Raw genomic sequence first — 288,358 nt, forward strand, 5'->3', positions numbered from 1 at the left:
TCAGCAATTACAGAACATGCCTGTGAGCTGAAAAGACAGCACAATGCTATTTACTGTCAATTTATTTTGTAAGTTTCTAATTCCATCAACTGCCATGTAATAGAGATAAACAAAGAAGTGTTTGTTGTCTAGCCTGGATGATTACATTGGCTGCCCTCAAGGATACATTGGAGGACTGAGTGTAGCCAAGAAGGGGCAAAACTTTTTATGCACAGTACTATTAGGCATAAATAAATGGAAGAAAGCCTAAAAAATGCAGGTACCACATTTAATAACTGGTAAGCTTCAATACACACATTATTTTGGGGTTTTTAATAGTCTTCAATATTACATACTTTTGCAGTACAATGCATACATTTGTTACAAACCTGTATTCAGACATGATGATGCGTAGATAAAAAGATGATCTGCATTATTTTGTTTATATGGTTCTATAGGCTGATAAGATAGCTTCTCTAGTCAAATAAACTACCTCTTTTTTTCCATTTTTTCATCCTAGAAAAAGAAGAACGATACGGAGACTGCAGTAGAAGGGGAAGATTCAGCAATGACTGATATGCCACAGTCTGAGGAATTAACAGACATTGTTGAGATGAGGGAAGATGAAGAGTGAACAGGATATTGGGACATTTTGTGCAACAGAAGACAAAGCCCCTCCCTGTTAATGGTCTTTAGTCAAACTATATTTTATTTGTATGAACACTTGGATTCAGAAGGCTCCAGCTTTAGCATACTAAGTATGCTTTTTAGAGAGAGCCTGAAAGAGGCTCCATGCTTTACAGAAACCACATCTTTATCTTCACAACCCATGGATATTTTTTTTATCAACTTGCATATAGAAAGACTTTGGATGCTTACTACATGAAACTGTTGGATTATTTCCATTTGTCAACCAAAGCATCAGCGTCTGCCTCTGCTGTTAACAATGTTAACAAAGCTGCCGTCCTACCCGCCTCATCTTTCTTTACGTTATAAACCAGAAATGAATTTCTGTCTTTCTCATGATATGGTTACATATTATGAAGCAGTAGAAAAGGGATTTACATTGGGCTACAGTGTAAACGTACCACAGTGTTTTATTACATAGAGCTTTGATACCATATGAACACAAGCAAAAAGTTGCCCATTTTTCTTCATATAAGAATGCAGCTAATGCATTGAAATTTAGGGATATGGCTACATGTAAATTTTACTGTGCTTCTATGTGGTCATGATCATGGCCCATGATCATTCCCTGCATTTGTGGCTGTGGTCTCCTAGAACCTGTTACATAGTAGCCGATCAATAAGATACTAAAGCCTGACTGCAGTGTTTTCTAATTGGTTGTGTGCTTGCTAGCACGCAGCAGCTACAATTTGGGGCCAATATCAAAGATTGACTTAACATGGGAGCACAGTAGCTGTAGGCATGACCCAAGTGTGTTTTTTTATTCAACCATAAAGTTTTTTACTTGACTTGCATTACCAATTAGATTAAAAATTGTGTAGGTCTTGCCTGCGTTATAATTCACACACATTTCACAACCAGCATAATATCCCTTTTTACAACCAGAAATCTGATTTATTTTTCATAGACTTTTGCTCTGTCAATAGTCAGCTTTTCCCATAAACATATTTTATTTCGGATTTTTTTATTGGAAATGTATGTTTTAAAAAAAAGTTTAGACTAATAAGCATCACAGGTGTGCTTTAACAGCAACACATTAAATATTTTTTCAAAAGCACTGTCTATAATTTAAAAGAGTTTTGTGCTGAAACATGACATACAACATAAAGCATCACATGACATGCAATAAATGTCCTATAGCCGTTCCAGTGGGGTAGTTGGCTAGATAAGAACCAAATCACTTCTCTAAAGGCTACACAAAATATCAAAATCTTTTTTTCTTCCTACAGGTGCAAAAGAATCCTTCGTGAAAATGCACAAAAAAAGCTGCAAAAACACTATTAGTACTTATGCACAAACACATATGACTGTCGCTGCCCTAAAGATACAAAAGAGCCAAATTGGTGACAGGCCTCGTACACACGACCGTTTTCCTCGACAGAATCCATCAAGAAACTTGGTGGCAGAGCTTTTTTGCAGAGGAAAACAGTTGTGCGTATGTTTTTCATCGAGAAAACTGTCGTGGAACTCGATGAGAAAAAAAGAGAACAAGTTCTCTTTTTCCTCGTCGGGAGTCTCAATTTCCTCGTCGGGCTGGTTTTCGACGAGAAACACGTTCGTGTGTATGCTTAGAAACCCGCACATGCTCAGAAGGGTGGCGCCAGTGGAATCAAACTTCCCCTTTATAGTGCCGTTGTACGTGTTGTACGTCACCGCGTTTGAGAACGACGAGATTTTGTCTTGACAGTGTGTACGCAAAGAAAGCTTGTCAAGGTTCTCGACAAGCCTAACAAGAAACTCGTCGAGGAAAACGATGTTTCATTTACGACGAGTTCCTCGGTCGTGTGTACGAGACCACACAGCCAAAAACTGTCTGTTTCTTTGCATAGGTTTTTCCAGATATTTTAAATAGATAGAGGATTATATCTACTTTGTTTTCCAAGTCCAGTCACAGTTTTTTTTACACACTAGATCATACTATTTATTTAGTGCCATAAGTTATTTTTGGGGTCAGTAATGCTGTCCTGCATGTTTGTCTGCTATGTCTTTACACACACATTTTCGTAGCCTTTATTAGAGAAGGCTGCAGAGCCGCATGTTACGTGCTGTAGCACCGACGACCAATCAGCAAAATCTATCAATGCTCTACCATGTCAATACATGAATAAGTAAGTTTGATTGGTTGTTATGGGTTTCCACACATTCTTACTCTTTGCGCAGCCTTATTGCATAAGCCTGGATTCAGCACTTTAGGAGAGAAGAAATAATATTAAAATGACAGGTTAAGTTGTATATATTTCTGAAGACACTGCAATACATTTTTTACTAGGAATCTCTCGGCAAAAGAGTGTGGTATAAATATGCTTAATTTACAGCACATATCATGTGTATCCTAGCTACAAGGACTCCATGTTGATGCTACATTGTTCTTTCAGCTGGAGCCCCAACTTCTCCCCGGGCTGTATAAAACGGAATATCTTTCTGGACAGTGAAGATGAAATGGAGTATTTTTTTTAATAATATTTTTTTTTCTGGGTACTTGACTAGAAATATAATCAACATTATTTTTGAATATTTGTGAATATATTTAAACTGTGTGTGGGAAAATGGCTGGACAGTTCTACTTTTAAAACTTTAATATAAAGTTATATAATGTATTTGGATGTGTTGCGCAACACTGTTACTGAATGGTCGTTGAGCATACAACTGCAAGAGTGAGATGCATTTTGTGTAGAAATTAAAGGGAAAACAATAAAATATTTAAACTGAAAAAAATATATATGTATATTGTGTCTTGCCTACAATATTAAAATGTATACTATTATCGTACATTACCATAGTCATGTATGCATAGTTGTTTTTGGAAAACATCTTCTATTAATAAACTAAATTAACTTTTTATACAGGAATGAATATGATGAACATCACTTGCTCAAATGCAAGAAGTTCATATCTTTTTATATAGAAGGTTAGGTGTATATGGAATTTTAAATGTAAAAACAATGTGGAGATCTGAGTGCCCCAAATGCAATAAATTTGTTTGTTGACTAAACAGGCCAGTACAGGAGCAAAACCAGATTCTGCTAAAGGCCTACTCAATCTACGCCATGTTCGTGGCCTGCCCTTGTTGTGGTCTTGGGTACAAGTGGAATCTAGATAAAATCATTTTTATTGTGAATTACACAGTTATGGAAGGATGGTGACAGACCAAAACCTAGTGTGAAGCCCAGTGGCGGCCCAAGACATTGTGCTGCCTGGGACCAAGAATGACATGCTGCCCCCCCAAAAAAAATCACGCCCACCAAAAGGCCCCCACATTCATTATTTTATATCATGATAACTAAAGGGGACCCGCCATGGCTCTATACATGTATATAGGAATATAAAGAGAACCTGTCGTGGCTCCATACATGTATGTAGGAGTATAAAGAGGGCCTGTCATGGCTCTATACATGTATTTAGAGGACCTGTCATGGCTCTATACATGTATATAGAGGACCTGTCATGGCTCTATACATGTATATAGAGGACCTGTTATGGCTCTATACATGTAAAAAGAAATATAAAGAGGACCTGTCATGGCTCTATACATGTATATAGGAGTATAAAGAGTATGTATCATGGCTCTATACATGTATCCAGGAGTATAAAGGGACCTGTAAACTGCCGGTGGCCACAATGTATTTTGTGCAAACTAATCAACGTACGCTAATTGTGTTTTTTTTTGTACCAAAAATATGTAGAAGAATACATATTGGCCTAAACTGATGAAGAAATTCTTTTTTTATATATACATTTTTGGGATATTTATTATAGCAAAAAGTTAAAAATATATAAATATTTTTTTAAATTGTCGTTTTTTTGTTGTTTATAAAGTCCAAATCTACAGGCGGCACAGGGGCACAGCAGCACACATTATTTTTTTTTTACTTACCCTCCATGCTGCTTTCTATTATCTAGCTTCCTGCTGCACCTGCTAGGGCTGGGTCAATGTTCAACGTCGATAAACTGACCACCCCCCGCCCGGGTACCGGCCAATCACATTGCAAGGCAACCTAGCAGCAGGGAACCAAGAGGAGCGAGGGGGATGCTCTGGCTTGTTTAATGACACTCTAATGATGCTTGCAGCAAGGCAGGGCTGTCTTTAATATTAACTGGATCCTGGGCAAACATTTTCTTGGGCCCCCTTTAATGCAATTCTGCTCTCCACCCCCACATCATAAAAAAACAAACCCCTTTTGGCCTGTGATAAAGATCACCCCAGTGTTCTGAGACATACAATAGATAGCAGCTAGACTTAAAATTTGTTTACTGCAGAAAATCAGGCAGCTACCACAATTGGTTGCCAAAGGTTACCACTCACTGACTGGTTGCTAGAGGTTACAGCACACAATGTGGCTCCCTGATTCATTGCTAGAGGCTATGCTATGTGTGCCACGGTGAAAGTGGTCATGTTTAAAGTGGTAGTGGTAAATACAGTGTACAATACAATTTGAGATGACTTACATTTTGTAGACATCATGAGATTTGATGTTATGCCGCTTCTAATTCCAAGGCTAGCCAGCAACGGACAGGCTGGAATTCTGCATTGGGGAGGTGGTTAACAGGGTTAGCAAACCCCCCCCCCCCCAGGACAGGTCTGGGGAAGTAAAGGTGAGATATGAGAGAGAGTGAAGAGAAGGAGATAGAGGAAGGAGGGAAATGGAGAGAGACAGAGAAAAAGAGGGTGGGGGAGAAAGGGGGACAAAAGAGAGGGAGGTGGAGGGGGACAAAAGAGAGGGGGGAGAAAGGGGGAAAAAAGAGAGGGCGGCTAAAGAGGAGAAAGATGAAAGAAAGAGGGGGAGTGTTGGGGTTGGTGGGGAGAGAAAAAGAGAGAGGGGAAACGAAAAGAGGAAGGGGAAATATGAGAGGGAAAGAAAGGGAGGGGAACAAGCTGGGGGGAGGTAGAAGGGGCAAAGATAGAGAGAGTGAGAGGAGAGGAGAAAGAGGGGGTAAAAAAAAATATATGGGGGGGGGGAGAATGATGGAGAGGAGGGAGAGAAAGTGAGAAATAGAGGGGGACAAGAGGGTGAGGACTGAGGAAAAGGAGTGAGACTGTTGGGGGGACCATGGGGTGGGGGGGAGATGAGAAAAAAATAGAGGGAGCTAAAGACAGGAGATAGGAGGGAGGAAGAGAGGTGGAGAAACATGGGGGAGAGAAGGAGGATGAGAGAAAGGTAGATGAAAGAGTAAGAGGGGAAAAAAGAATGGGGGGTGGGCGAGAAAAAGAGAGAAAATGAGCTATGAGAGAAAAGGGCAGAGAGAGAGAGACTGTGTGTGGGGGGGGGGGGGGAAAGAAGGGGGGAGAGGGAGGGAGAAGGGGGGTAGAGCAAGTGATGGTGGGGGCAAAAGGATTGTTCACCATTTATTGCCTCCCCCATTCAGACTGCATCACCTTGGGTGGCTTAGGCAGCTATACTTGTATTAAATCTCCCGCCCAGTTGCTTGTAGATCCCCTTTCATTGCACACTGCGGGCAATGCAGGGAGTAGGAGTGGGAGGGGTTAGGCGGATCCAAATGGCAGCACAGTGTGGGATTAGACAGGCGGACATAGTGAAGTGAGGAAGTGGCTGGGGAAAGGTAGTGACAGGACAGGATAGGCAGCGCTTACATCCTAACTCCCAAGCAATTATTCTTAGCTTGCAGGCAGCAGGCTCAGGATAGATACTGTGGCTACAATAGTACTGTAAAGATGGCCCTGCATCTCCTTCCAGCCAGCGAGGGGGGGGGCGGCGGGTGCTTGTGAAATGTTCTCCTCTCCTCCTCTATAGCGTCCGGGTGCCGCGCACGGCAGGCTGTCAGCGGCGCAACTACCCCCCTGATTAGCGACCATGACAACACCTGTTATCTTCACTCGCTAACCACTGCCTGTGAGGAGCGGAGGGGAGCAGAGTGGGCTGGCTGGCGGACGTCAGAATGCCGCTCCCCTAAAAGTGCCGCATGGTACCACCTGGTCCCATCATAGGGCCGGCCCTGGTGAAGCCTTGCACACACACTCGGTTTTCTCGGCAAGAACCAGCAAGAAAACTGCTGGCAGAGCTTTCTTGCCGAGTAAACCGTGTGTGTGTATGAGGCTTTGAGGTTTCTCGTCAAGAAAACTGCCCAGAATCTAGACAAGAAAAATAGAGAACATGTTCTTTATTTTCTCGTCGTGAAATTCTCGGCAGTGTTTTCCTGCCAAGAAACCCGAGCGTGTGTATACTTACCTCTCCATGGAAACCCACGCATGCTCTAAATGACTTAGACGCATGCGCAGTAGCTTCCAAGGCATAGGTAGGGTGAAGCAAGATGGCAGCGACGGCATAGAATGTGACCGCGCTCGTCACATTCTATGCCGTCTCCGCCATCTTGCTACACCCTACCTATGCCTTGGAAGCTACTGCGCATGCGTCTAAGTCATTTTGAGCATGCACGGGTTTCCATGGAGAGGCAAGTATACACACGTTCGGGATTCTCAGCAGGAAAACACTGCCGAGAATTTCACGACGAGAAAATAGAGAACACATTTCTTTTGAATGGAGTGTCTGTACACTTGGCCGGCAAGAGATCCTTACCAAGAATCTCGTCATGAAAAACAATGATGAAGAAAAGTGCGTGAGGCTGTTTCTTGTTCTCCATACCTCTTCTCTCCTGACCTCATTCATTTTTGCCCTTCCTCCTGATTTCTGCTGTACTCTTGTAGAACTGACCTATGATAGAGGTCCCTAGCTGTAGATGTTGGGCACCCCAAAGTACATTTTTTCAAGAGTAAGGAATCTGGAGAATTTACTGCTTTTATCTCTTTGATTGCTATTTTGTGAGAATAGCATGCACATTTTACGAAACACATGTTGCCCAGATTGTTTTTTAGCCTTGGTTTGAAACAACAAAGAAGATAAAAAGCCATGAGTGCTTTTGAAAAAGTGAAAAAAAGCATGACTGTTCTGGAGTGCACCAAGGCTGAACATAGAGGAGATGGAAATGCTCTCTGGGGGCATCTCTTCCTTGCTGGAAGGGTCCGATGGGAGATTGCAATATTCAATCCTATAACTAATCAATGGCCATTACTGTGTGAACTATGCATTAACTATAGGTAGACATAGGCCCCTTCTTCCCTACAAAATAGGGAAAAAATGTCAGATTCTCTCATTTACTTAAAGGATAAGTTCACTTTGTATATGAAAAATAATAAATGCACATCTTTTTGTAAAATTAGCATTTATTTATTTTTTACACTGGAGCCTGTAAAGCAGATCACGGGTGCAATGCCAGGATCCCGTATAGCCACATTTTTTTTGAACTGTGTCTGCGAGTGTGGGGATAAGATCATCTGCCTTTTGGTCACAGGAAGGGGGGGGGGGATTGGGGGGAGAGAATATAGGAGCTACATGTTCCATCCTAAATACGGGTGGTAACATGTTCCAAAGGTGAACTTAGCCTTCAAAGTGTTACTAAACCAACAACAGTAACATCAGTCTGTATATGCAGTAAAGCATGCTTGTTATACTCACTGTGAAACCTAATGGGTTAATCCTCCACATTGTGTAAAAAGGCTGTTTTATCTAGTCTTCTCTGATCCTCCCCTTTTTTTCCTGTCCCCATTCCATCTGCTGATAGTACTTAACCATCCTTTGAAAAGCAATCTTCGGTGAAACACTTTTCAGACTGCAGTTGACTGCAGATTTATAGGCCTTTTAGGAGGGGACAGTGCAGCTTATTGCATGTTTGTTTGATCAATCCCCAGGGGAATGTTTTTCTATCCTAGTGCAATGAACTACTACATTGCAGCTGCATTGCTTCCTTTTGGCACAGGATTGCAGCATGGTCCCAATGGCTTCAATGAGTGAGTTTAGCAGGCAGTGTGGCCTTTAAAACTTTTGATGCCAAGTTAAAAATTGCCACATCATGAGGCATCAAGGCCGCAGAAATCTGAACTCACCTTTCTCTCGTCATGTAAATTTGGAGGTGGACATTCAGGGGGTAGTAAAAAGACAGGTCCTGTTTGGCTCCTGCCATCACTGGGAATTTAGCTTTAAAGGGGAGTTCCACCCACAATTTCACTTTTTAAATATAAATATCCCTGTAATACACAAGCTTAATATAGTCTAGTAAAGTTAGTCTGTAAACTAAGGTCCGTTTTGTTAGGGTGTTAGTGCATTTAGTTAGTTTATGATCTAGAAATAGACCGTGGCCATCTTAAGTGTGGGCATAATGAAGCCAGACTGTATGACTTCCTGGATTTCAGCCTTGCAGATCACACACATGCTCAGTGCTGCACAAGCGATGTAATAGGTTTCAGTCAGGTTTCCATAGCAACGGGAGTGTCAGAGGAAGTTGCCGCCCCTTCTCTATGCAAATAGGCTATTTGCAAGGACTACTGGGATACATGATGCCTATCCCAGAAACCCTTGCGAATAGCCTTGTGACTTAATAGCCTAGGCTAATAAGGAGGAGGAAGTAATGAAGGACTACAAAATAAAGGTATTTACAAGCAACAAAATAAATACGAAGTGTCCATTCTGAACACTATGAGATTAGGGCATGCTGCACAGACAAACATAAAAAAATGGGTGGAACTCCACTTTAATGAGCTACCAAACACAGAACTGAGAGAAATGCAGTAACTAGTGGCAGTGGTGTACGTGCAGGGGGTCACAATTGCAACCCAGCCCCATTTCTACAGGGGGCCCGTTCGGCCCTTAATACAACTGGATAGGAGGGTCAGCTTATAGAGGAACCAATCCCCTCCACTAAAAGGCTGCAGGAGGAAAAAGGAGGGAATTGGTTTCTGTACGTGCCACCCGTCACCCCTCTTATCTACCTCCTGCTGTGATCTGGCTCCTGTGTGATCCCACAACCCCCCTTATTTTCTGGGTTCTCCCTTCCCTCCCCCAAGGCAGGGGATGATGGAGAGCAGGGAAGGGGCCAGTAAATGTGTCATTTATTGGCTTCTTCCTTGTCTTAATGAACAGCCAGTGGTTTGTACCAATCACTGACTATTCATTCATAGCTGAGAAATAGTAAACTGTGTTTACTATGCTTCAGTTTGTGAATGAACTTGAAGCTGTGTACAGAACTATTCCTGTACATTCATTCTGTGCTGCTGAGACTGCAGAGAAGGCTATTAAGGGCTGTACCCTCAATCTAATTTCTCAGCCTCAAAGGTGAAACATCAGAGTTCTGTTTAGACCACTGATGTTTCACCAAAGCCCCCACCCCAATGGGGCTCCTAAAAAAAATAGTAAAAAATACAATTGTAAAATAAAATAGTAAAACAAAATAATAACAAAAATAAAAAAACTACTGACCCGAGTGGCGAGCGCAAAGGTCACAGTTGTGACTGGGCCCTGGCATTCTGCCACTGTGGGGGAGACCTGGCTGGGGATCAGGGGGGCTCTTTATGTGGCCCTGAAGGTTCTAGTTATGCCTCTAATTAATGGAGATGTAAGAATGGATGAGCAAGATAAAAAAAAAATGCTTAAAGCGGGGGTTCACCCAAAAATCAATTTTCTGCCATTAGATCCAGCATTGTACTTATCGTTTTATCAGCCGTTGTTATCCGGCTCCGAGCGGGGATTCCTTCCGGGTATAGGCTTTCCTAAGTCAAGCGGAGTTGATTGACGGGCTGCTAAAGCGCATCACGCCTTCCGAAAATACCCGAAGTGACACTCGAGTGTTTACAGCGCCTGCGCAGTCAGCTCTACACGGCAGGCGCAGGCGCCGTAAACACCCGAGTGTCACCTCTGGTATTTTCGGAAGGCGTGATGCGCTTTAGCAGCCCGTCAATCAAATCCGCTTGGCTTAGGAACGCCTATTCCCCGCAGAAATCCCCGCTTGGAGCCGGATAAAAAGGGCTGATAAAAAGTACAAAAAAAAAAAACAGCATACTGCAGGGGGTATTTTTTGGCACAGTAGAGGTAGATGTGCCTCCTTCCTCTTCAGGACTGATGTCCCTTGTGAACAAGCCGGTGATCGTTTTTTTTTCTCGTCACGCTGACAGCGTGAGAAGAAGAAAAAGTAGATTACTGATCCTTTGTTTACATCATGTAATCAGCTGTCATTGGCTGACAGCCGATCACATGGTAAGGGGCCAAGACCGGCCCCTTACACGGATCTGTGATCCACCGAGTCTCAGTGACTCGGTGATCACAGTGCGTGCCGCGTGCGCCCTACAGGGCGCGCGTGCTGCGTGTGTAAAGGGGAGGACGTCTATTGACGTCCTCCCGGATTTTCAGGCCCGCGCTGTAGCCGTCATTTGTGTATTAGAAAAACCCTGGTTCTCTTCTTGTACATTTGGCAATGAAAAGGTTAAATGATTGCAAACTGAATTAGTCTCTTTAACAGAAGATAAGGGAATCTCACCAGACTTGTGTGCTGGAACATTGCCAAGTCCCTCCTTGTCAGCAGAGGTGTCTGGCTGCTGAGTATTCTCTGAAGAGGTAGGAGCATGGTTCCTGGGACCTCTGGACCGAGACTAACAGCTACTGTACGGGGAGTAGGGATGAGCCGAACACCCCCCCCCCCCCCCCCGTTCGGTTAGCACCAGAACCTTCGAACGGACCGAACGTTCGTGCAAACTTTTAGAACCTCATTGAAGTCTATGGGACTCTAACGTTCGAATTCAAAACTGCTCATTTTAAAGGCTAATATGCAAGTTATTGTCGTAAAACGTGTTTGGGGGCCTGGGTCTTGCCCCAGGGAACATGTATCAATGGAAAAAAAAGTTTTAAAAACTGACGTTTTTTCTGGAGCAGCGATTTTAATGATGCTTAAAGTGAAAAAAAAATGTTTTTTAAAAATTCCTTTAACCACTTCCCGACCTCCTCATGTACATTTACGTCGGCAGAATGGCACGGACAGGCACATCCACGTACCTGTACGTCCTCTGCTAGACGTGGGTGGGGGGTCCGATCGGGACCCCCCCCGGTACATGTGGAGGTCGGGTCCGCTCGGGGAGCGATCCGGGACGACGGCGTGGCTATTTGTTTATAGCCGCTTCATCGCGATCGCTCCCCGGAGCTGAAAAACGGGGAGAGCCGTGTGTAAACACGGCTTCCCCGTGCTTCACTGTGGCGGCGCATCGATCGGGTGATCCCCTTTATAGGGGAGACTCGATCGATGACGTCATTCCTACAGCCACACCCCCCTACACTAGTAAACACATACACAGTGATCCCTAAATGTTACAGCGCCCCCTGTGTTTAACTCCCAAACTGCAACTGTAATTTTCACAATAAACAATGCAATTTAAATGCATTTTTTGCTGTGAAAATGACAATGGTCCCAAAAATGTTGTCAAAATTGTCTGAAGTGTCCGCCATAATGTCGCAGTCACGAAAAAAATCGCTGATCGCCGCCATTACTAGTAAAAAAAAAAAATGCAAAAAAACTATCCCCTATTTTGTAAACGCTATAAATTTTGCGCAAACCAACCGATAAACGATTATTGCGATTTTTTTTTACCAAAAATAGGTAGAAGAATACGTATCGGCCTAAACTGAGGAAAAAAACAATTTTTATATATGTTTTTGGGGGATATTTATTACAGCAAAAAGTAAAAAATATTGAATTTTTTTCAAAATTGTCGCTCTATTTGTGTTTATAGCGGAAAAAATAAAAACCGCAGAGGTGATCAAATACCACCAAAAGAAAGCTCTATTTGTGGGGAAAAAAGGACGCCAATTTTGTTTGGGAGCCACGTCGCACGACCGCGCAATTGTCTGTTAAAGCGATGCAGTCCCGAACTGTAAAAACCCCTTGGGTCTTTAGCCAGCATATTGGTCCGGGGCTTAAGTGGTTAAATATCGTACCTGATGGGGGTCTATAGTATGCCTGTGAAGTGGCACATGTTTAGAACTGTCCCTGCATAAAATGAGATTACTATAAGAAAAAAGTAATTTAAAACTGCTTGCGGCTTTAATGTAATGTCTGGTCCCTGCAATATGGATGAAAATCATTGAGAAAAATAGCATGGGTCCCCCCCCTCCCCCCAGGTCATTACCAGCCCCTTTGGCCCTATATACTTTGAACAGCAGTATACAGGCGGTGCAAACAAGACAGGGACTGTAGGTTTGTTGTTAAGTAGAATCTGTTTGTAATATTGAAATGGTACATTTTAAAGTGTAGCTTCAGCCAAAAAATCAATTTTTAAGCTTTTTGGAAAACATAGAGAAGGGTTATCACCCCTGTAACATTTGTTTTGCTGTCTGTGTGCATCTGTTCAGAAGATTGCACCTCACTTTCTGTCCCAATGACAAAATGTGTTTTTTTTAGTGAAACAAGGATTGGTGGTAAAGCATCAGTGGACAGGAGACACCTCTTACAGAAGAGAATTTCCCTTCCATGGGGTAGATTTCCTTTCACTTCCTGTTGTCTCCATCCATTTGCAAGTAGGACTTGGTGGGCGCAGGAATGGGCGCAGTGAAAATACTTGCTGATCAGCCACTGCCCGTGATATTAATTTGACAACAACAGCGGAGGACACAGCACACCACGTGAAAATACTTGCAGAATGATCCCCTGCCTGTGGTATTAATATGAGAAGATCCCTGCCTTTTAGAGCTGCACAATTAAAGGGGAGTTCCAGCCAATTTGTATGTTTATTAAAAGTCAGCAGCTACAAAAAGTGTAGCTGCTGGCTTTTAATAAACAGACACTTACCTGCTCCAGCGCTCCAGCGACGCGCCGGCCGTGGCTCCGCTCCTCTCCCCCCCTCCCCGGCCGGCGTCTTCATTCTCAGTGTGGGCACCCGGCCATGACAGCTTTCGGCTTCACGGCCGGGCACCCACTGCGCATGCGCGAGCGGCGCGGCCCGGCGCTGCGCCGTGTAATTGGCCAGGAGATCGCCTAGGACCTGTGACGTGTCCTAGGCGATCGCCTACAGCAGCCCCTTCCTGTAGGCGATTAAGCTTAGTCGCCTACAGGAAGGAGGAAGTGGGACAGGAAGTCCCACTCTTCCTGAAGCCCCCACTCCCCCCCAAAAAAAATGACATGCCAAATGTGGCATGTAAGGGGGAGAGGAGTGGGTTAAGAGGAAGTTCCAAATTTGGGTGGAACTCCTCTTTAATCGCAAGAATATCGCAATCTCGATTCACCCCCCCCCCCTGCGATCTCCACGCGGGATGACCCGCGATCTTTATATGTAGCCGTCGGTTCCACGTAACCAGCGTGAAACGCAAATGGAGGATATTGGAACTGACGTCAGCAACCGGAACTGACGTCAGTTCAATGCGTGAAGCGGCGCCGCTGGGCATGGGCGGTGCAGAGACACAGACAGTGTCTCACGCTTGTCTTGGGAAACGAGGAGCACAGCAGTGAGTGCGCAGTGAGGTAGGGTAGTACTGTAGTGACATTGTACAAAACAGCCATACTATTATCAGCTATCACTGCTGTGGTTTTTGATGCTCCTCGGCCAGGCCTCCTGAGTATGTGCCTTGCTGCAGAACAGCCTATTAATTTGAAAATGTGTGTGTAAATAAAATAAAATAAAAAATCACAAAAATGCATGCTAACAAAAGCACCATGCGTTTTTTTGATAATCGTGATCTTCATTTTTCCCAGAATCATGCAGCTCTACTGCCTTTAGGAATTAATATGAGAAACACCAGCAAAACACCAGCAAATCTATTGACGTAGCTTGAGGTGCACACTGTACAGAGGACACAGACAGTACACCACGTGAAAATACTGCAGCCAGCACAATCACCTGCCTGCCTGTCAGTATATTAGGAAGAGCGGATCTATCTAAACTCAATACAGTGTATAAATATATATACAACACCTGGGATGCCTATATATCCTCTACACACTGTAACTCTAACTGACTAGCCTGCCTGCTCTATCTAACTCCAAAAAATGTCACTCTCTCTTTGTAAACCACCAACACACTTCACAAGGCCGACTTCCAGGCAGCATTATATAGTGTGGGGCGTGTACTAAATCCTCTGAGCCATAATTGGCCAAAGCCACCCTGGCTTTGGCCAATTATGGCTCTCTGTTTTTTGCGCGCTGTGATTGGCCAAGCGGGTCTTAGTGCATGCTTGGCCGATCATCAGCCAGCAATGTACTGCGATGCCGCAGTGAATGATCGGCCGTGACACGCCACTCGAATTTGGTGCGAACGGCCCAAAACATTCATGATTCGATGAACGATCGAACATACGATGTTTGAGTCGAACGTGAGTTTGACTCGAATACGAAGCTCATCCCTAACGGGGAGGCAGGGGGATCCTTCTGTCTTCTACCTCTCCTAACAGGAGGGCAAGAGCTGCCTGGTGTACGGTCACAGGCTTCTTGTACCTCGGGAATAGGCTGAGCTGGTACAGAGATGGGAGGGGAAGAAACTGCAGGTGGGTCTTCTCCCAAACACTGAGCCATTCCTCACCCCCTGAGTTCTTAGCCTTCTCTATCAGCCGGCGAAGTAAGGATTCCATGCTGTCAATCAGGGGCACAGGGAGCCCGGTCTGTTCCTCTTCAGGTACTGGCAGTGTGAGGGAAGAATCCGGGTTGTAAAGGCTCCAGAACGGCGCCAATGCAGGCCAACAAGCACCAATTAGTTGCTTGTTGCTAAGGGAGAAAACTGAGGGAAAAACCAATAGCAACCTGAAAGAGAGAGGAAAAGGAGAGCAAGGCAAAAATGCCCTTTGTACTCTCCCATGAGGGTCCCTGCTTATTTCGAGGGACCCGACCATTTTGGAGGTTCAAAATGAATGGCATCGTAACACACCTAATTCGGTACCACGCATCGCTGTAAAATGTGTCTTTTGTGTTCATTACAGTGATCATAACACTGCTAGCTTATGTATGTATACACAACACAAATGTGTTACAGTGATAATGACAAGCCACTGTAATGATACAGTGTGAATTGCCTGGAACCCACAGAACAATTTTAATGACTATAGAATGCTTGCATATGTTTTTAACGCCCCTTTCATCATACTGCAGTCTTGCATCCCGAATCTGTAACCTAATCTGTAACTACAGCCATAGATGTATGTTCCAGCAACAAGCCTCTTCCCAAAGGTGTAGCTGACATGCTGTTCTAAAAGAGAGCTGTACTGTGATGTATTGCTGTCAGTAGAGGTGAGCAAGGCAGATTATTTTACAGTAGTGTGCATGTAGAAAAAGCCAAGAATAAACAACATACCGTATGTACAATAATAAAACATGTGTTACTTAAACACCAATGCTCAATCACTGCAATCCCAAAATAATCCTTATGTGCAAAAAATATATAAAAGTAAAACAAACAACCCAGTCGCTGCTAGTACAAAAAAAGTGTGTTCACTCCACTTATATGAATTAAAATAAAAAAACAGTGCTGCGCTACTAGTAAATAACTAAATCATCCTAATATTACAGTGACAATAATCATATAACAGAAAGAAGGGGGTATAGTAGTACATAGTGACTAATATTCTCGTGATACAGTGATCATAAATAATCCATATACAAGTGAAATTGAAAATTGTCCCAAATATCAAGTAAAGAATCCAAACATCAAAAACGTATTGTTCCACCACGCCCAAAAAATCAATAAATATGCAGGTGCTCGCCTCCACCAGTGTGCTCTGGGCACTCACTTCATTTTTTGACCCCTGTTTTACCAGCAGGTCAAAAATAGCAGGTCCCCACTGGGGATAATCCGAAGATCTATCTGGCGTGTCACTTCTTTTCCAGAAGAATCCTGTTACAGGGAAATGCGTCGGGTGGAGTCAGTACCCTATACGTCACCACGCGCGAGCCAATTGGGCTATCAACCGCGGCTGTGTGGTTTTTATCTCTGCATGCCTCTTTGGTGTATTTGCTGTGTTTTTGCAGTGCTTTTTTAAATAAATACCTTTGATCCTTCATACTGCACCATGAGGCTCTCTTCTTTTTATCTTGCCTAAATATCACATTGAATTGGATGAACCTGTAAGGAATATACTGCAGTAGGAATTCAGTGGAACGCGAGTGGTGTGTCTTGAAGGAGAAATCCCCTGATGAGCATCCTTGTTTGGCTGAAGTATATCCTGATAAGCTTCACATGATCTTCCATCTGGTAAGCGGCGGTGAGCGCCTTTCCTTATCTTGATGAACAGAACATTTGAATACTTTCACCTGCTGTCAAGTGGTTCCTTGTCCATTTAATATATGGACTGTGCCATTTATGAGTCCTCTTTATTTTTATATATACCTGTTGGATTGAATCTTCATTGATATACCTTAAAGCCCTTTACACACGATCGGATATCTGATGGAATCTAATCCGATGGATTTTTTCATCGGATATCCGATGAAGCTGACTTTCATCAGTCTTGCCTACACACCATCGGTTAAAAATCTGATCGTGTCCAACGCGGTGATGTAAAACACTACGACGTGCTGAGAAAAATGAAGTTCAATGCTTCCGAGCATGCGTCAACTTGATTCTGAGCATGCGTGTATTTTTGACCGATGGAATTCCCCACAGACGATCGTTTTTTTCTATTGGTTTTTTAAACGTAAGAAAAATTTAAAACAGGTTCTATTTTTTTTCACCGATGGATAAAAAAACGATGGGGTCCACACACGATCGGTTCGTCCGATGAAAACGGTCCATCGGTCCGTTTTCATCAGAAGAACCGATCGTGTGTACAGGGCTTTATAGTGTATGTATGGTTTATTGAGTTTATATGATAACTCTCTTTTTTTTATTATTATTTATTTATTTTTTGGTGGGAGCGCAACTCATTTTTTATTTATTTATTTATTTATTTGTGTCGCTGGTATACTGCTCTTTTGAGTCTCTCACTCCTCCCTGTCAGCTCTCTGATCCTCGGATCTCTCTTAAGGGTATTGAGTGTGATAAGGGATAAAAATAGCAGTATTGAGTGCTCTCCGTTTAAAATGACATTATTTAGTCAATAAAAACAAAGGCTGGGTACTCCCAAGCATAGCACTTGAGCAGTGCGAGCTATGCAAACATTGGATAATTCCTACAAACAGCGAGATGGCCATGGGATGACCTCTGCAGACAAGGCTCCGCCCCTATACTGTATGCGTTGTGTCAATAGGTGTGACTTCTTCAGTAGGGATGGAGCCTAAGATGTATCGCCGCTCTTAATATAGATCCACATACTGATTGCTTGAGCAGCATCAGTGCTGTAAACCAGAGGAGCGGCTAACTAACCATTTCCCCATTCACGTAAATACCGGAAGTTAAAGGGTAGTCACTGAGTATAAAAAACAGAGATCCCCTCAACCAATTATAAACAAAATAGTAAAATATCAAGTATAAATTAATTATAACATCACTGCGCCTTTGGATATCTCCACCTTATCCAGCATATATTTACATAAAGTTAACCACCTCCCTACCTGCCCATAGACATATCACATCCGCAGGAGGAATCTCCCATCCTGGGTGGGCAACATATGATGTCCTGGGCTTCCTGGCCGTCTAGGGGGTGCGCGCGCTCACTGTGTCACTCAGGAACCGTGCGCCTGCCTGGGGGCTGCGATGTCCACTGGGCACCCACGATTGCCGCTAATTGAGCAGGGACATGGATCTGTGTGTGTAAACACACAGATCCACATCCAGTCAGGTGAGAGGAGACGGATGGTGTGTTCCCAGTACAGAGGAACACCGATTGGTCTCCTCTCCTTGTGAGTCCCCACCCCCTACAGTTAGAATCACTCCCTAGGTAACACATTTAACACCTTGATCGCCCCTAGTGTTAACCCCTTCTCTGCCAGTGACATTTACACAGTAATCAGTGCATTTTCATAGCACTGATCGCTGTATAAATGTGAATGGTCCCAAAATAGTGTCAACAGTGTCTCATATGTCACAGTCACGATAAAAAACGCAGATCGCCACCATTACTAGTAAAAAATAAATGCCGTAAATCTATCCCCTATTTTGTAGACGCTATAACTTTTGCGCAAACCAATCGATATACACATAATGCAATTTTTTTACCAAAAATATGTAGAAAAATACATATCGGCCTAAACTGAGGATAATAATATTTATAAAAAAATTGGGATATTTATTATAGCAAAAAGTAAAAAATATTGTGTTTTTTTCAAACTTATCACTCTTCTTTTGTTAATAGCGGAAAAAATAAGAACCACAGAGGTTATAAAATACCACCAAAAGAAAGCTCTATTTGTGGGGGAAAAAATCATAAAAATTAATTTGGGTACAATGTTGTATGACAGCGCAATTGTCATTCAAAATGCGACAGTGCTGAAAACTAAAAATTGGCTTTGGCAGGAAGGGGGTGAAAATGCCCTGCATTGAAGTGGTTAAATATATCACACACTACCTTATTCCTTACACAGAAAAAAACTATAAAATTGGATAAAGATTATATCCTACATAAAATTCACCATAGCATAATGAATTAGATACATTAGACAAAAATTACCCTAAAAAAATGTATTTAAAATAAATAAATAGAAATACAGATAAGGATAAGAAAAAAACCCGACATATCACTGATAAAACAGTTGAGGTCAAATGGAGGTCCACATACTGATTGCTTGAGCAGCAGCAGTGCCCTCCTCCCACAAGTCAAAGGAGCGGCTAACTAACCATTTCCTCTTCACGTAAATACCGGACGTTAAAGGGTAGTCACTGAGTTTAACCCTTTCACGCCGACGCAACGCATATATGCGTCCTCGGCTTTCGGGGGTTATACCGGGATGATGCCTGCAGCCGCAGGCATCATCCCGGTACCATTGTTTAGAGCCGGCGATCGGCTATCCAAACATAACAACCGATGCGGCTAAAAGCCGCTCGGTTGTTATGCCGGAGGAGCGGGAGGGGACATCCCCCCCCTCCCGCCGCCTTTCGCCGCTCTGACCGGGCCTCCCGTCCCACCGGGAGACCCGATCCTCGATCCGCCGCCTTCTGTGTCCAGGCGGAGACTGACACTAAGCCGTAAACGGCTTTGATTCAGTCTCCGCATTGAAACCACGGAAGCGGCGTCATGACGTCACTTCCGGGTTTCTCGGCTGTCAATGGCGCCGGATTTAAAAAAGTACACAGTATTCAGAATCGCCGTTTTCGGCGATCTGAATACTTTGAAGTGCAAAGGAGGGCTCGGGGGTCTTTTAGACCCCCGATCCCTCCATAAAGAGTACCTGTCACCACCTATTACTGTCACAAGGGATGTTTACATTCCTTGTGACAGCAATAAAAGTGATCAAAATGTAAAAAAAAAAAAAAAACACAATTTAATATTATAAAAAAAAAAATAAGAAAACAAAAAAAAAATTCTTTTTAAATCGCCCCCCTCCCCGTGAGCTTGCGCAGCAAAGAAAACGCATACGGAAGTCGCGCCCGCATATTAAAACGGTGTTCAAATCACACATGTGAGGTATCGCCGCGATCGTCAGAGAGAGAGCAATAATTCTAGCACTAGACCTACTCTGTAACTCTAACCTGGTAACCGTAAAAAAAGTTTAAAGTGTCGCCTATGGAGATTTTTAGGTACCGTAGTTTGTCGCAATTCCACGAGTGCGTGCAATTATAAAGTGTGACATGCTTGGTATCTATTTACTCGGCGTAACATCATCTTTCACATTATGCAAAAAAAATGGGCTAATTTTACTTTTTCATTTTTTTAAAATTCAAGAAAGTTAATTTTTCCCAAAAAGTTGTGTTTAAAACACCGCCGCACAAATACTGTGTGACATAAAATATTGCAAAAATCGCCATTTTATTCTCTAGATTCTCTGCTAAAAAAATATATATAATATTTGGGGGTTCTAAGTAATTTTCTAGCCAAAAATATGGATTTTAACTTGTAAACACCAAATGTCATACATAGGCGTAGGCATGAAAGGGATAAAAAACGGGGACCCCCTCAACCAATTATAAACTAAAGACTAAAATATCTAAATTAAATTAATTATAACGTCACTGCGCATCCACCTTTGGCTAGGTTATAGGACTTTTGCCTCGAAAATCCAGAAAGATTCCCTACTACTCGGTTGCCCAATGTAATTACCACCCCTCAAGTGTTTTTCCACTTTTTTAATGCCCCAGAAGAAACCTTTATTCTCATTTTTTATTTTTATTTTAGGGTAATTTTTGTCCAATGTATTTAATTCATTATGCTATGATAAATTTTATGTGGGTTATTAATCTTTATCAAATTTATAGTTTTTTTCTGTGTAAGGAATAAGGTAGTGTGTGATATATTTAACTTTATGTAAATATATGTTGGATAAGGTGTAGAGAGCCAAAGGTGGATGCGCAGTGACGTTATAATTAATTTAATTTAGATATTTTACTCTTTAGATTTTAATTGGTTGAGGGGGTCCCCATTTTTTATACTCAGTGACTACCCTTTAACGTCCGGTATTTACGTGAAGAGGAAATGGTTAGTTAGCCGCTCCTTTGACTTGTGGGAGGAGGGCACTGCTGCTGCTCAAGAAATCAGTATGTGGATCCATATTAAGGGCTCTTTCACACTGAGCGCCCGTACAAGTCCGTCTGTCAGTTTCTTTTGCGGACCTGTACGGGCGCTCCATGCTCCTCTATGGAGCCGCGGATGTCAGCGGTGACATGCCCGCTGACATCCGACCCGCTCCGATCCGCCAAAGTGTGACGGAGGAAAAACCTACTTTTCCTTCCGTCTGGCGGATCGGATCAGGTGAACACGGACATACGGTCCGTGTTCATCCAATCCCCCCATAGGGGGGAGCGGAGAAAAGACAGGGCGGTCCCTGCACAGTGTGCGGGGACCGCCCTGTCATCCGCCGGCTCAGCGGGGATCAACGGAGCGATCCCCGCTGAGCAAGCGGAGGTTCACGGGGCGGATCATTACTGATCCGCCCAGTGTGAAAAAGGCCTTAGAGTGGTGATATGTCTTAGGCTCCACCCCTACTGAAGAAGTCATGCCAATTGACGCAACATGCTCAAGTGCTATGCTTGTAAGTACCCAGCCTTTGTTTTTATTGACTTATTAAAGGGGTTGTAAAGGATTTTTTCCCCCTAAATAGCTTCCTTTACCTTAGCGTAGTCCTCCTTCACTTACCTCATCCTTCAATTTTGCTTTTAAATGGCCTTATTTGTTCTGAGAAATGCTCACTTCCTGTTCTTCTGTCTGTAACTCACCACCGTAATGCAAGGCTTTCTTCCTGGTGTGGAGAAAGCTCCTTTCTCTATCTGCAAAGTAGAGAGTGTCCTGACTTGCCTGCTCGCCCCCTCCCCCCTCAAGAGGCTTTCTCCACATCAGGGAGAAAGCCTCGCATTACGATGGTGAGTTTCAGACAGAAGAACAGGAAGTGAGCATTTCTCAGAAGAAATAAGGACATTTAAAAGCAAAATGGAAGGATGAAGTAAGTGAAGGAGGACTGCACTAAGGTAAAGGAAGCTATTTAGGGGGGGGGGGGAATTCCTTTACAACCCCTTTAAAGTAATTTTAAATGGAGAGCACTCAATACTGCTATTTTTATTCCTCTTCAAACTCAATACCCTTAAAGGGGTTGCAAAGGAAAAAAAAAATGTTATTTAATAAGCATCTTTTACCTGCAGACATTCCTCTATTCACTTCCTACTTGTTCGTTTTTGCTCAGAAGTTGCTCTATTTCTTCTCTGTTCTGTTCACTTCCTGCTTGTCTGATTGTTACTCACCACCGTGAAGGGAGGCTTTACTGCGGTGGTGAGTAACGTGCTCGCCCCCTCCTGGGAACTACATCTGTGCGGCAGGACGGTCTCTACGTGTTAGAGACTTCAAGGAGGTGTGAATTTCTGGGCGTGCCGCAATTCATACTGGTAAATGTAGTTCTTACATGAACGAGCGCCGCAAACCAGGAAGTGAATGAGAGGACAGAAACTAGAACGCCGGAGGTGATATAGATGAAGGAATTTAATAGGTATTTACTCATTTTTTTAACAGAATCATTACACTATTCTGTCTGTCTACCTTGCAGACATTAATTTTAGGCAAAACATTTTTTTCCTTTACAACTCCTTTAAGAGAGATCCGAGGATCAGAGAGCTGACAAGGAGGAGTGAGATACACAAAGGAGCAGTATACCAGCAGCACACAAGATAGAACCTCTAATTATCCGCAGTGGGGACCTGCTAATTTTGACTCGCTGATAAAACAGGGGTCAAAAAATTAGGTGACCAGAGCACACTGGTGGAGACGAGCACCTGCATATATATATTGATGTTTTTGGCACATCCTGGTGGAACAATACGTTTTGATGTTTGGATTCTTTACTTAATATTTGGGACAATTTTCTATTTCACTTGTATATGGACTATTTATGATCATTGTATCACGAGAATATTAGTCACTATGTACCACTATAGCCCCTTCTTCCTGTTATATGATTATTGTCACTGTAATATTAGGATGATTTAGTTATTCACTAGTAGCGCAGCACTATTTTTTTAATTTACAATTATAAAATAGGAATTCTCTTGACCCTAGGGATTTTAAGATATAGGCCCAGATTCAGAAAGAATCGCGTATCTTTCTGCGGGCATAGCGCATCTCATATGCGCTATGCCACCGTAACTAAGTCAGGCGAGTACCGTATTCAGAAACAATTTGCGTTCTTAGTTACGGCGGCGTAGCGTATATGGGCCGGCGTAAACCCGCGTAATTCAAAGTAGGTTGGCAGTGGGCGTGTTTTATTAAAATGAACCGTGACCCCATGCAAATGAGGGGCCGAACGAACGGCGTATGCGCGCGCATGCTCAGAGTCATGTCGCAAATACTCCCCAAGATACATCCTCTCAATGCTTAGTCGACGTGAACGTAACTTACGCCCAGCCCCATTCACGTACGAGTTACGCAAACGACGTAAAATACGACGCTGTTCCGACGTCTATACCTTAACATGACTTACCCCTGCTTTATGAGGGGTAAAGTTACACCGGACCGACGCCTTACGTAAACGGCGTAGCTAAATCCAACGGGCGCAAGTACGTTTCTGAATCAGCGTATCTACCTCATTTGCATATTCTTAGCGGCCAGCGTAAATATGCACCCAAGATACGACGGCGTAAGAGACTTACGTCAGTCGTATCTTGGAAAAAAACTAACGTGAATGCCTTTCTGAATAGGCACAAAGATGCAACAGCGCACATTTAAAATTACGGCGGCGTATCTGGAGATACGCTGCCGTAAATCCTTTCTGAATCCGGGCCATAGACTTTTGCATTGTAAAAGGAGTAAATCCACCTACTCTCCTGAAATATAAATACTGTCAATCTACAATGAGTTCAGGCTGCACTCTCATTCTACCACCAGTTTTTGTTATTATGGAATGTTGCCAGTGGGCAGTTGTTATTCTACTTCAATCTGATATGCATGGGAGTAGACTTCAGTTTTTTCCCCCCAGAACCCTTGGAACAAAACAGATCTAAACTATACTGCTACACTGAGCACGGACAATGTTACCTTAGCCTGTTATTGCAGATTAGTATCTAATAGTTAGGATGTAGTAGACTGTAGTGAAACAGTATCACATTTGTATCGCAAAATCCTGCAAGGCATGTATAGTATGAACCGCTGATTAGCTTGACTTAAAGAGGAACTTTACCTTTATGATACAAATTGCAACAAAGGGATTTAATCGGTAATGACAATCTACAAATAGATACTTATAGAAAATTGCAGACTTTTTATTCTTTGCACGTTTTCTTTTTCTCATGAACCACCTGGCCATTTTTACTAAGGGCAGATGAATCTATCTCCCTTAACTTTCTGAAACACTTGGTCCGCCTCCTTGGACCTGTGACAGGAATGTCCCAGGATGCAGCTCTGAGGCTAGGGTTACATCACCAGTGTCTCACTCAAACAGGACATGAAAAAACAGTAATTATTATTATTATTTAGGTACTTATGTAGCGCCGTCAATTTACGCAGCACTTTACATATACATTGTACATTCACATCTGTCCCTACCCTCAAGGAGCTTACAATCTAAGGTCCCTAACTGACATTCATATACTAGGGCCAATTTAGAACAGAAGCCAATTAACCTACCAGCGTGTTTTTGTAAGTAAAAGCATAAAAAGTGGTTTAACTAATGAATGTAAGGTGATTTTTATATCAACACGCAGAGCTGCATGTTGTTTAAATTATAGTGAAAGAGAGGAAAGGTCAACTTTAACCCCTTCCCACCCATGCTATAGCTGAAAGACAGCTATAGCCCGGGCCTAAATTGCCAGGAGGGCCTTCATGTATGCCCTCCTGTGCTCGAGCGGCCTGCGCGTCCCCTGAGGGGCACTTGCAGCGCACTCTGTGATCAGGAAACTCGGCTGATCATAGATTGGAGTAAGAAGCCGATTCTGACCCCTTACCACATGATCAACTATCAGCCAATGACAGCTGATCACATGATGTAAACAGAGCCGGTAATCTGCTTTTTTCCCCCCTCGTGCTGACAGCATGATCACCAGCTACTGTCAGAGTGACATCGGTCCCTCACATCTATGCCCACCAGTGGCACCTACCAGTGCCACCTACCACCTACCAGTGCCCAGTAGTGCCACCTACCTGTGCCCACCAGTGTCACCTATAAATGCCCACCAGTGCCACCTATCAGTGCTGATTAGTCCTGCCAATCAGTGTCTCATCATCACCTATTAGTGCCCTTCAGTGTCTCCTCATGAGTGCCGCCTTATCAGTGCCTATCAGTGCAGCCTCATTAGCGCACATTAACCACTTAAGACCCGGACCTTTAGGCAGCTAAAGGACCCGGCCAATTTTTGCGATTCGGCACTGCGTCGCTTTAACTGAAAATTGCGCGGTCGTGCGACATTGCTCCCAAACAAAATTGGTGTCCTTTTTTTCCCACAAATAGAGCTTTCTTTTGGTGGTATTTGACCTTGGCGGTTTTTATTTTTTGCGCTATAAACAAAAATAGAGCGACAATTTTGAAAAAAATGCAATATTTTTTACTTTGTTCTATAATAAATATCCCCCAAAAATATATAAAACATTATTTTTTTCCCTCAGTTTAGGCCGATACGTATTCTTCTACCTATTTTTGGTAAAAAAAAAAATCGCAATAAGCGTTTATCGATTGGTTTGCGCAAAATTTATAGCGTTTACAAAAAAGGGGATAGTTTTATTCCATTTTTATTAATTTTTTTTTTTTACTACTGATGGCTGCGATCAGGGATTTTTTTTGTGACTGCGACATTATGGCGGACACTTCGGACAATTTTAACACATTTTTGGGACCATTGTAATTTTCACAGCAAAAAATGCATTTAAAATGCATTGTTTACTGTGAAAATGACAGTTGCAGTTTGGGAGTTAACGACAAGGGGGCGCTGATGGGGTTATGTGTGACCTCATTTGTGTTTCTAACTATAGGGGGTGTGGCTGTAAGTGTGACATCGTCGATTGTGGTTCCCTATAAAAGGTAACACACGATCGATGACGGCGCCACAGTGAAGAACGGGGAAGCTGTGTTTACACACAGCTCTCCCTGTTCTTCAGCTCCGGGGACCGATCGCGGGACTCCAGCGGCGATCGGGTCCGCGAGTCCCATGGTCATGTGCAACCTCACGGCTGGGCTTAAAGAGCCACGTACATGTACGTGGATGTGCCCAGCTGTGCCATTCTGCCGACGTATATCGGCGTGAATGGGTCCTTAAGTGGTTAATGAAGGAGAAAAATTACCTGTTTGCAAAATTTTATAACAAACTATGAAAAATATATATATTTTTTCATATATCTCTGTCTTTTTTTTTTTTGTTTAGCAAAAAATAAATTCCCCGGTAGTGATTAAATACAACCAAAAGAAAGCTTTATTTGTGTGAAAAAAAATGTTTTTTTATTTTTATTTGGGTACAGTGTTGTATGATCCTGCAATTGTCATTCAAAGTGCGACAGCGCTGAAAGCTGAAAATTGGGCTGGGCAGGAAGGGGGTTTAAGTGCCCAGTAGGCAAGTGGTTAAGTAACAAAAACTTGAATTTGTATTAAAAAAGTTTGGGACTTTTTGGGTCCTACTTCAGTCATAAACACCTTTGTTTAAAATAAAAATATCTTTTATTGATATATAAATTCTCAATATTTGTTATAAAAAATGGTCACAAAACCAAAAAGACTATCGGTCAACTTTAACCCCTTCCCACCCACGCTATAGCCAAAATACAGCTACAGCCCGGGCCTAAATTGCCAGGAGGGCCTTCATGTACGTCATATACAATTGATTTGTACCATCATGTGACATATATATTACAATGAGTCAAAATGTCTTCCAACCACATATATCAATACTATATTTATTTGCAGGATCATAGATAACTATATTTTTACGGATGACAAGTGGTCCACTTGGTGGGGTGTGGGTACAATTTTTCTACGTGTTTGTCGGGCTCCACAGCTGGTTTCATTAGGAAGAGAGGTGGAGTACAATTCTACCAAATTTGAATATTAACCACTTAAGGACCGGAAGGATTTGTCCCCTTGATGACCAGGCCATTTTTTGGGATCCGGCCCTGCAACGCTTTAACTGACAATTGCGCGGTTGTGCCACGCTGTACCCAAACAAAATTTGTGTCCTTTTTTTTCCACAAATAGAATTTATTTTGGTGGTATTTGATCACATCTGTGGTTTTTATTTTTTGCGCTATAAACAATAATTTTGAAAAAAATACAATATTTAAAAATGTTTGCTATAATAAAAATCTCCAATTTTAAACAAAATAAAATCGCAATAAAGGTATATTGATTGGTTTGCGCAAAAGTTATAGCGTCTACAAAATGTATGGCATTTTTATTCTTTTTTTTACTAGCAACTTTTACTAGACTGCGACATTGCGGCAGACAGATTGGACACTTTTGACACACTTTTGGGACCATTGACATTTATACAGTGATCAGTGCAGGTTCGGCTCAATCAACACATCAACAACATCAGAAAGGGTTTCGCAAAACATTCTGGGCTAGATTCAGAAAGGAGTTACGTCAGCGTATCTCCAGATACGCCGTCGTAACACCGAATGAGGGCCGTCGCATCTCGGCGCCTGATTCATAGAATCAGATACGCCTCAATGTTGCCTAGATACGAGCGGCGTAAGTCTCCTACGCCATCATATCTTAGGGTGCATATTTACGCTGGACGCTAGAGGCGCTTCCGTCGATTTATGCAATAAAATACGCCGATTCAGAAACGTACGTCCGCCCGGCGCATTGATTTACGACGTTTACGTAAGGCTTTTTCCGGCGTAAAGTTACCCCTGCTATGAGGTGTAGCCAATGTTAAAGCGGAGGTTCACCCTTTAAAACATTTTTTGACATTACACAAAGTCGCGCCATCCTACCGACACAAGGCCGGTGTTTTTTTTTTTTTCAGCACATACCTGTTAATCCCGATTTTCACCTCACGGCGATCCCGCGGGAGTGGGTGTTCCCAAGCACTGCCTGTGATTGACAGGCTTCCGAACGGCGCATACTGCGCGTCACAGGTTGCCGGAAAAACCCGAACGTCGGTGCGGCTCTATACGGCACCTGCGCACCGACGTTCGGGTTCTGTCGGCAACCTGTGACGCGCAGTATGCGCCGTTCGGAAGCCTGTCAATCACAGGCAGTGCTTGGGAACGCCCACTCCCGCGGGATCGCCGTGAGGTGAAAATCGGGATTAACAGGTATGTGCTGACAAAAAAAAAAACACCGGCCTTGTGTCGGTAGGATGGCGCGACTTTGTGTAGTGTAAAAAAATGTTTAAAAGGGTGAACCTCCGCTTTAAGTATGGACGTCGGGCCAGCGTAAAATTTTGCGTCGTTTGCATAAGTCGTACGCGAATAGGGCTGTGCGGAAGTTACGTTCACGTCTAAAGCATTGACTATTTGCGGCGTAATTTGGAGCATGCGCACTGGGATACTTTCACGGACGGCGCCGTTCGTTAGAAGCGTCAAATACGTGGGGTCATGAGTAATTAGCATACAACACGCCCCCTACCAGCCTATTTTGAATTAGACGGGCTTACGCCGGCCCATATACGCTACGCCGCCGTAACTTCGGGCGCAAATTCTTTCTGAATACGGGACTTGCCTGGAGTTACGGCGGCGTAGCGTATATGAGATACGCTACGCCCGCCTAAAGATAGGCATTTCTCTCTGAATCTAGCCCTCTGTTTCTAAACATAACTTAACAGCACATAATGGGGACCCTACAAACACCATCTTTTTAGGGATAAACAAATATAGTCCCCATTGGAGGGGTAGTACCTTAGTTAGAAGCATCTCCAAGCTCAAGATGTCTTGGATACACAAAATCAAATCGTAAGTCCTGTATGGTTTGAACGTTGACATAGATGTCAACGCATTTATTGATATATCTTAACATATCAATTTAAATGATGTGTCTAAATGTTTGTGAACTCAATTTGAGTCTTAGGTGAAAGGTGTAATCCTGTTTTCTTTCTTCTGTAAAATCTTTTTCTTGGAGTGAAGTAAAGAATACATACAGGCATAATCGTAAAACTACTGTTGATTACATGCTGCTACCCTCAGATGTCCATGTAGCAGCATGTAACCCAGGAGTCTACGACTATGCCTGTGTCCTGCACTATATGATCAAGACATAACTGTTTATTTTGCCAGAGTTCCAAATATTCCAAATAAAGTTGCTGCCATGTGATTGGCTGATTAGCAATTTATGTTACCAAGAAATTGAACAGGTGTACCTCATAAAGTGGTTGGTGAGTGTATATCACCATTCCCAGAATGGGATATTCTTCATTGTGTAGGTATTTATGGAAAAATACAACAGAGATATACCAGAATGAACACCAGGGAAGGAATTCTTTAAATATGATCTCTAATCCTAAAATAATATAATAAATTTCAAGAGTAATACGTTTAAAAGATCATGTAAAGAATCAAAAGAATGTTCACCCACCAAAAATGGTGGTTGTAGATGGGCAAAAATCCAAGATGGTCCAAATGAACTATTTTTTTCAGTAACAAATTGTCAGAATCATGTCAACCGCCAGAGAGATAGTGCCAGCCATAAAGTTCACATGCATAGGCACATCCACCACAGATACTGTCACCCAGTGGCTATTTAAACCTGGGCCCTGCAAGAGATCATTGCTGGATTGTCTTTAAGCGTGTCTCCCTGTTATTGACCCACCTTTTGTCTGACCTGCCTTTAAATTACCCTTGCCTGTTTATATCTGTTGCCTAATTGTGTAACCAACTTTGGCCTGGGCTATTGACCAAGAATTTGCCTATCGATCATTTACCTGGCTTCCTGCACATTGCCAACCTCTGCTTATCTTTGACCTTGATCCTGCTTGTGCCTTCCTACTTGACTGGTATCAAACTTGGCTTGTGCCCTGGCTCTGCTCTCTACTGAACTTGGTGATGTCGACGAGGTGGTGTCCTCACTGCTGTGCTTTTGCTTACCTGACACCAGTACTCTTCAAGTATGCAGTTTCAGCTTCCTGGCACCTGTTCCCTTCCCCATAAAAAAGCCCTGGGGGGAGGAGTGAAACATGTTGGGGGTGTGGCCTGGTCGGAGTCCTGGCTGAGGTTGCCACTCCATTCATTGCAGCAGGACACCATAGATGTGCGACTTCCAGGGGTCACCCTTCCTTTCTTGAACCTTTGCAGGAGCCAGGATGGGATCCATCCCCTGTTAGCACTCTAGCAGCAGCTGCAGTAGTCTACATACCCCTCTCCCTATTGAGCCTAAGCGGCTTACACACTTTTCTGAGGTCACACCTGCACCCTTCTGTTGCCCCAGTAGTCCCTGTACCAACATTCAGGGATCCTCCAACAGGAATTGTGCAGTGGCTGTGAGCTCTGTATAAACTGTATGTAGCAACAGAAACATGCAATATACAGCACTGTGTTCTGGCAGTGGGACAGGAACTTCCTCTCATGCTCCTGAATAATAAAATCAACCTGAGCATCTCTCAGCCAATCACAAGAGGCTTTGTATCTTTGAAGGAAAAGAAGGCTTCCCTTGATTGTCTGAGATGAAGATCGTGACTTCATCTACCCACCTCTCCACCTCAACCAGAGGCTACCTGTGAAAGACTGAGCAGTGTGCAGTCCAACTTGTTTTGTTTGTTTTTTCGGGAGCAGGAAAGGAACACAGTGCTGTACGTATACTGTATGTAGCTTATGCTCATGCTACCTACAGTTTATAAGTTAAAGCGGGAGTTCACCCTAAAAAAAAAAATTCAACATTAGATTCATGCTCAGTTCGGGTATGGTCTTCGGGACTGGGCATTCCTATTTGATTGACAGTCTTCCGACGGTCGCATCTATCGCGTCACGAGTAGCCGAAAGAAGCCGAACGTCGGCGCGGCTCTATACGGCACCTGCGCACCGACGTTCGGCTACTTTCGGAAAATCGTGACGCGATAGATGGGACCGTCGGAAGCCTGTCGGAAGACTGTCAATCAAATAGGAACGCCCAGTCCTGCAGCCTATACCCGGAAGCGGCGGAGAAGATGTACCTCTTTAACGGTAAGTACGGCTTCGATTTTAAAAATACTACCCGATTCCCCTTGACAAAATGAGCATGAATCTAATGTTAAAAATGTTCATTTCCGGGTGAACCTCCACTTTCAGCAGATAGTTTGCTTGGAGAAGTTGGGCTAAGCAAACTATTTAACCACTTTGGCTCTCACACCTGGTCATGCCCTATGGATCAGAGCAAATTTTACATTTCTGCCATGGACCTGTTTATTTGGCAATAACTTTGTCATTACTAAAGACAACAAGGTAATACATACAGTATATTATTTTTTTCTGTCAGTCTTTTTTATTAAGATTTATTAAGATTTGGCAAAGTATACAATAAAAGAAATTGGTGACAATAATAGATTTAAGATGATAAGGGTTTTGCTATTAACGCATGAAATGTCCATAAGTAGGCATGAGAAGCTACATCCAAGTGGTCGTGAAGTTATGTCTCTATCCAGATATCAGCAATAATATATTTTTTAAAAGTGATGGTAAATGATCACCTTGTAAAACAACCCATTCAATTTAAAATAGAAATGAAAGGCAAAATATGTTTGTAAAGATATAAAACACATAATAAATACCTTTTTTTATAAACGATCACATTTCCTGTGTTCTCAGCTGCATAAGAGCTGGGAGGAGGAGAAGCAGCAGCACACTGAGCTTGCCAGAGAAAGGCTATGCAGCGGGGGCATGTAAGGACAAGTCTGATCATTGTAGGAGAGCAGGCTGAGTTCCCAGCAAAGTGTGTTACTTAGTGCGGTCAGTTTTTAATAGTAAAACTGAGGGACTAGCAGGAACACCAGGGATTTCACACAAAATAAACACTACAAAAAGAACAGGATACTTTCTCATACAAGTACATGGTACAGTAGGCACATACAGTGAGGGAAAAAATAATTTGATCCCCTGCTGATTTTGTATGTTTGCCCACTGACAAAGAAATGATCTGTCTATATTCTTAATGGTAGGTAACAGTGAGAGACAGAACAACAACAAAAATATCCAGAAAAACACATTTCAAAAAAGTTATAAATTGATTTGCATTTTAATGAGTGAAATAAGTATTTGGTCCTCTATCAATCAGCAAAATTTCAGCTGTCTTCTATACAGGCATTGAGCTGAGATTAGGAGTAGTCTCTTTAAGGCCTAGGTTCACACTATACTACATGACTTTCATCCTTCTTTGCTCTGCGACAATGCTCCTACACTGATACTACATTGGTCCTACATTTATCCTACATTGGTCTTACATCCATCCGACTTTCATGAACAAGATACTACTTTGATCCGACTTTGCCCTGGACTTGAAGTCCGACTTTCAATAAGCAGGGATCCGACTTGGATCCCTGTCAATATCAGGCACTGTGTTTGATATGAATCTTGAGGGGGAACTCCACGCCAAATTTTAACAAAAAAAACTCCATGGGTTCCCCTCCAAGAGCATACCAGGCCCATGGGTCTGGTGCGGATTTAAAGGGGGACCCCCCTACGCCGAAAAAACGGCGTGGGGGTCCCCCCAAAATCCATACCAGACCCGTATCCAAGCAGCAGCCCGGCCGGATTGGATTTTGGGGGGACCCCCACGCCGTTTTTTCGGCGTAGGAGGGTTCCCCCTTTAACCCCATGGGCCTGGTATGCCCTTGGAGGGGAACCCATGCCGTTTTTTTTGTTAAAATTTGGCGTGGAGTTCCCCCTCAAGATCAGAGTACAAGTCGCATGCCAAAGTCGGAGCGTGCAAGACTGCAATCCAACTTTGATCCTACTTCAATGATGTTCAATGGACTGAAGTAGGATCAAAGTCGGACCAAAGTAGTACAGGGAGTGTTTGCAAAGTCGGACCGACATGTGTCGGACCAGTTAAGACGGCTCCCATAGGGAAACATTGCTTTTCACACGTCATGCGACATGAGCTCCCAATGTCGGAGCGTATGTCGGACTAGTGTGAACCCGGCCTAAGGGAGTACTCCTAATCTCAACTTGTTACCTGTATAAAAGACACCTGTCCAGAGAGGCAATCAATCAATCAAATTCCAATCTCTTCACCATGGCCAACACCAAAGTTCTGTGCAAGGATGTCAGGGACAAGATTGTAGACCTACACAAGGCTGAAATGGGCTACAAGACCATCGCCAAGCAGCTTGATGAGAGGGTGACAACAGTTGATGCGATTATTCGCAAATGGAAGAAACACAAAATAACTGTCAATCTCCCTCGGTCTGAGGCTCCATGCAAGATCTCACCTTGTGGAGTTTCAATGATCATGAGAACTGTGAGGAATCAGTCCAGAACTACACGGGAGTATCTTGTCAATGATCTCAAGGCAGCTGGGACCAAGAATACAATTGGTAATACACTACGCCGCAAAGGACTGAAATCCTGCAGCGCCTGCAAGGTCCCCCTGCACATGTACAGGCCTGTCTGATGTTTGCTAATGAACGTCTGAGTGATTCAGAGGAGAACTGGGTGAAAGTGTTGTGGTCAGATGAGGCAAAAAACAAGCTTTTTGGTAGGCATGTGCAAAAGGGAAAAATTAGTTTTGTTTCGTTTTAATTCGTTATTTAATTAATTTCGTTAAGTTAGATTCGTTACATGTGTTAAATTCGTTGTCGGAATTCGTTCGTTTTCGACCGAATTAGAAAAATCCGGTCGAATTCAAAAATATTTCGACCGGATTCGATAATATTTCGACCGGATTCGATAATATTTCAATCGGATTCGAAAACAACTTCTATTCGAATCGAATTCGAAAACAAATTCGAATTAAAATTGAAAGCAAATTTGAATCAAAATCTATTGTATTTGAATGTAATCAAATACAATAGAATATGACCTGGCTTCTTCTATCTATCTTCTATCTATCTTCCATTTTCTGAAACTCGAAATTCATATAGAATGAACTCAAATTCGAGTAGAATAATATATATATATATATATATACAGTGAGGAAAATAAATATTTGAACACCCTGCTATTTTGCAAGTTCTCCCACTTGGAAATCATGGAGGGGTCTGAAATTGTCATCGTAGGTGCATGTCCACTGTGAGAGACATAATCAAAAAAAAAAAAATCCAGAAATCACAATTTATGATTTTTTAACTATTTATTTGTATGATACAGCTGCAAATAAGTATTTGAACACCTGTCTATCAGCTAGAATTCTGACCCTCAAAGACCTGTTAGTCTGCCTTTAAAATGTCCACCTCCACTCCATTTATTATCCTAAATTAGATGCACCTGTTTGAGGTCATTAGCTGCATAAAGACACCTGTCCACCCCATACAATCAGTAAGAATCCAACTACTAACATGGCCAAGACCAAAGAGCTGTCCAAAGACACTAGAGACAAAATTGTACACCTCCACAAGGCTGGAAAGGGCTACGGGGAAATTGCCAAGCAGCTTGGTGAAAAAAGGTCCACTGTTGGAGCAATCATTAGAAAATGGAAGAAGCTAAACATGACTGTCAATCTCCCTCGGACTGGGGCTCCATGCAAAATCTCACCTCGTGGGGTCTCAATGATCCTAAGAAAGGTGAGAAATCAGCCCAGGACTACACGGGAGGAGGTTACTGTTGGTAATACACTTAGACGTCATGGTTTGAAATCATGCATGGCACGGAAGGTTCCCCTGCTTAAACCAGCACATGTCAAGGCCCGTCTTAAGTTTGCCAATGACCATTTGGATGATCCAGAGGAGTCATGGGAGAAAGTCATGTGGTCAGATGAGACCAAAATATAACTTTTTGGTCATAATTCCACTAACCGTGTTTGGAGGAAGAAGAATGATGAGTACCATCCCAAGAACACCATCCCTACTGTGAAGCATGGGGGTGGTAGCATCATGCTTTGGGGGTGTTTTTCTGCACATGGGACAGGGTGTCTGCACTGTATTAAGGAGAGGATGACCGGGGACATGTATTGCGAGATTTTGGGCAACAACCTCCTTCCCTCAGTTAGAGCTTTGAAGATGGGTCGAGGCTGGGTCTTCCAACATGACAATGACCCGAAGCACACAGCCAGGATAACCAAGGAGTGGCTCTGTAAGAAACATATCAAGGTTCTGGCGTGGCCTAGCCAGTCTCCAGACCTAAACCCAATAGAGAATCTTTGGAGGGAGCTCAAACTCCGTGTTTCTCAGCAACAGCCCAGAAACCTGACTGATCTAGAGAAGATCTGTGTGGAGGAGTGGGCCAAAATCCCTCCTCCAGTGTGTGCAAACCTGGTGAAAAACTACAAGAAACGTTTGACCTCTGTAATTGCAAACAAAGGCTACTGTACCAAATATTAACATTGATTTTCTCAGGTGTTCAAATACTTATTTGCAGCTGTATCATACAAATAAATAGTTTAAAAAATCATACATTGTGATTTCTGTTTTTTTTTTTTTTTATTATGTCTCTCAGTGGACATGCACCTACGATAACAATTTCAGACCCCTCCATGATTTCCAAGTGGGAGAACTTGCAAAATAGCAGGGTGTTCAAATACTTATTTTCATCACTGTATATATATATATATATATAAATGTATTTTATTCTACTCTATTCTAATATTTTTCTATTCAAATTTGAGTTCATTCTATATGAATTTCGAATTTCAGAAAATGGAAGATAGATAGAAGAAGCCAGGTCATATTCTATTGTATTTTATTACATTCTATTAAATTCCATTCTGTTCTTTACTATTCTTTGATTTTTATTCTATTGTTTTATTATTTTATATTCTATTTTATTGTATTCTTTTTTAGAAATCGATTTATATTTTTTAGATTTTGATTCAAATTTGCTTTCAATTCTCATTCGAATTGGTTTTCGAATCGAATTGTTTTCAAATTCGATTCGAATAGAATTTGTTTTTGAATTCGATCGAATTTCATCCGCGGGTTTTCGATTCGAAAACGTTTGTTCGGATTCGGTTAAATTAGTTAATATTACAATTCGGGAATTCGTATGCATCTGAATGTCCGAATAATGAAAAATGTGTCCGAATTTCGATTCGGAACGAAACGAAATGCACATGCCTACTTTTTGGCATCAACTCAACTTGCCGTGTTTGGTGGAGGAGGAATGCTGCCTAGGACCCCAAGAACACCATACCCACTGTCAAACATGGAGGTGGAAACATTATGCTTTGGGAGTGTTTTTCTGGTAAGGGGACAGGACAACTTCACCACATCAAAGGGACGATTATCAGGGCCATGTACCATCAAATCTTGGTTAAAAACCTCCTTCCCTCAGTCAGGGAATTAAAAATGGGTTGTGGATGGGTATTCCAGCATGACTATGACCCAAAACACACCAAGGCAACAAAGGAGTGGCTCAAGTAGAAGCACATAAGGTCCTGGAGTGGCCTAGCCAGACCTTAATCCTGTAGAAAATATATGGAGGGAGCTGAAGGTTTGAGTTACCAAACATCAGCCTCAAAATCTTAATGACTTGGAGAGGATCTGCAAAGAAGAGTGAGACAAAATCCCTCCTGAGGTGTGTGCAAACCTGGTGGAAACGTCTGACCTCTGTGATTGCCAACAAGGGTTTTGCCACTGAGTGCCAAGTAATGTTTTGAAAATGGGTTAAATACTTATTTCACTCATTAAAATGTAAATTAATATATAACTTTATTGAAATGCATTTTTCTGGATTTTTGTTGTTGTTATTATTTCTCTCACTGTTAAAATAAACCTACCATTAAAATTATAGATTGATCATTTATTTGTCAGTGGGCAAACGTACAAAATTAACAGGGGATGAAATACCTTTTCCCCTCACTGTAAGGACAAACAAGGCTTTCTTTTCATGATATTGTCTTGCAACAATAATTTTTTTCGCAATTCTTAGACAATAAATCGTAACAAGACTAAACAAAATGCACAATTTTTTTTTTTGAGTAGTGTTGGTTAATAAAATGTGCGTATTGTAATTTGTCCTGTTTAAAATTATGATAACATCATGTATCTGGTACAAAGCAAGTTATTTATGTAGCGGTACCCTCGTAGGGGCTGCTGAATGATTGTGGTCCACCTGTCACCCTGCCCAGCCCGGCATTTACTTCCAGACACTCCAAGACAATGAACAATGAAGTCAATCAGCTTTGTTTTTGTATTTTATTGAGGGCTTAGAACTTGGATGGGGTTAAGGAATTCAAGGGATGCCCAGGAAAAAGATTATTGCATGGTTTGTGACAATTTAGATATTCTCCTCCTGCCCAACACTTGCTGCAGACTATCTCTCCGTCTCCCTCCAGCACAATTCTTCTGGCGCAGCTAACGCATAGTTAGGCCCGACACTGGTTTCAGCCAGGCCCGAGCAAAAGCACTTATTACAGGCAGGGGCAGCTGGCCCCTATGGTGTAGCAAAGAAAGTTCTGGTGCTAGCAGCCCTCTTTGGTGGACTACTGATCCCAGTCAGCCCTTTGCAGACCCGACAGCCCTTCCAACTGCAGCAGCCCGACTTCACTGCCAGTAACATCACAGTCTCTCCCACTTGCGCTACATCCATCTCAGACTGCACACTTTTTACTAGTAATGGCAGTGATCTGCGATTTTTATTGTGACCGTGACATTGCGACGGACATATCGGACACATTTTTGGGACCACATTTATACAGCGATTAGTGCTATAAAACTGCACTGATTACTATATAAATGTGACTGGCAGGGAAGGGGTTAACACTAGGGGGCGCTGAAGGGGTTAAATACGTTCCTTAATGTGTGATTCTAACTGTAGGGGAAGGGGACCAATCTGTGTTCCTCTGTACTGGGAACACACATGGATCTCCTAACCTGACAGGATCGTGGATGTGTGTGTTTACACACACAGATCCAGTCCTGCCGTGATTGCAGTGCCCAGCAAACATCGCGGCCACCGGGCACGCGCACCGGGTCACGTGCGATGCCAGCGGCACTGTGCGCTCCCTAGACAGCTGGGAAGACTAGGACGTCATATGATGTCCACCCAGGATGGGAGATCCCATCTGTGGACGTCATATGTTTATGGGCGGTAGGGAAGTGGTTAATCCATTTTGGAATAAGGCTGTGTTGGGTTTATCAAGAACTGTTTGTGCCTGTTCTCCATCTCATAGGCTCAGTTAAGGACACTTAACTGGGCATTGCAAGATGGCGATTATTTCCTGCACACACCCAAGTGTTGTTTTTCTTTGTTATAACTATATATGGTAAAATTCGAATGTTGTAAGGTGTTCTGACGCAGCCAATAAAGCTAAGTCCAATGAGCTGCTAGGATACACTTAGAAAACTTATGATTTTTGTAACGTCCTCTTTCCAAGAGGCTCAGCCCGTGGTTGCAGGATTGTGACTCCTGACTTGAATCTTTGCATGTAAGGACATCATCCATTTGTATCGATACTTATGAATAAAGATTCTTCCTTGCTATGGACTGGGAGATTTGATTGATCTAAAGTGACCAGGAGATTTTTCCTGACAGGCTGTAACATAACAAAATGTGGAAAAAGTGAAGAGCTGTGAATACTTTCCAGATGCACTGTATGTTTTGTGATGTGATATTGGGGTAAATACGCTCAGTGATAGATGCTTTTTTTAATAAGTCTTGCTCACTTATGACTCGTACACACGGCCAGACTTTCCGAGAAAAAAGTCAGTCAGGCTTTTTTTCTTGGAAAGTCCGGCCGTGTGTAACATCCATCGGACTTTTTTTGTCGGAAGTCCGATGGACCTTAGAGGACCTGTTCTCTATCTTTCCGTTGGACTTACGGCGGACTTTTGCATGGTCAAAAGTCTGACCGTGTGTACGAGGCATAAGGCTCACTTACAGCACCATGCTGCATGGGCCCCCTCCTGGCATATAGATAGGGTTCTCCCAGAACCCCATGTTATCCCACTCTTTTGAGACTTACAAACTCCCTCCAGTTCCCTGAACGCACTAGTTGCCTCAGCTCTACCAGTCCTGCAGATTTGCTTAGCTGTCTTCACTCTCCCAGTCCTGCTGGTAGGAAATTCCTACAACATGGTGTCTCATCTCCCAATTGTATCACCTCTGCTGGCTGGAGAACACACCTATCTCCACACAAAGGCTCTGTCTCAGAATGAGAGCCTGGATCTATGATCAGGCCTTGCTTATAATGTACATGCACACCTGTGCACTCACACAACCTTCAAGATTCCAATAAGACCTGGTCACAGGATTAAAGGCTACATCCCACCAAAGACACTTTAAAGCCTTTAAGCTCCAGGTCCACAAAACCCGGAGAAAGCTTAAAACAGAGTTTTCTCCAGTTACAATAAACACACCAGAGCCCCGCACTCTGCCTTAGTGCGAGTCATGTGTCATTCCTATACCCATTTTTATAGTGGCGGGGTTTGAACTGTCACAATGATCATACAACTCAACTATATATGTTTGTTTGGTAGAAGACCAAATTGTTTAATTAAATATTGAGAATATATACAGCAGCCCTCGCCTACTAGCATTTGGCGAGTGGATTTAAGCTGGGGGCGAGTGATGACAGGGCTGCATGACCAATCTCCCTCCAATCTGTGCCTACACTTAGCGGCCGAAGAGGAAAGGTGCATGCTGGGGAAAAGTAGTCTGGTGAGCCACGCACAGGCAGAGCAGTACACAGGTGCTCTCCTTACAATTCTCATTAAGCCATGGGACCTAACAGTATGACCTCTCTGAGCCTGCCCCCCTCCCCCGGGCCCCGACCAATGTAGCTGGAGAGCAGAAAGTAATGAGTGAGGTGGAGGATTGCAAAAATTACCACTCCGGTGCAGCGCTCACTGAAAGTTGCCCTGACATGAGAGCGGCAGCCTTCTAGTTTGTGCAGTTTTCTTCTCCTTGTGCTCTATGTAAGTTTAGCCTGAGCACTGTGAACAGACTGGTCTCAATGTGTGCTGTGCGCTTTCAGTGTGCGCTGTGCTATGGTGTCAATGGCTGTGCAGTTGTGTGGATCTCAGCGCTGGATTATACTCCCTCCCACTGTGCTGCAGCTCCTCTCCTCTCTGCCAGCCTGAATAAAAGGGGGAAGTGGGGACATGCAAGCGTGGAGCCGCACACACAGGCTCCTGATGATGAGATGAATGGGAGAGAGAGAGAGGATGGATGGGAGTTTCAGAGGAGACAGCAAGAGAATGGGGAAGAGACCCAGTTCTAGTGCCCTGTCCCTCTGGTCTGCCCCCAGTGCCCTGTCCCTCTGGTCTGCCCCCAGTGCCCTGTCCCTCTGGTCTGCCCCCAGTGCCCTGTCCCATTTTGTTAAAGTAATTGTGGTGGTAAATGTTGTTGGTAATATTTAATTTTGTAACTTGATTCTGCATAAAACATTGTCATTCCATGAGATAATCTACGAGGGCGTGTTTACGGGTGCAATTAGGCGCAGGGCAGTGTATGAATTAGGTGGGGCAACTGGTGGCGAGTAACTCTTGAGGCCTGGCTAGTGGCTCAGGACTTGAAATTTTGAGCCCTGTATACAGTATATATTAATATAAGTAGCACCTGAAAAGTTCCAAGCTTCTTTCTTGTTTGTACTGTAATGAAAATTCAAGGGCTGTGGAACAAGTGACAGTCTAAACCACTTTATTTTTATTGTTGATAAAATGTATTTTGTTTACTGTTACATAAGGGTCAGGTTAACTTACAGTATACCTACACAAGCAACTAACCTAAATCAGAACTAAAACCTCCTATCCATACAGCCAAGAAAGCTGCCATCTTAGCTTCTGTTTGACTTGCAGTTGCCATGGTGCTGCTCATGTGATCAGTTATGACACCAGTCATTTGTTGGCTTGGCAGTTATGTTGAGAGTACAAGCAACTGTGACAGTTTTTTATCCACGGCATACCTTGAAGATAATGATTTTGAGAAACTGTTAAATCATTGGGTTTGGTTCTGATTTAATGTGTGTGTACAGTGCCTTGAAATATTCCACATTCCATTTTGTCATGTTACAACCAAAAACGTAAATGTATTTTATTGGGATTTTATGTGATAGATCAACACAGTGGCACATTATTGTAAAGTGGAAAGAAAATGATAAATGGTTTTCCACATTTTTTACAAATAAATATGTGAAAAGTGTGGTGTGCATTTGTATTCAGCCCCCCTGATTCAATACTTTGTAGAACCACCATTCGTTGCAATTACAGCTGCAAGTCTTTTTAGGGATGTCTCTACCAGCTTTGCACATCTAGAGAGTGACATTTTTGCCCATTCTTCTTTGCAAAAGAGCTCAAGCTCTGTCAGATTGGATGGAGAGCGTATGTGAAAGGCAATTTTCAAGTCTTGCCACAGATTCTCAAATGGATTTAGGTCTGGACTTAGATTGGGCCATTCTAACAGATGAATATGCTTTGATCTAAACCATTCCATTGTGGCTCTGGCTGTATGTTTAGGGTTGTTGTCCTGCTGGAAGATGAACCTCCGCCCCAGTCTCAAGTTTTTTGCAGACTCTAACAGGTTTCTTCTAAGATTGCCCTGTATTTGGCTCCATCCATCTTACCATCAACTCTGACCAGCTTCCCGGTCCTTGCTGAAGAAAAGCATCCCCACATCATGATGCTGCCACCACCATGTTTCACGGTGGGGATATTGGGCCAGATTCACGTAGGTGAGCGGCGGCGTAACGTATCGTAGATACGTTACACCGCCGCAAGTTTTCATCGCAAGTGCCTGATTCACAGAGCACTTGCAATGAAAACCTACGCCAGCGGCCTCCAGCGCAAGGCGGGCCAATTCAAATGGGCGTGTGCCATTTAAATTAGGCGCGGTCCCGCGCTGGACCTACTGCGCATGCTCAGTTTCGCAATTCCCATCGTGCTTTGCGCGCCGTGACGTCATTTTTTCAAACGGTGACGCGCGTAGCATACTTCCGTATTCCCGGACGTGTTACGCAAACAACGTTAAATTTAAAATTTTGACGCGGGAACAACGGCCATACTTTAAACAGCAATATGATTGCTGAGTAAAGTTAGGGCAGGTCAGACGACGACTAACTTTGCGACGGGAAACTAGACTAGCAGCGACGTAGCGAACGCGAAAATTTGTCGGGAATCGCCGTAACTCCTAATTTGCATACCCGACGCTGGTTTACGACACGAACTCCCCCCAGCGGCGGCCGTGGTACTGCATCCTAAGATCCGACAGTGTAAAACACTTACACCAGTCGGATCTTATGGATATCTATGCGTAACTGATTCTATGAATCAGTCGCATAGATAGAAACAGAGATACGACGGCGTATCAGGAGATACGCCGTCGTATCTTTTTGGTGAATCTGGCCCATTGTGTTCAGGGTGATGTGCAGTGTACATTTTTCACCAAACATAGCGCTTTGCTTTCAGGCCAAAAAGTTAAATTTTGGTCTCATCTGACCAGATCACCTTCTTCCACGTTTACCGTGTGCCCCCACATGGCTTTTCGCAAACTGCAAACAGGACTTCTTATGGCTTTCTCTCAACAATGGCTTTCTTCTTGCCACTCTTCCATAAAAGGCAAGATCTGTGGTGTGTTTCGTGAAATGTTCAAAGCTTGGGATATTTTTTTAGAACCTAACCCTGCTTTAAACTTCTCCACAACTTTATCCCTGACCTGGCTGGTGCGTTCCTTGGCCTTCGTGGTGCTGTTTGTTCACTAAGGTTCTCTAACAAACCTCTGAGGGGCTTCACAGTAGTGCTGTATTTATACTGAGATTAAATTACACACAGATGGATGCTATTTACTAATTAGGTGACTTCTAAAGGCAATTGGTTCCACTAGATCTTGGTTAAGGGTATCAGAGTAAAGGGGGGTGAATACAAATGCATGAAACAATTTTTTACATATTTATTTGTAAAAAAAAAAATGAAAACCATTTATCATTTTAATTTCACTTCACAATGATGTGCCACTTTGTGTTGGTCCATCCAATAAAATACATTTACGTTTTTGGTTGTAACATGACAAAATGTGGACAATTTCAAGGGGTATGCAAACTTTTTCAATGCACTGTATTTCTAAGATGTGATGACAGTTTTCTCGTTTATAGGTGGTGGCAGGGCAAACAGCAGAGCCAAAGTGATTGCACACTTGCAAGCATCAAGTAGCTATAGTTACCTTCATTGAGCAAAATGTAAAAAAAAAAAAAGACATTCAGCCAAGCCAAAGGACTGTATAAAGAAAATAGAGCAGGATAAGACTCTTGCATCAAATGTACAAACTGATGAGGATTGCAGGTTTATGATACCTGGAATGATAATAAGATTGATTTGTCATTGCAATTTCAACTTCATTGTTAAATTCATTCCACAAAAGGTGCCCAGTGAGTTTTCCTAGCCATGTACAGAGACTGGTTTGTGGTCGCTTTTCTCAAAGGTACAATACACCTCACTATTGACACACTCCTACTTTACTCTGCTGGGGAAATGAACACTGAACAGCACTGCACTGATAGAGGAGTTTTTTATTGTGAGGCGACAGCAACAACAAAAACATCCTTGCGTGAAAGAACAGGGAGAGAAATGTCCTGAACAGGTACAAAATGGTGGCCATTGAAGGACCTATAACACCAGACTGTGGTCTCACAAGGTTAACAGAGCACATACTGGTGGTAGAACGTGAGCAACCCCTAAAGCAAAGGCTCTGACTAGGGAATGGGAAGTTAGCGTTCTCTAAAACAGCATCACCAAGGCAGAATCCTGGCGCCTAAGGGTTCTTAGGACCAAGGACTTATCCAAACCTGACTGAAAGAAGGATAAGACATGTCCCAAAAAGTAATTTCTGGTATGAAGTTCCCTCTCTCCACATAGTGGATAAGGGCTTTCTGGCCTTGCAAGGTGGGAATCTTTGAATTTGACAGACCCTTGTGCTTTGGAACTAGGGCTTAAATAACTGAGATGGTTAAAGCCGGGTGCGATACTCTCCTGGTCATTAAGGTTAAATGAGAATAGCCAGCATGTCTTCTCCCCCTATCCTATGCAGCATGCAAGGTAGAAACTTAAGAGGAGGGAACAGAATGACTAGGGTATCTACCCTGAAGGTCTGATCCCCAGACCTGGACACAAACCTGGCCAATTTGGATGCCACTTTGTCTACGTATGGCTTGCCCCAATGAAAAAGTTAATGAAATACTTCAGGGTGCAGTGACCACTCGGAGGGGTCCAGTTGTTGTCAACTTAAGAAGGCCACTTGCCATTTTTCCACATCAGGAATTTGTACCATTGACAAGGTCAGACACGTAGTTCTGCCCAAGTGAGAACGTACTGCTGTGGTGTTAGATTGGGTCCCAACTAGCAGTTCCGAGGAAGCGGGGTATGGTGCTGAAAGGCAAGCTGATCTGCTCTGAACTCCAGGAAACTGATTGGCATCTGGGCTTACTCCGACGACCACGTTACCTGAACTGACAGTGAATATAGAGTTAGAGTCAATTGTGCTCCAGCTGAGTGGAGACAAGGAGAAAAAGAGGGATAAAAAGCCACAAGAGAGATTCTTCTAAAAATAGTATTCATTTGTACGAATGTAAAAAATATAGCAAAAACTATAGTAAGCATATAATCACATTCAAAAGGTTGCTGGATATCCATACTAGGGGTCAAGTGTTGGAAGTTACACTCAATGGTCTTTGGGGTTTTCTGTAGATTCTTGCACTGCTCTAGGCTGTGATCAGATCCAGTAAACAATGCTAAAAGCTGAGGCCCTAAGATGGAAAGCATGTGTGGTCAGCAGTCACCCAGTAAATATTTAATGGGTTGTGTCTGCTGACCACAATATTGGTTACCTTTCGAGAACTTATCCTCTCTAACAGTGATTTTAGGAAAGGCTGGTGTCCATCCTCAACACCTTTCCCCATCTCCAGTGGCTTGGATAGCCACCAATGCAAGGTTAACCAAATTTTGGTGTATATATGTACGATTTCGGGCAAAAATGGTGTAATTTGGTAGAATGTCGATAAAAGGTACCGCATTTTTACCACAAATTCATGTTGATTTTGCTGCGAATTCGCAGCGATTTTACCATGATTACTGGGCTTATGGTGTGTTTTTCACAGGTCATGTGACTCAAAAAACACATTAAAAAAACGTAACAGGGGTGTGTTAATGATGCGTACTTGCTGCATTTTCAATGCATTTTAAATGGGAGGCGCATTTTTTTTAACTGACCAAAAATGCAGCAAGCTGACTTTTTAACACCACAATGGAAGTGCAACAGACCAGTGTGAAGATATACATAGAATTTAAAGGGATACATCTTTCTTGAGCTTTTCTTGCACCAAAAGGTGCCAATAATGGCAGACAATAAATTCATGTTCATTTATATTGATATTAATTAAAAAGTCAAATATAAATATTTAAAAAAAAACTGTAATTTTCGGCCACAAGCATCCTGAATTTTTGGTTTCGATACCAAAATTTCCATTCGGTGCACCTCAGCATCACAGCTGGCGCCACACTATTTGCCTTCCAAGCCTCGTTCTGGTTTCTGACTGCACGGCTGTTTCCCATCATTGCGGACACCATACGAGAAACGTGAAGCTGTCACGGGCTCTGGCGGTACACTGCCCTCATCCTCCCTGGAATCTACACCCTGCTAAGTGGACTTTCTTTGATTCCACCATATGCTTTCTGGGCTCTTATGTGCTGCACCTGGTCAGCTGGAAGAGGACTTGCTGTGACCTACAGTTCCACCTTATGCTCCCTGGGATCTGATGTGGTACAATATCCAAGCCAGAAACTGACTCACTGTGACCTGTAGTCCCACCTCTTCAGCCCAGCGATGTACCTGTACTCAACCTGACTTCTTTCCAAGTGAGTGGATATTGTTTTCTCAATAAATTTGTTTATGATATATATTCAGAAGTGCCCCTCTCCTGGTTTCTACACTGCAGCTTACAGCCCTTCAGTAGGGCCTGATCTGGATAACTGCCACTGCTATAGAGCATTAATGATCAGCAACCCAACACAATTGTAAATAATTGTGTATCTTAAGAGAAAGACTCTGCAGAAAGAGACAGGTACATTACAGACAAGAGCGGTGGGGGAAAAAAAAAAGTTTTGCTATTTTCCAATGTGCAATTATCTGGAGGTGAAACATAATCCAGTGGTCTAAGAATGAACTCCTGTGATGTATGATTTGGAATTAGAAATGTTACATAGTGACTACTGCTGGGCTCTGAAATGCTTTGCGTAACAAGGCAAATGAAGTGATAATTGGAAAAGTAAGCAGTGGACTAGGGTAGGCAGATTTAGCCACACAATGTAACCCTTATTTCATCCCGATAGCTCTGCACAAAACTGTATGTGAAGCAATAGACTACATCTGAGCAGCATGTGCAGCACAGTGATACTTAGATGCTGATACTAGGCTGCATCCCTTAAATATACTTTATATTCTCACACACACACACACACACACACAGATAACATATAAAACACACACATCTACATCCCTCCACCTAGCAAGCTGATGGCAGACTTTGGGATTGAGTCGAAGGACAATTTCAGGTGCATTCCAATTGTATTGAAGATCAACTTGAGATGATTTGGGGATTGAGAGTTCATTGACTTGATCCAAAAGTACCAAAGCCAGAGGCAATTGGCATGTTAGTATGGATGTCAGCAATGGCAACCTCCATATTTCTCTGCTATTATTTTCTTTTAAAACTTACCCTATCACTGCAATGAACCCCCTAACATCTAACCCAATGTTTCTCAACTGGGGTGCCATGAGGAGTCCTTTAGGGATGCTGCGGCAACTGCCCAATCCTCTGTTGGCTCCTGTGCTACAGGAGGAAGGGAGCACTCTTAACTCTTGTGTAGTAAAGGCTGAGAGCCCAGCCGTACCTCTTCTCTGCTTTCTGCTCCTTTCTGTGCTCTTACCGGCAAAACAGAAAGCTAAGCTGGCCGCCCCAACAGCGCCCTACCAACCATTGGCATTGGTTGCTAGTGACTTGCCTTCATGGTGCATTCATTTAAAAAATCATGCCGACACCCTTTTGTGTGTTTTGCCTGCACAGAGCAGCTCATTAAACAAAAGCAATGTGTGGGAACACGCACAAAAGGGTGTGCACTTGGATGCAATGAGCCATAAGACGGGAGTGTCCTGGGATTGTACACGGTTCTAAAAAGGTGCCTTGACTGAAAAAAAGTTTTAGAACACTGGTCTAACCCAACATTGTATGTTGGCAAAAAAATATATACACTCTAGATCAAGGGTGCCCAAATAGTGGCCCGTGAAGCCCTCTATTGTGGCCAACGGCCTCCTGCTCTGGGATGGAATAAAATACTGTTAAAGGTAAGTTTATTACTAATATCACAGTGTATATATGGGCATATCTGTTCTGCAGGGGTTACTGGGCTGCTTTTAAACTGATCCACAGGTGCAGAGAAGTACACCTGTGGGTTACCTGCACTGAGCCATAGACTTATATTACCTGCTGCGAGTTTGGTGTGCTGAGAGTAGAGTGGGCTCTATAGAGCCAAGTGGGTTGTCATTCACCCGCTCCTCTCATTGTGGCCTGCGACTGGTTACCGAGTCGCTCAAGTGGCCCTTGCTCTTCAAAAGATTGGGCACCCTTGTTCTAGTTAATAACTGCACAATCCAGAGGGGATACAAGTATTTTTGCTGCATATTGCTGCGTTTCTCCTATCCCTGTCGATGCCTGTTGAGGAGAAACACAGCGTCGGGCGGAGCATTTACTACCAGACGTCACCACGCCCCAGCTAACCGGCTGAAGCCGCTACTGGAAGGTTTTTACTCTGTTTTTAAAAGACTGTTCTGCCGAAATTAGCTTTTAAATTTTGATGTCTGTAACCCTGCTTTTCAATAAAGGGGTTTTTGTGATTACCCAAATCATACTGCACTATGAAGCTTTTTTTGCTCTTCCTCTAAATGTACTTGCACACCACACCACCCCTTTGGAAGCTGAGATTGCCTGAGATCCATCACAGCCCTGGGAAATTCAAATGAAGACGGACACGCCAGCATACCATTGCTTAAATTACAAGGATCCCTTTGAGTGACCCCTGGTTTCTATGAGCCTCCGTAATAGAGGTCCACCGGATCTGGTAAGCGGCTAATCTGTCTGAAATGTATATCAACGGCTGAAAATCTTGGGGGTAATTAAGAATTAATGGCACCCACACGCGTCTGCAAAAGGCAACACATTTTTGAGTGGTATGGGAAAATGTGCAATTTGGCATCTGTTACTGCACTGTACCTGGTGTGAACATGCAAGCCCTATAATTAAGTCATCTGCAGGTGATAAACACTCCCCCCTTCCCCTTAGCACAAATCGCAACCCCTTCCTAGCACAACTCTTCCTCAATCACCCTCTCAGCGCAGACCCCCCTCCTAGCACAACCCCTTCAAATCTCAGCCCCCTCCCCATGCACAGCAGCCCTCCTGGCTCTCTCCTGCTGTCACTACTGTACTTTACTCTACCCCCCAAGCTCCTCTCCCTCCTTTATGATCAGGCCTGAGTGATCCTTTAACTGTTAACTCCTGTGGAGGGAGAGGGCACTGTTAATTCCTGTGTACAGAAGAGGCAGAGAGCTCAGCCCATACCTCCCCCGCTCTCTTCTCCTCTCTGTACTCTTGCTGGCAAGTCACTAGCAACCAATGTCATTGGTTGGTAGGGCGCTGTTTGGGCGTCCAGCTTAGCTTTCTGTTTTGCCGGTAAGAGTACAGAAAGGAGCAGAAAGCAGAGAAGAGGTACGGCTGGGCTCTCAGCCTCTTCTACACAAGAGTTAAGAGTGCTCCCTTCCTCCTGTAGCACAGGAGCCAACAGAGGATTGGGCAGTTGCTGCAGCATCCCTAAAGGACTCCTCACGGCACCCCAGTTGAGAAACATTGGGTTAGAGGGTTCATAGCAGAGAAATATGGAGGTTGCCATTGCTGACACATTTTCTTTAAATCTAGGATCCATTTTTTTTTTAAACTAACAAAGCTTTGCTTTCAACAACAAAACCCCTTTTCTTATGTAGTCCTGATGTGTATTTTTACAAATGCACCACGCAGGTTTCCACACAGTTATGCCTCTCAGCTTTTGCCTATTAACCTTCTTAGGATACCTAAGAACTTGGTAAATTTAAATTGTAAAAAAATGAGGTACAGCACATGCTGGGACTTGTAGTAGTTCCATCACTGTCTGCAATAGAGGTACAGGAAGAGGGGTGCCCTCTGTTCCTACTATACAGAGTTACCTTCTTCGCTCTAAGGGATTTTGCCTGATCACCTTTTGTTCTATGGACTTTTATTATGGACTGATTCATTATACCATGATGTTTTATTGATTATATGCTTGGAATACATACCTGTAGCGCCACTATATACTTTTATCTTTTATGCAATGGACGTACAGCACATGCTGGGACTTGTAGTTTTATCATTATCGCAGTCTGCAATGTAGCTACAGCACATACTGGGACTTTTAGTCCTGCGGCAGCAACTGGTCCCAGTGTACACACACCCAGGAGGTATTCCTGTACCATTGGCAGCCCACAGGTGTGTATAGCCCCACCATAGATGTTACAACACCCCTCCAAGCCCAGTGTTTGGACCCCTGCCCAACCGTCTGCCACCTGCTCCAGCCCTGTCATTGCTCTATTCCCCTTGGCAGGGACTCCGCTTAAGCCACCGACACCCAAGTGGTAGTGAGCGCCATGTCCAGTGACCCCCCACCTCAGCCAATCGCCACTCAACCAAATGGCAAGCCTCAGCCCCAGGGGTAAATACTCTAAGAAAGATCAAGCTTGAGAAAAACCATTATGTTTTGAGAACTGTAAACCACATTACATCCTATATTAGTATTCAGTAGATTAGATCTTTCACATCACTTTTTTTCTCTTTTTTTCCCCTTTAATAGCATGCAGACCTGGAGTTGGGACAAATTATAGCACTGCCATGGGCGCTTATAACACTTGTAAAATGATGATAATAATAATAATAATAATAATAATGGATTTATAACGAATACTACCATTCCACATATTTCCCCACAAAGAGTTATCAGAACATATAATTTAACAGTAATGGTCCTTTGAGGCCAAGCCCAACAATTTGAATTAGAGACTGAATTACAACTGAAGTATAACATGAAAATACATAGACAAGGCAAATGAAAAGAAGAGAACTTTCAAAAATCAAAAATGTTTTTACTTTGCAAAGGCATCTGTGGGAATCATCTCAGAAATATGGGTAATAAACCCAAGATTGCAATCAAATATGTACAGGATCCACTAGGTTCTTCTTAATTGCATGTGAATTTGTTTTTCAGAAATAACAAATGCCCCCTTATAAAGCAGTTGGAAGTAATTAAGGATAACTTCCTTCACCCATAAACCCATTGTACAGTCTACTATTCCAATCTAGCACTGAAGTTCTTCCAAGGAGGGCCACTGAAAGTTCCCAAATAAAAGAGACAACACATTTATGTAACAGCACAATCTTAAAACAGTGGTAGTATCAATCATTTATATGATACAATATCTATAAACTTGTTTCTTCACACACTCTAACTGGAACATTATAATGTCGGTCATCTTCTGTTATGAGAGTTACCACAGGCCAATCTGCCTGGTCATCTGGATATTGTGTAATAAATTCATCTGTTCCATATTTATACAGTCTATATACTTTTATTGTGTGCTGTAATGCATATCCAAGGAGAAACATTTCAACCTAAAAAAGAAGAAATCAAGATATCATAAAAAGCTAAAACATAAACAAACACACAAGTCCACAAGACCAATGTAATTACTTGCAACATGGATTTCCAGCATTTCTAATACAATATAAGATTTTATAGTACAGCAATTATGCATTTTCCTTTCTGTGAAACAACTTTAAAACCAATTACCCACATCCTAAGCAGAAGTGGGGAACACCCATGCGATCCGATCTCAGTGCGGGGGGGAAAAAAAAGGTGTCTGCACCTTTTCGTGCGGGTGCAGTGTGATTTATGCCATACAAAATGAATGGGCTCAAATTGCACTGCAAAGAATTACATGTGATTTGAGCAGGAATGCGGTGCAATTCCTGTCCGAATCACCAGTGCGGATTCCCGTTCACCTCATTCACACCTTAGCATTTTGGAGATTGAAGCTCCAAAACGCTGGAGGAGAAAAGAAGATATATTTGATTCACATCTCTACTCAAAGTCACCTGAAGCTCAAAAAAGTTTTGGACCTTTTTTTGTAGCTCGAATTGGGCAGATTTGAGCATTTTTGCTGTGTTTTTATTCCAATAGAAATAAATGGAAACACACCATTCGCTCGTTTGTGTACGCATTTGCGCATTTTGTTGCACATGTGCATGCAATTTTCTGCTCAAACTAAAAATTCTAGAGCAAAAATAGCTAAAATATATGAATAAATGTAAACTAAATTCACAAATAACTAAAAATCATAAATAAATAAAATGAATTAATATGCAATACATAAACAAATGATAATTAACCCCTAACCTTAAAAAATATTAAATACATTATTAGAAATTATAATAATAAATAATAATACTACACACCCAAACACAAAAAAAATAATATTGATAATTTATTTGTGTTAGGCTGTTTAGTTATTTATTATTATTTTATTTTTTTAAGGGTTAGGGAGCCTCTGGTATGGTCAGGCAGTTAAACTGACGGGAAGCATGAATGAACTACCACCTTGCTCAACAGTGTCATGGTAGTTTATTGAGAACTCTACAAGCTGACAAAGGCAGTCGGACCTTGTAGTTTTCCCATTTCGGGAAAACTGTGAATGGATGCCACGTCCGGGACCCCCACACTGCCGCCTTTGTTGCAGATTGTGAGAGTTAGCGGGGGTGTGTGCGTTTGAGAAGATCCCCCGCTAACTGTCAGAGCGAGGAATCGGGGAGAGCGGGGGCCGGTGCATCTGTAACATGTTTCACATTAAATATGGGTGTAACGTGTTAGGAAAGGGGAAATTATACTTTAAGGCAGGGGTCTCAAACTGGTGGCCCCTCCAGCTCTTGCAGAACTAAAAGTCCCATGAGGCATTGCAAGGCTGACAGTTACAAGCATGACTTCCACAGGCAGAGGCAAGATGGGACTTGCCAGAACAGCTGGAGGGCCATCAGTTTGAGACCCCTGCTTTAAGGTTACAAATCATATGCCCTTTAACCAACCCCCTTTATCAGGTCAGGGGTTGATACCGATCTCTATCGTTTATTTTGATATTTTCTCCTGTTCAATTCTGATATTAAATAAACACATTTTTCGAAAAAAAACTGCATAAGTGGCACAAAAAACAACCCAAGGAGACGGATGAATTCAGAATTTAAGAAAAGAAATTAAGCCGACAGGTCCTGCATGCAGTCAAAGCTTACACTCTAATTTCTAACACTACAAATTTAATCAATATACATTCTGATGACAGACACATTTTTACTACCAAACAACCAATACGTTTAAGTAATGTATTTATAATATCCTAGGCAGCTTTATAGTCAAATACTGTAAACATACACTGTTGGAGATTGGATGTACGTTACACATAATGAAATTTTTTTAACTAGAAAGCCTCATTAATGAAGCATAAATAACACAAATGATGCATTTATCTTTTTCATTTATACTTAAACATTTAAATACCGTATTTATTCGGCGTATAACATGCACCCTAATTTTAAGAAAGCCTCCCTCCCCAGTACAAAGCCCCCCCCCCCCCACATCCATTATACATCCCCCATCCATTATACAGCCCCCCTCCCCAGTATACAGCCCCTGTCCATTATATATCCCCCCCATCCAGTACACAGGCCCTCATCCAGTACACATCCCCCTATCCAGTACACAGCCCCACATCCACTATACATCCCCCCATCCAGTACACAGCCTCCCCATCCATTATACACCCCCCCCACCATCCAGTACACAGCCACACTGCACTCTCATGAGACCCCCAGTCTCCTGGGACAGTGCTGCCAGCATTCTCTACAGTTAAGTAAAAAAAAAAAAAAATGTCAGCCCCTTCCACACTGCGCTCCTCCTGCGTCACTCCTATTGCAAACTGAAGCTTCCATCTACATCAATAGCTCTGTTTTTTTCACTGACCTGGTCACATGAATGCTCTCCTCTGATGTTACACAGTAGGTCATGTGACTGCTCTCCTCCTTCAATCAAAGCTACACTCAGAGAAGGAGAGCAACCAGAAAAAAACGGAGCTATAAAGATATTTAAAAGCTTTGTTTTACAATGACACTGACACAGGAGGAGTGGTGTAGAAGGGGTTGGCAAGTGACTTTTTTTTTCTCAACTTCAGACTATGCAGGGAGCATTGTTCCAGGGCCAGGGGATGTGGGACAGCCAGCCTGACACCCCCCCAATGGGTGGCTCCTGGGGCAGACTGCCCGATCCCCGCCCCCTATTGGTGAAACATGATATCGGCGTATAACACGCAGGCACCGTTTACCCTCTGTTTTAGAGGAAAAAAGTGTGTGTTATACGCCGATAAATACGGTAATAACCACAGGTGTAAATTTCACAGCATTAATGGAAAAATCAAACGCAGAAAAAAAAAAAACACATGACCTATGTGTGGAAAAACATTTCCAAATTAGTCAGAGCAATTTTCTATATAAAGTTCTACTACTCACAATAACAAATAATAAGTATTGTCAGGTATCAGTTGTCTGAAGTAAACAGTTCAACAGGCATTGCTTGGCTTGGGAAAACCAACAAGGTACACAATACTGCACAAGGGAAGAGCGGTGTGCATCTCCACCCATCTATAGGATTTCTAAGTTCAGAAAACGACTACTAGATCCTCCGTATCATAAATAAAATAGGAGGAAAAGAAAGCTCTTTCAGTTTTGGAAGTAAAATATAACACAAAACAACAGGTAAAAAAATGGTGCAGTTCAGAACACAAGAACGATCCATTAGCTACAAAAGAAATGGAGACATATGTCCAACACAACTACAAAGTACAGCATTGTTACATCACTACCAATGCAATGGCAGCACAAGATACACAAGCAATAAAAAAAAAAATATTATAATGAAAAAGTTAACCATTCAATACAACTAGGATAATAATATGTGACAGGGGAGTTTATTATCCGTTATGGAGGATCATTAAAAAGTCTATTCATGACTAGATCAGGGTACGAGTGTAGGGTTGCTCAGTCACTTACACTAGATCTTTTCAAAAATTTGAGGCCTACGTTTATGTGCTTTGCCATTGCAGGATATAATTTACCCTTTCTCTCAAAAGACATGTACATTATTAACCACTTCCAGACCTTAGGTGTTTTTCAGATTTGGTGTTTGCAAGACTAAAACTGTTTTTTCTGCTAGAAAATTAATTAAAACCCCCAAACATTATATATATTTTTTTCTAACACCCTAGAGAATAAAATAGTGGTCATTGCAATACTTTTTGTCACACCGTATTTGCGCAGCGGTCTTACAAGCGCACTTTTTTTGGAAAAAAATCACTTTTTTGAATTAAAAAATAAGACAACAATAAATTTGGCCCAATTTTTTTTATATATTGCGAAAGATAATGTTACGCCAAGTAAAATGATACCCAACATGTCACGCTTAAAAATTGCGCCCGCTCATGGCATGGCGTCAAACTTTTACCCTTAAAAATCTCGATAGGCGACGTTTAAAAAATTCTATAGGTTGCATTTTTTGAGCTACAGAGTAGGTCTAGGGCTAGAATTATTGCTCTCGCTCTAACGATCGCGGCGATACCTTACTTGTGTGGTTTGAACACTGTTTTCATATGCGGGCTCTACTCGCGTATGCGTTCGCTTCTGCGCGCAAGCTCGTCGGGACGGGGCGCGTTAAAAAATTTTTTTTTTGTTTTCTTATTTATTTTTATTTATTTTATTACTTTTTACACTAAAAAAAAAAAAAAAAAAAATTTGATCACTTTTATTCCTATTATAAGGAATGTAAACATCCCTTGTAATAGAAAAAAGCATGACAGGTCCTCTTAAATATGAGATCTGGGATCAAAAAGACCTCAGATCTCATAATTAGACTAAAATGCAAGAAAAAAAAAAAAAAAAAAAATTGAAACTGTCATTTTTTCAAATGACAAAAAAATAAAATGTTTCTTTAAGAGGCTGAGCGGGACTGACGTTTTGACGTCACTTCCGCCCAGCAGAGCTATGGGGACGAGTGAAGGAGATTTTTCCTTCAGTCTCGTCCCCAGTCAGCAGCCGAACGCACCCGATCTCCTCCGCCGCTACCGACGGCTCCGGTAAGCGGCGGAGGGGGGCCCTTCTCCCGCCACCGATAACGGCGATCTCGCAGCGAATCCGCCGCGAAGACCGCCGTTATCGTGTACAGGACCGCGCACACTAAAGATGGATACCTCGGTTGTGGCAGCAGCTGCTGCCGTTACCGAGATATCCATCTTTAAAAAAAGGACGTACATCGTCGTGCGCAGGTCTGGAAGTGGTTAAGCACTACAGTCCGGAAGGATTTGCCCCCTTAATGACCAGGCCATTTGTTGCGATACAGCACTGTGTTACTTTAACTGACAATTACATGGTCCTGCGACTTTTCCCTAAAAAAAGTGGATGGGCCCTTTTCCCCCACAAATAGAGCTTTCTTTTCGTGGTATTTGATCACCTCTGCTGTATTTATCTTTTGCTATACAATTCATACATACACACACACACACACACACACACCCCATATATACTCGAGTATAAGCTGAGTTTTTCAGCATATTTTTTGTGCTGAAAATGCCCCCTCTGGTTATACTCGAGTCTGTGCCTGCATCCCTAATGAGAGCCGTGTCACGCATACAGTCAGATGGCGGCCATCCATCCAGTGTTCAAAAGCCACGCCTCCTCCTCGTTTGTGTCTGTGATAGGGGAACCCTTTTCAGGGTTGCCAACTTTCAGTAAATTTACAAACCGTTTGTAAAATCCGTAATTTTTGCATCCGTCCATAAATGTCCATTATGGACGTGTAGTCTGTATGTCCGTAATGGACAATTATGGACAGATTCAAAAATGGTAAAATCCGTAAACGGTTTGTAAATTTACTGACGGTTGGCAACCCTGCTCAGTTTCCCAGCAGAGAGTTAGTGCTCAGTGTTCCGCCTATCAAACACATCCGCTCATCCTCGTCATTAGTTATGCAGATCAGCACAGTGAGGCTACAATGTGCACGGGAATGTTTGTAATGGCACAGTGAGGCTTGCAATGGGCACAGTGAGGCTGGCAATGGGCACAGTGAGGCTGGCAATGGGCACAGTGAGGCTGGCAATGGGCACAGTGAGGCTGGCAATGGGCACAGTGAGGCTGGCAATGGGCACAGTGAGGCTGGCAATGGGCACAGTGAGGCTGGCAATGGGCACAGTGAGGCTGGCAATGGGCACAGTGAGGCTTGCAATGGGCACAGCGAGGCTTGCAAATGGGCATTGTTGACCCTCTTATCCACTTACAGTAGCTGCTGCATTTCTCACTCTAGGCTTATACACGAGTCAATACGTTTTTCAATTTTTTTGTGGTAAAATTAGGTACCCCGGCTTACACTCGAGTATATATAAAAACAAATGTATTCATTCGTTTAGGCCAATATAGTCTTCTACATATTTTTGGTAAAAAAAATAAAAATAAAATGCAATAGGCGTATATTGATTGGTTTGCGCAAAAGTTAAGGGGGGAGGCATTTTACCATGTTACACCCTAAATACAGGGGACACAGAGGAGCCTTAGCCTCCTTTCAGGGTGTCCATTATACTCTGTGCAGAAGGAATAATTGTGTAAGTCTCAAGGATGGGAATATAGTGAGTGAGCTATGATATACATATTTTTACACAGTTCAGAGCCTTCCAGATCAGTTAACGATGTATATTTGTTATCTCACACTGGTATATACTCATTAAAGCCATTGTACTTAAGAGTTGTTTTCATATGTTGCCATATCTTAGGATACAGATTAAAAATGGAGTAGCATGTGTGCTCAAAAAAAATCCTGCTTGCAGGGTTGAAATTGAAAATATTTTAAAGAAAATAACTAAATAGAGGAGATTGAACACAATGGCTGTGCACTCATACATTCTGTATTCTTCACAAGCAGTAAATGAGCTTAAAGTGGTTTCTTACCCTGCAAGGTAATGTCATAAAATGCTAGTATGCATAGCATACTAGCACATTATGTTAAACTTAAAACAATGCTCTTCCAGCGCCGAGATGTCAGGCGCACCCGTCTTGCTTCCAGGTTCACAGACTCCAGGTCTGTGACTGGCCAGAGTCGCAATGACATCACTCCTGCACATGCACACAGGAGCCGCCGGTTACGGCACATGGCTCTGAAGGAAGGACATGGGTGTCCGTTTCTTCCAAGTACATGCGCCACTGGCTGCATGTACAGTAAATATCTCCTAAGGTGCCCATTTAGGATATATTTACACTACCTATTGGCTTACCTATAGGTAAAAGTTAGTGATGGAAGTTTACTTCCACTTTAAGAAATCTTTAACTGGCCTCTATAGATGATGGCACTGTGGTGCAATTCATTTTTAAAGATCACAAAAGAAGCACTGAACTCTTCCAACTAAACCCATGTTTCTGAACTCACTATGCCCCTCCTTTCATCGGAGTGAACTCATGTGAACACAGATCAGGAGCTCTGGCAGGTGAACAGGGTGTGCTTGAGCTTCTGAAAGACTTGGGCTTCTTGTGAGAACTTTGAGGATGTATTGCTCTACAGTGCCTGCACATACAGAGCACAAATTTGGAAAATATTTGTCAGTTTTCAAATGGACAATAAATAGTGGGGGTACAGATTTAACAAATGAGACAGGGGTATTAACCAAGTATAAAACTGCAGGCCAGCAAAAATTATGATAAATATCCATGCTTCAACTATCGGCTTGATGCTGCAGCTGTCCCCCATTGCCTTCAAGAACTAAGCGACCACATGACAAAAAAGGTTTGGCTATACTCCTCTTAAGCAGCAAAACAGGAACTCTATCCCCTTTCCCAAAACAAAATCATAATATAGATGTATACACAGTATGATGACATGAATATTAATGCAATATCTGACTATTTGGTGAATAAATCAATCACGCTCTATTTTAGTGATTCATGAAAATAGTGTCATTTGGCAAGTCAGTAGCCATGACTTTATTGCTTGCATAGTAGGTTCAGTTCAGTGCCTCATTAGGCAGTCAGGACAAATTTTAAAACATAAAAACAGTCAAGGATTTGATCAAAGTATGCCAAGGGCAGCAACATTTTTTTTTCTTTTCCTTCTCTAGTAGGTTCACTTTAAAGTCCTAATCCAAGAACTATATCTCAAAATATCTAAACAACTATGGACAGCAGATGCCATCTATTCAAGACACAAGTGCTAATCTTGATGGCACATACCTGTTCAAGGCCTCCAGAGTGTCCCACTTGATTCAAGTGATTCTTCATAAACTCGCAAGGATTATTAGATGTGTTCCTAGCAAATAGCAGCCAAGAGAACACAGGCACTTCCACGCCATTCTCATTGGCATTGTATAAGTCAACAGCAGTTCTCAGCATCAAAAACTTCACAGCCTCATACAAACAGTACTCTTCTTCTGTTTGGAATATCTCATCACAAGCCACTTGTTTTTTATCGGAAATCTTCATTTTGCTCATTTCAGCCCACTGGAGATAAAGGAGAGACAAAAAATAAACACAACACTCAATGCTATTACTCTTCGAGGAGGCACTTTCAAAAACCACATTTGTGTGCACTTAATACTAAACCATCACAAATCATCATTAGCAAATTAGGTTGCAAAAATATACATATACATACACACCGCCAAGAAACAAAACGTAAATCAAGTACAGTGACCACTCTTGCACTATAGTGCAGTGGTTTTGGGCTCAATTTCTAATCTGAAATCTGCTGTATTGTGTGTTTCCTGCTAGTGATCTCACACACTAACATACAGGGAGGGAAAAAAGGATTTGATCCCCTGCTGATTTTGTACGCTTGCCCAGTGACAAAGAAATGATCAGTCTATAAATTTTAATGGTTGGTTTATTTTTACAGTGAGACAGAACAACAAAAATATCCAGAAAAACACATTTAAAAAGTTATATTGATTTGCATTTTAATGATTGAAATTAGTATTTGATCCCCGATCAATCAGCAAGATTTCTGTCTCCCAGGTGTCTTCTATTCAGGTACTAAGCAGAGATTAGGAGCACTCTCTTAGGCCCCTTTCACACTGGGGCGTTATTTGAGCGTTAATTGAGCATTTTTCAGGCGCTTTGGGGTTAAAAAAAGCCTGTAAAGCGCCTGAAAGAAGCCTCATCTGCAATCCCAATGTGAAAGCCCGAGTGCTTTCAGAGCCCTTTCACACTGCCAGCGCCCGATAAATGCTGGTAAAGTGCCGCTAAGACCCCTTTCACACTGGGGCGTTTTTCAGCCGCTGTGGCATTGGGAAGGGGCACTTTAGGAGCGTTGTATTCAACGCTCCTAAAGCGCTGCAAAGAAGCTGCTTGCAGGACTTTTTGTTGACGCCCTGCTAGCGCAGCGTCTCAGTGTGAAAGCACTTTCACATTGGGATTGCAGATGCAGCTTCTTTCAGGCGCTGTTTTTAACGCTAAGACCCCTTTCACACTGGGGCGTTTTTCGGGCGCCTTAGTGTGAAAGCACTCGGGCTTTCACATTGGCATTGCAGATGCAGCTTCTCGCAGGCACTTTACAGGCGCTTTTTTTTTTTAAAGCTAAAGCACCTGAAAAACGCCCCAGTGTGAAAGGGGTCTTAGGCTGGGTTCACACTGATATGACAGGACTGTTGTACGACTGGCATCCTACTTTGCCCAGCGGCATCAGTCCTACATCAGTCCTACTTCCATCTGACTTGAATGAACAAGATAAGATTTTGCTCTGACTTTGAGACAGTCTGACCTGTCTTTTGACCAATCAAAACAATCCCAATGTGAGATAAATTCTTTTTACTGCTGTTATAATCACCATGTCGGATGTCACGAGTCGGATGGTTAGGCCAGGCATCCTAGTTTGATCCAACTTCAATTATATTTAATGGGCTGCAGTAGGACTAAAGTCGGACCAAAGTAGTGCAGGGAGCATTTTCAAAGTTAAACCGATTGTGTTGGACCAGACTCCCCCCATAGGGAAACATTGATTTTCACACATCATGCGAATGTCGGAGCGTTTGTCATACCAGTGTAAACCCGGCCTTAGGCCCGGTTCACACCTATGCACTTTTAGTGCTTTATGCATTTTGCAGATTTGCACTACAGAACATGTTCCATAGGAAACCATGCTAAATGGACTCTAGTGCAAATCGGCAAAATGCAAAAAAACTATAAAAATGCATAGGTGTGAACCGGGCCTTAAAGGAAGTGCTCCTAATCTCAGCTTGTTACCTGTATAAAAGACACCTGTCCACAGAAGCAATCAATCAGATTTCAATCTCTCCACCATGGCCAACAACAAAGAGCTTTCAGAGGATGTCAGGCACAAGATTGTAGACCTACACAAGGCTGAAATGGGCTACAAGACCATCGCCAAGCAGCTTTGTGAGAGGGTGACAACAGTTGTGTGCAATTATTCGCAAATGGAAGAAACACAAAATAACTGTCGATCTTCCTCGGTCTGGGGCTTCATACAAGATCTCACCTTGTGAAATTTCAATGATCATGAAAACTGTGAGGAATCAGCTCAGAACTACACAGGAGAATCTTGTCAATGATCTAAAGGCAGCTGGAACCATAGTCACCAAGAAAACAATTGGTAATACACTAAGCCGTAAAAGACTGAAAAATTCTGCAGCTCCTGCAAGGTCCCCTTGCTGAAGAAAGCACACGTACAGGGCAGTCTGAAGTGTGCTAATAAACATCTGAATGATTCAGAGGAGAACTGGGTGAAAGTGTTGTGGTCAGATGAGACCAAAACCAAGCTTTTTGGCATCAGCCCAACTCAATGTGAATGAAGGAGGAGGAATGCTGCTTATGACTCCAAGAACACCATCCCCACTGTCAAAGTTAAAGAGCTAAAGATTTGAGTTACCAAATGTCAGCTGCAAAATCTTAACGACTTGGGGAAGATCTGCAAAGAGTAGCGAGACAAAATCCCTCCTAAAAAGTGTGCAAACCTGGTGGCCAACTACAAGAAACGTCTGACCTCTGATTGCCAAGAAGGGTTTTGCCTCCATGTGCCAAGTCATGTTTTAGGGAGGAGTCAAATACTTATTTCACTCATTAAAATGCAAATCAATTTATAACTTTCTTTAAATGCATTTTTCTGGATATTTTTTGTTATTCTGTCTCTCACTGTTAAAATAAACCTACTAGGAATTGACCGATTGTCCATGGCCGATATTCACTTTTTTTAAAAGTGACAGATATTACCGATATTGCTTCAAGGTTTTTTTACCAGGGTGATGCATGTAGAAGCATGCCGCTGCATGCATCACCCCTGTACCATTGTTTACAGCGGACGGTCGGCTTTATTGTAATAACCGATGCCGCTCGGCTGTTTTTACAAAAAGCAGGAGGGGATGCTCCCCTCCCGCCGTGGGCTCTCCCGTCTCACTGGGATGCCCGAGCAACCAGCCGACATGTCCGACGGCTGGCCGAAAGCCCGAACATGCCTATGCTTCGTTCGGGTCTCGGATCTAGTAATCCGGAAGCAATGTCATGACATCACTTCCCAGATTACAGGCATCTTAAAGGCGCCAGTTTTAAAAAATAAAGTATTCAAAAATGCAGATCTTGCAGAGGAGGGGTTTGGGGTCTTATTGACCCCTCATCTCTCCATAAAGAGTACCTCTCACATGAATATTACTGTCACAAGGGATGTTTACATTCCTTGTGACAGCAAAAACAGTGCAAAAAAAAAAAAAAAAATTTAAAATGTACAAAATATTGGCAAAAAAAATATCAGCTATCGGCAGGAAACATGATATTGGTCGATCCCTAAAACCTACCATAAAAATTATAGACCGATCATTTTTTTTGTCAGTGGGGAAACGTACAAAATCAGTAGGGGATCAAATACTTTTTTCCCTCAATGTATGTTATCCAGTGCTCCCTCAACAAAAGTGGTTATTGTTCACATACCCTCACATGTACTGTGTGTATATAAGAATTCTTTGTATATGGAACAGAAAAGACAAAAACGGATTGTTAGAACAAATAGAATAAAATTCATGTATTGTCCATTGGCTAACTGTACAACTACTGTACACTCCAACGTTCCTGAAATTCTACCTTCAACACTTTGTAGCTTCTTATTCGCAAATCCATTTCTGATGAAGTTGCTAAGCAGATTAGTAGAGGAATGCATTTTTGTGTCAATATTAGCCCTGTGTTCTCTTCACTGAAATGCAGGATTATGCTAAAATGATATACAAGATACTCAATACAGGATTATGTGAAAACTATATATAGGATACTCAATTCAATCTATGCTTGATGTATACAGAAAACTGCAGTGCGTAATTTATGAAATACACCTTTTTACAAACTCCAACATTGATATATCAAGTCAGCTTGGAGCCTTGTGCTACAGAACCATTTCATTTTACCTTTAGGCCCTTCTCCCCACCGAAGCCGGCTATGCAGGCGGATGACAGGTCTAGGTCTGCTCTACTTATGCACAGCGTATATGGACAAACCTGCTCTCGTCTATGGGCGGTCGGACGTAAAAGGGCCACCTGTCTGTTTACATCCGACTGTCATCTGATCCGATCCACCAGACAGATGGGGAATGGATTCCCCATCCGTCTGTTTTTAGTGGACAAACCTGAATTGGAAATTATACCACACTCCTTGCTTCTGAACTTTAGCCAGATATACTCAGAACAATAAATACAGCTATGTTAAAAAAACAAACAAAAAAAAAAACAACACAACATTTTAAATGTATATCCAACATCCTGTTGATTGCCGTTTCCTGTAGAAATCTACTCTCCTGTAGAAATCTACTCTCCAATAAAGTGGTCTCCTCTTTACAGCCCTGAACTTACCAATAACCATTTGACTAAATGCAAGGAGCATTGTAAAAGGAGGAGAGGACAGAAAGGGGTGGGAGGCTGTCAGGACTTTAACATATTGCAATGTTAGAATTAAGGCAATAAACCCATGCAGTGCCAGAAATGCAGTGCTGTGAAGATGACCCTACAATACTGGAAAGACGATTTTTACAGTACCAGACAGCAGGACAGGGAATACACTTCACTACAGGTAAATTATGTGACTGAAGCTGTACCCAAAAAAAACATTTTATTACTAAACTTCAGTTTTAAAATATATTGTGGGTATAAAAAAATAATCAACCCCCCCTTATAATAATCACATTTCGTTCCTTTGCAGCCTGAATTTAGGAAAGACACAGTTTTTATTTTATCCAGCTGTATTTACTCAGTGAAACTTATAACATCCAAGTAAAAGATAGAACACTGTGTCAGAAAAATAAATATAAAAAAATCGGAATTACTGAGTTGCAAAAAGGATCACCCCCTTGTGTATTTTGCCGATCCACCTTTAGCTTTAACCACTTCCTGACGGCCGTACGACTATATACGGCCGCAGGGTGGTTCAACTTGTCCGGGAGGCCGTGTTTTTACGGCCTCCCCTTTCCGCGCTCCCAAGCGCGCATCGGGGGAACTTCTGTTCTGGCCGTGTCCCTTGGACACAGCCAATTACTGATCGCGGTAAATAGCCAATCACAGCGGCTATTTACAGCGCGATCTGTGCGGCCAATGAGAAATGATGTCAAATGTAAACATATGAGATCATCTCTCGTTGCCGGCTCTCCCTCCTCACACAGACAGCGCGTGTGAGGAGAGAGAGATACCCTGTGAGTTACGAAATTGTTACAAAAGTGTTACAGTTACAAATCAGTGCCCAATCAGTGCCACCAGTACTACCTGTGCCACCAGTGCCAACCAGTGCCACCAGCGCCCACCTGAGATCAGTGACGCCTCAGTGCACATCAGTGCGTATCAGTGCGTATCAGTGCCCACCTGTGCCACCAGTGCCACCTGTACCCACCTGTGATCAGTGCCGCCTCAGTGCACATCAGTGTGTATCAGTGCCCAACTGTGCCACCAGTACCACCTGTGCCACCAGTACCCATCTGGCCCACCTGTGATCAGTGCCCACCTGCCACCTCAGTGCACATCAGTGCGTACCAGTGCCACCAGTACCACCAGTGCCCACCTGTGATCAGTTCCCACCTGTGATCAGTGCTGCCTTAGTGCACATCAGTGCGTATCAGTGCCCACCTGTGCCACCAGTACCACCTGTACCACCAGTGCCCACCTGTGATCAGTGCCCACCTGTGATCAGTGCCCACCTGCCACCTCAGTGCACATCAGTGCGTATCAGTGCCCACCAGTGCCCACCTGTGATCACTGCCGCCTCAGTGCGTATCAGTGCCCACCTGTGCCACCAGTACCACCAGTGATCAGTGCCCACCTGTGATCAGTGCCCACCTGCCACCTCAGTGCACATCAGTGCGTATCAGTGCCCACCTGTGATCAGTGCCGCCTCAGTGCGTATCAGTGCCCACCTGTGCCACCAGTACCACCTGTGATCAGTGCCCACCTGCCGCCTCAGTGCACATCTGTGCCACACACCTGTGAAGTCACCATGTCAAAAACGTCTCTTTTCCGCCGAGCAGGCATATGAAATTATTTCCACGGCTGACGAGAGCAACGGGGAGCTCTCTTCCGATTCCCATTTGGATTCCGATTCGGATGTAGACTACGAGCCAGTCTACAGCAGTGGAACAGCGACAGGCTCAGAGGGGGAAGATAGTCAGCCCGCCAAAAGAAGGCGCTCTGGTGAGGAGGCAGTGGCATCCACCAGCACCGTCATGCCATCCACCAGCACCGTCGTTCCATCCACCAGCACCGTCGTTCCATCCACCAGCACCGTCGTTCCATCCACCAGCACCGTCGTTCCATCCACCAGCACCGTCGTTCCATCCACCAGCACCGTCGTTCCATCCACCAGCACCGTCGTTCCATCCACCAGCACCGTCGTTCCATCCACCAGCACCGTCGTTCCATCCACCAGCACCGTCGTTCCATCCACCAGCACCGTCGTTCCATCCACCAGCACCGTCGTTCCATCCACCAGCACCGTCGTTCCATCCACCAGCACCGTCGTTCCATCCACCAGCACCGTCGTTCCATCCACCAGCACCGTCGTGCCATCCACCAGCACCGTCGTGCCATCTACAAATACTGAAGTGCCATCCACCAGCACCGAAGTGCCATCCACAAATACTGAAGTGCCATCCACCAGCACAGCAGTACCTCGGCAACAAAGACCAAGGACCCATGCAAGCCTTCCCTATGCCCTTCAGTACCCCTTGTGGCTTCCTCCAAATTCCGGAGAAGCCAACATTCCCCCTTTCACTGCCCAGCCAGGAGTCCAGGTGGACATGTAAAATTTTTCCCCAATTCATTTTTTTTATTTATTTTTAACTGAGGAACTGCCATCTAGCATTGTGGCCCAGTGCAACTTATATGCCCAACAATTCATTTCCAACAATCCGACATCGTCTTATGCCCGTCCCTTCGAGTAGAGAGACCTAAAAGTGGAGGAGTTTAGGATTTTTTTAGGCCTCACCTTTTGCATGGGACTCAACCCAAAAAATTAAAAGCATTCCTTTCGGTCCAAACGCCCCATTTATCATATGCCAATCTTTTCTGCAACAATGCCCAGAACCAGATACTTCATGATCATGAGGTTCCTCCACTTCAACGATAACACCCAGTGCCTTCCCCGAAATCACCCAAATTTTGACAGGCTTTTCAAAATTCGCCCCTTATTAAATTATTTTTCTGAATTATTCCCCCAAATATATACCCCGGAACAACACATATGTGTAGACGAGTCCCTCGTTAAATGTTGTGGCCGCTATGGGGTGAAGATTTATAAACTTTGTGAACGAGCCACAGGGTACTTGTATTCCTTCTTGGTCTACGAAGGGAAGGACGCCCAGCTGCAAATCCCCCCAATTGCCCAGACTACTTGGGAACAAGTGGAAAAGTGGTTTGGCAAATTATCAACCCCCTCCTGGATAAAGGATACCACCTGTACGTCGACAACTTTTATACCTCTCTTCCCCTGTTCCACAACCTTCATCGGAAGCAGACCCCGGCTTGTGGCACGGCAAGAAAGAACAGGAAAGGCTTTCCTCAAAGCCTTGTGAATAAGAAGCTGAGGAAAGGGGAATCGGCAAGTCTGCGCAACAAGGAGGTTCTTGCAGTGAAGTGGAAGGACAGAAGAGACGTATACATGTTGTCTTCCATCCACAACAATTTGTTTGTAGAAACCCGCAGAAGGCGTGGCACCACCATCCAAAAGCCAACATGTATCCGGGACTACAATTCGTTCATGGGGGGGGGGTCGATTTTAACGGCCAAATGTTGAAACCATACCTTGCCACAAGACGCACGTACCATTGGTACAAAAAAGTAGCTATTTATTTATTTCAATTGGCCGTATACCATTCCTATATAATTTATCGCAAGTCCACCCAAAACCCCCTACCCTTCCTTGGCTACCAGGAGGAAATCACCACTGCCCTGATATTCCCGAACGACCTACCCCATGACATCCGATCAGATGTTCTAAGTCGACTCTCCGAATGCCATTTCCCAGACAAAGTCCCTCTCACAGCAACAGGCCGACGAGGTAAAAAAATAAATGCAAAGTGTGTGCCAGTGAAGGAGTCAGACGAGACACAGTTTATTATTGTTCCAAGTGTCCTTCGCAACCAGGCCTCTGTGTAACTGACTGTTTTCGACGTTGCCATACCAAACTAAAATATTAATCCTCCGTTCCTGCCTTCACACACCTATACACCCCTTATGCCACTGCCTGCCCTGTAACTGACCCCGGCTTGTTTTTCGACCACGATTCTGCCTAACGATTTTGTAATACCTCTGCTTGATCTGGAATTGACCCTGGACTGTTTTTCGACTATTCTTCTGCCTAACGATTCTGCAATGCCTGATCTGGAACTGACCTCGGACTGTTTGACCATGTTTTTGCCTGCCTCATGGACTGATCTTATACCCTGCTACTGGACTAGTGGGATTCCACACAGGGGTCTCACATATGTGAGGGGCTCCAGAAAAGTTTTTCTGGATGAAGAAAACTTTTTTTTGTTTTCTCATCCTAGATTAGGGTCTGGTTGCCCGGAGGCTTCAAAGAGATTTGGGTGGGAGAAGCCTCTACCCCTGTCCCCATTCTGTCCTGAACGAGGCCCTACTTTACCCTGCTGCCTGTAGGACCTATGCCATCATGCCTCTGCCTGTTGCATGAACTGACCACCTGCACTAACCCTGACGGGACAGTATGCCTGCCTGGACGTTGCTGACCAAGTCCCTGCCTGGACCAGTGCTATCCTGCTGTGTAGAACTGCGCTACTATTACCACAGGTAATCTTTTGGTTACGCTTTGCTCGGCATAATGTATTTTGGGGTGTAATTCTTGGTATGTGCATGCTATGTGTCTCTGGAACACCCGACGGTGTTCCTTGCATGTTGGATCTCTGTATGTGGTCAGGCTGTGTAGAAGTCTCACACATGTGGTATCAGTGTACTCAGGAGGAGTAGCAGAATTTATTTTGGTGTGTAATTTTTGCTATCTAAATGCTATGTGTTGGAAATATCTTATAAATGGACAGCTTTGTGTAAAAAAAAAAAAATGCGTTTTCATTTTTTCCCCACATATTCCAAAAACTGCTGTAAAAAAATAAACCGTTCAAAAGACTCATTATGCCTCATAGATGATATGTTGGGGTGTTAGCTTTCCAAAATGGGGTCACTTTGTGGGTAATTCCATTGTCCTGGTGTTCCAGGGCCTTCAAAAGTGTAATAGGTAGTCAACTAGTTAGATGTGCAATTTATGCTCCTAAAACCCCCGATGGCGCCCCCTGCATTTTGGGCCTCTGTATGTGGCCAGGCAGTGAAAAAGCCTCACACATGGGGTATCGTTTTACTCAGGAGGAGTAGCAGAATGTATTTTGGGGTGTCATTTGTGGTATGCACATGCCATGTGAGAGAAATAAGCTATTACAATGACAATTTTGAGAAATTTTTTAAATGAAAAATAAAAATCTTAATTTTGCAAAGTATTCTGGGAAAAAATTACAACTTCAAATAACTCACCATGCCTCTTACTAAATACCTTGGAATGTCTACTTTCCAAAAAGGGGTTATTTGGGGGGCATTTGTACTTTCCTGGCTTGTTAGGGTCTCAAGAAATGAGATAGGCCTTCAGTACATCAGGTCTGATCAGATGTGACAATTTTTTATGATTTGCACTATAGCTTGTAGACTCTAAGGCCTTGTACTCACGAGCAGACATGTCCGATGAAACCGGTCCGCGGACCGTTTTCATCGGACATGTCTGCCCGGGGACTTCTGTTCGATGGCTGTACACACCATCGAACAGAACTCCGCACGTAAACAATACGCGGGGCGTGTCCGCGGTGTCGCCGCGACAATGACGCGGCGACGTGGGCGGGCCTGCCTTTTAAATGCTTCCACGCATGCGTCGAAGTCATTCGACGCATGCAAGGGATGGCGGGCGGCCGGACATGTACGGTAGGTCTGTACAGACGACCGTACATGTCGGGGGGACATGTTTCCAGCGGACTGTTTTAAAGCAAGTCCAGGAAACAGTTGTCCGCTGGAAACCTGTCCGATCCGCCCGAAAATGGTCCGCTCGTGCCTACACACGGCCAAACATGTCTGCTGAAACTGGTCCGCGGACCAGTTTCAGCAGACATGTTTGGTCGTGAGTACGGGGCCTAAAACTTTCACACAGACCAAATAATTTCCAAAAAATGTGGGTTATTTTTATCAAAGACATGTAGCAGTATAAATTGTGGCCAAAATTTATGAAGAAAAATTAATCATTTGCAAAATTTTATCACAGAAACTAAGAAAAAAACTTTTTATTTCAAAATTTTCGGTCTTTTTTCATTAATAGCGCAAAAAATAAAAAACCCAGAGGTGATCAAATACCACCAAAAGAAAGCTCTATTTGTATGAAAAAAATGACAAAAAAATCATTTGGGTACAGTGTTGCATGACTGAGTAATTCTCATTCAAAGTGTGAGAGCGCTGAAAGCTGAAAATTGGTCTGGTCAGGAGGGGTGTTTAAGTGCCCAGTAAGGAAGTGGTTAAATCACAGCATTTAGTCTGTTGGGATTTGTCTCTACTAAATTTGCACATCTAGATTTTGCAATATTTGCCCACACTTCTTTGCAGAACTGCTCAAGTTCAGTTAAATTTGATGGTGACTGAAGTCTTCAAGTCTAGACACAGATTTTCAATGGGTTTTAAGTCTGGGCTCTGACTAAGCCATGCAAGGAAATTTACTTTTTTTCTCCTTCAACCACTGTGTGGTCATGCTTGCTGTGTGCTTTGGGTCATTGTCATGTTGGAAGGTAAACCTTCTTCCCATTGACACCTTTCTGGCAGAGGGCAGCAGATTTTCCTCAAGACTTTGATGGTATTTTACCCCATTCATTACATCCATTTTTCCTTCTATCCTGACAAGTGCTCCAGTCACTACTGCAGAGAAACACCCACATAAAAGGATATTACAACCTCCATGCTTTACTGTAGGAATGGTGTTATTTGGATGGTGAGCTGTATTGGATTTCCACCAGACGTATTGTTTGGTCTTATGGTCAGATGAGACTAAATTTGAATATTTGTCCTCAACACATTTTTTCATGTGGCCTCAGAATCTTCAAAGTGTATTTTGGCAAAGCTCAGTCATGGCTGCATGTGGCCTTTCTTGAGGAGTGGCTTTTTTCTTGCAACCCTCCCATACAAGCCACATTTGTGGAGAATTTGAGATATTGTTGTCACATGCACACAATGACACTTTTTTTTTAATTTGCTGTAGGCCTTTTGGTAGTCTCTCTGACAAGATTCCTCCTGGCTCTTTCATCCAGTTTGGAGCAACGTCCTGATCCAGGGAGGGTCTGTATTGTACCAAATACCTTCCAATTCTTAATAATAAACTTCACTGTGCTTCTAGGCATTGATAAAGCCTTTGAAATGTGTTTCTCCTGACTTGTGCCTGTCCACAACTTTATCCCAGAGATTTTTTGATAGTGGCTTGCGACCCAGAGTTAATAGTTTGCTTCAGTTGCATTACCAGGGATTGAAATGCTCCAGGAAAGCAGTTTTCATGCTAAGCCAATCAAAATGACCACAGCTGACCACAGTTGAAAGTCAAATGGCTTTGTGTGCCATTGAGAAGGTGCTTAGCTACACCTGATTGAGTTTACAAAGTCATTTTTAGGGGGGGTGATCCTTTTCCCAACTCCGTGATTCTGTGTTTTATTTGTTTTTGACATGTTGGTATTCTAGGTTTCACTTGGATGTTATACATTGAGTAAATGCAGCTGGATAAAACAAAAAGTGTTTTTATTTCGGGCTGTAAAACAACAAAATTTGATCATTTCAAAGGGGGAAGATTCCTTTCTATATCCACTGTAACTTGTGTAAGTACTGGAATTTGTTCGGAAATCAACCTTGGTTATTCCTGCAATCACACTGGGAGAGAATGGGCAAGCTTTACCAGCCAATCAGGCTCTGCTGCGTGCATATGTGACATATATGACCACTTTTGGCACTATGCTACTTCTGTTGATCAGGGTCTATTGCTGTGACCAATCACCAATCACAGCAGATTACATGACAATTGTAAACAATGGATGGCTTCCTTTCATGCCATTCATTGTGTACAATTAAGTTGCTGACAGTGATTGGCCACAGTGATCACATGGTACAGACAGATCTGGTCTGAGTCGGAAGTTTGGCTCCCCCTCCTTCCATGTTCTGGGACACATCACAGGTCCCAGAAGACTACAGGACCATTCACAAAGCGCAGCACGGCTTGAGCATAAGCAGCAGGAAACCGTCTTTGAAGCCGCAAGGCTTCACTTCCCGTTTTCCTTACTTGCTATTCCGGCACCTGCACCCAAAGCCGATTGAATCATCGGTTTGGGTAAGGACGTCGCTGGATCCCTGGACAGGTAAGTGTCATTATATTAAAAGTCAGCAGCGACAGTGTTTGTCTCTGCCGACTTCATTTTTTTGGGTGGGCTGGAGCTCCTCTTTAACTTGGCTTTCAGTCTTGTGCCAGGAGCTGCTAGCTGACTTCTAATACCCTCATAAATGACTAAATATTTGCTACTTGCCTCTGTGTTAAAATGTGCGTGGACTTTTTAGTTCATAGAAGCAAGGAAAAAACATAACTGATGGTACCTGTTTAGAATGTCAAATTAGGAACAATATGAGCATTCTGAGAGGTTATAAACAAAAGTTTGCCTAATTGAACCACATTTCTTTCTTTATGCAAGCTATTTTCAAGCAAAGGGTTCGTCAATGTATACCTTTTTTTTAAGCAGTTCCAAGTATTCCTTTATCCGTAACCCAGGTGTTTTGCTTCCAGGACTCCAAAACCTCCACAAATTAATCCAATCATATGTTTGATTAAGTTTTTCAGGCAACTGTGAAGAAAAACACAGAAGAATAGCACTTTAAAATAGAAAGTCATACACACATACATGTACAGTAATCATATACATCAATGAATGTTAATACTAATGTAATGTAATATACATTTCCATGAAACAATGTACATACAAAAAATTCTGAATAAACACGAATCATGGATTATGGCAATAAGAACACCATTTAAGAGTAAGTCAATTGTTTGCTATACAAATCTGCACTGCAAAAAAGATGTTTAACCACTTAAGATCCGGAAGTTTTATCCCTCTTCATGACCAGGCCATTTTTTGCAATACAGCACCGTGTTAGTTTGACAATTGTGCGGTCGTGCGACACTGTACCCAAATAAAATGCATGTCCTTTTTTTCCCCATAAATAGAGCTTTCTTTTGTTGCCATTTGCTTACCTCTGCAAGGTTTCAATTTAGGCCAATATGTAATTTGCTAAATATTTTTGATAAAAAAAAAATCCCAATAAGTGTATATTGATTGGTTTGCCCTAAAGTTATGGTGTCTACAAACTATGGGACATTTTAAATGTATTTACTAGTCATGGCAGCAATCAGGGACTTCTAACAGGACTGTGATATTGCGGCGGACAAATCGGACACCTGACACTTTTTGGGGATCAGTGACACCAATACACACGCCCTGTACCATGACACTGGCTGGGAAGGGGTTAAAATAAGGGGTGATCAAAGGGTTAACTGCGTGCCTAGCCTGTGATTTAGTGTAGTGGGGAAGGCACTTTTACTAGTGGAAGGCATTGATTGGTGTTCCTGCTTTAGAGTAACACAGGAGCCATGCCTTCTGTACTCACAGATCGGCAATCTGTTTTGTTTACATAGGCAGACTACTGTTCTGACTGTGTACCGAAGCATCAGCTAGTGCCGGCATACATCAAGCGCGCCGTACCTGCTGATCAGCTCCCGCTGTGTACAATCACAGCAGGAGCAGGCCGCCACGTGCGCCCCCCAGACCTGGAGGTGTCAGATCATGTACATGATTTGGCACAGAGTGGCCGCCCTGCGCAGTAAATGTATGGTGGGCAGCCCACAAGTGGTTATCAAGATGCAGACTTGATGTACCATATAAGTATTTTTGTAGGTAAAAAAAATATTTATTATTTATTCTTTTGTTAGGGACCTGTAAAGCATTGCACCCATGATACCACAGTCCTACAGGCTGTCTGTGTATCTCTCTGCCTGTACCTCCGATATGGGCAGGCAGTTGCACCCTGACAGGAAGCTCAATGAACTACCACAGTGCTCAACCGCGGCCTTGGTAGTTCACCGACAGACAGCCACAAAGGCTGTCATACCTTGTAGTTTTCCCATTCACAGAACACTGTGAATAGATGACATGTCTATAATGAGAGGAGCCCAGCACATCCGCCTTTTTTTTCAGATTGTAACAGCTAGCGCAGGCAGAAGATCTCCTCCTAGCGGTCAAAAAGATAGATTGGGGAAAGAGGGGGGCGGTGCATATGTAACATGCTACACATTACACTCTGAATATGGGTGCAACATGTTACAAAAGGTGAACTTCTCCTTTAATTATTGAATCACATTATCTTAAGGTGTGGGAACACAAACACAAATGTGTGCAGCAACCTATATAAAACTATAGGGCGTAAAATAAAGGGTTACATTTGCACATAGAGGTTGCGCAGGAGTCAATAAGGTTATTTATTTTTTTACCACAGGTAATGCAGTATTTAACCCTAGTGATTGTCACTTTAAATATCGCATGTGTTTTTTTTTTTTTGTACAAAACACAAATAATGCACGCAATAATAATTGGTGAATTGACCACCACAGTGTTATGTTTTTATTGACTATTTAACTTTTTTGTGAATGAGTAACCAGTAGCACTAACCCATTTCTTCAGGCTCGTTCACATGTGCGGTCAGGGGGTGGTAAAACCAGGCGGTTTTGATCTGTAGTATTGCTGCTAATGACCACCCACCTGAACATAGACATGCAATCACTCAGGGCTGTAAATGTGCTACAGCCACAATGCTGTGCCCTTCTCCATCGAACATAACCAATGTGCGCCTTTTACAGAATATAGGAAAAAATATAACTTCGCTAAACCAAAAAACAGTGTTCCTCTCAAAGAAGAGAACTGGATGGGGCATATAGCCCAAAATGATATATTGATACCTAAAGTGAATTGAGTGAAAATACACAGTGATACATAAATAAACGTTAATGTGCAGTCATGAGTTGGGCTCCAACACCCTGGAGACCCAATAGGTGAAAACACTTGTATATGAATCAATAACCTCTCCGACCAATGCTGGAGGAGTTGTAGTAGGTAAATTGAATCAATATTAGAAAAAGAAAAAAAGAGAAGAACTCAAAACCAAAGTTTATATTTGCAAAAATATATCCCAAAGGAGTGAAAAATAGTCCATAGAAGTGTCAGATTTGAACACCCGTGCACAATCCAATTGATAATTGTTCGTGGTCCCAGGGAGCCTTATGTGAATCCACCACCTATAAAAAAAATCTGCTTACCAGATTTTAAGGTCCCAATGGACCAAGCCCAGCATATTAATCCAAACAGAGGACCTGTTTTATTGGTAGCTTCCAGACACAGCGGAACTCCACATATACACTCAATGGTACCGATCATAAAAAAAAGAGAATTGCTTCCATAGCGTAAAACCAGGGATGCTTTATTGGTACAAATACAAAAGGTAAAAAACTCACATTTGTGATAATCAAGGGCATTCAGCCATGCAGCGCCGGCCGGACGCTGACTCGTGTAGCGATACGATGAGAGGGGATGACGTCAGCACGCCGCTCGCTCCGCCCGACGCGGTGCCCCGAGACGAATTGACCTATCACGAAACGCATCAGGCGGAGCGAGCGGCGTGCTGACGTCATCCCCTCTCATCGTATCTCTACACGAGCGGTCTATTTGCCTGCCAGCGTCCGGCCGGCGCTGCATGCCCTTGATTATCATCACAAATGTGAGTTTTTTACCTTTTGTATTTGTACCAATAAAGCATCCCTGGTTTTACGCTATGGAAGCAATTCTCTTTTTTCTATGATCGGTACCATTGAGTGCATATGTGGAGTTCTGCTGTATCTGGAAGCTACTAATATACAGGTCCATTGAGTGTATATGTGGAGTTCCGCTGTGTCTGGAAGCTACCAATAAAACAGGTCCTCTGTTTGGATTAATATGCTGGGCTTGGTCCATTGGGACCTTAAAATCTGGTAAGCAGATTTTTTTTTTTTTTTTATCGGTGGTGGATTCACATAAGGCTCCCTGGGACCACGAGCAATTATCAATTGGATTGTGCACGGGTGTTCAAATCTGACACTTCTATGGACTATTTTTCACTCCTTTGGGATATATTTTTGCAAATATAAACTTTGGTTTTGAGTTCTTCTCTTTTTTTCTTTTTCTAATATTGATTCAATTTACCTATTACAACTCCTCCAGCATTGGTCGGAGAGGTTATTGATTCATATACAAGTGTTTTCACCTATTGGGTCTCCAGGGTGTTTGAGCCCAACTCATGACTGCACATTAACGTTTATTTATGTATCACTGTGTATTTTCACTCAATTCACTTTAGGTATCAATATATAATTTTGGGCTATATGCCCCATCCAGTTCTCTTCTTTGAGAGGAACACTGTTTTTTGGTTTAGCGCAGTTATATTTTTTCCTATGTCTTTTTTATGTTTTGTTTAACATAATAATTGCCGCTTATTAATCCAGTTTTATTAATTTCACATAGCGCAGTTGCTTTCCCCGCCTTTTACAGAATACAGTGAATAGTCTTCTTTTTTATCTATTTTTTGCTTGCGATCTAATGGAGAAAAGCAACTCCAATGTGCTTCTGAAACCTCTGGCCTCAGGGGCCTTGAAAAACAGGTTCTGCAAGAGTATTGGGTACAGATGAGGACTGGGGTCACAAACTACATTGCCTGTCCTCCTCCGTCTTCAATTCTTTCCATTCCATTCACTTTCATCACCTCCAGGGACATACCACCAACACTTCTCTACCAAAATATTCCTTCTCCCACAACACTCTCTCCCTTCCCCTACCATATCATTAACTCATCCTTATCACTTCACTTAGAATCCATATCACCGCCCATACCAGCCCTTTCCTTTTTTTAAAGTATTACTCCTGGCAAACAACTTTTGGCCCCCTATGAGCCAGTCGTACTTGGTAAACACACCCACATCATCACACATTCCCCCTGCAGTCTGCACACAACACTGCTGCATTCACTGTTCCATCTGCAGCAGCTTTATCCCACCCCCTCTAGCAAGGTTGCCTATTTTGCCAGTTGGGCATTTTCAAAATTAGTTTCACAAGATTGTAATGCAACAGCAGCTTTGTGCTGGGCTGCATGTCCTCCATGTGATGGGGGAGCATGTGCACTTTTTACAACCATTTTTGAAAGAACATGCATTGGTCCACTAGGCCTACCAGAGCACTACGTACATAGGATCATGTCTGGGGTCCCCCTTGCAACCAGACAATAATCCCAACCACTACTCTCCAGCTGTCCTAATATAGACCTTAGGGCTATGGACCCCAATACAACTGTAATGAGAGGAGACCATCCTTTTCAAGGGGGTTTTGACAAAGTCATGCATCCCATGCACTGGGGATGCGAGTAGTCCCAATAGTCCTACAACTTCCCTCTTCTGCTAGGGAAGCTTTAAAATTTAGAGCCTCAAAGCTTTTACATCCTGGGAGATTGGTCCTTTAGACACTTCCCATCACCCCCTTCAGCTGATACAGTTCATCTGTGATTTTGTGTTTATTTAGAATGCAGCTTCCTATCCTTGCTTGTTTGGGTGTTCAGTGTTTTTGTTAATGCTGAAAGGGTTTTGCAGTCTGTTTGATAAGTGAAATATACTACCTGCTGATTATGCCAGGAACCTAGTAAGGTGATCACTTCTCATGCTTTCTGGACTCTCCTATGCCGGTTTTGCTTTTTGGTCAGTTGTTTTCATTCTTTTCGAAAAGTACAGAGCACTGCACCTTGGTGCAATGTACTTCCTAGCCTACAGTAAAAATTCTGCTACTCTGTAGAATTATTTCCCTATTGCTATGTATGATTAAGGAAGTTAGTCTTTTTGCCTCGCCAGACCATTTACGTAATACAAATATGGTATACTGAATATTTTTGAAAATATATACGCGTGTCGGTGGGATATTTTTGGAGGGTTGCAGGACAACATGCTGAGCTTCAACAGCAGAAATGATACCACAACAATACTAGGAAAAACTAACAGATAAAAAAGGAAAAGGACAATAGCTGGTGGCAAAGACGAATTAAAATTATCATGGAAAAAAAGGAAAATGCCTAAAAACATAAAAACACACTTCAAAAAAACATTTACACAGTAAAAATTGTTGGCGATCACCTGAGCTCTTATGCCACGTACACACGATAGGAAATACCAACAAGAAAACCGTGGATTTTTTTCCCGACGGAATATCGGCTCAAACTTGTGTTGCATACACGTGGTCACACAAAATTATGACAGTCAAGAACGCGGGGACGTACAACACTACGATGAGCCGAGAAAAATTAAGCTCAATGCTTCAGAGCATGCGTTGACTTGATTCAGAGCATGCATTTTTTTTTTTACACGTCGGAACTGCATACAGACTATCGGAATTTATGACAAAAACTTTTCCAGTCGGAAAATTTGAGAACCAGGTTTTCAAATTTTTGCTGCTGGAAATTTTGACAGAAAAAGTGCAATGGGGTCTACACACGGTCGGAATTTTCCGACCGAAAGCTCACATCAAACTTTTCTTTTTTTTAAAGCAGCGGCATGTCAATGGTTAGGCCATACCACTGCTTAATTAATCGCCCCCTTACCCTTTAGATCACCAAAAAAAAGCAGCATAAATATGGATTAGCATAAGTTAATCAAAAATTTACAAAGTTGTTGCATTTATTATGAAATGGAGTATAATCTATGTTTCTTTAAAAACGCAGCTATACAAACAATTACAAAAAGGAGAAAATAATGTGGGCTAAATGCTTGGAATAACTGGATTCAATGAACAAAAGAGTTGGTTACTTTTGTTCTAGTACATTGTGGCCTTGCAGAAGTATTCCAACTTTGAAAGGGCAAAATGAAAAGATAATACATCATATCCACTTGGATATGATTACATTTATTTAGCTAGCAAATTAACAGTATAAAATATAATATTGCAACTCCAGTCCTTCGATCTGGTGGCTGCACTTTTTTTTTTTTTTTTAGACCATCTCTTTTATTTTTAACTGACAATTCTGCCAGCAACACACTAACACGCACTTACTCACTTTTCTGTATCTACAGTGAGGGGAAAAAATAAATGTAATCTCCTGCTGATTTTGTACGTTTACCCACCGACAAAGTAATGATCAGCCTATAAAAAAGAAAACGCATTAAATTTTTTTTTTTTTTAATGATTTGATCCCCAATCAGCAAGGATTTCTGTCTCACAGGTGTCTTCTATACAGGTAATGAGCTGAGACTAGAACTCTCTTAAAGGGAGTGCTTCTAATCTCAGCTTGTTACCTGTGTAAAAGACACCTGTCCACAGAGGCAATCAAATTCCAATCTCTCCACCATGGCCAAAACCAGAGCTGTCTAAGGCCCTTTTCACACTACAAAATAAATCCGTTTTAATAATCCGTTTTAAAATCCGTCAGATAATGTTAAAAAACGGAAGTTATACGTCCTTTATAAAATATCATTAAAGTCTATGGGATTTTTTTATGTTCCGTAAAGATCCGTAATAGTCCGTTATAACATACGGACGTTAGTTATAACGGAATATGTGACGGGTCTTGCACTATTTTTTGTAAATTTTTTGTCCGTTGCAAGTAACGGATATATTAACGTCCGTTATATTTTAACATTGAAGTCTATGGCACATGGACGTTAGTAAATGTCTCCGTAAATGTCCGTTATGTTAACGGACGTTAATTTTACTGAGCATGGATATTCAGGGGAACCCCGCCGTCAATTTAAAACAAAAATGACGTGCGGTTCCCGGTAAATATCCATAACCAGACCCTTCAGGTCTGGTATGGATATTCAGGGGAACCCCGCCGTCAATTTAAAAACAAAAGTGACGTGCGGTTCCCGGTAAATATCCATAACCAGACCCTTCAGGTCTGGTATGGATATTCAGGGGAACCCCGCCGTCAATTTAAAACAAAAATGACGTGCGGTTCCCCCTAAATATCCATAACCAGACCCATTATCCGAGCACGTTGACCTGGCCGGCCGCAGAAAAGAGGGGGGGACAGAGTGCGGCCCCCCCCTCTCTCCTGAACCGCACCAGGCCACATGCCCTCAACATGGGGAGGATGTCCCCATGTTGATGGGGACAAGGGTCTCATCCCCACAACCCTTGCCCGGTGGTTGTGGGGGTATGCGGGCGGGAGGTTTATCAGAATCTGGAAGACCCCTTTAACAAAGGGGACCCCCAGATCCTGACCCCCCCCTGTGTGAAATGGTAATGGGGTACACTGTACCTCTACCATTTCACGAAGGAAGTAAAAAGTATTGTAAAAAAACACACTGACACAAAAGAATAAAGTCCTTTATTAAAAAAAAAAAAAAAAAAAACTCCAGCGCTGAAAAATCCACTCGTTCCCGGCTTCCAGCGTTGTCCTGATCCTGCGACGGGTGCGGGTGATCTCCCGCGATGAGAAGATCCAGCGTCGGGTGATCTCCGCTCCGGCGATGTGAAGATCCATCCATCCGGCGCAGCAGCATCCCGGACCTCCTCTCACCGCTGGGCACAGCCCAGCGAATGAGCGGCTGAAGCAGTGACATTTCTTATATAGAGGAGGCAGAGCCACCCGTCACGTGACCCTGCCCCCTCTGACGTACCTCTGCTACATCACTGGGGAAGACCAAGAAGAGGAAAGGTCTTTCCTCTTCTTGGTCTTCCCCAGTGACGTAGCAGAGGTACGTCAGAGGGGGCAGGGTCACGTGACGGGTGGCTCTGCCTCCTCTATATAAGAAATGTCACTGCTTCAGCCGCTCATTCGCTGGGCTGTGCCCAGCGGTGAGAGGAGGTCCGGGATGCTGCTGCGCCGGATGGATGGCTCTTCACATCGCCGGAGCGGAGATCACCCGACGCTGGATCTTCTCATCGCGGGAGATCACCCGCACCCGTCGCAGGATCAGGACAACGCTGGAAGCCGGGAACGAGTGGATTTTTCAGCGCTGGAGTTTTTTTTTTTTTTTTTTTAATAAAGGACTTTATTCTTTTGTGTCAGTGTGTTTTTTTTACAATACTTTTTACTTCCTTCGTGAAATGGTAGAGGTACAGTGTACCCCATTACCATTTCACACAGGGGGGGGGTCAGGATCTGGGGGTCCCCTTTGTTAAAGGGGTCTTCCAGATTCTGATAAACCTCCCGCCCGCATACCCCCACAACCACCGGGCAAGGGTTGTGGGGATGAGACCCTTGTCCCCATCAACATGGGGACATCCTCCCCATGTTGAGGGCATGTGGCCTGGTGCGGTTCAGGAGAGAGGGGGGGCCGCACTCTGTCCCCCCCTCTTTTCTGCGGCCGGCCAGGTCAACGTGCTCGGATAATGGGTCTGGTTATGGATATTTAGGGGGAACCGCACGTAATTTTTGTTTTAAAATTGACGGCAGGGTTCCCCTGAATATCCATACCAGACCTGAAGGGTCTGGTTATGGATATTTACCGGGAACCGCACGTCATTTTTGTTTTAAATTGACGGCGGGGTTCCCCTGAATATCCATACGACTTCTGGAGCTGGACTTCAAGAAAGGGTGAAATGTTTTTTATTAACGGACGTTAGAAAGGAATGATATAACGGATGTATACGGATATATACGGATAAACATTATCCGTTTTCAATAAAGGAAGAATGGTAAAATATTTATCCGTATGTATCCGTTATTAAATCCGTTAATAAACGTCCGTTAATAGGTGTAAAACGGATATTATAAAACGGACATACAATCCATAGTGTGAAAGAAGCCTAAGAATGTCAGGGACAAGATTGTAGACCTACACAAGGCTGGAATGGGCTACAAGACCATCGCCAAGCAGCTTTGTGAAAGGGGGACAACAGTTGGTGCAATTATTTGCAAATGGAACAATCACAAAATAACTGTCAATCTCCCTCGGTCTGGCGCTCCATGCAAGATCTCACCTCGTTGAGTTTCTATGATCAAGAAAATGGTGGGGAATCAGCCCAGAACTACACAAGAGACTTTGGAAAACTTCACCACAACTTCACCACATCAAAGGGACGATGGACAGGGCCATGTACGGTCAAATCTTGGGTGCGAACCTCCTTCCCTCAGTCAGGGCATTGAAAATGGGTCGTGGATAGGTATTCCAGCATGACAGGGACCCAAAGCACACGGCCAAGGCAACAAAGAAGTGGCTCAAAAAGAAGCACATTAAGGTCCTGGAGTGGCCTAGCCAGTCTCCAGGTCTAAATCCCATAGAAAATATGTGGAGGGAGCTGAAGGTTCGAGTTACCAAATGTCAGCCTTGAAACCTTAATTTTTTTCATCTTTCCATCTATTAAATCTTCTGCCCTTGTTGTTTTAACTTTGGATAATAAAAAGTTTTTTTTTTTTTCTGTCAGTAAATACCTTATACAGCCCACTTCCTATTCCTTGTCTGGTAAAAGGCCTAGGTTTATGACATCGTGCACAGCTTTCTCTCACTCTTATGAGAGTTTGCCAGGAAAAATGGGGGGTGAGTTATAAGAGAGCCAATGCGAGCTGCAGAGCTGGAGGTGGCCTCTGTGTGTCTGTGTAAATCCAGGAAGTGATGGATGCAGCCAGACTTAGTGGAGGGAGATCTCTGCAGCATATTTGGCAAGTACAGAATCACAGTATATATAAAATAATATGCAAAGTGGTTGGAGGGAAGCTTCAGAATGGCTCAGAAAGATGTTTTTATTACAAATTATGTGAGCAGACTGCAGTTCCTCCTTAATGACTGGAGAGGATGTTCAAAGAGGTGTGGGAAAAAACTTGGTGTGTGCAAACCTGGTGGCCAACTACAGGAAACGTCCGACCTCTGTGATTAACAAGGGCTTTGCTACCAAGTCATGTTTGGCGAAGGGGTCAAATACTTATTTCACTCATTAAAATGCAAATCAATTTATAACTTTTTTTTAAATGCATTTTTCTTGATTTTTTTGTTGCTATTCTGTCTCTTAATGTTAAAATAAACCTATTAATAAAATTAGACCGATAATTTTTTTGTCAGTGGGTAAACATACAAAATCAGCAGGGGATCAAACACTTGTTTCCCTCACTGCATAAAGTAAGGAGCGTTGTCACTCTAAAGGCCTGTACACACGATCGGATATTCTGACAACAATTGTGTGATGTCGTATTAGTCTGTCAGACTAAAATCCAAAGTACAACCACGCATGCTCCGAACCATCAGACAACATTAGTAGAAGATGCCCAAAGGGTGGCGGTAAAGAGCTGAAAAACCACGTATTTTTTGAATGTTTGCTGAAAAAGTTCTGCCATCTGTGTGCAGAACAAGCCCATGGCCAACGCCCTTCAGACAAAAATCCACGGATTTGTCTGATGAAAGTCTGATCGTGTGTATGAGGCTTAAGACAGGAAGTAATTTAGGACTACAGAACACTTTGCTTTCTTATTAACATACACAACATTAGAAAATGTTCTGTAGTTTACATGCGTGAATGTGTTATGGTTGAGAACATTGCTTCAGATAAAAATACACATAGGTAGATTCAGAAAGAGTTAGGCCGACTTATCAGTAGATAAGCCGACCTAACTCAGAATCTACGCCGACTTATGTTTAAGTGTATTCTCAAACAGAGATACGCTTAAACATATCTATGATTGCAATATTTGGGATGGCCGCTAGGTGGCGCTGCCATTGCGGTCGGCGTAGAATATGTAAATTAGTTGATACGCCGATTCACGAACGTACGCCTGGCCGACGCAGTACGTTTACGTAAGAGATAGGCCGCGTAAAGTTAGAGCTAGGCCCTAGTGGAAAAACAATGTTAAAGTATGGCCGCCGTTCCCGCCGCGAGATTCAAATGTTTTACGTCGTTTGCATAAGTCGTCCGCGAATCGGGATTTACGTCGTTTACGTCCACGTCGAAATCAATAGGCCTGTGCGGCGTACTTAGCCGCAATGCACACTGGGAAATGTAGGCGCCCGGCGCATGCGCAGTACAAATAAACGTAAAAAACGTGAGGTCAAGCCTCATTAACAAAAAAAAAAAAACACGCCACCCTCCAACACATTTGAATTAGGCCCCTTTACGCCCCGCCGATTTAGGCTACGCCGTCGTAACTTAGCAGGCAAGTACATTGTGAATCATGTACTTGCCTAGTTAACTTACGGCGGCGTAGCCTAAACACGCTAAGCTACGCCGCCGTAACTGTAGGCTCTTGTACCTGAATCTACCTAACAGTGTGCACAGGAACATGTGGGCTCCTTAAGTTTCACGCAGGTTCAACAGATATTGTTTTGCACTTATTAAATCAGAACTAAACACTTCAATAATTTTCAAACTATAACCATTTTCTATAAACATGTTCTAGATTTTCAGTACCGTTTCAGATTAGCTGATCTTAAAGTATATGGGCAAAAATAGAAGTGCTGACCCAGGTGATAGAGCAAGAACTCCTAGGTTAAGGATATTCCATGGTGTCAGGGGAAGGTCTGTTAATCAGTGTAGTTGTACAGGAGGGCAAAGGGTGAACATCAAACGAGAGCGCCAGAGTTGAGAAGCAACCATTCAACCTAAAGGGGCACTCTCCGCACCTGGATGACAGAAGTGCAAGCTACCAAAAGACACGCAAGGATTAGCAACCACCCGACTTGGAAAAATGGGGGTGCACCTTCACGCTAAAATCTTCTCAGAGGGCTTAACCGTTTTCTTGCTTCTGGCCTTGCATGCTGATGAAGAACCAGAGGATCTTGATGCGTCTCCTGCAGGAGTAGTTATTGGAGAAGTGAATGCTTAGCAAAATTCTTTTCGATAATGTCAAGGTCCATAAAAATAAAGACTTCTTTCGAAGACAAAGCAAGTCAGGTGCTCCTCAGACAAGAGGAAAATTGACTTACCTGTACATTCTATATCTTGGAGTACAGTACAAAACACAGGCAAAGTTATAGGCTCGTACCTTCAGCTGATTGGAAAACTTTTAGGACACTCCCACTTAGCACCGTCCTTGTAACTCTACCCCACTTTAGGAGTACTCAATTTTTTTGTAGCAAGCAATGCATAGAAACCAAGGCTTGGAAAGAAGGGTGGACTGTGTCCTGTACTGTACACAAAGATTTAACATTTTTAGTCCAGTCAAGATTGCTCTCATCTTAAAGTACAAGAGACAGGCAAAGTATTCTTAGACACTGGGACATCCCCAAGCAATGAATAAGGGTGGGCCACAACTAGGTAAACTGACTGTGCCAAAAGGCCAAACAACAAGGATCAAACAGACCTAACTTCAGAGATGCTGCAAGAACCTTTGACTGGACATCTATCTGGTAGAACTTTTGAAATAAGAACAGAGGACCAGTTGGCGGCCTTACAAAATGCCCAGGAAATGCCCACTGATCTACTGGAATGGGCACATAAAAGCACAGGAAGAGATTTGTTCCCGAGAGTATGTAAGCTCTAGCCATTAGATCCATCTTGTGATGGTGAACTTGGAAGCAGGGTGTCCCTTGTGAGGTCCTGAGGACAGGGCAAATAGGGAATCCATTTGTCTGATCAAAGATATAAAATTTGAGGCAAACTATAATGGCTCCGACTACATTTAGACAATGAAGAGATTTCCTTTGGATGCTTTGGAGCAGGGCATAAGGATAGTAGGGCCATGTCCTAATTGAGGTGGAAGAATAATACCGCCTTGGGAAGAAAGAATGGACTTGGGTGTAAAACAAACTTTTTTTTGTGACGTATGAGGAGCAGCACTTTACTGGAGAGAGCTGCCAACTTAAAGCACGTCTCACAAACATAACAGCAACCAAAAAGGCTACTTTGAAAGAAAGATGGTCTAAGGGGACACATATGATGGTTCTGTGACGAGATCCTTCCTCGCCCAGGTCCTGCTCTCCCGACACTCCTCTGCTACCAGTGAGTCAGCTTGCAGATTGCAACGTCTGATGGTCCAGTCATCCAAGGTTCCGGGATCCGAATTACAGCTATGTGCCATTCGGACCCATTAAGAACAAACACCAGGCAGGCTGTATGTAAGTTCAAGCAGGACTCTTTATTTCAAGTACACAGCACACTTTTATACAGAATTTTGGAACATCCCACTCCCAACAACCGCTTTCCTATTGGTCAATTGTAAAGTATATCCAGTCTTCACTCAGGTCCCCCTTGACCATGCAAATGAGGACTTGAAATTGTCAACAGGGATTGGTCCAATAGCTTGGATAGAAAGACTTGTGTATTGAGACAGAAGCCCCAGGGGGTAATCAATGTACACAATAACCTGGTTCCAGCTAGACGGCCTGACTCCGACACCCGCTCTTAACCTGCAGAACACAATAAAAGGTATTTCGCAAGCTGGTTCCACTTAGCATTTCAAAAGCCTTGCATTGAATGTCCCTCTCCTGTGTAACATATGTCAAGTAGAAACACTTTAATATCTCAAGGTCCATGACATTACTTCCCCTGGGAACCAGTCCAACAGCCGCAGTGGGACCCAAACGGGTCAACTCGAGGATGTTGGAAAAGTAGTCTTAAAGTTCCAGGACTGTGCTGGGATGACCCATCTGCCTTCCTGTTTTGAGGTCCTGGCCCATAATCGGACGGCAAGAGGCTCACATTCAGTCCTCTCCAAAAGCCCCTGTCCCGGCTAGGTCTGTCACACATCTCCCCCTTTGGCAGGAGACTAACACTGGGAGAGACCCCAATTTCGGTACCCACCCAGTACCCCAGATACCTTGTCCCAAAGAGAGCATTACTCACCCAGCCAATCTCTGCCTCTCTCAGAGAACACGCCTGCCGCTGGGGAGAGGCCTGGACTGGCCCTTCTCCCTGGAGTCCTTTCAGCCGCTGGAGAGAAGACAGGGTGGCTGGGCTCAGTTCATCATGCCATTGGGAATCTGGGCCAACTGGCCACCATTCCTGGGGTATACCAGTGGAGACTGCAGTCCCATCCACTGATGCTAGGTAAAAATCCCCCGGTGCTTGCAAAGCAAAGCCGACATCCTCCTGTCTCAGTGCCGCACCATTTTCTGGGGTTGTGTCTGTGGAGATCGGAGTCCCATCCACTACCACAGGAACCCCCTCTTCTGTTAGTTGAGAGCAGAGGCCCGGGGCACTCTGCTCTGTTGCCAGCTCTTCCGCTGGGTTGCTGTGAGTGGGGACCACAGTCCCATCCACCGATATCCGCTCAAGCTGTAGTTGTGTGCAGCAGCCAGTAGCATCCCACTGCTGCCACCAATGTGACGAGATCCTTCCTCGCCCAGGTCCTGCTCTCCCGACACTCCTCTGCTACCAGTGAGTCAGCTTGCAGATTGCAACGTCTGATGGTCCAGTCATCCAAGGTTCCGGGATCCGAATTACAGCTATGTGCCATTCGGACCCATTAAGAACAAACACCAGGCAGGCTGTATGTAAGTTCAAGCAGGACTCTTTATTTCAAGTACACAGCACACTTTTATACAGAATTTTGGAACATCCCACTCCCAACAACCGCTTTCCTATTGGTCAATTGTAAAGTATATCCAGTCTTCACTCAGGTCCCCCTTGACCATGCAAATGAGGACTTGAAATTGTCAACAGGGATTGGTCCAATAGCTTGGATAGAAAGACTTGTGTATTGAGACAGAAGCCCCAGGGGGTAATCAATGTACACAATAACCTGGTTCCAGCTAGACGGCCTGACTCCGACACCCGCTCTTAACCTGCAGAACACAATAAAAGGTATTTCGCAAGCTGGTTCCACTTAGCATTTCAAAAGCCTTGCATTGAATGTCCCTCTCCTGTGTAACATATGTCAAGTAGAAACACTTTAATATCTCAAGGTCCATGACAGGTTCAAAGGGTGGTTTCTGACAGGCAGAGAGGTTCTGAGAAATCAAAGGGTGCTGCAATGGCGGCTTAATGTAGGATGCACCTTGACGACCTACTCTTTCAGAGCACTTTGGGCCAAGTTCTGATCAGGGCCTGATTGTAGCACAGACGGAATAAGAGGCACAGAGTAATCTCTGGGACTGAAGTACCTGTGTTCACACCAGGCAAATGACTATTTCCAGGTATGATCATAGATCTTCCTGGAATTGGCTTTTCTTGTTGAAGAATGGGAGTTGATGGTGCAGCAGTCAGTGGTGGGGTCAGGGTAGTTAAAGGACAGGACAGGAGAAGATGGTGGTTGTCCTGGAGAAAAGAGCCAACGGTGAAACAATCAGGAAAAAGAATGCATGGGGATCTCTTCTTGTGGTACACAGGACAGTCGTATATGAACTGCACATTCTCTTTTCTGTTTGCTGATACAACAGTCCATACCCATTGTTCATTTGTGTGGCATGACGTTGCAGCTTTCTGTACCATCTACTACACAATAGGTGAGGCTTAATGCCAACAGAACCCTGGTTTATTAACTAAAACAATTAATCTATGGATTTCATAGATCAGCAACAGGTAAGAGTAACTTTGTAAATGAAAGTTATGAAGTGGGAACTTACCTGAATTAAATCGGCATTGTTCAACCATTGGGGAAGCTTAGCAGTTTGACTAAGACACTGAAATAACGTAGCTCTTAAGGCACAGTAGTTATCGCCTCTAACTTGTCTTATAGCACCAAAAGCGTGAGACACTTCTTTATAACCCTGAAAGAGTTAGAAAGATGAACTATTTAGAGGACATCACTTGCACATATGACATATCATTACTTTAACGAATATATCTCGTCTATGTTAAAGTGAATCTGTGCCATTGCCCTTCCTTTCACTCCCTGACCTCCCCGTATAGCAGCAGAGAGAATACCACATAAAAAATAAAGTCACAACTTGAAGATTACTGATTATTCTTTGCTTGTCACTGTTTAACAGCACTGGGTTGCTCAAGTTTCCAATCACCAAGCAACTGCACTGTCACCTTCCTTTGGTACATATAGGAAGCACAGCATACTTGCGCTTTGTCCCGCTTTACAAATATCACCTGTTATGCCGCGTACACACGATCGGTCAAACCGATGAGAACGGTCTGATGGACTGTTTTCATCGGACCAAACCGATCGTGTGTGGGCCCCATCGGTTAATTATCCATAGGTTAAAAAAAGGCGATCTTCTTTTAAATTTAACCGATGGATACCTAACCGATAGAAAAAAAAAACGATCGTTTGTAGGCACGTCCATCGGTTAAAAAGCCACGCATGCTCAGAATCAAGTCTACGCATGCTTGGAAGCATTTAACTTCATTTTTTTCAGCATGTCGTTGTGTTTTACGTCAACACGTTCTGACACAATTGTTTTTTTAACTGATGGTGTGTAGGCACAACTGATCATCAGTCAGCTTCATCGGTTAACCGATGAAAACGGTCCATCAGACCGTTCTCATCGGATGGACCGATCGTGTGTACAGGGCTTCAGGAGAATCCCAAAAGGGATGATCAGCAGGAACTTAATTTTCACACAAGCAGGCCACCAAATGTATTCAGCTAATAGCAGAGGTAGGGCCTAACAGCAGGCAGTTTGTGGTGCAGAGGAAGTAAATGAGGAATGTTTATGGAGATAAAGAAAGGAGGAGGGTTGGAGTCATTCTATAGTTCAGCAGGATCAGGGCTGACAACACCGATTAGGATTTCAGTTTAGCAAAGAACAAAGATAAATGTAGGAGGTACCTGGATCTCTGTCAACCCAAACAGACCATTTTCAGTACTTTTGGTTTTTAAAAGGGGGAAGACATAGGAAGACATATAGGAATGTACTGAAGAGATTTACTTTAATTCAACCTAGTCATACACTTGTATTTATGCTACGTGCTGCAGTTTTCTTAACATAAACGTGAGAACTGAAAAAAACATTCACTATTTAGGGAACCAGTTGGACCGTATACTATCCAATGTTAAAATTTGAGCCTTTAAAAACGTGCCAAAAGCATTAAATATACCAATGACAAAGAGTAAATTTATAACAAGAGATGACATTGCCTTTATTCCAGATACCTTTCATGTAAAAATAGACATGGGTAGCTGCTTTCTTCATGAATCTGAAGATATGAACGGTACAATCTATATTGGGAATACAAGTCACAGGAAGCAAAGATTTTTTATCTGAATGTGAATATATACTGCCACCAAGTGTTAAGTATACACTAGACACTGTTCACAACACTATCAGTATATTTGTTGGAATAGTAACAGCTGCATGGTATCTATGAAAGAAAACCATTACGTAAGAGAAAATTTAAAGAGACCCTGTCACCAGAGCTCATTTTTTTTTGAAGAACAACTAAAAACTCTTGTTTGAACCTGAGGACGCTTCCAAAGTATCACCATTTACAATGTTGTAAGTCACCACATGGATATGTTTTGTTTTACTTTGATGTTTTATTAAGCTTTTGTATGTACATCTGTTTCTCAATAAAAACCTTGCTTGTTTTAATGTAAAAAAATAAAGTAATCATATAGGACATTGAACATAATACATCATGTGTTATATATAAGTTATACATATAAGGGTTGGTCTAAAATTTCATTTTGAAGGCGAGAACCCCATAGGCTGTTTGAAATTAAGCAATTCAGTAATATTTTAAGTCAATGTAAGAAAATAAATGAGTTTCAAGAGAAACTGATGCCATTTAGAAAAACAGGGGAATGGCCCTATAAACACATTCAATACATACAGTAGTGGCAAGATGGTTCTTTCTAAAGATGCAATATATTAGGTACACATTTCTTGTAGTTTGCAATCTTGGGCCTTTATCAATATTTTTACCATACACCCAAACCATCAGAACATTTTAATTTAAACTGAACTGCTGCCAAGTTTAATAACAAACATACCGGTACATCTGTAATAATCCACCCCTTTATTATCAACAAAAAAACATCAATTACATATCTACAGTGCCTTAAAAAAAGTATTCATTCCTCTTGAAATTTTCCACATGTTGTCATATTACAACCAAAAACATAAATGCATTTTATGTGATAGACTAACACAAATTGGCACATTATTGTAAAGTGGAAGGGAATTAATAAATAGTTTTCCAAACTTTTTACAACTAAATATGTTAAAAGTGTGGCATACATTTGTATTCAGCCCACCTGAGTCAATACTTTGTAGAATCACCTTTTGCTGCAATTACAGCTGCAAGTCTTTTTGGGGATGTCCCTACCAACTTTGCACATCTAGAGAGTGACATTTGTGCCCATTCTTCTTTGCAAGATAGCTCAAGTTCTGTCAGATTGGATGGAGAACATCTGTGAACAGCAATTCTCAAGTCTTGCCACAGATTCTCAATTGAATTTAGGTCTTAACTTTGTCTGGGCCATTCTAACACATGAATATGCTTTGATCTAAACCATTCCATGGTAGCTCTGGCTGTATGTTTAGGGTCGTTGTCCTGCTGGAAGGTGACCCACCGCTCCAAAGTCTTTTGCAGACTCCAACAGGTTTTCTTCGAAGATTACCCTGTATTTGGCTCCATCTATCTTCCCCATCAACTCTGACCAGCTTCCCTGTCCCTGCTGAAGAAAAACATTGCCACAACACGATGATGCCACCACCATGTTTCACATTGGGGATGTTTTTTTCAGAGTGATAGGCAGTGTTCGTTTTCTAACAAACACACACACACACACACAGCATTTTGCTTTTAGGCCAAAAAATTAAATTGGTCTCATCTGACAAGAGCACCTTCTTCCACATGTTTGCTGGGTCCCCCACATGGCTTCTCGCAAACTGGACTTCTTATGGCTTTCTTTCAACAATAACTTTCTTCTTGTCATTCTTTCACAAAGTCCAGATCTGTGGAAAGCACGACTAATAGCTGTCCTGTGGACAGATTCTACCACCTGAGCTGTGGATCTCCGCAGTTCTTCCAGAGATACCATGGGCCTCTTGGTCGCTTCTCTGATTAATGTTCTCCTTGCCCGGTCTGTCAGTTTAGGCGGACAACCATGTCTTGGTAGGTTTGCAGTTGTGCAACACTCTTTCCATTTTAAGAAGATGGATTGAACAGTGCACCATGAGATGTTCAAAGTTTGGAATATTTTTTTTTTATAACCCAAGGCCCCTTTCACATGTGGCGGATCAGTAATGATCCGCCCCGTGTACCTCCGCTTGCTCAGCGAGGATCGCTCTGTTGATTCCCGCTGAGCCGGCGGATGACAGGGCGGTCCCCGCACACTGTGCAGGGGCCGCCCTGTCTTTTCTCCGCTCTCCCCTATGGGGGGGGGATCGGATGAACACGGACCGTATGTCCGTGTTCATACGATCCGCTCTGCAGACGGATGGAAAATAGGTTTTTCCTCTGTCACACTTTGGCGGATCAGAGCGGGTCGGATGTCAGCGGGCATGTCACCGCTGACATCCGTGGCTCAATAGAGGAGCACGGAGCGCCCGTTCAGGTCCGCCTAAAAAACTGGCAGGCGGATCTCAACAGGCCGCCAGTGTGAAAGAGCCCTAACCCTGCTTTAAATTTCTTTACCCCTATCCTGTCTGGTGTGTTGCTTGGTTCACCAAGGTTCTCTAACAAACCTCAGAGGGCTTCACAGAACAGCTGTATTTACACACTTCATTATGTGCCACTTTGTGTTGGTCTATCAGATAAAATACCAATAAAATATATAGGGCCGAAACAACTAATCGATCAATCAACAACGAATCGATTATGAAATGAATCGATTAATCGGCCAGTAACATAATGGGTTTAAAAAAAAAAAAAAATTGGCCCTTTATAGTACAAAAAGAGCAAATAATCACTACCGTTAATATTATATTAATACGAAAAATATTTGTACATTCGCTGAATGAAAGAATGTTGTTTGAAATTTTTACTTACTTTTAACATTCAGTTTTAAAATGAATGTAATTTCTGAACGAAAACCACATACACTGTCTGAAAATTCCTTTGACCAAGTTTTCTATTATTTCTAAACTTTCCCGTCACTGTGGTTGAAAACAAACATCGATTTGACCCCACCGATGATTAATAAATTAAACAAACGTTCTTTTAATCTCTCTTTTTTTTTTTTTTTTTTTTTTTTTTTAAGGAAAACGTTGTTGTATGGCCAGAATATATTACAACTCAGTTTGAAAAACAAACAGTCTGACTTTTTTTCTTTAAATAAAAAAATTTGATCTAAGTCAGATGATATTTACCAGATTCACCCTCTAATAGTATATATTGTATATCTCTTCCGTCTGTTATTCTCAGAGTGGATTAGAGATTTTGCTCACTAACCATATAGTTGGTTATTTATATTTACCACTTCATAGGGATATTTAAGAATAAATTGTCTTTTTTTTTACTTTACATATAAACTAAATTATACACCACACTTTTTTAAAGGTTATTGACCGATTAAATCGAAACAATAAATCTGCCAACTAATCGATTATGAAAACAAATCGTTCGTTGCAGCCCTAAAAATATATTCACAATTTTGGTTGCTACATCACAAAATGTGGAAAAATCAAGGGATATGAACACTTTTTTAAAAGGCACTGTATTATAGTTATTTGGAAAAGCAACCTCCAATGACCCCATTGTCCAACACAAAGTCAAGTCATGTGATAGTCAGCAGTACCTCTCTTCTTGTTATGGTGGGCGATTAGTCGCCACATAATAGACCGCTCACTTACTGCTTCCTCAGTATTTTACAAAGGGGTGATGTCATGATGTCAGTAGTGGAAGTTCTGTGTTCTCTGCACACTGTGAGAGTGGAGCCTGCCAACTCTGTTATTTACCCATATTTATCAGAATGGAATGTACTTTAAACTCCACAAACTAGCATGCCGGTGGATTAACACCAACGCCTCAAAAAACTGCACTGCGAGAAGTGCAATACAAAAGCCAATGCCGACATCCCCAAGATATATGTCATGAGTACTGCTAGCAGCATTCTAACAGTCTCTAGGGGTGAAAAGGAGAGAACTGCTTTGTTGATGGCTACATGACCATGACTCCAGGTTAAAAGCAATGCGGTTTGGGATAGTTTTTCAAAATAAATATGCAGGTTGATTAAATGTAGGATGCCACATTTGCTTTACCCAGTAATCAGATTGAGACTATATAAGACTCTATTGACAACATCCCTATAAATACATATTCTACCAACTGTTGTCTCCCATGGGACTTAATATGGCAAATAAACAAAATATATAAAAAACGCAGTGTATTTTATTGCATATAGATTAAAATAAAATTCTTCCCTGAAGAAGATTTGTAAAAGGAACAAATTGAAACTCGTTGGATTTCTCTGGCTGGGAAGCATGCTGTGAAGAAATTCTTGTATGAGATAAATTATAAACTTCATGTAATTAATTCCCACCTGCAGTTCCTGCTGTTAGGGCCTGAATTGCATTTATTTATTCACATTTGCGCATATATTTTAGTTAGTGTATGTTTTTTCTGATACACTTTATAGTTAGCCTACGGCTATAGCGCCCCCCTATCACCCCAATATTCACTAAATCAAAGATATATATGCTCTTTTTTCTAGGGGAGCTGCTTTTTGATATATTATTTATTTATCTATCCCACACTTTTAGTATAATTTTTTGGCGCGAAAATCACTTCTCTACACATTTTGTGTATGGGTATTGCAACTATATAAATTACATCTATATTACATTGCCAAGATTGTTGTTTGTATGTCAATTTATTTTACACTGTACACAATAAAATGCACTGATTTAAATATGTTGTTTACTTGCCATATAAACTCCCATAGGAAGCAACAATTGGTAGAATATGCATTACCCATGATGAAAATGAAAGAACACAAAGTAGATCCAAAACAGAAAATAATGCCATCATGAACCAATATCAGGCTACCAGTAGGTACAACCTGTGCCAACATTCCATATCTATTATTTATTTAAAAAAAACATAGCCCGTTTGTCATTCAATTTTATATTTGTGCATACACCTCTGCATCCCCATACCATTAAAATAAAGAGCAAAAATCAAAAAAAGAGAGAAAATAAAAAGAAAAAAGAAAATTAAAAAAGGGGGGGGGGGGGGGCCTTCCCTGTGGGCTTCCTGCACGGTTCCTTGTCAGCCTCAAAATATCTGAGGTGTCGAAATCTTTCCAAGCCCCCCATTTACCCAAATTAATTTTGGGTATTTCTCCTGTAGGCTCACTGTCAATTTCCCCCATACCCATAATATGAATTTAGTTCAGACAGCCGTTCTTTAACCACCGGAAGATTTACTCCCCCCTTCATGACTAGGCCATTTTTTGGGATGTGGTACTGAGTTACTTTAACAAAAAATTACACAGTCATGCATTGCTGTCAGAACCATTTTTAAGGTCGGGTAAAAGGGGCAGCTGCCCTGGGCCTCATCACTGTGGGGCCCAAAGCAGCTGCCTCATACTTGCCAACTATCCCAGTTTAAATCCCTTGAAGTTTTAGTCCTGTGTCGCGTCCCTATATCTCAGTGTAAAGTTCTGTTGCTGCTGCCCAGCTCTGCCCTATTGCCATGTATAGCTGACTCACCTGCAGACCCTGTGTTTACATGTAAATAACCTGCATTGGTATGTAAATAACGACAACATTAATATTTAAGGCCTCGTACACACGACCGAACATGTCTGCTGAAACTTTACAGCGGACAGATCCGACCGTGTGTACAGCCTAGCAGACAGGTTTCCAGCAGACAAAAGTTTTAAAGCAGGCTTTAAAACTTGTCGGCTGGAAACCCGTTCGTCCGACATGTCCACTGGTTAGTACACCTAACCAGCGGACAGAAATCTCCTGCATGCGTCGAATGGATTTGACGCATGCGTGGAAGTATTTTACTTTCTGGTTTGCGGACGTGGCGGCGTCAACGTCACCACCACGTCACCTCGCTGTCTGTCTGCGGGGATTTCGGTTTGATGGTGTGTACAACCATCAGACCGAAATCTCCGAGCGGACATATCCGATGAAAACGGTCCGCGGGCGGTTTTCATCGGACATGTCCCCTCGTCTGTACGGGGCCTAAATAGCCGGGGATGGCGGCATTGATGTGTAAATAGAGGCGGCATTAATATGTATATCATATCCCCCTGAGGTCATATCTATCATCAGTTCTGCTGAATGCCCACTGGGGAGGTAAAGGAGCATGCTTGAAAGTCCTGCCTACAACTATAGTCATTAGGCCTAACATTAGCCTGTTCTGCAAAGGTAAGCAAATTAGAGGTGGAACCCTTCTTCAAAAGAACATGGTGCCACAGCACCCTGAATTTTGGTGCATGTGAATACGCACATCTTTTGATTTGAGCCCATTAATTTTGTATGGCTCAAATTGCACTGTACCCATATGAAAAGGTGCATGCACCTTTTTTTTCTGCACTGGAAGCAGCAGCTGACAAACTTTAAAGGAGATACATTTTGGGTGGACATTGGAGGGCTGTTCCAAACTTACTTGGTTTACTATATTTGTTATTTGGCAGAAAATGTAATACCCAAAAAACAGTGAGACCTCACCTCCCTCATTTGCTTTGCAACTGGAGTATTGCCTCTCCATTCCCTTCTGCAATATTCGATGATGTCAAATTCCGGTCCCACTCCTAGTTTAGGGTCATCTGCAGAAAAAAAATAAAAAAATAATAAAAAAATACAGTAAAACCTTGGATTGTGAGCAGAATTCGTTCCAGATGCCTGCTTGCAATCCAAAGCACTTGTATATCAAAGCAAATTTACCCATAAGAAAAAATTGAAACTCAAATGATTTGTTCCACAACCATTTATTCATAAGTTCTTCAGTTTAAAGTCCATTAAAAAAAGGATTATAGCAATGTAATAGGGTGTGTCACAATAAAATGTCCTTCCACAAATGGAAGTCTCCCAAGGGGATTAGAAGCAAAACCAGCAGGAGCCACATAGTATAAAAGAGAAGAGAGGCACCTCCAAGTGTAGCAAGATGGTTACATTTAATGAAGGTACAACATTTAGCAAGTCACATGGTTGATAATCAGGGAATTGTGACGCTACTTATATATCAAGACATCGCTTGTATATCAAGTCAAAATGTATTTAAAAATTTTGTAAATATACAAAATTGAAAGCTTTTAAGGATCCACTAGCTTTATTGTGGTTGCAAATCCTTCCATATACCCAGTAAAGTGACTGACCTTAGGCAATACACAGATATGAAACCAATCTTCCTACATAAGTTTTATCCGTTTATCTGCAGCCTTCTCTTCATCCCTTCAAAATGCTGAATTTTTAAACGCTTGTCAGAAAAGGGGGGCAGGGAGCTGAAGTTACACTCTACAGAGCTCAATAAGGAGAGCTCTGAGAGCTGATTGGGGGAAGGGACACACCCCCTTCACACAGCTCAAGTCTGTCAATCAGTTGGAGATCCCTCCCCTGTCAATATTTTTCTCTTGGTGTCAGGAAAACTTGTCAGAAGTGACTCTGGCAGATAGAAGAAGAAGGAAGCAACAGACAGAAATTACACTTTTAATTGAGACAAGTAAACACTATAGAGGGCCAGGTTTCTGAAGAAAAACCGGAGTTAGGCTTACCGGTAACTCTGTTTCAAGGAGTCTTCCAGGACAGCCTCTGAGACCTTGGGCTCATCCCTCCGGGACAGGAAACACACACACCCCCACTTCTTAAAAGGCGGTCCTCCAGGCCTCCATCTTCAGTTCATACAAGAAACTACCGGAAGGCTCTGAAAGACATAATACACTAACACAACGTCAGTCCATACCTCAGATACCTAGGTAAATAACACCGGGTGGGAAACTCCGGCTGTCCTGGAAGACTCCTAGAAACAGAGTTACCGGTAAGCCTAACTCCGGTTTTCTCAAGTCGTCTTCCAGGACAGCCTCTGAGATGATAAGCAAGAAACACTTACTTGTTAGGGGGGGGCAACTGCCTGGAGGACCTTGCGTCCAAACGCCTGATCCTTGTCCGATAGCAGGTCTAACCTGTAGTGCCTGGCGAACGTGGAGGAAGATGACCATGCTGCTGCTTTGCAAATGTCTTCCATTGATGCTCCGGCCCTCTCCGCCCATGATGCCGAGACTGCCCGGGTCGAGTGTGCCTTAACCAAAGGAGGTTGTCTGCCCTCTGACTGGTAAGCTTCTGTGATCGCTAACCTGAGCCACCTTGCCATGGACGATTTAGAAGCCCTGTATCCTTTACGAGCTCCCGCAAAGTTAATGAAAAGGGATTCAGAGTGCCTGAGATTTTTAGTGGCCTCTAAATAACATAGGAGACATCTTTTGACACCTAATAAACTTATAGATTCCTCCTCACTACCTTCTGAAGTGGAACGAAAAGTGGGTAAAATAATATCCTGTGTCCTATGAAAACGTGGACGACACTTTGGGTAGAAAGGAAGGGTCTGTTTTAAGAATTATCTTATCCTCCAGAACTAACAGAAAAGGCTCCTGAATTGACAGTGCCTGCAGATCACTGACCCTCCTGGCCGAAGTGATCGCAATCAAAAAAATAGTTTTCAAACTTAAATACTTTAAAAAGATACTTTCTAAGGGTTCAAAGGGAACTCTGGTCAGTGCCCTAAGTACTAGGGACAGATCCCAAGAAGGACAAGCTCTTACTTTAACTGGCTTGGACCTTACTAAAGCCTTGAAAAAATTCTTGATGAATTGATTTTTCTGGAGGGGAAACTCCAGAAACACACTCAGGGCCGCTGTCTGTACTTTTAAAGTGCTGGTCGAAAGACCCAAATCAACCCCTGCTTGCAGGAAGTCCAATACTATCGGAACGGTAGGCTTAGTAATCCCTCGCTCCGCCTGCCAGGAACAAAATTTCTTCCAGACCTTGACCTTGCCTGGCCCTGGTAACTGGTTTGCGACATTCTAAGAGTGTTTTCACCACTCTTTCTGAGAACCCATGAGATATCAACAGCTGTTCCTCAGATACCATGCTGTGAGATTCAATTTCCCTATTTCTGGGTGAAGAACCGGCCCCAGGGAAATTAGGTCTTCTCTTAATGGAAGGGACCAAGGAGGGGCCACCGCTAATCTCCTCAGGTTGGCGAACCATGGTCGCTTGGGCCAGAATGGCATTACTATGATCAAGTCCGTGGACTCTACCAGAAATTTCTGAAGGACTCTGGCTATCAACCTTATCGGTGGAAAGGCGTAAGCTAGTCTGAAGTTCCACGGGTTGGCAAAGGCGTCTATCCCTAAGGCTAGGTCCTGTGGGTGAATGGAAAAGAATCTCCTCACCTTTTTGTTTTTCTGAGATGCGAAAAGGTCCACCTCTGGCTCCCCCCAGTGGGACACTATCTGGTTGAATACCTCCGCATTTAGGGACCACTCGTCCTGGCTGACTGGCTGACGACTTCGAAAATCCGCCAGAGTATTGTGAGAACCCTTTAGATGAACCGCCGACAGGAACGACAAGTTTATTTCTGCCCAGTTCATTATCCTGTTTGCGATAGCCTGCAGGGGAGGGCTCCTTGTGCCCCCCTGCTTGTTTAAGTATGCGACGGTAGCCGCGTTGTCCGTCCTGACCTGCAGATGCCTCCCTGATATCAAGGGTTGGAAGGACTCTATTGCCCTTAGGACTGCGAGACGTTCTTTCTGGTTTGACGACCGTTGAGCCTCTCTTGGAGACCAGGAGCCTTGAGCCAAGCTGCCTCCTAGGTGGGCTCCCCACCCCAGCGCGCTGGCATCCGTAGTCACTACTATGGCCGTGGGCGGATTCCAAGACAACCCTATGCCCAAATTGTGATGGTTCCGCCACCACCATAAGGTTCTTTTTAGCTTGGTCGGAAGGTGCATTGGGAGGTCTAGACCTTCTCTTCTGCCATCCCACTGTCTTAGCATCGTATTTTGTAACAGGCGCTGGTGATGCCTGGCCCACGGCACTGCCGGAAAGCAGGCCGACATAAGCCCCAAAACCCTCATAACCTCCCTGACTGGGGTGACCTGATTGGTTTGTATCTGAGCCACTGCCAGGCCTACCTTCTGAATCTTCTCTACCGAAAGAAACACTTTCTTTTCCACCGAGGAAATCCTGTACCCCAGGGTACAGGACTTCCTGGGACGGAACCAGCTGGGACTTGTCCCTGTTGACCAGCCAGCCCAGGGAAAGAAGTAGCCTCTGGGACTCCTCTAGGTCCTTTTCCAACTGGGGACCGGAGGAGGAAACAAAAAGCAGATCGTCCAGGTAAGGTATTACAGTGATCGCCTTGTTTCGTAATTGTGCTAGGGCCTGGGCTAGTACCTTTGTGAAGATCCTCGGAGAGGAGGCTAGGCCGAAGGGAAGTGCCCTGAATTGGTAATGGACCACTTCCGAGCCTCTCTGCATTGCTAATCTCAAAAATTTCTGATACTCCTGATGTATGGGGATATGGAGATACGCATCCCTGAGGTCTATTGTTGCTAGGAAGCAACCTGGAAACAAGAGATTTGTTACCGAAAATATCGATTCCATCCGGAATTTCTTGTACCTCAGAAAGCTGTTCAGGGGACGGAGATTCAGGATCAACCTGAACTTCCCGGAAGGTTTTTTCACTACGAACACGTGTGAGTAATTCCCCTGCCCTTCCTCCTCCCGAGGAACTCTCACCAAGACCTTCTGGTCTAGAAGATCTCCCAACAACAGGCTTAGGGCTTCCGCCTTCTCTCGGTCTTTTGATAACCTGGTCAGCAAAAACATAGGGGGGGGGGGGGGGGGGGGGGGACTGAATCGAATTCCAGCCTGTAAACATTCCTGATGATATCTAGAACGAACGGACTTGGCGTACACTGAATCCACTGCGGAAGGAACTCCCCCAATCTTCCTCCCACAGGGATTAAAGCGTCACTGGGGTTTTGGGGTGGATTGAGGAGGATTAAATAAGATGCTTCCTCTCCCCCGCCCCTTATTCCCTGTCCAGTGCTTCTTGGGGTGACCGCGCTCCGGCCCTGACCTCTGTTTCCTGAAGCCACGAAAAAACTGTTTATTGTCGCCTTTTTTCTTTTTCTCAGGAAAGGATTTCTCTTCTTATCCTGGGTTCTTTCTAGGGCCTCCTGAAGACCAGGCCCAAACAAGTGATCGCCTGAAAAAGGCAGTCCACAAAGCTTTAGTTTAGAACCAGAGTCCCCCGGCCAAGTCTTAAGCCATACTGCCCGCCTAGCGGCGTTGACTAAAGCCGCCGATCTGGCTGCCAATCTGACAGACTCAGCTGAGGCATCTGCTAAAAAACCTACTGCCTTAAACAATAAGGGAAATGATCCTAGCAGTTGTTGCCTAGAGGTACCCGCTGAAATATGCGACTGTAACTGTGTGAGCCAGCATTCAAGATTCCTGGCTACGCAGGTAGCCGCTAGGGCTGGTTTTAGACCGATGGACGAAGAGTCCCAGGCCCTTTTGAGCAGCACATCCCCCCCTCTTATCCATGGGATCCTTCAGTGCGCCTAGATCATCAAAAGCCAAATCTGTATTTTTAGATACTTTGGCCAATGGTGCATCCAATTTTGGAATTTTATTCCATGGCTGAGAGACGTCAGATTCAAACAAGAATCTCCTTTTAAGACTTCCCGAAAAGAATGGTCTTCTTTCTGGATGTTCCCATTCCAGCAAAATCAATTCAATGAGAGATTTATGTACCGGGAAAACCCTGGCTTTCTGTGCATTAGACCCTAAATACATCTGGTCATGCTTAGAAAGTATGACTTGCTCCTCACGTATCTCGAACGTGTCGTAGATCGCTTTTAGCAGATCTCCCACGTCCTCTAGTGTCAGTCTATACCTAGAGGCATCCTCCCCATCCTCGGACCCTGAAGCAGAATCTGCCTGGGAAGAGGCTGGGCCCGAATAAGACCAACCACTTGATCTCTCTTCTCTTTCTAGTTCCTCTTCCTGTACCGGAACCGACAAGGAAGGGGTGCTGGTTGCCCTAGGCAGAGGGGCTGGCACTTGTACTCTATCCATCATTCCTCTAAATGATGAAAAAGTGTCCGCCAATTCATCCTTAACGGAAGACAGGATTTTGCGGCACTCTATTGCTGAATCGTCCTCAACTAGGTCACTGACACATTCTGGGCATACAGGCTTCTTCCAATTAACGCTCATTTTTTCCCCACAAACGGCACACTTCTTCCTGGGAGTCTGAACAGGAGGCACTTTAACCTGAAACAACAGACCAGGAAGCTATTAGAACATCCCCTTACCTAACACCTCTGTGCAGGAAGGAATGAATGTGTGCCTAACCCTCCACCATAGGTTTCCCACCTTAGGAGAGTGCTAAGTAAAGATAGTGCCAGCCTCCCAGTGTAAGTGTAGTCTTCCCTCACCACCTTACCTGGGAGGCACCGGAGCCTGCTGCGCATGGATCTGTAGCCTGAATCGCTTCCTCCATGTTGCTGGGTATACTCACGGCCTGGCCGAGGATCACCCTGCTCCGGGCCTGTTCTCTCTGCTGTGCCGCTTAAGGAGATCGGAACGCATCTCCGCGGCGCCCCCCGATGACGTCGTTCCGGTGGAAGTGCTCGTCACTTCCTCTCCTTGGAACGCATACCCCGCCCCCCGGAAGTCCGGAGTCTTTCGTTCAGCGCATGGAGGAACGATACTGGCCGGTCAACGTCCCCCGCCTCCGCCAGCACGCCGAACCTTTAAGGTAAGGGGTTAGGGTAACATCACCGACGGTCCCACTCTCTCCGAGCAAAGGGCCAGCAATAGATCCGGCAACCTTAATCTACCCTAGTAGGTCAGAGGGGTGCCCAGGCTGAGGAGGTCATAGCCAAGTGCTTCTCTCAGGACAGTCCTGAGACCTAAAGCTCCCATGCTCCCTGCGTGCGTGCTCCTTCCCGTCCGGTAGGAAACACAAATAACTGAAGATGGAGGCCTGGAGGACCGCCTTTTAAGAAGTGGGGGTGTGCGTGTTTCCTGTCCCGGAGGGAGGAGCCCAAGGTCTCAGAGGCTGTCCTGGAAGACGACTTGAGAAAAAAAAAATGAGCAGCTACAAATATTGTAGCTGCCAACTCTTAAAATTAGCGCACTTGCCTGTCCAGGAATTCAGCAGTGTCTTCACCCCAGCCAATTTTTTTATTCGGCCATCAGGTGACGCCATCACCACCATCTCTACTAAGAGAAAGTGGCAGTGAAGCCGTGTGGCTTTGCAGTCGATCCCCTACTGAGCATGCGCGAAGCGCACTGCACTCTCTAATTGGTCTGGCTGCGGGGGAAGGAGGAAGAAGGGGCCAAAATTTTTGGGCCGAGTTTGCCGCCTATCAAAACCAGATACCTGCTCCCCCCGAAAGATGCCAAATGTGGCAGTGGACGGGGGGAGGAGGCAGATTATGCCATTATGTAACATGGTGGTTCTATTTGACTAATTACCCATCTGACACAGTTTTGTCATGTGATCTCCCTGGCCAGGGCTGGACTGGGACAAAAATTTGGCCCTGGACTTCATCCAGACTGGCCCACTATGACAGGTCTCTCCCAATGGCGGTCGGACAACTCCCGCACCCCCCCTCCCGGCCACCCACGCCCCCTCTCCCCCTTCACTAGCCACTAGACAGTTTTACTTTATTAGAGTAGAACAGCTGGTACTGGTACTCTTATAGGCAGTACCAGTGGGGAAGCTAGACATTATTTCACCTGGGGCAAAGAATCAGTTTGGTGCCCCCCCCCCCCCCTTATGGGACAAGATTAGGCAGAAGTGAGAAACTCCCAGGCCATAGCTGTTGAGTCAGCTGTCTGTCCCCTCCCCCCATGCTCCTCTGTTCCCCCCAGGTGAGCGCTGCAGGGAGAGAGAGGAGGTGAGCACTGTGGGGAGGGAGAGACAGAGGAGCGGAGGGGGGGTGGTGGTCCGCTGTCACTGAAGCCGGCCCACCGGGAAACTCCCTGTAGTCCCAATGGCCAGTCCATCCCTGTCCCTGGCTGCATGCTTCATAAAGTCCCAAACCTTCCTCATATTTTTGAGGCAAATAAGCAGAACGTCCCCTTTTGGGTGGAGTTCTGCTTTAAGAACATACTAACTTGCAAAGATTCATCATATATTCTGTAAGAATTTGCCTACAAAGCTATAAGGAAATGCAAGGAGGGCCACCCAGTTTAGTCCCTATTCACACACTGCCCGTGACAGACTTATGCCCTGTACAAACGACCGGTTTTCCCGCCAGAAAAAGTCAGGTGAGAGCTTTTGGCCAGGAATCCCGACCATGTGTATGCTCCATCTGACTTTTTCCAACAGTAAAAACTGCCGGGAAAAAAAACGTGCATGCTCAGAATCTAGTCGACGCATGCTCAGAAGCATTGAACTTAATTTTCTTGGTGCAACGTAGTGTTGTACGTCACCGCGTTCTTGGCAGTCAAAAGTTTACCGTACTTCTGTGTGACCGTGTGTATGCAAGGCAGGCTTGAGAGGAATTCCGTCGGGAAAACCGCTCCTGTGTACGGGGCATTAGGGTTTCCCCAGAGGCGAGTACTTCTGAATAATAGAAGTACCGACAGTCACATACAGTCTAAATGCACGTTGAACCCAGTGCATCACTTTTCTATGGAGTTTATTAACGTTTTTACTATAGATGGAGCGAAATTTCGGCCTGAAAATATTGTCATTGCCATTTTGCCGATCATGGCACAAAAAACGCACACAATTTTATTATGCTAAATGGTGCATTTTTCATCGGTCATATGACTCCAAAAATTTAAATTCATGATATTAAATTAACATGTCAAATAAAATACAATTATATATAAAACATATATTTTTTTTTTTTTTTCATTTTTGGTCAAGTGCCACCTCTAGCTTGTGCACCAAATTTGTCTGTCAGCTGAGCTGGAGAGTATATTAAAAATAGGATTTTTTGTACTCACCGTAAAATCCTTTTCTCTGAAGTCCATGGACGGACACAGCTCCTTAAATCTTGACAAGTGGGTTATGTTCCCTGTTTACAGGAGAGGACTAGGCAGAAACATGTTAAATAGTTAAATACATGTTACATTAACAGAGTTGAACAGCCCCGCCCAGGGGGCGGTCCCTCCAGACATAACCCTCCTCACTGCAGCTTGCAGCCTCAGTTCGTAACAAGCAGTACAAACCTAAAAAGGAGGGGTGGGAGCTGTGTCCGTCCATGGACTTCAGAGAAAAGGATTTTACGGTGAGTACAAAAAATCCTATTTTCTCTTATCGTCCATGGACGGACACAGCTCCTTAAATCTTGACAAGTGGGACGTCCCCAAGCAGTGTCAAAAAACGAGGGGTGGGAAATATATCAGTAAAAACAATTTTAACTTCACCCCAAAACAAGCAGAGCTCCTCAACGGAGGAGGTGCAACTTTAAACAGCCGCCGGCAAAAACTAGCGGCTGAAAAAAACATCATAAGATGCACTCACAGCAACCATGTAAATTCTGGAAAAAGCGTGAACGGACGAGCAAATCGCCGCCTCGCACACCTGTGAGACCGACGCATGATGTCGAAAAAAAAACCCAGGAAGCACCAATTGCCCTGGTCGAAAGTGCCGTGACCGGAAAGGGGGGCCCGCCCCTTAGAAGCATAGGCCTGTATGACGGCCTGCCTGATCCACCGAGAAATGGTGGTCGACGAGACCGCCAGGCCCTTTTGTGGACCAGACACCGACACAAAAGAGAGTCAGAAGCTCCGAAATGGAGCCGTAGTAGGCTGGTATACCCGCAAAGCGCGTACCACGCCTAAAGTATGAAAGGCCGAAACCTCCTTCGGAAGAAGGGAAGGTCGCGGGCGCACCATCACCTAATCCTTATGGGGGATCAAGCATGGCGGCTTGCAAGACAAGACCGCCAACTCAGAAACCCCTCTAACAGAGGTAAAGGCCACTAAAGGGGCCACCTTCTGAGATAGTGTCAAGAGAAAATCTCTCTGATGTTTCCAAAAGGAAGGTTCCTGAAGAACCGAGAGCACCAGAGTCAAAACTCATGGGGGAAGAGATGGGCCAAGAGGGGAAAGTATATGACAAACCCCTTGTACACAAAAAAAGGGGACCCACCAGGGAATGGGCCGCAAAAAGGCCACTAAACGAACACAGCCAAGGCTGAAATCTGCCCCCAAACGGTGCTTTAAGCAATTTTTAGATCCAATCCAAGCTTTAAAAACAGCAGGACCCTTGACACCGAGAGTACGCCCGTGGACGTCACTCCATCCCTTCGCACCAAGAGAGGTGCGACGGTAGATCCTCCGGAAGAAGACTACGGTGCCCTGTTGAGATGACCGAGTCAGACAGACCCTGGTCACCTAAAGTCTGGCTTCCAATAACCATGTTGAGCAAGTCAGTGACTGTACAACAGGAGGAAGTATGGGACCTTGAGACAGGAACCTCCTGCCCTGGCAATCGCCAGGGTGCCTCCGCTACCAGGCGCCTGATATCAGCGTACCAAGGACACCGAGGTCAATCTGGAGCGATTAGAATCATCGGGATCTCCTCAGCATCCACTCTGTGGAGCGGCCGAGGAAGCAACTACCATGGAGGAATGGCAAAAAATCACTGATACAGACAACACAGGGCCACCAGCGCGACTGACGCGTCTGTACAAGATCACTAGACCTGGCCACTAACTTTGACACCCTTGCGGCGAAGACAAGCTGCCAGGAGATCCATGCCATGTGAGGCTCACCTCCTGCAAGGGAGCCGAAACAACCCAAGCACAAAGACCAATCGCCCTGGTCCAGCATCTGGCGACTCCAGTAGTCCGCCAGCCGGCATACCGGATGGTAGACTGAAGCCAAGGCCGTGGCGTTGTCTGGCTGAAACCAGATCGGTCGACCACAAGGAGAAGCATAGCCTGATCGCCTAAAATAGTAGGACAATGAACAGTAGACAGCACCTGGTATTCCCAGGCGGTCTCTCACCAGGCACTAGCCAGGCCCGACCCTGGGTAGCTACCGAGACCAGACACATTCAAGGAGGAGTGGTCATAGGTCCACGCAAGTCCAGCGACTCAGGGCCGACTGGACCCCCCAGTTTTGTGAACCTCCAGGTTCACAAACCGTGAGCTGGCATCCGTCGTAAACACCGACCACTGGAAGGAAGGAACAACTTCCCGGACCGAAGAGTCGGGAATCTCTGTCACCAACTCAGAGAGACTCTGACTAGGTGGCGCACAGGAATCTAATGATTTCAGAGACAAGAGATTTTTTACCACCTGGACAGTAGTTCCCCTGGAAAACCAGGGTGTGGAACTGGGCATACAGTACCACCTTGAAGGAGGCTACCCACAGACCCCGAACCAGCAGGCGCCCAGAGAGAAGACCGATTGCGTGATGCCAATACCTTCACCGCAGACTGAAGAGTCTGCAATTTCTCCAGGGGGAAGAAGGACCTTTGCCACTGAGGAGTCTGGATCAACACTAGATACTCCAACGCTGAGTCGGAACCTAGCATGCCCATGATTTGAACCCTGGGTCGCACACATGGAGGGCAGGCTTGCTGCCACCGAGCTACACTTTCTGGCCTAAACGTTTAACATCCACCCGAATCTTCGGAGGGTCTGAATGGGAATAACCCATCCACTAGGTCGGAGACAGAAGCTGCTCTCAGAAGAAAGTCGTCCAAGTAGCCAATGAGGCAAAGCCTCGCTGTCCCAACAAAATTCAAATAAGTGCGAGCTCCTAGCTGAAAACCCATGGTGCCGACGCCAGATCAAAAGGGAGGGCCACAGGCTGACAGAGACCCTTCTCTCATCACGAAGCACAGAAAAAAACACTGTGACATGTGCAAAACGGGACATGAATGTATGCATCCCTGATGTCCGAGGACGTCAGGACATCCCCCGGATGAAGCGCAGCTACCACCGAACAAATGGATTCCATGCAGAACTACCCGACGTTCAAAGGTATTTAGGGCCTGAGGCCCATAGAAAACCCCAAAACTCTCGTCCTGCAGGAAAGGTAAAATTACCTCGCAGCTTAGCAAATCCCACACTGCCCAAGGCAGACCGACGGGCCGAGAGAGGAAGACACAAGGACAGAACTTTGTTCTGTGGATAGGAGGAAACCCTATCTAGTACTCCGAAGAGACCACCTCGCAGACCCACTAGTCGGAGAGCAGGGAGGTTTCACTGAATTGTGAACCTGCAAGCCGCCCAGGCCCACACTGCTACGAATTCAAAATCGCTGCAAAATGCGCGATTTTACCGCGATTTCGCGGCTGCGATTTTGACGCGATTTCGGCCGCAATTTAATGTAAATCGCGGCCCGAAATTGCAAAAAGTAGTACAGGAACCACTTTTTGAAATCGCACTGATTAGGACAGTGCCATTGCCGACAATTGCCGCCGATTTGAGATGCGACTTGACATGTCAAATCGCATCTCAAATCGTTCCAAATCGCACCCAGTGTGAACCAGGGCAGAGACAGGGAGGGAAGGCTATATACATTGGCAGGATTTGGGTAAGGCGTGATCGGCTTATGCACCCAGGGACAGAATAGTCCCCCAGCTGGGCCTTTGACGGCCTGGGAGGGTTGCCCCTAAACAATACACACACATGGTGTGTATGTATATTATGTAGGTGTATGCACACATGTCTTTGGAGGAAACCGGAGTACCCGGAGGAAACCTACGCAGACACAGGGAGCGACAATGCAAGCTCCAGGAAGATTGGCGTCAGTGATTCTAACCAATGACTCTTTTGCTGCCAAGTAATGGAGTTAAGCACTACACCACCGTGTGCATAAAACCATTCTGAAACAGACGCCCTGGATAACAAGGGCGCAGCATTCAATGAAGCATCACAGACCTATATGAGGCCCTGGACCAGCTGGTCCGCTAGGCTAATAACCTCAGGAGAGAGTCGGTGCTCCTCCACTGTCTGGTGCAAAATGCTCACTCTGTGAGTTGTATACAGCACTAGGTGCAATTGCAATGCAGCAAGGGAAAGGAGCAGGGAAGGGAGAAGGGACCCCCAAACCCCAGGAATGCCCAGCTGTACCAACCCACCGAAGCAGGAGGGACTGTACTTACCCGTCCAAGCGAGGACTCGCTGACGCATTCCTGACAGAACTACAACCGAAATGGAGGTAGCTGTCGGCCCGGTCCACTGTGAGTGAGACAACACCACAGCCCAGTCATATGTGGACCTCGGAGCAAAGCTCACCGGCCACCCCAGGAGTCATGGGGTATGGCGTGGCAGACCAAGCCTCTTTGCAAAGGTGTGCCCACGCTTGCTGGTCGGACTGAGTAGACTACAAGGATCTATATTATCCAGCCTGTCTCTCAGCCGACAGTTGAAAGAAGATTCTTCAAGAAAAAGTGAAAATAAAATAAAAGAAGATAGAATAAAATAAAATTTCTCCTCAGGGCGCTGGGCCCAAAGGGAGCCATACGTCCTTCTCCTTTGCTAGGCAGAACGAAACTGAGGCTGCAAGCTGCAGTGAGGAGGGTTATGTCTGGAGGGACCGCCCCCTGGGCGGGGCTGTTCAACTCTGTTAATGTAACATGTATTTAACTATTTAACATGTTTCTGCCTAGTCCTCTCCTGTAAACAGGGAACATAACCCACTTGTCAAGATTTAAGGAGCTGTGTCCGTCCATGGACGATAAGAGAAAAGTTATTTTTAGAAATCTTCAGAAATGCTGTAGGGGTTGATTTACTCAAGGGGTAGTCTTTTGTACCTGTCCCAGCACCCTCTGAGCACAAAAATACAAATTTTACTGTAGTTTACTCCCGTTTGCAGATATATTGCCTGCAGATTTCTGGTTTTAAATGCATTCTGCTATTCTCTGAAAAATCTGCTCCCAGGAGACAGGATGATCTTTCAGCTCAATGCAGAGGAGATGTGTCTGTAAGCGCAGTGCTATATTGGTGTCCAAGAATAGCTTGGATGTAGATGCCAGCCGGGACATGCTGCTACAAACAGCATTTATTCACACTTAAAGGGATTGATTGTAAAAGGCAACGTTTTTTTTTTTTTTATCTTAAAGCATTCTATACATTAAGCTAAAAATCCTGTGTGCAGCAGCCCGCCCTGCCCCCCTAATACTTACCTGAGCCCATCTCTATCCAGCAACGTTGCACTAGAGACTCGCTGCCCGAGACTTTCCTCCTCATTGGCTGAGACAGCAGCGGAGTGCCATTGGCTCCTGCTGCTGCCAGTTAGTGAGCCAATGAGGTGAGAGGGGGCGGGGCCTAGCCAGGGCTCCGTGTCTGAACGGACACACAGAGCTGCGGCTCTGGTGCCCCCATAGCAAGCTGCTTTCTGTGGCACTCGTCAGGAGGGAGGAGCCAGGAGAGTCGAAGAGGGACCTGAGAAGGGGGGGATCTGGGCTGCACTGTGCAAATCCATTGCACAGAGAAGGAAAGTATGACACATTTGTCATTTTTAACCACATGCCAACCAGCCGTGTCGTTATACAGCGGCAGGTCAGCACGATCCAGGGAACCGCCATAAGTGTACGTCAGTCCCTGCATCGTGGGGGTGCTAATGCTCGTGACTGGCGGTCACGATGACCGCCGGCTGCGACGAATCGCGGGCACGAGAGGCAGAACAGGGAAGTGTGTGTGTGTGTGTGTGTAAACACACACATCCCTGTTCTGTTAGGAAATGCAGATCGTGCAGATCGTGACTTCCTAATAGATACGAACCATGAACTGTCATTTCCTTTAGGTCAGTCTCCCCCCCCCCCCCCCCCAGTTAAAAACACAATAGGGAACACAATTAACTCCTTGATCGCCCCCTAGGGTTAACCCCTTCCCCGTCAGTGACATTTTTACAGTTATCAGTGCATTTTTATAGCACTGATCGTTGTATAAATTCCAATGGTCCCAAAAATGTGTCAAAAGTTTCCGATGTGTCAGCCATAATGTCGCAGTCTTGATAAAAAATAAATAAATTGCAGATCGCCGCAGCAAAGGACTAGAAGCTACTCCTGCTTATGTTTCCCTGAAGACAGGCTGGGAGAGAGCTTGGCATTGTGACAGGTATACATTTATCAATTGGGAAAAAGGTACTTGCATGCCATTTTGTTTTGTTATTAAAATAATTACAGTTCCAGCATCCACATACAGTAATAGAAGGGATAATGTAAATGAAACAATGTTTAGTATCACTTTAACCACTTAAGACCCGGACCTATATGCAGGTTAAGGACCTTGCCCCTTTTTGCGATTCGGCACTGCTTCACTTTAACTGAGAATTGCACGGTCGTGCGATGTGGCTCCCAAACAAAATTGGCGTCTTTTTTCCCCACAAATAGAGCTTTCTTTTGGTGGCATTTGATCACCACTGCGGTTTTTATTTTTAGCGCTATAAACAGAAATAGAGCGACAATTTTGAAAAAAAAATTCAATATTTTCTACTTTTTGCTCTAATAAATATCCCCAAAAAAGATATAAAAAAAATCTTTTCCTCAGTTTAGGCCGATACGTATTCTTCTACCTATTTTTGGTAAAAAAAAAAAATTAAAAAAAATCGCAATAAGCGATTAACGATTGGTTTGCACAAAATTTATCGCGTTTACAAAATATGTGAAGTGAAGTCTCTGCAATGGGACAGGGATGGTAAAAAATTAGAAGCAACGCCCCCCCCCCCCGTTGCGGCCGATTTATGGGGGCGCTAAACTAATTTGCTCAACAGTGTAGCGCAAGCCGGCGGGGACACTGTCCGTGCTGCCCCCCCCTGCAAAGTGCTGCCCTAGGCCTGGGCCTTGTTGGCCTAGGCCAGGATACAGCACTGGAACAGACGATCAATGACACTGCCACTGTGAAGAACGGGGAAGGTGTGTTTACACACACCTCTCCCCGTTCTTCAGCTCCTGTGACCGATCGCGGGACACCGGCGGCGATCGGGTCCGCGGGTCCTGTGGCTGCGGAGCTTCGGACTGGGTCGCATCCGTGACCTACGGCTGGGCTCTTAAAGGCTACGTACATGTATGTGCCTGTGCCCAGCCGTGCCATTCTGCCGACGTATATTGGCGTAAGGCAGTCCTTAAGTGGTTAATGTACTTTTGTTTCCCATCTGTACGTTGCCAACTATTCAATGCAATAAAAACTCCCTACAGCGTTCTATGTATAATCCTGCTCCAAATACATATATATTATATATAACTTATTTTACTTATTTTAGATATGCTGTGTGGATGGAACCATACATTTACTGAGGTTTTCTCAAATTTGTCTGAAAAAGTGGGAATTATTATTATACAGAATGTATAAAGCGCCAACAGTTTACGCTGCGTTTTACAACATGAGGGTAGACAGTACAATTACAATTTAATACAGTAGAAATCAGAGAGCCCTGCTCGTTAGAGCTTACAATCCAAGAGGAAATACACTTTCACGTTGACCATCAGTATTTGCTACAACGACATTTGCCTTGCTGTTCCCATATGATTATCATAACAGGGCAGACAGAAATAATGGTATGCCATTTGCGGTGGATTTAGCATTCTATTCTATAGCTGAGCACCTCCTCCCTGTGATGATTAGCTTATCTGCTACAGACAGACATGTCTTTACTCTCAAAGAAGGGGGCCGTACCAGCTGTCACTCACTCCCCTGTCATGCAGATTACTAGAACAAGACTGCAATAGGTCTGCACAACTAAACCAATTGCTCCTTTGCATGTCATTGCTTAGCAGGTGTAAACCAGGAGAAAATGCTCATCTGAATATACAAAATAAGCTTTCTTGGGTCCGCTCAATGCTGTCAATTCATGTGATGCAGTGGTGAGCTGGAAAATATACATTACAAATTCAGGAGTCTGTATGATAAGAAACTGAAAAAGTGTTTAGTGTAAACTAGTGTTGTCCGATACCGCTTTTTAAGACCGAGTACCAAGTGTCGCCGATACCGATACTTTTTTTAAGGTCATGTGAAAGTGGCACAAATATGCAGCACTGATGAGGCGTGGACTGTGTCAGTCGTTTTTTTACAATTAAATCTTATTATGTTTTACAATACACACACATACATAGTAGATACCGTATTTATCGGCCTTAAAATCAGGGCAAAATCGTGGGTGCGCGATATATGCCTATACTCGCTTCCCGCGCTGTGTTTGAACGCGGCCGCCGACATATAAGCGGCGATCGACTCAGAGACCAGCGCGGGAGAAGCGGGGAGGACACCGCGAAGGCCGCAGACGGACGCCAGGCAAGACACCGAAACGGTAAGTAATAAAACATTTTTTGTCAGGAATATCAATTCCACATTAGGGGTGCACACTATACGCCGGAGCGTGCAATAGGCCGATAAATACGGTATATATTTTTTATGCTTTCTTTCTTTTTTTTTTTAAAAGGGGGGGGGGGGGAGCTGGAGGAGGATACAGGGGACTTTGAGGGATGATCGGTGCGGCGCCGAGCAATGTTATAATCACCGATCTCCGTGTGCCTTTCAATAAAGCAGCTGAAAGCCATGGAGGGGAGAGGAGGAGAAGCTGTATCGGTACCGATCGGTATTGGGACAATTGTAATGTAAACCAATAGCAAATGGCAACAATCCATGTTATATTCCAGTCAATCGATTACATCAGTCTTGATTGGTTAGTGGATTTCTTTAGTAAATAAGCCTATCCCATGATTTAATAAAAAGTACTGTTCAAATGTAAGAATATGAAGTGTGTATTACCTTTAAAGCCTTTTTCACAAACAGGTGCTCCTTTCTTTGTCTTTTCTTTTTCAATTTCCTCTTCATCTCGGTAAATGTCTTCATCCCTAATCACAAATTTCAGAGGCTATATTACAGTAAACCAAGCAAAATTAGGTTGAATATCATAACGTATATTTCCTTTTTGGGAGATACCAACTGGTTCTAGAGGAAGTTTTTCTTTACCTTAATGCATTTTCTGTAAAAAAAAACTTCTGCATGCAGCTTCCCCTGCCAGCCCCCCTTATACTTACCTGAGCCCGAGCTCGATCCAGTGATATGCACGAGAGCTAAGCCTCTCTCGACAGGAGCCATTGGCTACTGCGGTCATACACAGCCAGTTAGGAAAAATCAGGGGGGGGACAGAGCCCCGCTTTGTGTGTGGGGCACCTGAGAAGAGAAGGCTCAGGGCTGCTCTATGCAAAAACCATTGCACAGAGCAGGGAAGTATGACATGTTTGTTATTTAAAAAAAAAAAAAGCGAAACCTTTACAATCACTAAATTGGGTTCCTATGTCTTTCAGGGACTCTTGTAGCAAAATCTTTGCCAAGTTCTCAAGTCTGCCATGTCAGATGTGAGGATATAGTCCCCAGTTGGGTTTTTAAAGAAGAATTACAGGCATGGCTATATTATACCTACAATAATTACACTGATCTAGCTTGGACCAATGTAACTACAGTGGATATAAAAAATCCTACACACCCCTGTTAAAATGTCAGGTTTCTGTGATGTAAAAAAAAGAGATAAAGATAAATAATTTCAGAACTTTTTCCACCTTTAATGTGACCTAAAAAATCTGTACAATTCAGTTGAACAACAAACTGAAGTCTTTTAGGTGGAGGGAAGTAAAAATAAAACAATATGGTTGCATAAGTGTGCACATCCTTAAAACTAATACTTTGTTGAAGCACCTTTTGATTTTATTACAGTGCTCAGTCTTTTTGGGTATGAATCTATCAGCATGGCACATCTTGACTTGGCAATATTTGCCCACTCTTCTTTGCAAAAACACTCCAAATCTGTTAGATTGTGAGGGCATCTCCTGTACACAGCCCTCTTCAGACAACCCCACAGATTTTCAATGGGATTCAGTTGGTGGCTCTGGCTGGCTGGCTTCTTCTGGTGAAGTCATTCCTTTGTTGATTTGGATGTCAAGCGTGTGTGGAGGCAACCAGGTGAGGAGTACAAAGACAGGTGTGTCTTGCCTACAGTCAAGCATTGTGGTGGGACCCCACCTATACATGATATGGCACTTGAGTGGATTGATCCTTTAAAACTTTCAGTGTCATGGTCTGGGGCTGCATGAGGGCTGCCGGCACTGGGGAGCTACAGTTCATTGAGGGAACCATGAATGCCAACATGTACTGTGACATACTGAAGCAGAGCATGATTCCCTCCCTTCGGAGACTGGGCCACCGAGCAATATTACAACATGATAACGATCCAAAACACACACCTCCAAATGACCACTGCCTTGCTAAAGAAGCTGAGGGTAAAGGTAATGGACTGGCCAAGCATGTCTCCAAACCTAAACCCTATTAAGGATCTGTGGGGCATCCTCAAATGGAAGGTGGAGTAGCGCAAGGACTCCAACATCCACCAGCTCCATAATGTCATCATGGAAAAGTGGAATAGGACTCCAGTGGCAACCTGTAAAGCTCTGGTGAACTCCATGCCCAAGAGGGTTAGGGCAGTGTTGGAAAATAATGGTGGCCACACAAAATGTTGACACTTTGGACCTAATTTGGAAATTTTCACTTAGGGGTGTACTCACTTTTGTTGCCAGCGGGGGGGGACAGCAAATTTACACTGTTATACAAGCTGTACACGCATTACTTTACATTGCAGCAAAGTGTCATTTCTTCAGTGTTGTCACATGAAAAGATATAATAAAATATTTACAAAAATGTGAGTGGTGTACTCACTTTTGTGACCTACTGTACATGATTACATTGGTTCAAGCTGGACCAAATATACCCATGTAGAAGAGAGTCATGCCTGCAATTCTTCTTTAATTTCTGTTATATTACAGAGCATATCAACAGGTGAAGCGAAAGTACCCATTTTGTAGCATTTTGTTCAAAATTTGTGAGTGCAGAACCAAAAAAGCCAACACAACCTAATAGACCCCACCTATACCCGATACAGCACTTGAGTGGGTTGATCCTTTAGACCCCTTTCACATTGGTGAATACACCGCTTCTAAAGCGCCCCTTCCCATTGAAATCAATTAGAAGCACCTGCAAAGCGCTTTGTGGGCACTTTTAACCCTTTATTAGGCCACTAGCGGGGGTTTAAAAGCGCCCGAAAAACACTGGTAAAGCGCCGCTAGTTTTAGCGGCGCTTTACAAGCGTTTTTGGACACTGGCAGTGCTTTCACATAGGTATTGCAGATGAAACTTCTTTCAGGTGCTTTACAGGTGCTTTTTTTTTAGCGCTAAAGCACAGTGTGAACGGGGTCTTAAAACTTTCAGTGCAGTCACACTTATTTACTTAAGCAACCATCAGTCTTATATTCACCTATAACTGTGCCAGTCATGTCTAGGCTGTGTAGCCTTTTCTATTCTACACCGTTGCTTGAAATTTTTAATCTTCTGTGCCGAGTCCATGTTCCGCACTCTTCAACTTTACAGTGAGTTTGTACGAAACTAGAGCATGAAGTATGGATCCACATTGCCAAGCCCAGTGGACAAGATTTCAACAGGACATTGCATAGTGCAGACCAGGCTGCACAGTCAACATCTTGCTGGACAGGGTACAGGTGAATAAAAGACTTGCAAGGGGGTGGAATGGAGAGTTTGCAATAAGTGCTGCAAATAAAGAGCGTTTACACATTATGAAAAACAGAACACGTCATTAATAATATTAAAATATTTGTTAGACATTTCTGAGAGAATGATAAGGGGAAAACTGCTTCGTCATCAGTGATCTGCTTCTCCCCGATTCTCAAACTACACCCACATTATTTGTAAAAGTTCCACTGACAATCTAATGATTGCATCTGGTGAACCAAATAAAAGTCTGAGTACTCACATTTCCGGAGACATAACGTTTTTTCCTAAGGTACATGGCTGAACTGGCCCATCTTTGCTTTCTAAAGTTGTTTCAGTAGTTTGAAAAGTGCTGGCCCCATCTTGACCTAAAAGCTCTGGGAGATCATTTTCTGGTTTATTTGACAACAAATGACTTGATGCCTGTACATCTTCATTTTCTTCTCCACTGTCCACTTTGCAGTCTTCACACTTATTGGATAGGGGCGAGACATCTGTCACTGGCTGGGGCTCACATACTGAACCAGCATTCCTCACAGCTCCATCTCTAAACAGGAATAGAAAAAAAAAAAAAGGACATACTGGAATTTATTATGTGTACAAATAAAAAAATGACACTTTACTTGCAGAATACCTATATTTTTATGTTACTTTATACCAAGATCAACTGTATGATAAAAACTAAGGCGGACAACGTAAACCCATACATACTATTCTAGGTAATCCCGGTTGCTGATCCCTTAATGTCCACTGTTAAATAGTTCACAAGCTTGTTGTGATCCTCAGGACTAAGCTCACATCTGTTGTTATTTGGTATTAAAAGAAATCTGCTTGTAACCCTACTCTAGCAGTTAAAATTAAATACTAGTGTGCAAAAGCAACTTTCATTTATACACACTAAAAGAAAATTTATTGGTAAAAAAAAAAAAAAATGGAAATGCAAGGTGGAGACACCGACTTTATATTCTGTCAATCTGAAAAATGTATAAATAAAAAGACAAAAAAAAAAAAAAAAATCAGGCGAGCGGTCATCGGATTTTCCTTGTTGCTTCACAGTAAATCAAAACCGATGAATAAAGATCCGTACAAAAATTCTTGGACAAAGGCTTTTTCTTGTTGTTTATTGTTTCTGATTATGCTCTGGGGGTCAGAGAGCCAGAGCATTGTGTGTATAAGTAAGCAGTGTGATACAGGGGGAGGGCGACATGGAGCCGAAGTATTGAGAGTATAAGGCATTTAAAATGTTAGGGCTAGTTTACAGTTGCTTCAAAACAAGGTTCCGGACATACTTTTTTAAAGCTCTCTGAATGCCAGTCAAAGCTCTTGTCACTAAATTAAATGGTTAACTTAAGTCCTGTTTACGCCTCCTTTTGCTTGGTGCTTCAAAGAGGCTTAGATGAGACTTCGGTGGAGCTTCGAGCAAGCTTTGCCATAGACTTCTATGGAGGCTTTGAAGATGCTTTCAAGCACCACTGAAGCTGCATGGGGTATCATTTTTGAGGAAAAGTCAAAGCAAAGCAAAAGCAAGGTGTAAAACAGGACAGGAGACTAATCATTTTATTTAGCGACAGTGTTCAAAGAGCTTTAACAAAGCCTGTCTGGAGCCTTGTTTTAAAGAAAGTGTAAACTAGCCTATCATGTGTGTTGAAGCCGAAGCAAGTGTAAATGACCCCTTAGTGGTCCACCTGATTCAAAATTGTAAGTTTAGTGAACCGTAGGGTGCGAAAGGTTGGCAACCACTGATCTAGAATAATTAGAGAGGTTCCCAATAAGCCCCTCTCACACTTGTGCGACTTGGGACTGCAAAGTCACATGACAAGTCGTTCCCCATGATTTCCAATGATAACCATTCATATATGTGCAACTTCAAAAGTAGTTCCTGTAATACTTTGGTCCGACTTTCATGCAAGTTTATTCAAGACACACATTACATTTCCTGAAATTACGGCAAAATTTCACATATATCACACATATAGAAAAAATGCTTTCATCTTACATGGACCTGCAGCCTGAAGATTGCAGCATGCCTCTGTATAATGACATACTATTATCTCATCCAAACAAATGGTATACTGTGTAAAAAAAAAAAAAAAAAAAAACACACAGCGTACCAAATAAAATACTTTCATGTTCTTTAAAAAAATTACATTTATTTAGGTGGTGAAATTAGTGGTGGATTTATAGTCAGGTTGATGGTTATAGAACCAACCTTACAAATCAAAAACAAGATATCCAATTACTAGGAGTACCACTTTTTACTTTTCATCATTTAACTAAAACTGGACTCTAGGTAGATATGAAACAACAGGTAAAACAGTTATTTACTCAAAAAAAAAAAAAAAAAAAAGGGAGAAGGACGACTTCTTAAAGCTGAATAGGATTTATTGTTCTTTAACGTGTGCTGGGTATGGCTTAGTTACCTATAATTGTTGGTATACCAAGTCCAGAGGATTGCTGTGGGCATTTTCAATGAATACAAGGTTTCTCTGCATGTACAAGGGAAGCGGAGGGGAGGGGTGGATAAATGTCAGGATGTCTCCTTGTATATTCAGAGAAAACCTTGTATTAAAGCGATTGTATACCCGCGATGATTTTTATTTTATGCGCGGGAGACTTCAATCCGGCAAGGTCCGGCGGCTGCCGGCCCTTTAGCCGAGGCTCCCCACTGCGCATGCGCCGCTGCAATCAGCGGCGCATTGCGAGGGGAATATCTCCTAAACCGTACAGGTTTAGGAGATATTCTTTATACCTACAGGTAAGCCCTATTATAGGCTTACCTGTAGGTAAAAGTGGTAGTAATCACTTTACTACCACTTTAGACGGTACTTTCAGAATAGAGTAGTTGAAAAGCAAGTGACCCCCTACCATCACTGTACCATCAATGGAGCTCACAGCAACTGAGCCAGAAGATCAAAGCCTATAGAGCAGAAGTCAGGAACCTTTTTGGCTGAGAGAGCCATGAACGCCACATATTTTAAAATGCAATTCCGTGAGAGCCATACAATATGTTTAAAATTAAATACAAGTAAATGTGTACATTTTATGTAAGACCAACACTTTTAAAGTACAATACGTCTCAAAATTATTTTTAATAATGTTTTTATGCTGTTGCTAACCAATGATGAATGTCCACATCTCCCCCCCACTGTAATATCCACAGACATCCCCCCCACTGTAATATCCACAGACATCCCCCCACTGTAATATCATATCCACATCTCCCCCCACTGTAATGTCCACATATCCCCCCACTGTAATGTCCACATCTCCCCCCACTGTAATGTCCACATCTCCCCCCCACTGTAATATCCACATCTCCCCCCCACTGCAATATCCACATCTCTACACTGCAATATCCACGTCATCTCTCCACCTCCCCCCACTGTAATGTCCACATCTCCCCCCACTGTAATGTCCACATCTCCCCCCACTGTAATATCCACATCTCCCCCCCACTGCAATATCCACATCTCCCCCCCACTGCAATATCCACATCTCTACACTGCAATATCCACGTCATCTCTCCACCTCCCCCACTGTAATATCCACATCTCCCCTACGATTGTCTGCCTGCTTACCGTGACTATACAAGCAGGCAGATCCACCACGAGCAGTTGACGCGGGTGATGATGACGTCAGTGCACCGCTCACCTAGGCCACCGCGTGGTGTACCAAGATGGCCGCCGCTCCGGAGCTAGGCCGAAGCCGCAGCCTTTGCTATGGGCTCAATGCGTGGATCGGCACACCACGTGATCCGCGGATTGAGAGGCGAGAGCCAGATGCAGCCATGAAAAGAGCCACATCTGTTTTGCGAGCCATAGGTTCCCGACTCCTGCTATAGAGCAATGGGCATAATACATCCCCAGCAGCCCTCTGGATGTACTATACCAAAAATTACCATTTTTTTTGCTAGGCATGACAAAAAAATGTTTTTACTTCCTGGAGTTTAGCATTAAAACTTTCCTACTTGCACTGTGCAAAAGATGTGCGTTGATAATGTACTTTTATGGTTTCATTGTTGCCTTGTTCCCACAGCCTACAGTAGAGCAAGTCTTGACATCCCTGTATCAGAAGATTATGTTTGTGTTAAAACATGAGGCATGGCACCACACAGGTTACTGCATGACTTGTCTGTAAGGTGACAACTGAACTTCCTGTAAACAAACTACATATCCCATAATCCTTGGGTCTCTCTCAGGCTAGTACTGGTACAAAAAAAAAAAAAAAAAAAAAGAACAACTAGATCTGGCACAGACACAACCATGCATATCAATGAACCCCCTAAAGCCAACGTCCCCCAGCTCTGCAAGATCTAAATGGCCGGAGGTAGAGGTAGCCTTTCCAATCATGTGACCGCTGTGATTGGCTGTCACATGATCAGATGAGAGAGTGTACGGTGCACACTTAGCACAGAAAAGCCGCTCCTCATAGACCCACATGTGCGGCGGCTGAGCGTTAAAGCCCACCTACCCAGCTACCGCATATATGCATCTCAGAGCCCCAGCTAATGCCCCTGGACAGGGCTCTGGGAAAGTTCACGGATGACGCCAACTCCAGCTTGCTGGAAGTGGCCAACTATCTCACCGCTTGACTTACATTATCCTTGTGAGTGCAATCCATTTTAATAAAGTATTTTCAGCGCTTTTAATAGTACACGATAGATCTCTACGTTTTCCTGTCCCTCTTTGTTCAGCTGAAGTGCTCTCACTAAATCACAAAGCAGCACCCTCTGGTTTAAGTTATAAGCCCCGTACACACGGGCCGAATGCCAGAGTTTTGCACTCCTGGTGTTCCGAGTTGTCGATCAGCCGGAGTGACGTGACCAGGGCGCAAGCCCACATCGTAGGAGGTATTTCCCATTTCATGGGCACAATTGAAAAACAGACAAAACCAGCCCTTCAACACTAGCCGCCCTCTACCACCAGCAATGCACAATCTGAGAACTACGGTCTCCCCCCGCTGTTTGTATAGGTTTCAATTGCGCCTTTAAAATGGTATCTCCCATCGAGCGATACCTCCTACGATGTGCGCATACGCCATGGTTACGTCAGCCCAGCTGATCAGCAAATCAGCTGTTGCGCTTTGACATACGGTGCCTGCACAGTTTGTCCCGGGCACTATTAGATAGGGGAGCACTTCTCGAAAGAACACCAGGCGACATCGGCCAGTTCAATAAAACCTGGCCGACATTCTGCCTGTGTGTATGGCAATCAGCCCAACAGAAACTGGCCAGCCTCTGTTAGACATGCATGCTGGAAAACCAGCAGCTACCACAGGGCTCGACAAATCCCGGGCGCCAGGTTGCCATGGCGACTAGAAATAGGGTCCTGGCGACTTGGCTTGGAAGGGGGGGGGGGGGGGGGGAATTTTTTTATTTATTTTTTGTGAGCTGGCGCCATCTGGTGGTGAGCCGTTGGTATTACAAGTTATTACCACCAGATGTGTAAGCTGGCGCCATCTGGTGGTGGCCGTTGGTATTACAAGTTAAACAGCAATTCTAATGTAATTTTTCACTATTTTCACTGCCATCTTCTTCCCTCTAATTAGAACCCCCAAACATCAGCGATGACGTGGTGCACGTGAAGCACGCACGTCTGAGGGAGGAGCCTCCTGAGCTACGGACCTAGCCTGAACTCGGGAGACGGAGGGAGGTAGGAGGAAGATCTGGCGGCGTTCCAGCGGCAGCAGCTACGATGCAGAGTGAGAGTCTGCGGAGCTGCTAGTGGTCAAGCCCGCTGAACGCCCGATGTACCGTCTCACGCTGCTCTCCGGGAAGCCCCCCTCCCCCTAACCCTCGCCCCCCCGAGGAGAAGGCAGGCGCCGTGCAGCATAGAAAAAGGCACGGAAACCTCCATCTGTGGTGCGCTTGGCAGCCCCCCCCCCCCCCCCCCTGCCTGTTGCGATATCTGGCCATTTCGGCCCTGGGCTGGGAAGGAAAAAAACGTCTACCAGGTAACATCAACCCTTTGTTTTTGTTTTCTCATTGATGCAACTGGACCAGCATGTGGAGCCTGGGATTTAGCCCTGACGGCAGGTGGATGTGGTAAGAGGGTAACGTGTACTACTGCTCTACAAAGTATATTCTATAAATCACTGATGTTACTTTGCTGGTGAAACTAGCCTCTAATGCAGTCTAAATAACCTAAATAACCTGGGCAACATTGCTTGAACACCATGGGGCATCCAGCTGCTTAGTCTCTATTAAGACCTAATCCGCACCTATTACATAGTTTCACTGATTGCATTAATTGCATTAAAAAATTCACGGACTGCAAATCCATAGCCTATATATATGGAGGACACTGGTAAGGAGGCTTAACTGAAAGGCTTAAGTTACCTAGAGACATTATATCTCCCTCTGCTTTAAGCACCACCAAATGATTGTGGGTTTGACTTGAGACACTGGTGGAAATATTGGAGTCTTCTCTTTTACCATTGGCCCACTACACGAGCTTTGCTTGGTTTGCTATATTGGCCCAATGTACTATAAACCTGAGTACAGAGGAGAGAGTGTTGCGCATTTGAACACAGCGTAGAACACAGTGTAAGGGTAGACAGAGCGAAAAGGAGGCAATATATGTCCCACCAAACTCTTATAGCTTACCCAATATTCCTACCCCCCTTCGAAGAATCAAAAAATATAAGATTAGTCACAAATACTCCAGGTGATAGCTTGATCTGGCCTCTGCTAGACCTGATAATGGTTGTCTAAAAAAAAAAAAAAACATACGCGTTGGTATCCTAGGAGTACCGATGCTCAATGAAAATAAACCAGCTTGGCCTCTGGAACTCAAAAACTCCTTGAGTACTCAACAAACCAACGGGGGGTATAGCACCCTTTAAACAGAGTGTGGGTGATTTTCTCCTTTGCTCACAGCCTAGCGACACGGGATGACCCCTTGACCCTCTAGAACTCCAGCGCAAAATCCTTTGAAGGAGAAGCTATCACTTCTCGGTTCTGCTTTCCCTCCCTAAAAATAAAAACCACCATAAAAAAAAAAAAAAAAAAAAAGGAGAGGAGGGGTGACCACCTGCTGTCCAAACTGGGGAAACGTATTAGAGGGACAAAGAAATACAACATGAATAAATCTACAAGGGGGGCCGCCCCGAAAATCCCTAAAGATAACCCCCCCACCAGTACGATCAGACACTATATGACCCCCGAGGGGAGTTCCAAGAGCCCAGGTCTGTCAAAAAAAGCTGAAAAAACCGGGACAACTAAAAAGGGAGTAGGGGGGGCGGTTACCCCAATTGAGGATACATCAATAGAATGTGAACACGAAGTCAGTCAAATGGATGACCCCAGATTGGCCACTCATATCCCCACAAAGGGGGAACTGGATGGGATGTTAAAGAGATTGGAAAATGCGATAAGAGATGAAATCAGCACATTAAGAAAGGACCTATTTCATATGTTGGAACGGGTTGAGGAAGTGGAAAAAAAAATGGAAAAACAGGATCTAGAATTAAATGAATTAAAAAATCAACATCAGATTATGAAACAAAACCAGAGGTGGCTGCAATACCGCTTAGAGGACCAAGAAAACCGGAACAGAAGACAAAATCTAAGAATACGATCCATCAAGGAGGAGAAAGGCGAAGACTTGAGAAAAATCCTCAACGACCTGTTTCTCCCCCTCCTAAATAATGGCACGGAGGGCCCCCTCAAAATAGAACGGGTACATCGTGTAGGAAAGATGAGAGAGGGAGGAGGCAAATGGCCCAGGGACATTATTGTGAGGTTTAGATATTTCGAAGACAAAGATGAGATCTGGTCAAAATTGAGAAGAAAGCCCCCCCTATGCTACGACGGGACTGATATCCAGATTTTCACGGATCTAGCCTGGGAGACCCTGGCCAGAAGAAGGTACCTTAAACCTCTTCTGGAACAGATGCGCCAGCTTAATATTAACTATCAATGGGGGTTCCCGGCATGTCTGATAGGCCACAAAGAGGGGGTCTCAGCAAAGTTGATATTTCCTGAGGATTTGGTGGGGTTTTGTCGCAATCTGGATATGCCCGTGCTGGAGATTCCCGGCTGGGTCGAATAGTTACATGACACAGATTGCCACCTTCAGTGGATTGGAGAGGTTCGACTTAGGGTGACTGGGGGGGACGGGAGGGGGAGGGTGGGATTGGAAAGGGGAGCAAGGAGGGCAGGTCCGTAACCCTACCCATATAAGATCAACCCCCAGAAGAGTATTCTGAGGGGTAATATGGGAGGGCGGGGCATTGGGAGGCCCCACCTCATCCACGAGAACCGACGGGTAGGGGAGATCGAGGATCCCTACGGTTCAGAGGCGATGTCTAGGCCTGGGCGTGGGGGGGAGGGAGGTGGGTGGGGCGGGGGTTTAGGAAGGGGAGAGGGCACTCCCCTCTCTCAGAAAAGGGGGCCATGTTTAGGCCTGGGCAGGGAGGGGAGGGTTGGGGAGGGGAGGGGGGGGGGGGGGGGGGAGGGGAGGAGAGACAGGGAAAGTGGCTCCCAGTAGATCTTTTGGAAAATATAGGGAAAGGTTTTACTGGTAGGGAATGACAGAAATAAATTTTTTATCTTACAATGTGAAGGGATTGAACTCCCCTATTAAAAGATTGAAGGTGCTAGCAGAGATTGAATCATACAGAGCGGACATAGTTTTTCTCCAGGAATCTCACCTGTCGATAAATTCAAACGTGAGGTTATATTCACCTAGGTATCCTTCCTGGTTCTACAGTGATTCCATCTCTAAGCGCTCTAGGGGCGTAGCAATTGGTTTCGCAAAAGAGACTGCGTTTATTTTGGAGGCTAGGCTGACAGACCCGGAAGGGAGATTTCTATTCTTAAAAGGAAGACTTGGTGATACCGCCTACACTCTGGCAAACATCTATGCCCCGAATGTACATCCAACCCATTTTTTAAGCAGAATCCTGGGCAAATTGAAAAATTTTGCAGAGGGGTACACTATCATGATGGGGGATCTTAATTTCGCCATGAATCCGAAAGAAGATAGTACGTCCCGGGGGAGGGAGACAACGAACGTGCAGTTACAAAAAATTAAGCACAAGATCCACGACAGCCAATTAGTGGATGCTTGGAGGATATTCCATCCAAATACAAAGGATTACACGTTCTTTTCCCCTCCCCACGGAACGTACACTAGAATAGACTACATTTTGGTAGATCACAGGCTGCTTGACTTGATCACTGAGACAGACATTGGAATTATGACTGTCTCAGACCATGCGCCAGTAACCATGAAAATTAAACTCTCCATACAAAAGAGCCAACGGCCGGTATGGCACCTTAATGATAGTCTGATTCGCGATGAAGAAAGGGCAAGTAGGGTGGAGGCGGAACTAAAACAATTCTTCCTTTTCAATGACACTGAAGGGATTTCAAGCGCAACTCTGTGGGAGACACACAAAGCATATATTAGAGGGATACTAATCGCTGAGGGCGCCAGGGAAAAAAAAGAGAGAAAATGTAAATCTGATACCCTGACCAAAGAGATAGTGATATTAGAACGTAAACACAAGGAGCACGCGCAAAAAGAGAATTACCATAATCTAATTGTGAAAAGAGATGCGCTCAAGGAGATTATGGAACAGGAAGCAAGGAACAAACTGAACTGCATTGCCAGAGAGAGGTATCTATGGGGAAACAAGCCCAGTAAGCACTTAGCCAAAATGGCCCAAAAAAAGAAAACCAGAAATTACATTGATAAAATTAAAAGGAAAGATGGGAAATTGGTACATACAACTAGAGAAATTGCAGATACCTTTAAAAACTACTATGAGGAATTATACACAATAAAACAGTTAGGGTGGCAGGTTGGTGAAAAAGAGGCTAAAACTCATGATTTTCTGCAGAAAGCGGGTCTTCCTAGACTGGAGAGGGTAGAAAGTTTAAATATGTGCCTTCCAATAACTGAAGAAGAAATTAAAATTGCTCTAAAAAACACGACGTGCGGGAAAAGCCCCGGCCCGGACGGATTTTCGGCCCTATACTATAAGAGATTTAGTAACATTTTAATACCGAGGATGTGTAAGTATTTTAATGGTCTAGGGTCCGAATTCGAAGCCAGTAGGGAAGCAATAGCGGCCACGGTGGCAATAATCCTGAAGGAGGGGAAAGATAGCTCGCTCTGTTCGGGATATAGACCGATCTCCTTGCTCAATGCAGACACCAAGCTCTTTGCTAAAATCCTTGCAGAACGCCTGAAAGGGGTGATGCACTATTTGGTGCACCCCGATCAGGTAGGTTTTATCCCCAACAGAGAGGGCAAAGACAATAGTATAAGAGCGATTCTCCTGCTCCAGAATATAAGGCAGAATGCACCCCCAGGTCTATTCCTATCAGTTGATGCTGAAAAAGCATTCGATAGGGTAGACTGGGGGCTTATGATGGAGACTCTTACAGCTATGGGAATAGGGAACAGGATGATCCGCTGGATCAACACACTATATTACCATCCCTCTGCCAAAATTAAAATAAATGGCTCGCTATCAGATTCCTTCGAGATGAAAAACGGGACAAGACAGGGTTGCCCTTTGTCCCCTCTTTTGTTTATTTTGTCTTTGGAGCCCCTCCTGGCCACCATTCGAAACGACCCAGAAATCAATGGGGTTAGAATAAAAGAGGAGGAACATAAGCTCTCGGCATTCGCCGACGATATTTTATTTTATTTAACCAATCCGGTTAAATCTATTCCCAAGCTCTCTATGATATTACAACAATATGGCGATATCTCCAACTTTAAAGTTAATGCCACAAAATCTGAAATCTTAAATATAAACTTAAGTAAAAGCGAAGAAGCTTGTGTCAAAGCAATTTGTATTTATCCATGGAAAAAAGAATTAAAATACCTTGGTATTAAACTTGCTAATACAGTTCAGAAGATATATAAAATAAATTATGTGCCACTATTAAATGAGATTAAAAATGAATTAAAAAGAACGGAAAACAAACCTATATCATGGATCGGACGCATAAATATGCTGAAGATGGTCATAGTTCCAAAAATACTATATAAATTTCTCCTAATTCCAATTGCCCTGCCTCAGCAATTTTTGAGAATTCTTAATTCCCTCTTATTAAACTATGTATGGAAAAAGAAAAAGCACAGAATTTCTCTATCTATCCTAAAACAGGGTAAGCTTCAGGGAGGGCTGGCACTGCCGGACATAAAAAGCTATCATAAGGCGGCGGTTCTGTCTCGAGCGGTGGAATGGGCGCGCGATAGGAAAGAAAAAAGATGGGTGCAAATTGAAAACGCACAAGCTAACACACAACTGGGCAACTCTATCTGGATTCCTGCACAATACAGAGCATTGGATCACAAAGCATTTGACATAACACGGGACACTTTACGTATGTGGGATAGGACCCAGTCACTACTTGAAAGGAAATTCAATTCTCCACTAATGAATTTGAAAGAAAACGCTTACTTTGCACCTGGGGAAATAAAAATAGGAGGGAACTGGATTAGAAAGGACACGGTTCACTTAGGCGATATTATAAAAGACGGGGAGATGATGACCTATGAGGATCTCAAGTCTAGAACAGATTTTTGGGATCTTGATAGGTGGCATTACTCCCAGTTGTCTCACTTTACACGAAGCCTCCCCCGCCCTCTGCGGACGGTGGCGGAGTTGACACAATTGGAGAAAATATGTAAATCTAAGATTTCTAAGGGCACGATCACGAAATTATATGGGATATTGGTTAAGATAGGGTCACGGGGGGAGGCACCGTTTCTGGAAAAATGGGAAAAGGAGTTAAAAACCACGAGAGGGACTAACACTCCTCAGAGGACTATGCAACTAGTACATTCCTCAGCAATAGACATACAAACTGCCGAGGCAAACTACAAGTGCATTTCAGGGTGGTATATCACACCCGATAAAGCTAACAAAATCAATGCCGCCCAGCCCGCGGAGTGCTGGCGTGGATGCCCTGAAAGGGGAACTATGGCCCATTTATGGTGGACATGCCCTAAAATACAAATTTTCTGGGACACAATCTTAAAGCAAATAAAGGAGATCACAGGCAAGGAGTTAAAGAAAGACCCTTGGGTAGTGCTCTTCCATGGGTGTCAAGAGGGTATAAAAAAATACAAGCAATCCCTAATTCCTCACCTTCTGAACGCAGCCAAGAGACTGATCCCAAAAAGGTGGCACGAAATGGAAAGCCCACATTTGTGGAACTGGGTGGACGCAGTGGAGGAAACCTATAGGTTAGAAGAGCTAAAGGACAGCCTCTTGGAGACAAATAGTGACATTAAGGCCAAATGGGAAAAGTGGAAGGAATACAAAAAAACATGGAGCTATGCAGAGAGATTAAGAGGCCCTTAATTTATATATTCCGGATAACACAGTATTTATACGCTGTCCCGGTTCAAGTTTGATTCCCCGACCGCTATTTGCAAAATTTTATTTATTTTGGTGAATCTCTATATTTTGCCTTTCCTTGGATAAGCATTAGACCTCTGGGAGCCACGGGGTGGGTGGGGGGGGGGTTTGAGGGGGGGCCGGGGGGTGAATGTATTACGAGAAAGCATGTCTCAGCCACCCTTGCTGGGTGAAGAATATAAAGGAGTGTGGATAAGCTCTTAGTACCCTAGTGGGAAGGCGACACATACAAATTTTTTTCATGTGTATACATATAAAAAAAACAAACAAAAAAAAAAAAAAACACCACATATGATGCAAACTGCAATCAGAGACGTAAGAAGCATCAAATTATGAGCTGGTCTCTAGAATATGACAAAAGCTGAGGTGGTAAAAAGAAAAAAAAAAAAAAAAAAAAAAAAGAACCCCCAAACATTATATATATTTTTTATCCCAACACCCTAGAGAATAAAATGGCGATCGTTGCAATACTTTCTGTCACGCCGTATTTGCGCAGCGGTCTTGCAAGCGCACTTTTTTTAAAAAAAAAATAAGACAACAGTAAAGTTATCCCCATTTTTTTTAATATTATGAAAGATAATGTTACGCCGAGTAAATTGACACCCAACATGTCACGCTTCAAAATTACGTCCGCTCGTGGAATGGCGTCAAACTTTTACCCTTTAAAATCTCCATAGGCGACGTTTAAAAAACTCTACAGGTTGCATGTTTTGAGTTACAGAGGAGGTCTAGGGCTAGAATTATTGCTCTCGCTCTACTAATCGCGGCGATACCTCACATGTGTGGTTTGAACACCATTTACATATGCGGTCGCTGCTCACGTACGTGTTCGCTTCTGCGCGCAAGCTCGTCGGGACGGGGTGCGTTTTCTGGCTCCTAACTTTTTTTAGCTGGCTCCTAGATTCCAAGCAAATTTGTCAACCCCTGCGCTCCTGATCAGCACTCTCAGCCAATTGCAGCTGACCGGAGCTGGCAGCTTTTCTTTCCCCAGCGGGTTGAACAGAAAAATCTCAGTGTGTACCCGGCTTTAGCATCTGTTTATTTAGATCTGGGCTACCCAAAAAAAAAAAAAAGGTTATCTTTATATATACAGTGAGGAAAATAAGTATTTGAACACCCTGCTATTTTGCAAGTTCTCCCACTTGGAAATCATGGAGGGGTCTGAAATTTTTATCGTAGGTGCATGTCCACTGTGAGAGACATAATCAAAAAAAAAAATCCAGAAATCACAATGTATGATTTTTTTAACTATTTATTTGTATGATACAGCTGCAAATAAGTATTTGAACACCTGAGAAAATCAATGTTAATATTTGGTACAGTAGCCTTTGTTTGCAATTACAGAGGTCAAACGTTTCTTGTAGTTTTTCACCAGGTTTGCACACACTGGAGGAGGGATTTTGGCCCACTCCTCCACACAGATCTTCTCTAGATCAGTCAGGTTTCTGGGCTGTCGCTGAGAAACACGGAGTTTGAGCTCCCTCCAAAGATTCTCTATTGGGTTTAGGTCTGGAGACTGGCTAGGCCACGCCAGAACCTTGATATGCTTCTTACAGAGCCACTCCTTGGTTATCCTGGCTGTGTGCTTCGGGTCATTGTCATGTTGGAAGACCCAGCCTCGACCCATCTTCAAAGCTCTAACTGAGGGAAGGAGGTTGTTGCCCAAAATCTCGCAATACATGGCCCCGGTCATCCTCTCCTTAATACAGTGCAGTCGCCCTGTCCCATGTGCAGAAAAACACCCCAAAGCATGATGCTGCCACCCCCATGCTTCACAGTAGGGATGGTGTTCTTGGGATGGTACTCATCATTCTTCTTCCTCCAAACACGGTTAGTGGAATTATGACCAAAAAGTTCTATTTTGGTCTCATCTGACCACATGACTTTCTCCCATGACTCCTCTGGATCATCCAAATGGTCATTGGCAAACTTAAGACGGGCCTTGACATGTGCTGGTTTAAGCAGGGGAACCTTCCGTGCCATGCATGATTTCAAACCATGACGTCTTAGTGTATTACCAACAGTAACCTTGGAAACGGTGGTCCCAGCTCTTTTCAGGTCATTGACCAGCTCCTCCCGTGTAGTCCTGGGCTGATTTCTCACCTTTCTTAGGATCATTGAGACCCCACGAGGTGAGATTTTGCATGGAGCCCCAGTCCGAGGGAGATTGACAGTCATGTTTAGCTTCTTCCATTTTCTAATGATTGCTCCAACAGTGGACCTTTTTTCACCAAGCTGCTTGGCAATTTCCCCGTAGCCCTTTCCAGCCTTGTGGAGGTGTACAATTTTGTCTCTAGTGTCTTTGGACAGCTCTTTGGTCTTGGCCATGTTAGTAGTTGGATTCTTACTGATTGTATGGGGTGGACAGGTGTCTTTATGCAGCTAATGACCTCAAACAGGTGCATCTAATTTAGGATAATAAATAGAGTGGAGGTAGACATTTTAAAGGCAGACTAACAGGGCTTTGAGGGTCAGAATTCTAGCTGATAGACAGGTGTTCAAATACTTATTTGCAGCTGTATCATACAAATAAATAGTTAAAAAATCATAAATTGTGATTTCTGGAAAAAAAAATTTGATTATGTCTCTCACAGTGGACATGCACCTACGATGACAATTTCAGACCCCTCCATGATTTCCAAGTGGGAGAACTTGCAAAATAGCAGGGTGTTCAAATACTTATTTTCCTCACTGTATTTTATATGAATTACTGTATAAGTGTACCCTTTTATTATCTGGACATTATCTCACTTTTTAATAAGGAGTTTCCCCTCCTTTTAGTTGGTCTCTGGCAATGGTTTCTCCGAGAACTGTTGTTCTTATTTGTGTTTTTGTTCTCACATATTTTTTTTGTGTGTTTTTTTTTTTACAATACCTTGAAGTATCTGTATTTCTAAAGACAGGTCCTGAAAAGGTTTATATCAGTCACCTGTAACCACTTGAATAGCAGCTTGGGAGAGGGGGATACAGCACTAGAATCTACAGCAGTGCATGTGTTGGCAGTGAACATGTTAAAAGGAGTGATGACCACGGAAGCTTTTCTGTTTGGCGAGAAAAAGAAGTTCAATGCTTCCAAGCATATGTCGAATTGTTTCCGAGCATGTATGTTTTTATTCCCGTCCGAATTCTATACAGGCGAACGGTTTTCCCGCTAAGATTTTTTTCTTGAAAAGAAAAAAAAACATCCTGCTTTCTTTTTTCCCCGACAGTTTTCCTGTAGGAAAAAGTCAGATGGAGCATACACATGGTCGGGATTCCTGGCCAAAGGCTCTTATCTGACTTTTTGCGCCGATGGGAAAACCGTGTGTACGGGGCATAAGAGCCAGAGCTCAGGAGAGGCAAGTCCACAAAACATGTTAGCCTGTTGGGTTTTCCAGTTGTCCTATAGGTGATGTGATATGAATGATGTATCGTGGACTGGAAGCTTCCTGATGACAAGGTTGATATAGTACACCTGTTTTTTTTGTAAAATACTTACCACTGCCGGGGCACCCTCTGTTTTGTTTTGTTTCAGACAGTGTATCCACTGACTTCCCTAGTCTTAAGAGACAGCATCAAGGTAGGGTATGTCCATTGAATCAAGCAGGGAAAAATGTAGGCAACAGTCTGGGGCCCACTTCCAAGCACCGGAGATTGTGGAGTTGATTTACTAAAATTGGAGAGATTGAAAAACTTAGCCAAGGGCCTCTTCCCGACAACCCTGGCCATTGGTTGTCGGGGTCTGCGGGCAGGGGCTTATCTGATAAGAGGGGGGCTTATCAGAATCTGGAAGCCCCCTTTAATAAGGGGGCCTTCCAGATCCTAGCCCCCCCACCCTATGTGAATGAGTATGGGGTACATTGTACCTCTACCCATTCACCTAAAACAGTGTTTCTCAATTCCAGTCCTCAGGCCCCCCCAACAGGTCAGGTTTTCAGGATTTCCCTCAGATGAAAAGGCTGTGGTGATTACTAAGGCAGTGAAACTGATCAAATCACCTGTGCAAAATAATGGAAATCCTGAAAACCTGACCTGTTGGGGGGGCCTGAGGACTGGAATTGAGAAACACTGACCTAAAACAAAAAATATGTCAAAAATAAACACAGTACAGAGGTTTTTAAAGCATTTTAAAAGGCAGCTCCAGCATCTCTTCTTCATTTCTTCTCCCCTCTCCGGATCTTCTCCCTCTCTGCGCTGTCTTCTTGCACTTTTGCCGGGTCTTCTCCCCTGTCTTCTCGCACTTTTGCCGGGTCTTCTTGCTCTGTTCTTCTTTTGATGTTGATGCAATCTCCCGCTGTAATGCTGGGTCCGCCGTGTGCAATGAATTATAATAGCATGGGGCGGGGGCCACACACTGATGTCATCCAGAGGCCTCGCCCCTTCGGACGTCATCACCCCATCATGCACCAGGCAACAACGTCACACGAGGCAAGGCCTCTGGATGACGTCGGCATGTGGCCCCGCCCCATGCCAATATAAGCTATTGCACACGGCGGACCCAGCATTACACCGGGAGATGGAATTGAGTCCAGATCGGAAAAAGAACAGAGGGAGAAAAGAGGCGAGAAGACCCGGCAAAAGAGCGAGAAGACAGCAGAGAGAAAAGAACTGGCAAAAGAGCGAGAAGACAGCAGAGAGAAAAGAACTGGCAAAAGAGCGAGAAGACAGCAGAGAGAGAAGAACCGCCAGTGGGAGAAGACATTGCCAGATGAGGGAGTAGAGCCAAAGAGGGGAGAGGGAAAAATCGGAAGAGATGCCGGCGTTGCCTTTAAAATACTTTAAAAACCTGTGTACTGTGTTTATTTTTACCACTTTTTGTTTTAGGTGAATGGGTAGAGGTACAATGTACCCCATACTCATTCACATAGGGTGGAGGGGCCGGTATCTGGGGGATCCTCATCAATATGGGAAAAGGTGCTTTTGGGGCCCCAAAGCACCCACCCCATGTTGAGGGCATGTAGCCTGGTATGGTACGGGAGGTAGGGGCATTCGCTTATCCACCTCCTTTCCTGACCTGCCAAGCTGCGTGATCGGATAAGGGTTTGGTATGTTTCTTTTTTTTTTTTTTTTTTAGGGGGGGGGGGGGGGGGCTTGCACACAATTTTTATTGGCGTAGGGGGTCCCCTCAACCACTTAAAGCGGAGGTTCACCCTAAAACAATTATATACCATCCCATCCAGCATACTTGCGTCAGCTACAGTATGCGTTTTTTTTTTCCTCGCTGTACTTACCGTTTAACCGTTCATTTTCTTTTTATCCTCCCGCGGGGAATAGGCGTTCCTACTAAGAGGCGTTGATGATTGACGTGCGGCTAAGGCACGTCACGCGTTCCAAAAATACCCAAACTAGGACTCGGCTATATACGGCGCTTGCGCAATCAGCTCCTAGTCTGTGCACAGGCACCGTATACCGAGTCCTAGTCCGGCTATTTTTGGAATGCGTGACGTGCCTTACCCGCACGTCAATCATCTACGCCTCTTCATAGGAACGCCTATTCCCCGCGGGAGGAAGAAAAAAAATGAATGATTAAACGGTAAGTACAGCGGGAAAAAAAAACAGCATACTGTAGCTGACGCAAGTATGCTGCATGTAATGGTACATATATGTTTTTTAGGGTGAACCTCCGCTTTAAGCCCTAGACCATTATGCAGCTTAAAGACCAGGCCACTTTTTGCGATTCGGTACTGCGTCGCTTTAACTGACAATTGCGCAGTCATGCGACATAGCTCCCAAACAAAATTGGCGTCCTTTTTTTTCCCCACAAATAGAGCTTTCTTTTGGTGGCATTTGATCACCTCGGCTGTTTTTATTTTTTGCACTATAAACAAAAATAGATAAGAAAGATAACCGCTCAGATGAACCAGGGAACTGATCTCACTGGATCCAAAACTATGGGTGCCGGCAATGCAATATTGAAGAGAAAAAGCTGGGACAGCCGCACTCCAAAAACGTTCCTTTTTTTAATAAAACTGGTCACAAAAATAACATGCCACAGCAAAAATCAGGACAGAAGCTGACGCGTTTCGCACTGTGCTTTAGTGCTTATTCATAGCCAATGCAAAACGCTGATAAAAATCTCATTTTTAAGGCTGCTTTTTTTCCTAACTAACTAACTAACTTTACAGCTCGTTTTTATATATATTTTTTATTATTTATTTTCAACTTAAATGAGAACTAGTAATTTCCCTAAGTTCTCTCTCTAAGGTGTCAGCGCACTGCATGTGCGATTAAACTATGTATGTATGTATCTGCAGCTACATACATAGTCATACAGTATACCGCACTGTGTTCCAGGTATGGGCAGAGAGAAGACTTCCCGTCACACTGACTAGTTCCAGATTGTAGACTAGTCTGTGTTTCGGGAAGTCTCCACCCATACCCGGAACACAGTGCGGTATACTGTATGTACCCAGCCACAGATACAGATACAGATACATACAGTTTCGCACATGCAGCAGGCTGACGGCTTAGGGAGAGACATAGTTTAGCCCAATCAACTATGTAGCTCAAGAGCTGAAGTTCTCTTTTAAATTGAAAACGTGTAAAAAGTTTAAACTGTAGAAGTAGAACTAAAATGAAAACCCAACAAAATGGCTAAGAGCCTGCCCTACCCCTTCTATTCTGTTATGCAAATACATTTAAGGTATTTCATGTTTGAAGTCAACTTTACAGTCCACTGTAATTGGTATAATGCAAAAGTGGCACAACTACACAAATTCGTAACGCGAACATACTAACTTATTGGACCGTGCTACTGCTTTCTAATCTATTTCAGTAAAATTGGCAGATTTTGCTTTAACCACTTGCCGACCGCGCTATAGACAAAAGACGTCTACAGCGCGGTCGAGTTATTCTCCCAGAATCTTGCTCCTTGGGGCGCGCTCCCGGAATCAACTGTGACCGCCGGGTCTAGAAGATGCGGAGCATCACGGATCGCAGTAAATTGCCGCTGATAGCGACCGTTTACCACGTGATCGCTCCGTCAAATGACGGAGCGATCACTTGTAAACAAACCGGCGTCATGCGATGACGCCGGTTCCTCCCTCCCCTCTCTGTACCCATCGGTACAGTGTGAGAGGAGAGGGGGAGGGATCGGATGACAGCAGCAGTGCTGTGGGCTGGATCTGTGACAATTGCAGTCACAGATCCAGCCATCCATCCCTCCGTGCTCAGCCATCCCTGTGCAATACCCTGCAATACCCTGCAATACGTCACCCCCTCCCGCCACCCTCCGGTGCTTCTACCGACTCACTGATACGATCAAAGCCAGGATCATTTTTTTTATTTCAGGCTTCCCAGCCTAGAGGTGAGATGTGAGGTCTTATTGACCCCACATCTCACTGTAAAGAGGACCTGTCATGCTATATTCCTATTACAAGGGATGTTTACATTCCTTAAAATAGTAATAAAAATGATCAAACAATGTATTTTTGGGAAAAAAAGTGTCAAACTAAAATAAAGTAAAATGAACAATACATTATTATTATTTATTTATTTTTAAACGCCCCTGTCCCCATGTGCTCGCATGCGAACGCATACGTAATTCCCACCGACATATGAAAACGGTGTTCAAGCTACACATGTGAGGTATCGCTGCGAACGTTAGAGTGAGAACAATAATTTTGGCCCTAGACCTCCTCTGTAACTAAAAACATGTAACCAATAAAAAAAATTAAAGCGTCGCCTATGGGGATTATTAAGTAGCGAAGTTTGGCGCCAATCCACGAGCGTGTGCAATTTTGAAGGGTGACATGTTAGGTATCTATTTACTCTGCGTAACCTTATCTTTCACATTATGTAAAAACATTGGGCTAACTTTACTGTTTTTTTTTTGTTTTTTTTAAACACGTTCGAAAAATTGCTGCGCAAATACTGTGCGAGATAAAAAAGTTGTAATGACCGCCATTGTATTCTCTAGGGTCTTTGCTAAAAAAAAAAAAAAACATATATAATGTTTTGGGTTCTATGTAATTTTTTAGCAAATAAATTATGGTTTTTAAATGTAGGAGAGAAATGTCAGAATTGGCCTAGGTGCTCCAGAACGCCTGAAGGTGCTCCGTGCATGTTGGGCCTCTGTATGTGGCCACGCTGTGTAAAAGTCTCACACATGTGGTATCGCCATACTCGGGAGTAGTAGCAGAATGTGTTTTGGGGTGTATTTTGTGGTATGCATATGCTGTGTGTGAGAAATAGAAAAAGGAAAAAAAAAATCTTGATTTTGCAAAGAATTGTGGAAAAAAATAAATGACAACGTCAAAAAAACTCACCATGCCTTTTACTAAATACCTTGGAATGTCTTCTTTCCAAAAAGGGGTCATTTGGGGGTATTTGTACTTTTCTGGCATGTTAGGGTCTCAAGAGATGAGATAGGCCGTCAGAACTTCAGGTGCGATCAATTTTCAGATATTGGCACCATAGCTTGTGGACGCTATAACTTACAAAAAGTCCAAATAATATCCACCAATTTGTACTTATTTTTACTAAAGATATGTAGCAGTATAAATGTTGGCCAAAATTTATGAAGAAAAATTACCAATTTTATAACAGAAACTAGAAGAATTCATTTTTTTTTTTTACAGAATTTTCAGTCTATTTTTGCTTATAGCGCAAAAAATAAAAAACACAGGAGGTGATCAAATACCACCAAAAGAAAGCTCTATTTGTGTGAAAAAAGAAAGGACAAAAATTTCATATGGGTACAGTGTTGTATGACTGAGTAATTGTCATTCAAATTGTGAGAGCACCGAAAGCTGAAAATTGATCTGGTTAGGAAGGGGGTTTAAGTGCCCAGTGGTCAAGAGGTTAAGAACAAAAGTTGTTCAGCTTTCTCACAGGAGAGACGGTTCTCCTCTTCTCATCAAGAATATGAGATGCTAGACTGAATAGTCTCTCACTCGCTGTACTGGTGCTTGGGGCAGATAAATATCTGTGTGCAATCTGGGCAAGCAGTGGAAAACATTCTTTGTTCATGTGCCAGTACTTAAGGGGATTGTCGCTTCTGGCGATAGGCTATTCAGCTAAATAAATCTACAGCCGTTGGGTAGCTACAGTTGTTGTGGCACCGCTATGGACCGGGGTGCATTTGTGTAAAATTTCTTCAAACATATCAGATATCGAGGGAGCGAGTTCCTCTTCACTTGTATGCATCCGTTTCTCTGGTATACTTTCCTCTGTGCTACACCTCAAAACTCCTTCACGCGATGCTTCCATCACAAATGGAGTGCCTTATTTCCTGTGCATGCTGCTTTTTCTTCACATAAAAAAAATGCTTTAAAATCGAGGATCTAGAACTGTTGCAATGCAGTACACAGGGTTGGACTTTGTCTTGAAACCGGTTGTTAACAGCCTCCAGTAGAGTGGTTTAAGCCATTTGTACGCCATGGTCTGTTTCTGCCTCTTTTCCTTGCAGACGCTTCAGTGCAGCAAACACAGGGAATAACTTTAGGCTGCATTCACACCTGAGCGTTTTGTTGCCTGACGCTCAAAAACACTAGAGGGGAAAACATACATTATTCCCTATGGAGATGGTTCACATCTCCACTCCAAAACGCCCGATGCCAAATGCCTGAAGCTCAAACAAGTTGCGGACTCTTTTTTGTCGCGCAAATCGGGTGGTTTGGGTGTTTTTGAGCGTTTCCATTTCCCATAGAAAGTAATGGAAACGCTCGATTCAAGCGACTAGCGCGACAACGAGCGTTTGCTATGGGCATTTCGTCACTTTAATCAATAGAACATTTCAACCAGGCAGAAGATAAAAAAATAAAAATCTACCAACATTGCAACAAGTGATGAAAAGATGATCATTTTTCCTATTGGCTAAAATAAAAAACGGCGAAGTACAAAAACGTCGGACGACGCTGTATGCAAATAAGCATGAATACGCGCGAAAAAACGCCGGAAAAAATTACCGAACGACCTACGCTCAGGTGTGAATGCAGCCTTAGCAATGGAAGTATTAGCTGAGCTTATTTTGTTTACTTTTTAAATGGAGATAGAAGAGAAACTATTTTCAACAAATATCCACTGATATGCGCTCAGTGTTGCCGGGAAAGCTCGTCATCTGCAATGTACGCAACTAAAACACACTTTTGTTTGAAGATACTTTGCAGCATATAGTAGGTGCTGTTCCAATGAGTGGCTACATCTTGCTGCAGTCATTTTGATGGCATTCCAAACTGTATCTGCAACCAGATGCCAGCAGACTAGTTGGTGAGTTGAGCTATGAAATGTTGCGTTTTTTGTCTTTCATGCATTTGCCCTTCCATGTGCTCCTTGCTATGAAGGCCAGTTATAGGTGGGGCAGGGGCCATCTGTTTGTTACTGGTGTAAATATGGTCAGGGGACACACTGGGCACCTTGGAAAGCATTGTGCTGGATGTCCAGTGTGCTCCTGTACTTTTAAAGGGGGATTGGTCTACTTCCAGGCCCACCTGCCCCTCATCTATCCACTAGGATGCATGTGTCCCACTGTGGAGACGCTCATAAATTCAGTAGCGTTAGGACTGCAGGCATACACAGGGTGCAATAAAGAGGCCTTGCAGCTTACGCATGCGTTGGCAACGGTGTGCCAACTAAACACCTGTTTTTAAATGCAGACTGTTGGACAGATTAATTTGGTTGGTCAGCAGACTGGTTGGCGAGTTGAGCTTTTTTTTGTTTTTCATAAGTTTGTCCTTCCATCTGCTCCTTGCTGTGAAGGCCAGTTATAGGTGAGGGCAGGGGCCATTTGCTTGTTAAGGGAATAACTTCAGCAATGGAACCATTAGCTGAGCTTATTTCTTTTGTTAACTGATGGAGATAGAAGAGACAAATACTATTTTCAACGAACATCCACTGATGTGCGCTCAGTGTTGCCAGCAGCTCGCCATCTGCAATGTATGTAGCCAAAACACGCTTTTGTTTCTAAAAGACTTTGCAGCATATAGCAGGTGCTGTTCCGAGTGGCTACATCTTGCTGCAGTTGTTTCGGTGGCATTCCAAACTGTATCTGCAAAGCTTGTAATCTAGATTAAGCAAGCAGACAATGCTTAAAGTGACCCACAATTTTTCTTCCTTTTGATACGATATCAGATATGGTGCGCTGAATCGATCATTCATAACCAATTGTAGCGTGTATGCTTTTAAGTTCACGGTCCTCCATTGCCTTTGCCATCTTCCGCACATTATCTCAGACAGACAATCAGATGCACTTTAGACTTCTCAATGTGCCAATTATGGTTTTTAAAGCTTCAGATATTGCTGCTGCAGTATGTGATCCAACAAACTCACGTGCGTCAAGTAGGATGTTTTGCAATTGAAATTTGGCATCTATCCACTGCGCTGCCAGGCTAAGCATGCTCGTTGGACTGACGTCTGAGCTCCAAATGTCCGTAGTACAACTGATTGCTATGATGTCGGTAGTCATGAGCTCATGAACGGGTAACGCGGCTTAATATGTTGCATGAGCCAAGGGAATCCAATGTCCTCCACAACAGAGAATGGCTGGTCTAATGCAATAAATTCCATAATTTTATCTGTAATGCCACGAGCTTTGGAACTTTCACTTGTAATTTTTTTTTAACCTTTTCGAAGACTGTGGCCACAGATGGTATAGAGCCCGAGGCATCTTTTGGAAGTGGTACCGTTTTCCTGTATTCTGAATCTGGATGACGTGCTTTCAGGTGGTGTATCAAACCTGTTAACTACTTGCCGACCAGCCGCCGCAGTTATATGGCGGCAGGTCGGCTCGGCTGCGCGAGATCACGTAGCTATACGTCATCTTGCGTTTTAGTCAATAGGGGCGCTCGCCCCCTGCTCGCCCCTGGTGCCGGCACGCGTGCCCGGCGGGTGCGATCACGATCACCGCCAGGCACCCGCAATTGCTCGTTACAGAGCGGGAGCCGTGTGTGTAAACACACAGCTCCTGGTCCTTTTAGGGGGAGAAATGACGGATCGTCTGTTCATACAATGTATGAACAGCGATCAGTCATTTCCCCTAGTCAGTCCCCCCCCTTCAGTTAGAACACACACAGGGAACATAATTAACCCCTTCCTCGCCCCTAGTGTTAACCCTGTGGCATTTTTATAGCACTGATCGCTATAAAAATGCCAATGGTCCCAAAAATGTATCAAAAGTGTCCGAAGTGTCCGCCATAATGTCGCAGTACCGATAAAAAAAAAATCGCTGATCGCCGCCATTACAAGTAAGAAAAAAAAAATATTAATAAAAATGCCATAAAACTATCCCCTATTTTGTAAACGCTATAACTTTTGCGCAAACCAATCAAATGCTTATTTTTTTTAGATATTCAGCATTATATTACGTACTGTCTACTAGTAGCAGCATTTTTAAAAAATAAAATCATGCACTTGTCAGTGTAACACAACATACTGAAAGTGGTTGTAAACCCCTTTTTAATGACTTTTACTTATAGGTAAGCCTAGAATAAGGCTTACCTATAGGTAGTGGAAATATCTCCTAAACGTGCGTCGTTTAGGAGATATTTCACTTGTAGTCTGCCGAAAATCTTAAGGGGGCATGCGTGGAGAAGAAACTAAGTGCCGTTTCCGTGGTCTGGCGGCTTCCGTGCGCTTGCGCGGCAGTGACATCACATCTGCAGCCTTGAAGAAGTGGGGCCAGAAGATGGACGCTGCCTATACAGGGGACATCGCTGGATTCGTTTGCAGGTAAGTGTCACATAATGGGCTAGTGTGCGGTGCATACTAGCCCATTATGCTTTTTATTTGCAGGGAGAAAAAAAAAAGGAAGTAAAACCCATCAGGGCCTTTTTCAGCGCCATTATTTGCAATTTTTGTGCCGAAAACACAATTGTCGGCCGCCTAAATGTCAGTGCATCCCTAGTGCATACTTTTTTTTTTTTTATAATGAATATAAATATATAACGGGATACAAATATAAATAAAATACAGTATTATATAAAAAAAAATATAAGCGAGTGCAACACCTTATTGGCATCCCAGTCTTAGTCCGTAGGGTTCGGTATTGAGTTGGCCCACCCTTTGCAGCTACAACAGCTTCAACTCTTCTGCGATTTAGGAGTGTGTCTATGGGAATGTTTGACCATTTTTCCAGAAGAGCATTTGTGAGGTCAGGCACTGATGTGGACAAGAAAGCCTGGCTCGCAGTCTCTGCTCCAATTCATCCTAAAGATGTTCTATCGGGTTGAGGTCAGGACTATCCGCAGGCCAGTCAAGTTCCTCCACCCCAAACTCGCTCATCCATGTCTTTATGGACCTTGCTTTGTGCACTGGTCTAAATCATTTGGTGGAGGAGGGATTATTGTGTGGGGTTGTTTTTCAGGGGTTGGGCTTGGCCCCTTATGCCGCGTACACACGATCATTTTCTGGGTTGTAAAAAAATGACGTTTTTTTTTTTAAGCCCTGGTTCACACTGGGTACGATTTGGAACGATTTGAGATGCGATTTGACATGTCAAATCGCATCTCAAATCGGCGGCAATGGCACTGTCCTAATCAGTGCGACGCCGCATCTGCGATTTCAAAAAGTAGTTCCTGTACTACTTTTTGCGATTTCGGGCCGCGATTTACATTAAATTGCGGCCGAAATCGCCGCAAAATCGCGGCAAAATCGTGGCCGCGAAATCGCGGTAAAATCGCGCATTTTACCGCGATTTTGAATTCGCAGCAGTGTGAACCTAGGCTAAATGTCATTAAAAACGATCATGTGTGGGCTTCAGAGCATTTTTCGGGTTCTGAAAAACGGGCAAAAAAAATAAAAAAATCGAACATGCTCTATGTTTTAACAAAGTTTTTAACATTGTCATTTTTAAGGTTGTAAAAAATGGTCGTGTGTGGGCTTTAACAATGTGAAAAATCCGCGCATGCTCAGAAGCAAGTTATGAGACGGGAGCGCTCGTTCTGGTAAAACTACTTTTCGAAATGGAGTAAGCACATTCATCACACTGTAACAGACAGAAAAGCGCAAATCGTCTTTTACTAACACGAAATCAGCCCATAGGGTGACGTCATCCAAATACCCTTTATAGTGCCGTTGTACGCCATCGCGCTTTGCTAGAGCATTTTTTTTCATGATCCTGTGCAGGCAAGGCCGTTTTAATGATCGGATTGGAAAAAACGTTTTTTTTAGAGCCTGAAAACTTAGTTTTTTACAACCCGAAAAATGATCGTGTGTAGGCGCCATTAGTTCCAGTGAAGGGAGCTCTTAAGGCGCCAGCATACCAAAACATTTTGGACAATTCCATGCTCAAAACTTTGTAGAACAGTTTGGGGATGGCCCCGTTTTGTTCCAATATGCCTGAGCACCAGTCATTCCTTTGGATTTACAACATTCATTCTTTTACAACAAACCCGTCTGCATATAATTGACTCTTTGGAAGTTTATTAGTGTAAAACCATTCACAATACAACACCCAACATATGTGCATTGTCACAATATGCGAATGGAATCAATCCCAAGTGGTGATGACATGCATCCCTGTGTAATAGAAATGACATCATCAAGAACATCCCATCTGAACAATGACACGCCAACACACACTGCTCATCAAAAGTTATACTGCAGTATAATATTTTGGATTATGTTTTAAATCAAATTCATACAAGCAATCCTTCTGCAAAACAAATGCTACATACTGTATATTACACTTAAATACAATTCAGTGCAATCCAAAAATGTTGTGCTAACAACGCCCAATCTTTCATTATGGAGCTTTGAACTACGCTGCAAATACTCAGTCACCCTGTTTATATTATTAATTGGCCCTACCCATTACACAAATCACCATGACTCACAAAATAGGACATTCATTTTCCTCATTAACACTAAACGTTAAGCCAATATTTGCAATATCAACTAATACATAAAAGTTCTTATTCGGCAAAAACAAAACATAAAATAAAACAAAAAAATCATGCCTCTTTTAAAAAATGAACCTAGTATTAGAACCTACAAATTAATTAAAGAATAACTATGGGCAAAACTTTTTTTGGGGGGGGGGGGGGGGGTGGGAAGATGAATATGTCCCATAGACAGAAGCGGAAGTGAAAGGAAATTCCTGCAAATTATTTTTACGCAATTCTGCCCTCGATTTAAATCGCCTAGGTGTGAATGGAGCCCAACAGGGGCACAGACAGCAATTAAAACCAAACAGGTATTCTAATTTATTTCTGCTCCATCAAAAAAAAGCCTTTACACAGCAGAACTCACTCTGAAGGAGGGCTACCTCCCACCTCTGTTTATTATATTGTATATGTATTGAAAATTTAATACATAAAATGTATGGAAAAAAAAAAAAAAAAGGGGAAGAACTACTCAGTGGAAGGTCCAGCACATGAAGCCAGCTGAGCATAGGCAGACAGGAAGCATGGTGACAACAGTGTAGAACAGAGTTATGTACTGCTGTTGCAGTGTGGACTAAGGATATGCTCTCTGACAAGGACTGAACAGGAAAAATAATACTTTGCTAGGTAAAAGAATATGTATTTAAGAATATTAACATGTAAATATTGGTTTTACATCTAGTCATTTTTCCACAAAAAAAAAAAAAGAAGAAAATATGATAAGGAAGTGTTAGCTATTACGCGCAGGACTTCTACACAAGGTTAAAAAATTACGCAGGCATTGAGAAAGGTGGGCAGTGCCCCGATTAAAAAAATTGGATAAATTACAAGGGTTTAAGCTGCGGACTGTGGCTCCTTTCAAGACCTGCAAGTATATATATATATATATATATATATATATATATATATATATATATATATATATATATATATATACACACACACACACACACACACACACACACACACACACATATACATATACACACACACACACACACACACACACCGGCAAGAGGGGGGGGCAACTTCACTAGTAGTGAGATGTCTTGTAGTTTATATGTATGTAATGGTCAATTATCCACTTACCATTGGCCATTTTGTGTACCGTATTTTCCGGCGTATAAGACGACTTTTTGTATCTAAAATCATGCCCCAAAAGTCGGGGGACGTCTTATACACCGGGTACCTGTCTGTCAGACGGCGGCCATCCATTATTCAAAAGCCGCGCCTCCTCCTCAGACTGTTCTGTGATAGGCGGAACGCTAATTTTCCCAGCAGAGCCTCTGTTCAGTGTTCCGCCTATCACGGATGCCTTCTCATCCTCGGCCGAGAGGACATCCGTGATAGGCAGAACACTGAACAGAGGCTCTGCTGGGAAAATTAGTGTTCCGCCTATCACGAAACAGCCTGAGGAGGAGGCGTGGCTTTTGAATAATGGACGCCCACAGCCTGAGAAACTCTGCAAACAGGAGAAGGTAGGAAGATCGTCAAGGCAGGCATACTGGCACAGTGAGGCAGGCATACTGGCACAGTGAGGGGTCGTCTTATACAGCGAGTATATCCCAAAACCAGCATTTTAGCTGGAAAATTAGGGGGTCGTCTTATACGCCGGCAAATACGGTATGTGTGTTTTTTTTATATAGTGGACAAAAGCAAGCTAGGAAAATGCTTTACCCATCGACCCGGAGAGGCTGGGGTTCTGGAAGCCTTCTGGACCTCTTGCAGCAGTCAGGAATGATCATCATATCTGCATTTTCATCAACCAATGGCGACGTTATGCTTGATAACCTTTTTTCAGTCACTTCCACAACAGCAGTATTCTTGGGATCACAGGCCATCATTTGTGGATGCTGGTAAGTGCAAGCCTCTCCAGAGTCAAGATTATGAGATTTTCCTCTAAAAAAAAAAAAAAAAAAAAAAAAAAATAATAAAAAAATATATTTAACATAAAATATTGGGAATACATGAAACAGCAATTAAAAGAAAGTTCCACATAAAATATAACATGTGTGGTGAAAGTATGCAAGCCTATTACACTGAGAACCTGTAGAAAGAATTACATCTGATTCGCTGATACAGATTACTACACACCACAGCAAGCATGTACTGCTCTGACATATAAAGCCAGGGTGTCACCTCTTTAATACATGCCTCCAACTCCTACACACAAGAAGTTGTGAAAGAACTTGAATTGCAAGATACAGGCAAAGCCTTGTTTCAGTCAAATACAAATCGCGTGTAGCTTTACTTAATGCAGGGCTTGACAAATTTGCCTTGAATATGGGAGCCTGCTAAAAGAAGTTAAAGCGGTGGTTCACCCTGCAGAACAACATTGTAGCATACAATTCGGCATTGTAGCGCGAGCTACAGTATGCCGGTCTTAATTTTTTTATCGCCGTACTCACAGCGTAATCGTACATCGTAGATTCCGTCTGCCGCGGGGAATGGGCGTTCCTTTCAAGAGGGAGGGTGATTGACGGCCGGCTCTGGCGCGTCACGCTCCCCGAAGACAGCCGGAGTAGGTCTCGGCTCTTCACGGCGCCTGCGCACAGACTATGCGCAGGCGCCGTGAAGAGCCAAGCCTATTTCGGCTATTTCCGGAGAAGCGTGACGTGGCAGAGCCGGCCGTCAATCACCTTCCGTCTGGATTGGAACGCCCATTCCCCGTGGGCAGTCGGAATCTACGATGTACGATTACGCTGTGAGTACGGCGATAAAAAAATTAAGACCGGCATACTGTAGCTCGCGCTACAATGCCGAATTTTAGGCTAGAAGAAAAAAAAAAAAAAAAATTTATTTTATAGGGTGAACCCCCGCTTTAAGAGACAATTATTATTTTTAAAGTAACAAAGCTTGGGTGGAACATATAACATGCTACCAGATGTGAACCTATCCTTTAACCCAGGGGTGCTCAACCTTTTGAAGAGCGAGGGCCACTTAAGCAACTTGGTGACCAGTCGAGGGCCACAATGAGCGGAGCGGACGGATGACAGGTCACGGCTACTCTATAGGCCCTCTGATCCGCCCAGATAGAAGGGTACAAATGTTTTTCGGATTGGAGGTAGGCTGGCGTAAACGGACATGTGGAGCTCTGAAGAGGTGAATTGAGGGTCCCATTTGGTCGGGCTGATCGTGTGAAAAGAGCCCAAGACTGCTTTCACACTATTGTGCTGCGGTTTACCCACACCGCGAGTGCCGCTGTGTCTATCCTGTGGGTTAGCCGAACTTTGCCTAAGACTCCGCCTGTGGCAAAAGCCGGCATTGTAGAGGAAGCATCGGCTTATGGGGCTCTGCTCCGCAGCCGTTTTCTTCCTCTACCACCAGCTTCTTCACAACACTGATGCTGTGGTATGGCGGGTCGGCAACCTGCAATCTTTGCTTGCTAACCTGCCATTGCAGAGCAGGAGGTCGCGGGCCACATCAGAGGGCTCCGCGGGCCATATGTGGCCCCCGGGCCACTGGTTGGCCACCCCTGCTTTAACCCTTTCACAGTCACAGCAGTTTTTTTAACACGGTTAAAAAAAAAAATTAGGCCTGAAGATTATATAAAACCCCCAAAAATTATATATTTTCTGAAAGCAGACATCCTAGAGAATACAATTGTGGTAGTTTCAATGTTTTATGTCACACGATATTACCGCAAAACATCTAGAAAACCCCAAATTTCTGTTAAAAAAAAAAAATATGTAAAACTTTAGGGGGCGCAGAAAGGCAACACAATTATCAATTTTTTGGGGTAAAATATAAAAGCTGAGGTTGTATCAAGTAAAAATATACCCAACACGTCAAACCTTAAATTTGCGTGCACCCATGAAATGGTGACAAACTTCAGTACCCTATATTTTCCATAGGCGACACTTTAAAATAGGTCATCGGTTTAGTCTTATGAAGGAGGTCTGGTGCTAGAGTTATTGCTCTTGTGCCACCATATGAACCGTGTATCGCAATTTACGGTTTCAGGCATAGGAGTCCCACCGCATGCAATTGCGTTTGTGTGTGAATATATTAGTGGGTGCAATTTTATGTGCAACTCATTTTTTTTACAACAAAAAATAAAACTTTTTTTTTTTTTTTACTAAACTTTTATCGCATACAGAACAAAAAGTCTCCTATGTGATGATTCTTTTGGCGACAGGTTCTCTTTCGCCTATGTGGTCCACAGAATGTAATGCAATGCACATCACACTGCATTACATTTTTTCCCAGCCTTGATGGCCGGAGAGACTGTCAACGGGGACCCAGAAGTGACGTCACACATCATTTTCAGGTTAACAAGAAGGGGAGGAGAGCCGACTCCCCTTCACCCAGCGACACCTGCTATGCTGGTCCTGGGACCACATATGGGCAAGCGGAGCCCGGGATATTGGAGGGGCATGTGCAGCATTCAGTAGCCCAGGCACCAGGATAACATTTCTTAATAAAAAAATAAGCTAAAAAGATATACAGTGGAACCTTGGTTAACGAATAACGTGGTTAATAAGCGTTTTGAAAGACTAGCATCTTTTTTAAATCCTGACTCGGTTTGCGAGTGTTGTCTCGCAAAACGAGCAGAATTCAAGCCAATGGGGTGTGCAGTACCGCATTTGGCCAGAGGTGCAGGGGCGCCGGTGACACTTGGGACGGTTCGGAGATACTCTGAAGCACTCGGAAATACTCGGTAATACCTGGAAATACTCCGCTCTCGAGCGTTTCCGAGTTCAGCCGAGCTGTCCCCGAGTTATTTCCGAGGCTTGTACATGTATTTGAACTATCAGGTACTAAAGGGGTGTGACCACATATTAACACTACAAATTCTGGATTACATTTTTTGTCGCCATTGTGACCTGGCGCCTGGGGTTTGTCGAGCCCTGACTTAATCCAGCTTTCAAAAACTGTAAATGGTTGTCATTTAGTCAAATAATTTCATAATAGCCAGAGAGCTCAGCATGCAACATACAGCAAACAGATCGATATGTAGGCTTGCATCCTGTATGTTTAATAATTGGGGTGCAAGTGTCTTTCACTTTATTTTCAGGCAAATTAAAACTCTTATGGATAATTATACTGTATAATGATATTGCACAATGTCTAAGTGGTTAGCAATTTTTTCCTCTTAGCACTAGGGTCACCGTTTGTATCCCAACCCGTCACTACCTGCCCAGAGTTTGCATGTTCTCCATGTGCCTGCGTGGTTTCCTCTGGGTACTCCGGTTTCCTTAAACACGCCAAAGACATGCTGGTAGGTGAATTGGCCCTAGTATGTGTAGGATTGTGAGTTAGGGACCTTAGACACTAAGCTCCTTGAGGGCAGGGACTGATGTTAATACTAATAAATGTGTGTATAGTGCTGCAAAAATTTACGGGGGGGGGGGGGGGGGCTATACAAGTGCATGTAATAAATAAAATATTAATGTAGCGGTGCGTTGCTACGAGTTTTTGACATCCAAGCACATTCACCCTGCTGCCAGACATTTAATAGTCACATTTGTAGATAATGAAAAGTCTTTTGCTTTGTTTTGTTGTTTTATTTGGGGGATTGAACTTGGTGGGGGGGAAGGGATATGGGATGCCCATAGAACAAATTGGTATTTGCCATGTTAGATTGGATCCAGCTTTAGATTCACAAATGGTTTACTCATTATCTTTGCATTATCTTGACTATGACAAAAATGGTGGACTCTAATCTTGACAGACTTTTCACCTCAGAACTTTTCCCGCCTCTGCACTCTCCCTACAGACTTCTACCTCCAGGACACTTCTTCTCCAGCACAACACTTTCCTGTCACAGCATTAGACATCCTGTCCCACAATCTTGAGCTGACTAGGCCTCACTCTAAATAAGTCCTAGGAATAGTTTCACTTGAATATTCTTAATGGGTCAGGGGCCTGCAGTACCTCTTCTTGACGTCCCTGAACATTTATTTATAAAAGATATCCGACAATGGACTACTGATCCCGAAAAGCCCGACTTGCAAATCCTGCACCCTCAGGCCACAACGATTTGGCACAAAACCCCACAGTCTCTCCTCTGGCTCTGCACCCAGTTCCCCTGGCATGCCTCTTCCAGATCTCCACTGTGCTTCACTCACCGACTCCTGCCCTGTGTCCTTCCTGAAAGATTTACCCTGACCGTGCAGACCAACTGCTCCTCTAGCTCCTATTCCAAGGCATCTCTCCATGACCAAGCATGGATTGGCTCCCTCGCTCCTCTGCCGAATCCCCCCCCCCCCCGATGGGGGAGTATCTCCAGCACGCAGTCTAGCGCTCCATCCTTCAGTTCACCTGCCGACAACTCCCCTCCAGCAGGCTGACCGTGAGTATTGGGGATTGGTCAGGGCTCCTTACACGTACCCCATGCCACTCCAACTCTCAGCCCTGCCCCTTTCCCAGAACATTTTCACTGAAAGCAGGGGAGGAGCCCAAAAGCTGAAGTATGTCAGTCACACCCACTGCTACACTAACCACTCCCTGCCCCCAGATCAAAAACAAACAGGCGTAGCTCGCAACATAAACCTGTTTAAAATGTACCTGCACTCACAGAACCTACCAACACTACACCTCTAGCACCTACCTATGGTATAGGGTGCTACATCAAAACATCAAAATAGAGCTCCAGACAAAATAGAGAGGGTGAGAACCCATTTAATTTTTTTACTATGATTTGTGGCTCCATTGAGAAAATCCATGCCACTATCACCAGGACATAAATGACAATTGTCAAAGTGGGATTTTCCACTCATTTCTTGTTGCGTCTCTTGAACAGGAAGTAAAAAAAGTAAGAACTTTTGCCTGCTCAATTGATCGAACATCAAAAAAGATTTGGCTGGTGTTCTGCTTTAACTTGATGAGCATTAATTTCGAGAAAAAAAAAAAAAAAAAGAAGGATTAACTCCAGTCCTAAATAACCAATTTTTATTTAAAAATCCGATGATAGTAATCAGTATTTTTTATAGTGTCCCACACACCTGCATTTAATTGCACATGTGTGTGTGTCACATACAAAACACGCTCATTATAGATAAAAACGTTTCCATTATGTAGCCAAAGCTGTCACACTTTCCATGAACCCCAAATGATAGACTCACCCATTTTCTAGATCAGGTCCTCTGTTATTTGCAGAGACGATGGGGTTTGTTTCTTTAAACAAGGATACATCTACAGCACAGTTCAGAAATTCAGGTTCTAGCTGTTGTGTACTTTCAGGTGTACATTCTACTTCCTCTTTCGGTGTCACATCTGCATCTTGTTTGCTGTGGTGGAAATGGAAACATTTACTATTACACTGTGACATAAAATCTGCATATATGTTTCAGAGGAAGGCTGAGTATGAGTAAAAGCTTCCAGATTTACACACTACTCATTATTATGGTAAGGCAGACTTAGGCCCGGATTCACATACATCGGCGCATATTTATGCCGCCGTAGCGTATCTCTTTTACGCTACGCCGGTGCAGCGCACAGAGGCAAGCACTGGATTCACAAAGCACTCGCTGATAAAGATACGCTGGGTTTATTCGGCGTAAGCCAGCGTGGGTGGAAGTGGGCGTGAGCCATGCTAATGAGGCATGACCCCATGCAAATGATGGGCCAAGCGTCATAGAAGTATTCATCACGTCGGAACTACTCCCTAATGTACGACGGATCACTGCCTACGACGTGAACGTAACCTACGCCCAGCCCTATTCACGTACTACGTAAACGACGTAAAATACGACGGGTCTGTTCCCTGGTCCATACCTTTGCATGAGTTGTGCCTCCTATATGGGGAATAACTTTACGCCGGACGTACGACTTATGCAAACCGCGTATATTATGCGCCGGGCGCAACTACGTTCGTGAATCGCCGTATCTCCCTTATTTGCATATGTGCATAGAAAATCAATGGGAGCGGCAAATGCATCCAGCGTAAATATGCGCCGGCGTAAGAAAAGTTACGTCGGTCGGATGAAGCCTATTTTCAGGCGTATCTCAGTTTATGGGCACGGCGCATAGATACAACGGCGCATAATTACACTTACGTGGCGTATCTGGAGATACGTCGGCGTAAGTGCTTTGTGAATCGGGGCCTTATTGTGTAACCTTAAGGCTCCATTTACACCTTGGCGTTCGTTTTGCACGTGCAATCGTCGCGATTCCACCTGTGATTCGGAAACATCGCAAATCGTGAGACGCCCTTGCGATCCCCGCTATTTTGAATGGCACCAAATCACGGCACGATTTTGCCACGATTGTCGCCCCGACAAATCATGGTAAACGCGCAAACAGAATTGCGGGACGCCCAAAAAAAGTACAAGAACTTCTTTTGAGAGTTGGGCATCCCACGATTCTCTTTGCACCTTTTTACTGCGATTTTACTGTGGTTCGTTAAGCGTCAATCGTGCCGCGATTTGGTGCCATTCAAAATAGCGGGGATCTCAAGGGCGTCCTGTGATTTGCAAAAGTTGGGACTATGTGTATCTACATAGGCACAGAACACAAAGATTTGAAAATCTCAAACCTATACGTTATGTACCACTGATCCCTGTACTCTGAATGGTACTTACTCCTGCACGCTGCGCAGGGGCCGATCTAGGGGAGGGGAACAGGGCAATTGCCACCCCCGAGAAATTAGCGAATTAAAAATTTGCTAATTTCTAGTTGCGGAATTTGGATCGCGGCTCTGCGGCAAGTGAGAGTCATAGAGTGGTTAGTCAACTGGTCGGCTCTGTGGGTGAGCCGGCGGCCGGCCAATCAACAAACCGGCGGCCGGCCAATCAACAAGCCGGCGGCCAGGGGAGCAGAGAGATGACATCATCTCTCACTGCCCCGCATCCCTGCATTAACTTCCGCTCCCTCACTGTGCAGGCAGCAGAGAGATTACATCATCTCTCTGCTGCCTGAATCTGACAAGCAAAACACCACCTCAGCACGTGACAATCTGCAAGGTGAGGTGGCAAGTGACAATCTGCATCTGGTGGCAGACAAGTGACATTCCGCAACTTGTGGCAAGTGACAATCTGCAACGTTTGGCAAGTGACAATCCGCAACGTGTGGCAGGTGACGTGGCAAGTGACAATCCGCAATGTGTGGCGTGGCAAGTGATAATCTGCATCTGGTGGCAGGCAAGTGACATTTCGCAACTTGTGGCAGGTGAGGTGGAAAGTGACAATCTGCAACGAGTGGCAGGTGAAGTGACAAGCTGCATCTGGTGGCAAGTGGAGTGGCAAGTGACACACTCGGGGCTCCCACTGATTCTACATTATGGTGAGTTGAACTATTTAATTTTATATTACAATGTAATAATAGAAATAATGCATTTCAATCATCCTGACACCATAACAACCATGGTGCCGTGATCATTGAAGCACCAACACCAGTAATTTCCCTGATAAATTGCCCACAAAAAAAATATTTTCTGGTAGTGCCCCTCCCGAGACTACACTCTAAACCGTCTTGATGAGAGGGGCCCCTGTTTTTTCCCCAAAGCAGCAGGTCCTTGAGCCCACGCTACCCCAAAATTGGGGGCCCCTTGATAGCACTGGGAGTGATAGATACACCGGGGAGGCAGTCTGCCTCCTACCTATTTTGTGATAGATTTTAATAAAAGGAACGTTTTTGGAGTGCGGCTGTCCAAGTTCCCTTCGTATTTTCTGCCTCCTACCTACTTGATGTCTGTTTACCTGCACTGTCATCATTGTAGGGGGCCCCAGAGCATTACTTTGCCCAGGGGCCCATGATGCTATTAAGACGGCCCTGGTCCCGACGCTGCGTTAATTACCCCTGACCCCTACCCTCTGCATTACTTACTCATGACTCTGGCAAAGTGTTGCATACTCCCTTACTATGGCCTTGCTAGGTGGCACTGTACCCTGGTGATCAGGTAGTGCTCCACCTCCCCAGGGTTGCCTGAGTTTCCTCATATATGGCTACACATCACATTTGGCTACTCGCTGGAGTGCACATGCGCGACGCCACCATATGCGTACCAACAATTTTACAAATGTGATGGGTAGCCGAATGTGACGAAGAATATAGCTAGAGAATTTGTGAACGTTTTAGTAATTTCTTTTTGATGAGAATATAGCATTTGTAAAAGTGTTGGAATGTATATGGCGGTGTCGCGCATGCGCACTCCAGCGGGTAGCCAAATGTGATGGGTCACCATATGTGACGAAACACCTGGATTAGTGTGTAATGAGGATCAGGCAATGCCCAGCACACAGCTCTGTTGCTGTAGCAATGACCACACACTGGGAGAGGTGTGGGGGACACACGGCGCCTGCTCTGATCACTGCGGATTGGTATTCAGCGCCTGGCTACAATCACAGCCCGATAGAACGATGAGGGGTCACTCTGGAGGGGCACACACTACTCTGGCAGTACAGGGCGCAGATGGCACGACAACACGGCCACGTAGAGTAAAGCCACGTCTATCGCGGTAACCTAGTTCTATACAATACCTGCTCACAGGCAATCCCTCACTGGAAGCACGGATCTCCGTACCGGAAGTTCTGCAACTCTCCGGTACACTTCCCAGGTCCATCAGCTTGTCCAGGCTGTCACTAAGAACCAATCACTGCCACTCCTCCCTGTAACCAATCACTGTACAAGGTACCGTAGGCGTGTCCAATAACTAACTACTTCTCATTCTAACGCTTTGTGACCAAGAGATGCGAGGTGATTGGCTGGCCGTCATGTGGGACCGGAAATACACTGCTAGTTGTTCTGGCTGGTAGTTCTGGGGTGTGAGTGTTCTAAGGGTAGTACGGAGTGGAATAATGAGTGCATTGTGTAATTACTGTGTGTGACAATTGCTTGTAATGCTATAAATACCTATTGCAGGGATAGGCAAGCCTCAAGCACCCTGGTTGCAATGAAACTACAAATCCCATCATGCCATTCTTACTGGGCGTTATACCTGTGGTTATCCGAGTCTTGCAATGCCTCATGGGATTTGTAGTTTCGATGCAGTGCTGAGGTTGCCCACCCCTGAATTGGGCTTTCTTTTTGAATGTTTTTTTTTTTTCTCCACCAAAGGTTACATGGTTTGGAATATTTAAATCCTAATGTTAAAGCAGAGTTCAGCTGAAAAAAAAAAAAAATTAGTCAGCAGCTACAAATACTGCAGCTGACTTTTAATATTAGGACACTTACCTGTCCAAGGCGCTTGTGATGTCCAAAGCCGACCTGTCCCTTGGCTCCGGGTGGAGGCGCCGGCATCTTCAGTAAGGGAATCAGGAAGTAAAACCTTGCGGCTTCACAGCCTGGTTCACTACTGCGCATGCGCAGGTCGCACTGTGCGTTCTGAGTGGTCCCTATTGTCTTCTGGGACCTGTGTGTCTCCCAGAAGACAATGGGGGACGGAGGAGGGGCCTGACATGGCGTAGATCGCCACCAATTCTGCGGCAATCTTTCCCTGGAAATGGGAGCAAATACCTGGATTAGACAGGTATCTCCTCCCCCCTGAATGGTGTCACATGTTACAACGAAGGGGGGCAGTAATCAAATCAGTGGAAGTTCAGTTTTTGGGTGGAACTCCGCTTTAAGAAAGAAAAAAAAATCACAAATTGGCTGTTTAAAGCGGAGTTCCATCGTAGGGTTGCACCTCATCCCTTTAAAAAGGTAAAGGAAGTATTTAGTTGTTCATACAGCTTTCAGCCTTTTCTGTAAAACTCCCTGAACGGTGCAATTTCCAGGCAAACGTGGCATTTATAGTTTTCCCTTTCGAAAAGTATAACTAAATGCAACCCCCCCCCCCCTTTTTTTTTTTAGGTATAAATAATGATGATCTCAGGTGTGTTTGGATCGTACCCACCAGGAAGCCGTCACTGCACACCGCCAATCATAGGCAGCGTGTGTATGTGCAGCTGTAGCCTCGGAAATGCCTCACTGCCTATGATTGGCGGTGTGCAGTAACAGGTACGATCTGAACACATCTGAGCCCATCTCTAGATTGGAGATGGATTATAACCCCTGTCAGTTCTTATGCCGCGTACACACAGTCGTTTTTTGTCTTGTAAAAAAAACTGTTTTTTTGTTTTTGCTGTACATACCTCGTACAGCTATTTTCTTCCCTGGCTTCCGGGTCGGGACTCCCGCGGGAGTGGGCGTTCCTATCCAGCAGGTGATTGACGTGATGACAAAAACGACCTCACCCCATCGCATCAGGAGCGTCACGAGTTGCCGAAAGAAGCCGAACGGCTTCTTTCGACAACTCGTGACGCTCCTTATGCGACGGGGTGAGGTCGTTTTTGTCATCACGTCAATCACCTGCTGGATAGGAACGCCCACTACTGCCGGAGTCCCGACCCGGAAGCCGGGGAAGAAAATAGCTGTACGAGGTATGTACAGCAAAAAAAAAAACACAAACTGCATACTCTCAATGTAGAGAGTGAGCTGGATGTAATGTTAGAAAATCGTTTTTTAGGGTCAACCCCCGCTTTAAAGCGGTGGTTCCCCCTTAAAAACAACATTTTTTTATTCCACTGCCCCCCCACATTCCATCACGATTAATGCTCTTAATATTTTTTTCCTGCTGTACATACCTTAGTACAGCATCTTCACCCGTGCATCCGGGTTGCGAGTCCCGCGGGAGTGGGCGTTCCTCACAGGCTGTTGATTGACGTTTTCCCCAAAAACGAGCTCTCCCCCCCCGTCGCGTAAGCCGCGTCACGTTGGCGAAAGGAGCCGAACGGCGATGCGCATGCGCAGTATAGCGCAGACTCGCCGTTCGGCTCCTTTCGCCAACCGTGACGTGGCTTACGCGACGGGGGGAGAGCTCGTTTTTGGGGAAAACGTCAATCAACAGCCTGTGAGGAACGCCCACTCCCGCGGGACTCGCAACCCGGATGCACGGGTGAAGATGCTGTACTAAGGTATGTACAGCAGGAAAAAAATATTAAGAGCATTAATCGTGATGGAATGTGGGGGGGCAGTGGAATAAAAAAATGTTGTTTTTAAGGGGGAACCACCGCTTTAAGGAAATGTATCCTCTCTATTTGTTCTGTTTACCATTATCATTGAAAGTAAAAGAAAATCCCAAATTTTGGGTTCTCCCCAGAAAAGTAATAGAGGGGACATTTTCCAATGGGGGGCACTAGATCTGGGGGTCCCTAAGCAATTCCCTTCATTTGCAGAGATTTCCTCTCATTTCCTGTATTGGCTATGGGACAGGAAGTGAAGGGAAATCTCCGCAATGTAACACAGATGGTGATAACAAAAATCTGACGGGTTATAACCCTCCCTTGGTAAAAGGGAAAAAAGTGCGCTTGTCTAATAAAGTAGGTGGTAGCTGCAAACTCAAAATGTTTATACAAACAAATAATGATATGGGTAAAAGGTGGAGTTGCGCTTAAAAAACAGCAAACTGTGTCTTGTGCAGATCCCCAGTAAAAAACAACAAAAAAAGTCCAATAAACAATCTGGAAGATTTCTTCAGATATGCAAAAAATGTAAAAAAAGTTGATAGAAACAGTTCATTGTGAAAACCGCTGTTGAAAACGTGTTTAAGCAAAGAAGTGTAAAAAAAACAGAATTAATCCAGGATGCCTGGTATTGCTGACCCTTACCGGAGTTAATGATCCACAGGATCAAAACGAGCGGATAGCCATACACCTGGGCTAAACAGGGGAACGAATCCACAGCCAGACGCAGACACCCGATGATCCAGCAATGGTGAGCAACCAAAAAAGGAACAAAACTCCAATAGTGTGATATTGTACAATAAAATAAAGTAAAATAAAACCCCCAAGTGACTGGCAAACGGACAGTGTGACAAAAACCTCCACCTCAGAACACACTGGTCCTTACCAGATTCAAGTGAATAAGAACAGTGAAATCCTGGAAGATGGTTATGCAGCTGTAGTAGGGAGAACTCACATCCAGCAATCCTTAGAGAGGCACTCAGGGCAATGGTCCCACCATCAGAGAAAGAAAGGGGCCACAATGGTGTAATATCGTTTGGCAAATTTAATAAAATAAAAATAGCTCACTTACAGGTAGGTAGACAAAAATCAGCAGACAAACAAAGTTCCGACCGGTACGGAACTGTTCCTCACAAGCGGTGACGTCAAGCGCGCCTTTTACTTTATTTTATTGTACAATATCACACTATTGGAGTTTTGTTCCTTTTTTGGTTGCTCACCATTGCTGGATCATCGGGTGTCTGCGTCTGGCTGTGGATTCGTTCCCCTGTTTAGCCCAGGTGTATGGCTATCCGCTCGTTTTGATCCTGTGGATCATTAACTCCGGTAAGGGTCAGCAATACCAGGCATCCTGGATTAATTCTGTTTTTTTTACACTTCTTTGCTTAAACACGTTTTCAACAGCTGTTTTCACAATGAACTGTTTCTATCAACTTTTTTTACATTTTTTGCATATCTGAAGAAATCTTCCAGATTGTTTATTGGACTTTTTTTGTTGTTTTTTACTGGGGATCTGCACAAGACACAGTTTGCTGTTTTTTAAGTGCAACTCCACCTTTTACCCATAACCCTCCCTTCCCTTTTCCAAAATGGGGAAAAAAAACTTTAGTTCTACTTTAAGTGCTGTGTTTGGGATGTACTGTGGTGCTCATATCTTACGCTGTGCTTTCTTCTAATAAATTGATCAATAATTTTGGTCCACAGTCCTGTATCAGGGTCCCACTGAAGGGCGACCCCAATCCTCAAGCAACAATTACATCTTGCATGTATGGAATCACTCAACTTTCAGAAGACCACAAGGTCTCACCTCCTCCATATATCCCTTCTTGAAAGAAGTGACACCCATAAGGGGAAGGCACACCACAGCACACCATTGGTCACTGCATATGATGGATGGTGAGGTTACTGATGCGACTTGGGTGCTGTATAGAGCAGAGAAGGAAAATGAGGGTGAGGTACAACCCCAATGATGCAGCCATCATGGAAGTGTAGAGAGCAGCCACCCTATTCCACCAGATTGTGAAGCTGTTATCTTCTGAACAACTTCTCACAGCTCATCTGTCTGGGCCTTTTTTTAACAAATGTGCAGCCGATCGCACTGTTTGCATACTCCGCCCTGCTGAGGAAGTTGTGAAACGCAACGCGTCCGGGGGACAGGAGTCTGCACCACACGTCGCTCGCTGCCGTCCTGAGAACTCCCTGAGGTCCTTATTCTGTTACTATATGCCTATTGAATCGGCTAAAGTGTGAGTAGTCTGTGTATATGTTTGTATTCAATTAAACACGTGAACCCAGCGGAAGCTCTTAGATTATTGATTTTTCTCTACATGCTCCGGTCCTTGATCTTGGCTGATTATATGAGGAACTGAATCACCATCTCGCTCCCTGGTCTCCTGTGCTGGTTATATTCTGCTCATTTTGACCACCTGGTAAAACAGTGGTCTATTGCTGAGGTGAGAGTACCCATCTTTACTGGTGGAGGGATCACATACTAGTTCGGGTGTGTCTACTGTCACTTGGTGAAGATTCCAAAGAATTGGATCCTTGGATTTTTAATTGCTTTTGGACTTTATTGTTTATTATTATTTCACACAATCATTATTGGTTTGCGCTGCACTGTTTTCTATATATTGTTTGCAAACTTTGTCTCAAGCAGGTCAAGCGTGGCAAAAACACAAGTCATTTGGTACCACATTCTTGACAAGGCAATTACCCTCCCACCACTCAGCCCGTTGGCAATAGCACTTGAAATCCACACAAAAGGGATACAATTCTGCTCCTCCTCACTCTTCACCTTTCCGATCTACCCCCCCGCTATACCTCTTGACCAGTGCCGGGACAAGGTCATCCAGCGCCCAGGGCAAAGATGCCAAACCATACCCCCCCTTTCCCTTAGGGTTAGGGTCAGGGTGCCCCCTATCCCTGCAATAAACCATTGCGCCAGGGGCAGCCGCCCTTCCTGCCCACCCCTTGTCCCGGCCCTGCTCATGACTTCTTAGCAGTTTCCACTGGCAGGAATGATAGTATAGCGAAGGGTGTTACAGATCCTTGCAACACCTTTGCCAGCAGAACACCACCAGTTGTTGACTGCAGGCAAATTTCTCTGCTCCATCTGCTTAAGTAAAAAAGAAAATACAGTCACTGCCACCCACATGCTCAGCATCTAAATTCAAGCTTGTCAAAACTGCTGGCTTTACAACTCCTGCCTTTCCGTATGGTGGATTCTGCCCTCTTTCGTGAAGATGAAGAATGTGAATTGAAGAATGTGCTGTACCACAATGGCAGATTCCCAGTCGCGATTTCTTTTCATGTGCAAGATTTGTTAGCTCCACCCCCTCCTCCTTTTCCTTCTCCATGCCCTCCTTTGCTGAATTGAACCACAAGTACTCCCTAAGTGTTCAAGTGGCTATTCAATGAGTCAGGCTAAAAGGTGCCATGCAGTTCTTTAGGTGGAAAGAGCCAAACCGGAGCAGAGAGTATTGTGGCTCTGCAGGGGCAAACCCAGAGGTGGTTCACGCCATGCCACCTGGAGCCAGGAATGGTGGCATGTAACAACGGCACAAACCTCCTGTCTGCCCTTAGACAGGGAAAGTTGACACATGTGGCATGCCTGGCGCATTTTCTTAATTCTTAATGGTGCAGCGTTTCTTAAAGTGGTTGTAAACCCACTATTTGGACTTTTACCTACAGGTAAGCCTACAACAAGGCTTACCTGTAGGTAAGGAGAATATCTCCTAAACCTGCACGGTTTAGGAGATATTACCCCCGCAATGCGGGCGGCGCATGCGCAGGGGGGACTCCACGGCTGAAGGACCGGCATCGCCGGACCCTGCCGATTTTAAATCTCCCGCGCGCACGCGCGGGAGTGACGTCATCGCCGCTCCAGCCAATCACAGCGCTGGAGCGGCGATACCCGGAAGACACGCCGGAGCAAGATGACATCCTGCTCGGCGTGGACCAGGTAAGTAATACACACCTCGTTCCGAGGTAAGTATTTCATAATAGGCTAGTATGCGGTGCATACTAGCCTATTATGCCTTTTGCATTGCAGGTTTGGGGGAAAAAAAAAAAAGTTTATGCGGTTTACAACCGCTTTAAGCAGGTACCCAGGGTTGGAAGATCTGGTAAAGCAGGCAAGAAGAGTCTGTAGCCATTTTAGGCGGTCATGCACAGCCAGTGCTCGGTTGGCTGAAATTCAGTGGTAAGTCCACCTGCACGTAAAACGTGTGACATGCCCACCAGATGGAACTCGACTTTGGCAGTGCTGTAGCGGCTGCACATGTAGCAGAAGGCCGTAATTGAGTACCTGTGTCAGTTTGGCATAACAACAGGCTCAGCCCTGGTCTGCTTTTTTTTCTCCACGCCAATGGCTGCTGATAAAGGATGCACACACTGTACTGTCACCATTTAAGGAGGCGACAAGTATGGTGAGCTGTGACAATGCAAGCATCAGTAATCCCTGTTGTATTCCTGCTGGAGCAGAGTCTGCCTGTCAATATGGACAGGGCACTCAAGGCAGAGCAGCAGGATGAAGAGGAGGACTTTCTTACCTCCCAAGGCCTGCTTTATACAGACACCAATTTTGCGACAACACACAAGAGGAAAGAGGGGGGGGGGGGGTTTAAAAATATATATATAATGCGACAGACTCACCTGAGACAGAGGGGCAGATCCACATACATCTGCGCCGGGCGCAGCGTATGTAAGATACGCTACGCCGCTGTAACTTACTTTGCATTGGTTTGAATCCTGAAAGAATTTGCGCCGTAAGTTACGGTGGCGTAGTGTATCTCTCGCGGCGTAAGGGCGCGGAATTCAAATTTGGCGGGTAGGGGTCGTGTTTCATTTAAATGAATCGCGTCCCCGCGCCGAACGAACTGTGCATGCGCATGCGCATCCCTAAAATATCCCAGGGTGCATTGCTCCAAATGACGTTGCAAGGACGTCATTGTTTTCGACGTGAACGTAAATGGCGTCCAGCCCCATTCACGGACGGCTTACGCAAACGACGTAAAAAATTCAAAATGCGAGGCGGGAACGATGGCCATACTTAACATTGAGTACGCCACCATATACCGTAGCAGCTTTAACTATACGCCGGAAAAAGCCGAACGGAAACGACGTAAAAAAATGCGACGGCCGGTCGTACGTTCGTGGATCATCGGAAATAGCTAATTTGCATACTCAACGCGGATTACGACGGGAACGCCACCTAGCGGACGCCGAAAAATTGCATCTAAAATCCGACGGCGTACGAAGAGCTACGCCTGTCGGATCTAGCCGAGATGCCGTTGTATCTTGTTTTGAGGATTCAAAACAAAGATACGACGCGGGAATTTTGAAATTACGCCGGCGTATCACTAGATACGCCGGCGTAATTTCTTTGTGGGTCTACCCCAGAGACTTTTGGAGGGGACTGCAAGCTAGCCTATTGACTATGGGCCCTGGTTTTAAAGGGAGCACTGGTCTTTAGGAGGTGTTTGCCTGGGGGCCCCTTGGAGTAACGTTACTTTGGATTCAAGTCCATGTCTCCCCAACACACAGACTCTGGGAATCTAGGCTTAGGATTCATGTTTAGGGCCTAAATGCCCCATTACCAACAATGACTGCTTCACACTGTGAGACTCGTATCAGATGTTAATATCATGTGCTCAAACCCACCTGTCTGGGGTCTCTGACTGTAATGTGTTTATTGTAAGTAGGTCTCTCCCATGGTGTGCCACCTAAGTGTCTTTCACCCATTGTTAATTGTGCTAATTAACTCACCTATTGTTTATGTCTGTCTGCTAGCAAACTATTGTGGGATGTTATGTGTAATGTACTTTGTTGTGACCTTGGGGTCGGGCAGTCTGACCTGGGGTGAGATCGCTGATTAATCACAACATTGTCCAGGTGGCTAGTTGTTTATTTAACCAAATGTTTATATTATATGTTGGCTGTTGTTTAGCCATGTTAATTAAATTCCTGTGTACAGTTTGTATTGTTAGGGTAATATGATCAGGAGGGGAATATCCTCCTGTGGGGAATAAAGTATGTGTCTGAGTTTCAATAAACAGTCATTCCTTTGGATTTTACCTCACATTTTGTCTGTGTACGAGGATTGGGGGAAAAAAAGGAATGGTATTAGCTCTAAGGCAGCTTGGAACAGCTTGGAGGGCAGAAGGCACGCTTTGGCGAAAGGAAACACCTAATTGGGGTGCCAAGCGGTTTCGTCACATTTAACAATAAAACAATTATTATAGTACATAAAGTACCTCAAGTCAGTATGTGAAGTGATAATATTCTATGCATGTAAAAAATTCTGTGCAATCTAGCAAGGATAAAATTGTGCAAAGTCCAAAGATGAGGTATTAAGTCCCCAAAAAATAGTTTAATTGAGATATAGTGATCAAAATGTGCACATCATTAATATGCTGGTGCTTTAAATGACCACCTAAAAACAGAAAAAGTTTGACCTCTTACCGGAAAGTAAGACCCTGTAGAGTTCTGAACGCTCTTTTAGTGAGTGTACCCCTAACTGCGCTCACTGTAAATATAGTAACTATCTCCCAGTGAGAAAGCCCATACAGATGATTAATGCTTTAGACACACTCTGCAGTTTACCTCGCCAAATGGCACTTTACCATATAGTACTCCAGTACAACCATATGGGGCATGGTAGGTAATAAAAGAAGGAAGATGTCCTCATTGCGCAATGTCCATTAAAAACAGTTATTAACTAAAAAGACATCTGCTTACAAAGCTGAAAAGACAACAGGCATTTGTGTACGATATTGTCTGGCGCCCCGGCAGGCATGCTGGCGTCACTGCTACTTCCTCCGCCTGAGGTACATATCGTCATAAGAGATCTAGTCACTGGGGCAAATTTTATATATTGCAGCTTACCAATTCTTCGATATGGTGGTTGCATTAGTTTTTCTTTTTTTGTGTTTTTTTTTTTTTTACTTTATTTTCATCTCGTTAACCAGCCATAACACACCAAATGTAGCTACGACTAAGGCTCCCCGCTGAAATGCGTCAGTTTTTGTTTAATTGTTACTCTTTTGTAACCAGTCAACAATAAATTGTTATATGGACTACAGTGTTGCCGAACCAATCCATCAATTTGAGGTGTAAAACTTGTATTGAAGTGATGCAGTGGGAAGGCTACCCATCTGGGTGCACTCACGGTTTACAGTAACGCGTAAGGGGAAGATCTCAGCCAGACTAACAGCGTCTGTTGAGAAAGAGGCAGAATGTGGCCTGGCCATCTCATGCCCAATGCCCAAGAGTCCAGAAAAGATGCAACTCTACACTTTCCCTCAGGGATGGACTGGCCATTGGGACTACAGGGAGTTTCCCGGTTGGCCGATGGCTCAGTGAGCCGGCTTCAGTGATAGCGGACCGCTGCCCCCCTCCGCTCCTCTGTCTCTCCCTTCCTGCAGCGCTTACCTGGGGGGAACAGAGAAGCATGGGGGAGGGGACAGATAGCTGACTCAACAGCTATGGCCTGGGAGTTTCTCACTTCTGCCTAATCTTGTCCCATAAGGGGGGGGGGCACCAAACTGATTCTTTGCCCCGGGTGAAATAATGTCTAGCTTCCCCACTGCCTATAAGAGTACCAGTATCTAATAAAGTAGAATGGCTAGTGAAGGGGGAGAGGGGGTTCGGGTGGCTGGGGGGGGGGGGGGTGCGAGAGTTGTCCGGCCGCCATGGGAGAGACCTGTCAAAGTGGGCCAGTCTGGATGAAGTCCAGGGCCAAATTTTTGTCCCAGTCCAGCCCTGCTTTCCCTCCTCGTCATGAACCTTCTCCTAATGCTAGTACTGTCCCTAACGGGCAAGATACCTGTCCCTACACTACCAACTTGCAAATGCATGCCAAACCTGGGAGCCAGGGCCCTAAAAAGGCTCTGCCTGACCCAAATTGGTACCAGAATCACACGGGGGGACAGCATCCAATCAGATCGTGTCCCCAATGACCCATCAAACCATAGAGGAACCATGGTCCTGGCTTCTTCTCCAACTGCCGTGCCAATGAGAAATAGCACCACCTACAAAGTAAGAACAAAGTAGACTGTACCTGCCTTCAAGTGCCCCTCCCCCCCCAAGGAAACCGTTTCCTAGGGGCGTATCCGTGCGGGCTTGATTTTTCACGCTGTGCTGCCTGGGTCCAAAAGACACAGACAGCGTGGCTCGGCCCTACCTCCAAATGCTTCATCACAGGATTAAATAGCACCAGGAGCCAATGGCTCCCGCTGCAATAAATCTGCCTTGTTAAGAGGGAGAGAGAGAAGAAAGAGCTGCTGCTCTCGAGCACAGCGCTGGATCAAGAACAGGCTCAGGTAAGTAAAAGAGGGGTGAGGGGGAGACCTGTGCCACAGAAGTTTTAATTTGTTTACCTTACTGTACAGAATGCATTTAGATAAAAAAAAAAAAAACGTGAGTGCTCTTTTAGGAGCAAGGGAGTAGCAGGTGAAACCTGTCTAGTGGGCATACACGGATGTAAACAATTACATAGTTACATAGTTAGTCAGGTTGAAAAAAGACACAAGTCCATCCAGTTCAACCACAAAAAATAAAAAAACAAAATAAAAAAAACAGTACAATCCTATACACCCAACTCCATACCCACAGTTGATCCAGAGGAAGGCAAAAAACCCCAGCAGAGCATGATCCAATTTGCTACAGCAGGGGAAAAAATTCCTTCCTGATCCCCCGAGAGGCAATCGGATTTACCCTGGATCAACTTTACCTACAAATCTTAGTACTCAGTTATATTCTGTACATTTAGGAACGTATCCAGACCTTTCTTAAAGCAATCTACTGAGCTGGCCAGAACCACCTCTGGAGGGAGTCTGTTCCACATTTTCACAGCTCTTACTGTGAAAAAACCTTTCCGTATTTGGAGGTGAAATCTCTTTTCCTCTAGACGTAAAGAGTGCCCCCTTGTCCTCTGTGTTGACCGTAAAGTGAATAACTCAACACCAAGTTCACTGTATGGACCTCTTATATATTTGTACATGTTGGTCATATCCCCCCTTATTCTCCTCTTCTCAAGAGTGAATAAATTTAGTTCTTCTAATCTTTCCTCATAGCTGAGCTCCTCCATGCCTCTTATTAGTTTGGTTTCTCTTCTCTGCACTTTCTCCAGTTCTCCGATATCCTTTTTGAGAACTGGGGCCCAAAACTGAACTGCATATTCCAGATGAGGTCTTACTAATGATTTGTACAGGGGCAAAATGATATCTCTGTCTCTGGAGTCCATACCTCTCTTAATACAAGAAAGGACTTTGCTCGCTTTGGAAACCGCAGCTTGGCATTGCATGCCATTATTGAGCCTATGATCAACTAAAACCCCTAGATCCTTCTCCACTACAGATCCCCCCAATTGTACTCCCCCTAGTATGTATGATGCATGCATATTCTTAGCCCCCAAGTGCATAGCTTTACATTTATCAACATTAAACCTCATCTGCCACTTAGTCGCCCAATTAGACAGAGCATTGAGGTCGGCTTGTAAATTGGCGACATCCTGCAAGGACGTTATTCCACTGCATAGCTTGGTGTCATCTGCAAAGACAGAAATGTTACTTTTGATCTCAGACCCAAAGGGGGGTCTGTTTTTAGGCAAGATACATATTTTTGGTTTATATGTTTGTCACTTACAAATATTTTCTTCAGAAACTATGATGTAAAAAAAAAATATGCAAATACGAATGTAAACTGAACCTACTGTAACTGAATTGAAGACGATTGTGCAAACTGTTGTAAACTGATGTAGCCTGAATCAGTATTCATCAGTTCTTAGCAAAAACCACGACTGAACTAACGTCCCTGTGAAAAGATCTTAAATGTTTGGCAGGGGATTTAAAAAGAGTGCCAAATTATTTGTAACCAATTATGCTATTGTCGGTAAAATATTCCACAAGTGGTATAGATTTCAAATGACTGCTAACGTTTACAGGACTGGCTGGATCAGCAAACTCAACCCAAGGGCTGATCATTTATTACTAAAAGAAGTGTCAGAGAAACCCATAATTTAATTGTGCAATCTGCTAATAAATCTTGCAACAGTTGGGGTCAAAATTAATGCATCTACAACCAGAAAGATTGCACCAATTTAACCTGCATACTAGAAAGAAGTATTTGCTGGCCAAAAATAATACAGTTTGCCTTTGAATTTAAAGGTGGTATGATAGTAACTTGGCCACAGTGACAGCAGATATGATTGGCACAAACTGAAGACAGCATTTCAGGGGAGGAATTTAATATCAACTCTGAAGCATGGTGGTGAAAATGTTATCCAAGCATACTTGAAAAAAATGTGAGGCCAAAGTTGAACCGGAAATAGATCTTTCATCACGGTAATGGTCTGAGACACACTAGTAAATCCGCCAAGGAATGGTTCAAAAACAAAAAATGTAGGGTTATAAGTCCTGAATTAAAAAGTTCAAGCTAGAAAACCAGGCAAAAATGTCACCAAGTTAATGTCATAAATTGATGGGCATTATAGCAATATGCCTACAAGATGTGATTTGTGCTAAAAAGCAATAGGGCTAAGAAGGGGGGAGGTAATTTTTCCACATATGATGATGATGACGATTATCAGTATAGGCTGATCTTTCTTCCAAAGAGGAAGCGTGATGGTTATAGTGAGGGTTCAATATGGTGATAGTGATGATGATCCTTTTTCTTTCTGAATCCACATTTTATTCCCAAAAATCCTTTTATGTAGGGACGAGCCCATAGGGTGTAGTTTGGAATATTTACTAACCACTGTTCATATACTGCTGTCATTGCATGATTGCACAGAGTATTTAAAATATTTGTTTCTAGAGGTATAACACACTGGGGGGGATTTACTAAAGCTTGTGCACTCAGAATCTGGTTCAGCTGTGTATAGTAGCCAATCACCTTCTATCTTCAGCTGATTCATTTAAAGGGGTTGTAAAGGTTTGTTTTTTATTTTCTAAATTGGTTCCTTTAAGCTAGTGGATTGTTGGTTCACTTACCTTTTCCTTTGATTTCCCTTCTAAATGTTGTTTTTTTTTCTTTGTCTGAATTTCTCACTTCCTGTTTCTCCTCAGTAAACTTGCCACCATCATCAAAGTGGTGGTTAGTCACAAAGAACAGCTTACTGAGGAGGAACAGGAAGTGAGAAATTCAGACAAAGAAAACAAAGAAGAAAAAACATTTAAAAGGGGAAATCGAAGGAAAATGTAAGTGAAGCAACAATGCACTAGCTTAAAGGAACCTATTTAGAAAATAAAAAACAAACCTTTACAACCCCTTTAAGCTTTGGCAATAAAATGTGGAAGCTGATTGTTCTCCATGCAGGGACATGGCCCTCATTACCTGAACAAATCTCATCCAATGACTGTTTTGGACTTGATTTCTTTAGTGGAGCTCAGTTGTGACATTTCCTTAACACTCTCCCACCCCCGAACAGATTCCAACGAACATTGACACCCTTAGAACAACTATGTCAGGGGACGGGGGCCTTTCTCTCACTTAATCTCGCAAATGTATGCACTATTAGTGGCCCCCCAAGAGGATTAAATCCCCCAATATATAAGGAAGTGGGAAACGACATTAGACAGGACGTACACCCAGGCACAACATAGGCAGATAGTAAATCTTGCGTTGAAATCTTCAATATCTACAAGAATCCAAGAAACAAATTTTAAAATAATGACAAGATGGTATTGTACACCCTCATTACTGTATACATTTTTCCCGGAGACTCCAGACAAATGTTGGAGGTGACAGAAGGAAAGAGGGACTCTACTTCACGTCCTTTGGTCCTGCCCAAATTTGGAATACTTCTGGAGGGAAATACGGCAGATAATGGGGCTTCTTACTTTCTCTTTTTTGCCTCTTCAGCTAGGTAGAGTTTTTTTTTCTTAGTAAAGTATAGTGTCAGGATGCCCTACAAGAGGAGAAGGTCTAACGAAATTTAGAATGGGGACTATCCCAGATAACTAGGTACAGTATCGTTTTTTCTGGGGATGTATTTAAGATGCAAGGAGCAATGCTGTCAATTGGAATTCAAATGGATTTGTTAGAGCTCATATGATTGATGGATTCATGAAACTGTTTTTTTTCTCTTTATGTATGACAATCAAAATAAAGAAATAAAAAAAAAATGCACAAAACTGAAATAGATACTTGAGCTTCTTTATCTTGTTTATGTCTTGCAGGGCACTACATTGAAATGAATGGACTGACCTATGTGCAAAGCATGTCAAAATTGAAGAAAAGTGCAAAAATGTGCATACTGTACGTGTAATGACTGGCATTGCGATACAGTAGTGTGCAGGGCCGGACTTGCCATTGAGCTTGACTGGGCTCAAGCCCATGGGCCCCGCCCAATAGGCCCCCTTACGTTTAAGTTTTTCAATAATATGCCAGTCATTTAAAGTGGTTGTAATGTAAACCCTCGGACACAGCATTGTCTTAAAAAATGGCCCATAACACAGGCAGCTGATCATTTGCATGACGTCACCGCGCTTGCGCACATAAACCCCTCTAAACCGTCATTTAAAGCTTGCCGGAATGCAGTCTGTGAGAACGTCCCCTCTGTCTGGTACAGAGGAGAAGTCTCGTGGTGTTTAGCTCCTTCTACTCTTCCTGATACTCCCCCGTGTCACTAAAAAAGACGTCACAAAAGGGGAGTGAAGAAAAACAGCAGCCGCAGACACAGCAACGATTGGTTACAGCGCAATGGCGCATGCGCGATATTACCGACAGGGACACAGTAAGGGCGGAAGCGACGTCATCATTTAAATCACATAACCGCAGTACAAATGGCGCTTGAGATACCTGGTAATACAGAGAACTAAACAATCCTAAAAAAGGTATTTGCAGGCCTTGTTTTTGGGGGATATATATGTATTGCATTGTGATGAGCTGTTATAACTTAATAATTGAAAAACTGCAAAAATCGTCCGGGGTTTACTTCAGAATCGTGATCTCTTTATTCCCAGTTTATCCAGAATTGTGTAGCTCTAATACATAGCTTGTGTATGTATCATTTTGTTCTATTTAAAGTAATGTATAGAAGGTAGGGCCCGAAAGTGACTCAAGCCCAGGGGCCCCCACCACCCGAAGTCCTGCCCTGGTAGTGTGAATTGGGCTTAGAGACAAATTCACTAGTAAAGTGCTGCTATAAATCACATCTTATCTTTGTCTACCTCACCTTTAGGCTCCATGCACACTGAAGCTGATAAAAGCTATAAAAAAATGCCAGTAGCTTTGCAGGGAGCCTTTCAAAGGTTTTGCAATAGCTTTAATCAGCGTTTTTGAGTGTAGCTTTCTCAGTTTTTTTACTTTTTTTTTTAATGTGTTTTTTTTACGTTTTTGAGCGTTTTCCGGTGTTTTGTGTTTTTTCCCGCCGAAAAACGGCACTTTGAACGCAAATTTCGGGCGTTCAGAAAAAAGCCAATAAAGTCCAAAGCTTATTAACACTAAAAAACGCCCAGGTGTGCATGGGCACATAGGCTAACATAGAGTTCAGTTTATGGGCTTTAAAAAAAAAAGCCAAAACGCCAATAAACTGCAGTTTATCAGCTTCAGTGTGCATTGAGCCTTATACTCCAGAGAATGTTTTACAAGTCACTCCAGAATAAAACACTTAGGCCCCATTCACACCTAGGCGTTTTTACGCCTGAAACGCACTGCTCACGAACGCGGGAGGGCAGATTTAACATTGTTTCCTATGGTGCCTGTTCACACCTGAACGCCTGAACGCCTGAACGCCTGTCGCGCGAAGCTCAAACTAGTCCCGGACCTTTTTTTGTCGCGCGAAGCGCGCGACATAGGCGTTTCCGCGCGTTTTTTTTTACCATAGAAAGTAATGGGAAACGCGCGAATTGAGCGTATCGCGCGACAGCAAGCGTTTTTATGCGCGTTTTTACGCGCGTTTTGACGCCCATACAGCTCCAAAACAAAACAGGAAATGACATATTTTTTTACAGGAACTTGTGAAATCACCATTTTACTTTACTTACAATAAAGAAAAGTCACATTTTTCTCAATGGAGGCCGAATTTGATCGAACCCTTTCGATGCTGGAGCCTGAAAATTTCATCAGGATGGTGAAGGAGCACCCCTGTCTTTATGACAGCAGGGCACCGGGCTACAAAATGAGGACCACCCGTTGGGACGCTTGGTGTTCTATTGGGAGCCAAATCTATGAGAACTGGGCACGGATAAATAAGTCCCATGATAGCAAAGGTAAACTCTATCAAAAAACATAACAGAAATACAAAATGCCACTAATGAAATAATGGAATGATTGTTTGTCGTTACAGTAGGCATTTATTACCGTACCAATATGCTGTTAAGTTTAAAAATGTGTCTTTACAAATATGACTATTGTGCGGTCATGCGACATGGCTTAGAAACATAAATTGCGTTCTCTTCTTCCCACAAATAGAGCTTATTAATGGTGATATTTGATCCCCTCTGTGATTTTTAATAATCCAAAAATTTAGTGACATTTTTCAAAAAAAATATTATTTTACACATCTTTAATCTAAAAATATTAAAAAATTCAATCGACCTAGCGACTACAGCGTCAGGTGGGGACGGGGGCTACACAGGACCTACACTCTGCCTGCAGTGATCAGTAAATATATGTTCACTGCATTCATTGATACTGTGACAAGGGGATGGGGGAGTGGATTGGAGATCCAAAAGGGGATTGTGCCTACGTGTACTGGTGTCAATGTCATCACTTCCCTCTTCCTGTGTTTACACAGGAGGAGAAAGTGACACGCAGGGGGACACATATAGAGCCACTTAACCCCCGGATGTACCCTGGGGGTCCTGATCGGACCCCCAACCCACGTCTAGGCGGTCACTTACAGGCCCTTTATTAGACCACAGAATAAATACATAAACTAAGTTTACAATAGATAGAATGTCACTAATATAAAATGGCACACAATATCATAGGGCTATTGAACCCAATGATAAAACTGTATCAAAATAAAATTAGAATGAGACTTCTTAAAACATGAATCATTTTTTATTTTTTTTCCACAAAACAGCATAGTAAAGAATATATTTCACAAAATAAGCGTGTCAAAAGCTGAAAAGTTCAATAAATTAAATGGAATTGAGCTGCCAAGGGACCTGCCCTTCAGGAGAGACAAAGTATGCGGCATACTGTTCACGGACATGTGTCCCCTGTGTGTTCCCACGTACACCAGTCCAATGAGCTCTTTCCAGAGTCTCATGGACTGGCTCCTCGTAATCTAGACCATCGCGCTGCCTGACAAAATTGTGCAAGGCACACGCCGCTTCTACAGCACTAATGGCATTTTGCATGTTGAGCACAATTGGTGTGTGGAGAACCCTCCACTTGTTCGCCAAAATTCCAAAAGCACACTCAACTACGCGGCGTGCTCTGCTAAGCCGGTAGTTGAATATGCGTTTGTCTTCGTTAAGATTATGTCCTGAATAAGGCCGAAGTAGGTGTGTGTTCAGAGCAAAAGCCTCATCACCCACAAAGACACTTGGTAGGGGAGGGCCGTTTGTGCCCGGGAGTGGACTATTTTGTGGAAGGTCCAGACCATCTGTTCGAAGTAATTGCCCAAAAGAGGAGTTCCCAAAAATCGCAGAGTCTGCACTACTTCCATAGGAACCAATGTCAATGTAGGTAAAGCAATAATTGGCATCAGCCACAGCCATTAAGACGAATGAAAAGTATTTCTTATAATTGAAATACTGGCTCCCACTAGCCATGGGCTTAACAATTCTGATGTGTTTCCCATCGATCGCTCCCAGGCAATTCGGAAAGTTACAGCGTTCCCAGAATACTTGGGAAATTTTTTCCCAGTCCTCTGCTGCCGGTTTTTTAAACACAATGGGTTTCAGGACTTCCCAAATGGCACTGCAGGTGTCCCGAATTATATAACTGGCAGTAGATCTTCCAATACGAAACGAGTAATGCAGACTTGCAATCGATTGTCCAGTTGATAGATACCTACAAAGAAAATAATATATATTATTTTATTTTATTTTTTACAGTGAAAATTCTAAAACTCAGATGGAAGAGTATAAGGGACGCCTACGCTCGCCAGCTGAAGGCACAGCGGGAGCAGCGCCGAAGTGGGAGTGGAGCATGTTCGGTGAGAGAATACGTTCATGCAAAGGAATTGGAGTTTCTGAGACCGGTGCTGGATTTGGGGAGGTAAACCATTATCTGTACTTTGCTCGGTAAACCAAATGTTTTAAAATTATTTTTGAATACATGATTTCTTTTTTCAGTACTGAAAGCTGCTGGGACGAGGCTGCCACAGCTGTAGTAGACAGAGAGAGCGTGGCAGAGAGAGGGGACAGAGAGAGCGTGGCAGAGAGAGGGGACAGAGAGAGCGTGGCATCGGGGGATCAAGCGATGGCTACTCTGGAGCCGGAACCGCAGCACTCCGAGGCATCAAATGCTAATGCAACAAGACCACTTGCAGAGCAGCCCCCAGTTAACATTGCGCATATTGGACCTCCGCGTGCTCTGCGTAGGAGGGCTCCTGCTCCGGATCCAGCCCTGGATCGTATGTTGGACATTATGACCAACATGTCTGACCGGATGAGCAATAGATCGTATGGGCAAAATGTAGCAAAATGTCTGGGGGAACTAATCGACAAAGTTCCCCCAAATCTGCAAGCGGTGGTGCTGTCCTGTACGGCTAGATACATCTCGACATTTATACCCCCGACAGACGCTGACGATTTATCCGAACCACCACCACCCTATGGCCCATATGCCAATAAACGGACCGAGCATGTCCCAACACCACCCACGACCCATTTCTCCCCACCACCCGTTACCCTTTGGACAGGACCACAGCTTTCCGACCAACCTCCTCGACCAACACCACCACCGACTTCTGCGCACCATCCTTTCACCACCACTCTAACTCATTTACCTCCTGTGCCAACACCTTCCACTCACACTTCTCTGAATCCTTTTCCTTATTCACAACCTTCTTCTTACCACCCTCATTCTCCTTTTCCTCATCTCTCAACACCACCTGTCACATACAGTACTCTGCCTCCTACAACACTTTCTTCTTACCACCCACCACCTTCTACTTACCCTGCGTTAACGACTACACCTACATCACATTACCCACATCGACCGAGACAATCGACTTTCAGGAATGCCCCAACACGAACACCACCACCACCACAAGCAACACCACCTTCCAATTGGTCAGGGGAAGACAGCACCACCTCCACTTGGCCCCCTTTTGCCCACGCACTGTCGGTCGCCATGTCACCGCACGGGGAAGAGGACTCCTCCCCAAATTTACAGCAATTGTAAATAAGGATTATGTATAAAACATTTTTGTATATTTTGTGTATTTGTGCACTTTGTGTATATTTTCCTAATAAAAAAAAAAAGACCCAATGTTTTGGTTGATTAAAATATTAAAATAATTTTGTTCCTACAGAATTTTTGTTTGGTTTTTATTACACATATATATATATATATATATATATATATATAATAGAGTGTATTACATTCAAAGCGCTAAATAAAAATTACCTCAGTGTTATGATAAGTCGCTCCACAGGGGGGATACAGTTGCGGAAGTAGGTGTCCATCCTCTGCAATCTGTTGATCAACAATTCCAGCAACTCATCAAAGCTGTAAAGGAAAATGAAATTTAAAATTGGCAATGGATTGGTACTAGGGTTGCCACCTTTCCGGGATTCGCCAGAACAGTTCGGGTTTGGAATCATGTGTCCGGGTTTCAGACTGCCTGACACTCTGACAGATTTTTCTGACCAGAATATGGATTTCCGGCAGGGTTAATGGCTGCAGGGGATGAAAACTTACAACCCAGCAGCCACAGATATACCAGGATGAGATGTGCTATCTGCCAAGGGGTGAGTGAGCTCACCCTCCATCGCTGTCTAACAGAAGCACCCACCCCCTTTCTCTATCCTGCCTCTTGGTGAGTACACTAGGAAAAATCAGAGTTCTCACATTGGAGTCCTCTCCGTACATCAGAGATCTCGGTTTCCCCCTTAGATCATGGTTCACAGAGCATCCCTTATGTCTGAGTATCTTGAGGTCTCGCTTCAATCAGATTATGTTGGTTAACCCATACAGTGAAAGGGAAATCTGGGAGTTGAGATGCAAAAGGGTGACTGTGATGTAAAGGGGGACTCTGTGCACTGTAATGTAAAGGGGGATTCTGTGCACTGTAATGTAAAGGGGGATTCTGTGCACTGTAATGTAAAGGGGGACTCTGTGCACTGTAATGTAAAGGGGGACTCTGTGCACTGTAATGTAAAGGGGTACTCTGTGCACTGTAATGTAAAGGGGGAACTTTGTGGACTCTAATGTAAAGGGGGAACTCTGTGGACTCTAATGTAAAGGGGGAACTCTGTGGACTGCAATGGAAAGGGGACTATTTTTATTATATTCATATGATTAGAAATGTAAAATACTAACAAAATATATGTATAGTTCATAGTATTAAAAAAAATAGTTGTGCACCGCAGAAGTGTACATGTTTGACTTGAAGAAAAGGTGGCAACCCAAATGGTACAATGTAAAAAATAAATGATTCCAGATCATTTTTTACTAACCTTTTTATGGACATTCTGGTGTAGTCCAGAAATTTGTCTTCATGGTCACGGAGGTCTTGGTACATCACCCAAAATTGCCCTCTTTCTTCCCGATCAGCAATGACGGGGTGTATCCAAAATCTGCGTTGCCTCTTCCTTTTTCTCTGCCTCTCGTTTACAAGATATTGGCTAGCAGTGGCTGCTGCCATGAACAAAGCCATCTCGTCATCACTCATTTTCACAATGGAGTCAGAAGCACAAGGATGACCCGGAAGAGGAATTATCACCCAGGAAGAGGAAAAAAAAACCTTTCACATAGCAACAAATGATGACAGAGGTGATCTATTTTACTATTGGTCAAAAAAAAAACAAAAAACGCTGGACGTCGCTCTGCTCAAACGCGCGCAAACGCGCACAAACGCGCGCAAACGCGCACAAAAACGCGCGAAAAAAACGCGCGTAAAAACGCCTGGTAACGCCAACGCCTAGGTGTGAATGCAGCCTCAGAAGAACACCAAGTTGTCTGACTTCACTAATTATACAATATGCTGTGAGCTAATACATATTGGACAAATGTACAGAAAACTATAGGGAATGGAGAACAAACGTCAAGGCCGTAATTGTAGATCTCAAACTTACTGCAAAGGAGGAACTTGATTTTCTTAATAAGTTGCAACAGCTAAAAATAGATTGTCTTAAGAAACTAAAAGAATACACGTTGACTACAGAGATGCAGGTCTTGCCACACATGGACAAGACTTGAGCAAACCTATAGAGGCTCTAAAACGGCAGAAAGTGATTCTTTAACCACTTGACCTCTGGAAGATTTACCCCCCCCCCCCCCCCTTCATGACCAGGCCATTTTTTTTTCTATACGGCTATGTCAAATTTACTGACAGTTGCACGGCAATGCAAAACTGTACACAAATTTTATGCCATTTTTTCCCCCACAAATAGAGTTTTCTTTTGGTGGTATTAGATCACTACTGGGTTTTTTTATTTTCCGCGCTGTAAACCAAAAAAGACTGCCAATTTTGAAAAACATATCTTTCAGCTATGAAACATATCCAAAAAATAAATAAATAAATGTTTTCATAAATTTAGACCAATATGTATTCTGCTTCATATTTTTGTAAAAACAAAAAACAATAAGCATATATTTATTGGGTTGCGCAAAACTTATAGCGTCTACAACCTATGGTGTATATATACTGTAATATTTAATCATTTATTTTATACTAGTATTGGCGGCATTTAGCAACTTATAGCAGGACTGCAGAAAAATCTGACACTAACTCACACTTTGAGGGAACCAGTGACACTAATACAGTGATCAGTGCTAAACATATGTACTGACACTGTACCAATGACACTGGCTGGAAAGGGGGTTAAGTATCCAGGGCGATCAAATGGTTAACTGTTTGTTTTAATTTTTACTTTCCGGTGCTTTTACTAAAGGGTGTGCTGGATTTTATTCCCTACTTTGCAGGGAAACAAAATCCAGCACATCTTCGCTGACAGGACGGAGGTCTGCATTGTTTACGTACTGTATGCAGAGCTCGGTCCTGTGTGTCTTCTTGCCAACCAGAGGGTGCTGGTGGTCACCCATTGGCCAACACCCGCTGATCTGTTTCTGCTGTGAGTAATCCCTGCAGAAGGGGCGTGCCCCCTACCTGAAACGGCAGAATCACATGTGTGTGTGTGTTTGTGTATGTATGAATATATACAGTTGTTCTCATAAGTTTACATACCCTGGCAGAATTGATGGTTTCTTGGCCATTTTTCAGAGAATATGAATGATAACACAAAAACTATGCCTACTTAAGGTCTTGGAACTTGATTTAGGCATTGTGAGTTCCACCTCTTGTTCTGACTCCTGCACAGGTTCGCTTTGGTCAACCTTTTCTTCTGGTTTACTTGCCATATTCACTTCACAGCTTTCAGGGATTGGTGTTTCTGGTGATGGGCTCTCATCAAAATAATCACTATTGCTTATTGTCACTTTGTCAGTCAAACAACATGCATCTGGCCATTTTCCTTTCTGCTACAACGTTTTGACCAGGAGTGAATGCTGTGGTTGTCTGGTTTACTATTCCTTGTTTCTTCAGGTATGAGACCACTTCTTTGGTTATGTATTCTCCCCCATTGTCAGTCGTATTCTTCCTGGTTTGCTTTGGAATTTGTTGCTAGCCATGGCAACAAACTCTTGAAGTTTCTATGATGTGTCATTCTTGTGTTTCATCGGGTAAGTGGTTTTGTACCTGGAATAATCTTCAATGAAAATCAGTAGATATCTGTTCCCGCCTGATGTGGGAGTTTTCGTTGGACCGCATACGTCACAGTGTATGAGCTGCAGGGGGTGGGTAGTTTTTCTTTGGGACGCCTGTGGAAGGGGAGCACGTGAGGCATTTGCTTTAATGTAGCACTTGCATTTCATGAGCATTTTGCAAGGCAACATTGTCAAATCTTCTGATGAACCTCTCTTCATAATACCCTGTATAGCTTCAGGACTTCTGTGCCCCAGCCACCTGTGCCATAAGTACATAATACATTTGCTGTGTAGGTCATTACAGACTATATTGGCTTGCTGGTCTGTGGTGATGACCCTGTATAGGTGATCATCCAGTTTTCCTTTTGCAAGGAATTGTTTATTATTGTGAATTGTGCATTCATTACCCTGAAACTTAACTGTGAGACCATTGTTTGCAAGACTTTTCACTGATAGAAGGCTGCCTTGTAGTTCTGGATAGGGATGAGCCGAACACCCCTCGGTTCGGTTTGCAGAGCATGCGAATAGTCAAAAAAATTGGTGTGAACACACGAACACCATTAAAGTCTATGGGAGACAAACATGAAAAATCAAAAGTGCTAATTTTAAAGGCTTATTGACATAAAAAGTGTTTGTGGACCCGGGGTACTGCCCCAGAGGACATGTATGAATGCAAAAAAAGTTTTAAAAATGTCTGTTTTTTCAGGAGCTGTGATTTTAATAATGCTTAAAGTGAAATATTCCTTTAAATATCATACCTGGGGGTCCCCTTAGTCTGCCTGTAAAGTAGCGCATCTTTTCCATGTTCATAACAGTCCCGCATGAAATTGACATTTCTAAAGGAAAATTTTTTATTTTAAATTGCTTGCGGCTGTAATATATTGCCGGGCCCCCGCAATATAAATAAAAGTTCATTGATAAAAACGGCGTGGACTTCTCCCAGCCAATTACCAGGCCCTTTGAGTCTGGTATGGATTTTAAGGGAAACCCTCAAAGCACATTGTCCCCATGTTCATGGGGTCAAGGACCTCATCCCCACAACCCTTGCCCGGTGGTTGTGGGGGTCTGGGGGTGGGGGCCTATCAGAATCTGGAAGCCCCTATTACAAAGTGGGCCCCCAGATCCCGGACCCCCCCCATGTCACCATATAAAGCAGGGGTGCCCAACCTTTTGAAGAGCGGGTGCCACTTAATCAACTTAGTAACCGATCGCGGGCCACAACGACGGGAGCTGGTGGATGGCAGCCCACTCTATAGAGCCCACTGAACTCCTTTTTTTTTAGTGGATCGGATTGGAGGTAGGCATTTGTAAACAGACACTACATCTGCCTCTCCTTAGAGGTGAATGCAGAGTCCGATTGGGTTGGACTGACCATGTGAAAGAGGCCTAAGGCTGCTTTCACACTGATGCACTGTTGTTTACCCGCACTGTGGGTTCACCTGTGACTTTCCTACAGGTTAGCTGCACTTTACCATAGACTTCTATTATATCCTGTAGGTGTGGTACACTTTCAGAAAGCACCAAACTTGCAGGTAATAGAAGTCTATGGCCCCGTACACACGACCGAGTTTCTCGGCAGAATTCAGCCAGAAACTCGGTCGGAGCTGGATTCTGCCGAGAAACTCGGTCGTGTGTACACTTTTCAGCGAGGAACCCGTCGAGGAACTCGTCGGGCCGAAAAGAGAACATGTTCTCTATTTCCTCGTTGTTCAATGAGGAAAGTCGGCCCGCCGAGCTCCTCGGCGGCTTCCACACTGAACTCGCCGAGGAACTCGATGTGTTTGGCACGTCGAGTTCCTCGGTCGTGTGTACGGGGCCTATGGCTCAGTGCAGGTAACCCGCAGTTGCACTGCTCGGGACCTGCGGATCAGTTGAAAGCAGCCCAGTAACCACTGCAGAACACATATGCCGATATATACCCTCTGATTTTAGTAATAAATGTACCTTTCATAACAGTATTCTATTCCATCCCAGAGCAGGAGGTCGCAGGCCACATCAGAGGGCTCCGCGGGCCACTGGTTGGGCACCCCTGATTTAAAGTGTCAAAAAAAGTAAAAATGACTGGAGACAGTTTTAGACAAATTCCTTTATTAAACAAAGTGTCCCACGAAGTCCATCCATCTTTAATCACGGTGCCGACGGTCCCAAAAAAAACCCTGGAAAAACTCTGCCTCCGTCTGAGGAGTCCCCACGACTGCCTTCTTTTTGCTTTGACAGCTTTTATATAGCCAAGGGCAGAGCCTCCCGCTGACGTAACCTAGTGACCCCGTCCCCTTCTGATGTCATGTGACATCAGAGGGGGTGGGATCACCCATTTACATTACCAGTGGCTGCCCTGACATTGACTATATAACAGCTGTCAAAGTAAAAAGATGGCAGCCGTGATTGAAGATGGATTTCCATTGTTAATAAAGGAATTGTCTCCTGTCATTTTAACTTTTTTGACACTTTTTTTGTACCCCGACCCATTCACATAGGGGGCCGGAATCTGGAGGGCTTAAAGGGGCTTCCAGTTTTCGATAAGCCCCCCGCCCGCAGACCTCCACTCCCCCTCTTTTGCTGTGGCCTGCCAGGTTGTGTGCTCAGACAAGGTTTAGATATAGCTCTAGGTTCCTCTGCTCGGCTTTCCAGATAGAACAGTCCTTTTACAGCGAAAACAGGCTCTGCTTTCTTTGTTGTGCTTTGTGCCTATGTACATCTTAAGAGCTTTGTCATCATGGTGCATATTTTCTTTTCTTCTGTCATATGCATCAATTAGTTTGCCATTGACATATTCCAGTGTTGCTGCTCGGGTCTGGTTTCTAAAGGGTTAATAAGAGCAGTATATGTCTCTGGAAGGCTGCAGGGCAACAGTATGGTTATGGTTGTGATGTCCTCTCTGATGGCGCATAGCTGCTCTATGATCTCTAGCATAGCATTCACATGGTTACACATATGTTGGCCTTCTTCTAAGCAGAAAGAACTTGCCATTTAGACTTGAACACTCATGCAGTTTCTGTAATGAAATCCACATACCTTTGGCCATTTTCTCTGTTTTTCTGTGGATAAGCTGGGCATCTACCACTAGTAAGCTTATAGTCGCTTTTGCCTGTCTGTCTTTTCTGTCCCAGTCCTTCATCTCTCTATTTGTGGGTCTGTCTGTATTTCTAGCTTAAATTTCCACAGCCATTGTCATTGTTCAGCTTTGCTATTGCAAACTTCACATCTGAACTGCTTGCCATCTTCCAGCTGCTTGTATACAGTACTCACTGAGTTTCTGAGTTCTCTTCCCAGACCCTGGGTGCTGCTGGGTGACTGCTGGATATGCTTGGTGTGCTGGGTGCCTGCTGGGCCCATAACCTGTTGTGCAGATTATTGAAATCATGTGCTGTAAGACATGCATTGCAATCCACCATAACAGCAAAGCGTATTGCTGTATACAAGACGCTTCCAGCGCATGATTTCAATACTCTGCACAACCGTTTGGACCAAATCCATTTCATACCTGATCTAGGCATTAATTAAAACATCGGACAGTTAAACCATATATATCCCTAAAAACATGTAAAAACGATTTTGGTAGTTATAACAGTCACAGTGCAATGCGTTATCCAACACATACCAAAATGGTTACATTGACTAAAGTACAAAAATAGCCTGGGCATCCAGGTTTCAATGGCTATAGGTCATAAAAGGGTGGGAAAAAATGTCTGGGAAAAATAAAGATATTCTGCATAACCTTTTCTGTTGATTTAAAGTGTTTCTGGTGAATAAAAAGCCCAACCATCAGTGCCAAGCCACAATAAACCACAACCTCTTAGAAAATGCTGTTTGCTTAGGTTAAGAACGCTGCAAGTATACCAGTGGCATCTTCAGAATATTTTATTATTACTATAGGTGCTGTGGCTCCTCAGACTGTTTCCCAAAGACTGTAAGGTTGACTTCAAACGTAATAGTGATAAAGAGGCTTTATATCCTACCCCACCTCTCTGTAGCATTTGGCTATATCCACTCCTGCCTTTTTATAGTGACATGGAGGAATACAACCATGTTTCAGCTGCATGTACTGAAGTCTATGAGGAGGTCCCTGGCTAAAGTATTGTGCCAAAGTATGTTCAGTCAAGATACATCCTTAGCCAAATAAAAGAAAACTACCAATGTATACATACTAGATGATCAAAACAAAAAAATCCTGGTTATACTTAAAATGGACCTAAAGGCACAAATACCTGTGAGATCCCTAGTTGTGGCTAGCATCTTTTCTCTGAGTTCATCCAGGTGCTGATCTTCAGTGGATTGGGTGATGACTAGTGTTGAGCAGAATATGCCATATTCGATTTCGCGATATATCTCGAATATATATTCGAATATTCGAGATATATTCGCTAAATTCGAATATTCGTGATATTTTATCGAAAGTAAATGATTGCGATTTTTCGCTATTGCGAATGCGAAAATAATTGCGATTTTTTGATAACTGCGGTAGGAGCACTCTGATTGGCTCAGAATATTCGTGATATTTTATCGAAATATCGCAACATGCGAATGCGATATTTATTGCGCAATTTCGAGAAATGCTGGAGGAGCGCTCTGATTGGCTCAGAATATTCGTGATATTTTATCGAAATATCGCAACATGCGAATGCGATATTTATTGCGCAATTTCGAGAAATGCTGTAGGAGCACTCTGATTGGCTCAGAATATTCGTGATATTTTACAATACAAAATAATTGCGAATATTCGGCAAATGCGGAAGGAGCACTCTGATTGGCTCAGAATATTCTTGATATTTTACAATACAAAATAATTGCGAATATTCGGCAAATGCAGAAGGAGCACTCTGATTGGCTCAGAATATTCTTGATATTTTACAATACAAAATAATTGCGAATATTCGGCAAATGCGGAAGGAGCACTCTGATTGGCTCAGAATATTCTTGATATTTTACAATAGAAAATAAAAAGTGTTTTGCATTGGTGGTGATTCTTTACTCTATCCATCTGTCACAGCCGTTTGTCAATCAAACACCTTGAAGATTGAACACGTTCATGCTGCATGCTTTGGACTTTTTTTCACTTCACATATCAAAGACATTTTTATGAAAGATTATTTTTCTATTATTGGGACTATATTTCTTTATATATTTGTTTCACTGTGTATTTCACAAGTTATTTGCGCTTGCTTATTTTATAATTTGCCCACATGTCTTGTCACTAGACATATTTTTTATTCTTGTAGAGCGACTCCATTTTCTGTCTTGTATTAATTTATGTTGTATAACATTTTTGAGTTGCTGCTGTATTCTCCCCTTTTTTAAGGTATGCGCAATTTTTTCCTTCTTACAAAAAATAATAATATCAAACATACAAATATTCATAACATACACATACACAAAGCCCCCCCCTTTTGCATCAGAGACAATCAGAGTTCTCCTACCACAGTTATCGAAAATTCGCAATCATTTTCGCATTCGCAATAGCGAAAAATCGCAATTTTTTTTTTTTCAATTTGGCAACATAATAGGATCGCCTCAGCTTAGCTACTCGGCCCAGGGTCTCTAATCATACCAGAAATGCTTTTAGACGTCGATAGGATGTGATCTGTTTTAAAAATCAAATTGAAAAAATGCGAATATTCGGAATTGCGAATATTCACCGCGAAATTCGAAATATAGCGCGATTTCTCGAATATGCTATATTCGAGTCGAATATTCGCAATGCGAATATTCGTGAGCAACACTAGTGATGACACCACTTCAGCACATGGATGGGAGTGCAGTCATCCTGCTCACTGGCAATGTGCTTGAATGAAAACTGAGCTGCTTATGCGCAGCTCAGTGTACATTACGCAGAGAATTGCATATAGGCAGATAAGTTAGAAGGTGGGGGGGGGGGGGTTGGTGTCACCAGCAGGGTTGGAGGGGGAGGTAAGTTTCAGCTTGCTGAAACATGGTAGTTTCACAGGCTGCTTGTCGTGCGGCTCTGGTAGGGAATATATACTGGCTCAGGCTGCATAGATCCGTTACCCCAAGGGGGGGGGGGGTTCCCCCCCCATCCTGCACTGAGCTATCTTGGCTGTCATGGGTTGGTTCTCAGCCATGCTCGTTGGCCGCTTCATGGTGCTCCATCATTGAGTATGCATTACTGTTCGTCATTTCAGTATTTTGCTATCCACATTCATTTCTGTTCATGGTTTTGGCGTTTGGTTGCTTCACTGCAGGTACTTGTGATATTATTTCAGGTGGATTTCAGGATCTGTCACATCTACAGATCCGTACAGGCTGAGGTTTCATTAAGTGATTGTTGGACCACAATCTTCTCGCTCGTACATCATACGTTGCACTATTATCCATTACGTTCATATCTATCCACCATGGTTTGTGGATATCGTAGTCCTGAGTGTTCGTTGTTAATTGCCTGTCTTTGCGCTGCAGGTTTCTCTGGCTCACTCATTCCATACACCTTAGGTTGGATTGGCCACTTATCTAATTTCACGTGCTGTTGGTCTGTCAACACTACACACACATTTGTACTTAGTAAGGCACTCAGGGGTGTTCTTGGTAATATGGGTTGTTTCGTTCTTATTGTCTGAGTTCGTTTTTCCTTAGATCGTTATGTCACACATGTCGGAGAGCGACAAATTCGCGTTCATCCCACCTACCCCTCGTAGGGGTTCGGAGCATGGCAGCTCACCATCATTAACTGGTTCCCGACCGCCTCCTGCACATATATACGTCGGCAGAATGGCACGGCTGCGCAAAGTAACGTATATTTACATTACTTTGAATTTTGCGCCGTGCGTCGTGAGCTCCGTGACTGTGCCCATGGGACTCGCAGACTTGATGTCTGCTGGTGTCCCACGATTGGGGCACGGAGCAGCAGAACTAGGAGAGGCCAGTGTAAACAAGGCATTTCCCCGTTCTGCCTAGTGACAGGACACTGATCGTCTGCTCCCTCTCATCGGGAGCAGCGATCAGTGTCGTGTCACAGTAAGCCCCACCCCCACACAGTTAGAACACATCCCTAGGACACACTTAACCCCTTCCTAGTAGGGTGACCACATTTCCAAACTGCCATTCAGGGACACACCCCCTCTCTCACCTTCCCCCAAAAAAGATGAGGGTGGTGGGGGGAAATGTAGTCTTGGGGGTTGATGGGGAATTTGGTGGCGGGTTATTTGTCAGGTGAATGTGCCACTTGCCACCAGATACAGTGCTGCTTGCCACCCATAGCCTGCTACCAGATGCAGTGCTGCTGTCACTCCCTCTGCATGAGCCATGTGCATTGAAGGAAAGAAGTGGAGTCACTATCTGGAGAGTGAAGATCACACCAGTCCCTGCTGCTTTCCGCTGGGTGCCGGAGAAGGAGGAGGTGCTGAGGTGGGTGGGGACAGCAGTGCTGCACTAGGCGCTCCTGGCCTTACTGTCTAAGAGTAAATTGTCACTGGTTGCAAGATGCCAGGCAGCGCCGGCCCTAGCAACCAGTTCCAGAAATGTAGTTACTAGTTAGTAGGGGGTGGCTGTGTCCTCTATTTAATTCCGGGACACTGTATTGTCCCGGAAAGAAGGTGCCCAGTACCCAGGACAGACATGTCAATTGCGGGACAGTCCCGGGCAATCCGGGACACGTGGGCACCCTACTTCCTATCCCCTAGTGGTTAACCCCTTCACTGCCAGTCACATTTATACAGTAACCAGTGCATTTATAGCACTGATCGCTGTATAAATGTGAATGGTCCCAAAATAGTGTCGGAAGTGTCTACCATAATGTTGCAGTCACGATAAAAATCACTGATCACCGCTGTTACTAGTAAAAAAATATATATATTACTAAAAATGCCATAAAACTACCTTCTATTTTATAGACGCTATAACTTTTGCGCAAACTAATAAATAAGAGCTTATTGCGATTTTTTTCTTTTTTTTTTTTTTTACCAAAAATATGTAAAAGAATACATATCAGCCTAAACTGATGAAATTTTCTTTTTTTATATATATTTTGGGCATATTTATTATAGCAACAAATAAAAAATATAGAATTTTTTTCAAAATTGTTGCTCTATTTTTGTTTATAGTGCAAAAAATAAAAACCGCAGAGGTGATCAAATACCACCAAAAGAAATCTCTATTTGTGGGAAAAAAAGGACGTCAGTTTTGTTTGGGAGCCTCGTCGCATGACTGCGCAATTGTCAGTTAAAGCGACGCAGTGCCTAATCGCAAAAAGTGGCCCGGTCATTTTGCAGCCAAATCCTCCCAGGCTGAAGTGGTTAAGGAGTTGGACTGTACCTAGGCTTGTTGCAGAGCTTCGTCGCAAGGGTATTTCTTTCCCAGCTGCAGCTAGAAAAGCGGAACTCTTTAGGTTATTGTTTCCATCTCCTTCTCAACCGCTACCATCTACCAGCGTGGAACACGCTTCAGTGCACAACTCTTTGACGCAGATACATGTGGTGTTAAATACCGTATTTATCGGCGTATACAGCGCACTTTTTTGCCCTGAAATTCAGGGCAAAATCGTTGGTGCGCGATATACGCCGATAACCGCTTCCTGCGCCGAGTTTGAACTACTGCGCCGGCATATACCGAGCGCAGTACACTCGTGTATAGTCGGGCAGGCTCGGCTCCTCTCGCAGTCACGTCCTGGACGTACAGGACGTGACCGCGAGAGAAGCCGAGCCTGCCCGACTATACACGAGTGTACTGCGCTCGGTATATGCCGGCGCAGTAGTTCAAACTCAGCGCGGGAAGCGGGGAGGACACCGCAGAAGGACTGCCGAACCCGACGAGGAGGACACCAGCCGCAGACAGATGCCGGACCCGACGAGGCCGCCGATGGACGCCGCGCAAGACACCAAATCTGTAAGTACTAAAATCTTTTTTTTTTACAGGAATGCAGGTCCACTTTAGGGGTGCGCGCTGTACGCCGGAGCGTGCAATACCCCGATAAATATGGTACACTCTCTATCTCCATGCTGCAGTTACAGGATAGGATGGAGGTGATTGAAGCCTGCTCAGTTAGTGCTGTGGTGTCAGCTAGTGCTGGGGTGTCAGCTGCACCCCCAGCTCCTGCTCTTCCAAGCCCGGCTGCAGGTAATGTCATATCTTTACCTTCGGCAGCACCTTCACCGTTGGCGGTATTGCCTTCTGTGTCCCCTGCTCATTTCATCCCTGCTCATTTCATCCCTGCCAATATCAAGAAGGATATTTTTGAAGGGAAGGATGTCAACTCGGCCTTGCTGCTTATAGCGGCCCAAGATGTTACTGAGAACAAATTATTTGATTGTGGGGAGGTGTCGGTGGTGCTCAAAACCAAAGATCCCAGGCTTAGTCGCAAACTCAGCATGCTGGAATTTGTACTGGCGTTCGGCATTTTCAGAGACATTGGGCCTGATTTACCAAGCCTTTACTCCATGACTCATGGAGTAAAAGCAGGAGTAGCAGCCGTTTGGCCATTTACTAAAGAAATACGCTGCTAGTGCAGTGTATTTCCCTAGTTACTAATGTGCTCCGTGCGCCCAGGAGAGGGTGCATTGTGCACCAGTACAGACCTGGCGCACGGCACATTAAACTATAAATTGCGGGGGTTTGGGCGGGAGTTTATTAAGGGGGGAGGTGGGGGGATGCAGGGGAAGTGAAGTGACATGTGTTTTGAAGTTTTTGGCGGGCCGAATTGAAAGGGAAAGTGTTTTTTGAAAACAGATCCCCGTACGCTTGCACAGTGCGCCTGAACCTCGGGAGGTTCATTTGCATACTGGGCATGCGCAGAGAGAAAAGTCAGGGATTCCCGTGCGCCTTGTCAGTACGCCGTGAAAATCTTGGTAAATACCAAGCGGCGTACCCGTGATTGCGCTGCGTGACGCGGCGCACGGGAATCTCCGAGCTGTTTTCAGCCCTGAAGGGGAACTCGGCGCCAAATTTCAAACTTGAAATCGGCGCGGGTCCCCCTTCAGGGCTACATTAGGCTCTTAGGCTTGGTCCGGAACGTGAGGGGTTAAACCCGCGCCGATTCGGCGCGGGGGTCCCCCCCAGATCCAAACCAAGCCCTCATCCCAAGCATGCAGTCTGGCCCGGACAGGAATGGGGGAGGGGACGAGCGAGCGGCCCCCCCCTCCTGAGCCGTACCAGACCGCATGCCCTCAACATGGGGGAGTGTGTGCTGTGGGGGAGGGGGCACTGCCCCCCCACCCCACAGCACTCTTGCCCCCATGTCGATAGGGACAAGAGCCTCTTCCCGACAACCCTTGCCATTGGTTGTCGGGGTATGCGGGCGGGGCTAATCGGAATCTGCGAGCTCCCTTTAATAAGGGGGCCCCCAGATGCCGGCCCCCCACCCTATGTGAATGAGTATGGGGTACATCGTACCTCTACCCATTCACATGGGGGAAATGTAAAGTAAAAAAAAAACCACACAGAATAAAATATTTTATTAATCTGCTCCGGAGCCCCCCCTTTCTTCTTTAGCTCTCTTAGAAGGGGGGGTTTCTTCTCTCCCGATCTTCCGCCGGGACCCTGGGCTTCGGTGATTTCTGCCGGGGGAGGGCGCCATCCCTCGGTCCTCTCCGGAGCCTTCCGCCGGATGCCCCCACCCCATTTAAGCTCTTTTTCATTAGGGAGGGGCATCCGGACTTCGGGGTCTTCTGCCGGGGGATGGCGCCTATCCCCCGGTCTTTCCGGTGCCTTCCGCCAGGGTTCCGGTCTTCCTGGTCTTCTGCCGGGGGTGCGCCAACTCCCCGGTCTTTTCTCTTCTGTCTTCTCTGCTCCCTCTTCTGCCTGGCTCCCCCGCGGAGCCAGGGCTTTCTTCCGTCTTCTTTATTCTCCCTTCCTTCTTCTGCCTGTCTCCTCCGGGAGCACAGGGCTTGTCTCCGCTGTCTTCTTCCTTCTCTTCCATTCGATGTTGACACGACGAGGTCCGGCGCTGGAATGCCGTCTGAGCAGTGGGCATGGACTTATATAGGGCAATGCCACCATGTGACCTCAACCCATGTGACATCACATTCCCATCATGCCCAGGGAATGTGATGTCACATGGGTTGAGGTCACATGGTGGCATTACCCTATATAAGTCCATGCCCGCCGCTGACACGGCATGTCAGCGCGGAACCTCGTCGTGTCAACATCGAATGGAAGAGAAGCAAGAAGACAGCGGAGACAAGCCCTGTGCTCCCGGAGGAGACAGGCAGAAGAAGGAAGAGAGAAGAAAGAAGACGGAAGAAAGCCCTGGCTCCGCGGGGGAGCCAGGCAGAAGAGGGAGCAGAGAAGACAGAAGAGAAAAGACCGGGGAGTTGGCGCACCCCCGGCAGAAGACCAGGAAGACCGGAACCCTGGCGGAAGGCACCGGAAAGACCGGGGGATAGGCGCCATCCCCCGGCAGAAGACCCCGAAGTCCGGATGCCCCTCCCTAATGAAAAAGAGCTTAAATGGGGTGGGGGCATCCGGCGGAAGGCTCCGGAGAGGACCGAGGGATGGCGCCCTCCCCCGGCAGAAATCACCGAAGCCCAGGGTCCCGGCGGAAGATCGGGAGAGAAGAAACCCCCCCTTCTAAGAGAGCTAAAGAAGAAAGGGGGGGCTCCGGAGCAGATTAATAAAATATTTTATTCTGTGTGGTTTTTTTTTTACTTTACATTTCCCCCATGTGAATGGGTAGAGGTACGATGTACCCCATACTCATTCACATAGGGTGGGGGGCCGGAATCTGGGGACCCCTTTATTAAAGGGGTCTCTCAGATTCTGATAAGCTCTCCGCCCGCATACCCCGACAACCAACGGCCAGGGTTGTCGGGAAGAGGCTCTTGTCCCTATCGACATGGGGGCAAGAGTGCTTTGGGGTGGGGGGGCAGTGCCCCCCTCCCCCACAGCACACACTCCCCCATGTTGAGGGCATGTGGTCTGCTATGGCTCAGGAGGGAGGGGGGCGCTCGCTCGTCCCCACCCCCATTCCTGTCTGACCAGACTGCGTGCCTGGGATAAGGGCTTGGTTTGGATCTTGGGGGGGGGGGGGGGCCCACGCTATTTTTTTGGCCCCGGTTTAACCCCTTATGTTCCAGACCAAGCCTAAGAGCCTGGTATGCACCTGGAGGGAACCCACCTTATTTTTTTTGGGGGGGTCTGGAGTTCCCCTTCATGAACAGCGATCTGTCATTTACACATGTCAGTCCCATCCCCCCCCCCTACAGTTAGAACACACCCAGGGAACATATTTAACCCCTCCCTCGCACCTAGTGTTAACCCCTTCCCTGCCAGTGGCATTTTTTGAGTAAGCAATGCATTTTTTACAGCACTGATCGCTAGAAAAATGCCAATGGTTCCAAAAAAGTGTTCGATGTGTCCGCCATAATGTCGCAGTACCGATAAAAATCGCTGATCGCCCCAATAACTAGTTAAAACAACAAAAAAAAATAATTTGTAGACGCTATACCTTTTGCAAAAACCAAACACTAAACGCTATTTGCGATTTTTTGGAACCAAAAAGATGTAGAATACGTATCGGCCTAAACTGAGGGGTTTTTTAGTTTTTTGAATATATATTTTTGGGGATATTTATTATAGCAAAAAGTAAAAATAATTTTTACATATGTGGGCGGGACTTACGCAAGTCCCGCCCACATATGTAAACATCGTTCAAACCACACATGTGAGGTATTGACGCGTGCGTTAGAGCGAGAGCAATACTTTTACCACTAGACTTTCTTTGTAACTATAAACTGGTAACCTGGAAAAAAAAAGAAAAAGGTTGCCTATGGGGATATTCACGGAATTCATTTTGGCCCCATTGCAGGAGTGTTTCCAATAGTAAAGCGTGACATGTAAGGTATCTATTTACTCAGTGTAACATCATCTTTCACATTATCCCCAAAAATTGGGCTCACTTTTGTGTTTTGTTAATTTTTAACCACTTGAGCCCGGACCATATTTCTGGTCAATGACCGGGCAAGTTTTTGTGATTCGGCGCGGCGTCGCTTTAACTGACAATTGCGCAGTCGTGCGACGTGGCTCCCAAACAAAATTGGCAACCTTTTTTTTCACACAAATAGATTATTAAATGTGCGTGTTTACTTCTGTCTTTAACACCTCCCCTTCAGGCTGGAAAGCATCAGATCAGGGGAAACAAAAAAAAAAGCTCTCATTCCATTGCAGCTTGGTTCCTACATGTGTGATGAACTGAGCATGCTCAAACACTTAGAAAAAAAATATCCTTTCTTTTTAAAAGGTGAAAAACACTCATTGGATGCTCATAGAGCGTGGTTTGGGTTAATTGCAGGTGTGCCCAATTACAAGCTCACCCAAACTAGAGACTGCAATTTGGTCATGTGATTTCAATTGCTTCATTACTAGCACTGTTATAAAAAGCTTGGATCGATCATTCCTCAGCTGCCCTCAGAAGGGGCAGGCTGGCAGAAATGCTGTTGCTAAACACAAATGTGGTTTGTTGCATGGGTTTTGTTTTATTTTGCCAATGGTTTTGGTTTATTTTTAAATGATGTTCACTTTGATGTATTTGTCTATGTGGCCTTATTTTATGAAAAATGTGTAAAGCTATGGTTAATTAGAATTTTGAAATGTATTTTTGTTTGTTTGTCTTTTTTTGCTTTCCTTGTTTTGTTGACCAATAAAAATTACTTTAAAATTGTTAAGTTTGTCTTTTGTTACTTTTTCATGCTACATATGTTGACAGCTGCAGCTGAACTAGGTTTGGGCCTAACAAATTATGTGTGATTTTTGTCTAAGCTTCTTTCCTGGTGTGTAATCATGAAATGTTTGCCATGTTTATTCTCCCTGACTTTAAAGACAAAAACTGGTAAGTATTTTATTTATTCTGCAGTGGTCCTCAGCCCTCAAGTACCCCCGACAGGACATGTTTTGGGGATTTCTCTTATCAAGAATTGCTGTCCAGACTATTTTAAAGCACATGTGCAAGATGAAGGAAAACCTGCAAACATGGCCTGTGGGGGGGGGGGGGGGGGGGTTTGCTATTGGTGGACAGGCTTGACGTGCTGATTTACAGCACTGTGCTTAAATCTAGCGCAAGGCAATCCTATTCAAATTGTGGGTGTTTGAGGGAAGCCAAGTGAGTGTTAGAACCCCTGCTTTGTGTTTTTTTATTTTTGTGTTGAGCTTTGTGTCCCTTTTCTTAAAATTGGCTTCACTTCCTGTCACACAGCTGAACAGGAAGTGAGGTTAAAACCCTACCAGTGTCATTTCTTGGGGACACAGGTCAATCTAACTAGTGTCCCCATTAAGCAAATTGCACTCCAGCACTGCTGTGTACACCCCAAATCATGGGTCTTCAAACTACGGCCCTCCAGTTGTTCAGGAACTACAATTCCCATCATGCCTAGTCATGTCTGTGAATGTCAGTGCATTACAAGGCCTCATGGGATGTGTAGTTCTACAACAGCTGGAGGGCCGTAGTTTGAGGATCCCTGCCCCAAATGATTATTTAGTTTGGGGTTTAGTAAAGGCAAAGCCACTCTGCAGTACAGGCATAGTTGCTGAAAATCAGAGAGGAAGCACTGATGGTTTTAACATCCAATCCTGTAGAAGCAAAGTTGTTTTGTTTTCTTCCTTGCTTTGCACTTGTAGGAGTGGATTTGCCTTTAGTAAATGGACCCCAAAGTCCAAGATCCCTAATAATTTGGGGTGTACACAGCAAAATGCTAGAGTGCAATTTACATAATGGGAAACTATTTAGATTGATCTCTGTGTCCCCAAGAAAAGATATTAGTAAGGTTTTACCCTCACTTCCTGTTTGGCTATGTGACAGGAAGTGAATGAATTAGAAAGGGTGAAGACACCTCACAAATGTTGTCACTATCAGGGGTGCAGACATCCCCAAAAAAATGAGCAGATAATACTTATTTGCAAATTAATAATTTTTTAGTTAACATTGGGTGGGGTGCTCTAACACACACATTCCTACATATTAGCAACGCTCTATCCTGGCCTATTGGCATGGTTATATTTTCTTAGGGCTCTCAATAAAACTCTATGAAATTTGTGCTTAAACTAGAACCAGGGGCGGACTGACAACTCATGGGGCCCCTGGGCAATAGAAGATTATGGGGCCCCTCTGGCTTACAGATGACCACCACGCCAGGAGGTAGTGCAGAGGCGGGCAGCTAAAATCTTGGGATATTCACATTAAAAGCATGTCATTTTCGGACATATCAGGGACAGATCTAAAAAAAACACAGATTTTTACATACTGTCCCTGGTTTTACTGAGCCTGGCAACCCGGATGGGGCCCCCTAGTGGCATGGGGCCCTCGGGCAGTGCCCGAGTGACTCAATGGTCAGTCCGCCCCTGACAAGAACTATAATCAACAAGTTTTATTTTCTTTCATTTTGGATAGAGTGAGGGAGGGTTATAGGCCCTGTCAGTTTATTTTGTATTATCTGTGTCCAATTGGGGAGATTTGCCTTCACTTCCTGCCCCATAGCCAAACAGGAAGTGAGAGAAAAACTATGCAAATTAACCACTTCCCGCCCAGCCTATGGCCGATTTACGTCCGGGAAGTGGTTACACAATCCTGACAGGACGTCCTGCAGGATTTCATGCCGCACGCGCCTGTGGGGGCACGCAGCGCGGCGATCGGTGATGCGGGGTGTCAGTCTGACACCCTGCATCTCCGATCTCGGTAAAGAGTCTCTCACGGAGACGGAGACTCTTTACCACGTGATCAGCCGTGTCCAATCACGGCTGATCACGATGTAAACAGGAAGAGCCATCGATGGCTCTTCCTCACTCGTGTCTTACAGACGCGAGTATAGGAGAGCCGATCGGCGGCTCTCCTGACAGGGGGCGTTCGCGCTGATTGTTTATCAGCGCAGCCCCCCCTCGGATCACCACACTGGACCACCAGGGATGCCCACCCTGGACCACCAGGGTGTGCAAAAACAAAAAAAATATAGAACAAAAAAACAAAAAGCATTAAAAAATAAGAAAAAAGATGCCAATCAGTGCCCACAAATGGGCACTGACTGGGAAAATCAGTGCCACCCCACAGTGCCCATCCATGCACAGTGCCCACCTGTGCCACCCATAAGTATCCATCAGTGGCACCCATAAGTGCCGCCCATAAGTATCCATCAGTGCCACCCATAAGTGCCGCCCATCTGTGCCGCCCATGAGTGCCCATCAGTGCCGCCTATGAGTGCCCATCAGTGCCGCATAGCAGCGCCGCCAATCAATGCCACCTCATCTGTGCCGTCAGTACTACCTCATCGATGTCCATCAGTGCCATCTCATCGGGGCCCATCAGTGCCGCCATATCAGTGCCCGTAATTGAAAGAGAAAAACTTATTTACAAAAAAATTAACCTAAAAAAAGAAAAAGGTTTTTTTGTTTCAAAATTTGCAGTCTTTTTTTAGTTGTTGCGCAAAAAAAAAACGCAGAGGTGATCAAATAACAACAAAAGAAAGCTCTATTTGTGGGGAAAAAAGGACGCCAATTTTGTTTGGGTACAGTGTTGTATGACCGCGCAATTGCCATTCAAAGTGCGACAGTGTTGAAAGCTGAAAATTGGCTTGGGCGGGAAGGTGCGTAAGTGCCTGGTATGGAAGTGGTTAAGGGAATCCAGTGCCCCCCCAGAACTAGTGTGTGGGTCCCCTGAAAATTACTGGGCGGGGTTATACAAAAACAGGGTGTGACCTTTACAGGAAGGGGTGGGTCATTTTTCTATTAGGAGGTGCAGATATGTAGTCAGGCCTAGGGCAGAACCAAACCTTAATATACTACTGCATATTAGGGCTTATTTAGACCGGAACCGATTTACAGCGTGTTTTTATATTGTGGGAGGAAACCCACGCAGGCACAGGGAGAACATGCAAACTCCATGCAGATGCTGTCACGGGCGGGATTCGAACCAACGACTCTTTTGCTGCTAGGTCAAAGTGCTATACACTACACCACTGTGGTGAACGAACATGATTGCAGCTGAAAGCATGAGAACTTTTTTTTTTTTTTTCAATACCATGCTTTCCAGCCTTATTGACCCCGCCTCTCTCCATAAAGAGGACCTGTCACACACTAGTCCTATTACAAGGGATGTTTACATTCCTTGTAATAGGAAGAAAACTGATAATTTTTTTTTTATTTTTTTATTTCAGTGTAAAAAATTATAAAAATAAATAAAAATAAATAAGAAAACCCCCAAAAAAATGTTTAAAGCGCCCCGTCGCGACGAGCTCGCGCACAGAAGCAAACGCATACGCGAGTAGCGCCCGCATATGAAAACAGTATTCAAACCACACAAGTGAGGTATCGCCGCAATCGTTAGAGTGAGAGCAATAATTCTAGCCCTAGACCTACTCTGCAACTCAAAAAATGCAACCTGTAGAATTTTTTAAACGTCGCCTATCGAGTTTTTTAAAGGGTAAAAGTTTGACGCCATGCCACGAGCGGGCGCAATTTTTAAGCGTGACATGTTGGGTATCATTTTACTCGGCGTAACATTATCTTTCACAATATAGAAAAAAATTGGGCAAAATGTATTGTTGTCTTATTTTTTAATTCAAAAAAGTGATTTTTATCCAAAAAAAGTGCGCTTGTAAGACCGCTGCGCAAATACGGTGTGACAAAAAGTATTGCAATGACTGCCATTTTATTCCCTAGGATGTCTGCTAAAAAAAAATATATAATGTTTGGGGGTTCTGATTAATTTTCTAGCCAAAAAATTGTGATTTTCACATGAAGGAGAGAAGTGCCAGAATTAACCCGGTGGGCAAGTGGTTAAAGTACTCATGGCTATAAAGAATAGAGTCATTGCTCATTAAAAAAAAAAAAAAAAAAAAGGGGGTCCCTCCAAATTAAATTACCAGGCCCTTCAGGTCTGGAATGGATATTAAGGGGAACCCCGCCGTAAAAACCCCCAAAAAAAAAGACGTGCGGTTCCCGGCAAATATCCATTCCAGACCCTTCAGGTCTGGTGTGGATTTTAAGGGGAACTCCACCCCAAATTGAAAAAAAAAATGGCGTGGAGTCCCCCTAAAAATCCACACCAGACCCTTATCCGAGCACGTTGACCTGGCCGGCCGCAGAAAAGAGGGGGGGACAGAGTGCGGCCCCCCCCCCTCTCCTGAACCGCACCAGGCCACATGCCCTCAACATGGGGAGGATGTCCCCATGTTGATGGGGACAAGGGTCTCATCCCCACAACCCTTGCCCGGTGGTTGTGGGGGTATGCGGGCGGGAGGTTTATCAGAATCTGGAAGACCCCTTTAACAAAGGGGACCCCCAGATCCTGACCCCCCCCCTGTGTGAAATGGTAATGGGGTACATTGTACCTCTACCATTTCACCCCAAAAAAAATGTCAAAGTGATAAAAATGACAGTAGCCGGTTTTTGACAAATCTTTTAATAAAATCTTCTTTTCTTCTTTCCTTCGGGGTTCTTCCGCTGCTTCTTTCTTCTAGTCCACATCTTGCCCGACGTCTTCTTCTATCTTCTCCGTCCGTCCTTCCGCCTTCTGGTCCCGCATCTTGCCCGTTGTCTTCTCCGTCCGCCTCCTCGTCCGCATCTTGGGTCTTCTGCGGTGTTCTTCTCGGTCCGCCGCCTTCTCGTCCCCTGCGTTTGAATTGTAATTGGCCGCCGTTTTCCCGCTCCTGGGACCCGCCCCCCTCTGACGCCACAAGTAAACTCCTTAGAAGGTCATGTGCGTCAGAGGGGGGCGGGGTCGCAGAGCGTCACACAGCGGGGGAATTCAATTTCAATCGCGCCGCCCGGAGAAGAAGTTCCCGCCGTGTCACACTCATGTGACCCCGCCCCCCTCTGACGCACATGACCTTCTAAGGAGTTTACTTGTGGCGTCAGAGGGGGGCGGGTCCCAGGAGCGGGAAAACGGCGGCCAATTACAATTCAAACGCAGGGGACGAGAAGGCGGCGGACCGAGAAGAACACCGCAGAAGACCCAAGATGCGGACGAGGAGGCGGACGGAGAAGACAACGGGCAAGATGCGGGACCAGAAGGCGGAAGGACGGACGGAGAAGATAGAAGAAGACGTCGGGCAAGATGTGGACTAGAAGAAAGAAGCAGCGGAAGAACCCCGAAGGAAAGAAGAAAAGAAGATTTTATTAAAAGATTTGTCAAAAACCGGCTACTGTCATTTTTATCACTTTGACATTTTTTTTGGGGTGAAATGGTAGAGGTACAATGTACCCCATTACCATTTCACACAGGGGGGGGGGTCAGGATCTGGGGGTCCCCTTTGTTAAAGGGGTCTTCCAGATTCTGATAAACCTCCCGCCCGCATACCCCCACAACCACCGGGCAAGGGTTGTGGGGATGAGACCCTTGTCCCCATCAACATGGGGACATCCTCCCCATGTTGAGGGCATGTGGCCTGGTGCGGTTCAGGAGAGGGGGGGGGCCGCACTCTGTCCCCCCCTCTTTTCTGCGGCCGGCCAGGTCAACGTGCTCGGATAAGGGTCTGGTGTGGATTTTTAGGGGGACTCCACGCCATTTTTTTTTTCAATTTGGGGTGGAGTTCCCCTTAAAATCCACACCAGACCTGAAGGGTCTGGAATGGATATTTGCCGGGAACCGCACGTCTTTTTTTTTTTTGGTTTTTACGGCGGGGTTCCCCTTAATATCCATTCCAGACCTGAAGGGCCTGGTAATTTAATTTGGGGGAACCCCTACACATTTTTTTGTTTGTTTTATGAATGAATCCCTTTAGAATTGTCAGAGCCGACAATTCATTATAGCCGCGTGTGAATTTTTAAATGACTTTTTTCCTTCAGAATGTCACTTTGTGCAGGGGGAGTTCTAAGTGCGGGAAAAATGCGCTATTTCACATGCTGACATTACACCCCCCCTAGGTACGAAATTTAAAGGAATATTTCACTTTTATTGTTTCACTTTAAGAATTATTAATTTCACTGCTCCCGAAAAAACGGCCGTTTTAAAAAATAAAAAAAACATTGATACATGTTCCCTGGGGCAGGACTGAGGTCCCCAAACACTTTTTAGGACAAAACTTGCAGATTAGCCTTTAAAATGAACACTTTTGATTTCTCCCATAGACTTCTATAGGGAGTTCGGCGCGGCTTTACATATTAGTTTCAATGCGCCGGCTGCTACGCTGGTTCATGCGCCTGATTAAGCCTCCACCCGGAGTACTAATTAATGCATGAACCAGCGCAGCGCACATAGCTTAGTAAATCAGGCCCAGCGTCTGTTCAGTCAGTCCGGGTAGGAGGGAAGAGTTTGACCTATACCTTCACAAGGTGGGGGATTTGGCACACAAGTTTGGTGGTTTCACATTGTATGACTATCATTCATCCTTTGCCGCAAAAGTGGCGGCTACTTGGGCTCAGTTCCAGGTGGAGACATGTTGGGGCAATATGGATATGTAGCTGTTTTGCAGGCTTCATGACTATGCCAAGTCAATATCTCCTTGCTAGGGGATTACCTGGAAAACCACCCATCCCCAGCGTTCACACAGTTTTTGTTGGAGGGATTTTTACATCAGGTTTTCACACTGGCCTTATCGCTCTTTCGAATGTAATAATTTGATGTCAGCGGAGAGTCACCCTGCAATTGTCAATAAATTACTACAGGCAGAAGTGTCCAAGGGGTTCATGATCGGGCCTTTTCTTTCATCACCATTTTGCATGTGGAGGTTTAGCCCCATTGGGGTGGTCTGTGGAAAATTTTCCAATAAATATCACTTAATTTATGATTTGTCTGTGCCTCATTCATCTCATATTCCTAGCCTTAATTCTCTCATCCCCTCCAAGGAGTTTTCGCTGAAGTATTCATCAGTGGATTTTGCGATCCAGCATATTTTACAGTTAGGCAGGGGTGCTTGGCTGTCCAAAGCTGATATTACTGATGATATTACTGATGCTTTCAAGCTGCTTCCTATTAGTCCTGCTCTCTGGCAATGGCATGGCATCAAGTGGTGCGGTCAGTATTATTTTGCCGCTAAGTTAACTTTTGGGTCAAAAAGCAGTCCAACATATTGTTCTCCCAGATTGTTTTCTGCCGCCGCCGCTTCAGTCGGTTTCGCGGCCATTTTTGGCCACGAATGGTTGGCCAGCCATTGGCCCTCAGAGGTTTTCCGTCTTCCGAAGTTTGCTCTTACTTCAGCGTTCTTTGAAATCTATCCAATACTGGCGGCAGCAGTCACGTGGGGTCCAGTTTGGTCAGGCAACTCGATCATCTTCATTACGGATAATTTGGCCAAGGACAAAATTATTAATAAAGGTAGATCAGGGTTCCTTCTAATCATATCCTTAATGCGCAGGTTGACATGGCTGGGCTTGACGTACAAGTTTCATGCTTTATCTCGCCTCAATATGCCTCCATTTTTTTTTTACAGCATCCGGGAGCAGAACAGACAGGCTAAGCCAGTTCCCCCTTACTCGCTGTTAGTCATGGATTAAACATATTCTGGACCCAGGCGATCGATCTGGCTTATAGGTCGTTATCCAGAAATACTCTGAAAGCATAGACTATGGGTTGGAAGGCTTTTCTCAGGTTCATGTCTTTATACCCTTGTAGTTATGACTTTTACTGCGTATTGCCACAGTGAATTGGCTTTGTCTGCTAATACCATCAAGTTGTATTTGTCGGGTATTCAGCACTTCAGGTCCCTGCATATGCCTGAGAGTCCGTCCATTTTTGTGGCTTACCCTCTCAAAGCCATGTTATAAATTACAGCTTCCCAATAACAAGAATAGACAGACAGGTCAGGGCTTTGTGGTAAAATACTACTGAACCAACAGCAGTTGGTCCCCGGTTGAAGTGCTTGACTCTCTTTGCAATCTGTTTGTAGCGACTCTTTTAAATAGCCCTCTGCTCCCCTTTCCCACGCATCCTATTACTTCAGAGCAGCGTCCGCAGCTTCTAAGCATGGGGTCCCGTCTTACATTATTAAAGCCACAATTTCACTTTTTAAATATAAATATCCCTGTAATACACAAGCTCAATGTATTCTAGTAAAGTTAGTCTGTAAACTAAGGTCCGTTTTGTTAGGTTGTTACATCATTTAGACACTTTATAAAATAGAAATTGACTGGGGCCATCTTAAGTGTGTGCATCATGAAGCTAGACTGTATGACTTCCTGGATTTCAGCCTTGCAAATCTCGCACATGCTCAGTGCTGCACAAGCACTGTCAGATCAGGTTTCAGCACCTGTGCTGTCCAAGTCACATGATTCTTTGAGACTGGGGAGTGCACAGACTCCTGGAAAGTTACACCCACTACATTCCCAGGAGTCTGTGCGGTGTAGGTTAGGAAGCTTAAGCACCTAGGTGCAGGAAGTGGGAAGATTAACTATTCTGCCTAGCAACAACACTTTGAAGGCATCTAAAAAAAAAAAAAAAATTCGTAAAGGACTAATGACATTTTTTTAAAACTACTGATGTAATGTTATATTTATGGGTGGAACTCCACTTTAAGTACATGGAGCACTGTATGTCCTCCTGCTACAGCATTACCGAACCACATACGGAAGTTAGCAGAGCATACGCTACTTTATTGGATTCATTGTTACCTGTTTCATTAAAGCTTTTCATACTTTACCTACCTTTGTATCTTTTGCCCTCTTTTAGGCAAACTGACCAGCTAGACCAAGGCACACCGCAGGTCTTGTAGTTTAGGGTTAACGCATGTCACCAGTGAAGACTCTGACTACAAGTTAGAAGGCTGGCCTGAGGCCAGCCTGGATTTGTAGGAGGAGTCTAGGGGGTATATATTCCTCCTCTTGCAGGTCCCTTGTCGGCTCATCTTCCTGGTTCCCACCCTCCCGTAGGCATGGACTGGCCATCGGGAGAACCGGGAGGTTCCCGGTGGGCTGGTTTATCTGTGGGCCGGTTTGCTCTGTGTCTCTCCCTCTGCAGTTCGGGTCTCCTGCGTGTCACTGACGGCTCCCGCTCACATGTGCGGGAGTGACGTCATTGTGGCTCCGGCCAATCCATGCCCGCCCTTTCCATCCGCCTCCTACATTCATAGAAGCTGTTCTATAACTTTCATCAGTGAAAAGCAATCTATAAATGTAGGATGGGTGGAACAATAAAAAGTCACTTTGGTATCATGGCAGTGGAGGAGAGGAACGAGTGTTGCTTCGGGGGCTTCGATCTCAGGTAAGTAATTCATAATGAGCTAGTATGCTATGCCTTTCTCTTGCAGGTTTTTTTTTTTAAATAAATGTTTTAGAGGGTTTACTTCCTCTTTAAGAGTAAAATATTGTAAGAACATTCAACCATGAGAGTAAATAGGCTAAGAACATTTGACCAGCAGAGGACATAATATGAGGGAGACCTCTGCACTGCATGTAGTCTTGTGATTGGCAGAACAAATGGGTGTTCAGTCAAATGAACCTCCAGTTGCAGAGTGGGGCATTGGTTTGCAGCCAGAGGGCATCATCATTGACATGGATCTGCATCCCTGGACGACGAGATTGATCGTGGATCTATTGGAATTGAATGTTAAGGGTTGTCACATTCTCCCAGAAGGCAACAAGGAAACTTTTACACAAATATTATGGGAATTATATGTTATGCTTGCATGAATGTTGAGACATTTGCACAGTGATTTTTATTTTATTTTTATAAATCGACTCCTTAGGCCCCGTACGCACGGTCGAACATGTCCGCTGAAACTGGTCCGCGGACCAGTTTCCGCAGACATGTCCGGCCGTGTGTACGGCCTAGCGGACAGGTTTCCAGCGGACAAAAGTTTCTTAGCAAGCTAAGAAACTTGTCCAGTGATGACGTAATAGGCTGGAAAAATGGATTCCCATAGGTGATTCTTAATTAAGAGAAGTGTTGTGCTTGCAATCAAAATTGGATCATAACAATTTTGATTGCAAGCACAACACTTCTCTTAATTAAGAATCACCTATGGGAATCCATTTTTCCAGCCTATTACGTCATCACTGGACTCCTTTATTGTGGACTCACTTTTTGATTATCACCTTATTACCAATAGTATCCAGTGTCTCTGGATACATTGGTCTATCACAATATTTTGTTTCTTTTTGATGTCTAGTATTTATATCAAGTGTAAAACCACTGTTTAATACTATTATTATTATTTACCCAGTGCACCCTTCACCTACACATAACTGCATAATCATTTGATTATTTCTGGGTAGCAGCTTACTTTTTTAGTTTATTAATTTTGGCGCGTAGTACTCCATTTCCATAAGCTAAGAAACTTGTCCGCTGGAAACATGTCCGTCAGACATGTCCGATGGTTAGTACACCTAATCGGACATGTCCGCAGGTTATGACGTGTAACCAGCGTCCCGAAATCCCGCGCATGCGTCGAATTGATTTGACGCATGCGTGGAAGCATTGCTCTTCCATGTTTGAGAACGTCAGTGTCTTCTACGTCACCGCATTCTCTGTCCGCTGGGATTTTGGTCTGATGGTGTGTACACACATCAGACCAAAGCTCCCAGGAGACATGTCCGATGAAAACGGTCCGCGGACCGTTTTCATCGGACATGTCTTCTTGTGTGTACGGGGCCTAAGTGTTAAGTTCAGCCTAAAGGAATGTGTTATATTCTTTATTTATTATTTTCATAACTAAATAACATTTCTTATATATTTTTTTATTCTGTTAGGTAGATATGAAATATTACATAACATTATATTTACTATTAAATCTCTAAGCACTTTATTTTACATCTTTATCAACAACATTAAGAACTTAGAAATTCTTGTATAACACAAAATTAAGAGCAGGTAACAAGGAAATACAAAAAAATAAATACAAATCTACCTTAATATAGGGGAGTCTTCCAAATTGCATCCTAGTTTTCTCAGCTGAAGTGAGTCACTTGTGATCCATTCAGCTGTATCAGGTTGTGTTTTGCCACAGCATAAACATACAGGGTTTCTTCTGTGCTGTTTTCCAGTACCAGTGTGCCAGCCGAAAATGTGGTTACAACCGCATACTGAGCACAAACAGCCCATGTTTCTTTTTGCTTCTCAACAAGAATGGATATTGCTGGTTGAAAAAAAAAAAATAGAAAATAATCTACTGACATAATGTAGAAACATTTGGGGCACAGATCTAAAAAACATACTATGTAAAATAACATACAAAATATATATTGACAAATCGTCTGTCAGTTTAATCTGCAATGAAGATTAACTCTTCCTGTACTGAAAGAAACCTGTGTCCCAACCTAGGCTTTCAGCTTCCTGCAGGCATCTACAAATTCCCTCCAGAAAGCTCCAGAAATCCCAAAACACAGGGCCCTCTTATGAGAGAGTGGGTAACCGCTCAAAGAGAACCAGGTAATCTGATTCCTGTGGTCCGAGCCAAGGGTGCAGGCAGTGCAATCAAAATGCAGGTTAGGATGAAGGAAAAAAAACTGGGACAGCCGCACTCCAAAAAAACTCCTCCTTTAATTAAAAATCACAAAATACATGCCACAGCAAAAAACAGCACAACAAAAGAAAAGCTGACGTTTCGCACTATGCCTTAGTGCTTCAAAAGCACTAAGGCATAGTGCGAAACGTCAGCTTTTTTTGGAGTGCGGCTGTCCCAGTTTTTTTCCTTCATCCTAACAGGGCCCTCTTATATTTACTAGCAACCAGTGGATACGATAGCTGTCCTGCTGAGCCTCTTGCTCAGTTTAGTCCATTTTATTTCAATTAGCAGAAGGGACAGTACTCACATGTAATGATAAGTGTTCCTTGTACTGCTGGCTGCCATTTTGGCTAAAATCCAAAGTCCTCTGTCCCCTACGTATCTCCGCAGCTGTTATCCTTTGTTGTTAAAGTGGTCCTAAAAGGTCAGATAAAAAACAAACATGTTATACTTACCTGCTCTGTGCTCAGAGCAGCCCCGATCCCCTTCTTTTTGGGTCCCCCACCAGAAATGTCCTTGTTCCTCCCGACTGCCGAGTGCCCCCAATAGAAAGCCGCTTGTTATGGAGGCACTCAAGAAGGCTTGCTGCTGAGCCCTGCTCCTGTGAATGTGTAAAGCAGGTTTTAGAACCACTTTAATGCGAGCTGAGGGACTCATCAGGGGTGCCAACCATGCCCGCTTTTCCATCTGTCTCCTACATTCATAGAACCTGTACTATAAATTTCATCAGTGAAAAACAATCTATAAATGTAGGATGGGTGGAACAATAAAAAATCGGCCTTCTCCATTTAGAATACTTTTCATTCATGGAAGCTATAGTACAGCTTCTATGGATGGAGGAAGGAGGTGGAAAGGACATGCACTCTTGACAAGTGCCTATGACAGGTCCCTTGGCTCTATTAACTCCCACAGCACCAGAAGTCCACGGCTGTGAGGGTATGGGTGGGGGGCACAAAGGACTTTGGATTTCAATTAAAACAGCAGTTATCAGTACATAGTACTTACATTGTAAGATAAATGTCCTATCTCCTATGCTGGTTGTTTTTTTTGTTTTTTAATTTTGAGCAAAGAGGCTATGTTAAATGTACTATTCCCATTCACCGTGCTCACGTTTATGCGTGGGCATGCACACATGCACATAACAATTAGCGTGCGCACTTGGCATTCAGGGGGCTATTTAAACTGGTCTGTCACTATGAGAAGTTGCTAAATGGTCTTCAGCTTGTTCCCGTGACCTGATCTGCTGTACCTACTCTGCTTTTGCTCCCGTCTCAGCTCTGTTCAATTGATTGCCCTGACCCCGGGCCTGTTTACTGGCCTTGTCTTTGCCTGCTGATTCTGTACTGCTTTGCCCGGCTGTTGACCTGCCTTCTAGACTGCTCTACCTGTCGATTTGGTCCCTTGCTGCCCAATTGTTGCTGGCTGTGACCTGTCTCCTGGTTCTGCTTCAGTCTTCTGCTCTAGTGCCAAGCTGCTCCTGCATCCTGTTCTGAGGACTGCGATTTCCAGCTCTACTCACTTACAGAGTGGACCTCACTAACCAGCTACTCTGGCACTTGTGCCACTCCTCGCTTACACTCACTCTGTTTCCACCTTTAGGAGTGTTGGGCAGGAGGTGCAAGAGAGGCCTCTACAGCATTCCAGTCTTCACCAGGTATATAAAACTTAGGCTTTAATATTTGTAGTTCTTGAACCAGAATAGGTATGCAGATGAGAACTTTTGACATTTCCCTAACTTTCCTGATATATGTGCCTTTGTAACTGACTTACGAGTGCATTTAACCACTTAGGGACCAAGCCTATTTTTCAAACCTGGTGTTTACAAGTTAAAATATTTTTTTTGCTAGAAAATTACTTGGAACCCCAAACATTATACACTGCTCAAAAAAATTAAAGGAACACCTTTGAATCAGAACTCCTGGGATATTGATCTGGTCAGTTAAGTAGCAGAGGGGGAGGGGTGTATACAGAGGGGGTTGTTAATCAGTTTCAGTTGCTTTGCTGTTAATTGAAATTAATAACAGGTGCACTAGATGGGCAACAATGAGACGACCTCCAAAACAGGAATGTTTTTTTTCAGGTGGAGGTGTCTGACATTTTTTTCCCTACTCATCTTTTCTGACTGTTTTTCACTAGTTTTGCATTTGGCTAGGGTCAGTGTCACTACTGGTAGCACAAGGCGATACTTGGACCCTATAAAGGTTGCACAGGCAGTCCAACTCCTCCAGGATGGCACATCAATACGTGTCATTGCCAGAAGGTTTGCAGTGTTTGCAGTGTCAGCACAGTCTCAAGAACATGGAGGAGATTCTAGGAGACAGGCAGTTACTCTAGGAGAGCCGTAGAAGGTCCTTAACCCATCAGCAGGACCGGTATCTGCTCCTTTTTGCAAGGAGGAACAGGATGAGCACTGCCAGAGCCCTACAAAATGACCTCCAGGAGGCCACTGGTGTGAATGTCTCTGACCAAACAATCAGAAACAGACTTCATGGGGGTGGCCTGAGGGTCCGACATCCTCTAGTGTGCTCTGTGCTCACTGCCGGACACTGTGGAGCTCGATTGACATTTTCCATTGAACACCAGAATTGGCAGGTCCGCCACTGGTGCCCCATGCTTTTCACAGATGAGAGCCGGTTCACCCTGAGCATATGTGACAGACATGAAAGGGTCTGGAGAAGCAGCAGAGAACTTTATGCTGCCTGTAACATCGTTCAGCATGACCGGTTTGGTGGTGGGTCAGTGATGGTCTGGGAGGCATATCCATGGAGGGATGCACAGATCTCTACAGGCTACACAATGGTACCCTGACTGCCATTAGGTATCGGGATGAAATCCTTGGACCCATTGTCAGACCCTACGCTGGTGCAGTGGGTCCTGGGTTCCTCCTGGTGCATGACAATGCCCAGCCTCATGTGGCGAGAGCATGCAGCCAGTTCCTGGAGGATGAAGAAATTGATACCATTGAATGGCCCCCACACTCACCTGACCTAAATCCAAAAGAACACCTCTGGGACAATATGTTTCGGTCCATCCGGTGCCGCCAGGTTGCACCTCAGTCTGTTCAGGAGCTCAGTGATGCTCTGGTCCAGATCTGGGAGGAAATACTCCAGGACACCATCCATCGTCTCATTAGGAGCATGCCCTGATGTTGTCAGGCGTGCATACAAGCACTTGGGGTCATAAAAACTACTGAGGACCATTTTGAGTTGTTGCAATGAAATTTCAGCAAAATGAACTTGCTTGCTGCATAATTTTTTCACTTTGATTTTCAGGGGGTGTCATTGAATTCAGCCCTCTGTAGGTGGATCATTTTCATTTCCATCAGATGATGTGCCATCCTTTCATTCCTAACACAGTCCATATCAGTATAGATATCCAGCATGAGATTTTTGCCCATTGAGATCTGATATGTTTTCAAAGTGTTCCTTTAATTTTTTTGATATCTGTGTGTGTGTGTGTGTGTGTATATATATATATATATATATATATATATATATATATATATATATATATATATATATATATATATGTATATATATATATATATATATATATGTATATATATATATATATATATATATATATATATATATATATATATATATACACATACACAATTTTTATTTTATTTTTCAGACACCCTAGAAAATAAAATGGCAGTCATTGCAATACTTTATGTCACTCCGTAAAAATGTCTAATGTAGACCTCTTAAAATGTGAGATCTGGGGTTAAAAAGACCTCAGATCTCACATTTACACTTAAATACAATAATAAAAAAAAATTCCCCTTTAAGACCAATGTTATGGAGCAGAGCGGGGGCCATCTTTCCCTCACTTGACTCCGGTAAGTGGCGGGGGAGCCTCTCCCACTCCTGATAAAATGTGATTTCTCTGTGAATCCGCCATGAAGACCACTTTTATCAGAAATGGTATTGTACGTCGTTTAAGAATATTCCAGGGTTATGGCAGCTATCTGTTATTCTACATCAAAGTACCAAAGTATAATGATTGCAGGCAGTTACAAAACAAAATGTACCAGCAGTTTTTTTGTCTGTTGGAATACATTGTTCATGTACATATGTGCAACAACTACAGATATATTCTTCAACCAGTAGATGACATTGTTTATAAGTTTGTAGCTGCATCTATAACTATACTCTATGTCTTTTCTCTGATAATAAAGTTCCTGTTTCCTACCTGCACTTAAGCAGCAGCAAGGCATATATGGAATGTGCATAGTCTGTTCTGTAGGGCTATATACAGAATTTCCAACAGTGTCAATGGGACAAAATAGAATGTTGTTCTTCTATATCCTAAACAGATCAAATGTTTTTCAATAATAAAAAATGTTTTGGTGAATGCTACTTTATGGACACTTCCATGTGACATAGTGATCCTTCCTGACTTCCATGTGGCATAGTGATCTTCCCTGCCTTCCATGTACCAAAGTGATCTTTTCTACCTTCCATGTGCCATAGTGATCCTTCCTGCTTTCCATGTGCCATAGTGATCCTTCCTGCCTTCCATATACCATACTTATGCTTTTGTCCTGCTTTCCATTTACCATAGTGATACCTCCCTCATTTCTTCCATATACCATAGTGATATTTCCTTCCATATAACAGTGATCCTTCCCTCTCTCCAATCTCTCTCCCTAAGGCTCCATTCACATCTATGCGACAAAACGCCCGACGCCGGACGCTTGTGCCGCTAGAGGGGGGAATTCCCATTGCTGTCTATGGAGATGGTTCACATCTCATAGACGCCGTATGCCTGTCGCCTGAAAAAAAGTCCCGGACCCTTTTTTTCAGACGACATTGGCGTTCTCCCATTGACAGCAATGGGAAGAATTTGAAAAAAAAAAAAAAAGGTTCACACTCGCGGCAAAATACGCCGCGTACGCCGTTGTCGCGGAGGTGTGAATGGAGCCTAAGGGTTGGTTCACACTGGAGACTCCAGCTTGTGGCACAGCAATCAAATCATATTTTATAGGTACAAGGAAGCCCAGGTTTTGTTTAACCACAGCCCTTAAGCCCCTCCCACTACCATGTTTGATCACACCCACTTTGCTGCAGCACGTATAGCGTGCTGCAAGTCAGCGTCTCCCTGAAATGTCCCTCATTCTCAAGTCCAATAGTTGGGAGGTATGCCTAAGGCAGTATCTTCCTCAAACTTTTTATGAGTGAATAACATTCAACCTGTTGAGGAAATAGAATGAGAACATTTGATTTTGCACGTACACACAGAACAAGTAGATCAGCAGTTTTCCAGAGCAAATAGCTATGTGAACCTTTAAATAAATAAACCCCTTAGTGCTATTGCCGGAGGGTCAGGATAACAACCAGATAACCCAGTGCTTTTAGAAAAATGGCAATCATAACAGCCTCTATAATTTCTTCCATGACATGTATTTTTTTTTTTGTCAAGTTGATGTACAGTAAAACCTTGGTTTGCGAGCATAATTCATTCCAGGAACATGCTTGTAATCCAAAGCACTTGTATATCAAAGCATTTTTTTTACAGGGTATAAAAGAGAAGTGTAGCAATAAGTTGCTAAATGTTGTACCTTCATTAAATGTAACCATATTGCTACACTTAGAGGCTCCTCTCTTAGAGGCTCCTCTCTTCTTTTTTATACTCAGTTCTGACATGACGCTACTCTTATATCAAGACATCGATTGTATATCAAGGCAAAATGTATTAAAACATTTTGCTTGTCTTGCAAAATGCTCTCAAACCAAGTTAGTCTCGGACCAAGGTTTTACTGTATTGCCACGTTTCCTGTATGAAAGTGTACACCTCAGTAGCAAAAATAAACTATTATTGAAAATGTAGAATCTCAAATGCAGGACAGCCAGCAATTTTTTTTGGACTTGAAGCGTTAATCAAGAAAAAGTAGCGAAAGTCTATTAAAACTAGAACAGAAAAGCTGGCAGAATATAAGAACCTTTCTGCAGCTGTGATTTCTGCCAGAACGGGTGTTATTAGGTGCAGGTGGTCAGTGCACCCACGCAGGCCACATTTTATGTTTTTGCAATTGGGTAAATAGTATTTGTGCATTTAAAACATTACGCAACATGTCACATTTAAGTGTGTTATGTTAACCTTTTTTTTAGGGAAGAAAAATCAACATTTAATTTCCAACATGTTATTTGACCAAGGATGATGATTTGTCTTTTTATTTTTTTTAAATAGGACTGTAGCTGGATTAAAATGAGAACATTGATATGAACACCCTCATTTAGATGAGGCAGAGTCAATAAAATCTTTATGAGGAACTGTTTTATTTTTATTTTTTATTTTTTTTATTTATCATGCATGTGGCATAGCCTTTCTTCCATTACCATTTCATTCACGTTGGTCAGTAAAAAAAAAAAAATACATTCACCTTTCAACTTTTCTACTTGGGGAATTGTTATTTGTTTTAATTGCATATACGAAGTCTGCATTTTTTTTTAAAACCCCCAATCAATTGTAGATTTTCTGAAAGTAGGAGACCCTGTAGAATAAAATAGTGTCAAGTGCAATTTTTTTTATGTTGCATGATATTAGTGTTATCAGCTGTTCTTTTCAAGAACAGTACACTAAAGGAAATGTTGGTGCAAACAGACACAATTTTGGGGTAAAATCTAAAAGATGGGATTGCATCAAGTGAATAGATACCAAACATGCCAGGCCCATGAAATAGCAAAACAAAACGAATGTACACAAAATTGTCCATAGGGGGTGCATTTACATTTTCTTCTTATTTTTATTTATTTTCATATAATTAGATTTTTTCAACACTTTTTTATTTTATTTTTCATTTTACTTTGTTACTTCTTTCATGCGGAGCTAACGATAGTATAGGTATAGATATGCAGGTATAGATTTTATTGTATAATTACATTGGTGCAGCTTGGGATAGCTATGGGATCTCTGTGACAGCTGGAAAATGATAAAGTAGACACTGCTACTTCAGTGATCGCTGCTGTCTTCTGGGTCTCTGGGGAGAAGGAGAAGAGAGGCAGGGTGGTGCTGTCAAAATGAGTGAATGCCTTGCATTCATTGAGAAATGTGCAAGGCATTCTGTGAATGGCACCAGTGCCGAGCCAGTAACCCCCTATACAGCAGGGCAGCTGCTTGGTACATGACCCAGAAGACAATGGTGATCACTGTAGTAGCAGAGACTACTATGATTTCCAGTTTCCATGGGGAACTCCCTGGTATTGGATACATTGGTCCAATTTGGACCATTTGTAGCTATGCAACAAAATCCACACCTGGAATTCAGAAGTTAAGGAAGATTATAGTCGCTTTGCAGATACTATTAGTGACTATTGAAATGTTTGCCTTGAAATAATTGACATTCGTTTTTTTTTTTTTTTTTTTATGTAGCACCCTCCAATGTGCTACTAGTGTTAGTGCAGGCAAATGTAAGCTATGACTCATGGTTAATTTGGGTCAGGGTTACTGCAGGTCAGGCTGGATAGCTCATAGAGGCAGGTCTCTGATATTTCCCCCCTGGATATAGAAGTTTGGAGAAGTTAGTGGGCGGAGGCCAGGAGGTACTGATCTGCATGTTTGAGGGAACTTGGCCAACCCCCCTCAGAATGTCCTGGCAGGTTGGCTAGGTCAGCCCTTAAATATGGGAGAGCCATGCCAGCAGGGGAGACGGGTAGAAGATGAAGTGCTGAGGAGTCTGTTGGTGGCCTAGGAGGGGCCCCTGGGTCTGTGGGGGGGCTCTACCTCCAGGCTGGGCTTGGGCAGGCTAGTGGGAAGATCCTGACAGAGTTATGATTTGGAAAGGATTATTGCCTAAAGAGGCAGCAGGGAGCAGAAATAACAGAGAGAGTACATCAGCACACCCAGGGATTCACAAGGGGAGAGACTGAAACATGTAGCAAGCTTTCAGGAGGACAGTGCTGTGCTTGAGGCCCCTTTCACATTGGACCTGTAGCCGTGGTGGCGGTATATCGCCGCTAAAAATAGCGGCGATATACCGCCAAGATTGCCGCGGGAATCGGCCGCTAGCGGTGCGGTATTAACCCCCGCTAGGGGCCGATAAAGGGTTAATACCGCCCACAATGCGCCTCTATAGAGGCGCATTGCGGGCGGTATTGCCGCGGTTTCCCATTATTTTCAATGGGAAAGAGTGGTATACACGCCACTCCTCTCACCGCTCCAAAGATGCTGCTGACAGGAGATTTTTTGTCTCCTGCCAGCGCATCGCCTCAGTGTGAAAGCCCTCCGGCTTTCACATTGAGGTAGCTGGGCAGGAGTTTTTCAGGCGGTATAACAGCGCTATTTTTAGCGCTGTACCGCCTGAAAAACTCCTCAATGTGAAAGGGGCCTAACTCTTCCTATCCCTTGGCCTGGGAAATCTTCAGAGCAGCCAGGTGAGGTGGTGGACAAGCAGGCATGAAGGCTGGTAGTTCCTACAGGCAGTAGAGCTAGGAGCAGTTTTACAAAGGAGGGGAGATACTCCATTATGCAGCTTAGAAGATAGCACAGTATGTTGTAAGGGGCTGAGAGCTCCTAGTCCTCAAGGAACTTCTGCTTTTGATGAATAAAGACTGTTGGAGGCCATGAGGGTGAACAGTTAGAAATTTGTACATAGGGAAGGAAGTTGTCCCCCCATCCATTGTTTCAGTCAAGCTGGACATCCCATAACCCATGGGTGCTCAACCTGTGGCCCTCCAGCTGGTGCAGAACTACAAGCCCCACGAGGCATTGCAAAGTTGATAGTTATAAGCTTGACTCTCAAAGGCTGAGGCATGATGGGAATTGTAGTTCGGCAACCTCTGGAGGGCCACTGGTTGAGCACCCATGCCATAACCCCTCTAACCCATCCAAGTTATTACCCCTAATAAAACAAGAAAACCAAGCCTATATCTTGTGTCTGGATGCGATTGAGAAATGCTTGTTGCCTAGCTGTGCAGGAACAGGGGAACCTATTTACTAGCAGCTCCAGCGGGGGTCAGTGCTACATTTTAATTTTTGCAATCCCACATACCTTGTACATTTCAAAGTGTGAAGTCAGATTGTGTTTCAATGTGTACATGGCTACTACAGGACACTCCAGAGAGCTGAAACACAATGTGCAGTTTAAATGGATTTATGTTAGTCCTGTGAGATCTTCTATCTATATTTAGTCCTATTCTATTTGAGGTTTATGCCATTTTAAGGAAGTGTGCTTCCACTGCTTGAAAAAGAACTAAGCAAACCGAAACAAAGTGTTGCTGTTACCACAACAATTAGAATATTCATTCTAGTGCAAAGCTCTACACTCTATGCAATTTTAAAGCTGCAAGTGAATAGCTTTATGTATATGTACACCTTACATTAAATATGCACCCTAATGAGACATTCACTTTATAGATTAAAAATGATTCCAACAAATATTCTTAGAACATGCAATACCATGAAATAAAGATAACCAACAAGGACTGCTTAGTGTACGTGAATATCAGGTTAAATAAACCTTAAGGCATCTTAAATAACAAATAATGGTTTTTTTTTTGGCTGTAGATTCTCAATACGTGCTCAAATTATTAAATAAAAAATTATTATTAAAAAAATAAAGGAAAAAAAAAATATATATATATATATATATATATATATATTTAAAAAATAATTTTGTATTTAATAATGTGAGCATGTATTGAGTAACTACAACCATGTAAAAAAACAAACAAAAAAATATAATATAAAACATTTTATATTTATATATACATACACACACACACAGTATATATTGTAATGCAACTTTGGAAAATAACAAAATAAGGTGAAAGTCAAACATAGCATCAGATGTCCATCCATTTATATCAGATAAGAGTTTTAAAGAATATATAAAAACTTTACCTCCATAGATAAGAGACGCATAGTCCAATCCTGCAGTTCATGTCTAATGTACTGTCCCAGGCAGTGTATATGATATTTGGCAGGGATTGACGGTCTCTCTTGGGACAATGGGAAATCCTTCTACTGGCTGATAGGATAAGTAAATAAATCTGTGCCTATTTTTATACAAGCCAGATAATAAACTAAAAATAATCAATTGAACATTTTGCTATATCCAACTAGGACCTTATCACCTCATTGGATGTTGTACTAGAGCACACTAATGAAAATATTACAGTTCCAACAAAGCAGGGCATGACATTTTTTTTCCCAAGTGTTGTTCATTGATCATTTAAAGTGGTATTAACCACTTAAGACTCGGACCAATAAGCAGGTAAAGGACCAGGCCCCTTTTTGCGATTCGGCACTGCAACGCTTTAACTGACAATTGTGCAGTTGTGCGACGTGGCTCCCAAACAAAATTGGCGTCTTTTTTTTCCCACAAATAGAGCTTTCTTTTGGTGGTATTTGATCACCTCTGCGGTTTTTATTTTTTGCGCTATAAACAAAAATAGAGCGACAATTTTGAAAAAAATTCAATATTTTTTACTTTTGCTATAATAAATATCCCCCAAAAATATATAAAAAAAATTATTTTTTTCCTCAGTTTAGGCCGATACGTATTCTTCTACCTATTTTTGGTAAAAAAAAATTGCAAAATTTATAGCGTTTACAAAATAGGGGATAGTTTTATTACATTTTTATTAATAATTTTTTTTTTCTATTAATGGCGGCGATCAGCGATTTTTTTTCGTGACTGCGACATTATGGCGGACACATCGGACAATTTTTACACATTTTTGGGACCATTGTCATTTTCACAGCAAAAAGTGCTTTAAAAATGCATTGTTTACTGTGAAAATGACAATTGTAGTTTGGGAGTTAACCACTAGAGGGCGCTGAAGGGGTTAAGTGTGACCTCATATGTGTTTCTAACTGTAGGGGGGCGGGGCTGGATGTGTGATGTCATTGATCGCCTTTCCCTATATCAGGGAACAGACGATCAATGACAGCGCCACTGTGAAGAATGGGGAAGGTGTGTTTACACACACCTCTCCCCGTTCTTCAGCTCCTGTGACCGATCGTGGGACTCCGGCGGCGATCGGGTCCGCAGGTCCCACAGCCGCGGTCACGGAGCTTCGGACCGGCGCATCGCGTGCCCGTGACCCACGGCTGGCCATTTAACAATCACGTACAGGTACGTGATTGTGCCCAGCAGTGCCATTCTGCCGACATATATCTGCGTTAGGCGGTCCTTAAAGGGTTTGTAAATTAAAAAAAATTTTTTCATTTAAAATAACAAACATGTTATACTTGCCTCCACTGTGCAGTTTGTTTTGCACAGAGTGCCCCCGATCCATGTCTTCTGGGGTCCCTCGGCGGCTGTCTCTGGTCCTACCCGCAATTAGTAACGACAGTCATGCAAGAGCTCGCATGGTGGTCACTAATTGCGGGCGCGCTCCCGTGATACAGCGAGCGGCCATAGCCGCTCACTGTATCACTCGGCCCCACCCCTCGGCGCGCCACGTCACTGGATGTGATTGACAGCAGCGCCAGCCAAACCGCGATTTTGAATTCGCAGCAGTGTGAACCAGGGCTTAGGGTGAGATACTCCCTATAGGAACACGTCTAAAGGAATGCAGGCCCAGCAGCTTTCCTCATTAGAGCCTTGCAGCTGCCACAGCTGATTGATAATTATGAAACCACTCTTATTATATTCACTTTCCTACATGCGCACAGAGAAACACACAGGGATTTCTTCAGAATAACAAAAAGTAGGTATCTGCAGCAAAGTTTGTTAAACTCCTTGTAATGTACATAGATCACTCAAAGGGTAATGTTTTTTTTCCCCAAGGGAACAAAAGGGGAGTTACGCTTAAAGGAAACGGCCTATTCTGACACTTTCTCTTTACAAGTAAAATTCATTTTTTTTAGGTAGAAAATTACTTAGAGTCCCTTAAACATTTTTTTTTTAGCAGAGGCCCTAGAGAATAAAATGGCGGTTGGTGCACTTTTTTATCGCACACGGTATGTGCACATTGGGTTTTGACAAGCAGTGCCGATGCTTGTGACCGGCGGTCGCTATGACCTCTGGCCACGGTGGTCATCGGGCACAAGAGGCAGAACAGGGAAGTGTGTGTGTGTGTGTAAACACACAAATCTCTGTTCTGTTCTGTGGGGAATGACAGATAGCTAATAATAATAGCTAGGAACCACGATCTGTCATTTCCTCTAGGTCAGTCCCCTCCCCTCACAGTTAGAAACACACCTAGGGAACACAATTAACCCCTTGATCGCCACCTAGTGTTAACCCCCTTCCCTGCCAGTGACATTTATACAGTAAACAGTGCATTTTTATTTGGGGGGAAAAGTACACTTTAACCACTTGCCGACCAGCCGCAGTACAGATACTGCGGCAGGTCGGCTCTATTGCACAAAACAACATACCTGTACGTCATTTCATGCAATAGATAGTACGCTGATTGGCCAGAGGGGGAGCCAATCAGCTAGTCCGCCACTTGTGATCGCTCCACAGAGAGGCAGAACAGGGATCTGCCTATGTAAACAAAGCAGATCCCTGTTCTGAGAGGGATGGGCACAGAGATCTTCTGTTTCTTCTAAGCAGGAACAAAGCTCTCTGTGCTCATCCAGTGAGTCCAATTTTTTTGCATAATGTGAAAGATGAAGTTACGTATGTGTTTGCTTTTGCATGCAAGCACACGGGGACAGGGGCACTTTAAAAAAAAATATTGTTAATTTTAGTTAAAAAAAAATATTGTTAATTTTAGTTAAAAAAAAATATTGTTAATTTTAGTTAAAAAAATATATTGTTAATTTTAGTTAAAAAAATATATTGTTAATTGACACTTTAAAAAAATAATAATAATAATTTTGATCACTTTTATTCCTATTACAAGGAATTTAAACTTCCCTTGTAATAGGAATATGACATGACAGGTCCTCTTTACAAGACCCCACATCTCACCTCTAGGCTGGGAAGCCTGAAATAACAATAAAAATAAAAACGATCTCAGCTTCCCAGCCGAGGCGGCGCCATTTTCTGAATGCAGAGGCCGGGCGTATCATAGAGACTCAGGTGACCATCTGGTCCGCTGGAAATCTCTATGGTGGATATCCGGGGCTGGCGGATCCGTTCTCCGACTCACCAATCGCAGAGGTGAGTCGGGAGAAGCACCGGAGGGTGATGGGAGGGGGGACGTCCCCTCTCACCGCCATAAGAACAATCAAGCGGCTGACTAGCCGCTATGATCACTCTTATGGTGTAGGCAATCGTTGGCTGAAAAAACGCTGATATCTGAATGATACAGGCATCATTCAGATATACCACCACAAAGCCCAGTGAAGAGGTGATACCGCTCTGAAAAAGCTGCTGATCCCTTGAGTGGCTCCCGCCCTACTGAGGCTGACAGGTGCTGGCTCTGCCCAAATGCATGGGACTGGAAAGAAATCCTGGACTGCCGCACTCCGTTAAATGACGTCTTTATTGGATAAAATCAAATCAAAACATGATCCAAAAACAGTGCAGTCAAAGAAAGTGAACACTAGGACAAAAAAATGGCTAACATGTTTCACATCGTGAGATGCTTACCCATAGCTCATAGACATTCAGCCGTCGGAAAGTGGTTAACCCTGTGATTTCCCCTGGTGATAACCCCTTACCCGCCAGTGTCATTAGAACAGGATCAGTGCATATTTTTAGCACTGTATCAATGTCACTAATTCCCAAAAAAGTGTCAGGTAGGTGTTCAATTTGGCCGCCACAAAGTCGCAGTCCCGTTAAAAATCACTGATTGCTGCCGTTACTAGTAAAAAAAATAAAAATGTCATACAAATATCCAATATTTTTATTTTTTTTAGCACCGATCACTGTATTAATGTCTCTGGTCAAAAGTGTCAGTTAGGTATCAAATTTGTCCGAGCAATATCGCAGTCCTGCAATAAGTCGCTGAACGCCGCAATTACTAATAAAAAATAAATAAAAATATCCCATAGTTTGTAGACCAATCAATATACACTTATTGGAATTTTTTTTTGTTTTACCAAAAATATGTAGCAGAATAAATTATGGCCAAAATTGATGAAGAAATTGGATTTAAAAAAAATATATATATATATATATTGGATATGGTTTATAGCAGAAAGTAACAAATATATATATATATATTGGATATGGTTTATAGCAGAAAGTAAAAAATATATATATTTTTTAAATACCACCAAAAGAAAGCTCTATTTGTGGGAAAAAACAGACATAAATTTTTTTTGGATACAGTGTCGCACAACCACACAATTGTCAGTTAAAGTAACACAGTGCTGTATCGGAATATGATCAAAACCTTTTTGTTTTTTTGATAATAAAAATAGATAGGGGGTGTACCATCGTCCTAGTTCAATAGAAAGGTAGAGGGGTCTCAGGGGTTCCCCAACTAACCCTGGGACTCCAATAGAGCAGTGTGGGCGGGGAGGACTATACCGGTACTTAGTAATTAGGTTTAGAAACCTGAGTAATTCATTTTTATGAAAGCATTTATTAACGAATAAACATTAAAGACAATAATAAAATTACAAGGTATACAGACATTACAAAAAATATACAAACCGGAGCCAGGTCCCAGGACATACACACACTCCTATCACCAAAAAGCTCATTTGAAGGGTATCCCCGCTGACTGGCTACTGATATATTACCAGTCCCTGCATTGGCCTCCCTACCTGGCCATTACTGTGAGCATTCCTTGGTTTACAGGACCTTTATGTCCTGGGACCCAATATCACCCCTTTAACTTTTAAAGGCCCTATTGGGGACACAGGTCTGTTCTATTAGACTTGGTCATAGTTCATACGTATCATCGTTCAACTGGGACCCGCTCTCTGGGAACAAGAGACTCTGTGCCTCTAGACCGTCTCCTGACGAAGCGAAAGCGAAACTAGTCGAGACTCGAGACTTATGGTCTCATGATTTCAATTGCTTCACCGATATTTACCCCGTCTGTTAAATGGGGATTGCACAACCGGTGACCTGATTGTGGTCAAGTTTGTATATTTTTTGTAATGTCTGTATACCTTGTAATTTTATTATTGTCTTTAATGTTTATTCGTTAATAAATGCTTTCATAAAAATGAATTACTCAGGTTTCTAAACCTAATTACTAAGTACCGGTATAGTCCTCCCCGCCCACACTGCTCTATTGGAGTCCCAGGGTTAGTTGGGGAACCCCTGAGACCCCTCTACCTTTCACAGTGCTGTATCGCACGCACAAAAATTGCCTGGTCATTAAGGGGGGAAAGTGAAAAAAAAAACACAATATATAACCCAATTTTTTGTATATTATGAAAGATAATGTTAGGCCAAGTAAATAGATCCTTTTTGTATTTGCAAAGGATCTGACTGCGGACTCGAAATGCCATCTATATACTGCACAATGAGCCTTTCTCTTTCTCTCATGCATGAGCTTCACAACATTGCCTGAGTGAAGAACACAGCTGATTCGAAGTGCGTACATTCAGGTCTCGGTGTGTGGAAGCTGGATGAATATATCATTATATACCAGATCCGGAAAGGGCTGCTGCTGAGACTTCCATCTCAGCAGCAGCCTATTCCGGATCTGGTGTATAATGATATATTGTATAACTTGTTGGAGCCTGGGCCATTGTCAAATGACGGCCACAAGGTGGCTCTTCAGGTCCGGGAGGCCGTCTATTGACGTCCTCGGCTCCTCCGCCGGCAGTGCACGTGTGTGCCTGCCGTGTCACTGAGGTGCTGATGCGCGTGCCTGGCGGCCACGATGTCCGCTGGGGTTTCCGCGATCGTTTGTTACACAGCCAAGGACTATTTTAAACAGTGCTCTATATATTTTGGAACTTTGTACAGATGTTTTTATTTAAAATTTATTAATTTTATGCACATATTCTCTAGCTGACACTGTGGAATATTTTTGTATTGATCTGATACAATTGTATCAACATAGTTTCATTATATTACCTTCACTTTAATGTTAGGGTGTAGATAGCAGACAGGCAGTCTTTTGAAACTTCTTTTATTTATATTTGTGTCTTCTTTTGGACGTTTAAAAGTGCAGCACTCTGCTTCACGTATTTATTTAATTTTTTTGTATTGTTTGTATCTTTCGAGTGCGAGGTTTACATTTTTTTGTTTAAATAGATTTTAATGCTTTAAAATTGCGCATGCTCATGGAATGGCCCCAAACTATGGTACTTAAAAATCTCAATAGGTGACATTTAAAAATGTTTTACAGGTTACCAGTTTAGAGTTATGCCGAGTACACACGGTCGAAATTTCCAACAACAAATGTTCAGTGTGAGCTTGTTGTTGGAAAATCCGACCGTGTGTATGCTCCATCGGACATTTGCTGTCGGAATTACCGACAACAAATGTTTGAGAGGAGAGCTGGTTCTCAATTTTTCCAACAACTAAAGTTTTTGTTGGAAATTCCGATCGTCTGTAGCCAATTCTGACGCTCAAAAATCCTACGCATACTCGGAATCAATTCGACGCATGCTCGGAATCATTGAACTTAATTTTTCTCGGCTTGTCGTAGTGTTGTATGTGACCACGTTCTTAAAGCTTGGAATTTGTGACAACATTTGTGTGACCGTGTGTATGCAAGACAAGTTTGAGCGAACAATTTGTCAGAAAAAAATCCACGGTTTTGATTTCGTATTGTCCGATCGTGTGTACGCAGCATTACAAAAGAAGTCTAGCGCTAGAATTATTGCTCTTGCTCTGATGTTCATTGCAATACCTCACATGTGTGATGAGAACACTGTTTACATATCTGGGCATGACGTACATATACATTTGCTTCTGTGCGTGAGACTTAGGGGGACAGACGCTTTAAAAATATTTTTTTTATTATTTATTTTACTACACTTTTCTTATTTTTACACTGTCCCTTTTCATTTTTTATTTTTTTTTAAATCGCATTTAATGCTGTCAATATGTAAACATCTCTTGTGACAACAATAAAGCATTAAAGGTTCTCTTTATGGAGATATTTGGGGTCAATACCCTACATTTCTCCTCTACAATGGAAAGTATCCGATAAAAATTAAAATAAAACATTGATCTAATGCTTAAAAAAAAATGGTCTTGTTTATATCGGCTGTGAACCAGAAGTGATGTCATGACATTTCTTCAGTCCTCCTAGGCCATAGAGATGAGAGGAGGACATATTTCCTCTGCTCATCTCTTCGGCCAACCGCTGCCACCACTGGATCAGCTCTTGGGCTTGCCGATAAGTCAGGCAAGCCCAAAAAACACAGAAAAGTGGCAAAATGGGGGACCATTCCCGATGCTTCTAAAAGTGATCCAGCGGGTAATCAGCCACTCAGATTACCGTATTTATCGGCGTATACCGCGCACTTTTTTGCCCTGAAAATCAGGGCAAAATCGTGGGGCCGCGGTATACGCCGATACCCGCTTTCCCGCGCCGAGTTTGAATACTGCACCGACATATACCGAGCGCAGTACACTCGTGTATTGTCGGGCAGTCTCGGCTCCTCCCACGCTGACGTCCTGGACGTACAGGACGTCAGCGTGAGAGTAGCCGAGCATTGCCGACAATACACGAGTGTACTGCGCTCTGTATATGTCAGCGCAGTATTCAAACTCGGCGCGGGAAACGAGCGGGGAGGACGCGAGGACACCGCAGAAGGATGCCGAACCCGACGAAGAGGACACCCGAAGCCGCAGACGGACGCCGGACCCGACGAGGCGCCGATGGACGCCGCGCAAGACACCAAAACTGTAAGTACAAAAAAAACTTTTTTTCCACAGGATTCGGGGGCAACTTTAGGGGTGCGCGGTATACGCGGGAGCGCGCTATACCGCGATAAATACGGTACTTTTATTGGAAAGATCAGTGGCTGAGGAAAATTTGAATACTGGGGTCATGGCATCTCGCTGCAGCCATAACCACGGAACTAAACGACAATTAATGACGTAATTTTCCCATTTAGGCGGTTAGCAAGTTTCATCTGGTGATCCAGGCAGTTGGAATGTTGAGACAAACCATTTACAGAGATGCTTACAATAATCAGCTTTTATTCATTTATGTTAAAGTGGTTGTAAACCCTATAAAAAAAACAAAACAAAAAAACCCTGCAAGGCACCCCGCAGTGGTCCTCGTACCCCCTCCGGCTGGCGATATCTCTCCCAGGGGTTACTCCAGGGTATCGCGGCTCCGGCGCTGTGATTGGCCGGAGCCACGGTGACGTCACCCCAAATTTATTTTCGCACGGGAGCCGCCGGTAACGGCACACTGACTGAATCAATGGCATATATGTGCCGTTACTTCAGTTTGCTCTAGTGCGCATGTGCTGATGACATCGGCACATGCAGGGGACAGGGGATATCTCCTAAACCGTGCGGGTTTAGGAGATATCCTGGGTAGCTACAGTTAAGCCTTGTTATAGGCTTATCTGTAGCAAAAAGTGGTTGTAAAGGGTTTACAATCACTTTAACCTCTTCCCGCCCGCACGGCAGGTTTTTACGACCACAATGCGGGTCTTAATTGCCTGGAGGCAGTCACGGAGACAGGGACGTGGAGCTCTGTGTGTAAACACAGAGCTCCACGTCCTGTCAGGGAGAGGAGACTGATGGTGTGTCCCTTGTACATAGGGACAACAATTGGTCACCTCCCCCAGTCACCCCCCTTCCCCCACAGTAAGAATCACTAATTAGGGAATACATTAACCCCTTCAACGCCCCTTAGTGTTAACCCCTTCCCTGCCAGTCACATTTATACAGTAATCAGTGCATTATTATATCATTGTTCGCTGTATAAATGTGAATGGTCCCAAAAATGTGTCAAAAGTGTCCGATGTGTCCGCCGCAATATCGCAGTCCTGACAAAAATCGCAGATCGCCGCCATTACTAGTAAAAAAAAAAAAAAAATTCATAATTCTATCCCCTATTTTGTAGACACTATAACGTTTGCGCAAACCAATCACTATACACTTATTGTAGAAGAATACGTATCGGACTAAACTGAGAAAATACATTGGGTATACATTTCAATATGTGCCTTTTTTTTTTAGCACTGATCACTGTGTTAATGTCCCTGGTCCCCAAAAGTGTCAGTTAGGTGTCCGATTTGTCTGTCACAATATTGCAGTACTGCTATAAGTTGCTGATCGCTGCCATTACTAGTAAAAAAGAAAATTATCCCATAGTTTGTAGACGCTATTTCTTTATCACTAGCTCGCAGGTCATCCAATTACAGGGAGCTCAGAGCAGTGGGGGAAGCCTTAATAGCCTTCCAGGAAGATATCACGGGCAGAGAAGTCCAAGTATGTTCCGACAATGCTACCACGGTAGCATACTTGGGACATAATCAATATACGCGTATTAGGATTTTTTTTTACCAAAAATATGTAGCAGAATACACATTGGCTTACATTGATCAAATTTCTTAATTAAAAAAAAAAAAAAATATTGGATACAGTGCCTTGAAAAAGTATTCATACCCCTTAAAATGTTCCACATTTTGTCATGTTACAATCAAAAACATGTGGCGTGCATTTGTTTTCAGCCCCCTGAGTCAATACTTTGTAGAATCACCTTTCGTTGCAATTACAGATGCAAGTCTTTTTGTGGATATCCCTACCAGCTTTGCACATCTAGAGAGTGACATTTTTGCCCATTTTTCTTTGCAAAATAGCTCAAACTCTGTCAGATTGGATGTAGAGCATCTGTGGACAGCAATTCTTAAAGGTGAACCTCCGCCCCAGTCTCAAGTGCCTCGTACTATGCCTCAGGAATTTGTCAGGAATTCCGACCGTGTGTATGCTCCATCACACATTTTCTGTAAGAATTCCTGCCAAGAAAAGATTGAGAGCATGATCTCAATTTTCGTGACAGTAAAAATTCCTATCGGGAATCGCGGTCGTCTGTATGCATTTACGACGCAAAATAAACCATGCATGCTCAGAATCAAGCAGAAGAGCCAAACTGCCTATTGAACTTCATTGATCTCAGCTCGTCGTCCTGGCAGCGCAACCCGGAAGCTCCTGGGCAGCGTGGAGCAGCGTTGGCGGCGGTGGGTCGGCTTAAGGAAAGCCTGTTCGGAGGTTCCGGAAGCCAAGGCCCAGTCAACCCTCATCATGGAAGAGGATGGGAAGACGGATGCAGCTGCTGGCAGATCCAGGTCGGGGGTCGGTGAGTACTTATCCCCCTGGAAAGGGAGGAAGTTAGCAGCGAGAGTCCCGACTTCCTGGGAATGTTCAGAGCAGGATCTGACCCCCCTCTTGCTTGCTTTCTTCCTCCCCAGTACAAACCAGCAGTTTTAGGGGGAAGACAATGTAATGGTGTGCATCCTCCATGTCTTTTCAGAATCCCCCAGCGGAGCCAAGGACGCCTCTAGTCAGTCTCCTGCCGCTACAGGGCATAGTTCCTCTAAAAAACGTGGGAATTGCAGGGAGAAGCTCCCTAAATCCTATACTAAGCCCCTCTGCTACAAATGCATAAACAATTTGGCAGGAAAAGAAGCTGCAACTATGATGAAGATTTTTTCTTGCATCTATGCAATCAGAAATGCTAGCAACAGTCAAAGCGTTCCGAGAAGCAGCTGGGCAGTCAGTACAAACTGATACAGAGGAACCTACCCCCAGGGAGAGCACTTCTTCCCAAGATAGTTTATTCACTAAGGATCATAGTGCCTTCTTCACTTCTACGGCGGTACCCCCTCGGGGTCAGGCAGAAGACAAAGAAAGTGACATAGTGAGTCTGACCAGGTCTAGACACAGCTCAGGGGAGGCAGATGGAGACTCAGCTAGTCAGTCTCAGGAAGACTTGCGTCTTAAAAAACACCTCTTTGCTGTAGAAGACCTTGAGGGTCTCCTCCAGGCCATCTATGCCACAGAAGAAATTCCTGAGACCCCCTAAGCCTACCTCGGTACAGGATAAAGTCTATAGGGGTTTAGGTGACACCCAGTCTAGGGTGTTCCCTCTACACCAGTCCCTTAAGGAATTAGTCCTACAGGAATGGAGAGATCCTGAAAGGAGAATTGTCAAACAAAAGACCTGGAAGAGAAGGTTCCCCTTTTCCCAGGAGGACGAGGAAGTCTTTTTTTAAGCTTCCTAGACTTGATGCAGCTTTATCACAAGTCACAAAATTGTCTGATCTCTCCTTTGAGGATGCAGGTAGTATCAAAGACTTGATGGACCGCAAAGCAGAATCTCTCCTTAGGAAGGCTTGGGAAGCTAATGCAGCAGCCCTAGGCCCAGCCTTAGCAGCAACTTGTGTAGCCAGGAACACCGATATCTGGGTGGAAACACTCTCCGAGCATCTGACCCAGAACTCGGACGTTGAGGAGGTAGTAGAGTCCCTAACAGTCATCAGGAAGGCTATTGCCTACCTAGCGGATGCAGCAATTGAATCTGCAAAAGCTTCAGCTAAAACAGCAGCCTTGGTTAACTCAGCTAGGAGAGCTATTTGGATCAAGGCCTGGGAGGGGGATGCAACATCAAAAGGTAAACTATGTGGCATTCCCTTTCAGGGCTCCCTTCTGTTTGGAAAAGACCTTGATGATGTCCTGGCGAGATCATCAGAGAAAGGCAAAAAATTTCCGGTTAAACCTAAAAAAGAAGGTTTCAGGAAGTTTTTTGAGGCCCCCAGGGGCAAGCTAAACAGAAAAATAAAAAGGAACCCTTCAGGCGTTGGAACTTTGGGAAAGGGAATAAAAGGAACAACTTGCTTTTCCCTTCTCCTAAAGCCAGCGAAAAACAGTCTAAGTGACGCCCAGATCAGAGTGGGGGGTCGGCTGTCCCAGTTCTTACCTCAGTGGGTAAAGATCTCGAACAGCCCTTACCTTTGCCAAATTATCCAAGAGGGCTTCCGTCTATAATTTATGGCAACACCCCCCTCTATGATCACCCTCACACATCTTCCCAGGGAGACCCTAAAAAGATCTGCCCTTTTGGAAGGGATACAGGAGCTAGCCGAACAGCTAGTGATAGTACCAGTACCAAAAAATCAACAGTACCAGGGATTTTATTCCCATGTATTTGTAGTCCGCAAACCGTCTGGAAAATACCGTCTAATAGTAAACTTAAGAAATCTGAACAAGTTTCTGACATACAAAAAGTTTACTATGGAAAGTATCTATTCGGTAAGGAAAAACCTCATGAAAGGGGCCTTCTTGGTGACTCTGGATCTTAAAGATGCCTACCTTCGATTCACATAGATCATCAAGCTTTCCTAAGGTTTGCTATAGTGATGGAAGGGGAAACCCTCCATTGGCAGTTCAGGGTGCTCCCGTTCAGGCTAACTTCCAGCCCAAGGATATTTACAAAAATCCTAGCGGAAGCAGTGGCCTTTCTGCACCTTCAGGGTATATCTCTTATACCCTATCTGGACGATTTGCTGATCTCAGGTCAGTCGGCCATCCAGGTCACGAAGGATGCCAACAAAGTAGTGTCAGTCCTGAAGAGTCTAGGGTGGATTATAACCACAGAAAAATCCTCCCTCCAACCAGAACAGGTCAAGGCCTTTCTGTGTTACATAGTGGACACCAGACAGCAGAGGCTCTTTTTGCCAGAGGACAAAGTGGCAAAACTAGCCTCAGCAGCAGGGGACCTAATAAAAAATCCTTGGCTCTCCAGAAGGGATGTTCTGAGAGTTTTAGGTCTCATGTCTGCAAGCATACCAGCGTTGATCTGGGCCCAACTTCATGCCAGGACACTTCATTTCTTCTTCCTGTCCTCTTGGGACAGACAGAGAGAGTCATTGGACCAAAAAATTCTACTCACCCCCCATGTCCTGGTTTCCCTGGAATGGTGGACTTGTCACCAAAATCTGAAAGAAGGGCGACCATGGGCTCAGTGGAATCCAGTAAAGATTACCACAGATGCCAGCTCTTGGGGGTGGGCTGCCCACCTAGAAAAGAAGAAAGCCCAGGGTCGATGGAACAGCTCACTAGCTCGCAGGTCATCCAATTACAGGGAGCTCAGAGCAGTGGGGGAAGCCTTAATAGCCTTCCAGGAAGATATCACGGGCAGAGAAGTCCAAGTATGTTCCGACAATGCTACCACGGTAGCATACTTGGGACATCAGGGAGGGACCAGGTCCAGCCCCCTACTAGAATTATCCAAGGAAATTTTGGAGTGGGCAGAAGGGAGAGTCCTCTCCATCTCAGCCATACACATAAAAGGGACAAGCAATATAGAAGCAGACTTCCTCAGCCGTCAGCAGCTGAGGCAGGAGGAATGGGAACTGAACCAGGAGGTGTTTATAACCCTGGTACAGTGCTTCGGAAATCCAGAAATAGACTTATTTGCCAACCGGCAAAACAGGAAGGTAAAGAGGTATTTCTCGATTTCCCAGGAACCTCAGTCGGAGGGTCTGGATGCGCTATCCCAGACCTGGCACTTCGGGCTGGCTTACGCCTTTCCACCTGTGGCGCTCATTCCGCGGGTCCTGCAGAAGCTCAGCAGGTCTCCCGGCAAAATTCTTCTGATAGCCCCATGGTGGCCAAGAAGAACTTGGTTTGCAAACCTAAGATCCATGGCGGTGGTGGAACCGCAAAAACTTCCGTACAGGGCAGATCTCCTCAGGCAGGGCCCAGTACTTCATCCAAAGCCGGAATTCTTTCAGCTGGCAGCTTGGTTACTGAGCGCCAGATCTTGAAACGTAAAGGCTGCTCAGAGAAGGTCATTAGTACGCTTCTCCTGAGCAGAAAACCAGTAACTAGAAAAATGTATTTAAAAATTTGGTAGACCTTCTATTCCTGGGTTAAGGATAGACAGGTCACTTCAACTTCTATCCCAGTCATACTGGACTTCCTCCAGGAGGGGGTAGACCTGGGGTTGAAAGTTAGTATCCTGCGGGTTCAGGTAGCGGCCCTCTCAGTCTATCTCGATCGAAGATTGGCTAAAGAGGACCTCATTAAACGTTTTTTGTTAGCGAGAGAGTCTCTCCAGTCAAAAAATTTAGTTGTCCGCCTTGGGACTTAACAAGGGTGTTAGAGGCGTTATCTATTCACCCATTTGAACCCATTGAAGAGGTTTCGCTTAAATTTCTAACCCTAAAGTTTACCTTTTTGTTAGCCATTACTTCGGTCAGGAGGGTAGGGGACTTGCAGGCGCTGTCCATTAAAGAACCCTTTCTGAGGGTACAGGCAGATAGGATCACTCTTAGAGCAGACCCCCTGTACCTACCAAAAGTGGCATCCTTATTTCATAGGACGCAAGACATAATATTGCCGTCCTTGTTCTGAACCAAAGAATGTAAAAGAAAGAAAGTTTCACTGTCTAGACATTAGAAGGTGTCTTCTCACTTATCTGGAGAGAACTAAGAGCTTTAGGACGTCTAATCATCTATTAGTTCTACATGCTGGGCCCAGGAAGGGACTGCAGGCATCAAAAGCCTCAGTCTCCAGGTGGATAAGAGAAGCTATAGCAGGGGCTTACGTAGGCACGGGAGTGGCAGCCCCTACTAATATCAAGGCTCATTCTACTAGATCCTTAGCAACTTCCTGGGCTGAGAAAGCAGGGGCCTCCTGGGAACAAATCGGCAGCGCGGCCACCTGGTCCAGCCGCCATACATTCCTGAAGCACTATCGTGTGGAAATGTTGTCAGAGCAAGACTTAGCCTTTGGTCGAAAGGTTCTACAAGCTGTGGTCCCACCCTGAAGGTAGGCCTGTGTTTGTTTCTTGATCATCCTCTCAGGTGCCGTCCTGGAAGGTGATGGGAGAAAACCTACGTTAGACTTACCGGTAACGGTATTTCTACGAACCTTCCAGGACGGCAGGCCTACTTCCCACCCTAAGTGGAGGGAAAAGGTAAGTACCTATAAGGAACTACGTCCCATGTGAACCAGTTTAGGATTACTCTAATACCTACTGGGGAGCAAGGGGATGGGTGGGACTTTTTAATCTGTCATGTGATTGTGTTTCCTGCAGGGAGGAGCCATCATCTCTCAGGTGCCGTCCTGGAAGGTTCGTAGAAATACCGTTACCGGTAAGTCTAACGTAGGTTTTTCCTGTCGGAAAAACTGATCGTGTTTACAGGGCATAACAGGTTTTATTCTAACATTGCCTGTATTTGGCTCCATCCATCTATCTTCCCATCAAATCTGACCAGCTTCCCTGTCCCTGCTAAAGGAAAGCATTTCCACAACATGATGCTGCCACCACCATGTTTCACGGTGGGGATGGTGTGCTCAAGGTGATGTGCAGTGTTAGTTTAACCCCACACATAGCGTTTTGCTTTTAGACCAAAAAGTTCAATTTTGGTCTCATCTGACCAGAGCACCTTCTTCCACATGTTTTCTGTGTCCCCCACTTGGCTTCTCGCAAACTGCTAACAGGACTTCTTATAGCTTTCTTTCAACAATGCCTTTCTTCTTGCCACTCTTCCATAAAGGCCAAATTTGTGGAATGCATGACTAATAGTTGTCCTGTGGACAGATCCTACCACCTGAGCTGTGGATCTCTGCAGCTCCTCCAGAGTTACCATAGGCCACTTGGCTGCTTCTCTGACTAATGTTCTCCTTGCCCGATCTGTCAGTTTAGGTGGATGGACATGTCTTGCTATGTTTGCAGTTGTGCTCTTTCCATTTTCAGATGATGGATTGAACAGTGCTCTGTGAGATGTTCAAAGCTTAGGCTATTTTTTAAAAACCTAATCCTGCTTTAAACTTCGCCACAACTTTATCCCTGACCTGTCTGATGTGTTCCTTGGCCTTCATGATGCTGTTTGGTCACTAAGGTTCTCTAACAAACCTCTGAGGGCTTCACAGAACAGCTGTATTAATACTGTGAGGGAATGTGATAATCATAAAAAATGCCTATTTTCTTATGTGTATACATGTTTCAATGCATCTTTTCTATATTATAAAGTCTATGGCCCGGATTCAGAGAGATCGGCGTATCTTTAGAGCTGTGTAGCGCATCTGATATGCGCTACGCCAACGTAACTTAGAGAGGCTCGTACTGTATTCACAAAGCACTTGCTCCCTTTCTTGCGCCGGGGTAATGTAAAATGGCCGGCGTAAGCCCGCCTAATTCAAAGTAGCAAGGCAGTGGACGTGTTGTATTAAAATTAACCGTGACCCCATGTTAATGCATGGCCGAAAGAACGGCGCATGCGCGCGCATGTTCAGAATCACGTCGCAAATACTCCCTAAGATACGTCGGCTCAATGCTTTCAACGTGAACGTAACCCACGCCCAGCCCCATTCACATACGACTTACGTAAACAACGTAAAATACGACGCTGTTCCCGCGCCCATACCATAACATGACTTACCCCTGCTTTATGAGGGGTAAACTTACGCCGGACGTATGCCTTACGTAAACGGCGTAGCTTACTGCGACGGGCGCAAGTACGTTCGTGAATCGGCGTATCTAGGTCATTTACATATTCGACGCGTAAATCAACGGAAGCGCCCCTAGTGGCCAGCGTAAATATGCACCCAAGATACGATGGCGTAAGGAGACTTAAGTCGGTCGGATCAAGCTGAAATTCAGGCGTATCTGGTTTCCTGAATACAGCGCATAGATACGGCGGCGCATCCTACAACTTACGCGGCATATCAACAGATACGTCGGTGTAAATTGTCTGAATCCGGGCCTATATTGTTTTTTTGTATATATACAACTGCTTTCCTTGCTCAAAATAGCCGCTAATAGCACCCACTCCCATCAAGATGACTAGAGAAGCTAAAGATGGCATCTGCCCACGCATTAGAAGAATGAGAAAACAAGAAGAGGGACCAGGAGACAACCAAACTTGACCACAACGTTTTTGTATTTTTCCTGCATTTCAGCCAACCAGAAGGTTTGTGCCTTTTAGACTGATAACATTTGCATAATAGTGACGTATACTTTATCGTGCTGCGTGTAAAAGAGCTTGGCACTGCCTGTAATAAAGCAGAGGTAAGGAAGTAACTGTACTGAACAGATGTCCAGTGTGTTTGCTCCCACGGGCACGCATCTCCACACAAATAATTTTGGAACAGCAGCAGATATTCAGCCTGAACCCCATCGAGGTTCACCTCCATTACAGCACTAAGAGCCGGTTCACACAGGGGCGGCACGACTTCGGGGGCGACTCGGCCAGGCGACCTGAAGACGACTTCTAAGGCGACTTGCAAAATGACTTGTGTATAGAAGTCAATGCAAGTCGCCCCGAGTCGCCCCCGAAGTCGTACAAGAACCTTTTTCTAAGTCGGAGCGACTTGCGTCGCTCCTATTAGAACGGTTCTATTCACTAGAATGGGACGCGACTTATCAGGCGGCTGCGTCGCCTGACGAGTCGCCCCAGTGTGAACCGGGTCTAAGATTAAAGTACACACAGGTGGAATCTATTTACTAATTAGGTGACTTCTGAAGGCAATTGGGTGTCAGAGTAAACAGGGCTGAATACAAATGCATGCCACACTTTTTTCAAATATTTATTTGTAAAAAAAATTTAAAACCATTTATCATGCCACTTATCAAACGTCTTTCACACAAAATCCCAATAAAATACATTTACGTTTTTTGGTTGTAACATGACAAAATGTGGAAAATTTGGAGGAGTTTGAATACTTTTTCAAGGCACTGTGGGCTAGATTCAGAAAGAATTTACGCCGGCGTATCTATTGATACGCCGCATAAATTCAAATCTGCGCCGACGTTTCTTCTTTCTGTATTCAGAAAGCAAGATACGCCGAAATTAGGCTAAGATCCGACTGGCGTAAGTCTCTTACGCCGTCGTATGTTAGGGTGCATATGTACGCTGGCCGCTAGGTGGCGCTGCTGTCGATTTCAGCGTAGAATATGCAAATGAGCTGTATACGCCGATTCAGAAACGTACGTGCGCCCGGCGGATTTTTTTTACGTCGTTTGCGTAAGGCTTTTTCCAGCGTAACGTTACTCCTGCTATATGAGGCATAGCCAATGTTAAGTATGGACGTCGTTCCCGCGGCGAATTTTAAAATTTTTACGTTGTTTGCGTAAGTCGTTCGCGAATAGGGCTTTGCGTAAATTACGTTCACGTCGAAAGCATTGACTATTTGCGACGTGATTAGGAGCATGCGCACTGGGATACGTTCACGGCCGGCGCATGCGCCGTTCGTGAGAAATGTCATTTACGTGAGGTCATGTCTTCTTTACATAAAACGCGCCCACCTCTTATCAATTTAAATTCCGCGCGCTTACGCCAGCAGATTTACGCTACGCCGCCGCAACTTACGGAGCAAGTGCTTTGTGAATACTGCACTTGCCCGTCTAAGTTGCGGAGGCGTAGCGTAAATAGGATACGCTACGCCCGCACAAAATTGCATCCCCTTACGTGAATCTAGCCCTGTATGTTTGTTTTATAGCAGAAAGTAAAAATCAAAATTGACTGTATTTTTTTGTTTATAGCGCAAAAAAATAAAAACCACAGACGTGTCCAAATACCACCAAAAGAATTTTTTTTTTTAACATTAGATTGTGACTTTTTGTGGGAAGCACAATCGGGTGTTTTTTTTAAATCAATGCAGTACTTACCGTTTTAGAAACAGTTGTTCTCCGCGGCTTCCGGGTATGGTCTTCGGGACTGGGCGTTCCTATTTGATTGACAGCCTTTCCTGACCGTCGCATACAGCGCGTCACGAGTTGCCGAAAGAAGCCGAACGACGGTGCGGCTCTATACGGCGACTGCGCACCGACGTTTTGCCATACCACAGCATCAGTGTTGTGAATGAAGCTGGTGGTAGAGGAACAAAGCGGCTGCAGACCAGAGCCCCATAAGCTGATGTTTTCTGTACAGCGCCGGCTTTGCCACAGAAGGAGTCTATGGCAAAGTTCAGCTAACCCGCAGGATAGACACAGGTGCACTATGCTGCACCCGCAGTGTGGGCAAACCGCAGCACATCAGTTGAAAGCAGTCTTGGGCCCTTTTCACATGATTAGCCCGACCAAATGGGACCCTCAATTCACCTTTACAGAGCGACAGATGTCCATTTACGCCCGCCTACCTCCAATACAAAAAACAGAAGGGAATTTGTCCCCTTCCATCTGGGCAGATCAGAGGGCCCATAGAGTAGCCGTGACCTGTCATCCGCACGCCCTCGCTCATTGTGGCCCATGACTTGTTACCAAGTTGCTTAAGTGGCCCTCGCTATTCAAAAGGTTGGGCACCCCTGACCTAAAAGATACAGCACAAATCAGACTAGCATGCAGCTAGATCAAAAGACATTACCTTCCAAAGTTCCATTTAGGGAAACCATTGCATTTCTCCTAGTAAGAGACTGCAGAGCACCAATACAAGACAGAGTTACTGTAGGTACCTATCCAGCTGTGAAACTGAGCAATAACACTTACCTGTGCCCTGCGTTGTTGCTGGTCCACTTTGCAATGCTGCACGTTTCAATAGCCTGTTGCCTTTTTTTCTGAACTGTGCTTAAAAAAATAAAATAAAAAAATTGATGCATGTATATATATATATATATATATATATATATATATATATATATATATATATATATATATATTTATAAATAATACATTTAACAAAAGCCAGCCTTTTTCAGTGTGTTGTTTAGACAATTTTTTGAGTATTTTGCTTAAAGTTTCATAGAAGAATGTAATCTAGTTGAATACAGTTGGACTAAGAAATTCTCTTATGTTTATGCATGCATCCTGACCTCTGAATACACGGAGCGCACTGGATGGGGACACGTCCAGAGAGACCTCAGGATGGGATGGGGGGGGGGGGCAGGTGGTGGACAGGGAGATCGCAGTAAGGGATGGGGGGTGGACAGGGATATTCCAGGGGGATCGCAGGATGGGATGGGGGGGTGGATGGGGACATTGTAGGGGGATCGCAGGATGGGATGGGGGGATCGCAGGATGGGATGGGGGGATCGCAGGATGGGATGGGGGATCGCAGGGTGAGATGGGGGATCGCAGGATGGGATGGGGGGGTGGACGGGGACATTGCAGGGGGATCGCAGGATGGGATGGGGGATCGCAGGATGGGGGGTGGACAGGTACATTGCAGGGGGATCACAAGATGGCTGGGATGGGGTGGGATCGCAGGATGGCTGGGATGGGGAGATTGCAGGGTGGCTGGGATGGGGAGATTGCAGGGTGGCTGGGATGGGGAGATTGCAGAGTGGCTGGGATGGGGAGATCGCAGGGTGGCTGGGATGGGGGAAATCGCAGGATAGCTGGGATGGGGAGATCGCAGGATCAGATGGGGGATCGCAGGAAGGGATGGGGGGGTGGACAGGGACATTGCAGGGGATCGCAGGATGGCTGGGATGGGGGGATCGCAGGATGTCTGGGGTGGGGGGGGGATCGCAGGATGGGATGGGGGGTGGTTGGGGAGATTGCAGGATTCAGGATAAATGGAGGTGGACAGAGAGCTCAGGAGAGAAACGGAAACATAAACAGTTCAATTCAGATTGAGACACTGAACACTTCCCCCTTTCTCAGCACACTCTCCTTATATTCCCCTTTACATCAGGCACTGGGGGGGTGTTAGGAGGGGTGATCCAGGGATATGAAATAAATAGACAGGGATCCTGAGTCTAGGATACAGACAGCTAAGAGGGAAGATAGTGCAGGCTGGATTACAGTGTGAAGTGGAGGGAGCCATGCTGTGGATGGGAGAAGTATCCGGGGAATGGAGGAGCTCAGGAGTCTATAAGGAACTTATGGCAGGGAAAGGGTGCAACTGTGAAGGCATTTGGTGAAGCGGGAACGGAGGTTTGCTGTGTGGGGACAGGAGGAACTGATAACAGGGAAGAAAAGATATGCATTAGGATGTAGATGGCAATGGGGAGGAGAGCTGTAATCAGAGCTGATTACAGGGAGAGGAGCAGTGGAGCTGTCAGTGGTGGGGAAGAAGAGGATAAAAGCAGCTGGACTGAGAGGAGAGTTTGCAGGCAGGGGAAAGTGTGTAGGTGCAGCCGTGCAAGGGGAGTAGAAAGATCACCTACCTGTCACCAGCAGCAGCACTCAACACTTACTGTGAGGCAGACCGGCATCCCTTCTATATCACTGCGCCAGAGACAGACATGCTGGGGGCTGGAACTATAAACTAACTGTCGGCAAATGTGGCTTAGCTGCCTCCGCCCCTACAAAAGAGTCCCACTCTGCTACTGCCTCCTGAGTCCCCACTGATGAAAGGATGGGGTCCTAACAAAATGGTATTTAATAAATGGCCAATCTATAAACTGCTCACTAGATTTGAAAACTGCCTGCACTCTACAAGAGTGAGTGGCAGTGGAGGCAATGCGGGAAACCGCTCAGCTGAGCGGGACTGCGGGACATAAGTCTGAATGCGGGGCTGTCCCGCAGAATCCGGGACTGTTGGGAGGTATGCTGTTAGAGCCCCCAGACATACTACAGACATGATACAGGAGATGGTCAGAGACTGCAGACATAGTACAGGAGATGGTCAGAGACTGCAGACATAGTACAGGAGATGATCAGAGACTGCAGACACAGTACAGGAGATGGTCAGAGACTGCAGACATAGTACAGGAGATGGTCAGAGACAGCAGACATAGTACAGGAGATGGTCAGAGACTGCAGATATAGTACAGGAGATGGTCAGAGACTGCAGATATAGTACAGGAGATGGTTAGAGACTGCAGACATAGTACAGTAGATGATCAGAGACTGCAGACACGGTACAGAAGATGATCAGAGACTGCAGACATAGTACAGTAGATGATCAGAGACCACAGACATAGTACAGGAGATGGTCCATTAGACCACACTGGAGGCATTTTTCAGGCACTTTAGCGTTAAAAATAGCGCCTGAAAAAAAGCCTTGTCTTCTAACCCATTGTGACAGCCCGAGTGCTTTCACACTGGGGCAGTGCGCTGGCAGGACGTCCAAAAAATTCCTGCAAGTAGCTTCTTTGAGGCACCTGCGAAGTGCTTCGGCCCTTGCGCCTTTAAACTCTTTATTTGGCCGCTAGTGGGGGTTAAATGTACCTCTAAAATGACAGTAAAGCGCCGATGCCCAAGCACTGTCAGTGGGAAAGAGCTCTTGGTACATCTCATTGTACATCACATCTGTAGATGGACTAGGCACAGGAATGGGCAGGGGATGTGTATCCTATGCAATCCATCATGCCATAAAACATCTAGAGCAGGGGCAGCCCAGAGCACGTGTAAAGAGTTGGTGCAGGATCCAAGACTCCCAGTGTGAGGAATTCATTCCTGCACATCAGCACTCAGCAGCCACTGAAAACTAAAACTCTCGTGTCAGGAAGAGGAGTGGCCCCTCCCCCGAGCACTGCCAGGCTGGATGGGTTGCTCTATGCTCACACATCAGTTCTGGACGGACACACACCTATGCTCAGAACACTAGTTCTGGACGAACACAAACAAGGAGAGAAGAAGGGAGGGGAGAACTCTGGCACTTCGGCGCCCCCACCTCTGCAGGCGCCTGGGTGCAATGCACCCTGTCATGGGCGTCCGCTGAAATTTTTCCAGGGGGGGGGCATAATTTTGTGATCACCTATGCACCGCTTCTTTGACAATGTCGGAGAGGGGAGGGGCTTAGTCATTATCCCATAAAGCGCAGGCATGTGCCCATGATATGCAGCCTCACTGTGCTGATCAAATGTACAATATAGAGGGTGTACAGTATATGTATATAGAAGGGGTGGATGGTATTGCTATATAGAGGAAGGAAGGTGGGTATATACAGCTCTATATACAGGACAGATGTATATCTGTATTCAGTGATGATGGAGGAATATAGGAAGAAAGATGGATGTATATAGCTGTATACAGGACATATGATATGATCTTTCCTATATTTGGCACCCCCCCCCCTTTACTGATCATACCTGTATGCACTCAGCTGCCCCCCTCATCTGTATACATGTCAGTCCCCCCCTGTACACAAACAGCCTCCTCCCTTGACTTGTACTCACAGCCCCCACTTGTAAGGTCACGGTGGTCTTCCTTCTCCCAAGTTCTGTTCCCACATGTCCATTTGAAAATACATTACAGGCAGCAAAGCAAACACGAGGGTGCACATACAGGAAACGGCCAGAGGTGTCAGTAAAGAGCTCTGTAAGCTCCGTGACACTGTGGAGCCGACTCACACAAACACAGAGAGAGTCAGCACTCAGCACAGCTACAGATACAAGCATGGAAGACCCTTGTGGATTCCAGGGGGGGTCACTCGCCCCCCCTTAAGCCTATGAGCGGACGCCCATGCACCCTGTGCACCCTGCCTAGGATCGGCCCTGGCCAGCAGACAGACAAAACTCATAACATAAAAGGAGATCTTTTAAGTAAGCTCACTGCATATAACTACTGTTTATCTTACCAGTAGGCCTCATGCACACTGGACATTATAAAAATGGCAGTAGCGTTCGCTGTAGAAAGCTGTAGCTGTAGAATGAGTTTTTCAGCATTCTTTAGCTTTTTTTTTTTTTTTTTAGCAAAACTATTCTCCCACAAAAGCTTATGGTTCAAAAACGGTGATAAACGCAGAAACAGCTGTGTTTCTAAGCTTTTATCAGAGTTAGAGCGTTCTCAAAACACACTAGTTCTGGGGGTGTTTTTCCAGCTAGAAAACGCCCCTGAAAAAAACACTGAAAATAACCTATGTGTGCATGGACACATAGCATAACATGCTGGGGAGTTCACTGGCTGCAGAAAAAATGCCTGAAGCCAAAAACAGCAACTGTAATGCCGCATACACACGGTCATTTTTTGTGATGAAATAAAACGTCATTTTTAAAAACGTCATTTAAAATGACCGTGTGTGGGGAAAACGTTGTTTTATGTCTTCTGAAAAACGACAAAAAAAAAATTCGAGCATGCTTCAATTTTTTATGTCGTTTTTCAAAACGTTGTATTTTGTGTCATAAAAAATGATCGTGTGTGGGCTAAAACGACGTTTGAAACAATGTTTTTAAATCCGCACATGCTCAGAAGCAAGTTATGACGCTAGCTTGAATGGAACAGAGTGCCGCCGTACGTGCTGAACGTAACCGCGTTTTGCTAGAGCATTTCGAAAAAACGATGGTGTGTGGGCAACGTCGTTTTTTAAAATGAAGTTTGATAAACGTCGTTTTTTTTCATGCTAAAAAAATTAAGTTTTTTTTCATCACAAAAAACGACCATGTGTGAGCATAGCGCTTTCAGGCAGAAATTTGCGCAATTTTACCGTGATTTTTCTGCGTTTTTACAGTGTTTTTTACTACGCTTTTGCCACGATTTTGTACAGGTCAATAGATCACCAATGTTTGAGCTTTAGGCGTTTTGAAGCTTCAGGCTTCAGGCATTTTGGAGTGGAGATGTGAACCATCTCCATAGAGAATAATAGACTTTTTCCCCTCCAGCATTTTGGAGCTTCAGGCTTCAAGCTACAAAACGCTCAGGTGTGAATGGGGTCTAAAAACGTCCAGCGTGCGTAGGGCCTTGCTGATGTGATGAAAATGAAATTGTATACTGTGATCAAGGAAGTTATTTTTTTATGAACCATGTATTTATAATGATTTAAGAGCAAATAAGAGGGGGGAAAGGTAAAAAAAAAAAAGAAACAAACAAACAATTTTTTTTTTAAAATAGATTAACATTAAAGCGGGGGTTCACCCTTAGAGGGCACTTTTCCCCCTTCGCTTCCTGCTCGTTATTACTAGGGGAATCGGCAATTTATTTTAAAATATGTGCAGTACTTACCCGTTTACGAGACGCATCCTCTCCGTCGCTTCCGGGTATGGGCTTCGGGAATGGGCGGTCCTTCTTGATTGACAGGCTTCCGACGGTCGCATCCATCGCGTCACGATTTTCCGAAAGAAGCCGAACGTCGGTGCGCAGGCGCAGTATAGAGCCGCACCGACGTTCGGCTTCTTTCGGCTACGAGTGACGCGATGGATGCGACCGTCGGAAGCCTCTCGGAAGAATGTCAATCAAGAAGGAACGCCCGCTCCCGAAGACCCATACCCGGAAGCGACGGAAGAAGATGCAGCTCGAAAACGGGTAAGTACTGCACCTATTTTAATATAAATAGCCGATTCCCCTAGACCGAACGAGCAGGAAGCTAAGGGGAGATTTTTTTTTTTTTTTTAAATGGGTGAACTCCCGCTTTAATGATCCATTTTAGCCATACTTTTGAATGGTAGGAGATATGAAAAAATAATAGTCTTACAGTGACATCTAGTGGATATTTGTGGTATTAGTGAATAGACTAGCAGTATAATAATGTAGAAATGTGGAACCGTGTATAGGAGTGTAACCTGTCATTTATTTATTTTTTAAATATCAAGGGGATTTTAATATGTTTAGTAAATGTTTGGAAAAGTGCAAACTTCAGTGTAAATCACAAAAATTATTTGATATAGCCTGGTTCCTGTATAATACAGAAGCTGCTCCTTAAATGGAGGAACTGAATATTATTTGGAACATCTAATAGGTACCAAGTATCGGCATACATACCACACTTTACATATCGAGCACCAGTCAGATGCCACTCTTATTTGGGCATCCAACTTGTACACTAGACCTGTACGAGCTGGTAGGTGTCAAGCTAGGGACCCAGACAGCGGAGGTGACACTTGCAGTCTTGTGTGCCAAGCTAGGGAAAAGATCAGGAGATCCAGTGGCAGTGGATCAGGAGGTCTAGGTGATAGTCTGGGAGCTCAGTTGAGTAAGGATCAAAAGAGTTCATTGCAACCTTTGTTAGAAACTGTTCAAGATTGTTGCCATGGGAGACAGCGTGTCTACACATGCAGATGTGGCGTCCGGCTGGGTGCCTTTCCCTGCATGGCTGTCTACCTATAGAAGTGTTGGCATCTGCTAATTAACATTGCAACTACTAAGGGGGGTCCTGGCCCTAACCCTCTCTCCCACAGTTCTGTTTAAGAGAAAATAAATCTCTTTGCATTCAAGAAGTGTCTGGTGCTCATTGATCTACCTTACATTGCACCCACCATGCCTCGTAACCCACTCTACACAGAAGGATGTCAGCTGTCCCGAACTCTGGAGGTCACCATTAGGCTTAAAGGGGCCCGGGACTTTGCTACAATACAGTAACATAACATGCATTTTTATAGCACTGATCACTGTAAAAATGCCAATGGTCCCAAAATGGTGTCAAAAGTGTCCGATGTGTCCGCCATAATGTCGCAGTCACAATAGAAATCGCTGATCGCTGCCATTACTAGTAAAAAAAAAAAATATTAATAAAAATGCCATAAAACTATCCCCTAGTTTGTAGACGCTAGAACTTTTGCACAAAACAAACCAATAAATAAACGCTTATTGCGTTTTAATTTTTTTACCAAAAATATGTAGAATAATACGTATTGGCCTAAACTGAGGAAAAAAATATTTTTTTTGTGCATATTTATTATAGCAAAAAGTAACAAATACTGAATTTTTTTCAAAATTGTCCCTCTATTTTTGTTTATAGCGCAAAAAATTAAAACCGCAGAGGTGATCAAATACCACCAAAAGAAAGCTCTATTTGTGGGAAAAAAAGGACGTCAATTTTGTTTGGGAGCCACCTTGCACGACCGCGCAATTGTCGGTAAAAACGGCGCAGTGCCGAATCGCAAAAAGTGGCCTGGTCTTTGGCCAGCCAAATGGTCTGTGGCTTAAGTGGTTAAAACATACCAATAAGTGAAAATTCAACAATGTAATGCCCAACAACAAGAGGTCTTTGGGTGTCCTTAAGGCACAATTTGTCCTCAGCCACGCCTCAACCGGCTGGAAGACATTCCGCCATCACACATTCTTCCATTTTCCCCTCCTCCAGGGGACCTCGCTCCTGGGAGAACCACCACTAACCAAGTGGAAGCGCCATACCTTAGATGGGCCCCACACTTTTGTAACCATGTAATTACTCACCCTCCAAAGACCCCTTGACCCGCCAACTGCTGTGACAAAAATTAGCAACATACACCATTTAGTAGATTATTATTATTATATACATTTTTTTTTCAACTTGATCAAAACTTGAGACACAAAAAAATCCACCACTACCTATCCACTGCAGTAACCCCTAACAACAGGACGGGTGGGTGGGAAGCTGCCACTTCTCCTGCCTCCTTGGAATGTGCAAGAACTACCTCACTGCAAAGACCCTCTCATCTGAAACTTGCCCCTTAAACCTCGGCCTCCAATCAGGTAAGGGCTACACCCCTACCAAAACACTCACCTGGCTGACAGTTCCCTGACCCTGTTCCTCCCTTAGTCATGCCACCCCTCCATCCATTTTCTCCTCCAGGTCTCACTATATGACACAGAACAGCACCACCTCAATGTTAATACTATTGCAGGGCTCGCAAGACCAACAATTGCTTGGAAAGTTATTTGGGCAACCAAACTTTGTGGCCTTAAAACCTAATGTAATTTTTTTCCTTACTTGTAATAGAAGATTATGTTTATTGAAGTGGAAGTAAACCTTGTTTTGATCTTGTACCTACAGGCATGCCTATATTATATCTTACCTGTAGGTACAGTGAATATCTCCCTAAACCTGCACGGTTTAGAAGATATTCACACCACATCCAGCTGGTGACGTCACCAGCGCATGTGCTCTGAAGGCATGGCATAACCATGCTGTCCCTTCAAAGCTCCGTCCCGCGATCCGTGACTCATGCACGCATGGGAGTGACGACATTGCGACGCAGCAAATCAAGTGTCTTAAGCGGTGACATCGTGCTGCTGGAGGGCTTCGTTCTCAGGTAACTATTTCATAATGTGCTAGTATGAAATGCATTATGCTATTGTCTTACAGGGTTATTATTAAATAGTGATAAAAGCAAAAAAAAATGTATTGTATAATGTATCTTCAGTATTAACCACTTCATCCCCGGAGAATTTGGCTGCCAAATGACAGGGCCACTTTTTGCAATTTGGCACTGCGTTAACTGGGTTAACCAGTAGGGGGCGCTGAAGGGGTTAAGTGTGTCCTAGGGAGTGCTTCTAACTGTAGGGGGATGGGCTGTGTGTGACACGTCACTGATCACCGCTGCCGATTACAGGGAGCTGTGATCAGTGTCCTGTCACTAAAAAGAATAGGGAGATCATTTTTTCAAATCAGCATTTCCCCATTCTTCCTCTCCGTGAGATGATCGCGGGTATCCCCGCGGTCTGACTCATGGAGTTTACGGCGCCCACAATGCAGCTTCTTAAAGGGGACATACCTTACTTCTCTTTTTAAAACACAGCAACTCGTAACACAGTGTTATATTGATGTTATGAGTAAGTCAGGGGTGCCCAACATTTTGAAGAGCAAGGACCACTTAAGCAACTTGGTAACCAGTTGCGGGCCACAATGATCGGAGCAGGTGGATGACAGGTCACGGCTATTCTATAAGCCATCCGATCCGCCCAGATGGAAGGGGACAAATCCCCTACTATTTTTTTTTTTAGAGGATCGGATTGGAGGTAGGCAGGCTTAAACGGACAAAAGTCTATTTACATCTGCCACTCTGTAGAGGTGAATTGAGGGTCCGATTGGGTAGGGCCAATCATGTGAAAAGGGCCTAAGACTGCTTTCACACTGATGTGCTGCGGTTTACCCACACCGCTGGTTCAGCGTTTTGCACCCATGTCTATCCTGCAGGTTAGCTGAACCTTGCAATAGACTCCGCCTGTGGCAAAAGCCAGCGCTGTTCAGAAAGCATTGGCTTATGGGGCTCTACTCCACAGCCGTTTCCTTCCTCTACCACCAGCTTCTTCACAACACTGATGCTGTGGTATGATGGGTCAGCAACCTGCGATCTGGGCTTGCTAACCCGCCATTCCAGAACGGGAGGTTGCGGGCCACATCAGAGGGCTCTGCAGGCCACATGTGGTCCCCGGGCCACTGGTTGGCCATCCCTGGAGTAAGTCCTACTTCAGCGTGAAACACATTAACAGTTTTTTTCCCCTGCAGGGGGTATACAAAATAATCCCCCCCTTTAAAATAATCAAATGTTGAAAAAAGGATCACCCCTTTGTGTCAGTATTTCGTTTTATCACCCGTTGCTTTAATTACAGCCTTTAGTCTGTTGGGATTTGTCTCTACTAACTTTGTACATCTAGGGGCAGATCCACAAAGATCTGCCCCAGCGCAGCGTATCTAAGATATGCTACGCCGCCATAACTTACTTTTGTTAGGTTCGAATCCAGAAAGAATTTACGCCGTAAGTTACGGCGGCGTAGTCTATCTCTCACGGCGTAACGGCGCGTAATTCAAATCGGCGAGTAGGGGGCGTGTTTCATTTAAATGAAGTGCGTCCCCGCACCGAACGAACTGCGCATGCGTGGTCCCTAAAATTTCCCACCGTGCATTGCGCTAAATGATGTCGCAAGGACGTCATTGTTTTGACGTGGACGTAAATTACGTCCAGCCCTATTCACGGACGACTTACGCAAACAAAATAATTTTTTTTAAATTATACGCGGGAACGACGGCCATACTTAACATTGCGTACGCCACCAAATAGCAGCTTTAACTATACGCCGAAAAAAGCCGACTAGAGACGACGTAAAAGATTGTGACGGCCGCTCGTACGTTCGTGGATCGTCGGAAATAGCTAATTTGCATACTCGACGCGGAAAACGACGGGAACGTCACCCAGCGGACGCCGAAGAATTGCATCTAAGATCCGAAGGTGTACGAAGACGTACGCCTGTCGGATCTAACCCAGATGCCGTCATATCTTGTTTTGAGGATTCAAAACAAAGATACGACGCGGGAAATTTGTAGATACGCCGGCGTACTCTCTTTGTGGATCTGCCCCCTAGACTTTGCAATATTTGCCCACTCTTCTTTGTAGAATTGCTCAAGTTTCAGTTACATTTGATGGTGACTGTTTGTGGACTACAGTCTTCAAGTCATTCCAGAGATGTTTAATGGGGTTTAATGGGCTCTGACTAGGCTCTGCAAGGACATTCACACCTTTCTCCTTCAATCACTGTGTGGTCATGTTTGCTGTGTGCTTTGGGTCATTGTCATGTTGGCAGGTAAACCTTCCTATTGACACACATTTCTGGCAGAGGGCAGCAGATTTTCCTCAAGAATATGACAGTATTTTGCCTCATCCATTTTTCCTTCTATTCTGACAAGTGCTCCAGTTCCTGCTGCAGATAAACACATCCATAACAGGATATTACCACCTCTATGCTTTACTGTAGGAATGGCATCATTTGGATGGTAAGCTGTATTGGATTCCCACCAGACATATTGTTTGTGTTGAGGCAAATAATGTAATTTTAGTCTCATGTGTGACCATAACACCTTTTTTCATGTGGCCTCAGGATCTTCAGGCCGGGTTTACACTGTTGCCGCATGCGGCGCACAGCAGGGGTCAGGTGCGTGCTGGTTCACCGGTTTAGGTCCAATTTCAGCCCGAATTTTGGGCTGAAATCGAACCTGAAACACACCAAAAAAGCACACGTTTTTCCGGCACACCGCACCGGACCCGCAGAGGAGATATGTGAACCGGCTCCATAGAGAGCCAGTCACATTCATCTGCTATGCGAATTGAATGCGGTGAAACGCGCATTCAATTCGCATAGGTGTGAACCCGGCCTTAAGGTGCATTTTGGCAAAGCTCAGTGGTGACTGCATGTGGCCTTTCTTGAGGAGTGTCTTTTTTCTTGCAACCTTCCTTGTTAAAGCGGGGGTTCACCCTATAAAAAAAAATATATATATTTTTTTCTTCTAGCATAAAATTCGGCATAGTAGCGCGAGCTACAGTATGCCTGTCTTAATTTTTTTATCCCCGTACTCACTGTTATATCGTACATAGAAGATTCCGACTGCCCACGGGGAATGGGCGTTCCAATCCAGACGGAAGTTGATTGACGGCCGGCTCTGGCGCATCACGCTTCTCCGGAAATAGGCGAAATAGGCTTGGCTCTTCACGGCGCCTGTGCATAGTCTGTGCGCAGGCGCCGTGAAGAGCCGAGACCTACTCCGGCTGTCTTCGGGGAGCGTGACGTGCCAGAGCCGGCCGTCAATCACCCTCCCTCTTGAAAGGAACGCCCATTCCCCGCGGGCAGTCGGAATCTTCTATGTACGATATAACAGTGAGTACGGGGATAAAAAAAATTAAGACAGGCATACTGTAGCTCGCGCTACTATGCCAAATTTTATGCTAAAAAGTTGTTCTGCAGGGTGAAACACCGCTTTAAGCCACATTTCTGAATTTGTGATATTGTTGTCACATACACACAAAGACCACTCTGTGTCACAAATTCCTGCATCTGCATCAGAGTTGCTGTAGGCCTCTTGGTAGCCTCTCTTCGACTCTTTCATCCAGTTTGGAGCGTAGTTCTGATCAAGGCAGGGTCTGTGTTGTATGAAATATAAACTGATTAAGAGGAATATTAAAAAAAAAAATGTAAATGTGACATTCACCAAATATTCACTGCGGTTATTTCAATCACTGTAATTTAAAGCACTTGCACAAGGATAAACCCGCTCTGAATGCTTGGTGAATGTCGTATTCTGCTTTAGAAATATGCCTATTGATCTTAATTTTACATTTACAGTTTACAAAAGCAGATGATTTTTTTTCTTGTGTGTTGTGATGCAACCGCAATGGCTTTCAGCTTAATAATTCTGCTGCCACTTATGTGATATTCCTTTTGTCAAGACTGTTAATTATATTTTGGATAAATACACAGGACTGCACTGATTATATAAAAATTGTGCTGGTTAAAATGACATGAAAATAATTTGAAATACAATTTCTCCCTTTTGGACAATACCCCCTTTTTGCAGAATCCAATATATTCAAAATAATAAATGGCTAAATCCTGTGGATCCTTAATTACAATTACTCCAATTTTTGCATTCACATTTCTTAGATGGCTAATAATGGACTTGTAAAGAGCCTCTTGCCTGTATGATTCTAATTGAAGTTTTGTGACTCTTTCTTCTTTTGTATCATGACATCTACAAACTGCAATTCATTTACGGTTTTAATTTTTTTTAAAAGCCTCAAGTTTGATTTGCTTCTTCTTATCTTTGTTGCTTAGTTGCCTACATAAGTTGAAAAGAGATAACAAGATTTTTGTAAAATTCCAATTTTTTGTTAATGATTTATGGCTATTGATTTACAAAAAAAAATTCAATGGCATTTTTTTAATACTGTAATAGTACTATCCCATTATATGCAGCAAATAAAAATGCCATGCCTCTATATATTTGAGAGCCAGGGGCTCATAAAGCTCTGAAGCAAAAGCATCAACAAAACAAACAGGCAACAATAAAGAAGGTTCTGCATATGACACTTACCATGTTGTCGAGCATTTAATACAAGTATAAATCAACTATCATCATTGAATGTTTTACCATATTTTGCACCTCAGTTTGCCTAATTATACTGTATGTTGGTATAGATCAGTGGTTCTCAACCTGGGGGTCGAATGACAATTTGCCAGGGGTCACCGAATCCTGAGCTGTTCCTGAAGTCCGCACCACTCTCCCAGCCTTTTTGCGGCTGCCCAGCAGGGCTGTCCCTGGAGCCTGTGGCTACCCAGCTGGGCTGCTCCGGGAGCCCGCGGCCGCCCACTTAGCCATTCTGCAGCCGCCTATTTAGTTCACGGCATGGATGGGGGGCAGAGACTAGAGGTCAGCTAACTAGTGAGGAATGTGAAGTCGGAGGGGCTGGAGGAGACCCCATGTCCTGATTTCTTCATAGGTGTCACTGCTGCGAGACACCACAGAGCTGGGGACATAGTGACACAGTGAGTAACGCTACCTGTGATTAGAGTTGCCATTAAAAGTTCCTACTGCAGTTCTCAGATCAGCAGATGACCTGGATCAAGAGCACCTAAGCTGGCTGATCAGAACTCCCCCCAGACACTGCCATTGATGCCACCAGCACTGCCACTCATCCCAACTCTTAGCCAGCACTACCACTCATCCCATTCCCTCCCCCCTACAAAGGAGTAAGAGAAGGAATACAAATAGAGAATACATGGAAGGGAGGAGGAAAAGAGGGGGAGGAACAGGGGTCAAGTCCTGGGGAAAAAAGTGTGGGAACTCCCACCCAAGATCCATTCCCCCACCAAAAAACAAAAAATGATACGCTCATATGCATAATTACTAAACCGCATGTTTTTTTTTCCGAATCCACTGTACCTTAGTAATCCTTTATGTTACTGGTCGCTTCCTCTATATGGATTCATCGAGTTATCGTGGGATTTAGAAAGAACATTAAGCAAGTTCTTTCTAAATTCCGCGATAACTCGCGGCAGACCTCCGCAATGTCTCCTGGGAACAATGACAAAAGCTCCCAGGAGACATTGCGGCATGGAGGAAGTGACGGAATACCCGCACACTCCCCGATGAATCCATATACAGAAAGCTGCCAGTAACATAAAGGATTACTAAGGTTCGCCTGCCCCTGACAGTGACTCGAGCTGGGCATCGCTGCTTAGTGAAGGATTGGCTCGGGCGGCTCAGCTGCTCTCGGCTGCTCTAGTTCTGCAAAGGGAACGGAGTTCCTGCTGTGAAAAAAAGTGCAGGAACGCCGTTCCCACGCGTTCCCGCAGGACTTGAGCCCTGGGGAGGAACAAAGAAAAAGGGAGAAAAAGAATAAGGGAAAGAACAAGAAAGCCTGCTAGAGAGAAGGATGGGGGGAAAAAACAAGAAATTAGGATAAAGAGAGATAAAAGGGAAAGAAATGAGAACAAAGAGAAAGAGTGGTACATCCTAAAATGTACCATAAGGGTTTTTAATACTGTACGAGTGGAAGGAACTCAGGGAGCGCTAATTACTTGTACAAGTGGAAGGAAGTCAGGGAGCGCTAATTACTTGTACAACCTACACTATGAAAATAATTTTACTGTTAGGGGTCCCCACAACTTGGGAAATGTTATCAAGGGGTCACGGCACTAGAAAGGTTGAGAACCACTGGTATAGATGTTATAGAATTAAATAGGCAATTCAACTAATCTGCTACAACTGGCCATACACATTGAAGTCTGATTGTAGAATCTCTGCACAACATCCTTTAGGCCCTGTTCACATATCGCTTAGCAGGAACGTGGGTTCCTGCTAGTGATTTAAATAGCGCGATTCACGTGTGAAATAGAGCGGGGTTCATATGTGGCATGATTCCGACGCAATTATTGCACAACAAAAGGCGTCAGAATTGCAGCAAAATGGGTGACACGCGTTTGGGTGCCATATATCCCCAAGCGATTTTGCCACAATTGTTGCACAAAAATTTACAGCAAAATGCGGCTGTAAAATTTGGTCCCTGAGCTTCTTTGGAATGACAGTTGCGCATAGGGCAGCCCATTCAAGTAAATAGGCTGCCCTATGCACAATTGTCATTCCAAAGAAGCTCAGGGACCAAATCTTACAGCCGCATTTTGCTGTAAATTTTTGTGCAACAATTGTGGCAAAATCGCTTGGGGATATATGGCACCCAAACGCGTGTCACCCATGTTGCTGCCATTCTGCCTGCAAATCCAAATAGTGCATATGTGAAGGGGGCCTAAAGCCTCGTACACGTGATCGGACTTCCATCTGACTTTTCCGTGGATTTTGGCGCGAATGGGCGTTGGCTGTGAAATTGTTCTGCATACACACAGCAGGACTTTTTCAGACACACAGCAGGAGCCTTTCTCCAAATCACATGTTTTTTCAGCTCTTTACCGCCACCCTTTGGGCAACTTCTGCTATTGTTGTCTGATCTTTAGCATTGGTTCTGAGCATGCGTGTTTGTACTTTGGACTTTAATACACGCGATCAGATTATCCGCCATCGGACATTTGTTGCCGAAAAGTTTGAAAGCATTCACAGCGAACATTTGTCCAATGAAAAACCGAAAACAATTGTCCGATGGAGCATACACATGGTCGGATTGTCCGATAAAAAACGTCCGTCGGACAATTGTTGTCAAAAAGTCCAATCATGTCCGATCGTGTGTATGGGCCTTTAGATTTACCAAAACCCTGTAATGTGAGGGCCTATCTTATCAATTAATTCAGTCTGTAACTTTTCAGGCAGACCTTTGCCTGAGTACAATAATTCCTAAACACATTTCATTGTATCAAATGATTTCGAATCCAGTTCTCTACATTAAATGTTAAGATTAATATCAAACGTATAAAATGTATCAGAATAAAACATGCTTCAGAATTTTATATTGGAGTTCATTTTGTCTACTTAGGACATCTAGTGGTGCCAAAGATTAATTACATCCCCCATTATATATACTGTACATGATTTCCTATTTCAATGCTATAAGTGGATAGCTGCACTAATATATAACATGCAAATCCCCTTTATTTGGAAAAATTAAACCAATAATGCAACCTATGTGAAAATAATAATCCGCTTGTGCAAAAAAAATAAGCAAAAGTTGTGTCAAAAATCATATATAGTCTGTGAATACTCCTTAGTGATTCGGATTCAGTGCCAACGATTCTGTTTCACACCGCTGTGAGTGAATCCTTCACCATAAACACCACTCACTCACCAGAATCCTGTGCATCCACTCATATTAGAAAGGTACCATCATAGCGCAACATGTTTATTTAAAAAAAGTGCAAAAATACATAAAAAAAGTCCACTCACATTTAAAAGTGCCCTCTGACTGGCACTAAGTGTATCCAGCAAACAGAATGATGTATGCTCCATATACTGCAGCCAGCATGCGCTCCTACCTCTGAGGCTGGCAATCTGACTCTCCGCTCTATAGGCCGCAGATTCTCACTCCCTGTCACACAGACCCCTGCTGGCAGGCTCAGAGTGGCGTCCAGAGAGGGCGAACACAGGCTGCACCCACAGCTGTCTTAATAGCATCATGGGCCCCTGGGCAAAGTGAGCTTTGGGTCCCCTACAATGATGCCAGTGCAGGTAAACAGACATCAAGTAGGTAGGAGGCAGGCTGCCTCCCCTGTGTATCTATCACTCTCAGTGCCATCATGGGGCCCCCAATTCCGGGGCAAGGACCAGCTGCTTTGGGGAAAGTGCAGAGCCCCCCCATGCAGCTGGGGCCCCTGGGCAGTGCCCAGGTGTGCCCTCTCATTAAGAAAGCCCTGGCCGCACCCATCCTTTTATTTCCACTCCCAGCAGGCTGCTCTGTGCGCACAGCATTATGTTACCTGTGGTCCAGATTGGTCTGGCCAACAGTGTCACTTCCCCATCCCAGACTACATGTTCCATGATGCCTTGCTCTGATCATTCTCACAGGAGAAAAATAACACACATGCACTAGTCCAGCATGCACTAGGGGGAGCCAAACTCATACACAAAACCAACAAACTGTTCCATAACTTCCTTAGCGGTAATCCAGAGTGTGGCTCGGGGTGAATTTTCAGTACCAAAAGCGGTAACCCCGAGCCCCTCTTGGGATCGCATTGCAGGATCCATGAACAGGTTACTTAACTTGTCCCCTGGATCCTGCGATGTCTCAAAACCTGTGTCTGCGAGCTGCCGTATCTCCACTCGATTCACAGTGCCAAGCTCCGTTCCCTGCGAGCGTTCCAAAAGTGAAAAACACACAATACTTACAGTACACTGTAATCTTACAGATTACAGTACTGTATCAAATAATTACACACCCCTTTGTCCCTAGTGGTTTGTCCAGTGCCCTGCATGTAGTTTTATATTATAAATACTTTTCTTTCTGCCTGGAAACTGGAGATTGTCCATAGCAACCAAAAAGTGTCCCTTTACATCAAAAATGGTTTTAGACCAGCTAGAAAAACAGCGATAATAAATTAGAATCACTTACAGAATTGAGCGATAGCGATTTGTGGAGAAATTTGTCTTCAAACACTGAAAGTAATGACAGCGACAATTCTGCAACTGAGCAAATTTCTGTGTTTTTTATTTGATTACATTATTGAATAATTTTTATCATTATTATAACCCAAGTTGAAGTTCAATGGAGCGAAACATGTCGGGTTTCTCAGCTTACTATTGCGCTTAACCATATTTTTTAACCTTGTGATCACATTTTATACATTGTACACACCGGAGGGTGTTTTGCTGTACAACCTTTTTTTATTAAATCAATTTTTGACCTACGCCATGAGGAGGCTTTGTTTTCTTTTTATCTCCTTTTGATCTCTATGTCCACATCTTGGTCGCTATCCATGCGAAGGGCCACTACACCAACCTTCTGCTCCATTATGGATCTACCTGCACCAGGAAATCCTTGACCAGCTGTTTGTTGGAAGGACCGTCTTCAGAAGCAGACAGTACCCTTATGCTGTTTTGACTCACCTCTGCGGTGGGGGGGGGGGGGGTTCCACATCTCATGGTAAGGGTACCCATCTACTTTTCTTTGGTGGCGGCTTTTTCTCATCTATTTTGTGGTGCCATTATCTGCTTGTCGTCAGAATTTCCATCAGCTTTTTGGTTCAGCGGATTTAAACACTGACTGCTTATCATGACATGCACATGACATTGATTTTATGTTCCTTCATGATTTTGCATGTCTGTGAGGCCCCATACTCACGACCAAACATGTCTGCTGAAACTGGTCCGCGGACCAGTTTCAGCGGACATGTTCGTTCGTGTGTAGGCAGTAACGGACAGGATTCCAGCAAACATTCGTCGGCCAGACCGTTTTCCAACGAACAACTGTTTCCTGGTCTTGCTTTAAAACAGTCTGCTGGAATCGTGTCCGTCAGACATGTTCGGTCGTCTGTACACAAAAGCAGCGTACAAAAACCCCGCGCATGCTCAGTCCAAATGAGGAGACGGGAGCGCTCGTTCAGGTAAAACTCGCGTTTGTTTGGGATATGGCACATTCGTCATTAGAAACCTTTTATTCTAGCAAGAGAACAATGTCTTAAAAAGGCGCACTAAACCACAGTTTCTTGCCTTGTTTTATTAATTCTTCTCTTGCTAGAATAACCCCGTTCTCTTGCTGATGCAATTTCAATAGAGTTGTCCCATACTGAAATGTCACATTTCTTGCTTGTGATGTAATCCTTTAACAAGGTTTTCTATGCCAGACGTGTGTTTTGGTTGGTGGTCCTCCATAATTTATAGTAGTCATTTTTGTAAAGGAATGTGCATCTATTTTTTTTTTTTTGTTGTTTCTAGTTATGTCACCATTTTGTTTAATATTTTTTTACATGTTTTTTTTTTAAATTTTTTAAATTTTTTTTTTTTTGTGTTTCATTTGAGAATATTGAACCATGTTGGCACACCAAATGTCCCCCCCCCCCCCCCAAGGAGTGTGTCCTTTGTAAATGACCCATTGTATATTTATTAAAGGTTTGCTGCCTAATAATCCCCACAGTATAACTAACAAACAATAGACATGTTTTCAAATGAAAGCAAAAAGCCTTTTATTTAGGCAAATGTCATCTCAAAAAATAAACAGAACGGCAGCACTAGAATAGATAGCAAACTATATGCAAACTTGCATTTCCAACATGGTGAAGGATAAACTTCCAAGCCTCACGAGCCAAACCCAAAAATATGAAGCAGCAGCACAGAAACAAAGGAACCCAAACTGTGGTAGTCCAAACAATATGTCCTTTATGTGGAAGGAAATGGAAGGCAGAGAATCAACGTTTCCTCCTCTTTCCAGCCTTCCCTCCAGGCAGCCTTCCAGCGGATCTAACACGGGCTCTTGCAGGTGGGGTCGATGTGGCAGCAGGAGGATGGTGTTCCGCAAGCCGGGCCGGGTCACATAGCCCAGTGTCTGGGGTCAGCAGGCCCTTCTGCATCCACCAAAGGACCTGGTTCATCAGGGCCTTTGCCAGTCTTCTCTGGTCCTCCTCCCCTTCATTCAAATCGTGGGCCAATGAGGCACTGAAGGCCTCTGTGGGGTTGAGGGGGGCCCTCATGATGGCGCTTGCCTCCTGTATCATGCGGAGGCTTGCCTCCTCCACAGGCCTCAACTGCCTCCTTCGGCCTGATGGCCTCACCTGGGGGGGAGAAGACTGGCTGGTGGTGGTTCTCCTGGCCTGGGGGACCTGCTGCAGGCCACTGGGCCCAGCCTCCTCCTGGCTGCCACTGACCCCGGCCTCCTCCTGGCTGCCACTGACCCCGGCCTCCTCCTGGCTGCCACTGACCCCGGCCTCCTCCTGGCTGACAGACACGTGAGGATCTGCCACCTCCTGGCTGATCTCTTCTTCCTGTGTGCAAAAAAAAGGACATTTTTTACAATTTCGCTAAATAAAACCACACTCATTTTCATGTTTTTCGTTTAGTATTTTCTGTTCATTATTACTTGAATACACTCTACTTCTGACCCCTGCAGTTGTCATCCCTGACACCTATTTGTCTGTACACCTTTTTTTGTGCTTTTTCCCAGCTTGGCTTTTCTTTTACAATATCAAATCATTAATCCACCAATAATTATTTACGCCAGAAATATAGAGGAAACTACTATACCTCCTCATCGAAGGGTGGCAGATCTGCATCTCTGTCAGCCAGGCCCTCTTCCTCCGACTCTGCAGGGCTGTGGTCATCTGGGGAATGTCCGCTGGAAGGTAGCATGGAGGAAAGGTTGGAAGCAAGACTCGACATCGTTTTCCTGCCTTCCATTTCGTCCCGCAAAAAAGCCATCTGTTTGTAATACCACAGTTTGGGTTCCTTTGCTTGTGTTGCTGCTGCTCCCGATTTTTTGCTTTTATTAGCTTTATATGCTCTTCTGTATGTGCTTCTCAGGTTGGCAAGTTTATCCTTCACCATGTTGGCAGTGCATCCTAGCACCCATGTTTGCATATAGTTTGCTAGCTCTTCTAGTGCTGCCGCTCGTACATCTTTATTGCAATATAACGCGTGTTTGGAATTCCACAGGATGGGCGTGTCCTGATATTTTTGAAGTAAGGCCTCTATAGCTTCCTTGGTTTGTAGTTGGTCCATTTCCCGTTATGAAATATGATATTTCTTTTTGAGTCTACATTCGCAAAACATAAACCAAAGAAAAAAAAATATTCAAAAGGATCAGCGTTGACCTTGATATAATATGTGTCTTCAAATTTATTACCTATATCTAATTACAAACACAGTCTCTCTTGTTTAAACAATGATTGGCAGCTCGGCCGCATTGGTTGTACCAAACATTGATTTGCTAGATGCAGAGCCATTGTTAACATTGCAGTAACAATTTTTAATATAGAAAAATAAACAATGATTACAAATGACAGTATTCATCTAGGCACTCTTTCATGTGTAAATCTCATGCCCCTGACAATGGATGACATAAAAGACACTTCCTAATGACCTCTGTACAACCAACACTTGAACAATACTTTGCCTGATCTGAATACACCATTCAAAAACTTGTCAATGAGGTACAGCATTGTTCACATCTCTATTTTGTGAGTTGTCCAAAAGCATTTGGATACCAAAATAACATTGTGGTACCCCATAGACAGAATAGCTTAAAAAGGGTGCAACCAACAGCCCAAACCCCCATCCCATGTGTCTACATTTTATAGGCCTCTGCTGATCCCATTTTTAATTTCCTTACCTTCCTGTCTCTCGCTCCTCGTTTCTCACGCTCGCCTAATTACCGCGTAAGATGCGTAATCACGGCGTGCACCTTTTAAACACTCCGCGTATTTATTAAACCCCGCCCTCGTCACCTTTGCTAGGCCCCTAATCAATGTGTTTAGGAAATATGGCGTTAACTGTGTATGTTCTGGATGCGCTCGAAGATTCTCCGCGTAACCTACGTAAACACGTTGTTTGCATTCTCTACACTCCGCGTATGTATTAAACGCCGCCCTCTTCTCCGCCCATGGCGTAACAATTCATCTTTTCCCCGCCCATAATCTCTGTGGGAAAGGAAAGATGGCGATGTCACAAGAGCGGGCACGATGCTCTCATGCCACAAGTGAAGGGACAGAGGCAGGGACGTCCCGATCAAGGCAAAGAAGATATAAAGCCACTAATATGCGGTTCCAGGAAATGGTGGAGTTAGTTTCCATCATGCGGAGGAAGGACTATGATGGTGAATTAGGGCCATACAAGACCCCTAACCGCCGAAAGGCACATATTATGGACAAGGTGTCGAGGAGAATGCAGAGGATGTTTGGGATCACCAGGTCCAAGGAACAGCTGAGGAAACGCTGGTCAGACTTAAAATTGAGGGAGCCACATCAGATGAAGAAGATCCTTAAAATTCTGCGTAAAAGTAAGTAAATATATTTTGGGGTTGGGGGGGGGGGTTGATAGTCTGCAATAATGTGTTTCCATGTATATTTCACCATCTGCCTCCTTGGCCTGCTTGTAATTTTAAAGACATGTTGTCATTTATTTTTTATGACATAAATAACTACATATTTACAAATAGTGTTCTTAGTAAACCATGTAACATCACATAGTTTCTCAGAAAGGCTCGGTTATTCCAGGAACAACACACCTGGACATGGCTCACTGGCCAAAAACTTTGTTTGTAAACATTGTGTAAAAGCTAGTTCTAAAAAATAGAATTAGGAGAATGGGAAAGGCAAACAGGATTCATTCTAAAAACAGTGGTAATAAAGCAGATGTTTTCACATCTGCAATGCACAGCACCTGTGTCTCCCCAAATCAAAAATGGGTTTTGGTAGGGTCTCCCAAAAATACAGTTTAGGGGGGACATCCATGTGTGTCACTTTGCTAAAAAGGGGCAGGATCAGAGCTTGCCATAGAAGTAATTGCAAAATGTAGGTTTGGTGAAAGATAAAAGTAACTAAATGAAAGCCTCTTCTAAGCAATGTGTGCGATTTATGCTCTCCAATATCTGTGTGCTGATGAGTCTACATTTTTTTACTTGTTATTTAAGGGGAAAGAAGTCGCCAGCATTTGGAGGAGGCAGAGAGGGCCAGACAAGGCCAAAATCTTCCATCTCAACATGTGGAGGAGGAGGAGGATGTGGAAGGAGAAGAGGATGTGGAAGGAGAAGAGGATGTGGAAGGAGAAGAGGATGTGGAAGGAGAGGAGGAAGGAAGAAAGGAGGAAGGAAGAGAGGAGGAAGAAGTAATTTTGGACTTAGAATTTATAGCAGATGAAGGGCAAGTGGCAGAAGAACAATTTGGCGAATTGAAAGAAGGTGGATTGATGGATGAAGGAGGAGTCGAAGATGATGGGGAAGTGGTGGAAGAAGGAGGAGTCGTGGAAGATGATGGGGAGGTGGTGGAAGAAGGAGGAGTGATAGAAGATGTCGAAGAGGTGGAAAGGAGAAGCCCATCAGGTCAGTGTCACCCTAGCTTGATTAAAAAAAACATATGTAGATAGGCCTCATCCAAAAATAATTTTGGAAATGACCATTTTTTTTGTTTTTAGGGGAGGAGGATGGTGTGTCAATATTTTCACGTGCAAGTGCTGCTATAATTATTCAACAGGTAATGGAGTGCAGCACTGAAATGCACAATATGCGTGAAAGGATGGTTGTCATGGAACAGAATGTAACAAATGTCCTTTTGGAATGCAGCACGGAAATGGACAATATGCGGCAAAGAATGATGGTCATCGAATCTAATTTTAAAAATATTATTGACATGATGGGCCGTGTCAAAGACTGAAACACCCCCCGCCCATCCCCCGCCCCCACAAACATTTTTACTGTTTTAATAATGAATACGCCAAAATTTGAAGATACACACACAGTGTGCCAACATGTGCTATCTGCCATCACAGAATATCTAGTGTCTGTGCTTTGTGGGTCCAACCCCCTCCTCCATCCTCAAGTAGTTGAGAGGAAGGGTTTGCTCCCACAAAACACAGACATTGATCACCCATGATGTCAGATAGCACATGTGGCCATTTGTCTGTTGAACCAATGACATTTGGCGAGTTTGCACTGAATGTGTGTATCTTCAAATTTTGGCGTGTTCCAGTGTGAAAGCACACCATGACTGACTGCTGTTGTGAATTTTTATATTTTTATAATTTAATTTTTTTACTTTTTGACCATGTTGTACATTTTTGGATACTATAAAGTTTAGACCATAAAGAATAAACACCGATAAAAATTAAAAATATATATATATATATATAGAATTATAAATCTCTCTAATCACTGAATTTAGTGAAGTCGAGATTTGACTCCTAAATCTCCACAACAAATATTCGTATTTAAAAACACACCAAAAAATTGAAAAAAAAAAAAAACAAAAAAAAAAAATATAGGTTTTTGGGCATAAAAAATATGCAGAGAAGAAAAAATACAAAGGCGGTAAACACCCCACCAAAAATATTCTATATATATATATATGTAAACAATAAATCGAACTATATTTGATAAACAAAACTGTGAACTTGTTAAAAAATGTATAATCTTCATAATATTTTTTGTTGAATTACCTGAAAAAAAAATAAATAAAAAAAAAAATTATTGTAGACTCCTAAGTACAAAAGCAGGGAGTAATGAAAAAAATATAAAATAATTTTTGGGGTCATGAACAAGCAAAAATTAAAAAACTTGACCTACAAATTTTCTAATGGAGTTGCTTCTTATTTTTAGACTCAATACCCTGTTTGTAGATGAGTGAATACTGTGCAAAATGTGGTTAATTACTAAAAGTGGAGAAATCAATTATGCAGTAAAATGGCAGAAGTTAGTTAGAGAACCAGGAAGACAGATAAAAAGAGAAAAAGCATTAATGACAAACAACTGTATAAAGTCCAATGGTCTAATTATTTATTATTTGTGAGAATATTCCTTTCTTTGGGGGCCGAATTAGAAAGAAATATGATCTGGCATAGCAATGGCCCCCCGACCCATGAAGTACTCAACATATTTGTCGCGTACCTCACGAGCTGATTGGGGGGCCAAGCCAGCGCGACCAGTGTCCAGCCCGGGAAGGGGATCTGAGGGTAGTCTTGCCTCAGAACCGATGTCGGGTAGGTACGTCTGGGAGTGCCTGCGTAAAAAGTTGTGCAAAATGCAGCAGGCAAATACAACGGTGTCCAATTTATATTCCGCCAGATGTATCGATGTCCTGAACAGGCGGAACCGGTTGGTGAGTATCCCAAAGGCATTCTCGACTACCCTCCGAGCCCTGGCCAACCGAAAATTAAACACACTCCTCTCTGAGGTGAGGGTCCTCTGGGGAAAAGGCCGCATGAGGTGAGGACCAAGCCCGAAAGCCTCGTCCGCTAGGAACACAAACGGAAGTCCTTCCACATTCTCTTCATCTGGTGGCAATGCCAGACCACCAGCTTGGAGACGATCATAGAAATCAGTCCGTGCGAACACTCCCCCATCAGACATCCGGCCATTCTTCCCCACGTCCACATATAGAAACTCATACTGTGCCGACACCACCGCCATCAACACAATACTATGATAACCCTTGTAATTATAATAGTAGGACCCCGAGTGGGGTGGGGGCACAATGCGGACGTGTTTCCCATCTATTGCTCCACCGCAGTTTGGAAAATCCCACCGCTGGGCAAATTGGGAAGCCACAGACTGCCATTCCTGTGGTGTGGAGGGTAGCTGTGGGGACAAACAAAAAAAGAGATTTAGTACTTTGGCACAAAAACATCCTACAAGCATCCTTGTGAAAATTCACAGTATTAAAATTGCATTTGAAAAATGTGCATGGAGAATTTGGGGAATGAAATATATAGGGCCACTTAATTAAGAGACTCCACAGCCCTCTGATGGGGACTAAACAAGTTTGAAGGGGGGGGGGGGACACAAAAACCAAAAATTAGAGTTTTAAAAAATGGAAAGGTGGGTTTGTCCCTAGGATAGCATGCTAGACAGGTTAATATTGGGTAAGGGACAAATATGCAGGTAGGTCAAGAATAAAACATGTAAAGCTTATATCAACATGCATAGGGAGAAAAGGGAACGTTAGTTAAACACACAGCATATCTGGGAAATTAAAAATAAAGTTAGTTGGCCACATTATTACAGCCAGGAAACTTACCTTAATATACTCCTCGTGCAGAACTTTGATGATGGCAGCACACGTGTCCGGTATGATGACCCCAAGCGCCTGCGGAGAGATGCCTGTCGAGAACTTGAGGTCCTGCAGGCTCCTCCCAGTCGCCAGGTACCGCAACGTGGCAATAAGCCTCTGCTCGGCCGTGATGGCTTGGCGCATCACAGTGTCCTGCCTCGTGATATAGGGGGACAGAAGTTCCAGCAGACTGTTGAATACGGGGTCCGTCATGCGGAGAAAATTCCTAGAGTCATTAGGATTATTCTCCTGGAGTTCCCTAAGCAGAGGCATATGTGAGAACTGGTCACGCTGGCGCAACCAATTCTTGGTCCAGAAACGCCTCCGCCCCCTGTTTCTGGCCAAAGTACTGGAAAAATGAACATATCCAGCAGCCATCCCATAAACAGCACCAACTCGCGAAAATTGACGCTGCTGCTCCATCATGGCTTCAAACCGGCCGGCTGGTCAGTCAAGAACACACTCAAACAGAAAGCACTCGCAAATCCAGCACTACCTGCGACAAACGCGTGACAAACAGATACGAGCGCACAGGATGCAACTGCAAAAGCAGAAACAACCTGCTAGCCTATAGCCGAATGACAACTACGTTACCGCAAGCACACGCACTGAACCCGTGAATACACGCTGTCAAAGCCTGGAGACCGAGAAGCGCGAATCAGCTCTAACCAAACCTTCACTAACACGAGCAAACCCGTAACTAGCAAAAGAGGAACAGAGGGCGGCGCCATCAAGTTTGGTCTTCCCCTTTATAGTGACGTCGTACGTAGTTTACGTGCACGCGTTCCGGTACGACGGTAATTTGGTCCGCTGGTGTGTACAAGCCAGCGGAACCAAACAAAAATCAGCCTTGTACGCCGGAAACTGTCCGGCAGACAGTTTTCAGCGCACAGATCCGGTCGTGAGTACAAGGCCTGAGGCTTTTGTTCCCATTGAGTTCCAGGTGGGAATAGTTTGGTACAGAAACATTTGCTGCTTATGTCATGATACTTGTGCCACATATCATTTGTTGCTAAGACATTTTTTATTTACAGCATTTACTCATATGTATTGGTGATACTTTCATGTCCACATTTCTTTAGCACATTATTTGTTTATAACTATTTTTGTGCCACGTATTTTTTGTTGTAAGATTTCATCAATTTGGGCAGCGCAGTACTATCCCCCCTTTTTGCCATTATTATATTATTATTTGTTATAATTATTTATAGTTATTTATTATATTATAATTTATGATTTTGTGTTTCAAACTTTATTATACCTGGGATGTCTACTAGACTCTTGTTTGGACAGATTTAGGTGAATTATTCCTAAGAATTACAGGCCTACAATATAAAACATCATAATGTTTGAAACATTTTGCTCATCAAACGCTTTTCTAATATTTGCTATGTGTTCTCCTAATCTGATATGCAACATAATATTTTATAGCACAAAGTTTAGCCTATATACAGTGCCTTGCGAAAGTATTCGGCCCCCTTGAACTTTGCGACCTTTTGCCACATTTCAGGCTTCAAACATAAAGATATAAAACTGTATTTTTTTTTTGAAGAATCAACAACAAGTGGGACACAATCATGAAGTGGAACGAAATTTATTGGATATTTCAAACTTTTTTAACAAATAAAAAACTGAAAAATTGGGCGTGCAAAATTATTCAGCCCCTTTACTTTCAGTGCAGCAAACTCTCTCCAGAAGTTCAGTGAGGATCTCTGAATGATCCAATGTTGACCCAAATGACTAATGATGATAAATAGAATCCACCTATGTGTAATCAAGTCTCCGTTTAAATGCACCTGCACTGTGATAGTCTCAGAGGTCCGTTTAAAGCGCAGAGAGCATCATGAAGAACAAGGAACACACCAGGCAGGTCCGAGATACTGTTGTGGAGAAGTTTAAAGCCGGACTTGGATACAAAAAGATTTCCCAAGCTTTAAACATCCCAAGGAGCACTGTGCAAGCGATAATATTGAAATGGAAGGAGTATCAGACCCCAAATCTACAAAGACCTGGCTGTCCCTCTAAACTTTCAGCTCATACAAGGAGAAGACTGATCAGAGATGCAGCCAAGAGGCCCATGATCACTCTGGATGAACTGCAGAGATCTACAGCTGAGGTGGGAGACTCTGTCCATAGGACAACAATCAGTCCTATACTGCACAAATCTGGCCTTTATGGAAGAGTGGCAAGAAGAAAGCCATTTCTTAAAGATATCCATAAAAAGTGTCGTTTAAAGTTTGCCACAAGCCACCTGGGAGACACACCAAACATGTGGAAGAAGGTGCTCTGGTCAGATGAAACCAAAATCGAACTTTTTGGCAACAATGCAAAACGTTATGTTTGGCGTAAAAGCAACACAGCTCATCACCCTGAACACACTATCCCCACTGTCAAACATGGTGGTGGCAGCATCATGGTTTGGGCCTGCTTTTCTTTAGCAGGGACAGGGAAGATGGTTAAAATTGATGGGAAGATGGATGGAGCCAAATACAGGACCATTTTGGAAGAAAACCTGATGGAGTCTGCAAAAGACCTGAGACTGGGACGGAGATTTGTCTTCCAACAAGACAATGATCCAAAACATAAAGCAAAATCTACAATGGAATGGTTCACAAATAAACATATCCAGGTGTTAGAATGGCCAAGTCAAAGTCCAGACCTGAATCCAATCGAGAATCTGTGGAAAGAACTGAAAACTGCTGTTCACAAACGCTCTCCATCCAACCTCACTGAGCTTGAGCGGTTTTGCAAGGAGGAATGGGCAAAAATGTCAGTCTCTCGATGTGCAAAACTGATAGAGATATACCCCAATTGATTTACAGCTGTAATCGCAGCAAAAGGTGGCGCTACAAAGTATTAACTTAAGGGGGCTGAATAATTTTGCACGCCCAATTTTTCAGTTTTTTATTTGTTAAAAAAGTTTTAAATATCCAATAAATTTCGTTCCACTTCATGATTGTGTCCCACTTGTTGTTGATTATTCAAAAAAAAATAAATACAGTTTTATATCTTTGTTTGAAGCCTGAAATGTGGCAAAAGGTCGCAAAGTTCAAGGGGGCTGAATACTTTCGCAAAGCACCGTAAATATAAACTAAACTATATACATAACCATACAGGTGAAAACTTTAAGGCAAGCAAGTAAGATCAGTGAAAAATACAATGTAAGGCCCCGTACACACGACCAAACATGTCTGCTGAAACTGGTCCGCGGGCCAGTTTCAGCAGACATGTTCGGTCGTGTGTAGGCCCGAGCGTGCAGGATTCCAGCAAACATTTGCCCGCTGGGCCTTTTCCCAGCGGACAAATATTCCTGGACTTGTTTTAAAACAGTCCGCTGGAATCCTGCCCGCTCGGACATGTTCAGTCGTCTGTACAGACCTACCATACATGTCCGAGCGCCCGCCATCCCTCGCATGCGTCGAATGACTTTGACGCATGCGTGGAAGCATTTAACTGACAGGCCCGCCCACGTCGCCGCGTCATCGTCGTGGACACGCCCCGCGTATTGTTTACGCGCGGATTTCTATACGATGGTTAGTACAGCCATCGTACAGAAATCCCTGGCCAGACATGTACGGTGAAAACGGTCCGGCGGACCGCTTTCATCGTACATGTTTGGTCGTCTGTACACGGCCTAAGGAGAATACTTAGCAACACCAGTATGAAATTAATGTTATAAGAAAAGTTATATAAGGCAAAAAAAGGGTAGCTGAATATGTCCTTGTTAACTGCACCCTCAACATGTTGCCTTAACCAGAACATTTGTGACAAAAATGTGTTAAAACCAGGGTTTACTAACACAGACCGTTTTTTACTGACAATCTAAAATATGATAGAAACTCCTAATAGAAACTAACCCAATCAATATGTAAACACTAAAAATAATATGTAAACAATACCAATACCTAAAACAAGTTATCTACACAGATTTACATTCAAAAAGTCAAAACAGAATGAAAACATGCAAGCATGATTTGAAGTATGCTTCCGCTTGCTCCCCTGGTGTCACCACCAGCACCGCATCATCCCTTGGACCATCTGGTAACAGAGCCGGCGTCTTCTTCCTTTTCCATAGGCGTTCTGTGATCTGGAGACCTCTGGATATCTGGTCATGATCCTGGACATTTACACCTGGATAAATGTCCTTAGGCACCTCCGGATACCTGGTGTGCCTGTAGAAACAAATTCCTGGCAGCATTGGAGGTGGGACAGCCATCCATCCCTTCTGGTTTCCTGAGTGAATGTCACAGCTTAGTTCAGGTGTCCATAGGGCAGTTTTATTTCATATTTTTTGGCTAACTACTATTTTTGTCTCTATGGCTCTATCTTCTGTTTAGACTTCTTACACATTTTTTATATTTGCCACTAAACTATATATGGTGAACATGGTTGATATTATTTTACATTTTACCACTCTTTGGATCAGTGCTCCCCGAGTTGTTTGTACATGATTTGAAGTTTGAAGACCTGGAGCACCTTGGGATGCAATGGCATGGCAAGAGGGGAAAAAGAGAGAGAGAGAGAAGGAAGAGGGAGGTAAGAGGGGAATAAGAAAAAGATGGGGAAGAGAAAAAGAGGGCAAGAAACAGAACAAGGGAGCAATAGTAAAAAGGGGGGGGGTTTGAAAAATGCTGGCTAATCCCCCGTTGAAGTCCTGTCGTGACGAAACGATAGTAGGGTGCCGTGACGTCATCACATTCCGTCCTGAGCGTCGGCGGTGTTCTGCCGGAGTAGCGAGAGGCATCGGAGAGGAGACACTACAGCTCCTCAGCACATGTTATGCTGCACTATCATCTTCGAATTGTAAGTGCATTACTTTATTAAGACCCCCTTCATTTTATACGTTATACGCTATGAGAGTCCCTTTTTTTATATCATTTCTGCATCAATCCTGGATCCATTGCTGAGTCTTATCCGGCCACCATACTGACTGGTTCATGGGAGACCTGACTTCCCTGCGCGCTATGAGACTGATGCAAAGCAGTCTCTCCCTTTGGTAAGCAGGCAGTCCTAATTCACGGGTGCTGTGTGAAGATCTATCTTAAGTGTAGAAGATTGGCGTTCATTTGATCACTCTTCATTGCTGTTCTTATCACAAGATTTATTGTTGGACTTTTTTCCACTTAACCCTTCTTCACTGAGTGGTCTTTGGAGATTTTCCTTCTACTGACTTTTTTCCCCTTTTTTTCTTTTTCTTTGTTTTGGGATGAGCTCTTAATTACATATATTTTCAGAATTTATGTATCTTTTTATTATGCATATCATATATTAGCGCTGCACTTCTTTTGTTTTTTCTATTTTATCAATTAATAGCATCATCATAATAAAGTCACCGCAACTTTATCCCAAGGAATTGTCTGTGCACTGAACAGTATTCTACTCATTCTCCAATAGAACATATCACAGAGGTTTCTCTATGCAAAGTAACATCTTTACTAACCATACCTTTTTACAGAACATTCCATTTCAGTGGTAATAACAGAGTTCCAAACCATGGCAATGATAGTTCAATTGAAACTCTTATGCCGCGTACAGACGATCGGACATTCCAATAACAAAACCGTGGATTTTTTTCCAGAAGATGTTGGCTCAAACTTGTCTTGCATACACACAGTCGTACAAATGTTGTCGGAAATTCCGAACGCCAAGAACGCGGTCACGTACAACACGTACGACGGCACTATTAAAGGGAAGTTCAATACCAGTCGTGTTAGTAGAAGTTTGGTGAGAGACGATTCACGCTTTTCAGCCTTGTACTATTTATTTCGTTACAGCGTGACGAATGTGCTATCTCCATTACGAAGTCTAGTTTTACCAGACCGATTGCTTCTGTCTTGTACTTGATTCAGAGCATGCGTGGAATTTTTTTGTCAGAATTGGCTAATTTTTGAGAGTGGATTTTGTTGTCGGAAAACTTGAGAGCCAGCTCTAAATTTTTGTTGTCGGAAATTCCGACAGAAAATGTCCGATGGAGCCTACACACGTTTGAAATTTACGACAACAAGCTTCCATCGAACATTTGTTGTCAGAAATTCCGAGCGTGTGTATGCGGCATTACATTTGGTATTTGGATGCAGGGAATATTGACGTACTCACACAGCACTCTTTAATTGTCCTTCCAAGCTCCCAATGCTAGGCTTCAGCCCTACAATCCTTGCCAGCCCCTCTTCTGAAGGGGAGAGCATGCAACTCCCTCTTTGTTGTTCTCCCTCTCTCTTCTTTGGCTAAAGGCTGTTTGCTGCAATCTGACTCCACCACTACCTTAAATAGGCAAACATAACAGCTAGGGGTGCAACGGATCACAGTTGATCCGTGATCCGAACGGGTCACTCCCTTCGGATCGGAACACACTGTGATCCGCGGATTGTCGCCGCTCCGGAGCTAGGCCGAAGCCGCAGCCTTTCCTAATGTTATGTCCGCGGCTCCGGAGCTAGGCCGAAGCCGCGGTCTTTCCTAACGTTATGGCCTACCTCAGGAGCCACGGCCATAACGCTAGGAAAGGCCGCGGCTTCGGCCTAGCTCCGGAGCCGCAGGAATAACATTAGGAAAGGCTGCGGCTTCGGCCTAGCGCCGGAGCCGTGGCCATCTTGGTACACCCGGCGGCGGCCCTCCTCTGTTTACACCCACAGAGGAGGAGCCCGCACTCGTGGGGAAGAAGCACACGCTGGGAGTGTCTGTACTGCCCGAGGGGGGTCTCTTGCCCAGAGAGGAGGGGGGGTCTCTTGCCCCTAGAGGAGGGGGGTCTCTTGCCCCTAGAGAAGGGGGGGTCTCTTGCCCCTAGAGGAGGGGGGGTCTCTTGCCCCGAGAGGAGGGGGGGTCTCTTGCCCTGAGAGGAGGGGGGTCTCTTGTACTGAGAGGAGGGGGGGTCTCTTGTACTGAGAGGAGGGGGGGGTCTCTTGTACTGAGAGGAGGGGGGTCTCTTGTACTGAGAGGAGGGGGGGTCTCTTGTACTGAGAGGAGGGGGGTGTTTGCACCGAGGGGGTACTATAGTTGGTAGGGGGAGGTGAACAGTGGGGGGGAGATGTGTATATTACAGTGGGGGGGGGAGATGTGTATATTACAGTGGGGGGGGATGTGTATATTACAGTGGAGGAGAATTTTTTTTTTTTTATTTGCCGATCTGAAAAATTATCCGATCCGTGACTCCTGATCCGAACCGTGCGTTTTTTGATCCGTTGCACCCCTAATAACAGCTCATCCCAACAGAAGTGGTAACAATTAATAAGGATCTAACCCCTGCCTGCAGGTTTACTATAAATCTCAACTCCTTGATAATCAAATATTGTCCAAATACAGGAGGAATGTGTAGTTGTACTTGAATCTTGGTGTACTTTGTGTATGTCTTCCAGATCTGTGCAGTAATCCAGTGTAAACCTTTGCCCCTGTGCAGAAGCTTTCTATAATAAAGACCGGACACCGCTGCTCTATTTCTTCTTGTGCAGAGTGACTGGTCTTGATTCTGTGAGTTTTGAGGAATACAATATATACAAATGAAAATGTTTGTGCCTGGAGTTCAGCTTTAATTTTTGAAATAAGCCAAGCTGTAATCCATAGCACACAGTTTATGAATAAATAAGAATGGATGTTTAGCATGCTTGTTATGTAAAGCAGGATTACATTAATACAACTCCCACACATCTTATCTAGACAGGTGTCAAACAAAGGCTGATTTCAAGACTTCTTTGACAATGCATTTGGGCTAATATGTTTTTGTTTGAAAATAAAATGTCAATCTAAATCTTCCAGACCTATAATATGCAGAGCAAGATTTACGGTACGTGAGAAGCTGGCATCCTTATGTTGAAATGTCAAGGTAATTACCAGAGAGCTGTAAATAGGAATGACCATTTTATCTGGAATTTCCAAGGAATGCAACCTCCCTAGAAGAATCTATTAATGTGCAATTACCAGAAAATATTGTGAAAAATGCTTTGCAGGGTGAAGAAAATGTCTTTATAAAGTGTAAATGGATTGTTTCCTTGAAGGTCACAAACAGAAATGGATTTTAGAAGAACAAAATCCATTTTGAAATAACATAGTTAACCCATGCTTTGCATTTTTTCCTAGCAATTGATCGTTGCCAGGTTTCCTACCTTATCTAAAGTCTTCATTTCAAACCGAGGACATGAGTTTTCGAAAAGGAATGGCGAATGGAATGGCGAACAGATTCCTACAGTGTGACAAGTGCTAACTTTCGGCATTGTTGGATTTGTGTATATGATTATATTCCCAAAGCCCCATACACACTATTAGATTTTCTGAAGAATTTTGTCTTCAGATTTACCAAAACCATATAATATGAGGTCAAACCTTAAAGGGGTTGTAAAGACAAAAATATTTTCCTCTTAAATTAAAGTCTGACAGTAGCTGATAAAGTAAAAAGTAATGTTTTGCATTATAACTAGTTTGATACCTGTTGAAATCGAGCTGTTTTATTCACCTCCGTCACTCCTGAATCATTATTCTCACTGACTTCCTGGTTTGCGGTGCGCATTCATTCTTGCTACATCACGGCCTAATGGGAACTACAGTTCCCATTAGGCTTAGCCTCCATGCCTGTGAGGGATAAGAGAACATCTTCACGCAGGGCTGTAGTCATATGGAGGGGGTGAGCACATTCTACTTTCCACCATGCAAAACAGCTCAGATGCTGGTGGAAAGCAAGAAGAGGAGTGACAAGAAATGGCATTTTCAAACCTGGATTACTTTATTTTGGAGGTCAAAAGGAAAAACGAGGTAAGTGATATTTAAATGCTCTAGCTTACAGCAATCAATTGATCTAATAAAAAACATACCTTTAGTGTTCTTTTAAGAGTTTCCATTTGTATGCAATCAGGCAGGCCCTTGCTTTACATGGTTTTGATAAATCTGAAGACAAAAATCTGCAGAAAATCTAATAGTGTGTATGGGGCTTAAATGGGGCTTAAAGCCCCGTACACACGGTATGATTTTTGGCCAACCGAGCGTCTGATTTTTGTCAAAAAGGCGTGTACCAGGATCTTATCTTGTATACTAACGATACACAATTGTCGTGCCACAAACGCGAATGTAGTAATGTACTATGAGGAATTTAGGCTCTTGAGCACCACCCTTTGGGCCCACTTTAAAATTTACTAGCCTGTCCTCCAACATTTGTTGGTGGAAAGTTGGACAACAATTGTCAAATGGAGCATACTAACGGTAGGATTTTAGGACAACAGTCTGTCAACAGACAATCCCCTATTAACAATCGTATGATGTGTACGAGGCTTTAGGCTACTTTCACACTGGGGCAACCAAGCATTAGCGATAAAGCACTACTCGTTTTAGCGACATTTTTGTGGCACTTTACGGTCGCTAGCGGGGAGCTTTTAACTCTTGCTAGCGGCCGAAGAAAGGGTTAAAAGCGCAAGTGTTGCAGCGCTTCTCATATGGTTTTCAGGTGCTCTGGAATTAATGGGCAGAGTGTTTTGGGAGCGCTGTATACATTGCTCTCCCAAACCGTCCCAAAGATGCTGCTTGCAAGACTTTTCACAACGTCCTGCAAGCGCACCGCCCCAGTGTGAAAAGTCACACTGAAATGATTGGGAGGTGGTTTTCAGGTGTTATTTAGAGGCTATTTCAAGTGCTAAATTGCCTCAGTGTGAAACCAGCCTTAAGGGGCAGTCCACCCAAATGGTGGTAATTTAGTTATAGGAGGACCCTGGTGGGTTTAATCATCTCCTGGGTTCTTATGTCTTGGATAATCCAAAAGCAAGATCTCATTGAGACAGATCCCAAAAGGTCTTCCAGCTGGACGTTTGTCAGTTCCTACCCACCCTTGTATGTTTCTGTAGAATTCTGCATAATAAAGTGCAGTGCAGTGCATTGCATATAATGTACGAATGCAAAAATCCCACAACAGAGTTCCCAAGAGATATTGGAGGCTTTTTAGGTGTTTTAACACTTGCCATCTATCAAGAATTGAAATATCCGTTTTGGGTTAAAGGATCCTTAGAAAGAGTTGACCTAGGCTGCTGTCCATGATCAGATGACCTCTTGTGACCTTTTACACCAGTACTAAATACAGAGCTTTTTTTCTCAGACAATAGGTGCAGGAAACTCAACCACGACCCCGTTCAGATTTCAAAAACAGTAGAAGGGTCTTAAAGGGGCATTAAATACCAGGATTGCATTACATACAGAGTGCAGAGTTCGGGGGGGGGGGGGGGGGGGGGTTTAAACACAGAGTGCAGAGCTGTCACTTGTAAACACAGAAAGCAGACTTCTGTATTTACAAGTGATTGTGGTGAGCAGGCACCAAAGGGTCTGAGCCAGAGGTGGTGGAACTGAGTTCACCCAAATTCCCCCTGAAAAAAAGCCCTGACTAAATATATAGAAAGGGGTTTCAGTGGCCAAACCAGAACTTACCTTGTTTATAAGAAGCCTGTAGGACCTGTAGCTGTTTATAACATACTATATTGTACATTTGCCAATATGCACTGTTTTTGTTTTTACAAACACCCTCTTGCAAAACTAATCACCACAATATACATATCTGTTCAGACTATATCCATTTTATATTTACATCCAGCATATACACCCACTGAGCAATTTATTTTAACACCGATACACCTGCTTGTTAATGCATTTATAAATTCTGCAAATCATGTGGCAGAAGTACAATGCATTAAACATACAGATACAGGTCAGGAGCTTCCCTTCACATCAAACACCAGAATGGGAAAAAAATAAGATCTCAGTCATTTCGACGGTGCCAGATCGACTGGTTTAAGTAATTCTTTAACTGCATTCAATTATCTAATATCCGTTTGTTATAAAAAATATATTCCGGATATAAAAAAAAAACAACAACAACAAAAAAAGACTAATTAACACCCCATATGTTCTAAGAAAAGGATGAGAAAATCATATTGGTGTGCAAAGTTACGCACATATTGTAAAAATGATACTAAACATACACAGTTTTATTTACATTGTCCCTTCTATTTCTGCACGTGGATAAATGCACTGGAATTACTTTAATGAAAAACAAAACAAAACACATCAATGTACCTTTTTCCTAATCGATATACAGTTGTCACATGACCCAGATCGTTCCCAGCCTTTCTGAAGGGAAACAAAAGCAGGAGGAGCTTCTAGTACTCTGCTGCCAGTTACAGGTTATAAATAAATAAAAAAACAGCCTTTGGAATACAGAGTAAAAATAAATAATTAATATCAATAAACTGTTTTAAAATTGTCATACGAATATATATTTAATCAAATCTTTATTATTTTTTGGCAATAACATGTTGGTGGAATTTTACCAGTCACAGGCTGTGCCACGCCCCTCCAGCCTGTGTCTTCGGCCCCATACACACGATAGAATCCATTGTAGTGATCATGATCACTACATCCATCCGCTGAAAAATCCCAGCGAATGGGTTTCAGCGGATAGATCCTATGGTGTGTACACTCCAGCGGATCTGTTTCCGCGGATATTTATCCCCTGGGATGGATTCCAGCAGATAAATATTTGCTGACATGCTAAACAAATCTATCCGCTGGAATCCATCCCAACGGATGGATCCGCTGGTCTGTATAGACTCACCGGATCCATCCGTCCGAAGGGATCCCCCGCATGCGTCGTAATGATTCGACGCATGCGTGGAATTCCTTATATGACAGCGTCGCGCACGTCGCCGCGTCATAATCGCGGCGACGGCGCGACACGTCATCGCCAGAGGATTTCGGCGCGGATTTCAATGCGAAGGTGAGTACACTCCATCGCATGCAAACGGCCCGCTGGACCGTATTCGCGGATAAATCCTCTCGTGTGTATGGGGCCTTCAAATTAGAAGGAGGTGCCAAATTTGCATGTAAAAATAAAAATACATTTGAGAAGATTATACATTTCCTTTAGAGCCCATTCACACAGGGGCAACTTGGGATCCGACTTGAAGTCGCCCCAAGTCGCGCTGTTGAGAGAATCAATGAAAGTGAATGGAGCCATCTTAATGTACACTTCTGAAGTCGCTCTGACTTCAGAAAAGGTTCCTGTACTACTTCAATCCGACTTCTAGGTGACTTGTACCCATTGGGCCAGATTCAAAAAGATCAGCGGATCTTTCTGCTGGCGTAACGTATCTCCGATACGTTACGCCGCTGTAACTTTGGGCGCAAGTTCTGTATTCAGAAAGAACTTGCGCCCTTAGTTACGGCGGCGTAACGTATGTGTTGCGGCGTAAGGCCGCCTAATTCAAATGGGGATGTTGGGGGCGTGTTGTATTCAAATTTTACTTGACCCCTCGTTTTTTACGTTTTTTTTAACGGCGCATGCGCCGTCCATAAAGTATTCCAGTGTGCATTGCTCTAAAGTACACCGCAAGGACGTATTGGATTCGACGTGAACATAAATGACGTACAGCCCTATTCGCGAACGACTTACGCAAACGACGTAAAATTTCAAAACTCGGCGTGGGAACGACGGTCATACTTAACATTAGCTACGCCTCATATAGCAGGGTTAACTATACGCTGAAAAAAGCCTAACGTAAATTACGTCAAAAATTGCGCCGGCCGAACGTACGTTTCTGAATCGCCGTATCTACCTAATTATGCGTAAACATACGGAAGCGCCACCTAGCGGCCAGCCTGAAAATGCAGCCTAAGATACGACGGTGTAAGACACTTACACCAGTCGGATCTTAGGGATATCTATGCGCCTGATTCTCTGAATCAGGCACATAGATACGACCTCCCGCACTCAGAGATACGCCGTCGTATCTTGTTTCTGAATCTGGCCCATTGATTTCAATGGAAGTCGCCTCAGAAGTCGGATCACTGTCTTAACACAAGCAACAATACAGGAAGAGAACATACATTTGCAGACCTCTCCTTCCCACAGAGCTGATTGTAGTTTAATTGGCCACCTTCAAGTCGCCTGTCCTGGAGGCGGCTTAAAGTCGCCTTCTAAGTTGCCCCAGGTCGCGCTGTGATGCACACTCAGGTCGTGTCCTGGTCACCTTGCCGAGTCGCCACCCCAAGTCGTGCCGCCCCTGTGTGAATGGGCTCTTAAGCAATTTTTAGCATGTATTTTTTTATTTTTGTATCTATTATATTTATATTCATTTTTTTTTTTTAAATGTACAAGTTAGGAATGGAACCTGTTTACCAGTGAGTCATTTTCTGGTACTCTATTTAGATAAACAGTATGTTTTCCATATCTGCTATCTTTCCTTTATAGTGTAGTGTGCAATACTCAGAACGCTGCTTATGCTTTTTAGAGCTTGTGGCTCTGTCTCATCGTATTGTTAGTCTGATTTATCTGTTTTTCAAGTTGGTATAGCACATTGTCATAGATCTCATGTTGCTGCAAAGGCTTGTTACTCCAGTGAGATCTTTTTGGCTTAGGTGTATCACATTGCTTGTGGATGAGGCTTTTTTTTCTGCCAGTTACATCTTTTTCACTCCGTTTCTTTCATGGTTCAGCTTTTTTCCCTTCATAATCCCTTCATAATGTAGTCTACCAAGTAGTTCTGTTTTTACTGCTTTGTATTCCCTTGCTTCTTCTTACTGTTTTGTTTCAGAAAAAAAATCATAAAAATAGCTTGTTCCATCAGTCTATGTTACAGCTGCCAGTCACACCTTTATTTGACTGATAGATGGAGGCTTATTGTATTATTCATAGATGAAATCCTTGCACTGTTTATGGAAAATCTCATATGACAGAATGAGAACATTTCGCTCTAGCACTAGATGGCACATTCTGCCTGCAGCTTCACATCCGTGACATAAATCGAATGGAGAAGGCGTCAAATAAATACATAATTGAACTGGATAAATCAAGCATATTAATTATGTAATTGTTGAAGTTCAATAATGCAGAGCACAACCTGATGCCATTACATCTGATTTGGAAATCATTGACTTACATATACATTGCCTGTGTTCAGAGAGCTTATATAAATCTTATTAACATTCTGTTTCATAGGAGCAAAACAAGATCCGAAAAAAACTCATCTACATATTAACTCTTTTGAGCACATTAAGTTCAATGTGGACTGAGTGGAGGGTTTAGTTAAAAGGCAGCTATCAAGAAGGCAACTCACACATGTGTAACCATAAATACGAACATACATTTTTACACCAATGAAATAAAAAAATAATGAATACAATCTCCTGTAGAAGAAAAACACTTTATACTCACCTGTCCCAGTTCCTGTTCATAGAATCTTTGCTCTATTGCCGAGCAAAGCTGTCAGAAGAATCTTAACATTCCACACAGTTCTGGGTATATTGGATGCATGTGTCCTCACTATGCTTTGTGGTTTCTCCCTCTGATCTGTTCTACAGAACAAAGTAGGGACAAAAAAGAGCTGCAGAGCGCACCAGGGGCCCCAATACACCTTTTTTCGGCAACAGAGCAAATATTCTATGAATGGGCACCAGGAAATTGAGTAGAAGGTTTTTTTCTTTTAAAGAAGCTTCTTTACATTTACAGTACAGACCAAAAGTTTGGACACACCTTCTCATTCAAAAAGTTTTCTTTATTTTCATGACTATAAAAATTGTAGATTCACACTGAAGGCATCAAAACTATGAATTAACGCATGTGGAATTATACATAACAAAAAAGTGTGAAACAACTGAAAATATATTTCATATTCTAGGTTCTTCAAAGTAGCCACCTTTTGCAGCAGACACATCTCTAGAACTGTTAAGAGGAGACTGTGTGAATCAGGCCTTCATGGTAGAATATCTGCTAGGAAACCACTGCTAAAGAAAGGCAACAAGCAGAAGAGACTTGTTTGGGCTAAAGAACACAAGGAATGGACATTAGACCCGTGAAATCTGTGCTTTGGTCTGATGAGTCCAAACTTGAGATCTTTGGTTCCAACGTCTTTGTGCGACGCAGAAAAGGTGAACGGATGGACTCTACATGCCTGGTTACCACCGTGAAGCATGGAGGAGGAGGTGTGATGGTATGGGGGTGCTTTGCTGGTGACACTGTTGGGGATTTATTCAAAATTGAAGGCAAACTGAACCAGCATGGCTACCACAGCATCTTGCAGTGGCATGCTATTCCATCCGATTTGCGTTTAGTTAGACCATCATTTATTTTTCAACAGGACAATGACCCCAAATACACCTCCAGGCTGTGTAAGGGCTATTTGACCAAGAAGGAGAGTGATGGGGTGCTGCGCCAGGTGACTACCTCTTGAAGCTCATCAAGAGAATGCCAAGAGTGTGCCAAGCAGTAACCAAAGCAAAAGGTGGCTACTTTGAAGAACCTAGAATATGAAATATATTTTCAGTTGTTTCAAACTTTTTTGTTATGTATAATTCCACATGTGTCAATTCATAGTTTTGATGCCTTTAGTGTGAATCTACAATTTTCATAGTCATGAAAATAAAGAAAACTCTTTGAATTAGAAGGTGTGTCCAAACTTTTGGTCTGTACTGTATATTTTAGCATATTGAGCCATTTTCAGGAAACGTGTACTGAGAGTAAATTGAGGTGTCCATAGTTCACTATTGAAAATGCTACTTGCCTGCTGCCATGCAAATCCAATGTTTTCTATACTTTCTGAGGCACTGAGCTGGAACAACTATGATGCTCAGAAGTTGTGACATCACATTGACATTCTTGTTCCAGGTCATTCAGAAAGACAGCCAGAGATTGCCAGACAACTGCCATTCTTAGCCTGGATTCACAATTGAGCAACATGCACATTTGGTGATTTTGAAGTGTTTTTTTATGTCTTCTTGCAAAGATGCAGGTTCTTAAAGCCTTTTACAAGCTTTTTGCAAGCTTTTGCACATGTATCTTCAGGTTCTTGTTTCTGGGCTGGACAAGGAGAGGAGAGCATGTGGGTGGGTGGGTGCAGTGACAATAACACACACTCAGTCCAAGTGCAATTGAAAGAATTGTATTGAAACGGAGGCTGAAAAGTTCACAACAAGCTCGGCAGAATGAATGCCAACCAGGAACACTCACTGATGACAACAGCACATAGCGAAGCATATGTCAGCCAAGCTGACGGCGTCTGTCTGAAGAGGAAGAATACAGCCTGGCTGGTCCGAGCCCAAGTGGGCTTCCAGGAAGAGAAGTGGATCTCTATGTGTTCTCTACTCATCTGAAATCTTTCCCTATGGCTAGTACTGTCCCTGACAGAAGGGTGACCTATCCCTACACTATCCACATGCTAAAAATGCGCTAACCCAGGAGCCAGGGTCTTAAAAAGACTCTGCCAGACTCAAGTTGGCTGTCAGAGTCATATAGGCTACCACCATCTAACCGGATCACTACCCCAGTGACCCAGGAAACCTTAAAGGAACCAGGTTTCTCTTGACTTCCTCTCTCTCTGCACTGCAGCTGAATGCCACCTGCATAGTTCCCAACTGTTCCTGATTTCAAACAAAGCCCCCCTTCGCCCTTATTTGTCCCTCATTTTGAAACTATATATATATATATATATATATATATATATATATATATATATATATATAAAATGCATTATTTATCTATCAAAACAGTGTTTTTCAGAGCTAAACCTTTCATCCAATTTCTAAATTGCTGCATTTGCAAATTTCACAAAACAGTATAAAGGAATAGTAGTGGTAAAAATAGCACTTGCGGATTTAACAAATATTTTTTTTGTATAAAAATCCTTTAAGGGAGGTGTGGAAAGGGGTGTGTCCTACGCCTACACCCTTTTGCTAATAAGTGTCCCGTATTCCCATCTCAGAGAGTTGGGAGGCATGACCGCCCCAGGAAGACGTATGATGAAACGCGTAGGGTGGGGCTAAAATGCAGACGCCAACACACTGTCCAGGATTGCACTTGCAGCTCACACACAAACCAGCGGCTGGAGGCAATAAGGAAAACATTCATGCCTATAATCCCTTAGTGTCGGGTCTGACACTTGTAACATGTGCATGAACCTTTTAATTGTTTTAGAAATAAACTTTTTTAAACGTTAATTCACTATTGGAGCTTCCTTCTTCCATTTCCCATGTCCGGATGAGTTATAACATGACATAATGGAGAGGACCTTTTGTATCTGATAAAACAAACATCCCTGAATTTAAGCATTTGATTGCTAAAAAGTGCAGACGCTGGTTTATAATTTTACCAGCTGGTGGATCTGGTGAGTTCATTTAGTACGTCTGGCGAAGGATCACACCTTTGTGTCACAGTCCCAATAAATCTACATAAAAGTTGCCACTGAGTGTCACCACTATACATCAGTTTCTGAAGAACTATATATTTTTGCACTTATATTTTTTTTGGCGCTTTCACATTTTATGTTAATTGTGCTCACGGACTGTTTAGAGAATTATTTATTGTGGACTATATTCTCTTTTTGCATTTATTTATTTTTTAAGCACTTGCACTTTAATGTTCTATATTCATATTAATTGTTCCCCGAGTTATGTAATATTTATGGTGTTGATGAACTTTTATTTAATAATCTACTAGTACACATAGGATGTTATAGTTATTTTTATCAGCGCTGCTTTTTCACAATCTTTGCAGATATGCTCCTGTACTGGAGAAAGCAAACTGCACCTACCTACAAACAATTCTAGAGGAGGAAAGTTCTTCAAATTAAAAAAACACATGCTGAAACATGTGTGCCGTACATTTACAATTGATCTTATTAAAGTCTATGGGCCAAAAATGCAAAAGAACATGTACTTATTTGAATGTTGGGCATCAAGCAACTGGGTATTGAAATGTGAACAGGCTAAGTTTAACAATGAGGCCTCGTACACCCGACCGAGGAACTGGCGAAACACATTGTTTTGCTCGTCGAGTTCCTTGTTAGGCTGTCGAGGAACTCGACATGCCAATTTTCTCCATTCCCGTCAAGGAAATAGAGAACATGCTCTCTTTTTGGTTCGTCGAGTTCCTCGACAGTTTCCTCGTCGAAAAATGTACACACGACCGGTTTCCTCGGCAAAAAAAAAAAAACCCAGCAAGTTTCTTGCTGTTTTTTGACGAGAAACTCGGTCGTGTGTACGAGGCCTGAGAGCATAGTCATGCATGGAAGGAGGTCTGCCCCTCCTGTATTTCCTGTAGTATAGGTTTCCTGGGCTTGACCAATTCTATTTCTTCCAGTAACATAAATCATATCACTTAACTTATCAAAATATATTCTCTAGGCCAGGGTTTCTCAATCAGGGTTCTTTGAAAAGTCCTCAGGGGTGCTGCCAAGGTTCACTATTGTGGCTAATGTTTATCCACACAACAGTGCTCTCAATGAATGTGTTTTACTGAGTATCACCAGGGCATATTGAAATCCAAGAGTAATTCTAGAGTTCTGGCTCCTAACATCAGAGAAGAGGGTTGTGCGGGATGAGAGGAGCATTATACACAGCCACCATTGTGGGACAGCAGGACGACTATACTGTAGATAGGTAATTATAGGGTTATTATATTGTTTTCATATTTTTCTATATACTATGGGGGTTATTTACGAAAGGAAAATCCACTTTTCACTACAAGTGCAAACTACAAGTGCAAAGTGCACTTGAAATTACACTGAAAGTGCACTTGGAAGTGCAGTCGCTGTAAATCTGAGGGGTAGATCTGAAATGAGGGGAAGCTCTGCTGATTTTATCATCCAATCATAGCTAGAATGCTGTTTTTTAATTCCCCTGCATGTCCCTCTCAGATCTACAGCGACTGCACTTCCAAGTGCACTTTCAGTGGAATTTTCAAGTGCACTTTGCACTTGTAATGCAAAGTGGATTTGCCTTTAGTAAATAACCCCCTATGTGTCCTAATTCTCTGTCAGTTATGTGAACTGTCAGCATATACAACATATGCATTGCTAAGCCCCAGGTATAAAACATTTTATATACCCAAGGACACATTGCACGACTGGCTGCTCTAGACATGGGATAATTGCAATAAAATCTCATTATATGTGATGCTGTTTCTCGGAGGAATAAATTATAATTGTAAACAACCTGTACATGTATGTTCTCTACAACTACCTGCCATTGCACTAATTGCAACAGAGACCAACAGGGTTTTCTCTTAATTAACCTTAGCTTGTCACTGCCATTTATAGCGTGAATATGCATGGGGTGAAAACAACAAATATTTAGCACTTGTATGTCATTTATAGATCTTACAGTACAATTGTGGCATAATAGCATCATATTCAAAGATATATCATACCACAATTGGACTGCATGATATCCAAAGTTGAATATAGACTATTATTTATTTGCATTGAAACAGCCATTAGCATATACTGTATCTGTTTCATTTTTAACTGTCACAAAGGATTATGATAGCTATGTTTTTGGGGGATCAGATGTCATGATGAAACCACTACATACAGGTTTGGTGACACCATTATACTGTACATAATCAGGAAATTTACTTAAATCTAATAATAAATTATGGAACATTGAGATATGGTAATTGGGCCTAAACTAGAACTGCTCCTGAAAAATAGCCTTAAAACTGTATATAGTTACATAGTTAGTCTGGTTGAAAAAAGATAAAAAAAAAGATGTTTTTTTTTTTTTTTCCCTTTCCTTCTCTTCCCCCTCCTCGCCTCCCTTTTTTCTCCCTCCCTCTCTGGGGGGGATTCTCTTGCCCACCGCCCTTTTATCTACCCATTGGGTCCCTCTAGTACCTCTACTAGCTCCCCAAGGAGCCACGTGATTGAGATCCTAAAATGGCAAGGATTAATCTGATTTCTTATAATGTGAAAGGGCTAAACAACCCTGAGAAAAGATCCAAATTGTTAGCAGAACTATGGAGACTAAAGACACATATTGTTTTTCTCCAAGAGACCCATTTTAAGAAAAATAAAAGTCCAAAACTGGGTAATTATAGATTTCCAACTATATACCAGAGTTCCTCATCGACAACAAAGACAAAGGGGGTTGCAATCATGTTATCAAAGACGACTCCATGGAAAGAAATAAAGGTTATTCAGGACGAGGAAGGACGTTTACTTATAGTAAAAGGCTATTTAAACGATCAGAAAGTAACTTTGGTTAACGTTTATATGCCTAATGAAGGACAGATCGCAGCGTTGGAGAAATATATTAATTTGGTACAGCTGAATGCAGAGGGTATGATTATTTTGGCAGGGGATTTGAATATGGCCCTGGATCCTATCCTAGATACATCCAAGGGAACATCGCATATTTCATATAGCAAATTAAGTAAAGCAAAGAGCTTGATACAGGAGATACAGGTAGTAGACAGTTGGAGGACCAGGCATACCCATGAGAGGGACTACACTTTCTTTTCAGCTAAACATAAAACATACTCGCGAATAGACTATATATTCGTATCACAAAACTTTTTACAGAATATAGTTGAGGCTTCCATTGGACCATTTACAATCTCTGATCACTCACCGACAAACTGCATACTAGAATGGGGAGAACCTGTAGTTCGCAAGTGGCACTGGAAAATAAACGAATCTCTCCTTAAAGATCCAGAGTATGAGGGAAAGATAGTCCAGGAAATGGAGGGGTTCTTTTCTGACAATGAGGTGGGAGAGGTTTCCCCAAGCTGCATTTGGGAAACACATAAATGTTTCATGAGAGGGATCTTAATCTCAATGGGAACACGACGGAAACGTAGGATAGGGATAAGGATGGAAACATTACTGAGAGAAATTCGAAAATTGGAAAGGGTACATAAAAAATCGCTGGCAATTCAGATTGAGGAGAAGTTGAGGCAGGTGCGAGATGAATTGAACTTGTTACTAACAGACAATGCAAAAGCCTCATTAAGAAGATGTAAACGAGCCTTCTATGAATATGGTAATAAGCCTAGTAGGATGCTAGCGAGGGCACTAAGAGAAACGAGGACCCAAAATCGCATAGAAGGTATCAAAACAACAGGGGATAGGATAGTGAAATCATCACAAGAAATTGCAAAAGTATTTAAGAACTACTACACGAAGCTATACCAACTAAAAGAAGAGCGGGACACAGGAAAGACTAGTGGGCAGGAGGAGAGGATAAAGGAATACATTGAGAAGTCAGGAATGCCGAAATTAGCAGAGGAAATTGGGAGAAGTATGGAAGGGCCGATTACAGCTGAGGAATTTACAAATACCCTCAAATTGTTAAAACCAGGTAAAGCTCCCGGTCCTGACGGGTTTACCCTTTTCTACTATAAAACCTATGCAGAAAAACTGATGCCAAGATTCTTAAAGGCATATAACGCGAAAAGAGAAGGACAGGGGATTCCGGAGGAAGCTCTTTTGGCACATATAGCGGTTATACCTAAGGAGGGAAAGGATCTAACATTATGCTCGAACTATCGCCCTATATCGCTTCTAAACGTTGATTTGAAGATCTTTACAAAAATCCTAGCAAATAGAATATTACCATATATCCCTGACCTGATACACCAAGACCAGGTTGGATTTACCCCAGGAAGGGAAGGCAGGGAAAATACGCAGCGGGTGATTAATACGATCCATCTCTCCCAGGTACTTAAGAAAGCTCTAGTTCTCGTATCAACTGACGCCGAAAAAGCGTTCGATAGGGTGGACTGGAAGTTCTTAAAAACAATCATAAAATATATTGGTTTGGGGGAGGGGATGCAAAGATGGGTCATGAGTCTATATTCTCAGCCGAAAGCTAGAATAAAGATAAACAAGATTATGTCGGAACCCTTTGAGATACGGAATGGGACGCGACAAGGCTGCCCTCTGTCACCAATTATTTTTATTTTGACACTTGAACCCTTTTTAAGGACAATAAGGCGGAACACCAACATCAGAGGTATTTGTGTAAAGGGAGGAGTTTATAAACTGGCAGCTTTTGCCGATGATCTGTTGTTTTCTCTTACGGAACCTACTTTATCTCTTCCTCCATTGTTGGCCGTGATTGCTAGATATGGCGAGCTCTCAAATTTTAAAGTAAACTATGACAAATCGGAGGCAATGGGGGTGGAGATGAACATGGCACAACAACGACAATTAGCCTCTTTTTTCCCATTCAAATGGACAAATTCACATATTGGATATCTGGGGACTAAAATCCTGAAGAAATTAAATAGAATTTTAGAACTAAATTTAGCACCGTTGGTGAGGCAAATAAAACGTGACCTACAGAAATGGGATAAAGAGGTCTTTACTTGGTTCGGTAGGGTCAATATCATAAAGATGAATGCAATGCCGAGGTTATTATATCTACTACAGACACTCCCTACTAGCATACCTCAGGGATTTCTGAAAGAGATCAGAGCGAAGTTTGCGGGATTTATTTGGGCAGGGAAACCAGCCAGAGTCAGGAGAGATATTTTAACCTTACCAAAGGAAAAAGGGGGCATAGGTTTTCCAGACCCACTCACATACTACGAGGCTGTGCATCTGTCAAGAGTGTTGGATTGGTGCGTCACCCCGAAAGTTAAACCATGGATCCTTTTAGAACAGGCAATGATAGAATTACCATTGGAAGGACTAATTTGGCTTTCTAGAACCATTTTACCACAAGCAGTTAAAAAGCATCCAACGATAGGGACGACAATCAGGGTGGTGAAAAAAGTATTTAGAAAATCAAATGATGAAATAGAAGCAAATCCTATGACCCCAGTCCTGGGAAACCCGGCATTTATGCCAGGTCTGAATGACCCAGGGTTTGGGAACTTAAAAAGACATGGCAAAACTAGACTGATTCACTTCCAGAAGGAAAACCGGGTAATGACATGGGAGGAAATAGAAAGCGAGTTAGCAGAGGACTTGGTGCCATATAGGAGAAGACAGTTAAGGGGCTTTCTGCGATCAATACAGGGTCAGACAACGGTGAGGGTAAGACTATCGGAATTCGAAAAATTGTGTTTAAAGGGAGAAGCGGTTAGACATTCGTTATCACTGTTTTATTCCCTGATTAACGAACTTAAAGCTCCACAAGAAATAGGTTTTATACATACCTGGGAGAGAGACCTAGGGGTAACTTTCACTGAGATCCAGAGGAAAAAAATCTTTGAATTTAATCATAAAGCCTCCCTAGCATCTAAGTACCAGGAAGGAGGATATAAGATTCTGAGCAGGTGGTATAGGACCCCAGAAGTTTTAAATCAAATTTTTCCACAAACGTCAAACATTTGTTGGCGATGTCTAAAAGAAGAGGGAACTCTGTTACATATTTTCTGGAATTGTGAAGGAGTGAAAGATTTCTGGAAGATGGTTTCAGACGAAATAGAAGGGATAACTGAAATGTCTCTTGGAGAAAATCCAGCGGCCTATCTGGTGTTAGATATTCCGATATCAGTAGTAAACTATAAAAAATCCTTGGTAAGACATCTGGTAATAGCAGCCAGAGCATGCATTCCAGCTTTATGGAAGAAAACGTGCTCACCAAGTAGACCACAATGGCATGAAAAAATTAGGGAAATCCAATGTATGGAGAATCTCACGATGGCTCTGAGGGAACAGGAGGAGAGGTTTAGGGAGGTATGGGCTCCCTATGATAGCTATAGGGAACGAAGGGAGTAGGTGGGAGGGGGGAGGATTGAGGGAGGGGAGGGGTGGAGGAGGAGGAATTGGAGGGGTGGTTGTCTTTTTTTTTTTTTTTTCCTGTCTTTTTTTTTTTTTTCGGGCTCGGGAAGGTTTCGGACAAGGGCCCGGATGTTGGGGTGGGAGGGGGGTGATGGGGATATTCACTACCTCAAACAGGGAGAGGACATGTCAATTGTTTTGGGGGAATAGGAATCCAGAAAAGCGGTAAATTAGCTCGGCATCTATATGGTAGTCTATTTATTTAATGGCAATCAGGGTCAGAGATAGGTCAGGAACAAGGATAATGTATAGTTGCTTGACTGTTGACTTTTATTTTCTGATGTGGTAATGTCCCTGTTTTTGTGGGACTGTGAAATAAGGAAAAATGAAAAATAAAGAATTGGAAAAAAAAAAAGATACAAGTCCATCCAGTTCAACCAATAGAAGAGAAAACAATTATACAATCCTATATATACAATCCGATATCCACAGCTGACCAAGAGGAAGGCAAAAAACACTAACAAAGCATGATCCAATTTCCTACAGCAGGGAAACACATTTCTTCCTGATCCCCTGAGAGGCAATAGGATATTCCCTGGATATTCCCTGAATTAACTTTACCCATAAATATAAGTATCCAGTTATGTAGTTATCCAGTGTATCTAGGAAATAATCTAGGTCTTTCTTCAAACAATCTACTGAGTTGACCAGAACCACCCCCTGAGATAGTCTATTCCACTTTTTCACAGCTGTTACTGTGAAGAAACCTTTCCATATTTGGAGATAAAATCTATTTTCCTCCAGACGTAAAGAGTGCCCCCTTGTCCTTGGTGATGACCTTGATTAAATCTCCACCAACGTCGCTATATGGACCACTTATGTATTTATACATGCTGATCATATCCTCTTAATCTCCTCTTCTCAAGAGAGAATAAATTCAGTTCCTCTAATCTTTTCCAGTTCCTCTATATCCTTCTTATGAACTTGTGCCCAAAATTTAACTGCATATTCAATATGAGGTCTTACTAATGATTTAAAAAAGATGCAGTGCTTGTTAAAAAAAAATCAATCCAGAAAGAATCCACAAATCCTAGGGAGCACCCAGAGTGTAAGACTGAAATAAATCTGCAGGTGAAATGATGATCCTCCACCAACACCACAGAAAACCGGACCTCTTAGGCCTTGTACACACGACCGAACATGTCCGCTGAAACTGGTCCGTCGGACCAGTTTCTGCGGACATGTACGACCGTGTGTAGGGCCTACCGGACAGTTTTCCGGCCTAGCGGACAGGTTTTCAGCGGACAAAAGTTTCTTAGCATGCTAAGAAACTTGTCCACTGGAAGCCTGTCCGTCGGACATGTCCGATGGTCAGTACGACTCATCGGACATGTCCGCTGGCCCGAAATCCCGCGAATTGATTCGACGCATGCGTGGAAGCATTGACTTTCTGTGTCAGAGAACGTCGGTGTCGTCTACGTCACCGCGTTCTCTGTCCGCAGACATTAAGAAGCCGTGCGCACCGTCCGTGACCGTGCCTGCGAGCCCTGCGAACTAGATGTTCGCCGTCGGCCTGCGATCACGTCACAGAGAGGCAGAACGGCAGATGCCTATATAAACAAGGCATTTCCCTGTTCTGCCTAGTGACAGGACAGTGATCTACTGCTCCCTGTCATCGGGAGCAGTAATCACTGTCATGTCACTTGTAGCCCAGCCCCCCACAGTTAGACTCACTCCCTAGGTCACACTTGACCCCTTCCTTGCCCCCTAATGGTTAACCCCTTCCCTGCCAGTGGCATTTACACAGTAATCAGTGCATTTTTATAGCACTGATCGCTATACTGTATAAATGACAATGGTCCCAAAATAGCATCAAAAGTGTCTAATGTGTCTGAAAAAAAAATCACAGATCACCGCCATTACTAGTAAAAAAAAAAAAAAAACATTCAAATGCCATAAAACTATCCTCTATTTTGTAGACGCTATATCTTTTGCGCAAACCAATCTATATACGATTATTGCAAAAAAAAAAAAAATACCAAAAATATGTAGAAGAATACATATTGGCCTAAACTGAGGAAAAAAAAATCATATATTTTTTGGGGATATTTATTATAGCAAAAATTTAAAAATATAGCTTTTTTTTCAAAATTGTCGCTCTTCTTTTGTTTATAGCGCAAAAAAAATAAAAACACAGAGGTGATCAAATACCACCAAATGAAATCTCTATTTGTGGGAAAAAAAAGGACATACATTTTGTTTGGGTGCAGCGTCGCACGTCTGCGCAATTGTCAGTTAAAGCGACGCAGTGCAGAATCGGAAAAATTGCTCTAGTCAGGAAGGGGCTGAAGTGGCTAAGGAAAAAAAAAAAATGTCCTGTCTTTTGAACCACTTTTAAAAAAAGTAAAAAAAAATGTAAACCCTTATAATGACCTTCTCCTATTTGTTTTCCTTTGGTCTTTTAAATATAGTATTGAAAGCAAATTGCTATATCTGTTCAGTAGGTGCAAAAATATACCAGTTGATCCTGTTATGCCCCGTACACACGATAGGGCTTTAGCCCAACCAAACTCACATCGGAATTCTGAAGAAATTCCATCGGAGGAAAAGAGAACATGTTCTCAATGTACACTCCAATAGAATTCCTCGGAATATCCGATGGAAAAACTCTGATGGGCATACACATGGTCGGAATTTCTGATGGGCATACACACGGTCGGAATTTCTGATGGAAAAAGTACGTCTGACTTCTTCCATCGGAAATGTGGTGTGTACGAGGCATTAGAAACCTTGTGAGCTGAGAACTTCCTGTGCTGTTTGCCTCTGTTATTGGGTACATTGGGCCAGATCCACAAACGAGATACGACGGCGTATCTACTGATACGCCGTCGTATCTCTGTTTCTAACTATGCGACTGATTCATAAAATCAGTTACGCATAGCTAGCCCTAAGATCCGACAGGTGTAATTGAATTACACTGTCGGATCTTAAGGATGCAATTCTAGGCCGGCCGCTAGGTGGCGAGGCCATTGCGGCCGGCATAGAATATGCAAATGAAGATTTACGGCGATCCCCGAACGTCCCGAACGGCCCGTCGATCTAAATCTACGTAGTTTCTGTCGGGTTACGCCGCGTAAAACTAGGGCTGAGCCCTAGTTCTCCTAAGCCATGTTAAGTATGGCCGCGTCAAAATTTAAACATCAACGTCATTTGCGTAAGACGTCCGTAAATGGCACTGGACGCCATTTACGTTACTGTCTAAGCAAATGACGTCGGTGCGACATCAGTTAGCGCAATGCACGTTGGGTAATTTACCTGACGGAGCATGCGCAGTACGTCAGGCGCGGGAGCGCGCCTAATTTAAATGGGACTCGCCCCATTCTATTTGGCCCGCCTTGCACCGGACAAATTTAAGTTACACCGCTGCAAATTTCCAGGTAAGTGCTTTGTGGATCGGGCACTAACTTGGACAATTTGCGGCAGTGTAACTTAAATGGGAAAAGTTAAGTTACGCCCGATATTTGTGGATCTGGCCCATTGTTCCTAGGAAGTGCTGTGGACTGTGAACTACAGACCACCTCAGAAGGGAGGTGGAGGTGTTCTGTAGTCCTTTACTAAGACTCCTGCCTTGCTTTTTTTATGGATACAGTACAGTGAATGAGCATTGTCACTCTACTACAGGAAGTGTGTTACTATCAGGTTCTTTAGGTGAAAATAAAGGAAATAAGGGGGGAAAAAAGCCTGAAAAATAAAACTATAGACCTCTATTTAGGTTCTAGTAATATGCACATAGGTGTGTGCATCCTATGGCATTTGGGTGTGCACCCCAAAGCACAATCACACACTACCCATCACGATGTTCATTCAGAAAGGGAAGGGGTTGACAAATTTTATATTTACTGGCCCCTTACCCCAATGATCCTAAAACATCCCACAGCAACAGGTGGAGGGAGAGAGGAGGGAAGCCGCGTAAGTAGGGGGAATCTGTTTTGCACAGGGTTATTAGGGTGTGCCTGGGCACACCCTGTGTGCACACCTATGAATATGCAATATATTATACAGTATATATTTTTGTTCTTGCGTTTATATATGCTTTAATGCCGAAACATGATGAAATTACTGTCTATACTATTCAGTTCAAATACCTTGCAAAGCCATAAAAGTAAACATAGCCACTACGTAAACTGTTAACTGTGAAATGAGGACATAATGGGCAGAAACCGGTAATGGCAGAAGTATCGACATAGCATAAGAAATGAAAGCATTCTCAGTGCTAGGCTGTACCGTGTGATATAATCTGCCTGAATCCTACAGGTACTACTTGAACTTTCGAGCCGTGCCCAGGTGTTTATTTTTGCTCTGCTCCTAGTAGTCTAAATCAGTGTTCTGAAGCACAAACTATAAGGCAATTGGCTTCCACTTCCATCTCAAACCACTTTACTGACTGGAAGCACTGAAGTGTCTATGGAGACTGTTAGGAGATAATGGCTGCAAGTTGCACCTGAATATATACTGAAGCGCAGCAAGAGATTTAGCAAACGAGATAAACCCTCTGCCATTTGAGGTAAAAGTAAGTCATATCTCTGGATACAAAAAAAAAAATAATCAAATGTTTTACAGGATATATCAAGGCCGTTTTTTTCACTAGAAGTTGGCTTTCAAGTCTAAAAAGATTTGTTTTGTTGCTATAATGGTAAAGTTGTAATAGATGTAGCGTTTTAGTCGATAAACATGAATAAATCTGACCACTATGCTAAAAAGATCTCTTTCAAACCATTCAGTCTTAAAATAGAGTTAACAGGTGCTTTGACAGATACAATTGAGATAAATATATGTTGCCGTGGAACACATGCTGCAACTGCTAAATTTAAGAGGATAGTGGACAGCATACAATTCATTCTTAGAACATAATAACCCAATTGAAATGATATGTTCAAAGTATTAAATGGGTTACTATTTCATTTCAGATTTGGTCTAATGTGAAGCCTTGGAAGTAGTATTCTGTATATTCCATTTACTTTGCTGAAAAAAAATATTTCCCTGTGCTCTGATTCTGTTTCCATGTATTTATACTATTTGTTGGATCTGTATTAAAGTCCAGCTCCAGCCAAACTATATAAATATGTTTTATTTGGAGAGAGAGGAGAAGACTTAGGCCGGGTTCACACTGGTGGGACCCATTTTGGGTGCAGCCAAGTATATGCGCAAGTTTTTACACTTTTTTTTTAGCCGCTGTCCCATTGACTTCTATTAGGTTTTTGTAATGTTTCCTGAAAGTGCATCAAATGTCCTGCTTGCTGCACTTTCAGAAAACACAACAAAAAAGCGCAACCTAATAGAAGTCAATAGGACTGTGGCTAAAAACGAGAGTAAAATGCTCCTACACTTCACATACATCCTGGCTGTGACTAAGGCCCCGTACACACGACCAAGTTTCTCGGCAGAATTCAGCCAGAAACTCGATCGGAGCCGTATTCTGCCGAGAAACCCCGGTCGTGTGTACACTTTTGGCCGAGGAAACCGACGAGGATCTCGTCGGGCCAAATAGAGAACATGTTCTCTATTTCCTCGTTAGTCAATGAGGAAACTTGGCTCGCCGAGATCCTCGGCGGCTTCACAAGGAACTCGACGAGCAAAACGATGTGTTTTGCCCGTCGAGTTTCTCGGACGTGTGTACGGGGCCTAAAATGCAGCACACCAATTTGAACCTGGCCTTGGAGCTGTCACATTCTTATTTCTTAAGCCTTGTACACAAGATCGGACCTTTGTCTGAACAAATTCACATCGGAATTCCGACGGAATTCCATCAGAGTAAAATAGTTCTAAACTCCGATGGAATTCATCAGAATTTCCGATGGGATTACTCCGATGGGGCATACACACGGTCGGAATTTCCTATTTCCATCGGAAATTCTGTTCGTGTGTACGGGGCTTTACTCTGCCTTCATTAAGGACATTTCTGTGTTAGATTTTAAATGCTGTCTGTGATCGTATAAAGCTTTCTCTTCCGGTTCTGTTTGACATTCATCACTATGGAGGATTTCATTTTTTTTTATATATTTCCTTAAAAAAAATTCCTTAAGCATATTTTTTCTTCTTTAGCCATGTAAATATGAAACAATTAATATGAATATATTGTATTTTCAACTTCAGCCATGAGGTGGATCTGTTGGCTCCTTCTCTCATGTTTTCCAGAGTCTTGTTACCTTGAAACCCGCGCTTGCTCAGAATAAAGTATGAGACGGGAGTAAAAGTAGCATTTTTAATGGAGATAACACATTTTTCAAGCTGTAACAGACTGAAAAGTGCAAATCGTCTCTTAACAAACTTTTACTTAACACGCAGACACATGAGATTAGCAAAACCAGCCCCAAGAGTTGTGCCAGTGGAATCAAACTTCCCCTGCTGTTGTATGTGTTGTATGTCACCGCGTTTGAGAACGAGGAGATTTTGTCTTGACAGTGTGTACGCAAAGCAAGCTTGTCGAGTTCCTCGACAAGCCTAACAAGGAACTCGTGGAGGAAAACAATGTGTCTTTTCCGACGAGTTCCTCGGTCGTGTGTACGAGGCCATACAGTCTCCAACTCCCCCATGAAGTCTTCAGCATCTCCAAGTATCAGGGATAATGACACTGGGGGTTATTTAATAAAAGGCAAATTCCCTTTGCACTATAAGTGCAAACTACAAGTGCACTTTAAATTGCACTGAAAGTGCGATTGGAAGTGCAGTAGCTGTAAATCTGAAGGGTAGATCTGAAATGAGGAGAAGCTCTGCTGATTTTATCATCCAATCATGTGCAAGCTAAACTGCTGTTTTCTATTTTGCTTGCATGTCCCCCTCCGATCTACAGCGACTGCACTTCCAAGTGTACTTTTAGTGCAATTTCAAGTGCACTTTGCACTTGTAGTTTGCACTTGTAGTGCAAAGGGGATTTGTCTTTAGTAAATAACCCCCATTGACTTACAAAGAACCCTTTTCCAACTTTGGTTTTCTTGACACCAAATTATCCACAAGGAAGAAGAGTGGGAGAGAGGGCTGAATCCAGGATGCAGCATTAGTGGAGGTACAGTATACAGCGATATGCATTATACAGTGGTAGGAGGGTTTGATTCATTCCTGATCACCTGATTGTCCCCTAGACTTGCGACCTGAGAAGCCAATGATGCTGGTTGCTGGGGAGGACAACAGAGCAGTTTGTTTGTGATACCTGATATTGTAATATTGGAAGTCATAAGGACCAGCTACTGTGATTTATGTATGAACAGATTGTATATAAGGCTCTATTCACACCTGAGTGCATCAATTTACTGGCGTTTTAAGGCTGCATCCACACCTGAGCATATCGATTTCAAGCTCCCTGTCTCTCTGTCTCCATCGGCTTTCTCACCCATAGCAGGTGTTCACACCGCAGCATGACGCAGTTTGTTTCTTGCGCATGCTTGGTCTGCAGTCCACCCCGGAGGTGATGTCGGGCAGCTTGTGAGCTGCCATCCGGTGTGTGGGGAGGTTGGATGTTCCTTGTACATCAGTACACCTTACTGGGGCCATCCAGGACAGGAGAACATGAGCCGTACATGCCTTACTTGTACTTCCACAATGTGAGTGCAATTTATGGAAAACGTGTTTTTAATTGTTCTTTAAACAGTATTACACTAGGGTGGCTGTGTGCTCTTTTCTCTGTTAATAATGGCATGCAATGTCAAGCTGCGGTTTCCAAAACAATCAAAGTCCTTTCTTGTATTAAGAGGGGTATGGACTCCAAAGAGAGATATGATTTTGCCCCTGTACAAATCATTAGTAAGACCTCATGTGGAATATGCAGTTCAATTTTGGGCACCAGATCTCACAAAGGATATCTGAGAACTGGAGAAAGTGCAGAGAAGGGCAACCAAACTGATAAGAGGCATGGATGAACTCAGCTATGAGGAAATATTAGAAGAACTGAATTTATTCTCTCTTGGGAAGAGGAGATACGGGGGTATATGATCAACATGTACAAATACATAAGTGGTCCATATAGTGCAGGCATGTCCAAAGTCCGGCCCGCTTTCCGGTTTAATGTGGCCCCCCTGGTAACTTGGATATATCTATCTTTTGTGGCCCCCAGGGCCACAAAAAATATATACTGTATTTATCAGCAATGCCTCGGAGGAAACAGGGAGATTGCGGGACCAGCGGCATCAGGTTACATACAGTAGAACCTCATGTTTACTCGGCAGCATCTGTAATAGGAAGTCCCGTCTCCTGGGCTGCCATTGGACAACTGTTCTGTATATAATAGGGGGCAGGACTTTGTATTAAAGAGGGTGCCGTGTAAACAGGAGATTCTCCTGTATGTAATCAGTTGGCTCTTGTCCCGCCCCCCTCCCTGTCCCCTCTGAGGCTGCAGATGGGCATCGATCAGGCTGCACTGATGGCAATGGTGAGGCTACATTCATGGCACATGTGAGGCTGCCTTCATGACAGTGGTAAGGCTGCATTCATGGCAATGGTAAGGCTGCATTCATGGCAATGGTGAGGCTGCATTCATGGCAATGGTGAGGCTGTATTCATGGCAATAGTGAGGCTGCATTCATAGTAATGGTGAGGCTGCAGATGGGCAATGATTAGGCTGCATTGATGGGCACTGACCCTTATTTTGTTTCACAGTTCTTTATTTAAAAAAAATAATAATCTGAAACAGTGAAGGTGCGCGTTATACATCTGTGCGTGTTATACGCCGATTAACATCCCAATAACGCGCCCGAGCTCATTCGTTGGGGCCACAAAAGATGGATATGGATATATATATATATATATATATATATATATATACACACAAATAACATGCCTGAGCTCATCTCTTCACCACACACAGCAACAAAGGCAAGATAATTCTTGTTGGGCAGTGTATTAGTGCTCGGATGAACACACTTAGACCATATTTTAATGGTTCAAAGAATGTCAGGAAAAATGGTCGGCCCCACCCATAT

At 43.7% G+C, this 288,358-nt stretch overlaps 3 protein-coding genes across 5 annotated transcripts in view; 2 read left to right on the forward strand and 1 right to left on the reverse strand.

Moving 5' to 3' along the window:
- The window catches only part of ANKH (ANKH inorganic pyrophosphate transport regulator), a 184,326-nt gene extending 183,433 nt beyond the window's left edge, over window positions 1–893 (forward strand). The window contains exon 12 of the mRNA XM_040353547.1: window positions 500–893. Within this exon, the coding sequence (XP_040209481.1) occupies window positions 500–613 (114 nt within the window). The 3' untranslated portion in view covers window positions 614–893. The remainder of the gene's footprint in view (window positions 1–499) is intronic.
- A 49,244-nt stretch (window positions 894–50,137) lies between these two features.
- On the reverse strand, window positions 50,138–200,823 carry OTULIN (OTU deubiquitinase with linear linkage specificity). Of its 3 annotated transcripts, none has more exons than XM_040353549.1 (10): window positions 200,615–200,823; window positions 149,259–149,423; window positions 143,869–144,090; window positions 115,269–115,553; window positions 112,217–112,302; window positions 95,184–95,281; window positions 87,225–87,368; window positions 71,401–71,517; window positions 58,374–58,640; window positions 50,138–50,684 (listed from the first exon to the last, which is right to left on the reverse strand). In XM_040353549.1, the coding sequence occupies exons 1-10, from the start codon at window positions 200,806–200,808 to the stop codon at window positions 50,493–50,495; spliced, it is 1,770 nt and encodes a 589-aa protein (XP_040209483.1). In that variant the 5' UTR covers window positions 200,809–200,823; the 3' UTR covers window positions 50,138–50,492. The 3 variants fall into 3 exon arrangements, with proteins under 3 accessions (XP_040209483.1, XP_040209484.1, XP_040209485.1); XM_040353550.1 differs by lacking the exon at window positions 200,615–200,823 and adding an exon at window positions 152,613–152,766; XM_040353551.1 differs by lacking the exon at window positions 87,225–87,368.
- Window positions 171,055–172,398, forward strand: LOC120940599 (extensin-like). Its single transcript, XM_040353552.1, has 2 exons — window positions 171,055–171,251; window positions 171,329–172,398. The coding sequence occupies exon 2, from the start codon at window positions 171,456–171,458 to the stop codon at window positions 172,380–172,382; it is 927 nt and encodes a 308-aa protein (XP_040209486.1). The 5' UTR covers window positions 171,055–171,251; window positions 171,329–171,455; the 3' UTR covers window positions 172,383–172,398.
- Window positions 200,824–288,358: the final 87,535 nt, after the last annotated feature.

This window comes from Rana temporaria, chromosome 5 (assembly GCF_905171775.1).
Source record: "Rana temporaria chromosome 5, aRanTem1.1, whole genome shotgun sequence".
In the NCBI taxonomy this organism is placed as follows: domain Eukaryota; kingdom Metazoa; phylum Chordata; class Amphibia; order Anura; family Ranidae; genus Rana; species Rana temporaria.

Coding starts and splice junctions, on each gene's coding strand:
- OTULIN (XM_040353549.1), bottom strand. CDS start 200,808: ATGGGCTGTTTGTGCTCAGTATGCGGTTGTAACCACATTTTCGGCTGG. Junction 58,641..71,400: donor TGGAACTGCTTAAAAAAAAG/GTATACATTGAC, acceptor CTTTATCTCCAG/TGGGCTGAAATGAGCAAAAT. Junction 50,685..58,373: donor ACTCTGGAGGCCTTGAACAG/GTATGTGCCATC, acceptor CTTCTTTTTTAG/GTTGAAATGTTTCTCCTTGG.
- LOC120940599 (XM_040353552.1), top strand. CDS start 171,456: ATGGCTACTCTGGAGCCGGAACCGCAGCACTCCGAGGCATCAAATGCT.